The 288,358-nt window shown below is 40.2% G+C and overlaps 3 protein-coding genes across 12 annotated transcripts; 1 reads left to right on the top strand and 2 right to left on the bottom strand.

Moving 5' to 3' along the window:
• Positions 1-47,474: 47,474 nt before the first annotated feature.
• On the bottom strand, positions 47,475-63,282 carry RNF4 (ring finger protein 4). 4 transcript variants are annotated; one of them, XM_032920056.1, is made up of 10 exons: positions 63,238-63,270; positions 60,389-60,492; positions 59,830-59,904; positions 56,897-57,062; positions 56,298-56,418; positions 55,115-55,194; positions 53,992-54,001; positions 52,395-52,560; positions 50,616-50,664; positions 47,475-50,276 (listed from the first exon to the last, which is right to left on the bottom strand). In XM_032920056.1, exons 4-10 carry the CDS (start codon positions 56,903-56,905, stop codon positions 50,127-50,129), a joined length of 585 nt encoding a protein of 194 aa, XP_032775947.1. In that variant the 5' UTR covers positions 56,906-57,062; positions 59,830-59,904; positions 60,389-60,492; positions 63,238-63,270; the 3' UTR covers positions 47,475-50,126. The 4 variants fall into 4 exon arrangements, with proteins under 4 accessions (XP_032775947.1, XP_032775948.1, XP_030348156.1 ...); XM_032920057.1 differs by lacking the exon at positions 60,389-60,492 and having other exon boundaries at positions 63,238-63,282; XM_030492296.1 differs by lacking the exon at positions 63,238-63,270 and having other exon boundaries at positions 60,389-61,169.
• A 3,050-nt stretch (positions 63,283-66,332) lies between these two features.
• Positions 66,333-118,821, bottom strand: CFAP99 (cilia and flagella associated protein 99). Of its 2 annotated transcripts, XM_030491356.1 has the most exons (16): positions 118,493-118,821; positions 115,581-115,708; positions 107,257-107,401; positions 104,275-104,369; positions 100,018-100,130; positions 97,685-97,859; positions 93,674-93,754; positions 91,514-91,579; positions 90,478-90,543; positions 86,421-86,509; positions 83,964-84,168; positions 82,027-82,168; positions 80,727-80,878; positions 76,952-77,157; positions 69,154-69,316; positions 66,333-66,867 (listed from the first exon to the last, which is right to left on the bottom strand). In XM_030491356.1, exons 2-16 carry the CDS (start codon positions 115,689-115,691, stop codon positions 66,700-66,702), a joined length of 1,977 nt encoding a protein of 658 aa, XP_030347216.1. In that variant the 5' UTR covers positions 115,692-115,708; positions 118,493-118,821; the 3' UTR covers positions 66,333-66,699. The 2 variants fall into 2 exon arrangements, with proteins under 2 accessions (XP_030347216.1, XP_030347217.1); XM_030491357.1 differs by lacking the exon at positions 118,493-118,821 and having other exon boundaries at positions 115,581-117,251.
• A 306-nt stretch (positions 118,822-119,127) lies between these two features.
• Positions 119,128-268,943, top strand: ZFYVE28 (zinc finger FYVE-type containing 28). Of its 6 annotated transcripts, none has more exons than XM_030491351.1 (14): positions 119,128-119,441; positions 191,604-191,744; positions 210,883-211,020; positions 212,114-212,316; positions 214,067-214,156; positions 215,776-215,865; positions 218,853-218,954; positions 225,050-226,411; positions 236,855-236,959; positions 252,030-252,181; positions 252,741-252,857; positions 254,302-254,406; positions 265,583-265,686; positions 266,627-268,943. In XM_030491351.1, exons 1-14 carry the CDS (start codon positions 119,403-119,405, stop codon positions 266,756-266,758), a joined length of 2,880 nt encoding a protein of 959 aa, XP_030347211.1. In that variant the 5' UTR covers positions 119,128-119,402; the 3' UTR covers positions 266,759-268,943. The 6 variants fall into 6 exon arrangements, with proteins under 6 accessions (XP_030347211.1, XP_030347210.1, XP_030347213.1 ...); XM_030491350.1 differs by having other exon boundaries at positions 252,027-252,181; XM_030491353.1 differs by lacking the exon at positions 236,855-236,959.
• The last annotated feature ends 19,415 nt before the right edge of the window (positions 268,944-288,358 follow it).

The raw sequence follows: 288,358 nt of genomic DNA, 5'->3' as shown, positions 1-288,358 counted from the left end.
GAACTGGGGGGGTTTAGTCTGGAGAAAAGGAGGCTCAGGGGGGACCTTATTGCTCTCTACAACTACCTGAAAGGAGGATGGAGCGAGGTGGGGGTCAGTCTCTTCAAAATAAATATGAATTAAAATTAGCATGAATTGAAGTAAGTTTGAGAAGAGAGGGGAGGAATTCCTCTCTGGGCCCAGCACAAGCGCCCACAAAGCCCCACATGCTGTTGTGTTGGGGAAGTGAGCAAGAGCTGTGTGTTGTGGTATTGATGTCCTGCACTGGGCTGTCAATTACGAGTAAAAATGCTTTCTGAGAAAATATTAGTTTTTGAAGAAGAATAGTTTTCTTTTGTACTCCAATGCCTCTGGTAGCTCTTCATTTCTAGACTGCCCGGAAAGCTCCAAGAGGGGCCTTATTTACTTTCTCTACATGTATTTTCAGAATTTTTTCTTCAACAAGAGGCACGAGGATTTTCTCCTCCTGGGTCAATAGGGTTTGCAATCAAGAGGGGTAGCATTAAGAGCAAAACATGAGGTAAGATATTGGTTCACAGCTGCCTGGCTCTAACATATGTCCCACCAAGATCCCTAACAATCTCCATTGGTTTTCTCTTGGCTTCCTTAATATAATCAGTACACAGCTTAAACAGGAATTGCCAGCTTTATCATCTGCTTTAATAACAAGCTTTCGATAATTGCAGGTATAATTATTCACAACACTGACAAAATTTGCTATTCACCACTAGTTTCTTCAAATTACTGAAGGCATAAAGCAAAAACAGACTAATTAGAAAGACATTCATTTCTAATCTACTTTTGTTACTGTTGTTTAATGAACAAAATCATCAACCCATTGTTCCAACAATATGTCATTAATATAGAAGAAAGCCAACACGATACTGGTTTGCAACAACAAAGGCATTACCAGTAGAGATAAAGAAGTCATTATCCTGCTCAGGGATAATGTGTCAGGCCACACTTGGAATCCTGTGTTCAGTTTTGGTCCCATCTATACAAAAAAGATGTGGACAGACTGGAGAAGGTCCAGGGAAGGGCCACAAAGATGATCAAAACACTGAAAGCCTGCCACATGAGGAAAGGCTCAGAGAACTGGTTTTATTCAGCCTTGAGAAAAGGAGGCTCAGGGGAGACCTTATCACCATGTTCCGGTATTTAAAGGGAGGCTACAAAGAAAATGGAGACTCCCTTTTTACAAGGAGTCACATGGAAAAGACGAGGAGTGATGGGCACAAGTTGCTCCTGGGGAGATTCCAACTAGACACAAGAAGAAAACTTTTCACAATGAGAACAATCACCATTGGAATAATCTCCCCAGGGAAGTGGTGGATTCCCCAATGTTGGACACTTTTAAGATTTGGCTGGCCAGGGTGCTGGGGCATCTAGTCTAGGTCATGCTTTGCCTGGAAAGGTTGGACCAGATGATACTTGAGGTCCCTTCCAACCTGGGATTCTATGATTCTGTGATAAGAAAAGTAAAGCTAATGGTGGCTTACATGCACATATGCTTTGGATTTTGCTAAGAAACACTAACTCCAGACCTCTGTCAGGGTGTGTGTCCACTCCAAAACAGTGTGGCACCAGCCAACAGCGTATTTCTCCAACTTGGTTTTCTCCTGTTTATATGTTTCGATAATTCCCACAACCAGAAAACAGGGAAACATGGCACAAAGGATTAGCATGAAACCGAGGTCCCCTCATGCTGTCACCTCCTCCAGTCTGTGAGGTCAGTGCTTTTGAGGGGACATTTTCCAGGTTTTCCCACCTGGGACAAGACCCTTTTCCAGAAGAAATCTGGCAGCAGGGCACAGCTCCCCAAGCCGTGTGGGGCAGGTCAGCTCTGGATGGTCTCTCCTGTGGGGTCCAGGATGTGGCACATGGGGTAGGAGCAATGTAACTCGGTTTGGAGAGTTGAGCTCCAGCCCTGGGGACCCTACCAAAGCTGCTCTGTCAAACAGCAGGCTTACCCTAGCGACAGCCCCAAATTCCTAGGTGTTGGGTCTAAGCTACAACAGACAGTTTTCTAGCCCAGTGAACTGTCTGCATCCTGTCTGGCTAACCACAGCGCTGGGCATTGAATGGGGCATGTGGGACCCATACCCAGGACCACAGGTATTTTTCAGCCTATAAACACAACAGGTTACTCAGGATCTCTCAGATATTAAGGGTGCAAGCTTGTGTATATTTGCTAATTCAGATGTGGAAGCCCAGAGGGATTATTGAGGAGGTTAGGGTTGATAGTCTCACTCCTGTCCACAACATCCAGCCCTTGCAAGTTCAGCTGTAAAATCAGTGCGTGTGATAGTATAGATATATAAATGCATGAACATTTGTTTTCAAAAGAATTTCAAAACAAGCTTTTTCTAGACATCCTAGCATATATGAAACTATAATAAAACCAGTAGAATCCTACAGTTTCTAGGTAGCAATGCTGAGGTATAACAAGAGTAAAAAGAGCTTTACTTTCCAGTTTTTTTAATATCAAACCCATTCTACTTGCCTTTCATTTCCAAGGAGCTGCTGAGCACCCGACACAATGATTTAATTCATCTCGTCAGATGATTAGGTATTGTCCTGGTCTGGCACTGTGAAACCCCATAGCTGCCAGAAGGAGTGGTGGGCTCACAGCAAATCTGCAAACAGGGTGCCAGCCTTTTCCCTCGGCATCCCCATACACATGACAAACAACAGCCCTACTTTCGCAGGGAAAGAGGCTCTGAAATGGAGGCTCTGCCTGGCTTCACACCTAGGAACCAGGAGGCATTTCTCAAGTTGCCAAACCTCCAACGCTGCTCAAATTTCTCTTCACTGCCCCCCTTGGATCCCTGGGGAATAATTTGCAGCTCCTGCTGATGGCTGTAGAAGTTTATGGAACTGGCCGATTTTTGCTGGTCAAATAAAAATAGCAGTAAGAATTGGGTTTAGGATCCAAACACCTCCAGCTGGAAGTCCCCTTTCTTTCTGTGTGATGGTGACAGTCACACAGCTGAGCAGCAGTGTTATCCCTGCAGTGCCCTTTGCCTTTAAATACAAGAGGTAGGAGAAGGTGAAAGTAAAAGGAACACTGGATGGCAAACCCAATACTCTGTCTTTACTGACAGAGACCAAAGCACTTCAAATATGTTCTAGCCAGAAAATCAGTCTTTTGTGAACATTTCTTCTAATTAGCTCTTTGCAATTCATGAAGCCTTGTGTTGAGCAGTCAGCCCTCTTCCCAGCGGAGCCTTGGCTGTTCCCACAGCCCCACGCTCAATTTGCTCAGCTAAGGGGTACTAATGCTTCAACATACAGCAGGCATTTTCTTAAATGTTGAAAGGCTTAAACAAATTATAACCATTCTATAATTTGGCAGGTTAGAAAAGAAGCTTTTGAAGAGCCTTGTAAAACAAATGACTTAAACCTTCACCTGAGGCTATTTTTAAAATTCATTTGTCTGCGCTCCAGTGGGGAGGAAGGCACAAATATATGCATGATCGATGTACAAAATTTTGGTGGCTGAATTAGTTAGAAATAAGCTACAATCTTTGTGGCTATTAATAAATGATTTGGGGAAATCCGTGTTGGAACATTGATCACTGAAATAGCCACAGCTTCATACCTTTTCGTCCATGGAGCAGAATTGAAGTGAGTTTTATGGAGGAATTTATAGCAAAAGAAAGAAAGGTAGCATACCACCTCCTTGTAGCAGAGTTTTAATGCCTAATTTCAAGCTCCCTTCCCCTGCAATGTGTGCACTTTTAATCATGTTAATTATAAAGTGCCCACTTGTCACAATGCTGCAAATCAAGGTATGTAAAAAGAGCTACACAGAGGTTTGCATAAAAAATTAATGCCGCTCAATCTACCCCATCCCACAGAGCCACAAGGCACCTATGCTATATGTCTCTGCCACCAGGAGTAGTGTGAACACAGGGAGCGCAGCAAGGACCTTGCCTCAGTTGAGAACTTTGTGGTAGGGAGAAAATCTAACCTGGCACCTTCAGGTGGTCTGCAGGAGTGCAGGGCGCTGAACCAGGGGTTGGTGCCACCACGTGTGCAACCAGTGATTGGGAAAGGCAGAGGGTATCAGAGCAGATACTGAAGGGACGAATGCTTGCTAAAGGAAACAAGGGACAAGCTACTGCTGGGTGAAGCAGAGATCCTTCACCTTCCCCAGGAAGCAATAGAATCCCTCACTAGATGTGGATGCATTTTATGCACTCCCTGGGCAGCAAGTTTCCATATAAATAATTGAAATGTGTTTAAAATGGATGTCTGCAATTGTTTGTGTAGACAGTCCTCCGAGACCATTAATCCCTCTACCCCTGTTGTCTCTATATTACATCAATATAATAACCAGTGATTTTTCTGAGTAAGGATTTTAATACTAATGTCTTCTTCATGCAATATAAGAAAGGAAAGAGGTCTAGAAATAAGCAGCTCACCATCCACAATTTCATTAATAATGCATCTGCTTTTAACTGCCATGCCTATAAACTTTAGGTAAGATCAAATATGGAAAATGAAAATACATGAACTCTGAATCTACAATGCGTGGGTAGTACAGTTACTAGCGGGAAGAACAAGGACTCAACCATCATAACAGCCTAAGTGTCTCCATAGCCTTCTGCTTAAAACACCTGACTACAGCTTAAAAACAGGTGATTTGATTGCATTACCCTGCATTAAATGCTTGTCCATTTAAAAGTTTTTATTTATATATATAAACAATGATCCATCATTACAGAACTTGTCCCTGCTTGGGCAAAGATGGAACAGCAGAAAGCAATATAGTCATGAGCTTCTGGTAGGATGAAAGCAGAAGCGTAAGGAATCGGCAAACTGCTCACCTGCATTTTGAATGGTGAATCTTCCATAGCTGTATGCGAGGGTGGGAATAATGTAAGGAGTAAGAAATAACAAAATATTCAGACCCCTCTTATTTAAGCACTAAAAAGATGGAAGGAAATGCATTAGCCGCTTCCTTTCTGATATAGGCTGCTGGTCTAATTTAGGGACGGTCCCAACTTGGACATTCTAACCAGGGACACTAGAAGAAGCCACTGGGACCATAAGAAAGCTCTCTAGACACATGCCACTTATTTGCAAAAAACAACCATTTTTATTTCAAACAGCATAAATAAATAAACATAAGCAAATAAAAATTGAAGAAGCTGCTGCTCTTTAAATCTTCAGAGCACTGAAAAAACATGACATTTTCCTCAAAATCCCAGTGGAGTCTGTCTTCAGAAATAGAAGTACTCATATATAGAGGGGATGATATTGTCCGCCAGTGAGATCTGTCCTGCAGGTTGGGCAAAAGTTGGAATGCACAAGGGAATAATAGAGACACTGGCTGCAGAAGACGTGGCCGCATGTGGTTGACACAATCTGTCGTCCGCTTTGCACAATCTGGAAGAAAAGAAACCACCAGAGGAATTTGGTGTGAAGAATTCTGCTTTGCTGGTCTATTGGCACCAGGCAAAGAGGACTTGGGTGCCTGGAATCAGTACATTGCCGATTAAAGGAACCCAAAGATCTTCCAGTGCCACCTTGGGAAGTGTTTCTGGCACTACGTACACCACCAAGAAATGACTTTCACTTACAAGCCAGTTTGACCTTCCCAGCGAGGTCTGTACCTCAAGCCAGCTGTCTGCAGCATCCCACATCAGCCAGCAGGGATGCTCTGCTCAGCCGGCACCCCGTTCTCCCTCCGACAAAAAAGAAGCCGTGACAAGATGCGGATCCTTACCTCCGAGTAGCCATCCATGCAAATCGGACACCTAATGGTACCAGGCAGCCTTGTGGTAGAGAGAACAAAAGCAGAAAGAACACGCATCCGTTAATGTCACCAGGCATTGAGGGTCACTGATACCTAAACTGTCTTGTCATCACCCGACTGCACAGACTGGCCATGATGAATTTCATCCGAAGGTCCCTGCGTATCTTTCACTCTCTCCATTTGTTGCATGGAATAAGCAGTTAGGGTGCCCCTTCCCTAAAGGAAACGGGGTCTTGCTTCTCATTAGGGGGATGATGCAGTCAGTCCCCCTGCTCTACTCTTACAAGTAACAGCAGGCTGTAGCACAGTGCAGCACACGTATGGCAGTATTAATCTTCAACAGGTCAGAAATAGGGGTTTTGTGACAAAAGCATCTAGCTGTCCTTTGGAAACCATTCATTCCAAGAACTGCTTCCTTATCAAATCTGTCATGATAGGAAGCATATTCTGGGATATTTTGGGTGTGCCTTTCAGGTATGAGAAGCATTTTGAAATATGTCAAGCCATACTGTAAAATATATTAGATCATGAGTTCATGAACAACAGAAGAAAAGTTTGTGCCAGGTTTTGGGTTTTTTTTATAAATAAGTTCTATTCAAGAAATGCAAATTCATTTTTAGGACTGCAACTCACACGGTAATCAAACATAACCCAGAAGCTTGGAAAAAACTCAGAATTTAGAAAGACACTTTAGCTGTTACGTACACATCATTATGTCTTGGCTCATCTGGATCACCTCTGTTTGGATTAGCGATATCTGACTGTTGCTGGCCTCTTGGTGCAGAATTTCTCCTTTCTCGTTGGTTCTCTGTAATTTATTGATGAAAAGTTAGACATAGTATAAAATCTATAGCCCTGGAACTATCCTGAAATGCATGATTATGAATAGTCTTCAACGTTTTCTACACTGCAGGAACTCCACTGCAATACAGGCTACAACCCCCTCTCAACATTTTCTTATTCAAAGCAGGTGAATTCCAGTGCTAAAAGTGCTGGTTACAAGGATGAGGGACTTTGGCCTTACAGACTTTCTGTATTTGGAAAACAAGAAAACATATTTGGAGCACCTTTGATGCATTTTATTTCGGATACATTCTGCAAGTTCTGATAGTGACTGTAAAGTAGAGAATAGATCCATTCTCTAAGACACTCTCCAGATACTTTAGCACTGTCCTCTGCCTTTTGGAAAAGCAGTTTCAATCCATGCTGCTCATATTCATTGGAAAAAACAAACCCAAACCCAAAAAAAACATTAGGTTGAGGAAAAACATTATCAATTGTAAGATGTCAACTCACCATCAACACGCATCTTGCAGCGATACATATGGGAAGGGAGAGAGAAGAAAATACAATTAGACTTTGGTGTGCACACCGGCGTTACGTACCTTCAAGATCAAAACGTTAGCTAAGTGACGACAACAATAGCAGCAGAGAATGGCAGGATGTCATTCTCTCATCTTGATGAAGACTTCTTGAAGTAGGAGTAGATTAGCTTCTACTCTGAAAACTAGCTGTTGCTTCTGGTTTTGCTCCAGGTGCCACAAAGGGATAGAAATGGAGGCAGCTAAAGCAGCACCGGAACACCACCTTCCTTTCTCCCCCTAATTGCATTTAGGCTGGAAGCGATTCCTTCTTTCTCTCTCAGAAGGCCAATTCAGGTGTGATATCAACAAACACTCCTATTAGACTAACAGCTGCTGAAGAAAACAACAGGAAAACCAAGCCTGCTACGGTCTCCCATGGAACTAAAGGCGGGGCAATGCAGATTCTGTGGTAAAGCTCGATGGCTTTCCTTTGCCGAGCTCAGGAACAATCCCAGCAGGAAATAGCCCTCCATGCGATTCCTGCTGCTTGCTTCCAGTTTCCAAAGCACAATGGAATCTTAAAACTGAGGTTAAACGCAGCACTATGGACTGGATCAAATATGATTATATCATGGAGCACAAGAGAAGACTAATTTGACTACAAGATTTAGGTAAGAGTGCCTTTCACTACTTACCTCAGCAGAAACAAAGCAAATGACAACAAGGACTTCAGGATCAGAAGATTCACCTGATTCAGGAGCGTAAAAACAGAAAGTGAGAATCAAGATGAGAGATCACAGAGGAATAAAATTGCCTGCCACGATAGAATTGTCTTCTGCAAGTTGCAATGCCAGAGCAACAAAATCTCCCTAAGGTAGATAGAGCGTAAAACATACAGCTCTGGAACATTCCTTGAAATGCAGGATTGTATAGAGTCTGTAACTTCTTTAGTTCATAGATTTATAGAATCATGGAATGGTTTGGGTTGGATGGGACCTTAAAGGTCATCTAGTTCAAACCCCCCTAAAACTGGTGGTGGATAATTCCTTCACGCAATACAGGCGAAAGACCCCTTTTGTCCATGTCTTATTCCAAGCAGAAATTCCAGTGGTAAAAGCGATAATTAAATTAATGTCAAGTTTACGTTTGCAGAACTTGTGTATTTGGAAAAGAAGAAAACACGTTTTGTGCAGCTTTGATTTCAGACACTCTCTACAAGCTCTGAGAGTGACTATCAAGCACAGATTGGATCCATTTGCGTGATGCTTCAGCACCATCCTTTGCCTTTTGGAAAAGGCACTTTCAATCCGTGCTGCCCAAGCTCATTAGAAAACACACCCTGCCCCCCAACAAATTAAGTCTAGGACAATCCCATTATCAATTATAAAACATCAACTCACCTTCTGATTCCGACTTGTATCAATACATGAGGGGAAGGAAGAGAAAAGAAAATAAAATTAGAGTTCGGTGTGCACCCCCAGAGTCACGTACAAACAACACATCAGCTAAGCAATGTCAAGAAAAAAGCTAAGAATGGTAGGACATCACTCTCTCATTTTGCAGAAGAACATGAAAAGTAGTAGAAGATTAGCTGCTGCTCTGAAAACGTGTGGTTAATTCTGGTTTTGCTTATGCCACTACAAAAGTATAGAAATGGGGGCAGGTGACCCACAAGAACAGCCCCCTCCCACCTCCCCAACTTCAGCACTCTCTCACTGGGTTTAGGCTGGAAGAAATTCTTTCCCCATTTCTCCCTCAAACGGGCCAATTCAGCTGTGATATCCAGAAACGCTTCCTATCAGACTAACTGCTGCTCAAGAAAAAACCCCACAAATCCAAGCCCGCTACGGTGCCTGGTGGAACTAAAGCTGGGCAATGCAGATTCTTGTGTAAAGTTTGAGACCTTTCCTTTGCAAAGGCTCAGGAAGAAGCCCTGGAGGCGGTACCTCCCCATGGGATTCCTGCTCTTTGCTTCTGCTTTGCAAAGCTAGCAGTGAAACCGTAAAGGTGATGTTAAAAACTACACTATCGAATGGATCAAATAGTATACTAGCCTTTAAAAGAGCAGTCAATATAAAAATAGGATTTTTCAAGGCTTCTTATACTAGCCATCTGACCCTACATGTACCACCTAGTGAACGAAGGGGTCTACATCCTTAGGAATGTCGTACTTGAAATGCATTTATCACAGACAACTCAACGTTGAATGTAAAATCTGTCCTTAGCAACACATTCCCTCAGGAAGCACAACAGAAAACGAATCTGACTACAAGGCTTAGGTAAGTGTGCCGTTCACTCCTTACCTCATCAGAATCATCCTGAGTGAGATCAATGATTTCAGGATGAGAAGATTCAGTTGAGAGATCTCTTTCTTCTTCAGGAGATTAAAAGCAGAACGTGAGAATCAAGGTCAGAGATTGCAGAGGAATAAAACTGCCTGACACTATATAACTGTCTACTTCACATTGCAATGCCAGAAGGACAGACTTTTTGCAGGTTAGATAGTGTAGAAAAGATATAGCCCTGGAACTATCCCTGGAATGTGCAATTAGGAAGAGTCTGTGATTCATTCTTTATTTCCCTCACTGCATTACGTGCTTAAAAAATATAAATGTTCTGGACTATTTCATATTCAGAGCAGATATTCCACTGGTAAAAGTGATGATCAAATTATCAGCAACTTCAGTGTCAGAGAACTACTCGATGTGCAAGTAGAAAGAATCAACTCCTGAGCAGCTTTCACTTCAGGTAGTCTCTACAAGCTCTGAGAGTGACTATCAAGCACAGGTTGGATCCAGTCCCCAGATCACTAAGCACTGGCCTTTGCCTTTTGGAAAAGGCACTTTCAGCACATGCTGCTCAAGTTCATGAGAAAACACACCCTGCCCCTCAACAAATTAAGTCTAGGACAATCCCATTACCAACTGTAAAACATCAACGCACCTTCTGAATCGGTCTTGCATCAATACATGTGGGAAGGAGGAGAAAAGAAAATACAATTAGACTTTGGTGTGCACCCCCGGTGTCACGTACAAACAACACATCATCTAAGCAATGTCAACAAAAAAGCTAAGAATGGCAGGACATCACTCTCCCATTTTGCAGAAGAATATGAATAGTAGGAAAAGATTAGCTGCTGCTCTGAAAACCTGTGGCTTCTTCTGCTGCTCATGCTGCCACAAAGAGGTAGAAATGGAGGCAGCTTATGACCCACATGAATAGCTTCCTTCCGCCTCCCCAGCTTCAGTGCTCCCTAATTGGATTTAGGCTGGAAGAGATTCTTTCCCCATTTCTCCCTCAAACGGGCCAATTCAGCTGTGATATCCAGAAACACTTCCTGTCAGACTAACTACTGCTGAAAAAAAAGAACCCCACAAACCCAAGCCCGCTACGGTGCCTGGTGGAACTAAAGCTGGGCAATGCAGATTCTTATGTAAAGTTTGAGGCCTTTCCTTTGCAAAGGCTCAGGAAGAAGCCCTGGAGGTGGTACCTCCCCATGGGATTCCTGCTGCTTGCTTCTGCTTTGCAAGCTAGCAGAGGCATCAGAAAGGTGATGTTAAAAACTACATTATCCAATGGATCAAATACTATTCTAGCTTCAAAAAGAGAAGTAAAAAGTAAAAATGGGATGATTTTGAAGGGCTTCTTGGAATAATAAACTGAATCAGTTTGTACCAATTTAGTGAACAAGGGATCTACATCCTTAGGAATGTCCTACTTGAAATGCATTTATCATCAAGTCTACTCTGTGTAAAGGCATATGATCACCTCAGGACTGCTTCAAGTGATGCACCGACAACTCAACGTTGAATGTAAAATCTGTCCTTAGCAACGCATTCCCTCAGGAAGCACAACAGAAAACTAATTTGACTACAAGGCTTAGGTAAGTGTGCCATTCATTCTTTACCTCATCAGAATCATCCTGAGTGAGATCGATGACTTCAGGATGAGAAGATTCAGTTGAGAGATCTCTTTCTTCTTCAGGAGATTAAAAGCAGAACGTGAGAATCAAGATCAGAGATTGCAGAGGAATAAAACTGCCTGACACTATATAACTGTCTACTTCACATTGCAATGCCAGAAGGACAGACTTTTTGCAGGTTAGATAGTGTAGAAAAGACATAGCCCTGGAACTATCCCTGGAATGTGCAATTAGGAAGAGTCTGTGATTCATTCTTTATTAACCTCACTGCAATACGTGCTTAAAAAAAATTAATGTTCTGGACTATTTCATATTCAGAGCAGATATTCCGCTGGTAAAAGTGATGATCGAATTATCAGCAACTTCAGTGTCAGAGAACTACTCGATGTGCAAGTAGAAAGAATCAACTCTTGAGCAGCTTTCACTTCAGGTGGTCTCTACAAGCTCTGAGAGTGACTATCAAGCACAGGTTGGATCCAGTCCCCAGATCACTAAGCACTGGCCTTTGCCTTTTGGAAAAGGCACTTTCAATCCATGCTGCTCAAGTTCATTGGAAAGCACAGCCCCCAAGACATAAGTTTAGGACAGTCCCATTATCAATTGTAAAACATCAACTCACCTTCTGCATCCATCTTGTATCAATACATATGGGAAGGAAGAGAAAAGAAAATACAATTAGACTTTGGTGTGCACCCCCAGTGTCACGTACAAACAACACATCAGCTATGCAATATTCACAAAAAAGCTAAGAATGGTAGGATATCCCTCTCTCATTTTGCAGAAGAATATGAAAAGCAGTAAAAGATTAGCTGCTGCTCTGAAAACCCATGGTTTCATCTTCTTCTGCTCATGCTGCTGCAAAGAGGTAGAAATGGAGGCAGCTTATGACCCACACGAACAGCTTCCTTCCACCTCCCCAGCTTCAGTGCCCCTTAATTGGATTTAGGCTGGAAGAGATTCTTTCCCCATTTCTCCCTCAAACGGGCCAATTCAGCTGTGATATCCAGAAACACTTCCTGTCAGACTAACTGCTGCTCAAGAAAAAACCCCACGAACCCAAGCCCGCTACGGTGCCTGGTGGAACTAAAGCTGGGCAATGCAGATTCTTGTGTAAAGTTTGAGGCCTTTCCTTTGCAAAGGCTCAGGAAGAAGCCCTGGAGGTGGTACCTCCCCATGGGATTCCTGCTGCTTGCTTCTGCTTTGCAAGCTAGCAGAGGCATCAGAAAGGTGATGTTAAAAACTACATTATCCAATGGATCAAATACTATTCTAGCTTCAGAAAGAGAAGTAAAAAGTAAAAATGGGATGATTTTGAAGGGCTTCTTGGAATAATAAACTGAATCAGTTTGTACCACTTAGTGAACAAGGGGGTCTACATCCTCAGGAATGTCCTACTTGAAATGCATCTATCATCGTCTACTCTGTGTAAAGGCATATGATCACCTCAGGACTGCTTCAAGTGGTGCACAGACAACTCAACGTTGAACGTAAAATCTGTCCCTAGCAACGCATTCCCTCAGGAAGCACAACAGAAAACTAATTTGACTACAAGGCTTAGGTAAGTGTGCCATTCACTCTTTACCTCATCAGAATCATCCTGAGTGAGATCAATGATTTCAGGATCAGAAGATTCAGTTGTGGGATCTCTTACTTCTTCAAGAGATTAAAAGCAGAACGTGAGAATGAAGATCAGAGATTGCAGAGGAATAATACTGCCTGCCACTCGTGCACGTTGCAATGCCACAGGGACAGAATTTTCCTGACTTAGAAAGAGTATAAAATATATAGCTCTGGAACATTCCTGGAAATGCAGGATTCTGTAGAGTCTGTAACTACTTTATTTTCCTCACTGCAATACCTGCTAAACATAATCTTCTGGAATATTTCATATTCAGATATTTCAGTGGTAAACATGATGATTCAATTACTATCAACTTGAGGTTTGCACAACTTGTGTGTTAGGAAACTAAAATCAGACTTTGCACAGCTTTGATTTCAGATAGTCTCTACAAGCTCTGAGAGTGACTAGCAAGCACAGGTTGGATCCAGTCGCCAGATCACTAAGCACTGGCCTTTGCCTTTTGGAAAAGGCACTGTCAATCCACGCTGCTCAAGTTCATTGGAAAACACACCCCCAAAACATTAAGTTTAGGACAATCTCATTATCAGTAGCAAAATGTCAGCTCACCTTCTGCATCAGTCTTGCATCAAAACATATTGGAAGGGAGAGAAAAGAAAATACAATTAGACATTGGTGTGCATACCTGTGTTACATACAAACAACAGATCAGCTAAGTAATGTCAACAAGAAAGGTTGAAAATGGTGAGATATCCCTCTCTTATTTTCCCGAATACTCTTAGAAGTAATTGTAAATTAGCTGCTGCCCTGAAAACGAGTGATTGCTTCTGGTTTTGGTCACGCTGCTGCAAAGAGACAGAAATGGAGGCAGCTTCTGATCCACCAGAACACTCTCCTCCCTCCTCCCCACTTTCAGTACTCACTGTTTTGATTCAGAATCAACCCTACATTTCACATCTGCATTCATGACCTCCATTTACTTTGACCGTACAGACCGCCCAAGAGAGGTCCAATACCCGTTTCATAGAATTCCTCAATGCCCTAGCATTCAGTCTTCCAGATCCCTCAAGCTCAGTACGTATCAGAAGAGTTCATTCGCGACGGCACCATGACGAGTGCAGCAGGCTTTCACTGAGCCTTGGGCTAACACTCAGTGAACGAGGGATCTACTCCAGAGAGAATGTCGTACACAAAATGCATTTCTCATCATGCCTACTCTACGAAAAGGCATATGATCACTTCTAGACTGGATAAACAGTTGCACCGACAACTCAACTCTGAACTTCAAATCTTTCCTTAAGGATGGATTTTATCAGGAAGCAAGGGAGAAAACCTATTTGAGTACAAGGTTTAGGCAAGTGTGCTATTCAGTCCTTACCTCATCAGAATCGTCCGGAGTGACATCAATGACTGCAGGAGTGGAAGATGGGCCTGCGAGATCTACTGCTTCTTCAGAGGCTTAAAAACAGAACGTGAGAATCAAGATTAGAGATTGCAGAGGAAGAAAATTGCCTGCCACTATAGAACTGTCTTCTGCAAGTTGCAATGCCAGAGGAACAGTGGCTGAGCTCCTCATTCACTTCTGCTGTATGACAACAGTTGGCAGCATGCACACAGCAAGAGATTATTCATCTAATGGAGGACAATGTGGATCACACAGGGTAAACCAGGAATCCTAGAGGATTCACAGTACCATGCCATAAATGTTGCCTTGAGGGATGGGGCACCACTAATGACAAGGTCTCCATTACCTCTCTAAAACTGGGCACTTCCCCAGCTTCCTTTGCCACTCTCTGTAGGGGCAGCCGCAGTGACTCCCAGCTCATCAGAGCAGACCTTCAGACATCTGAGCAGCACTTGAGCCCCTTTCTTTCACAACTCATGTGGCACGAGTGGAGAACGCATCGCGCCTCGGTACCCAACTCAGTCGGTTGTCAGTACAATACTTGTTTGTAGATGCCATGCTAGACACTTGGGAAAATCCGAGGTTTCCCTTCGCACCCCAGAAGGGGCCTAGCAACTGGCAAAAACACACGTCAAGTGGGATCCCAAGCCTCCAGAAGCAGTTTAGCATCTGACCAAGTGGAAAAGAAAGCTTACCACTTTCTCCACGCTCTATTGGCTCTGCTTCTGAAGCCCTTGCTGAGGTGGAAGCCATCAGCCTGCCTCGTTTCTGAGGTCGCCCGGAATTAAGTGCTCCTCCAGGGCGCTTGCGTTGGCCCTAAGAGAGAACAAAGCCAGAGCCTTTTCTTTAGGAGTCATTTTCATGTGTCCCTCATCTCTGCAGCACCAATGAAAGCACACAAGGATGCACAAAACCCTCCCTAGAAAGGCTGTCATATGCATCCAATGGCGGGACGGGTCATTGTTACCTGAACACATCGCAGCGAGGATGTGAGAGATGTAAGGATGTAAGAGGTTGTAAGAGATGCGAGGATGTAAGAGAACCCCAGTTCTCTTACCACTTATGTCACTAAGACAAGACATCTGGTGGATGTTTGCAAAGGAGAAAGACTAGCTCACAGTTGTGCCAGGTTTTTGCTCCCACTCTAAGCGTTTCTGACCTACTGCTAGCTTCTACAGAGATTTGAATACTGAAGTATCACAGAACATGCAGTTACGTGAAGTTTTCAGAGGTTTGGGTTCCGGTGCCTTTCCTACAAACTCTTTCAAAGTATTTCTGGAGGTTACCAGAAACAACTCATTTTAAGAACCAGGTTTGCACTCAGCAGCAAAAAACTTACTGAGCTCATGGTCTTTCTCAGACGGAAACCCAGAGAAGTGAAGAGGTTCAAGTACAGAAGAGGAATTGCAAGGAAGAGACAACTATTGATTCCTTTGACTCCTTCAGGTAGCACCCTATTCAAAAGCGCAGATGGCTCACTGCCCGAGAACAATGTTCTTCCAAACCTGCAAGAGGAGAAGAGAGAACATTACCAACCTGTAAGGCTTGTCCTCTTCAATACAGCCCCTCTCCAAGGTTCTCAGTCCTGACTCACCACTTTCTGTCCAAAGGTGGAGGGGATGTCCCAGATGAGATAATGCCCAATGCCAGATTTCTGGAGTTGGCACCTTCCAGTAATTCTTCTCGAAAGAAGAGTTGCAGGCACTTCAGGCAAGACCTGGCAAGGACACCAATGGACACAGAAGCACATCATCTAGAAGCATAAATGGGGAGAGGAGAGGCTGCCGAGGAGCCTTGCAGAAAGGGACCTGGGGTGCTGGTTGGCAGCAGGCTCAAGAGGAGGCAGCAGCGTGCCCTGGCAGCCAAGGGGGCAACCCGCACCCTGGGCTGCACCCAGCACAGCGTGACCAGCCGGTCAGGAGAGGGGATTATCCCGCTGCCTTCAACACTGGCGAGGCCTCCCCTCGAGCTCTGGGCCCCACAGCTTGGGAAGGATGAGCCAGATCCAACACCTACCACCCTTCCCTCTAGCAACCTTATTAGTTTCTCATAGTTTAAGATTCCTGCTCCCTGTGACAGGAAACGATGGAAGCAGATCATCTACACTTCCATCCCTCATTACTCCAGAGTCTTTTTTTGCAAATGTGAGCCAATTGCCTGATGTTCTCACCTGGGATGAACACCACCAAGGCTCAGAGTCTGCTCCCTACCAGAGAAAGCCGGGAACTGCTACGCAGCCGCCGGCATCCGCAGGACTCTGTGCCCTGGCGACCGCAACATTCCGTAACATTCTGTGTCCAGGGGCGCGGGTTCTCTTGAGTTCTCTTTGCACGCCCCTGTTGAAAATCTGCAGAACAGGTAGCCGCTTGCCTTTACAAAGTAAAGCTTCTTCCCAGAAGAGCCCCAGCTAGGGCACGGAGGGCAGGGAACAACTAGAGTGCAACCAGAAGATGCAGAAAGGCTGCAGTCTGCTCTGGCCAGGGATCACTAGAAAACAGACACACTCAAGGAGATCAATTAGCACTGCCCTCAGTCAGAAGAGCACATTTACTCATGCAGCAGCTGCTCAGGTCCACCACAAACCACTCTTTCTAGGACCAGTTACAGAAGGCAGACATTCAGCAGACCTCCTCGTGCATTTGCATGTGGAAACGATTCTCATGGGCATGCTCTAGAAATTGTTCCAGGCAGCACCTCCCTCCTCCTCCCCATACAAGATACGCCAGACAAAGTAACCCAAAGTTTGGGAAAGTACAATTTCCCCCTGCCCTTATTCAGTGACACAGTGCCATTAAAAGAACCAAAGCTTCCAGTTGATCAAATCAAGAGTTTTATTTCCACCTGGTAGAAGAACTGTTTGCCTACCAGCAGAGTCCAAAGGAGATGGGACAGACAGACATGAATACCATTAAATACAGGAAAAATGAACTATATACAACAAGAAGAGATACATTTACATAATGAAAAAAATCTTTATATTCTTTGTCATTTCTTGCCACTGTGAAACATCACTAGAACTCCAATGTAGTCAGGTTCCTTCCCGCCCTTCCCCCTCCCAAAAGAAAGCCTGTAATGCAATTTACTCTCCTTCCATAGACTGAGACTTAAAATTCCTTTTTGCGTTGCACAAAATTTGTGACACTTCAGAGCGTACGCAAAAGAGAAACACTTTTTTGTGAAATAGTCTCCAGGTTGTGGCATCGGAATTGCAGTTGGATCCATTTATGGTGACACTACCTACAAAGTGATATTTACACAGAGGGAGTTGTGCAAAGTCATTTGAGGCTACGGCGAGTACACTGTGAACAAAGCACAGGGATGTGACCACCCTTCATCCCCCGAGGTTACCCACTAAATCCTCTGCTTCTCGTCCCTCTTGCGCAGGAGCACCCAAGGAAAACTGGCCTTTTTCTTTTCTTCATCTTTTTCTCTGTAAGCTACCGGGAGCAAGCGGTTGCTGTGGCCCTTAAAACACCTCAACAGCTTTAACGCTGGGCTGCTTCTCTTCATGCAGCCATCGCTGTAAGCAATCTCTAGAGTTGCTCTATCCATTCTCTGCTTTTGGGGACACAAGCGCCAGCTCCTGGTTGCCACCACGCTATCCTAGGACTCCTGCAGTCCTTGCTTGGGGAGCACACAGGAACTAAACGTGTGTAACTTCTCAGCAGTTCCCAGACTGCCACAATGCAGAAACTGCGTATTCCAGATAACGGCGCTGGACCCAAGCGATTCCAAAGCAGGGTGGGGAAGGTATTGCATTTCTTAAGCAAGCCTTCATGGAACAAAGCTCTGTCTGCATGACTACATCCAGAAACTTCCCTAAACATCCTCATAACAAACCAAAACACTCTCCTTTTGGGTTGCAGTCTTCAAAACACAACTTGAGACAGCTCATTAGAAGAGCTGCTTTCATCGAAGGCTTCCCACAGATCTCTCGGGCAGGTGAGCAAAGACACCTCAGATATCAACATTAACTAAACACATCCTACAACTGTGCTGTCCCAGAACACAGAACAGTGCTCCTCATGGTTTTCTGGAGCAACCAGCTGCCAAAAGGCGTCTGAGCTTAATTTTGGAGCTTCTCATAGATGCAGATGTGGATCACAGAATACTGATTTTAATCATCTCACCTACATAGAATGATTTGTTTGTATCGGCTCCTCTGGGATTCCACATCCCAGCTTGCAGATGTTAGCTGTTACAGGTTTAAAGCAGACATTTGTAACTCAGGCCTGTGGGGAAAAAAGCAAAACAGCCGCCTGGATAACAGTGCATAAACCTGTGTGTTCCTGCCTTGCTTCAAGACAGGAATGCTTTCTCCAGGAACATGTCTCCGACTCTTCTTCTTTTCCAAAGATGCACATTTCAAGAAAGCTGGACAACCCTCAGGGCAAAGGGAGATTAAACTTCTCTCTCAACAAGCTGCCAACACAATATTGCTACCAAGCATCCTTTAAAGCCTCCACTTCCTAAATCCAGGGCAATACAATTATTTACCTTCAAATTCTCTCAAGGAGGCTAAAACCGTCAGGTGTCACTGTAACAACTACAGAGAACAGCCAAGCAGTTGCACTGAACTTGAAGCATTACACTGGGGACACTTGATACGGTAGAAGATCTGTGGGTACTTTGGGATTCAGCTGGCAAGAGAGCAGCAGACATGTATTTGCTCCTCATGCATCACTAGCAAGCCAAGAGACTTCTACATTCTCCTCTGATATCAGGAGAGAGAGCTATAGAACAGCAGTAAACCCAAGGGACCACCTCATCACGTTAGAAAACAAATTCAGCATTGTGATTCCACTACGGGAGTTCTTCGCAGTTAAAACATTCCAAGAAGTATTTTCACATTGCAGCCCATGCTGCAATTTGTCTACGTACTTCAGATCTCATGGAGTTCCTAAGGACATCCATGTGGTTAAGCCTTCTGCTTAAAACACCTGGCTGCTGGTTAACAGCAGGTGATTTGATTGCATCACCCTGGTTGTCCATTTAATAGAGACCTCTACTCGGGCAAAGGTGGAAGAGCAGAAAGCAATATAGTCATGAGCTTCTGGCAGGGTAGAAGCAAAAGCGTAAGGAATTGGCAAACTGCTCATCTGTATTTTGAACGGTAACTCTTCCATAGCTGTATGCGAGGGTGAGAATAATTTAAAGAGGAAGAAATAAGAGAATATTCAGACCTCTCATACTTACGCATTAAGAAAAGATATAGGCTGCTGGTCTGATTTAGAGACGGTCCTAACCTGAACATTCTAACCAGGGACACTACAAGAAGCCACTTGGACCATAAAAAAGCTCTCTGGACACATCCCACTTATTTGCAAAAGACAACCATTTTTATTTGCAACAACATAAATAAATAAACATAAACAAATAAAAATTGAAGAAGCTGCTGCTCTTTAAATCTTCAGAGCACTGAAAAAACATGACATTTTCCTCAAAATCCCAGTGGAGTCTGTCCTGAGAAATAGAAGTACTCATATATAGAGGGGATGATATTGTCCGCCAGCGAGATCTGTCCTGCAGGTTGGGCAAAAGTTGGAATGCACAAGGGAATAATAGAGACACTGGCTGCAGAAGACGTGGCCGCATGTGGTTGACACAATCTGTCGTCCGCTTTGCACAATCTGCAAGAAAAGAAACCACCAGAGGAATTTGGTGTGAAGAATTCTGCTTTGCTGGTCTATTGGCACCAGGCAAAGAGGACTTGGGTGCCTGGAATCAGTACATTGCCGATTAAAGGAACCCAAAGATCTTCCAGTGCCACCTTGGGAAGTGTTTCTGGCACTACGTACACCACCAAGAAATGACTTTCACTTACAAGCCAGTTTGACCTTCCCAGCGAGGTCTGTACCTCAAGCCAGCTGTCTGCAGCATCCCACATCAGCCAGCAGGGATGCTCTGCTCAGCCGGCACCCCGTTCTCCCTCCGACAAAAAAGAAGCCGTGACAAGATGCGGATCCTTACCTCCGAGTAGCCATCCATGCAAATCGGACACCTAATGGTACCAGGCAGCCTTGTGGTAGAGAGAACAAAAGCAGAAAGAACACGCATCCGTTAATGTCACCAGGCATTGAGGGTCACTGATACCTAAACTGTCTTGTCATCACCCGACTGCACAGACTGGCCATGATGAATTTCATCCGAAGGTCCCTGCGTATCTTTCACTCTCTCCATTTGTTGCATGGAATAAGCAGTTAGGGTGCCCCTTCCCTAAAGGAAACGGGGTCTTGCTTCTCATTAGGGGGATGATGCAGTCAGTCCCCCTGCTCTACTCTTACAAGTAACAGCAGGCTGTAGCACAGTGCAGCACACGTATGGCAGTATTAATCTTCAACAGGTCAGAAATAGGGGTTTTGTGACAAAAGCATCTAGCTGTCCTTTGGAAACCATTCATTCCAAGAACTGCTTCCTTATCAAATCTGTCATGATAGGAAGCATATTCTGGGATATTTTGGGTGTGCCTTTCAGGTATGAGAAGCATTTTGAAATATGTCAAGCCATACTGTAAAATATATTAGATCATGAGTTCATGAACAACAGAAGAAAAGTTTGTGCCAGGTTTTGGGTTTTTTTTATAAATAAGTTCTATTCAAGAAATGCAAATTCATTTTTAGGACTGCAACTCACACAGTAATCAAACATAACCCAGAAGCTTGGAAAAAACTCAGAATTTAGAAAGACACTTTAGCTGTTACGTACACATCATTATGTCTTGGCTCATCTGGATCACCTCTGTTTGGATTAGCGATATCTGACTGTTGCTGGCCTCTTGGTGCAGAATTTCTCCTTTCTCGTTGGTTCTCTGTAATTTATTGATGAAAAGTTAGACATAGTATAAAATCTATAGCCCTGGAACTATCCTGAAATGCATGATTATGAATAGTCTTCAACGTTTTCTACACTGCAGGAACTCCACTGCAATACAGGCTACAACCCCCTCTCAACATTTTCTTATTCAAAGCAGGTGAATTCCAGTGCTAAAAGTGCTGGTTACAAGGATGAGGGACTTTGGCCTTACAGACTTTCTGTATTTGGAAAACAAGAAAACATATTTGGAGCACCTTTGATGCATTTTATTTCGGATACATTCTGCAAGTTCTGATAGTGACTGTAAAGTAGAGAATAGATCCATTCTCTAAGACACTCTCCAGACACTTTAGCACTGTCCTCTGCCTTTTGGAAAAGCAGTTTCAATCCATGCTGCTCATATTCATTGGAAAAAACAAACCCAAACCCAAAAAAAACATTAGGTTGAGGAAAAACATTATCAATTGTAAGATGTCAACTCACCATCAACACGCATCTTGCAGCGATACATATGGGAAGGGAGAGAGAAGAAAATACAATTAGACTTTGGTGTGCACACCGGCGTTACGTACCTTCAAGATCAAAACGTTAGCTAAGTGACGACAACAATAGCAGCAGAGAATGGCAGGATGTCATTCTCTCATCTTGATGAAGACTTCTTGAAGTAGGAGTAGATTAGCTTCTACTCTGAAAACTAGCTGTTGCTTCTGGTTTTGCTCCAGGTGCCACAAAGGGATAGAAATGGAGGCAGCTAAAGCAGCACCGGAACACCACCTTCCTTTCTCCCCCTAATTGCATTTAGGCTGGAAGCGATTCCTTCTTTCTCTCTCAGAAGGCCAATTCAGGTGTGATATCAACAAACACTCCTATTAGACTAACAGCTGCTGAAGAAAACAACAGGAAAACCAAGCCTGCTACGGTCTCCCATGGAACTAAAGGCGGGGCAATGCAGATTCTGTGGTAAAGCTCGATGGCTTTCCTTTGCCGAGCTCAGGAACAATCCCAGCAGGAAATAGCCCTCCATGCGATTCCTGCTGCTTGCTTCCAGTTTCCAAAGCACAATGGAATCTTAAAACTGAGGTTAAACGCAGCACTATGGACTGGATCAAATATGATTATATCATGGAGCACAAGAGAAGACTAATTTGACTACAAGATTTAGGTAAGAGTGCCTTTCACTACTTACCTCAGCAGAAACAAAGCAAATGACAACAAGGACTTCAGGATCAGAAGATTCACCTGATTCAGGAGCGTAAAAACAGAAAGTGAGAATCAAGATGAGAGATCACAGAGGAATAAAATTGCCTGCCACGATAGAATTGTCTTCTGCAAGTTGCAATGCCAGAGCAACAAAATCTCCCTAAGGTAGATAGAGCGTAAAACATACAGCTCTGGAACATTCCTTGAAATGCAGGATTGTATAGAGTCTGTAACTTCTTTAGTTCATAGATTTATAGAATCATGGAATGGTTTGGGTTGGATGGGACCTTAAAGGTCATCTAGTTCAAACCCCCCTAAAACTGGTGGTGGATAATTCCTTCACGCAATACAGGCGAAAGACCCCTTTTGTCCATGTCTTATTCCAAGCAGAAATTCCAGTGGTAAAAGCGATAATTAAATTAATGTCAAGTTTACGTTTGCAGAACTTGTGTATTTGGAAAAGAAGAAAACACGTTTTGTGCAGCTTTGATTTCAGACACTCTCTACAAGCTCTGAGAGTGACTATCAAGCACAGATTGGATCCATTTGCGTGATGCTTCAGCACCATCCTTTGCCTTTTGGAAAAGGCACTTTCAATCCGTGCTGCCCAAGCTCATTAGAAAACACACCCTGCCCCCCAACAAATTAAGTCTAGGACAATCCCATTATCAATTATAAAACATCAACTCACCTTCTGATTCCGACTTGTATCAATACATGAGGGGAAGGAAGAGAAAAGAAAATAAAATTAGAGTTCGGTGTGCACCCCCAGAGTCACGTACAAACAACACATCAGCTAAGCAATGTCAAGAAAAAAGCTAAGAATGGTAGGACATCACTCTCTCATTTTGCAGAAGAACATGAAAAGTAGTAGAAGATTAGCTGCTGCTCTGAAAACGTGTGGTTAATTCTGGTTTTGCTTATGCCACTACAAAAGTATAGAAATGGGGGCAGGTGACCCACAAGAACAGCCCCCTCCCACCTCCCCAACTTCAGCACTCTCTCACTGGGTTTAGGCTGGAAGAAATTCTTTCCCCATTTCTCCCTCAAACGGGCCAATTCAGCTGTGATATCCAGAAACGCTTCCTATCAGACTAACTGCTGCTCAAGAAAAAACCCCACAAATCCAAGCCCGCTACGGTGCCTGGTGGAACTAAAGCTGGGCAATGCAGATTCTTGTGTAAAGTTTGAGACCTTTCCTTTGCAAAGGCTCAGGAAGAAGCCCTGGAGGCGGTACCTCCCCATGGGATTCCTGCTCTTTGCTTCTGCTTTGCAAAGCTAGCAGTGAAACCGTAAAGGTGATGTTAAAAACTACACTATCGAATGGATCAAATAGTATACTAGCCTTTAAAAGAGCAGTCAATATAAAAATAGGATTTTTCAAGGCTTCTTATACTAGCCATCTGACCCTACATGTACCACCTAGTGAACGAAGGGGTCTACATCCTTAGGAATGTCGTACTTGAAATGCATTTATCACAGACAACTCAACGTTGAATGTAAAATCTGTCCTTAGCAACACATTCCCTCAGGAAGCACAACAGAAAACGAATCTGACTACAAGGCTTAGGTAAGTGTGCCGTTCACTCCTTACCTCATCAGAATCATCCTGAGTGAGATCAATGATTTCAGGATGAGAAGATTCAGTTGAGAGATCTCTTTCTTCTTCAGGAGATTAAAAGCAGAACGTGAGAATCAAGATCAGAGATTGCAGAGGAATAAAACTGCCTGACACTATATAACTGTCTACTTCACATTGCAATGCCAGAAGGACAGACTTTTTGCAGGTTAGATAGTGTAGAAAAGATATAGCCCTGGAACTATCCCTGGAATGTGCAATTAGGAAGAGTCTGTGATTCATTCTTTATTTCCCTCACTGCATTACGTGCTTAAAAAATATAAATGTTCTGGACTATTTCATATTCAGAGCAGATATTCCACTGGTAAAAGTGATGATCAAATTATCAGCAACTTCAGTGTCAGAGAACTACTCGATGTGCAAGTAGAAAGAATCAACTCCTGAGCAGCTTTCACTTCAGGTAGTCTCTACAAGCTCTGAGAGTGACTATCAAGCACAGGTTGGATCCAGTCCCCAGATCACTAAGCACTGGCCTTTGCCTTTTGGAAAAGGCACTTTCAGCACATGCTGCCCAAGTTCATGAGAAAACACACCCTGCCCCTCAACAAATTAAGTCTAGGACAATCCCATTACCAACTGTAAAACATCAACGCACCTTCTGAATCGGTCTTGCATCAATACATGTGGGAAGGAGGAGAAAAGAAAATACAATTAGACTTTGGTGTGCACCCCCGGTGTCACGTACAAACAACACATCATCTAAGCAATGTCAACAAAAAAGCTAAGAATGGCAGGACATCACTCTCCCATTTTGCAGAAGAATATGAATAGTAGGAAAAGATTAGCTGCTGCTCTGAAAACCTGTGGCTTCTTCTGCTGCTCATGCTGCCACAAAGAGGTAGAAATGGAGGCAGCTTATGACCCACATGAATAGCTTCCTTCCGCCTCCCCAGCTTCAGTGCTCCCTAATTGGATTTAGGCTGGAAGAGATTCTTTCCCCATTTCTCCCTCAAACGGGCCAATTCAGCTGTGATATCCAGAAACACTTCCTGTCAGACTAACTACTGCTGAAAAAAAAGAACCCCACAAACCCAAGCCCGCTACGGTGCCTGGTGGAACTAAAGCTGGGCAATGCAGATTCTTGTGTAAAGTTTGAGGCCTTTCCTTTGCAAAGGCTCAGGAAGAAGCCCTGGAGGTGGTACCTCCCCATGGGATTCCTGCTGCTTGCTTCTGCTTTGCAAGCTAGCAGTGGCGTCAGAAAGGTGATGTTAAAAACTACATTATCCAATGGATCAAATACAATTCTAGCTTCAAAAAGAGAAGTAAAAAGTAAAAATGGGATGATTTTGAAGGGCTTCTTGGAATAATAAACTGAATCAGTTTGTACCAATTTAGTGAACAAGGGGATCTACATCCTCAGGAATGTCCTACTTGAAATGCATTTATCATCAAGTCTACTCTGTGTAAAGGCATATGATCACCTCTGGACTGCTTCAAGTGGTGCACAGACAACTCAACGTTGAACGTAAAATCTGTCCTTAGCAACACATTCCCTCAGGAAGCACAACAGAAAACTAATTTGACTACAAGGCTTAGGTAAGTGTGCCATTCACTCTTTACCTCATCAGAATCATCCTGAGTGAGATCAATGATTTCAGGACCAGAAGATTCACTTGAGAGATCTCTTTCTTCTTCAGGAGCTTAAAAGTAGAATGTGAGAATCAAGATCAGAGATTGCAGAGGAATAAAACTGCCTGACGCTATATAAATGTCTACTTCACATTGCAATGCCAGAAGGACAGACTTTTTGGAGGTTAGATAGTGTTGAAAAGATATAGCCCTGGATCTAGCCTTGGAATGTGCGATTATGAAGAGTCTCTGATTCTTTCTGTATTTCCCTCACTGCATTACGTGCTTAAAAAAAATAAATGTTCTGGACTATTTCATATTCAGAGCAGATATTCCGCTGGTAAAAGTGATGATCGAATTATCAGCAACTTCAGTGTCAGAGAACTACTCGATGTGCAAGTAGAAAGAATCAACTCTTGAGCAGCTTTCACTTCAGGTGGTCTCTACAAGCTCTGAGAGTGACTATCAAGCACAGGTTGGATCCAGTCCCCAGATCACTAAGCACTGGCCTTTGCCTTTTGGAAAAAGCACTTTCAATCCATGCTGCTCAAGTTCATTGGAAAGCACAGCCCCCAAGACACAAGTTTAGGACAGTCCCAATATCAATTGTAAAACCTCAACTCACCTTCTGCATCCATCTTGTATCAATACATATGGGAAGGAAGAGAAAAGAAAATACAATTAGACTTTGGTGTGCACACCCCGGTGTCACGTACAAGCAACACATCAGCTATGCAATGTCAACAAAAAAGCTAAGAATGGTAGGACATCACTCTCCATTTTGCAGAAGAACATGAAAAGTAGTAAAAGATTAGCTGCTGCTCTGAAAACCTGTGGCTTCTTCTTCTGCTGCTCATGCTGCCACAAAGAGGTAGAAATGGAGGCAGCTTATGACCCACATGAATAGCCTCCTTTCACCTCCCCAGCTTCAGTGCCCCTTAGATGGATTTAGGCTGGAAGAAATTCTTTCCCCATTTCTCACTCAAACGGGTCAATTCAGCTGTGATATCCAGAAACACTTCCTGTCAGACTAACTGCTGCTCAAGAAAAAACCCCACAAACCCAAGCCCGCTACGGTGCCTGGTGGAACTAAAGCTGGGCAATGCAGATTCTTGTGTAAAGTTTGAGGCCTTTCCTTTGCAAAGGCTCAGGAAGAAGCCCTGGAGGTGGTACCTCCCCATGGGATTCCTGCTGCTTGCTTCTGCTTTGCAAGCTAGCAGAGGCATCAGAAAGGTGATGTTAAAAACTACACTATCAAATGGACCAAATGCTATTCTAGCTTCAAAAGGAGAAATAAAAAGTAAAAATAGGATTTTTTTGAAGGGCTTCTTGGAATAATAAACTGAATCAGTTTGTACCAATTTAGTGAACAAGGGAGTCTACATCCTCAGGAATGTCCTACTTGAAATGCATTTATCATCAAGTCTACTCTGTGTAAAGGCATATGATCACCTCAGGACTGCTTCAAGTGATGCACCGACAACTCAACGTTGAATGTAAAATCTCTCCTTAGCAACGCATTCCCTCAGGAAGCACAACAGAAAACTAATTTGACTACAAGGCTTAGGTAAGTGTGCCATTCATTCTTTACCTCATCAGAATCATCCTGAGTGAGATCGATGATTTCAGGATGAGAAGATTCAGTTGAGAGATCTCTTTCTTCTTCAGGAGATTAAAAGCAGAACGTGAGAATCAAGATCAGAGATTGCAGAGGAATAAAACTGCCTGACACTATATAACTGTCTACTTCACATTGCAATGCCAGAAGGACAGACTTTTTGCAGGTTAGATAGTGTAGAAAAGACATAGCCCTGGAACTATCCCTGGAATGTGCAATTAGGAAGAGTCTCTGATTCTTTCTTTATTAACCTCACTGCAATACGTGCTTAAAAAACTAAATGTTCTGGACTATTTCATATTCAGAGCAGATATTCCGCTGGTAAAAGTGATGATCGAATTATCAGCAACTTCAGTGTCAGAGAACTACTCGATGTGCAAGTAGAAAGAATCAACTCTTGAGCAGCTTTCACTTCAGGTGGTCTCTACAAGCTCTGAGAGTGACTATCAAGCACAGGTTGGATCCAGTCCCCAGATCACTAAGCACTGGCCTTTGCCTTTTGGAAAAGGCACTTTCAATCCATGCTGCTCAAGTTCATTGGAAAGCACAGCCCCCAAGACATAAGTTTAGGACAGTCCCATTATCAATTGTAAAACATCAACTCACCTTCTGCATCCATCTTGTATCAATACATATGGGAAGGAAGAGAAAAGAAAATACAATTAGACTTTGGTGTGCACCCCCAGTGTCACGTACAAACAACACATCAGCTATGCAATATTCACAAAAAAGCTAAGAATGGTAGGATATCCCTCTCTCATTTTGCAGAAGAATATGAAAAGCAGTAAAAGATTAGCTGCTGCTCTGAAAACCCATGGTTTCATCTTCTTCTGCTCATGCTGCTGCAAAGAGGTAGAAATGGAGGCAGCTTATGACCCACACGAACAGCTTCCTTCCACCTCCCCAGCTTCAGTGCCCCTTAATTGGATTTAGGCTGGAAGAGATTCTTTCCCCATTTCTCCCTCAAACGGGCCAATTCAGCTGTGATATCCAGAAACACTTCCTGTCAGACTAACTGCTGCTCAAGAAAAAACCCCACAAACCGAAGCCCGCTACGGTGCCTGGTGGAACTAAAGCTGGGCAATGCAGATTCTTGTGTAAAGTTTGAGGCCTTTCCTTTGCAAAGGCTCAGGAAGAAGCCCTGGAGGTGGTACCTCCCCATGGGATTCCTGCTGCTTGCTTCTGCTTTGCAAGCTAGCAGAGGCATCAGAAAGGTGATGTTAAAAACTACATTATCCAATGGATCAAATACTATTCTAGCTTCAGAAAGAGAAGTAAAAAGTAAATATGGGATGATTTTGAAGGGCTTCTTGGAATAATAAACTGAATCAGTTTGTACCACTTAGTGAACAAGGGGGTCTACATCCTCAGGAATGTCCTACTTGAAATGCATCTATCATCGTCTACTCTGTGTAAAGGCATATGATCACCTCAGGACTGCTTCAAGTGGTGCACAGACAACTCAACGTTGAACGTAAAATCTGTCCCTAGCAACGCATTCCCTCAGGAAGCACAACAGAAAACTAATTTGACTACAAGGCTTAGGTAAGTGTGCCATTCACTCTTTACCTCATCAGAATCATCCTGAGTGAGATCAATGATTTCAGGATCAGAAGATTCAGTTGTGGGATCTCTTACTTCTTCAAGAGATTAAAAGCAGAACGTGAGAATGAAGATCAGAGATTGCAGAGGAATAATACTGCCTGCCACTCGTGCACGTTGCAATGCCACAGGGACAGAATTTTCCTGACTTAGAAAGAGTATAAAATATATAGCTCTGGAACATTCCTGGAAATGCAGGATTCTGTAGAGTCTGTAACTACTTTATTTTCCTCACTGCAATACCTGCTAAACATAATCTTCTGGAATATTTCATATTCAGATATTTCAGTGGTAAACATGATGATTCAATTACTATCAACTTGAGGTTTGCACAACTTGTGTGTTAGGAAACTAAAATCAGACTTTGCACAGCTTTGATTTCAGATAGTCTCTACAAGCTCTGAGAGTGACTAGCAAGCACAGGTTGGATCCAGTCGCCAGATCACTAAGCACTGGCCTTTGCCTTTTGGAAAAGGCACTGTCAATCCACGCTGCTCAAGTTCATTGGAAAACACACCCCCAAAACATTAAGTTTAGGACAATCTCATTATCAGTAGCAAAATGTCAGCTCACCTTCTGCATCAGTCTTGCATCAAAACATATTGGAAGGGAGAGAAAAGAAAATACAATTAGACATTGGTGTGCATACCTGTGTTACATACAAACAACAGATCAGCTAAGTAATGTCAACAAGAAAGGTTGAAAATGGTGAGATATCCCTCTCTTATTTTCCCGAATACTCTTAGAAGTAATTGTAAATTAGCTGCTGCCCTGAAAACGAGTGATTGCTTCTGGTTTTGGTCACGCTGCTGCAAAGAGACAGAAATGGAGGCAGCTTCTGATCCACCAGAACACTCTCCTCCCTCCTCCCCACTTTCAGTACTCACTGTTTTGATTCAGAATCAACCCTACATTTCACATCTGCATTCATGACCTCCATTTACTTTGACCGTACAGACCGCCCAAGAGAGGTCCAATACCCGTTTCATAGAATTCCTCAATGCCCTAGCATTCAGTCTTCCAGATCCCTCAAGCTCAGTACGTATCAGAAGAGTTCATTCGCGACGGCACCATGACGAGTGCAGCAGGCTTTCACTGAGCCTTGGGCTAACACTCAGTGAACGAGGGATCTACTCCAGAGAGAATGTCGTACACAAAATGCATTTCTCATCATGCCTACTCTACGAAAAGGCATATGATCACTTCTAGACTGGATAAACAGTTGCACCGACAACTCAACTCTGAACTTCAAATCTTTCCTTAAGGATGGATTTTATCAGGAAGCAAGGGAGAAAACCTATTTGAGTACAAGGTTTAGGCAAGTGTGCTATTCAGTCCTTACCTCATCAGAATCGTCCGGAGTGACATCAATGACTGCAGGAGTGGAAGATGGGCCTGCGAGATCTACTGCTTCTTCAGAGGCTTAAAAACAGAACGTGAGAATCAAGATTAGAGATTGCAGAGGAAGAAAATTGCCTGCCACTATAGAACTGTCTTCTGCAAGTTGCAATGCCAGAGGAACAGTGGCTGAGCTCCTCATTCACTTCTGCTGTATGACAACAGTTGGCAGCATGCACACAGCAAGAGATTATTCATCTAATGGAGGACAATGTGGATCACACAGGGTAAACCAGGAATCCTAGAGGATTCACAGTACCATGCCATAAATGTTGCCTTGAGGGATGGGGCACCACTAATGACAAGGTCTCCATTACCTCTCTAAAACTGGGCACTTCCCCAGCTTCCTTTGCCACTCTCTGTAGGGGCAGCCGCAGTGACTCCCAGCTCATCAGAGCAGACCTTCAGACATCTGAGCAGCACTTGAGCCCCTTTCTTACACAACTCATGTGGCACGAGTGGAGAACGCATCGCGCCTCGGTACCCAACTCAGTCGGTTGTCAGTACAATACTTGTTTGTAGATGCCATGCTAGACACTTGGGAAAATCCGAGGTTTCCCTTCGCACCCCAGAAGGGGCCTAGCAACTGGCAAAAACACACGTCAAGTGGGATCCCAAGCCTCCAGAAGCAGTTTAGCATCTGACCAAGTGGAAAAGAAAGCTTACCACTTTCTCCACGCTCTATTGGCTCTGCTTCTGAAGCCCTTGCTGAGGTGGAAGCCATCAGCCTGCCTCGTTTCTGAGGTCGCCCGGAATTAAGTGCTCCTCCAGGGCGCTTGCGTTGGCCCTAAGAGAGAACAAAGCCAGAGCCTTTTCTTTAGGAGTCATTTTCATGTGTCCCTCATCTCTGCAGCACCAATGAAAGCACACAAGGATGCACAAAACCCTCCCTAGAAAGGCTGTCATATGCATCCAATGGCGGGACGGGTCATTGTTACCTGAACACATCGCAGCGAGGATGTGAGAGATGTAAGGATGTAAGAGGTTGTAAGAGATGCGAGGATGTAAGAGAACCCCAGTTCTCTTACCACTTATGTCACTAAGACAAGACATCTGGTGGATGTTTGCAAAGGAGAAAGACTAGCTCACAGTTGTGCCAGGTTTTTGCTCCCACTCTAAGCGTTTCTGACCTACTGCTAGCTTCTACAGAGATTTGAATACTGAAGTATCACAGAACATGCAGTTACGTGAAGTTTTCAGAGGTTTGGGTTCCGGTGCCTTTCCTACAAACTCTTTCAAAGTATTTCTGGAGGTTACCAGAAACAACTCATTTTAAGAACCAGGTTTGCACTCAGCAGCAAAAAACTTACTGAGCTCATGGTCTTTCTCAGACGGAAACCCAGAGAAGTGAAGAGGTTCAAGTACAGAAGAGGAATTGCAAGGAAGAGACAACTATTGATTCCTTTGACTCCTTCAGGTAGCACCCTATTCAAAAGCGCAGATGGCTCACTGCCCGAGAACAATGTTCTTCCAAACCTGCAAGAGGAGAAGAGAGAACATTACCAACCTGTAAGGCTTGTCCTCTTCAATACAGCCCCTCTCCAAGGTTCTCAGTCCTGACTCACCACTTTCTGTCCAAAGGTGGAGGGGATGTCCCAGATGAGATAATGCCCAATGCCAGATTTCTGGAGTTGGCACCTTCCAGTAATTCTTCTCGAAAGAAGAGTTGCAGGCACTTCAGGCAAGACCTGGCAAGGACACCAATGGACACAGAAGCACATCATCTAGAAGCATAAATGGGGAGAGGAGAGGCTGCCGAGGAGCCTTGCAGAAAGGGACCTGGGGTGCTGGTTGGCAGCAGGCTCAAGAGGAGGCAGCAGCGTGCCCTGGCAGCCAAGGGGGCAACCCGCACCCTGGGCTGCACCCAGCACAGCGTGACCAGCCGGTCAGGAGAGGGGATTATCCCGCTGCCTTCAACACTGGCGAGGCCTCCCCTCGAGCTCTGGGCCCCACAGCTTGGGAAGGATGAGCCAGATCCAACACCTACCACCCTTCCCTCTAGCAACCTTATTAGTTTCTCATAGTTTAAGATTCCTGCTCCCTGTGACAGGAAACGATGGAAGCAGATCATCTACACTTCCATCCCTCATTACTCCAGAGTCTTTTTTTGCAAATGTGAGCCAATTGCCTGATGTTCTCACCTGGGATGAACACCACCAAGGCTCAGAGTCTGCTCCCTACCAGAGAAAGCCGGGAACTGCTACGCAGCCGCCGGCATCCGCAGGACTCTGTGCCCTGGCGACCGCAACATTCCGTAACATTCTGTGTCCAGGGGCGCGGGTTCTCTTGAGTTCTCTTTGCACGCCCCTGTTGAAAATCTGCAGAACAGGTAGCCGCTTGCCTTTACAAAGTAAAGCTTCTTCCCAGAAGAGCCCCAGCTAGGGCACGGAGGGCAGGGAACAACTAGAGTGCAACCAGAAGATGCAGAAAGGCTGCAGTCTGCTCTGGCCAGGGATCACTAGAAAACAGACACACTCAAGGAGATCAATTAGCACTGCCCTCAGTCAGAAGAGCACATTTACTCATGCAGCAGCTGCTCAGGTCCACCACAAACCACTCTTTCTAGGACCAGTTACAGAAGGCAGACATTCAGCAGACCTCCTCGTGCATTTGCATGTGGAAACGATTCTCATGGGCATGCTCTAGAAATTGTTCCAGGCAGCACCTCCCTCCTCCTCCCCATACAAGATACGCCAGACAAAGTAACCCAAAGTTTGGGAAAGTACAATTTCCCCCTGCCCTTATTCAGTGACACAGTGCCATTAAAAGAACCAAAGCTTCCAGTTGATCAAATCAAGAGTTTTATTTCCACCTGGTAGAAGAACTGTTTGCCTACCAGCAGAGTCCAAAGGAGATGGGACAGACAGACATGAATACCATTAAATACAGGAAAAATGAACTATATACAACAAGAAGAGATACATTTACATAATGAAAAAAATCTTTATATTCTTTGTCATTTCTTGCCACTGTGAAACATCACTAGAACTCCAATGTAGTCAGGTTCCTTCCCGCCCTTCCCCCTCCCAAAAGAAAGCCTGTAATGCAATTTACTCTCCTTCCATAGACTGAGACTTAAAATTCCTTTTTGCGTTGCACAAAATTTGTGACACTTCAGAGCGTACGCAAAAGAGAAACACTTTTTTGTGAAATAGTCTCCAGGTTGTGGCATCGGAATTGCAGTTGGATCCATTTATGGTGACACTACCTACAAAGTGATATTTACACAGAGGGAGTTGTGCAAAGTCATTTGAGGCTACGGCGAGTACACTGTGAACAAAGCACAGGGATGTGACCACCCTTCATCCCCCGAGGTTACCCACTAAATCCTCTGCTTCTCGTCCCTCTTGCGCAGGAGCACCCAAGGAAAACTGGCCTTTTTCTTTTCTTCATCTTTTTCTCTGTAAGCTACCGGGAGCAAGCGGTTGCTGTGGCCCTTAAAACACCTCAACAGCTTTAACGCTGGGCTGCTTCTCTTCATGCAGCCATCGCTGTAAGCAATCTCTAGAGTTGCTCTATCCATTCTCTGCTTTTGGGGACACAAGCGCCAGCTCCTGGTTGCCACCACGCTATCCTAGGACTCCTGCAGTCCTTGCTTGGGGAGCACACAGGAACTAAACGTGTGTAACTTCTCAGCAGTTCCCAGACTGCCACAATGCAGAAACTGCGTATTCCAGATAACGGCGCTGGACCCAAGCGATTCCAAAGCAGGGTGGGGAAGGTATTGCATTTCTTAAGCAAGCCTTCATGGAACAAAGCTCTGTCTGCATGACTACATCCAGAAACTTCCCTAAACATCCTCATAACAAACCAAAACACTCTCCTTTTGGGTTGCAGTCTTCAAAACACAACTTGAGACAGCTCATTAGAAGAGCTGCTTTCATCGAAGGCTTCCCACAGATCTCTCGGGCAGGTGAGCAAAGACACCTCAGATATCAACATTAACTAAACACATCCTACAACTGTGCTGTCCCAGAACACAGAACAGTGCTCCTCATGGTTTTCTGGAGCAACCAGCTGCCAAAAGGCGTCTGAGCTTAATTTTGGAGCTTCTCATAGATGCAGATGTGGATCACAGAATACTGATTTTAATCATCTCACCTACATAGAATGATTTGTTTGTATCGGCTCCTCTGGGATTCCACATCCCAGCTTGCAGATGTTAGCTGTTACAGGTTTAAAGCAGACATTTGTAACTCAGGCCTGTGGGGAAAAAAGCAAAACAGCCGCCTGGATAACAGTGCATAAACCTGTGTGTTCCTGCCTTGCTTCAAGACAGGAATGCTTTCTCCAGGAACATGTCTCCGACTCTTCTTCTTTTCCAAAGATGCACATTTCAAGAAAGCTGGACAACCCTCAGGGCAAAGGGAGATTAAACTTCTCTCTCAACAAGCTGCCAACACAATATTGCTACCAAGCATCCTTTAAAGCCTCCACTTCCTAAATCCAGGGCAATACAATTATTTACCTTCAAATTCTCTCAAGGAGGCTAAAACCGTCAGGTGTCACTGTAACAACTACAGAGAACAGCCAAGCAGTTGCACTGAACTTGAAGCATTACACTGGGGACACTTGATACGGTAGAAGATCTGTGGGTACTTTGGGATTCAGCTGGCAAGAGAGCAGCAGACATGTATTTGCTCCTCATGCATCACTAGCAAGCCAAGAGACTTCTACATTCTCCTCTGATATCAGGAGAGAGAGCTATAGAACAGCAGTAAACCCAAGGGACCACCTCATCACGTTAGAAAACAAATTCAGCATTGTGATTCCACTACGGGAGTTCTTCGCAGTTAAAACATTCCAAGAAGTATTTTCACATTGCAGCCCATGCTGCAATTTGTCTACGTACTTCAGATCTCATGGAGTTCCTAAGGACATCCATGTGGTTAAGCCTTCTGCTTAAAACACCTGGCTGCTGGTTAACAGCAGGTGATTTGATTGCATCACCCTGGTTGTCCATTTAATAGAGACCTCTACTCGGGCAAAGGTGGAAGAGCAGAAAGCAATATAGTCATGAGCTTCTGGCAGGGTAGAAGCAAAAGCGTAAGGAATTGGCAAACTGCTCATCTGTATTTTGAACGGTAACTCTTCCATAGCTGTATGCGAGGGTGAGAATAATTTAAAGAGGAAGAAATAAGAGAATATTCAGACCTCTCATACTTACGCATTAAGAAAAGATATAGGCTGCTGGTCTGATTTAGAGACGGTCCTAACCTGAACATTCTAACCAGGGACACTACAAGAAGCCACTTGGACACATCCCACTTATTTGCAAAAGACAACCATTTTTATTTGCAACAACATAAATAAATAAACATAAACAAAAATTGAAGAAGCTGCTGCTCTTTAAATCTTCAGAGCACTGAAAAAACATGACATTTTCCTCAAAATCCCAGTGGAGTCTGTCCTGAGAAATAGAAGTACTCATATATAGAGGGGATGATATTGTCCGCCAGTGAGATCTGTCCTGCAGGTTGGGCAAAAGTTGGAATGCACAAGGGAATAATAGAGACACTGGCTGCAGAAGACGTGGCCGCATGTGGTTGACACAATCTGTCGTCCGCTTTGCACAATCTGCAAGAAAAGAAACCACCAGAGGAATTTGGTGTGAAGAATTCTGCTTTGCTGGTCTATTGGCACCAGGCAAAGAGGACTTGGGTGCCTGGAATCAGTACATTGCCGATTAAAGGAACCCAAAGATCTTCCAGTGCCACCTTGGGAAGTGTTTCTGGCACTACGTACACCACCAAGAAATGACTTTCACTTACAAGCCAGTTTGACCTTCCCAGCGAGGTCTGTACCTCAAGCCAGCTGTCTGCAGCATCCCACATCAGCCAGCAGGGATGCTCTGCTCAGCCGGCACCCCGTTCTCCCTCCGACAAAAAAGAAGCCGTGACAAGATGCGGATCCTTACCTCCGAGTAGCCATCCATGCAAATCGGACACCTAATGGTACCAGGCAGCCTTGTGGTAGAGAGAACAAAAGCAGAAAGAACACGCATCCGTTAATGTCACCAGGCATTGAGGGTCACTGATACCTAAACTGTCTTGTCATCACCCGACTGCACAGACTGGCCATGATGAATTTCATCCGAAGGTCCCTGCGTATCTTTCACTCTCTCCATTTGTTGCATGGAATAAGCAGTTAGGGTGCCCCTTCCCTAAAGGAAACGGGGTCTTGCTTCTCATTAGGGGGATGATGCAGTCAGTCCCCCTGCTTTACTCTTACAAGTAACAGCGGGCTGTAGCACAGTGCAGCACACGTATGGCAGTATTAATCTTCAACAGGTCAGAAACAGGGGTTTTGTGACAAAAGCATCTAGCTGTCCTTTGGAAACCATTCATTCCAGGAACTGCTTCCTTATCAAATCTAGGAAGTATATGATAGGAAGCATATTCTGGGATATTTTGGGTGTGCCTTTCAGGTATGACAACCATTTTGACATAGGTCAAGCCATTCTGTAAAATATATTAGATCATGAGTTCATGAACAACAGAAGAAAAGCTTGCATTGGGTTTTGTTTTCTTGTTGGGTTTTTTTTAAAATAAGTTCTATTCAAGAAACGCAAGTAGATTTTATGACTGCAATTCACACGGTAATCAAACGTAAGCCAAAAGCTTGGAAAAAACTCAGAATTTAGAAAGACACTTTAGCTGTTACATACACATCATTATGTCTTGGCTCATCTGGATCACCTCTACTTGCAACAGCGATATCCGGCTGTTGCTGCTGGCCTCTTGGACTGGAATTTCTCCTTTCTTGTTGGTTCTCTGTAATTTGATGATGGCAAGTTAAACAGTATAAAATAGAGTACATAGACTAAGATATAGATATAAGTATAAAATCTATAGGTATAGTGTAAAATCTATAGCCCTGGAACTATCCTGAAATGCATGATTATGAATAGTCTTCAATGTTTTCTATGCTGCAGGAACTCCACTGCAATACAGGCTAAATCCCCCTTTCAACATTTTCCTATTGAAAGCACATGAATTCCAGTGCTAAAAGTGATGATTACTAGGATGAGGGACTTTGGCCTTACAGACTTTCTGTGTTTGGAAAACAAGAAAACATATTTGGAGCAGCTTTGATGGATTTTGTTTCAGATACTTTCCACGAGCTCTGATAGTGACTGTAAAGTACAGAATAGATCCATTCTCTAAGACACTCTCCAGATACTTTGGCACTGTCCTCTGCCTTTTGGAAAAAACAGGTTCAGCCCATGCTACTCATGTTCATTGGAAAAAACAAACCCAAAACCAAAAAAAACATTAGGTTGAAGAAAAATCATTATCAATTGTAAAACGTCAACTCACCTTCAACAGGCGTCTTGCAGCAATACATATGGGAATGGAGAGAGAAGAAAATACGATTAGACTTTGGTGGGACACTACTCTTATCATGGAGCACAAGAGAAGACTAATTTGACTACAAGGTTTAGGTAGGAGTGCCATTCGCTACTTACCTCAACAGAAACAATGAAAATGACAACAAGGACTTCAGGATCAGAAGATTCACCTGATTCAGGAGCTTAAAAAATAGAATGTGAGTATCAAGATCAGAGATCGTTTTCAGAGCAGATATTCCACTGCTAAAAGCCATGATCAAATTCTTAGCAGCTTTAGTGTCGGAGAACTACTTTACTTGGAAATAGAAAGAAATAAATCTTGAGCAGCTTTCACTTCAGATAGTCTCTACAAGCTCTGAGAGTGACTACCAAGCACAGGTTGGATCCAGTCCCCAGATCACTAAGCACTGGCCTTTGCCTATTGGAAAAGGCACTTGCAATCCATGCTGCTCAAGTTCATGAGAAAAAATACCCCCAACAAATTAAGTCTAGGACAATCCCATTATCAATTGTAAAACATCAACTCACCTTCTGCATCCCTCTTGTATCATACATATGGGAAGGAAGAGAAAAGAAAATAGAGTTAGACTTTGGTGTGCACACCGGTGTTACATACCTTAAAGATCAAACCTTTAGCAAAGTGCCGACAACAATACCAGCTGAGAATGGCAGGATATCATTGTCTCATTTTGAGGAAGACTTTTAGAAGTAGGAGTAGATTAGCTTCTACTCTGAAAACTAGCTGTTGCTTCTGGTTTTGCTCCAGGTGCCACAAAGGGATAGAAATGGAGGCAGCAAATGAAGCACTGGAACACCAATCTTCCTTTCTCCCCCTAATTGCATCTAGGCTGGAAGAGATTCCTTCTTCCTCCCTCAGAAGGCCAATTCAGGTGTGATATCAACAAACACTCCTATTAGACTAACAGCTGCTGAAGAAAACAACAGGAAAACCAAGCCCGCTACGGTCTCCCATGGAACTAGAGGTGGGGCAATGCAGATTCTGTGGTAAAGCTCGATGGCTTTCCTTTGCCAAGCTCAGGAACAATCCCAGCAGGAAATACCCCTCCATGAAATTCCTGCTGCTTGCTTCTGGTTTGCAAAGCAGCAATGGAATCTCAAAACTGAGGTTATAGGCAGCGCTATGGACTGGATCAAATACTATTCTATCATGGAGCACAGGAGAAGACTAATTTGACTACAAGGTTTAGGTAGGAGTGCCTTTCACTACTTACCTCAACAGAGACAATGAAAATGACGACAAATACTTCAGGATCAGAAGATTCACCTGGTGCAGGAGTTTAAAACCAGAATGTGAGAATTAAGATCAGAGATCGCAGAGGAATGAAATTGCCTGCCACTATAAAACTGTCTTCTGCAAGTTGCAATGCCAGAGCAACAAATTATCCCTAAGCCAGATAGAGCATAAAATAGGTAGCTCTGCAACATTCCTTGCAATGCAGGATTATATAGAGTCTGTAACTTCTTCAGTTCGTAGAACCATAGAAGCATAGAATGGTTTGGGTTGGAAGGGACCTTAAAAATCATCTAGTTCCAACCCACCTGACACTGGTGGCAGTTAATTCCTTCACGCAATACAGGCAAAAAACCCCTTTTGGCCATGTCTTATTCAAAGCAAGAATTCCAGTGGTAAAAATGATAATTAAATTAATATCAACTTTATGTTTGCACAACTTGTGTATTTGGAAAAGAAGAAAACACGTTTTGTGCAGCTTTGATTTCAGACACTCTCTACAAGTTCTGAGAGTGACTATCAAGCACAGACTGGATCCAGTCACCACATCAACAAGCACTGGCATTCACCTTTTGGAAAAGACACTTTCAATCAATGCTGCTCAAGTTCATGAGATAAAATACCCCAACAAATGAAGTCCAAGACAATCCCATTATCAATTGTAAAACATCAACTCACCTTCTGAATCCGACTTGTATCAATACATGAGGGGAAGGAAGAGAAAAGAAAATACAATTAGACTTTGGTGTGCACCCCCAGTGTCACGTACAAACAACACATCAGCTAAGCAATGTCAACAAAAAAGCTAAGAATGATAGGACATCACTCTCTCATTTTGCAGAAGAATATGAAAAGTAGTAGAAGATTAGCTGCTGCTCTAAAAACGTGTGGTTAATTCTGGTTTTGCTTATGCTGCTGCAAAAGGCTAGAAATGGGGGCAGGTTGTGACCCACAAGAACAGCCCCCTCCCACCTCCCCAGCTTCAGTACTCTCTCATTGGATTTAGGCTGGAAGAAATTCTTTCCCTATTACTCCCTCAAACGGGCCAATTCACCTGTGATATCCAGAAACACTTCCTGTCAGACTAACTGCTGCTGAAGGAAAAAAAAACCAAAAACCCAAGCCCGCTATGGTGCCTGGTGGAACTAAAGCTGGGCAATGCAGATTCTTGTGTAAAGTTTGAGGCCTTTCCTTTGCAAAGGCTCAGGAAGAAGCCCTGGAGGTGGTACCTCCCCATGGGATTCCTGCTGCTTGCTTCTGCTTTGCAAGCTAGCAGTGGCGTCAGAAAGGTGATGTTAAAAACTACATTATCCAATGGATCAAATACAATTCTAGCTTCAAAAAGAGAAGTAAAAAGTAAAAATGGGATGATTTTGAAGGGCTTCTTGGAATAATAAACTGAATCAGTTTGTACCACTTAGTGAATAAGGGGATCTACATCCTCAGGAATGTCCTACTTGAAATGCATTTATCATCAAGTCTACTCTGTGTAAAGGCATATGATCACCTCTGGACTGCTTCAAGTGGTGCACAGACAACTCAACGTTGAACGTAAAATCTGTCCTTAGCAACACATTCCCTCAGGAAGCACAACAGAAAACTAATTTGACTACAAGGCTTAGGTAAGTGTGCCATTCACTCTTTACCTCATCAGAATCATCCTGAGTGAGATCAATGATTTCAGGACCAGAAGATTCACTTGAGAGATCTCTTTCTTCTTCAGGAGCTTAAAAGTAGAATGTGAGAATCAAGATCAGAGATTGCAGAGGAATAAAACTGCCTGACGCTATATAAATGTCTACTTCACATTGCAATGCCAGAAGGACAGACTTTTTGGAGGTTAGATAGTGTTGAAAAGATATAGCCCTGGAACTAGCCTTGGAATGTGCGATTATGAAGAGTCTCTGATTCTTTCTGTATTTCCCTCACTGCATTACGTGCTTAAAAAAAATAAATGTTCTGGACTATTTCATATTCAGAGCAGATATTCCGCTGGTAAAAGTGATGATCGAATTATCAGCAACTTCAGTGTCAGAGAACTACTCGATGTGCAAGTAGAAAGAATCAACTCTTGAGCAGCTTTCACTTCAGGTGGTCTCTACAAGCTCTGAGAGTGACTATCAAGCACAGGTTGGATCCAGTCCCCAGATCACTAAGCACTGGCCTTTGCCTTTTGGAAAAAGCACTTTCAATCCATGCTGCTCAAGTTCATTGGAAAGCACAGCCCCCAAGACATAAGTTTAGGACAGTCCCAATATCAATTGTAAAACCTCAACTCACCTTCTGCATCCATCTTGTATCAATACATATGGGAAGGAAGAGAAAAGAAAATACAATTAGACTTTGGTGTGCACACCCCGGTGTCACGTACAAGCAACACATCAGCTATGCAATGTCAACAAAAAAGCTAAGAATGGTAGGACATCACTCTCCATTTTGCAGAAGAACATGAAAAGTAGTAAAAGATTAGCTGCTGCTCTGAAAACCTGTGGCTTCTTCTTCTGCTGCTCATGCTGCCACAAAGAGGTAGAAATGGAGGCAGCTTATGACCCACATGAATAGCCTCCTTTCACCTCCCCAGCTTCAGTGCCCCTTAGATGGATTTAGGCTGGAAGAAATTCTTTCCCCATTTCTCACTCAAACGGGCCAATTCAGCTGTGATATCCAGAAACACTTCCTGTCAGACTAACTGCTGCTCAAGAAAAAACCCCACAAACCCAAGCCCGCTACGGTGCCTGGTGGAACTAAAGCTGGGCAATGCAGATTCTTGTGTAAACTTTGAGGCCTTTCATTTGCAAAGGCTCAGGAAGAAGCCCTGGAGGTGGTACCTCCCCATGGGATTCCTGCTGCTTGCTTCTGCTTTGCAAGCTAGCAGAGGCATCAGAAAGGTGATGTTAAAAACTACACTATCAAATGGACCAAATGCTATTCTAGCTTCAAAAGGAGAAGTAAAAAGTAAAAATAGGATTTTTTTGAAGGGCTTCTTGGAATAATAAACTGAATCAGTTTGTACCAATTTAGTGAACAAGGGAGTCTACATCCTCAGGAATGTCCTACTTGAAATGCATTTATCATCAAGTCTACTCTGTGTAAAGGCATATGATCACCTCAGGACTGCTTCAAGTGATGCACCGACAACTCAACGTTGAATGTAAAATCTCTCCTTAGCAACGCATTCCCTCAGGAAGCACAACAGAAAACTAATTTGACTACAAGGCTTAGGTAAGTGTGCCATTCATTCTTTACCTCATCAGAATCATCCTGAGTGAGATCGATGACTTCAGGATGAGAAGATTCAGTTGAGAGATCTCTTTCTTCTTCAGGAGATTAAAAGCAGAACGTGAGAATCAAGATCAGAGATTGCAGAGGAATAAAACTGCCTGACACTATATAACTGTCTACTTCACATTGCAATGCCAGAAGGACAGACTTTTTGCAGGTTAGATAGTGTAGAAAAGACATAGCCCTGGAACTATCCCTGGAATGTGCAATTAGGAAGAGTCTCTGATTCTTTCTTTATTAACCTCACTGCAATACGTGCTTAAAAAACTAAATGTTCTGGACTATTTCATATTCAGAGCAGATATTCCGCTGGTAAAAGTGATGATCGAATTATCAGCAACTTCAGTGTCAGAGAACTACTCGATGTGCAAGTAGAAAGAATCAACTCTTGAGCAGCTTTCACTTCAGGTAGTCTCTACAAGCTCTGAGAGTGACTATCAAGCACAGGTTGGATCCAGTCCCCAGATCACTAAGCACTGGCCTTTGCCTTTTGGAAAAGGCACTTTCAATCCATGCTGCTCAAGTTCATTGGAAAGCACAGCCCCCAAGACATAAGTTTAGGACAGTCCCATTATCAATTGTAAAACATCAACTCACCTTCTGCATCCATCTTGTATCAATACATATGGGAAGGAAGAGAAAAGAAAATACAATTAGACTTTGGTGTGCACCCCCAGTGTCACGTACAAACAACACATCAGCTATGCAATATTCACAAAAAAGCTAAGAATGGTAGGATATCCCTCTCTCATTTTGCAGAAGAATATGAAAAGCAGTAAAAGATTAGCTGCTGCTCTGAAAACCCATGGTTTCATCTTCTTCTGCTCATGCTGCTGCAAAGAGGTAGAAATGGAGGCAGCTTATGACCCACACGAACAGCTTCCTTCCACCTCCCCAGCTTCAGTGCCCCTTAATTGGATTTAGGCTGGAAGAGATTCTTTCCCCATTTCTCCCTCAAACGGGCCAATTCAGCTGTGATATCCAGAAACACTTCCTGTCAGACTAACTGCTGCTCAAGAAAAAACCCCACAAACCGAAGCCCGCTACGGTGCCTGGTGGAACTAAAGCTGGGCAATGCAGATTCTTGTGTAAAGTTTGAGGCCTTTCCTTTGCAAAGGCTCAGGAAGAAGCCCTGGAGGTGGTACCTCCCCATGGGATTCCTGCTGCTTGCTTCTGCTTTGCAAGCTAGCAGAGGCATCAGAAAGGTGATGTTAAAAACTACATTATCCAATGGATCAAATACTATTCTAGCTTCAGAAAGAGAAGTAAAAAGTAAATATGGGATGATTTTGAAGGGCTTCTTGGAATAATAAACTGAATCAGTTTGTACCACTTAGTGAACAAGGGGGTCTACATCCTCAGGAATGTCCTACTTGAAATGCATCTATCATCGTCTACTCTGTGTAAAGGCATATGATCACCTCAGGACTGCTTCAAGTGGTGCACAGACAACTCAACGTTGAACGTAAAATCTGTCCCTAGCAACGCATTCCCTCAGGAAGCACAACAGAAAACTAATTTGACTACAAGGCTTAGGTAAGTGTGCCATTCACTCTTTACCTCATCAGAATCATCCTGAGTGAGATCAATGATTTCAGGATCAGAAGATTCAGTTGTGGGATCTCTTACTTCTTCAAGAGATTAAAAGCAGAACGTGAGAATGAAGATCAGAGATTGCAGAGGAATAATACTGCCTGCCACTCGTGCACGTTGCAATGCCACAGGGACAGAATTTTCCTGACTTAGAAAGAGTATAAAATATATAGCTCTGGAACATTCCTGGAAATGCAGGATTCTGTAGAGTCTGTAACTACTTTATTTTCCTCACTGCAATACCTGCTAAACATAATCTTCTGGAATATTTCATATTCAGATATTTCAGTGGTAAACATGATGATTCAATTACTATCAACTTGAGGTTTGCACAACTTGTGTGTTAGGAAACTAAAATCAGACTTTGCACAGCTTTGATTTCAGATAGTCTCTACAAGCTCTGAGAGTGACTAGCAAGCACAGGTTGGATCCAGTCGCCAGATCACTAAGCACTGGCCTTTGCCTTTTGGAAAAGGCACTGTCAATCCACGCTGCTCAAGTTCATTGGAAAACACACCCCCAAAACATTAAGTTTAGGACAATCTCATTATCAGTAGCAAAATGTCAGCTCACCTTCTGCATCAGTCTTGCATCAAAACATATTGGAAGGGAGAGAAAAGAAAATACAATTAGACATTGGTGTGCATACCTGTGTTACATACAAACAACAGATCAGCTAAGTAATGTCAACAAGAAAGGTTGAAAATGGTGAGATATCCCTCTCTTATTTTCCCGAATACTCTTAGAAGTAATTGTAAATTAGCTGCTGCCCTGAAAACGAGTGATTGCTTCTGGTTTTGGTCACGCTGCTGCAAAGAGACAGAAATGGAGGCAGCTTCTGATCCACCAGAACACTCTCCTCCCTCCTCCCCACTTTCAGTACTCACTGTTTTGATTCAGAATCAACCCTACATTTCACATCTGCATTCATGACCTCCATTTACTTTGACCGTACAGACCGCCCAAGAGAGGTCCAATACCCGTTTCATAGAATTCCTCAATGCCCTAGCATTCAGTCTTCCAGATCCCTCAAGCTCAGTACTTATCAGAAGAGTTCATTCGCGACGGCACCATGACGAGTGCAGCAGGCTTTCACTGAGCCTTGGGCTAACACTCAGTGAACGAGGGATCTACTCCAGAGAGAATGTCGTACACAAAATGCATTTCTCATCATGCCTACTCTACGAAAAGGCATATGATCACTTCTAGACTGGATAAACAGTTGCACCGACAACTCAACTCTGAACTTCAAATCTTTCCTTAAGGATGGATTTTATCAGGAAGCAAGGGAGAAAACCTATTTGAGTACAAGGTTTAGGCAAGTGTGCTATTCAGTCCTTACCTCATCAGAATCGTCCGGAGTGACATCAATGACTGCAGGAGTGGAAGATGGGCCTGCGAGATCTACTGCTTCTTCAGAGGCTTAAAAACAGAACGTGAGAATCAAGATTAGAGATTGCAGAGGAAGAAAATTGCCTGCCACTATAGAACTGTCTTCTGCAAGTTGCAATGCCAGAGGAACAGTGGCTGAGCTCCTCATTCACTTCTGCTGTATGACAACAGTTGGCAGCATGCACACAGCAAGAGATTATTCATCTAATGGAGGACAATGTGGATCACACAGGGTAAACCAGGAATCCTAGAGGATTCACAGTACCATGCCATAAATGTTGCCTTGAGGGATGGGGCACCACTAATGACAAGGTCTCCATTACCTCTCTAAAACTGGGCACTTCCCCAGCTTCCTTTGCCACTCTCTGTAGGGGCAGCCGCAGTGACTCCCAGCTCATCAGAGCAGACCTTCAGACATCTGAGCAGCACTTGAGCCCCTTTCTTTCACAACTCATGTGGCACGAGTGGAGAACGCATCGCGCCTCGGTACCCAACTCAGTCGGTTGTCAGTACAATACTTGTTTGTAGATGCCATGCTAGACACTTGGGAAAATCCGAGGTTTCCCTTCGCACCCCAGAAGGGGCCTAGCAACTGGCAAAAACACACGTCAAGTGGGATCCCAAGCCTCCAGAAGCAGTTTAGCATCTGACCAAGTGGAAAAGAAAGCTTACCACTTTCTCCACGCTCTATTGGCTCTGCTTCTGAAGCCCTTGCTGAGGTGGAAGCCATCAGCCTGCCTCGTTTCTGAGGTCGCCCGGAATTAAGTGCTCCTCCAGGGCGCTTGCGTTGGCCCTAAGAGAGAACAAAGCCAGAGCCTTTTCTTTAGGAGTCATTTTCATGTGTCCCTCATCTCTGCAGCACCAATGAAAGCACACAAGGATGCACAAAACCCTCCCTAGAAAGGCTGTCATATGCATCCAATGGCGGGACGGGTCATTGTTACCTGAACACATCGCAGCGAGGATGTGAGAGATGTAAGGATGTAAGAGGTTGTAAGAGATGCGAGGATGTAAGAGAACCCCAGTTCTCTTACCACTTATGTCACTAAGACAAGACATCTGGTGGATGTTTGCAAAGGAGAAAGACTAGCTCACAGTTGTGCCAGGTTTTTGCTCCCACTCTAAGCGTTTCTGACCTACTGCTAGCTTCTACAGAGATTTGAATACTGAAGTATCACAGAACATGCAGTTACGTGAAGTTTTCAGAGGTTTGGGTTCCGGTGCCTTTCCTACAAACTCTTTCAAAGTATTTCTGGAGGTTACCAGAAACAACTCATTTTAAGAACCAGGTTTGCACTCAGCAGCAAAAAACTTACTGAGCTCATGGTCTTTCTCAGACGGAAACCCAGAGAAGTGAAGAGGTTCAAGTACAGAAGAGGAATTGCAAGGAAGAGACAACTATTGATTCCTTTGACTCCTTCAGGTAGCACCCTATTCAAAAGCGCAGATGGCTCACTGCCCGAGAACAATGTTCTTCCAAACCTGCAAGAGGAGAAGAGAGAACATTACCAACCTGTAAGGCTTGTCCTCTTCAATACAGCCCCTCTCCAAGGTTCTCAGTCCTGACTCACCACTTTCTGTCCAAAGGTGGAGGGGATGTCCCAGATGAGATAATGCCCAATGCCAGATTTCTGGAGTTGGCACCTTCCAGTAATTCTTCTCGAAAGAAGGGTTGCAGGCACTTCAGGCAAGACCTGGCAAGGACACCAATGGACACAGAAGCACATCATCTAGAAGCATAAATGGGGAGAGGAGAGGCTGCCGAGGAGCCTTGCAGAAAGGGACCTGGGGTGCTGGTTGGCAGCAGGCTCAAGAGGAGGCAGCAGCGTGCCCTGGCAGCCAAGGGGGCAACCCGCACCCTGGGCTGCACCCAGCACAGCGTGACCAGCCGGTCAGGAGAGGGGATTATCCCGCTGCCTTCAACACTGGCGAGGCCTCCCCTCGAGCTCTGGGCCCCACAGCTTGGGAAGGATGAGCCAGATCCAACACCTACCACCCTTCCCTCTAGCAACCTTATTAGTTTCTCATAGTTTAAGATTCCTGCTCCCTGTGATAGGAAACGATGGAAGCAGATCATCTACACTTCCATCCCTCATTACTCCAGAGTCTTTTTTTGCAAATGTGAGCCAATTGCCTGATGTTCTCACCTGGGATGAACACCACCAAGGCTCAGAGTCTGCTCCCTACCAGAGAAAGCCGGGAACTGCTACGCAGCCGCCGGCATCCGCAGGACTCTGTGCCCTGGCGACCGCAACATTCCGTAACATTCTGTGTCCAGGGGCGCGGGTTCTCTTGAGTTCTCTTTGCACGCCCCTGTTGAAAATCTGCAGAACAGGTAGCCGCTTGCCTTTACAAAGTAAAGCTTCTTCCCAGAAGAGCCCCAGCTAGGGCACGGAGGGCAGGGAACAACTAGAGTGCAACCAGAAGATGCAGAAAGGCTGCAGTCTGCTCTGGCCAGGGATCACTAGAAAACAGACACACTCAAGGAGATCAATTAGCACTGCCCTCAGTCAGAAGAGCACATTTACTCATGCAGCAGCTGCTCAGGTCCACCACAAACCACTCTTTCTAGGACCAGTTACAGAAGGCAGACATTCAGCAGACCTCCTCGTGCATTTGCATGTGGAAACGATTCTCGTGGGCATGCTCTAGAAATTGTTCCAGGCAGCACCTCCCTCCTCCTCCCCATACAAGATACGCCAGACAAAGTAACCCAGAGGTTTGGGCATGTAGGATTTCCCCCTGCCCTTATTCAGTGACACAGTGCGATTAAAAGAACCAAAGCTTCCAGTTGATCAAATCAAGAGTTTTATTTCCACCTGGTAAAAGAACTGTTTGCCTACCAGCAGAGTCCAAAGGAGATGGGACAGACAGACATGAATACCATTAAATACAGGAAAAATGAACTATATACAACAAGAAGAGATACATTTACATAATGAAAAAAATCTTTATATTCTTTGTCATTTCTTGCCACTGTGAAACATCACTAGAACTCCCATGTAGTCAGGTTCCTTCCCGCCCTTCCCCCTCCCAAAAGAAAGCCTGTAATGCAATTCAGTCTCCTTCCATAGACTGAGACTTAAAATTCCTTTTGCGTTGCACAAAATTTGTGACACTTCAGAGCGTACGCAAAAGAGAAACACTTTTTTGTGAAATAGTCTCCAGGTTGTGGCATCGGAATTGCAGTTGGATCCATTTATGGTGACACTACCTACAAAGTGATATTTACACAGAGGGAGTTGTGCAAAGTCATTTGAGGCTACGGCGAGTACACTGTGAACAAAGCACAGGGATGTGACCACCCTTCATCCCCCGAGGTTACCCACTAAATCCTCTGCTTCTCGTCCCTCTTGCGCAGGAGCACCCAAGGAAAACTGGCCTTTTTCTTTTCTTCATCTTTTTCTCTGTAAGCTACCGGGAGCAAGCGGTTGCTGTGGCCCTTAAAACACCTCAACAGCTTTAACGCTGGGCTGCTTCTCTTCATGCAGCCATCGCTGTAAGCAATCTCTAGAGTTGCTCTATCCATTCTCTGCTTTTGGGGACACAAGCGCCAGCTCCTGGTTGCCACCACGCTACCCTAGGACTCCTGCAGTCCTTGCTTGGGGAGCACACAGGAACTAAACGTGTGTAACTTCTCAGCAGTTCCCAGACTGCCACAATGCAGAAACTGCGTATTCCAGATAACGGCGCTGGACCCAAGCGATTCCAAAGCAGGGTGGGGAAGGTATTGCCTTTCTCAAGCAAGCCTTCATGGAACAAAGCTCTGTCTGCATGACTACATCCAGAAACTTCCCTAAACATCCTCATAACAAACCAAAATGCTCTACTTTTGGGTTGCAATCTCCAAAACACAACTTGAGACAGCTCATTAGGAGAGCTGCTTTCATTGGAGGCTTCCCACAGATGCCTTGGACAGGTGAGCAAAGACACCTCAGATATCAACATTAACTAAACACATCCTACAACTGTGCTGTCCCAGAACACAGAACAGTGCTCCTCATGGTTTTCTGGAGCAACCAGCTGCCAAAAGGCGTCTGAGCTTAATTTTGGAGCTTCTCATAGATGCAGATGTGGATCACAGAATACTGATTTTAATCATCTCACCTACATAGAATGATTTGTTTGTATCGGCTCCTCTGGGATTCCACATCCCAGCTTGCAGATGTTAGCTGTTACAGGTTTAAAGCAGACATTTGTAACTCAGGCCTGTGGGGAAAAAAGCAAAACAGCCGCCTGGATAACAGTGCATAAACCTGTGTGTTCCTGCCTTGCTTCAAGACAGGAATGCTTTCTCCAGGAACATGTCTCTGACTCCTTTTCCAAAGATGCACATTTCAAGAAAGCTGGACAACCCTCAGGGCAAAGGGAGATTAAACTTCTCTCTCAACAAGCTGCCAACACAATATTGCTACCAAGCATCCTTTAAAGCCTCCACTTCCTAAATCCAGGGCAATACAATTATTTACTTTCAAATTCTATTAACAAGGGTAAAACCATCAGGTGTCACTGTAACAACTAGAGAGAACAGCCAAGCAGTTGCACTGAACTTGAAGCATTACGCTGGGGACACTTGATACGGTAGAAGATCTGTGGGTACTTTGGGATTCAGCTGGCAAGAGGGCAGCAGACATGTATTTGCTCCTCATGCATCACTAGCAAGCCAAGAGACTTCTACATTCTCCTCTGATATCAGGAGAGAGAGCTATAGAACAGCAGTAAACCCAAGGGACCACCTCATCACGTTAGAAAACAAATTCAGCGTTGTGATTCCACTACGGGAGTTCTTCACAGTTAAAACATTCCAAGAAGTATTTTCACATTGCAGCCCATGCTGCAATTTGTCTACGTACTTCAGATCTCATGGAGTTCCTAAGGACATCCATGTGGTCAAGCCTTCTGCTTAAAACACCTGGCTGCTGGTTAACAGCAGGTGATTTGATTGCATCACCCTGGTTGTCCATTTAATAGAGACCTCTACTCGGGCAAAGGTGGAAGAGCAGAAAGCAATATAGTCATGAGCTTCTGGCAGGGTAGAAGCAAAAGCGTAAGGAATTGGCAAATTGCTCATCTGTATTTTGAACAGTAACTCTTCCATAGCTGTATGCAAGGGCGGGAATAATTTAAAGAGTAAGAAGTAACAAAATATTCAGACCTCTCTTACTTAGCATTAAAAAAGTGGAAGGAAATGCATTAGTTGCTTCCTTTCTGATATAGGCTGCTGGTCTAATTTAGAGACAGTCCTAAATTTAACATTATAACCAGGGACATTACAGGATGTAGCCTGGACAATAAAAAAGCTGTCTATACATGTACAAGGTATTCTCAAGAAAAACATCAGTTTGGATTTGCACAACCTGCCGCTCTTTAATTCTTCAGAACTTTGAAACCATGACATTTTCCTCAAAATCCCAGTGGAGTCTGTCCTGAGAAATAGAAGTACTCATATATAAATGGGATGATATTGTCTGTGAGTGAGTTTCTTCCTACAGGTTGGGCAAGAGTTGGCATTCCTAAGGGAATCACGGAGACACTGGCTGCAGAAGACGTGGCCGCATTTAGTTGATACAATCAGTCGTCCGCTTTGCACAATCTGGAAGAAAAGAAACCACCAGAGGAATTTGGTGTAAAAATTCTGCTTTGCTGGTCTGTTGGCACCAGGCAAAGAGGACTTGCGTGCCTGGAATCAGTACACTGCCGATTAAAGGAACCCAAAGATCTTCCAGTGCCACCTTGGGAAGTGTTTCTGGCACTACGTACACCACCAAGAAATGACTTTCACTTACAAGCCAGTTTGACCTTCCCAGCGAGGTCTGTACCTCAAGCCAGCTGTCTGCAGCATCCCACATCAGCCAGCAGGGATGCTCAGCTCACCCAGCACCCTGTTCTCCCTCCAACAAAAAAGAAGCCGTGACAAGATGCAGATCCTTACCTCCGAGTAGCCATCCATGCAAATCGGACAGCTAACGGTACCAGATGGCCTTGTGGTAGAGAGAAGAAAAGCAGAAAGAACACGCATCCGTTAATGTCACCATGCATTGAGGGTCACTGGTACCTAAACTGTCTTGTCATCACCCGACTGCACAGACTGGCCACGATGAATTTCATCCGAAGGTCCCTGCGTATCTTTCACTCTCTCCATTTGTTGCATGGAATAAGCAGTTAGGGTGCCCCTTCCCTAAAGGAAACGGGGTCTTGCTTCTCATTAGGGGGGTGATGCAGTCAGTCTCCCTGCTCTACTCTTACAAGTAACAGCGGGCTGTAGCACAGTGCAGCACACGTATGGCAGCATTAATCATCAACAGGTCAGAAACAGGGGTTTTGTGACAAAAGCATCTAGCTGTCCTTTGGAAACCATTCATTCCACGAACTGCTTCCTTACCAAATCTGTCATGATAGGAAGCATATTTTCAGACATTCTGGGTGTGTCTTTCAGGTATTACTAACATTCTGTGTATGTAAGGTTACATGAGTTAATGAATAACAGAATAAAAGCTTGTGTTGGGTTTTGGGTTCCTTTTTTTTTTTTTTTTTTTTTTTTTTGAGAAGTTCTATTGTAGAAATGTAATTACATTCTAGGTCTGAATTTTTCACATATTAAGCAGAAGCCAAAAGCTTGGAAAAACATCTGCTTCTACTGCACATCCCTATTTAGACTTTAGAAAGCTAAGTTATTGGTTAAATACATATCATTATTTTAATAATCAATGACTTAAAAATCTATAAATGCACTGGCAAAATGCACTATGTTTTATGACAGTATAAGCCCTTGAGGTGGCATATTTAAGACCTGACATCAAAAATTTCCATACCCAAGTTCTCTCCTTCATTGCCTGTCAGTAATCTAAAAAGCTCAAAGCCCACCAGTTTATTCAAACCTTGATTCCCTCCCCTAACAGTTGAAAAAATAAATTAAAACAAATGTTTGTACCACACTTTCCACGTTCTTCATATTCCCTAGTCAAATGGTCACCTGATTTCACTTAATTAGGCAAATACATGCATCTTTCCCAACATAATGCAGTGCTCCTATAGCAGGAGTTTACTGTTTCTCCGCAGTATAGTGTCCTTCTTGTCACGGCTCCTATCCTTAACAGTGAGATCTCCATCTTACATGCAAACATATCAGAGCACCACGACATACCCGAGACAGAACAAAACCTGCCTATTAACAGTATTATGTCCACAATTGCCTTGCAATTGTACCTTGGGAAGAACTTCTACTGCCCTAAGAGACAAAGGCAGTTAACTGGCAGACTACGTAAAAAAGCAGTGAATGAGTAATAGTTCTTACTGGAATTTGCCATGCTGCCGCCTGATGGTCTTATGATACCAAGCCTCATCAACACCAGTGAAAATATTTCCATATCTAACATCACTACTAGGGCTTTGTATGAAAAGTTAATGCAATACATTATGAGCCATGGCTTATGACCAATCCCCCTTCCCTGCTAGATCCCCACACTCATCTTGAAGGTTGTATGCAAGGTTTCCATTTGTCTTGGGCTGGCTTTTTATCCTTAAGTGCAAACGGTATCATTTGGTCACTATGCGATATGCATGAGAAAGAAAAGTTCCCTCACTGAAAGAAAGAATTAACCAGAATAACGCAAGATTCAAAGATAAGCCAGGCAATAGGAAAGTAACTTAGTCCTGTATGTATAAGAAAAGTTCCAAATTCCATGTTTGGTAGGTCATAAAGCATACATACTTCGAACTTGCAGTTTCATCTTCCAGTGGTCCCAATTCTCGAGACACTTTATCTGTCACATACACATCATTATCTCTCGTTTCATCTTCATCATCGCTACTCAGCACACAGCTGTCCGACTGCCGTTGGCTTCTGAGTCTCAGATTTCTCCTTTGTCGTTGATTCTCTGTAATTTAACTTTATTAAGTTAGATACAGCATAAAATATATAGCCCTGGAGCTATACATGAAATGCATGATTAAAAATAGCCTGTAATGGTTCACGTTTTAAATGGACCATTCTCAGCTGGCTTAAAAACAAACTAGTTGCTTAAATATTAAGGTGGAACACCTCCAGACACTGTAAATATTCTGCTGCATGTCAACATAAAAAATTTGCTCTATTCACTAACTGCTGAAACATGATCATAATGATTCTTGGTGTCCTAAGTTTCATACAGTTACACTACCTGCGAACAGATCTCCCCTATACAGGGAAGCGTCCTCTCTCCATTCTTCCTAACAGAGAACACTACTATACTATGTTGAGAAATTCAGAGGGGACTGAAGTTAAGTTTCAAAGTTGCATGGCATGGGAGCACATACACAACAAAAAGACCTGGTGAAATACAAGCGTGCTTGGTTCAGACAGCTTTAGAAGTCATGGAAGAGATGCTTACATCTAAATATTTAAGTTATAGAGCTGCTGTGGCTCCTCACTGCTCTATCCAGGTATGATTCTAAACTGTTCCACTCTCTGTCAAAGTTCTACACTCAAAGGCAGTTTCTACAAAATCAATCTTTTTTAGATAAGTACTTGGAAATTAGAATAATGCGTTAAGCAGTGTCTTTTCATCATCTTCCTCCAGCGTTAAGAAAACTTGAAAATGGAATTATACTGCCCAAGATAAAAGAAGGGTTTTTTTAATTCCCTGGTCTGGAACATCCAAACGTTAAAGAACTGCTGTTTACTTTTTAACAATTAGAAACCACATGCAATAATTATCTCTGCAACTCCACTTACATGTAAAAATAATTAAGCACTAACTAATCAATCAAAATTACATAAATTGCCATAAAATTAAAGTTCCTTCCTGCAGAAGTATTCAGGTGTAAAGGATAAACTTCTTTACACCTGCAACTACTCTAACACCTAAATTAGAAAAAAAAAATCTACACTTCTTAATACTTATTATCAAATTTGAGGCATGTTACACCAGATAATGAAATTAAGTATTATGACCATCAGTAACTTCCTTCTTTAGTTCCTTCTTCACAATAAAAGCTAAGAAAAACTTTCAGCGTTTTCTTATTCAAAGCAGATATGCCAGTGATAATTCAGATTATTATCAGCCCTGGCCTTAAAGAATTTCTGTATTTGGAAAACAAGAAAACGTATTTTCAGCAGCCTTGATGAATTTTATTTCAGATACTCTCTACAAGCTTCATCAGTGACTATCAGGCACAGATTAGACCCATTCACATGTCGCTTTAGCACTGTCCTTTGCCTTTTGGAAAAGGCAGTTTCAATCCAGGCTGCCCAAGTTCATTGGAAAACACGCACACACAAAAATTAACTTTAGGACAATCCCATTATCCATTGTAAAATGTCAACTCACCTTCAACAATCTTGCATCAATAGATATGGGAAGGAAGAGAAAAGAACACATAATTAGATTTTGGTGTGCACTCCTAGTGCTATATACAAACACCAGCTAAGCTAAGCAATGACAACAAAACAAGCTAAGAATGGCAGGATATCAGTCCCTCATTTTGCTGAAGAATATTAACAGTAGTAGTAGATTAGCTGCTGCTCTGAAAACATGAGGTTGCTTTTGCACACGCTGCCATAAAGGGATAGAAATGGAGGCACTTCATGAAGCACCAGAACACTCCTCCCTGCTCCCCAAATTCAGTATGCCCTAATTTGATTTAGACTGGAGAAGATTCTTTCCCCTCTTTTCCCCCTGCCTCAAACAGGCCAATCCAGGCGTGATATCCACAAACACTACATATTAGATTAACAGCTGCTGAAGAAAAAAAACCCCAAACCCATTGTCCTCTTTGATGTGGATTATGTTGTAAAGTTTGAGGTCTTTCCTTTGCAAAGGCTCATGAACAATCCCAGCAGGAGATACCCCTCCATGCCATTACTGCTGCTTGTTTCTGGTTTGCAAAGCAGTAGTGGCATCCCAAAACTGAAGTTATAATCTGTACTGTGCACTGGATCAAATGTGTTCTAGCTTTAAACATAGGAGTAAGAAAAGGAAGTGGATTTTTTTCTAAGGCTTCTTGCAGTAATAAACTGGTTTGTAGTACAATAACCTACAGCTGCAGTTGGCATATGTGTGATGAGAGAAAGTTAAACCAACGTTGCAGCCAAACACTTCCTATTTGTAAAGTCAAAGACTTACCTCCTTCACTTATTATTTAAATCGCTGGCCCATATCTTTGATATATCTAGCACACCTTCAACTTTAAATTGCATTTCCTTAAGTTAAGTTACCCATCACCAGTACGTTCTGCCCAAGTTCTGAAGCAAAAAGCTATTTTTGATTACCCTCTCAGTATTTGCAAGCACACCTCCAGAGCAGCTTCTCTGTTAACCTACAACACATGGCTTTCATGCACTGACAAGTCAACTTCGACCTTAAAATATGTCCTTAAATTCAGATTCTGTCAGGAGTACAATACAAACCCAATCCACCTACAAGATTTAGGTAAGTGTCATTCACTACTTACCACAACAGAATCGTTGTGAGTGAGATCAACGACTACAGGATCAGAAGATTCACATGTGAGGTCTACTACTTCTTCACCAGCTTAAAAACAGAACGTTAGAAGCAAGATCAGAGATCACAGAGGAGTAAGATTGCCTGCTGCTACATAACAGTCTGAGGTATGATTCAATCTTGCCCTATCCCTCTTCTCATCCTAAACGTAACCAAGATTTCGCTCAAGCTTTGCCCTCATGGGTCCACATAGAGTGTTACCACCAGTCTTCTGCAAGTTGCAGTGCAAGAGGAGCAGCAGCTGAGCTCCTCATACAATTCTGTTGTGCGGTAACAGCTTGCAGGAGGCATGGGTTATCTAACATCTCACACAGGAAAATGTTTATCACGCAATAGAAAACATGAATCATATAGGACACAAGAACTAGAGTACCATGCTGTACAAGTTCCTCTCTCATGTCTCTTCCAAACTATCATAGTCAAATGCACAACAAAAACACCATGTAATAACCAGGAGACCAATAGTTAATTTTAATCTTTACTAGGATTTCAGAACACAATGTAAAATTTTATTTAAGAGGTCAATGAGGCTTTTTTGTTTCTGATACATTTTCTAGGAATGTACTGACCAGGAGTTGCCTCTCCCTTGAGGGACGAGGCACAACTAATAACAACAGATTTTGGTAGGTACGCGGCAACAGATTATTCATCTAACATAGGACAATGTGGATCACACAGAATAAAACAGGAATCCCATAGGATGTAATAATTTTACAGTACCATGCCACAAATCTTCCCTTGAGGAATGGGGCACCACTGATGACAAAGTCTTGATTACTTCTCTAAAACTTGGGAGTTCCCCAACTGAGTTTGAGCAGCACTTGAGCACGTTTTCTTACATACCTCATCTATCAAGAGTGAAGAATGTACTGTATCTCAGTATCCAACTCAGTCAGTTATGAGTATGCTTGCTGTTTGTAGATTCCATAGAATCACAGATTAGTTAGGGTTGAAAGGACCTTAAGATCATCTTGTTCCAACACCCCTGCCATGGGCACTAGACACTTTGTAAAATCCGAGGTTTCCCTTCGCACCCCAGAAGGGGCCTAGCAACTGGCAAAAACACACGTCAAGTGGGATCCCAAGCCTCCAGAAGCAGTTTAGCATCTGACCAAGTGGAAAAGAAAGCTTACCACTTTCTTCAAGCTCTATTGGCTCTGCTTCTGAAGCCATTTCTGCTGTAGAAGCCATCAGCCTGTTTCGCTTCCGAGCTTGCCTGGAATTAACTGCTCCTCCACGGCGCTTGCGTTGGCCCTAAGACAGAATAAAGCCAGAGCCTTTTCTTTAGGAGTCATTTTCATGTGTCCCTCATCTCTGCAGCACCAATAAAAGCACACAAGGATGCACAAAACCCTCCCTAGAAAGGCTGTCATATGCAGCCAATGGCGGGATGGGTCATTCCTATCTGAACACATTGCAGCGAGGAAAAGACATCACCCCAGTTCTCTTACCACTTATGTCACTAAGACAAGACAATTCTTGAGGGTTTGCAGAGGAGAAAGACTAGTTCACTAGTTCACAGGCTTTTGCTTGCATTCTAAGCATTTCTGACCTACCGCTAGCTTCTAGAGAGATTTAAATACTGAAGTATCACAGAACATGCAGTTACGTGAAGTTTTCAGAGGTTTGGGTTCCGGTGCCTTTCCTACAAACTCATTCAAAGCATTTCTGGAGGTTGCCAGAAACAACTCATTTTAAGAACCAGGTTTGCACTGAGCACTAAAATACTTACTGAGCTCATGGTCTTTCTCAGATGAAAACCCAGAGAAAGGAAGAGGTTCAAATACAAAAGAGGAATTGCAAAGAAGCGACAACTATCGATTCCTTTGACTCCTTCAGGTGGCACCCTATTCAAAAGTGCAGATGGCTCACTGCCTGAGAACAATGTTCTTCAAAACCTATAAGAAAAGAAGAGAGAAGATTACCTATCTGTAATGCTTGTCCTCTTCAATAAAGCCCCCCTCCAAGGTTCCCACTCCTGACTCACCACTTTCTGTCCAAAGCTAGAGGGGATTCCTCAGATTTGGTAATTGGGCCTCAGACACCTGCAGCTGGGCCTGAACTCTCTCGCATTTTTACCCATTTCCTAAACTAAACAGTAGAATAAGCTAGTTTATTAACAAACTAGAAAAATATTGAGGAATCCCAATTCACTTTGAAAGCAACCGACTGACTCTTAAGGCAATGTTTGTGTGTGGGCAGGCACCACTGGGAATTGTGATTTATACATATCCATCTTCACAGAACAAAAAAGTCTGTTCTACCACCCATCGTCATACTCGTACAGGTGAGAGCTGAACACTTCGAGGGGAATCTCAAGCAAGTGGAGCAAAGAAATTTCAGTTTAGAAATACTCATTGATCTGCAAGAGAATACAAGATTACAGTAGCTATGCTGTAGTTAACTGTAGGTGTGCGTGCCCTGCCCCACCACACAATGAACTGCTAAGCAGGAAGAGGTGAAAAGCACAAAAGCGGTTAGGAGTAGCGGATGTGATACTGAAGTTCACATCTTAAAGCTTGCTCATGGTACAATTATCACGTGAGCAACACACAACGAGGAGCTGCAGAGCGGATACAGTGCAGGGACCAGGAAAAAACCCCAATTATATTAAACAAGCACTGCAGAACTGTCTTCCCAATACTGACCTTGATCTACACTGAAAAGACCAGCACATACACTATTAAACTATTCTTAGATTAAGAAACACTGAGACCACACAGTGGGATGGAATGGAACTGTTACTCAGTCATTACCATGAGTTAAAGGAAGCCTGATTTTTTTTTTTTCCCCTCAAACTTTCTTTCTGTACTTCTTAAATCACTTACTTAAAAGACCCAGTAGCACTGAACTGTGACATTACTAAAACAAAACATGCCTGAGAAAAATCCTTATGCTAAATTTGGTACTTTTACTAAGCCCGAAGACACACTTAGGCACAGTTTTAAGCAATACAATACACCATTCAAGTTTTTTTTTCCTCCCATTTTTTCATTTCAAAACTATCACTGGATTGCAAAAGCTGTAAGCAGGTGAGCCTGCTTTTTTGACTTGGACCATTTGCTATATGCTAGATGTAACACTCGGTGAGCCCACAGCCAGATTCTGGTCACAGTGCATGAAATTTTGAGAACTGTTATGCTTAACTGTCTCTCCCAATATGAGCCTAATTGGTTTTGATAGTTTTTAAGATTTAAGATGTTTTGTTTTTTAAAAGTCTCAACTTATACATATAGCTTTTTTACAGAGTTTTTCTTGCAGATGTAAGTAATAGCCTTATGTTCTCACCTGGGATGCTGAAGACTAAGGTTCCGAATTTGCTATCAGAGAAAGCTGTGAACTCACTTTCAGTCTCTCCTTCCTCAATGCAGGACTCACCTACACAACCATTTTCTTAACATTCTGTGTCCAGGTAATGCAAGTTCTCTTGCACACTTCACCCCACTGCTCTTAAGGTCTAGATTTAATGTCACCATTCTTGGGAAGATCCTATTTTACTCACTTCACTGAATTTTTGGAATAGGGAACAAGAACTTTTAAACCAAGACCATACCTAATTTTCCACTCATACAAATCAAATCAGAGGCACTGTTCTGTGAGTACACTTTCTAGGTGCACTAGGAGTTCCTCACTCCATATGATTGTTATTTATATGTTTGGAACATTTTGGAGACAAGGGGAAGAAGACGATGAAGCAAGTAGGACACACAGCAAGGGAGAAAATCATCCCTAAACCTAGCACATCTGCTCTTTCAAACTAGTTGCTCAAAACCAAGCTAACATCTTCTTCTAACAGCTACAAAACTGTAATTGAAAACCAGTTCAGCAAAGCAGTTTTCCACACTCAGCAGGAGAATGAACAAGACTGAGAAACATCTGAGGTATATTAGGAAGTTACGCCATTAGATTCTTTCTAATCTAATGGATTCTAATTAGAATCCATTTCTTGATGGAAAGAAATTGATAAGAAAGCCAAGAGACATTTTCCTTGATTTTCCTCAGATATGGATCTGGAAAAAAAATAAATACTTGGACACTAAAAAGCCAGGAAATGTTGGTTGGTACACACAGCTGAGGAGTATAAAGAAATAAACTTTATATCAGTTGATAGACATGTTATTAAATAGAACCTTTAAGACCAATCTGATACACCGATGCATCTGCACTGCTAAAAGACAGTGATACCCACGCCTGATGCATTCACAGACAGCACAGGTTTGGATGCAAAGCGCCCAGAAGGTTTCATGAGACCTGGTGTTTTTCAGATTTAACACTGCTTACAACCCAGCACAATGGTATGTTAACAAAGCATCTTTAGAAGGGGTTAAAAATATGGGGGGAGAAAACACTTGGGATGACTTTAAACATTAAATGTTGCACAGCTTCTCTTTGTCCACAAGTGGCTTAAGTGCCAAAGAAGAGTCATCACAGAAGAATAAATCTAACAGATTATTTATCTATGACATGTCTCAGAGGATCTATTACCAGACCTCAAATGCAACACAGAACAGTCACTTCTTGAACTAAGTGACAGAGAGCACCACTGCTATTTAGATGGCTTAATTTTCAGAATCTTACAACATTGGCAGTAGGCTTTCTTTATACTCAACACTGAGATTACACATAAGATACAAATACTCTAGCTGCAAATGGCTCAAATCTTACCCTCTTCAGAAGCTTCTGAAACAGAAGAAAGTTGAGAATGGATAACCATAGGGAAGCTCGCCACTGTAAAGCCACCTTAAAATAAATCATAAGCAGGTTCATCAGTATCAACACAACTCAGGAGAGTCATATTTACAACAAAAATCAGACTGCTGGAATTTGTTAAGAGTCTCATGAACTAGCAACATTTCTGTCTTGTAAGAACAAAACTCTTCTGTGGGGCTATAGATTTCCACATGTTATGGCTTATCTAAAAGTTAATTGCCCAAAGTGTTAGAATGGACAGTAATAATAAAGCAAAGCTGACTTTCTTGAACACAACACAGATCAAGTTAGTAGTGTTAAGAATGAAGATGACTTCTGAGTTTTGCACATTTAGAGACATACTCATCAAGAAGAATTCCTTAAAGATTTTCAAAACCTCAGGACCACCCGATCTAATAATAGGATTTGTTATACGGGACTGGATAGCCCAGATTAAATAAGGTCTATATGCTCCTCCTCCAGCAGTCACAAGACTCTCAACACTGGATAATGTATATAGATTTACTGTACCAACCTCTCCCTCCTCAACCCATAAGCATCAAATAACTCCAGCTGAAGCTGTCAGTGAGTTCATCTATTCCACTGTAGCAAGATGCATTCAGACATCAAATGAAAATTCTAGAATTAAGAATTAAAAGTTTTAGAAGACTTTTTTTTTAATGTGAAAACTTAGCAGATCACGTCAGCAAGCCAATAAATACTTTAAACTTTTATGGACTTTCTGTTGCATCACTGCAGGATGATAGAGTACCAGAAAAAACACCTCCTCCTTCCTCTCATACATAGAGCCCTGTGCAGGCAGTTACTGTCCCTGACATTTAGCTCTCCCAAGGGCTTAAGTAATGTTGTCTTCATAACAACGGTCCAAGATTTATGCTAGCTAACTCACAAGCATTTTAAAGACTATATTCACCAATCTTTCTCTCTATAGGTAGATACGTGAGAAAAATAAAGATAAAGCCATTTAAACTACAAATATTTACACTAGGAGTAAAAGAATATTGATGTCCGTATCCATCAATTTAAGTCTCCTCTTAAATTTTTTCCTCTATATTTCACTGAGTTCAAGTTGACCTAATTTAACATGTTTGAAATATAATACAAAATAATGGATTCCCTAGACAACATAAACTGAGAACTTTTCTTACCCCACTCTGAAAACAAAGTCTTGGTCTCCCACATGCTTGGCATGAATTAAGAGAAGTTAGCTTAAGCAAGAAGTAGACATTTTTACCATAGAATGGTTTGGATTGGAAGGGACCTCAAAGATCACCCAGTTCCACTCCCCTGCTGTGGGCAGGGGCACCTTCCACTAGACCAAGTTGTTCTAAGCCCCTTCCAACCTGCCCTTGAACACTGCCAGGGATGGGGCAGCCATAGCTTCTCTGAGCAACGTGTGCCAGTGCCTCACCATCCTCAGAGTGAAGAATTTCTTCCTAGTACCTAATCTAAATCTACTCTCTGTCAGTTTAAAGCCACTCCCCCTTGTCTTATCACTCATGCCTGTGTCAAAAGTCCATGTCTGGCTTTCCTGTAGGCCCCTTTAGGCACTGGAAGCTGCTCCAAGGTCTCCCCACAGAGCCTTCTCGTCTCCAGGATACAAGTGCACATTGCTGGGTCATGCTGACCTTCTGGTCAACCAACACCCCCACATCGCTCCTCAGGGCTGCTCATGTCTCACAAACACAAGGGAGACTTTACTCCATATTCATCCTGAGCATTACAAATACACTAAAGTAACTACTGGAAGAAAGCAGTCAGCCTAAATGTTTGGTGTGTGCAAGGCACAATGACAAAGAACAGTATGCACTGTATTTGTGAAAGTATGATATGCTATGCCTTTAAGACTTTGCTTCTCATTTCTACTCTTTAGGCCTCTCTCTGCACTCCTAAAAACAGGAAACACAGTATTAAAGATGCATCAGGTATAAAAATAATTTCTGTGGTCACAACACGCGTGTACCAATCGAATTGCTAGTCTTACATTTTTTATCATCACAGGGAACAGTAATCTGCCATTTTACTCTTTGAAAACTTTCCTATCATGTGTATTTCCAGTACCTTTAAAGACATTCTCACTTTTTTCAGGTGCGCTACTGCAACTTCAGTGAAAGCAGAACCTGAGTCTATTACATTTTATGCAAATTAGGTCGAGCAGTCCCACACTACAAAAGCTTGGTGAGAAGCACTATAAAAAGAGGAAAGATATCAAGATAAAGATATACTACCCTGCCTGATCTAAGCAGTCAGCTATATCTACAGACAAGAACCCCAAGTTTAAATAAAGAAGTTAATAAAACACCCACAGAATGGAACACACCAAAAAGTTTTGTTGGGCAGATGTCCTATTTCAGAAACAACAAAAGCAGATGAAGACCGGTCAGAGGAAAAGCTGCTCGCTGCTCCATGTGCATTAGTTTCTCTAAGAGATCCTACAGCTTACTTTCGATAGTCCCAAAATCAGAAGAAAGGAGAAAGAAGTTGAGTGTTTACATATCCTGTAATGGAAGTGCAGCGGGACGCTGAGGTAGGAGAGACGCATTCCCTCCACTCCCGCTGTCACACAGAACGGAAGGACAGACTAACCCCCCGCAGCTGCACCCACTGCCCGCTTTGAGCCGCTCCTGTTCCTCCAGAGGAACGCCAGCGGCACTTGTCTCTTTCAGCCACTTTAGGACACCCTCTGAACGGCCCTCACAGTAAATGCAGCTTACGACCCAGCGAGCACCGCAAGAGGCTGGAGCAGCCCGTCTCTGTCCACAGGGACCGGCCACTCCGCGACGGAACACGGGGCAGGAAGCGGCCGCGGGCCCCGCCGTCTTGCGACCTCAGAGCTGCCGCCCGCCCGCAGAGCTGGGCAGCGGCATTCGCAAGCCCCGGAGTCTCCCGGAGAGGTGGAAATGTTAAAATACAAGCCATATACGGCCGGAGGTTGTGGGGAACCGGACCCCGAGGCCGCGGCGCCCCAGACAGAGCGAGAGCAGGCCGGGAGCTGCGCGAGGGGGTGGGGGGAAACCCCTCATGGCCGCCACCGCCGTGGGCACAGCCGCGCCTGGGAGAAGGGGCTCAATTCACGCCGGAGAAGGGGGCAGCGCCCTCCCGGCCCCACCGCGCAGGGCCCGGCTCCGCGCACTGGCGGAAGAAGCTCCATCTCCCTCCCGGCTCCCCTCAGGGCCGGCCCGCCCCTCCCCCATGGCGGCCGGGCGCGGCTCTCCCTTCTTCCGCCCCGCTCCCCCCCACCCCTCACCTGCCGCCCCCCGCCCCGGGCACCTCAGAAGGACAGGGCGGTGCCGGGAGCACCGGTGCCGCTCCGGGGCGCCGGTCCCACCCCCAGCACAGAGCCCCTCGGCCTGCAGCACTCACCCTCAGCGCCCGGCCCGGCAGCAGCGCAGGGCAACGCCCGCCCCCGCTCGCCCGCCATTGGGCTGACTTCTCTGCCGCAGCTCGCTGAGTGGCTGCCAAGCACGTCAATTAGGAAGCGGAGGGGGCGTGCGGCCCCGCCTCTTATCCGCGCCCAGAGCTTGCTGGGAGTTGTAGTTTCGCGCTGTGGTGGGGGCGGAGTCGGCGCGCGGCCTGTGTGTGGCGGGGCGGCAGCCCCCTCACGGCCGGGCGCTTTGGCCGCCATTGGGAGCTCGTCGTCGGCCCCGGGGTTAGTTCGGCCCTGACGGACCCTGAAAGGGGCGGCCGAGGCAGGACAGGGCTTTTGCTGTGTTCTACAATGCTGTTGTTCTGGGGTGTGTGTGAGAGAGAGAGCTTTGGGGTCCGTTTTCTTCCCTCCCTCACACACTCCCCTTCATCTTCTGGAAGTATTTCCAATACATTGAACGAAATTCGTCAGGGACATTGGCTTGGAAGATCGTGATCTGTTGCCTGTGTTAAAATTAGCTCCTCCACGTAACTTGTTATAAACAGGTGTTTTGATACCCTCACACCATCAAGAAGGGTTTTTCCCCAACTGCCTTAGTGCAAGGATCATCTTGGCCCTTCCTAGCTCTTCCTGCCCTGTGCCTGACTGCTTGACTGTAGATAAAACTCCCAGCTTTTCCTGGGGATTTTTCTTGCCTTCTCCTATGGGTGAACAGCACTCAAGATTTGTACTAGGTTTGTTGGGGGACTTTTGCGCGCCATTCCAACATAGCCATCTCTGTGTCTTTGTTTTCATCTAAATAACAAAATACCTATGCTCTCTAGGGCAGATGGGATCACCTTGCCAGGCAGTTGCTGAACATGGGCTTTGCCCCAGAACCAGGGCTGATTTGGAAGAGGGAACCAAGTGCCACCCAGCAGTGAGTGTGTCACACAAGGGGTGAGCACCCCGTGTCTGATGCTCGTCACAGGGCTGAAATCCCTCATCTTCCTCAGGTAATCTGGGCCTTCTTACACCTCCTTACATCATAGTTGCATGTGAAGGCTTTTGCGGTCTTGACATTTACACTGAAACAGAAGACCTCTGGAATGTGCAGGGTTTCGCACTAGAAGGGTTTTCTAATGAGTCACTAACATCAGACAGGTTAAAACCTCTGATTTTGTAAGTCTGTTTTGTTAGATGATTTAAGAGTCAGCCTTGTTCACTTCTGGTTGCCTTCTTGGCTGCAAATAGTGTGACAAATGTGTAAATGAATGAATCATGTATTACTTACCTGTGCTTCCGTAAAGTGTGATGAGTGTAGAGGCTCAATTATCTGTGTGTGCAATGACCAGGCTGTGGATGGTCTGTGCCACGGACACCAGCTGAGGCAGCAGTGTGAATGCAGCTCACCTGGCTCCAATGGCATTACAGCTGCTTTTGTAATATAATGCTAACAAGTCCTAGCAGACCTTTGCCAACTCTGCATTGGATCACCTCAGGTTTCTGTATACCATGTTGCTGGAACAGAAATACTAGAGAAGATGCTCTAGTGGCCTGGGGCGGAGCGGTTGTGGGTAGGATCTGCTGCCTCCAACATCGAGTTATCCACGTTTGTCAGGAGGAATGTGGTGTTTTTAATGTTATTCTGTGTATTCTGTTGTAAGACCTGCCATCACTGAAAAATCAATAGGCTATATCGATATAAAACATCTTGTATTGACATAGAAATATCAATATAGGGATATATTGATTTTTTCCCAAAAGAGTCACATTATTTTACGTTCCTGAACATGACTTTATGCATCCGATCCTAAAGTAGCAATAGGCTACAGCTGGATTATTGAGATTCCTTTATTCCTCAGTCCTTTCATGTGAGAGCAAGAAAAATATGGAGAAGGAAATAGTTATGAATCAGCTTGATTGCAATTCAGTAAGAATTTTGAAAACGGGTTCCAACATCAGAGGGGAAGAGGCATGCAGTGTGATGGGGTTTTGACGTTTCCATGTTACCTACCTAAATACACCTGCCTATCTATTTTCTTAATGATTGGGGGGTTTTCTCAAAAATCTCAAAATGCCAGGCATGTTATAAAGTTTAAGAGGAGCTATTCAGCTATGCAGCATCCCAGACCATGACTGTCAGCCCTGTTAATTGCTAGCTTCTGGAAAACTGAGGTGTTACAGCCACCACTTGGCTTTGTTGTTCTGGAATACAGTGCAACAGAATGCTGAACAACTGCAAGGGAAGATAAACTCCCTGCCACCAAGAGTTTGTTGATTTAAGCTATTACAATCCCCTACTAGACACTGGGTTGTAGTTCCCTCTTCTCTGTACTTCTCCTGCTGTGATTCTTTCTTTTCACTCTCCTGTGTTCCTTAACTTTTCCTATGGAATGTGAGCCCTACATCGCATTTACTTTGAATGAAAAATATAGCACATTATCAGCTTGCACATTGTGGAAGTGATCTTCACAGCTAGATGGCAACAAAAGAATTCCATTAGACTTCCTTTAGTAAAAAGTGAGAATTACATTTCTCACTATTGTGAGAGCATTAAAAGCAGCTGCCCGACTCTTATATCAGCAACACTCTCCTTCAATTTAAATATTTGCAATAGCCATAATTAAGCACGTAGTAACTGGCATTGAGTTAAAACAGAAATATATCATATAGTCTTACTGCTGTGCAGATATTAATTCAGATTTATATCCTTTTTGGCTTGGTGCCTAGAATAAGTCTTGTGATTTAAAGGCTGTTTTACACAGTTTAGAAATTGTCATAGAGGGCAAATTATCTTTTAGGTGAGCAACAGAATTTTGACTTTTTCTGGAAGCAGCTCCCTAAAGAGATCAAACAATGTTATGTTCTCTTTCCACTGTTTAAAGTCTGCAGAGATTCACATCCGCGACAGTGCTCTTTCTGGGTCACTGAATCTAGACTCTGGCTCCTGGAGGCTATCGCATCATCTAAACCTTTTAAACAGTTCTTTCCCCATTGTCTAAAACCGGTGCTGAAACTGGTGATCCTCTTACACACAGTGACTGTCCTGTAAGAAGACTTGTGAGGAACTTCAGCTGACCATACCTCCTGAAAAGAAGCATATGTAAACAAATGTTGCCCTCATTTTTATTCTTTTGGAAGATGAGCATAGCAAACCCCATGGCACAGTATACAATGATAACAGAAATACAGATCTCGGCATTCTTACTCAGATAGTTGCCATTCTGATATAGGAGCTCCAATGGCAAGGTTTTGGTTTCTTAAAGCTTTTGATTCTAACAATAAAAAATGTGTCGTCGTAGCATAAAAATAAAATCCTATTACAAAAAAATTAACGCATTTTTATTCTATTGTGCCTGTATGACCCAAATTTTTCTCATCACACTGTAAAGGTGAAATAAAGAGTAAAATTCACCTTTGTAGTAAACAGGCACACTGGAAGATTTCCAGCAGGCCTGAATTCGTCCAATTGTATTTTATTTTACTTCAGAGTGCAATATACAGACTTGGGCTCCACTTCTTGCTGCCTCATAGGCAGCCATTTTCTGAGCTGTTTCTCTGGCCGTGAAGCCATGTTGAAAGATCTTGAACTGTCTTTCCCGACTGTCTTCCAGTTCATTCCAATGGTTCCATTGGAAAGTATCCTGCAGAAAAGAGACACAGATGATCAGACTGCAGATAATACAGTGGTTCTCTTTAGAGCATACCATATTAGACTAAATAAACTCTTCAAGAGTTTATTTTCTAACATGATTGGGAGACTTGTGAACATCAAACTGTACGTGATGAACAGAAAGGTAACTCGGGTGGGTTGCCCAGATGAGGATGAATTAAACACAGCTGCAACTCCCCACAAAATGTTAAGTCAAGATAAAACTGCATCTGGATGGTTTGCTCCAATGCTGCTACCTTATGTTCTTTCTTTGCCAGCAGTTTATTCTTGAAGCCATAAAATGAACAGTTGCACAAATCCTATCAAACTCTAGTGGTTTGCTGATTCAAAAACTGGGTTCAAAAGGGACCATTCCCCAGAAAGCTCAGAACAAACAGAAAACTGCTACTTTTTCATCTGATTCTCTGTTTAAAATGGTAGAAAATTTAATTTTTTTTCATTAATGGTAGTTTTAGTTTATGTTTAGTTTTCCAAATTGCAATTGAAATCTTATTTTATTAAGAATGGAATAGTGATTTGTAAATAAATGTTGCCTTGACTTATATTGGCACAAACCAATTGGACCCAAAGGGCCCCCACAAATGTTACCAAAGCCACAATCTGGAACTTTATTACAAGGGCTTAATGTAACTTCTTTTTTCTCCACTTACTGAGGAACCTACACAGTAGCAGTACAAACTGAATGCCGAATCCTACTACATTATAACTAAGGGAGGAATTTTTTCCTATAGTCACACTAACACCATTTTCAGCAAAATGCAGTTCAAGCACAATAAAGATGCTGCTGAACATATCTGACCAGAATTGGGCTACTTTCCTGTAGTAACATTTGGATAGGGTCACGGAGAGTGGAACAGCAGTGATGTAAGATACACCAAAACAGCTAAATAATTCATAGTAACCTTGAATTTTTTCTTTTCTTTTTTTTCCAGGTGTCTTAACATTTGAGCAGAACATAAAACCACTGTGACAGCTCAAGAGACTTGCTGTGTAAAACTAGCTCAAGAAACAACTTTCAAGCCCTGTTTTTTGGTCAATCGTATGACATGAGAGCACTCATACAGACCCACATCAGGTAGTTAAAAGTTCTAATTGTGAATTTATAATTTCTCTTTATTTATTAAGAAAAAATGTCTCACAATTGTAATTATATGGCTGCTTTCCTTTGAAGTCTGCATTTATTGCTTCTACTTTACTGTGGACTCCATTCAGCAAACTGTTTAAGCATGTGTTCAAAACCTCAGTTCAGAAAACCATCCCAATTTAGGAAATGCTTTCTTCAGGTAGGTCATTGTTTTCTTTGCTAAAAGGAATAGACCTAGTTGTCTATAGAAGCACCTACATGTTCTACTTGCCTGAAATGGGGATTCTGAAGGCAGCAAACATTGATAGTCTGAAAGATTGCACTATTTTGGTTTTTAAAACTATATACACTTGAAAAATACAGTTTTCCTTTTTATCGAATTCAGCTTCATTTAACTTTCTCACAAAATAGGTAGAGAGCTATAATTAACAGATTGGGAGATTTAGTTCTAATTTTAGATTGGGCTAGTACAGCTTTTGACAAGTGATCCCATCAGAGAATCACAGAATCATAGAATAGTTAGGGTTGGAAAGGACCTTAAGATCATCTAGATGACTGTTCCCTGCAGCATTCCACAAGCTGTGGTACATTACTGGTGTATGAACCACTTCTCAGTGTTAGGCACGTCTGAGGTAGTGCCTGAGGTGGCAGGAGTACCAGTTCCTCGCCAGTGTCTTTAGACACTTGCCAAGGAAACACAACTAGTGTGAATGAGCATAAAGCCTGCAGGCCTACTGGTGCTTCCATCTGATGTTGTGGGACCAGGCTGAGGTGAAACCCATGGGAATGACAAACTCTTAACATGCCTTGGGTGAGAGAGGGGGAGAGCATCCCAGTTTGGTGTAAGGGGATGTGTGTGATAGGAAGCTGAGAAAGACAGTTAAAACAGGGGGTAAGATGCTGTTTTGTTGGAATGAGAATGTATGGAAATAAGAGTGGGAAGCTAGGTGTTGCACAGATGAGCCCTGCTCTGTGGTAGCAGATTGTGTGACAAGAAGGTGAGGTCAAGGCCATGGTTTGGAGAAATGGTGCCTATGCAGGACGCAGGGTGTTGCCATTGCCAGTCATGTATGGCACCATCTGCCTCTGCCCCGTTGCCAGTGCTGGCAGTTGAGCAAAGGTCTGTGAACAGCAGGTCTATTGCAGAGCTTTTCTCCTTATGTTACTCCAGACCTTCTTTGATGCGATGCTGCTTTTCTGGGGGGTAATCTTTGAGAGTCCTTCTTGCTTTTTACGCTCCATTTTTTTTTCTACAATCTTTTTCTGCAGGTTTAAAATGCGCTCATCATTCACAGGCCTCTCACCAGACTGGAGCTTTCTTTTCTCTTCTTCTTGCCTGCAAAATCAAAAAGAAGCAGTGAGAAGGTAAAGTAATATCAAACTACAAAATAAAACCATCTGAGCATATACCTTAATAATAATGAATTTGCTCTTGCTTCTGGGAACCACCTATACTCAAAAGAGGTTTAAATCATATAACTCGAATGTGGTATTCACAACTTGCTGCTTGTTTACAGAATAGCGTTACTAAACAGTATAGAATAATTTCTTCCCACAGGATGCCATGATGACAATATCTGAAGTATTTCAAGCCTGACATGACATTCTTTACAAAAACCATGTGCAAAACCTGTGATAATACTTCAGCTTTTTTGCTTGTGAGAACTACGAAGTTTTCCTTATGTGATCATTAGTATTCATCTCAATTGCTGTATTCCTTGGCAAATGAAAGATATTCTTTTCTGTGTAATCTCAATGCCCAGACTCAGAATCAGTGGGATAGTGATGTATTAATTCAGGTTAGTTGGTCTAGGTGATCATGAATTGATAGCACCATGTGCAGCATAAAAGTAAGGCATAAGAGAGAGGTTATCGGATAGTCTTCCTTTTTTTTTCCTTCTATTGTAGCTACTTTTCTGTCCTTGAGTTTACATTTTATCTGTTCTTGATTACTTTCACCCAACTGACACCACTTACTCACAATTTCTTCATACAGGTTACACTACGTTACATAGTGATTCACTTAATATCCAACGTCCTCTTTTATTCAAAGCTGCCCTTGAATTTTGGCTTAGTATGATCAAGCTGTAGTATTAATATTATTTCATGGGCAGCTGTGATTCTTTGGCCAAATTCAGAGCTAAAGGAAGTGTTAGATCTACCAAAGAAAGTACATAACACCTTAATAGTTAGTAACAGAACTCTTCCCTTATCGCTTGGGTCTTACATCACAGTGTTTCCAGTATAAGGCGCACTCTTCTCAAGGAGCTGGAGGAAGGGGAATAAGGAAATTCTTTCTGGTGCTAAACCCACCAATTTGCCTTAAAAAGTTACTGTATCAAGATTACAGGGATCCAAATGCTTCTTTCATCTTGGGAGATCCTCAGGAACCGGATGAAGAGGAGATTTGCTCCATGTAGGTTACATTCTGAAATGTGACTGTGAAATCTAAATAAGGGGCATAGTTTAGCTCAGCTTCTCATTTCCAGTTGCATTCCCGAGACATTTCATGAACCTTTCTGCTGCTTGTGTCATGCTGTCTGGTTAGCATAACACTTCCTTATATTCCTTAATACTCTGATGTACTCTGCTACACTGAGCTCAATTTTTAACACTATTCTGTAAATGTAAAAATTATGTACTATCACTTAACCTAATTGAGAACATGGTTTATTTCTGTTTGCATTGTAACAAGGCATTGTATTCCAAGGGATATAGGAGAATGTAACAATCAGGTTTTATGTAAATAAATGATGATTAGATATTTTCAGTGGGAATAAGCAATAAAAACTTTCCTTACATGCAAATCCAGATTCTTGTAAATACAATTACAGGAAATAGAGCAAGAGGTTTAACATCATGAAGCAGCAGCAGCTGCTTCTGAATTAACATGATAAATAGTCACTTATCCTCACAGTAATATTCAGTCCTCTTCTACATGAAGTCATGTGCCAGTCATCTACACTATTCCCCAAAGCTGCCAATCCCATAGATTCCCAGCTGCCACATCATAGCAGAAACTCAAAGAGGGGAAGGAATGAAAACAGAAACTTCAAAATTCTGTTTTTCTGTGATGGTCAGTTGAGAATTTTCAGGACTCAAGATAGAAGCAGCTCTGTTGCCCCATATCATGTATTGGCCAGGGGAGTCAGGTAACAGCCAGTCAGAATGGGGTTTGAAAAATCCTCTCCAGATTCAACAGAAAATTATGTGATGAAAAAAAATGTGCAGAAACCATTTTAATTTTCCTTTTAAGTTCATTTACCAGCTACTGGTATTGAATGAGCACCTTGAATGAAAAACAGTCTTTAAGAATCGTACTAGTTCCTAGTTCCTAAAATGTAATGTCACATCTTTGGTCCAAGAGAATTTGTTAATTTCCTTTTATTTTGGTCTCAGATAAAAGTCTTCTGTCCCTTTGTGAGTTTGCCATAATTAAAAAATATTTCCCTACCAAAGACACTAAAAAAAATTTAATAATTTTGAAGTCCATATGTATTTGAAATGGTTTAACAAACTCTAGTTTTTCTAGTGCCCTTGTCAGAAACTACCTTTTAGTGTTAAGGAATTAGATGAGATTCTTGAATGTGCTTATGGAAGTTTGTAATAGTGTGGGATGTATGTATAAACTACTCAGAGGATTAATTAAAGGGATTAATTAATCCCTTCTGTTAAAGATTTAACAGAATATGGACATGAAAGCAAACAGTGAACATTAATCTATCTACCACTGTTTTCACTGTCTATTCACTTTCTGTGCATACAGTCAACAGCAGAAAGACTTGGGCTCACTGAGATGAAGTACTGAACAATTCCATCAGTGATGGGTAAAATGGAAGTGCCTTCCTATTTAAAATAATATTCCAGCCATTGTAAACTGCAGCTGACATCCCATATTTGTTGTCTCAATGATTTCCTTAGTAAATATAATGAACTTTAAATAAAGTATTGGGCAGTTCAGCATCCTTTTACCTACATATCCCTTGTAATTATTTAACCACCTGCCCTGCAATTTTAGCATCTGGCCAAAGGGACTCTAGGTCCAGTAGGTCATCTACTTAAAACTGAAGCAGCAGCAATTCAGCAGGAAAGGTTTTCCTTTCCAAGTGAAAACACTTGGAACACTTGGATTAGGTATTCTCAGCTGTGTTTACAAAATGGAGAATACAAAGATTTGCACAGAGGATTCCTCCTGAAAACTACATTTTGCCCTTCTTTTATATTTTCAAACTCCAGCTGTACATCAAAAGCATAAGGAGACAGATGCATGACAGCTCTTAACTGACTCAATACTTGTAGGAGATGGAGTGAAAATGGCTACTTGATCATTCTAGGCACCACAGTATCAACTTAAGCAGCTAGGACTGTATTTATAAGATCACCTTACAAAATGGAGTCTTGTGCAATAAACACAAATATATTTTTAAAAGCACAAGTAGGATTGCCTTATAGTGTAATAAACCTTGGGGTTTTTAATTGTCTCATACTCTTAGTCTCAGTGACTAGGGCTGTTCGTACTTCACAGTACTTTGCCTTTTTTCTGTCCTGCACTGTATAATTCTTAGGTATTGCAGTGAGGAAAATTAATGTATCTAACTGTTAACAGTTCGCTGTTAAGGGAGTCATTATTTTGACATTTAAGCGCACTACACTATTAGATTGATTACTGTTTTGTACTAATGTGAGGGATTTAAGCACCCAAAATCTGACTCCCTTCCAAAACAATTAAGTTATTAAGCACTTAATTTTAGGTGGGGAAGTGATTGTTATTCATAACAGTGTTTTCCTCATTTGAAATAAAGATTGTGAAGCTGTATAATCAGAGTTCATTCACAGAATCACAGGATGCTTAAGGCTGGAAGAGATCTCTGGAGCTTATCTTGTCCACTCCCCCCTGCTCAAGCAGGGCCACCTAGAGCCACTTGCCCATGACCATGTCCAGATGGCCTTTGAATATCTCGAAGGGTGGAGACTCCACAGCCCCTCCGGGCAACCTGTGCCAGTGCTCGGTTACCCTCACAGTAACGAAGTGATTCCTGATATTCAGAGGGATGTTCATTATTCTAGGCTGTTTTCCAAGATCTGAAGCAACAGCCACACATAGGGATAGCATGGCACATGTTCCCGTTACATCTTCCCACCTCCATGTGCTGTCTGCCCTCTCCTTCCCTCAGTTGTGTGCTGCATCACAGGGGTGTGCTACCAGGGTTTTGGAGGATGTGCCTCCATTCTCCCTTCCTCACCCAGAAGGCCTTTGACCCCCTAAGTCAGACCTGGATACTCCAGGGAACACCTGCTTTAGGGAGCTTGTTCTACTTGGAAAGGACCATCACAGCCATTCATCCATAACCCTCCCTTCTGCTTGTTCTCCTCTTCATAGCCAGCCTTCCCCCTTGTCCTGCCTTCCCTCACACTATTTCCACCCCTCCCCAGTTCAGGCCAAGCGCAAGGTGTATGGTCAGTGGCCCTTGTCAAGGAGGCCTTTGGGCACTGGCAGTGGCAGGGAGAGAAGGGAATGCTTTACCACCTTGGCAAACCCACCATCGTTTGTAAGCCAGTGCTGAGACCCCAGCATTCTACACCATTACCACAGTGTGAGAAGGGATGTGGTAAACTTCTCCGTTGGTGGGAGTCTATACATCTTCCTCACATACAAGCAAGTCAAGGAGGATTAGTGTCAGTTCAGAGTGTCACCCTGCAGTCACAAACTGCAGCTGCTACCTTCATCTGGATGTTGGCCTGACTTGGAGAGGCGATCAGGCTCAGGCAGCAGGTACTGTCATATCACTTGAAAATGAGCAGGAAAACAAAACAAGGCAGGAACATGAGCAAGAACAAAAATAAGGCTGACTTCCATGTACCTTACATAGGTACCAGTGGCTGGCAGGGGCATGGGTGTGCTGCTGTCAGCTATATAAGACAAGCAAAAGGATAGTGTGGTGTTCACCTAGACGGGCTTGCAGAGGAACCAGGAATTAAGTGTGTGAAGTTTTGTGTGAGATTACTTTCCTCTGGACACAACTTTAAACCACATGCATAGTGAGAGCATGCAGTCCTAACACCACACTAAACCCAAATCAAAGTAAAACCCCCAAACCACAGATAATGTGGATGGAGGGAGCCTCAGCACCAACTGGTTTCATCTGTTGCTTGGTTCTTTGTGCATTAAATGACTTGCAGTAATAGCTGTAGCCTCACCGGAATGAAAGGGAATTGCACCTGAAGTATACAGGCACATAACTTTAGTACATTAACATGTATTCAAACACATAAATCTTCTGGTGCTCATGTGTGAAAGCTGAGAACTCAAATGTTTGTCCACTTCATATGCCAGTGCTGATTTTCAAACTGTGAAGTTCTAGCAATTAAAGGGACGTCCTGCATATATACTGAATTGATTCTTGAGTGTTCTGCAAGCACTCACAAAACCACTGCTGTGATGGATGTCATGGCTTGCAGTCTATTAAAGGCTGATGTCTCTGTCATTTTTCATGTTCCATTTCCTATTTTGTTTAATACAGCTCATTATATGCTTGCTCAATGTGCTGCTTTTGTGTTGATGTATGTCAGTTCGTAAATGATATTGAAAGGAACCTGCTTGCTAGGGACCCAATTAAACTCCAGCTGACACTGCGAAGGCACATTTGTTCAGCAAAGCTTTGCCACCATACTTTACCTGATTAGCAGTAGCCTTCAACATAATGCAGTTTAAGATATAACATGTAATTTTATATTGATGCATAAGGCTATCATGAGGACCACTGACAAGATTTGTTATTCTATCCCTATAATTATGAATTGATTCTGTAAACATAAAGATTTGCTTTTTACATCTCCTGTGCAGTGTGTCAATAATACAACCCAAGCAATTAATCACTCACACTGGCTTGATAGATACTTCAGGGTTCAAGATCTGTCAATCAGGTTTAACACACAAAGCCTATAGTTTGTTTAGAGAGAAATAAAAGCTGCAACAAAGTAGCCAGCATTTGTAAATAGGCCAAACCATGCCATATTCCTATAGTAACAGAAACAACATATTCCTATAGTAACAGAATCCATAGTTTTGGATTCTAGATGAAAATGCATGAAATACACTCCCAAAGAACAACATTTCTGGTATACTTTGATGATGCCTCTTTGTAGTAGATGCTTCTGAGTTACGTACATAGATTGCCTGGGAGCCACAACAGGAAATGTCTTACAACATCTATCATGAAACTTAATATTTCCTTTATTTGAAGAGCAAACAGGCCTCCATTAAAATTACTGTATTACTTATCATGAGTCTCCGTAGAAGCTTGCAAATTAAGTGTTTAATTTAATTGGGATTCTACCATCTTTGACATGCTGGTCTGTCCAAAAAAAACATTTCAAATGCCAGGACAAAAAGTGAATCAAAGTTAGCTTCTCATTTGAGCATAGCTTATTTCAGGATTAGAACAGTTTTAGATCTGAATTAAGCCAAAGAGTCTACTTTAAAGGAACCCAGCACTATACAAAACTCACAGATGGCACATCTGGCATAACAAATGATTCTTTAAGTAGCCACTAGTGACACAGGTTTTATGTAGAATACAAGTTCTTAATGGCTAGTTTGCATCTCATGTGGAAAGCGGTGGCTTGAGTTGCTCCCACAGGCTTTCACAACACTGAATGTTTAGTGATGAGAGTGTATTTCCAGCCCCAACTCCATTTCAGGTTCTTTAGTCTTAAAATCTTTTCTCGATACATGCCATAGAAGAGAGGGTCACTGATCTATGCAGTCAGTCCACTGCACCTGCAGTGATTGATTCATTAAATTCACTAAACTATCTTAAGCACTAACACAGTAAAGCCCCAGTCTTTGGAGATTAACTATCAGCGACAACCAAATTAGATCTGGGACTAGCGAAAACTAGTTAAATGAATACATCAATACTGCCCTCTGTAACTGATATTTATGTCATGACTTGGACTCTGAGAAGCCACCTTCTGTATCTCGGCTATGAACGTGAATCTGAGACATGTCTAAAGACAAGTGTTTTTAGCCTGATAGAATATGTCTTCAGAGTATCTGAACATCTGTTTGCAAAATAAATATGTCAAGACAAGGACTAATCTCTCAAACCCACAAAAGGGAAAAGGTGAAAGGCAATGTGCAAGAAAACAATGGCAAATAGTCAAGATGCAGTAAAAATGGCAGAAGATCAAGAGTTGTGCTGTATTTTACACTTTTACACAGGCTTTCTTTCTGCTCAGATTTATTTATAAATAGCTGTAACTTAGATTTAAAACTCTTGTGGAAGGGACCTGTCTTCTGCATATGTGAAGCATCTATGATGGTTATGGATCCTTCATGACAATGAATAATAAATATGATAATGAATTATAAATATGAATAATGAATACAGAATTTTATCAGAAAGCCTGTTAGCAAAGAATTTTCTCTTTGATCTACTGCTATAATATATTTAATTTATAACTTATTATTGTAATCAGAAAATCTCCTTCCTGAAATATCTTTAACTTCTAGAATAGGGCTTGCCTTTTCACATAACAAATGAAATTGAAGGAAGACAACTATAGCTCTAATGTATTGATTTAGGTGAGAATAAGAGAACACTGTAAGTGGCAGGCTTGAATGATTCTAATAACATCAAATTAGTTCTGCTTAGTTAAAAAGGAACAGAAGAACAGCAGAAATTCTTTCTCAGTATATAATATTGGCTCTGAATCCTGGGGCAATATTGTCAACACCAGCATACAGAGCATCTTCAACCATAAATGATGAAAAAGATTTGTTAAATCTAATGCAAATTATTTTCCAGACTAAAAAGGGAATGCTGGCCCCAGTGTAATCCTTGACAAAAGTCACAGTGATTTCTAGAAGGGCAGTATTTTGCTCTCTACTTGTTTTTCTCCTCGAGGGGGTAGCAAAATATTAACAAAGTTGCAATGTCTTAAATGTCACATGCTGTTTTATACTGACTTTAGAGCAGCTGCTCGGCTGAGTTCTGCTCTGAATACCAAAATCTGGTCCAGTTTGTCTAGAAGAAGTTGTTCCTTAGCTTGTTTTTCATGAATTATCTGGTCTCTCTTCTCTTCCTCTGCTGCCTTCTGTGCTTCTCTGAGCAGAGCGAGGCGTTCATGTAGTTCCACTATTGACATTTCACAAGTTAAACCATGGCCACCAGTCTGGAGAAATATAGGTTTGAATAACACTGTAAATACCAAGGGGAGAGTGTATGTGTAAAACCAGAATATTTTGAGTATGTTCCAAATCATGCTGAATATATTTGACTTCAAGAAATATGGGAATGGCCCTAACCTGTTACTTACAAGCTGGTTTTAATTTGTAGAGCATCTCTTTGGTATGTGTAAAAACACAAAGTTCCTAAAACATTTCATGAAAAAGCATTGAAATATCCAGTAGATTAATCATAAATGCAACGTATTTGCTATCCAAAAAAAAACCTAGCTGGCTTATCTTTTAATTAGACCTTTGAAATTTTAAAATGTGTAAAACTGTTTTGTTGGGGTTTTTTTACTTTGTAAAACCAGAACAGACTTTACACTAAAAATATGCAATTTTTGTATTTATATATTTCCAAAGTATGGATTTGATCTATGAAGGCATCTACTATTTTTTATCTGAAAAGACTAGGACTAAACAATGCTTTGTACTCAAGAAATTCAGATTTTAATGCACAAAGTTAAAATATCCAAACCTGAATGTTTAAGGAAGGCTTTTTAATATCCACTTCATAATGACAGTGATAACGAGCCTGATTCTGAGATGTAATGAGACACTTCTGCACTTTCATTTGCACAGGAACACAGGTAAATTCTAAACAGATCTGTGAACACTTGAATTTTTTGGCCCTTGCTCTTCTGTACACTCTCCCTTGCTCTTTGTCTACACACATATACATCTGCATAGATGGAAAACTTGCATAAACCCACACAAATATTGAGCTTCTCTGTAGCTTTCTTTATAAAATTTAATCCTTTTCACCCCAACTAATATCATTTTCTCTATCTTGGCATAGTTTTGGTACACGTATTTGCTGCATCTCTTGTACTATGTCATGTTATAGTGGAATATATGGGTACAAGAAATCAAGATGCTAACCTGACTCTTGCTATACAGTTGCATAACATGAAGAGTGAAACACTGGTTAGGTTTTAATCACAAAGATCTTGGTCTACTTAGTCCCATAGAACTATTGACAGAAAATTAATGACAATGTTTGGAAAGGATGAAAGAGAGGAGGGGGAGAATGTGGAATCCAAAAGTACAACCACTCCTCCAAAATGTATTTCTCAGACTGAAATGAAGTGCTAATGATAAACATGTAAGTAAAACTTATTACAGTCCTTTTAATGGAGAGAAATTCAGTTAGAGAGCCTTCATTTTTTCAAGAAATCCTTTTTAACAGGGAAAAAAAAGCCCTTTTATTGAATACTGACTGGGTTGTTGACAGAATAGTAGTTGCCTTTCTGCTTTTGAGATCTTCACAAAACAGAACATGAAGGGGAAGGGGAAAAAAAAATCCAGGAAAAGAAAAGGATGCTATGTCATAGATGCTCAGATTGGCTGCAAGAATTGAGCTGGGTTCAGTCCCTCTTCTCTGGGATGGCCTGGGATGCCATCTAAGCAGTGTAGTCAGGTACTCATCCTCCAGTGATCATTCTGTCTGTTCAGAGCAGTGGATCCATGAAACAGAGGCAAAGCCAAGAGAGATGAAGAACAGAGTAATGCAGGGGGACAGCAGCAATAAACCCACAAACCAGAATACAACAAATAACCAGGCTCGGCTCTCCGCTGCTACAACAGTGGTGCTTATGAGGGATTATTACTGAATTAGTCTGGGGAATCTAATGATACAAGCTTGTCAGTGAAAGGGAATGTGTCCTGGGTGGCCATCCCTGGGGATTCCTCCAAGATTTCCAAGAGTCTCTCCTGCAGTTTTGGTCCCCATAGCTTCCCTTTCTAAAGCTCCAAAATTGAGTCAGTAAGAAGAGATCATCACTATTTTTTCACCTAGAACCTAACTCTTCCATTTTGGCTGCTTCCATGCTCCTCGTGTACATGACCTAAACAGTGGTTACCAGGAGCATCAGCAGAAGACTGATAAAAGAGTTCAATATTAAACAGTCTTTATTTTTGCATGTCTTTCTTTGAAAAATACATACTACCATAGGTTACTGAAACAGTAAATAAGCATTTGTCTCCTCAGATTTCATTTTAGAGTGGATTTGCAAATAGAAAGTGCTGTAATACCTCTCCTCTAATTTAAACTGGCCAATGGCCATCAAGCTGTATTCAAAGGAAGTGACAGGAAAATGTTTTGCAGTGCGGCATATATACTGAGTAGTGTTTGAGCATGGCAAGCAGACACAAAAAGGTCTAGGAAAGAGGTTTTCCTAGAAGCATAGAAAGTTAGAGGCTAAATATTTTGACTTTCTGTGTTTCAGAAATACTTAGTGAAGACAGTGAAGTGGTTCCTAAAATCTGAAATGTCCCATACTCATGCAGTAGATAATACTGGTGTTCAAGCAACTTCAGTGCCATCAACTGAAGAACTGGTACTTTAAAATTACGAGAATGAGAATTTTATGGACACATACTTCATTTCACTTGAGCTGTTTTTATTCTTGTTCATTTACTTCACACTTTAACATTAAATGTATTCTAGAATCTGATAAATGAGATGGGGGATTTAACTGGTGGCTGCAAAGACAGTAGGTAGCTTTGGGCCAATGGATGGCTCAGTTCTGTTCAATGGAGCAGGAGATAAAACCAAAGCATCGTATTCTCCATTCCAACAGCTCCACAGAAGGAAAGACCTGTTCTTTCTGTGTGTGGTTTCTGCAGACAAGGCATGAGTGGTTTTTAATTAGTGATCTACATTTGAATACTTGTGAAAGAAAGGAAGGAAAAAAAAACCAAACAGAAGGATTCTATTTAAAATTGCTATTTTGTCATTTTATATTATTCCCTGTTCTTTCAGTGTGGATAAGAAAATGGAAGAGCATTTTCAGCTAATCTACTTCTAATTTACTGGTAAGATAACAGATTTCTGGATGCTGCCTAAGTCTGGAAATTCTGCAAAAGTGGGCATTGCAAAGCCCCATCTCAGGCATATCAGTTATTGTGCATCAACAGTAAATCCAAGAAGTTTGGCATAGATTTACTGTAGACTTAACCACACACACAAGCACACAAGTCATATGCACAACACAATCATAACAGCTCAGCAGGTTTTGGGTTCTCTTACAGTCTCTTTCATGTACCTGGATGTTGACAATTTTGAAAGCAAAGGAAATCAATTTTCCTAATAACCACGGCAGTCACCACTGCAATATGAACAGCTGCACATCAGTCCAAACTTCGTGTTCATTCAGTCCCTATCCAGGACTGACAAATCTGTAAATATGCGAAGATGGATAGAACATGTTGTAATCCCTTGCCAGTCTCTTTTTGAAAGATAGCAGGAAACACAGAGCCTATTGGTGAAATTCAAAGAAAGTTCAAGGGGACCAAGATTTCATTTACCACCAGAGTATTATGTCTGGTGAAATTTTCATTTTATAAACTCTGAAAGTTCCAGTTCAGATTTAACTTTTATGTCATGGGGTCACTTTGTACTTAGTGCTGTGCATCCAGACTGCCATATATCTGCATGCAGTACACAATTCCTCTGAATGTGTGAAACACATGAAGTATACATTTATATAAAACCAGTAGGTTTTGAGCTTACCTCTGTTAAATCAACAAACTTGTGTCTGATGCTTGGTAAGGACCCAATAAGTCGTATTTGTTGAATTAGTTCAGATCTTTTCCTGAGCTTCTCCTCATCTTCTTCTAAGGCTTGCCGATGAAGTTCTTCCTTTTCTTCACAAACTTTCTGAACTGGAAGATAAAAACTAATCTCTGTTAGCTGGTTGCATATTTTAACAAGAAATCCATCTGGAGGAAAATTCATATGCATTTGTGAATAATGATAATAATACTCATCTAAACGTACTTCAGGGAACAGTCTGGCATTGGTGGGAGGAATGATTAGAGAAACAAATGAGTACTTCACACCTCCACTATCTATCATTCTATTCAGCACATAAACATACTGTATACATACATAAAGTAGACACTTTGAATTACTGCTTTGTAATATCTGTTCTAATTTGTGCATAATGTTTCATTATTTAATAAAAGGATGCTAAACATAGCAAAGATTAATAATTTTTCCAAGGTCTCTCTATATATATCCTAGAACTCACTGACTTGCAAAGGTAGGCTTTGCTAGCCCATTTCAGAGTGGCTAATAACCTCTGCCCACCCCAACCCTTACTCTTACAGGTATGGAGATACACAAGCAGAGAAAAGTCTGCTCACCAAAATACGCACAACTAGAGGTAGCCTGTTCATGCAGTATATATTAACATGGCATTGCAATGGAATATGTACAGCCATGCCAGTCAGAACAGCTTTCTCCCTGCACTTCATGAGCTAATGTATAAACTGAAGACTTTTCTTTAAGAGTAATGGAGGAAGAGTATCTTTTCCCTTCATCTTAATGACTGGTCTGTCTTGGAGGTGCTACATCTTTCTCCCTTGTGATACTATCCTTCTGGAAGTTGGCTTTTTTTTCCTTAGCTACAGTGTTCTTCTCTGATCTGTATTCTCTGGAGAAGACGATAACTTTAAGCCACAATTCTTTCACGTTTGCTAAGCAAATCCTCTCTTACTGATATGAATCACAAGAATTTGAGCTTTGTAACTTGATTTGATGAAAAGTAATCATTCACATATGCTACTTTCAGATGGAAGGAAAACTAGCTGCAGAACATTAGTGCTGTATTTCTTCCTTTGAAACAACCAGTAGTTTAGAATTTCTGATCTACCCATTACCAACTTATTCCTGGAATTCATAATCATGCATTCATGGGAATGTATATCCTGGATCTTTCTCTCAAAAGGAAAAGGCCCACTAAAAGAAAGATGAAGTAATCTGGGGACATTTGTCATCATCTCTAATTTTTCTGGCAATATATAAGTACCTATCTCCTGTTTGTACTTCTGGAGCTTTATTTTTGCTTCCTTTGCATTCTTGTGTCCTTCTATGACCTGCTCCACCAGCTCTCTCACTTCTTGCTGTTCCTGCAGCCGTTTCTCTTCATACTGGTGCATCAGATCTGCTTTCTAAATCCCAAACAAACAGGTGAATAAAACTCTTGATAACTGGTGATCTGAGTACCTCAAATCACTGAAATAGGGTAAGGACAATTGGATTTGAAGTACTACATCATTCACAAAAGTAGCAAAGGACATTGGCTGGGGACAACATAGAGACCCATCCTTAAACTCCCTTCCCTATGTTTTATTTACCAATAACATTTGCACTGCTATTTTCCTGGATTTCCTCCCACATTTCTAAAAACAGACAAAAAAAGCCATCTCTGGATCTGGTTGTGAGATACCAAGAAGAGTGCTAATCTAATACACAGCAGGTTGTTTGCCTGCAGGATATTCTTGGGCTTAAGTCATATCTCTATAACACACAGAAGTCCACTTTTGGCTATCATGTTCCCTTCTTTGTCACAGGAAATGAATGAGAATCAGAAAACTGGATTTTTCCAGACTAGATTCCTTACTGTCTTTTCTGTTTTAGATGGAAGACAAGAGTTTTAAAAGAAGGAGGAGGGTCAGTATGACAACTGTTGATGAATGGGGAATTGGTGCTCAGTACTTCTGGAGATCTCCACATGGGTGAAGTGCCCTTCTGATGTCTGTTGGCAAGCGAAGGAAGCTGCCTGAAGTTGATCAGGTTAGAGCAAGTCTGATTAGCAAATCCCCAAATCTATACGTACGGGGCATTTCTGTTAACAAATAAAACACATATGCTCTGAAATGGAGGTGAGTATAATAATTACAGTAATTTTCAAATGAGTGTCAGCAATCATGTTATGCCAAATTGTACATTGTAGGGTTCATTTGAAGTTTTTGCTACAGCCTGTCTAAACAGACATGAAGACTCAATGCTAAAAAAGATTGGAAGATTTTATAGGGTATAAAATGAACTCATGAAGCAAGTTTCCTTTTTGCAGTGTGGCCTTTATGAAAATCTTGCACATCTGTGGTCCCATCTTAAGCTGCTGAGACAATGCAGAGACATCTGTGAGAGGTGCCAAGAGAAATGTACTGGCTGGCCTACAGGGCGTAGCAGCAAACTGAGGCAAGAGAAAAGAATGGCCTGTAGTAGTGACTATGAAACAAATTAAATCTATAGTATTAGTTATTTCTTAATCAGTTGTTTAGTTTATAGGAAAAGCACTGGAAAAATGTGAGTTTGGGAATATAATGAAAAGATCTAGCAATGGTTTTGGGAAACTCTGATTTGCCAGATCAGAAGCTGTGTGAAAATACTTCTTGGCATAAATACTAAGTTTTCCATATATATATAGATCCAAAGAGGGTTCTCTGCCTGAACTTTCCCCTAAGAAAGATCTAGGCATGTCAGATAATAGGAAGAATTGTATCAGACTAAGAAAAGAAATCCTTTCAGATTTGTGGCCCTCATTTTAATAAGATAAATTAGTCATATATTGCTGATTTCATTGCAAATGGTGCTTAGTATCTCAGTATCTGTTCAAAAATGATATGCACAATGACATGAGGAGGCTCTAACCTTCTGTTTTAGTCAATTTACTTTGTAAGTGTTATCAATCAAATCAAACACTTGTAAAAAGTACTTTAATGTATAAGCATTGCTGTATCTGGAAGTTATAGCACTATTTTTCCATTGTTTGTAGACTCCAGTATACTGTATAGACACTGTATAGAACTTTTATATACTATATAGTATACTGTCTAGAACTTGTATATACTATAAAGACACTGTATAGAACTTTTACACCTTCTTATACTAGGTATCATTTGTGGTTTATTGTGCACTGATTGAATATAAGGGAAATTTGAGCACCGCTGCATGTATTACCTCTTCTCTCATTAGATCAGCTTTCTTCTTGTTTTCTTGAATTACATTCTGATGGGCTAGAACTGCCTCTTCATAACTCAGTTTTCCTTGAAGCCTCCTATACTCTATTTCAGCCAGCTGTTCTTCCAGATCTTTGTCACGCATCTGTTTTTGCCATTCCAAGAATTCAGATGGGTCTCCAGCCCCTTGCAGCAAACTTTCAATTCTGCAAGAGAGAAGAAAGCAAATCCTTTTGTAGGGATCTGGCTCTGCAGCCTTGCCTTCGTTCATAAAACATTTCTAGCAGTTTGCTGTGATAGAAGGTGTTTGATTTCTGAGAGAAAAAAGGCAATGATTGCAAAGTCGTTTGACAGATAGGTTTTAATTCCAGTCTAAGAGGTGTTCCTATTGTGTGGAAAGCCTAGGAAAGCCAGACTAGAAGTGCATGAGGGCATGGATCTGAGTTTTTAGTAAAACAAAGCCCCAAGAGAGGGCAAACTTTAGCTACGTATGGATTCTCATAAGGAGCAGGAAGAATCAGGCTGCAGGTATGTACATTTTCTCAAAGGATTACTTTGCTTAGAGGTAGAGAGAACAAATAACTTTTCTCTTAGACAATCTTCTTGGCCACTTTAACACAGAGAACTAACAACTTTTCTGCTTAATTCTATTTCTGTTTTGTATTTTGTCAATTAAATAATATTGCTGTAATGAGGCAAAGAAGTATTCAGGTATTAAGCAAAGCTACATTCTTATTTTTCTGTGCTCAGCTGAGAGAGAAGAACATAGCAAAGCCCTGGGGCTGGCCCATCGAAGTCCTGCAGCACAGGAGTGAATGAGCCAAGAACTAGGGCAGAGACACAAAAAAGCAGTGAACTGCATCTTACGGCTGTTCCCCAATGCATATATATATGTATCTGTTGTATGTTAAATGCAGCTGAAGATTAAAACTCATTAATATAAAATAGTGTTTAGTTACAGGGAAAATCTTTCTATTTGCGGAGTGGAATAAAATTGTGCCAGATAGAGTGAACAGTATCATACACTACAAAAGAACCTCAATATACATTCACAGCTGATACAGAACCTGAGCAATGCATAATATCTTACTGCTAAAATCCTGATCTATATACCAAAATTTTCCAGGTCCAAAGACCAAATCCAGCCTTAGGCAGTCATTCTGAGACTTAAAATGCTAACAATATTTAGTGCTTAGCCTGCTAAATCACGTGGATTAGAAATAATACTAAATCATGACATGATACAGGTTTTATCTTTGTTAAAATTATTAGTGAAAATGTTTTGTAATTTGAGTTATAGAATACAGTAGCCATTCAGGAGTTGCCCTCTCCCTAGTTAATGTCTGCTGAAAACCTGTGCTGCTGAATAGGGATTCCTTATGTCAGAGAAATCCTTATGTCAGCATTCCTTTAGAGCCCTAAGTGCACCAAAAGGACCTGCAACCTCTTATTCCCCACCCTTGCCTAGGATTTAGTTGCTTGTGCCCAAAGACAGCTCTGGTGCAGTGCAACCATATAGCATTGGATCAGGCTGGAGTGCAAATAACTGTGTGAGGAAGAGCTATGAAAAGTCCTGCTGTGGGTGTAGAGTTTAGGCTAGTTTAGGTAGTGTGTGTGTAGGCTCCCAGAGTATTTCCCTGGGAGCCCCATTTAAGCTGTTAACAGCCTTTGTCCTTGCCTAAGCTACACTGTAGGTATGTCTGCACCCAGCCTAGCACCTTGCTGACCCTGCCTTGTTGACTTGGCTTCCTGGCTTGACCTCAGCCCCGACTCATCACTATGGACTCATCCAGCAATTACTGGACCATTGGTTGGCCCTGCTGTCTGTCACTGAATCTGCTCTGCTGCCTTGCTAGGGAACTATGGAACCGAGCTGCTGTCAGTGAGGACATTGTCCCTACCTGCCTTGCTGCCACCCTCAACACCTAGCTTATCTTGCCTTGTGCAGCAGCACATTCTTAATCCTCCAATCTTACTGTGACAGAATTGCACAGGTATTTTTATACACATATAAACAAATACAAGTATCAAATTTGTTATGTAGTTGACCAGAAACCATTGAAGAAAATTGAGATATATTACATGGTTTGGCTTAATATATATGCATCTCATAATGGACAGAGAAATAGATGTGTATTTTGGTCATTATTTATTCTGGAGAATGGGAATAAATACAACAAGTGATGCTTATTGGAATTTTCAGGTGGACACTAGCCAGAGTGCTAAATGAGAACACAGCCACACTGCACAGAATCTACAGTAGAACAGTGGCTTTAATGTAGACTTTCATTTCAGTCCACTTCTCTCTTTATTTGTCAACTGTGTTCACAGAATAGCTTCCCAATGCTTTACAACAGATCCATTATTTTAGTCTACCTGGAATTTATTAGATCATTTTTAATGTGATTGTTTTATATCCAGGGATGTGAAAAGCAATCTGAGGAAAGTGTGATTATACCTCTTGAGCTCCTGTTCCATTTTCCGCTGATAGAGGGCACCCTCTCTTAAAATAGCTGCAGCATTTAATTTAATAGGTATATTGTCAATCTGTCAGGAAAGGGAATGTATATACTATAGTTAGTAATGTAAACCATAAAACAGTGTATAAAAACATTTCAATGGGTTAAATAAATTGACCTAAGATAGCATAAATTTTGCTTAAAGCATTCATCTAGCATCAGTCTGACATTCACAATGAAATTGCATGCTGTTCATAAACCACTCAAGCTGCTTAAGAAATCAGCAAAGTCCCCCAAGTGGATTATAAATTTGTAATCACTCTTGGACCATGTCAAGTCCCATAGAATGTGTTCACTTCCTTTCAGTTCTTTCAGTGCTCATATACATAGTGCGCGGGGATTCCATCTGCTTTTGGACAAAGAAAATAAACTGCTTCTCTGAAAGACAGTAGGTTAGCCAAAACCATTAAAGTCAAACATAAGCAATACCTTTCATAGCAAGGTCTCAGAAGTGTTTTACAAATAATCATTATTGTAACTTCAAAATACTATTTCTATGACAACTGGCATCACCAATAGCTGTATCCATTTTCTAGCTAGTAGAGGTGAAGTACAGTTCTCGGTGACTTTCAGGCTTCATGGTGTAAGTTGGACTAGATCCTGTGGCTGCTTTACAGTTTCTCAAAGTATTGCCTTAGGACTAACTCCCAGACAACCTCTAAATACTGAGGGAGGAAGGGAACAACCACTCTGCCAGTTAAAAATGTTCCCTGCACAAGTAGGCTGTTCTGAAAAAATACATCACCTTTGCAGGCACACTTTGTAAGAGACCTGATTTGAACCGAGGCAAAGCAGTGCTTGTGGGATAAGAACTGGGATCATTTCTGCAGGAAACAAAGCTCAGTCATGACACATTTGACCTAAATCCAGACAAGTTATGTGTTCAGAATCCAAACATGTATTTAAATTCCAAATTAACAGCTTAATGAGTGGTTGAGAAACAGATGCACAGAATCACTCAAGCTATATACTGCAAATATTGTATGCACAAATACGTACTGCAGTCTCCTGAAGTACACAAGCTAACCAGAAAAAGGATGTTTTATAATTGATATTACTTAGGTAGGGTGAAGATAACAGACATACCCTATCACCTAGAAATTCACTAAGTAGAATTACTGTGTTTTCCAGAGAGATAGCACATTTTAATAGACAAGAATTAATTACCTGTCTGTTTTGGACAAAATATGATAACTGGAAGAATTTAGGAAAAGAACCCAAACAAATGTATTTTATTTCTTCTACTGACTCTGCTTAATGCTTAATGATGTTCTTCCTTCCTTTTGGTCTATTCAATTCTTCTCAAAGTCTTCTGCATTACATAAATAATCTCTCCCCAGCCTGTATTCTATCCACCATCCTGTGTATAAAATGCCTACTTAGAGTAGACATTTTCTCTGACACATATAGAAATGTTCGTATTTTTGGCAGTTACCTGTGTACACAGATTTCATGTTGTGTATTTACTAACCATAATTTGGATAGAGAACAGAACTAAGAATGATTATGGAAGTACCTTTAACTTCAGTTTCCCAGTTTATTAAACAGAAATATGACTGTATGGCAATGAATGAAATATGACAGCCCAGATAGTCAAAATAACTCGGACTCCCAAGATACATGAAGACACGTATAAGTAAAATAACTGAATAGATTCTTCTATATCATATTGTATTAAAGAAGTTTTGAATTTTACTCCTTCTTTTCCTGTAGTGAGATATCTTCCTTTTTTTTTTTTTTTTTTTTTCCAAAATGAGCATATGGAAATAATTGGGAAAATGGCAGAACTCTGGAATTCTTGTGGAAAAAAATTATATTCACTATTGCCACATAATGAACACACAATAGCTCACCAAAATGAATAAATATGTAAAGAGCAAGGCCTGATGTGAGCAAAAGGCAGATTGAGACAGTGATGATGCATTTGTACTGTCTCATTCTTCCAGTGAAAAGGATGAATAGATGTTTTGTAACAGCAATGAGAAATAATTGCTGCTGCACATAATAGATGTGTCTGAGATGAAAAAATGCATTTAATATACTGTGGATGTTCTAAAAAGAGGAATGGAAAATACTAGTTGATTAAAACAGTATATAATTCCATTAATTTGAGGACACATTATAATATTATTTATACATCTTGGACAAACCTTCCTCTTAGTATTTGCCTACTCACAGAGTTGCACAGGCAGGAAGGTAACAGGAATAAGAAGTATTTAAAAATTCAATAACAACATGCCTATCTCAGCTTGGAAGTTACAGCAGTATCTTGGATATCACCTAACCAAGCTTTAAGGCAGATGTGTTCAGATGAGATAAAACTGATAGTGCTCCTAGAGGAGGTACTAGCAGCTGTTAGAACTGGCCCTGATCAATGCCATAAGACGACAGACCCATATTTTTCTTTATGCAGTTTAGGAGGTGGTTTGACTCTCATTAGTCCCCACTAAGGTTTCAGTACTCTACATTATCAGAAAAGGAAGTGGGATATACATAGTCTTGAACTAAGCCCACATAACTACAGGTCATGTGTATTTGGGTTAACCATGTGTTTCCTGGTTTGTTCTCCCCCCCCACCACCACCCTCTTTCAAGTGCAGAATGCACTGGGATCTTACTGCTTTCCTATAATTTTAGTGCTGCTGGATTCTAAGCAAGGAGACTGAGTCAGTGATACTGTTATTAAAGGTAACAGTATGCGATTAATGCCAGATATGCTTTAGAAACAGTTGCCAGATGTCCAGTTCCCCAAACAAGGAATCAGTCTTTCCAAAGTGTGTATGAGCTGTACCTAAATAGAGTGTTCTAAAAAGTCGGTAGACCTGCTCAGAAGATATTTGAGGTCACAGTACAAGGGCACCCTCCACATTAAATTATTCTACATATGAACATGAAACAAATGAAAAGTGAATGATGTAAGACTGAAGATTATCTGTATTGCAGAAATACCAACTTCAGTTTTCATGTGTTTCAGCAGTAAGGCTGAACAGCCCATTTTCCACGCTTACAGTTCACTGACTCTAGGATATCCTAGCAAAGCAGCAATCAGTATAGTGGATTTTATGACCTCACTGTGTGTCTAAAGGAAACAAGACAAACATCCAGACTGATTGTATATTGTGTATCAGGCAGTCATTACCTGGAATGTCTGCTCAGCATCCTTTAGGATCTCATTCTGAAACAGTGATTTATGGACACAATACTCTTCTGTCCCTATGCTGAGCTCTTAAACCAGGGGTTTACAATTCTGGTGTTTTTTGGGGTTTGGTTGGTTTGTTTTGTTTTTTCTGTGGACTATTCTCAGTCCTTACCATTTTACATTAAATCTTCTCCCTTTGCAATTGAGAACACTGTTAAGGAAATATGGTTACATTGTGCAACTGCACATGACACCTGCCAGGCCCCTCAGGGAACCAATAGGTCTTAGTTGCCCTGACCAGCCTCCCTTCACACCTTCTGCTCACTGCTCTGGGAGGCCCACTTCAGCTCAGATATGGGCTTCAGTCTTTTCCCATTATGCTGGAAGCAATTCTGCTCCTGGTTGTCTCCAGCTGTCTCCTTCTGTCATGGACTTGGGTTGCTGTTGTAGCCTTGTCTCCTGACTGGACTTCCTGGGTGGCCCCAGACCTGACTTGTTAACTTGCTTCGTCTAACGATGACTTGCTATCAGCAGAACCTGGCATTACCACCAACCTTGTCATTTTCAGATACCATGGCCTGCTTGGTGAGGACACTGCCTGTGCTTTCACCACCTTTGCTCCTTGTTTCTCTTCCCTCCTGGAGCTGCCACACTTTTGTTGCTCCCTGACCATTTCTTTTGGATTGTTAATGGTGCATAGGCCAAAATTTTTGAGCCATGGACTCCATCATTCCCATGGTCCTGGCCACAGTGTAAAAACATGGATTCCAGTAGAGTTTGCAGCACCACAGAATTTGCATGTTTTTCACTCAGAAGTTTTCAAGTACATCTGACAACAGTATCTTAGAGGTTACTCACCTTGCTTTGGACCTTTCGAGCCTGAAATGCAGGTTTACTCTTCATACCGTCTTCATACTGTGTCTTCTGCAGTTCAAACCAAAAATACATTATTTCAAAGAGACAGATTTTCAAGTACACAGCAAAAAATATTAGATATTTACCAAAAATCATTCTTGAATATTCGCCTAGAATATTAATCTGGAGTAAAAATATGATCATAAGGGACTTATTCTGGAATTGTTATATCCACTTGCTATGTACATCCAACTTAGTGGGAATATTTCATATCAAATGACCATACAATGGTTGACTAAAATTTATTGTCTAAAATAATGCTAAAAAAGTAACAGCAATCTTTTATTTGACTACAAAATATTACCTGCATATATTAATATATTCAGCTCAACTGAAATAGGTATTGGGGAAGACAAGCTAGAGTGTCAAAGCACACTTTGTGGAATTATTAAATAGTGGTAGAATTCTACTTATGGCTATTAATTTAATTTTATGGTGTTAGCTATAGATACTGATGTGGAAGTGTCTGGTAGCATGGGGATGAACACAGTGAATAGAATATGCAGATGTGATGCTGAAATGAATATACATGAATATATTACACACACAGTTTGGTGACATACTTGTGAACTGGGAATCAAGCAAAGCAAGAACTCTGTATGAATGGGACCGTTATTCCCACAGCTTGGCTGCTTTGTGGCATAAAAGTTAATGGAAAAATAATATGTGGGTTTAGAGAAATACGGCAGGTTTGGGGATTTGTTGGAGTGGTATCACAGCAAGGCTGCTTTTCTCGAATTAGGAGAATAATAAAGCAGCACACGAAGTATAAGAAAAGGTGTTGTGCACTATGCATCCAAAGATGCAAATGTTAGTATTATGGATGTGAAATGACAGTACAGATATAAATGATAGCACATAATTCCTAACCCCAAACAAACAAAAATTTTCAAATGCTTTGAGATATCTTGAAATACTCCAGTCATTTTTCATCTTCATGCAGGGAAATTTTTAGGCAATAAAGTATTTTGTAGCATACCTCTGCCTTTTCAGGCTTCATGATTGCACACCTGAACCGGTTAGCATTTGCTTTCAGGAGCAGATCCTAAAATGAAAGCAATTAGCTTAAAGAGTGTGGTACATTTAAATTCTGTAGTAAGAATTTGCTGTCTCAAAAAGCCTTCCAGCTCAGTATATTAATTTATTTCCATGGAATGAAAGCTTGACATAGTATTTTCATTCTTGATTAAAGACTTGGAAGTGGCAAGTCTTGATTTTCTACATAGTTCTGCCTTGTTGTATCTTTGCACAGGGCATCAGGCCTTTGACAGGTCTGCCTATATGAAACATGTTGCTCATCCAGAATTCAATTTAAAAGCCTCATGATTATCTGTGGCACATCAGTACAATAGGTAGTAATTATTTTGCACACAGCTAACAAACAATGAAGATCATGTCTGGGGGATCTGAACGCTGAGGGTTGCTCCAGTAGGCACACCTCTAGCAGTAATCCCATGAGTCAGATTAAAGCGGGGAGTATGGGCAGCCACATTTCTAGTTTTGGGATATTTCTTTTGGTTGTAAACCAAATCTCTAATCAAAGCGATGAAACACATAGATTTTTTTCTAATGGCTTTCTGGAAAGGAGCTGCCGTAACATCAGTGTTTCTCTAAGTGTCTGGAGTACAGTTTCCAGTGTTCTCACTCCTTACAGATGCTCAGAGATGGTACTTACAGTGACAGCTATAGCTTCTGCAAAAATGCGATGAAACAAACGGCATTTTTAATGCGTATTTCTTTCAGGACCCAACATTTCAGCTAGTTTAGCAAACAGTCTAGGGAACTGACCTTTGTGAATGCTTTGGATGCCTTTTGTAACATTCCAGAGGCAACAAAAACTGCAGCTGTAATTTCTGTGGTGGTTTTCCTTTGTTCCTCGTATTCATGCACTTTCTCTACTGAAGAATGTGACTTGTTGTTAAATGATTTTATAGTTGCCATAGGTTTTTGACAATATAGGCACTGTGATATCTTGCTTTTCCTCCCCAGGTTTTCTAGGAAGTTTGTATGTACAAATAAGCACACAAATAGGCGTGTGCTTTCTCCACAACATGGAAATAATAAAAGGATAAAAAATAAAGTCGTATTGTTTTATAACAAAATATCAAGCATAGGTAATGTGATGGGCCAGCAAAAGGAATGCAAAGTGTATCCCCCTAGGATCTATCACACATTAAAGCATTTACTATGGTTTAGTAACAGAATTCAATGCCCCTTTCACAAGGGCAAGAGGAGAGCCCAGTACAGTGACAAATGAACTTGTACTGGCTAGTGAAGGCTTGAGTAAGGCATTTTCAGAATGGGGGTGGGCAAGTGCAGATAAAAAGGAGTCAAGTAGCATGCGTTTTATCAAGCTTACACTGCTCTTAGATTGGATATGGTGACAGCAGCGCGGGGAGGAAGGAAGGAAGTGGAAACTGAGATTTAATTAATTCCCTTCCAAGCAGAAGATAACAATCTGCTTTAACTATGGTAGGAGCTAACTCATTGAGCAGAATTCATATCAAAGTTTGGATCAAATAACTAGATCTGTTTGTTTGTTTTTCCAGGCCCTCCCTTCTACACTGTTAACACACAGACCATGTATTCTGCTGCTTTACAAATCATGAGCACTTCCCACTCGCTTAGCCTGCAGAGTATGGAGTCTGCATGAAAAAGAAGTTAGAATCTGCTGATATTTTAAAACAGTAGGTGATGACATGTGGGTACTTATCAGTTACATAGAAAACAAACAAAAATATTGAACATAGTTTGTATTTTGAAGCCTTAATTATTAAGTGAATACCTTAAATATCCACATGTCCTGTGGGAGTAAAAGAGCCATTAAACTATTTCAAGCTTGTGAAGAGAAGAAAGTAATCATGTTTCTGCTACCTTACATGGCTACTTGCATAATTTCTCACACAGTATTTGTATAGTGAATAAAAGGACAATTAGTAATAAAATAAAGAAGATGAAAAAGGGTGATAGAACAGAATACAGGAGACAAACTTCATGTCTCTAGAGAAAGAGCCAGGAGCTATTAGGTGCAAAAGCAAATATGTTTCAGATAAAGTTCTAAGACTTGTGAAAATGGAACATTGAAGAAGAAACATTTTAGAAGAAAGAAAAGACCAGAACAAGAACATAATATGCTTACTTCTGCTTTTCGTCGATTTTGAGTTCTGATTTGCTCTAGTTGCTTTTTTTCCTTTGGAGGTTTGTAGGTGCTTGGAGGAACCTATATTAAAAGGCAATAATCTTTACAATATGGGGTATAAAACATTCCAAGTGACACATTCTTACAGGAAAAAACCACATTCACTTTTACTGTAGAACAGCTGCAGTTATTTTTTAAATATTGATTTTTTTCTATCAATGCCAGTGTAGAAGACATGGACAGATTCCAATTAGCTGGGACTACGCAGGCTTTTCAGTCCTGTCCAGTGTAATATCTCACCCACCTATGTGTGTGAGATGATAGTCTGCCAGTTTACTGGACATCTGCTTAAATATTTATCTTGCTAAAAATGTCTTATCTCAATTAGAAATTACAGAATTAATTCAAGAATTAATGGGAAAGATCTATAATCTGTATTGTACTGGAGGTCTGTTTAGGGAACATGGGGATCCCATCTAGATTTACTGGACTATATAAAGAGCTCTGCTTTAAAATTCTCATGAATATGATGTACTTTCCATTGCCTTTGCTATTTGACATCATTATCTAGAGACAAAACAAATGTGCAAACAGGAGAAGCTAGCAATTAAATGCACTGGTGAGACTGCTAAAGTATTTTTGTGAGCTTTTTAAGTGAGGTAGAACTGAAAGCATTTCCCAGCAGTATCTAAGAATTTTTATTATGCATTTATGGGTGGAGAAATTAAAGCCCAGAGGATTTGGAAAGGGTTGCACAGGCAGTGAGTATCGGTTTATTTCACCCTTCTTCCGAGTCATGTGCTTTACCTGCAAAACCGTGCTCATCTGCCAGTGTAAACTGAAGATCTCTCCTCAGAAACTGCTCTGCTTATTCCAAGTAATTTAAGGAGGAGACTTTTCAATCAATCAGCTCTGTTTCAAAAATTATGTTAGCCTCATAATTTAGCCCTCAGGTACCAGTGATGAGTACCAATCAGGCAGATAGACAATACAGCAATTACCCACTTGCTGGAAGAGGATCAGTCACTGTAAGTAAATTGAAAATGCCAGCAATGGAGATATCAAAAAGCCCAAACTGTACCTTCACATTCATCCTAATGTGAAAAAAGGGGGGCTGGGAGTAAGAGACACCAACCTTGCTTTTCCTCTCCAGCCACTGGTCAGGCTCACCTTTGCTTTCTGGATGTCCTTTACTAGAGGTTTATTTAGGGAGCAGGTACCACAAGAAGTTTAAGGAAGACCGAAATGAATAATCACTCTGAACTTTGGTAGTCTTTGCTCTTTTATTTTGTTTAAAGTTACTGTCATAAGATAGACAAGAGCAAGCTACTGCAATGCTGTTGTATTAAGAGCTTCTATTTTTATCCATAAGAAGATCATAAATATATTGTTGGGTCTGTATATCTGCAAACAAAATCCTCTGTATTGGCTAATTGAATTCACCCGTTTAATTACTTTGAACAATCAGCAACTCCACTCATGAAGCACAGCTGAAATAATAAGGGATATATGAAAAAAATACACTAAATTTGGCTGAAGGGTGTTGCAGTAACATCTCAGTGCAGCCTTTTAATTTTTTTTAACTAGATTATTGGTTTACAGAAAATCTAAAAATAAAATAATTGCAGAATCTTATTATTCTAGTACAGAATGGATTTTATTTGTAACTCAAGGCCAAGATCCAAGGAAGTTAAATGTGTCCAAATCATTTTGCATCTTATCAGGTTTGAGCACCTGTCTCCATTTGTTTCCTTTGCAAACTTCAAGCTAAAGCACTTGTTAATTTGTAGAAGTGTATTTATGAAGGTGTGTATATATGTGTGCATGCTTGCGTGTGTGTCCATGTCATCGTGTGCAAAGGACAGTGGAGAGAAGAATTTATAATCTTTAGACCAAATGTTTGGAGTGAAATGTTTCATTATTAAATTAAAAAATTAAAGTGTGTTTCCTTTTCGCTTAGTGTCCCCCATTGCTGAGAAATGTTTCTGATCATGAATGATCATCCTTCTAGGCCTATGTTACTCCAAGAAAACTTCCCAAAGTCAGCGGAGAATCCCATCTCAATACAGATCACTAAGACAACTACCCTGCCTTCTGCACTACCTCACGTCTCTGGTCCTCTCTGGTGAAGGAACCTGTGTTCAGTGTACAGGGCAGAAGTACTACGCCAGCTCCTGAACTCAAAAAATGTTGAACATCTCGTCTTGCATCTCATTTTATCTCTACTAGAAAATATAATGCAACCTAGCAGAAAGAAATACCTAAAATAATAATCCTGTTAATCAGAATGAACTCATTTCACCATAGGGATGCAGTAACTTATCAGTGGGCATTGCTCAAAATCCAGACGCCTCCACAGGAATTCATACAGCTCCTTCAAAGTTGAGCAGTGACTACGCCTGTAGTTATTGTGACTACAATAGTCCCTGCTAATATACCACATGACAAGTTCTTTGACAGATGCATGAGAACTGTGAGAAAAAATGGGTATCTCATCTCATAAAACAAACAACTTTGTCAGAAAATGGTTGAGAACATTTCTGCAGCAGATTATGGGATGTAGTCTGGAGGAGGTTTATTTCTGTGCATTCCTTTCAGTTACATACAACTCTCCACCGTACAGTAGCCAAAACTATGGCCTGCTCTCACTTTACTAACTCCTTCTTGCCGTTTGGGCTCTCTTTTCAGTCTCCATTCATTTTAGCATCTAAAATGGTGATACTGGCAACAGTATGGCAAATTAAAGTGAAGCTTAATTTGCTGAGATGGGTACAGAGATGAGCATAACACATGTCACTAATGCACTAATGGTTTTAGATTCACACAAGCCTTTAAATTTGCAGGCTTGGTCAGAATGTAAACCAAATTTAGTATAATCCTAACAACACAAATGAACTGTAAATGCATCCGCATTAAAGCAAATTTATTCTTAGAGGCACGGCACAGCATAAAGGTACTAAAATGACAGCAATATGACTCATTCCTATACTGATTAAATAGTTATTAAATGCAGTTTTTCAGAGCCTGGTATTAAGCTGTTTCAATATAAAATCCCATTAACTGTATAACACAGTATCATTAAATTGCTCTGCCATCCTAAGATGTAAATGGTTTCTAAGAGCATTCAACACATGTATTATTTAAAACCTGAAGTGCTAATACAAGGTGGCAGATAATGTCCAAAAGTATGACTTCCAAGCTCACTTCCCACTGCATTTAAATATAGATGATTTTGGAGTCTTTATTAAGTTAGTGATAGCAGCTTGATCCCAAATCCTGTTCGCCTTACCTCAGTGAGCTAACTTAAAGCCAACCGCGTGTCTCTGATCTGTACCAGAGTAACGGAATCGCAATCTTAGACAATAAGTAAAATAAAAGCTTAGCATTTCAAAGATAAATCTAGTCTTATTTATATGTGAGCAACACGTTTAAACTGGAAAACCTTAATTTTAGAGATTCATCATTAATACAAATAGAAAGGAATTAAATTCCACCCTCAAGGAGGAGCTGCAAACCTTGAGTCCATCTCACCTCCAGTAAAATTGCTTTGCCATTATTTTAATGACAGTTCATCTACAAAACATCTAAGTTTATAAAAAAGTTTCATTTTGACTGTTCTTTTCTTACCTGCTTCACTGCATTATCCAAAGCAAACACCTTACAAATCCAAGGACTACCAGAAACACTTGTATCAATGCTGTCATCAGTTTGTACCCATTGTATAGTTCTACCTCCAAAAGTCACAAAACATCTACGGGAACCAACCTTTTCCCTTTGCTTTGTTTGGCTTACAATTTTCTTACACAACATTCACTGAAATAAAAAGAATTAATTTTGTTGGTTTAAAAAACCTGACCTTCAATAATACAGAACATTACAAAAATCCTTATTGATCTGTCAAAGGTTGTAGATTTTGTATAATTATTGTAAAAGAGACTATTAATTCCCCTAACACGATTTGTGCACAAGCATGTACAAAACTTAGTATCTCTTAATGAATAAAAAACTCACAGGTAGCCTTTTTTCCGGTACTGGTATCGGCAGAGGTATGGGAATGGCACGTGGTTTAGGTACAGTCAAATTAAATTCCTTTGGCTGAGTGACCGTCGAAGTCTTGACAGTGGTGGTGCGATTACTTAACTTATCTGTGAGCTGCTCAATCAGTTGCTGTACTTTTGGCTGCCATCTTCAAATAAAAACAGAGTTTTCAATTTTATTTCATTTTTTCTTTCATAAAATCTTACATGCAGTAGATGAGGTTGGCATTGTGCAAATCCTGTAATGCTTTCAGCCATTAAATTGAAATAGAATTGACTTATGAATGTGTACTCATTATTTAGTTGGACTGTGTTACTTCACCTCTTGATAGATGACTAATGGTGAAATAGTCAGTTTCTACTCAATAAGCAACTATCCTCCTGCTTTGCAGCAGGACCAGACTGAATCAGAAAAGCTACCATAAGCCAAGTACACACTTAACATACTTAGAAGAAGAGAATATGAACAAACAGTGGTCTGAATATTGCCACTTCTATCAACTGACAGAGTATACATAAATCAATCTCAAAGCACAGGCAGTTCTAATAAAAAAATAGAAAGATGTAAGAAGTTTGGTGAATTAGCAAATGAACTCTCAGTGAACCCTGTGGGACTGTCAAGATGATTTTGATTTCTCTGTGTTTGGATTTTGGCTTGTATGAAGGTTCAGACTTCTTCCAATGAATGGCAGGAATGGGCAGAATTCAAGGTAAGACACAAACAAGTTATCAGAGGGCTACTTATGGTGACAGCTTCATGGCAGTTTCTCCTCCCCTATATGTGTTCTATCCTTAAGTATTACACATGCAACGGAGCTTTCCCAGAACTTAAAAAGCAGCTGACAATGCAGATCTACAGTAACTCATTTATGTGGCTGTTACCTGCGATCGTACTGTCATTGTGGGATGAGGCTTGCAAGTAACTTCTGCAAATTATGCAGCCCACTAAAATAATTATATTAACCTCACTGACATTCAAAAGAGGAAAACAAAGACATACTTAAAAGAATTTAAGCTACCAAACTGATTAAACTGATCAATGCATCCTCAGCTCCTGAAGGAAGTTTCAAATCCGGTAACCAAATACGGCCTTTAATGTTCTTGTATAACTTCTATTTACTAGTTTAGGCAAAACATGTGTTCATTACGTTGAATGCAATTGACAGTGAAGGACAGCTCCAGAAAGCTTGGTGTTGATGAAACAAGCAATAGATTAAGCCCCTGCCTGCCTGCATATGTAGATATAAAACCTGTGTGGATATGTGGGTATATGTCTACCTACACATCTCTGTCTGTATCTTTATACTACTGTAAGCATACATTATAATTAGATCACTACGACGGAATATACTGAGTAATATTCTGACTTCAGATATATTCCTTCAGTGCCTGCAGAATTCAGTGGAATTTGGAGTATCGCAAGCCAAATCCATACCATACATTTGCTAATTTGGCATATTCTACATAGTATGAAAGGATTCATTCCACTGACTTGGATATGACAGAACTAGATGCAAACTCTTTTTCAGCTGACATTGTTTTTAGTGTAATTTTGACTAACAGTGTTTTGTCATCATCTGGGTTAATCTACACTGCAGTGAGGAGGATGAGTGACTGCAGCCACATTGGTGTACCAATGCCAGCCCTAATTCATTTGTCCTGGGTAAAAGTGAGAGTGAAAAAGTGACCCAATAGGCTGCAGAGCTACTGCTTCTCCACATGAAAGTGTTCCAGTTTGGCAAAGGTACTTCAGCTCCTGCTTCACCAGCTAACCAATGTGGGGACACACCTGGCACCTCAGAGCATTTACCTGTTACATGATGCTGCAATTGTGTAAATAAGTATTAATTTTAAAATACTTTTTTTACTTGCTTATGATTTTCTCAGAAGTGATTATATGACCATTGGCATAAACAAGTCTGTGCACAAAGCCAAACTCAGGGAAGTCAAAGATCATTTTTGAAATGCTTAATGTCATACAGATATTGAAGTGATTTAAGAGGCATGAGTCCAACTCTAAGATAAATCTGAACCTTCTATTTTATTTATATTTTTTTAATCAGAATATGATGTTTGATCTGTCCAAGGGCACTGAGGAGCAAATGCACAACAGCTCTGAAAGGACCTTTCCGTGGCAGAACCTTGGCTCTGGGTAAGTAAAAGGGATTACTATAGCCTGTGGAAGACAAGGAGGGTTCTGAGTGACTGCAATAGGAGAAACACTTTAACAGTAAATTGAGCTTTCAAAGGGAGCTTTCCCAGCTTTTAAACTTTGAGGTGGCCACAGGCTACTTAAGTGCTGCTTACCTCAGCAGTGGGTCAATCCAGTTCTCCTTTACATAGAGTGAACTGTAGAACCGACTCCATTCATCTTTTATCCATGTGTTCAGATACAACGGATTGAAGAAGAATCTGAGAAACTAACAAGAAGTGGTTTCTTTTAAATATGGATACTGAAGGTAAGGCGTATGTAAGACTACAAAAAGATAGTTGCTTTTACTACAAACACTGCTGAAGAGCTTGCTTGTATTTTACCCTGTAATTATAATCATAGGTGCACAGTATTTGTAGGTTCTCCTTAGTTTGTTAGGACAGCCCCATGTCTTTCAGCCCTGTTTTGTGAAACACAGGTGGTGCCAGGCCCAAGGTGGCTCAGAGCTTTGTGAATAATTCAGCTATAAACAATTCAGATTTGACCCAAGGTGTTTGCTGCAGATGTTCAAAGGTGTAGGAAGCCTTCTACTTGAAATCTATAGTCCTGATGTGACCATTTCTAAGGAATTAACCTGTAAATTTAGTCTTACTTTCATCTACTGTGCTTCTGACCAGAGTCTGCCTGAGCCAAAGTCCACAATCTTGGTTTTGATAATGCATATCACAGTTGGCAAATGTCGGCAGAATAAGACCCCTGAAGCCATAGCACATTTCATTGCTTAACAACAGAAACTTTTGTATTTTGGGAACTTAGTTGCTAGGAAGAATCCCTTATATTTCTGGTTTGTCTTCAGCCACATGTGACTCAGTCGACTACCGCAGCATCAGCAGCCACTGCTGTATTTATAGGAGCAAAATGTGGCTTGAAGTACTCACAGATTTCTGTTTGGATTTTACCAGCATCTGTCTCCTTGGAGGGGTCACTGGACAGTCATTTTGGTAACAGCATTATTCTGCTTAGTCCTCTGTCCTGAATGTTTCAAGAGTTTCACCACTCACAGAGCATGGTAACTAAGATTAATTTCTCTTCTAGAAGTGGTGGGATTACACCAGAAATTAACTGTACCCATTTTTACTATTTTAATGTACTCTGGCTGTACTAAGACAAGTGTGTATAACTAAAGACTGTTTTGTAAAGCGTTTTTACAGGTGGGCTGAATGAATACCTTGCTTTTAAGAATTTGAACATGCCCTGCTAATATTCTTAATGTATTTTTACACAGTGGGATTGTACAGAGTTTTAAATAAACACAGAAAATGGGAAGTTTCCTCATCTGGTACTATCTGTACATCCCTGTAGTAATTTGCAGAGCTGAAATCCTTATATTTACAACATAAGCTTTTGACTCTGGAGTTACGGAGGTAACTGCAAGAAACAGCAGGTTCTGTTTCTCCATACAGGTCAGCCACCTGAGAATGCTGTTATTTGGGCTGTACACACCCACAGCTATTTGTTGTAGTAGCAAATGCAATCAAGGAGGCTTCTGTCCACTCCTCTCTTCACCTGCTGATTCTTTCCCTCTTATGGTAGTTTAGTACTTCAGCTATGCCAGCTCAACCCCTGTGGGATTGTACCTTTCAGCTGCAACAGAGAAATGCAGAGGAAGGCAAGAAGCTCTTAAGAAGGCTTTCCTTTGGAGAGATTGTAATGGGCAATTCTATTTTGAGGATTCTGAGGTAAAGTTGTAGAGAAAAGTGTCGTAGCATAGTCTCAGGTCCTTCTGCCACTCTATGACCCAACTTAGACTTTTTTTTACCCCTATGTCCACCATGAGGCTGATCTTGTCCTACTTCTTATTAATCTTGTCCTACTATTCCTACCTCATTATACTAGCAATTACAATACCCAGACCTTATGTAGTGATTTTCCTTAGCAAATCTCGGAAGTTCTTTAGAAAGGACTTTACTGCTGTTAGAAACAATCAGAACATGGAACAGAACAAAACAGGTTCTTGAATGCTGGAAAGAAAGCATCAGTTATTTTGCATTTTTTACAAGGCAATTATGAAATTATAAAGCTGTTTACTTCAACTTTTTTTGTCAACAGTGCGTTTTCTCTAACAAACCCTTAAGTTTTACAACAAATATAAAAGAATAACATGTATGAATACTAGAACAGAAAAATAGGCTTCAGCTAGCAATACATAGCTAAGTTCTTAGAACAACAATTACACTAAAGTCACAAAATTGGGTTTTATCTTATGGTTCTGTAATTATACAACCATAAAGATTTTTGTATGTATTCTTAATATTGCAGAATGAGAGCTTATGATTTCCTGTTCAAACAGATGAACATGTGTGAGTGAGGTAGCATTATTATTCTGCCTGGATATTCTGCCTAAATTAAAATGTATGCATCAGTCATAGGGAAACACTGTAACTTTGATTTGAATGGATTCCATCATGTAGGCCTTTAAGAGAAAGGTCCACTCACATAAGTTTATCTCATTTAACTGAAGGCTGCTCACTTGAGTAAGATATACTTGCATGAGTAAGAAAATTCCAGTCAGCCTCTGATGTGCAGAAAAAAATACTTTTTAACTAAAGTAAATCTATGCTGAGTAAATATATGTGAATAATTTTCCCGCATCTCAACTGAACTCAGACACAATAGTCATCCGGCGAAATCTACAGGTCAGCATCCTGAAGGAGAATCCCAAATTTCTGATAACTTCTGTTGCTAAGGCTGCAGATCTGCCTTCTGCTGTTTTTGTCTCTGTTGCTGGGGGGGACCAAATGCTGCTTCTAAATCTTCTGCTGCAGGTGCATTAATATAATGTAGCATCACTTTGGAGACAAAGAACCTCTTCTAATGCAACAGAAGACCTAGGTACCATGGTGATAAGGATCTGATAAGATACTTAAGCAAGCAAAGTTAAATCTACAGGAAAAAAGGTAGCAGGTGCAGACCCTTGCATAATGCAGCACTTCCCTATCAGAAAAGAGTTATTCCAGACAAGGAAGGAGAAATTATCAGAAACAGAACCATCAGGGCACTGACACTTAAGCCAAGTGAATGGCATCAGCAAGAGATAACTGGCATGAAGTGGGAAAATTATGTTGCTAGCTGAATGAGCTCAAGATGCATCCAATCCAGTGGCTTGTGTCTAAGATGTTTACCAAAGAAGGGTCTGGGAGAGCATTTTAGACAGAGTGATTTGTCTGTCTACCAGATTATGATAATTCTTCCAGCCACCTCTCTGTTCTTTCTAACAGTTAATGAAATGTATCATTTTTGTCTCTGAATGGAATTAATAAAAACCATTCCATAGTAAACCCATGAAAACAAAGCGAGTAGAGTGTTTCTAAAAATGTTATGCAGACAACCTAACCTACTTTATCCCCCCATATTACAAAGAAAGCATACTCATTAAAGAGACACCGGCATCCACATGAACATTCAGAGTAATCAGTATCAGGATAAACCTCAGCCTTTTCAGTATTAATTACTAACATTTGTATATCTATCTCTTGAATTCCGTATTAGTTATTCAAATGCCATGTTTCAACTGTGCTTTGAAAACATCTGGATGATCAAAGTTTACATATGCTGTGTCACCAGTAATCTAATTTTTAGCCCATTTTCCTAAGAAAACAGGTCTTATGAGAAAGCATTGCTGCTCAGTTTATCCCTCTGCCCCTCTTCACAAGATAGCTTTTAAGACAGGAAAGAGAAAGAGAAGCTGGAGATATTTATATTTCTACAAATTTCATGAAAAATAGCAAAAAAGTAGTGGAGCCAAGCCCATATTTGTGACTCCAGAGAGGGAAGGGCAGGCAGACCTTTGTTGCTGTGCTTTCTATTTGGCAGCAATGGTTTGGTCAATTGCACATTTGTCATAAGGGGGGGTGCTCCAAATGAGCACTTGTTTTTTGGGAAGGAGAAAAAGTGGTGGAAGGACAATAGGCTTCATAACCGAAGTGGTAGTGGGTTGTTCAGGGAAAAAGAACACTAATCAGCAGGAACTGTGATTCATTGCGTATGGGAAAAGCTTCTTCTCCTGCCTAAAATGAAAGAAAGAATGTGAGCAGAGCCAAGAGCAAGTATACAAGTGACAGGGACAACTGTAAATCACATTAACTGTAAATCATGTGATTATTCTACCTTCTTAGATTGTATAAAATACATTTTACATTGATCCTTGATGGAATATGAGATAGTCCCTGTTTGAGTATAGATATTGAAGGATTCTGTGATTAAATACTAATTTAATTTCCATATTTAAATAGAAAATAACACTAATTTCTCAATTTAAATTATTCTGAAACTTGACAAAAGTGATCTGATTAATCAAACTTAATGAAGAAATCATTCATTCATATTTAAAAAATGTTTTGTACTTTCATTACCTTTTGCATTTTTGCAGTGTCCAGAGATTTCACAATTCTGCTGAAGTGCTGGAGACCGAGCTCTTCAAGTTGAAAAGTAGCCAGGTAACAAATAACTACCAAAAGATACAGACATTTAAAATGCAGCAGGAAATTCTAATAAACCTATACCCTGTCCTCAGCATACTCTGGGATTTAGGCTGTTACTTTAATTTTAAATAGTCTTCAATATTGTTTATCTAACTGGGTAGTATAATGCTTGTCAATAAGAAATTGTAATATGAAGTTATAATATAATGTTAACCCTGTGTTCATTATTAGCATATATAAATATATACGTGTGTATGTATATAAAAAATCAGTTATCTCATTTGTGATTCAGATCCAAGCCAGTGCAAATCTACACAATTTTATGGAATTCTATCAGCTGAGGATCTATCCACTTACACAAAAAATGTAAAGCAATTGTAGTTATCTGAAGTCATTCATAGATTTTGATGCCTGAAAATACCTGTTTGCAAAACTGGGAGATCTACCACAGCAGCGTTTGGAATCCTGTTAGGCTGGAGGTAAGATCTTGTTATGATTTCACAGTCATTTATTATGCCAACATCACACCTAAATCAAGCAGCTCTGTCAAGCCCTAATTGCTTGTTCCCATTCCCTCCTTTTACCTCCTGGTGTTTTTTCTCTTGGGCAAGTACAGTCACCCACATAGCCAAGTTAGAACAGATTGTGAATTTAACCTGAAGCACTTTCTTGATCAGTTCACTGAATGGCTGCTAAACACAAGTTCTAACTCAAGAGAAGATAGGACACAGGGGTGAGAATGAGGGCAGCTTGTTTGTTTGGGTAGTACTACTAGCTTGCACATATCTGCGTATTCCATCTGGGAAGTTCTGAGTTAGTCTGGCAATAAGGCAAGGAGAGTAAGAGTCAAGCGGCTCCCGAAAAACGTGACTGAAAAGTTTCTGACAGTATTATGTTGTTGGAAACAGCTCTCTCTTAGTGTAACCAAAACTTTTGGTGCGAGCAAGCTTATTCTTAGAAAATTTAATGTGAACAAGAGACATGAAAGAAGGTTTTGATAGTGAATTTTTCAACATACTCTATTTTTAATGCTTTCAGAGAGGATAGCTCTTATTCTTCTGTTGCAAAATAATACTTTATTATACATACCAATATTATATGTATCAAAAATGTTAAACATAAAATGTCCTAGTATTTATTTTGCAAGTGACCATTTTGCAGAAAGTGGTGTAATCTTTGTTTTCATTCTGAATTAGAACAAACCCAAGTTTTTAAATTGTGAAATTCTCTAGGAAATCCAAACCTGATTCTTGCAACCCTACTGGCAACTATGCAGAGGGGAAGAAAGGAAGAAGCACAGTCAGTGCTGGGGGATTTTTGCAGACCTGTAAAGTTCATGAGCTCCTCTATCAGCTTTCATTTGACCGTATTCACTTTGATCAATCAGGCTTCAATTGTACTGCAGTATTTTAGCTGCCACTAACCAGTAATGATAAAAGCAGTAAATTCTGACCAGTGTGCTGCAGCCAGCTCTGTGTATCATTAGGCTTCAGTCTTGTCCTTTAGCATAGCAACGTATTTAAGCAGTCTTAGCAGAATATACATTTATCTACTACAAGCTTTATTAAATTCAAATCTGCTCACACATAGCAACAGCCTTTATAAGCAGCTTTGATCAGTTAAGTGTCAATGCAGCTTGGCAAAGGGAATCACAAGCAGCTTAAAAAAATGTAAGCCAATGACCTTAGACTCTCAACTTGTTGATAAAGGAAAATTTTCAGGGGGCCTACCCTCTGCCTATGATTAATGGAGGCTTTTGAGTGGACCAGTTCTGACAATCCAATTATAGCAACACTCAGCTTAAAGGTATAATTTATATGCCCCAGACACTGAAGAACATGGCTTTGGAGAAATGGAGACAATGAAACATTACCATCTAGAATAAACTCAATATACTATCAATTTAATCCTTGACAGTTTATGTTTCCTTTCATTTGTTATTTGATTTAGATTTCTATACCTTTCCAGATTGTGACAGAAGCAACCAGAATTGGCAGAAAAAGTTAGCAGCTTTTGAAACATAAAGAAGTATATATATTAGATATGGGGGGTTTTTTGTATTTTTCAACCACTTTGTATTAAATTGACTGGACTTTTCAAAGTACCCACAAAGCTTCAGAACATATCTGACTTAGAGAACCTATGCCAGTGCAATTTGTGATTCCAACTTATTTAGGGACTTAATAAACCAACTTACTATATCCATACTAAATGCATACCACAAAAATATTTCTTAAATTACTTTTTAATGTACTTCTCAATGCCTGAAATAACTTTGGGAGTAGTAACCACTCTGATTAACTAGCTCATACTATCAGTTATAGTTGCATTGTAACTGATTCTAACCAAGTAACTAATAAAAGGAAAATAATTGACCTCACTCATTGAGACAGAGAGAAGTCTACTTATGTCATTGTGATGGTCAGTAATGAAGAAACCCGTGTACAGATGGGGACAGCCGAACCATCATACTGTGAGACATGCTGTGTTCCTCAACAGCCAGAGCTTTGCTATACAGCTTCATATCTGAACGACAGAGGTACCAGGTTGCATAGAAGAGAATAAAGGGAAATCACTGAAGAACATTTTTTAAAGTGATGATTAAGCTTCCAAGATACTTCTTCCAGCCTCTGACGTTATTTTCCATTTGCATGTTACCTGGTCTGCAGGCATATTCTGCAGAACTTTTGTAGTTAAAATTCCACTTAACACCTGTGAGACTCCAGACTAAATAACAATTTCAGGATTCAGGCTTTACGTCATAAGGCCGCTGGAAAAGGCCGTACACTACATACTGCCCAGGGCACAATGACAGTGCTTCAAATGTAATATAATATTAAGAAATACACTAGTAAAAGAATGTTTTTTAAAGTTTTTTGGTAAACACATTTGGTATTGTAAAAAAACCCTTACCTATATAGAGGTTACGCTCAGGAATCAGGCAGTATCTCCCATCCCGAACAAAAAAGGCATTGACTACTACATCCAATAAGGATTTGTATTTTATGCATCCAGCTAGTGTATCCAACACAAATTCTTGTTCTGTCACGTTAAGAGTCTATAGAGATACAAAATTAATAATTATTAATGTATTCTGGAGAGAAAATTGTGTCCAAAAAGAAGTACAATCATTTTGAAGTAATTGGAAAACCTGACTAATGAAGAGCAGTGCCTTTGGTAGGGCTGATGTACTTTGAATACTATCAAATATGGGCAGTCCTAAGAAATTAATGGCCCTTGTCAAGTAAAATGTAACCTTCCACAATGTTAAACTTTCAGTTTATCTGCTGACACATGCATTTAGTTAAAAGGTCTTGATGTGTGAATGTCGACAGTTAATGCAAAGAAAATCTGAAGTCTCTGAGCTACGAGAAATTAACTTAGTCAACAGTATGAGAAGATTCTCATACATAAGAGTTTGCTTTTCCAGTAGGAATCCTGTTCTTTGTCGGTGAAGTCTGTGCTACTTGGGAAGATTAAACTGAGGGGAGAAGCTGGACAGGAATTATGGAAAAGACTCTTAACTGTTACTGTAACCTTTTATTGGAGAACACAACTGATATAAACTAAACCTGTGAGTGCCAGGATTCTTGTTAATGCAAACTGTTTCTGATCCATCACTCATAATGATCATGCAATACCACAAGAGAACAGAAAAACGGAGGGTCAGATGCTCATGGCACACCATTCGAACCTACCTCATAACCCCTCTGAAAAGCTGTAATGCTCTGAACTTTACAGAGAGTTTCAATCATAATAAATAACCTATGGAATATCTGTTACTACATGAGATAAACTTCTAGTATGAACCACCTTTAAACACTGCAATAAAATCTGAGGGCCAGAACAGTTTGTTATTACATGAATTGAAAAGGACAGCCACGCTAGGACGAAATGACAAACAATAATGAATCTTTGACTGAAGGACGTTAGTCAAGAAGCCAAGAAGAAAAACATGTAGTCCACATTTGATGCATGATCTCTCCCACAGCTCTGAGATGTGGGAACAACTTAACTGCAATAATATATCAGATGAGAGGTTCTCCTTGCCTAGTGGGCTATCTGCTAGCATCTTGATCACTTAATTTCCCTAATGTGATTCATTTCTAGTTTAAAGGTAGTATTAGAGGCTGCTGGAAGGAACTATATGAGCTTTCTGGTGTGTGATGCTACACAGGGCTTTGAGACTGAGACAAAACATGGCTAAACTTTAAAATGACAGTTCTAGTTTTCAAATGTAAAAAATGATGCAGAAGCATTCCAAGTGCATTTTTGTGGGTTGTCATTCAGAGCAAGCATAACTCTTTTTCACTACTCCTGCTCAAAAGCCAGGTTTCATTCCTTCCAATTTGTGCATCATCACTAGAAAAAAAATAGTGTCTACACATAATTGTCTCCATATCCAAATATATTTATATATGCACACACACATGTAGGCAGGTAAAATTAGACCTACATACACCCTTGTAATTCCTTCGTTGCCATTGGAGTTACACTAATACGTCTGACTACCTCTCTAGCAGAACCATAATAGACAATATTACTAATGATACACATACAAAATCAAGCTCAGTTTGTGCTCATGATAGTTAAAATGATAGAAAAGTTCTATTTCTGTAACTGAAGTAATCAGATATAACTTTCAATATATTCTGTAGCCCAGCTATGTTGGATAAGAAGAAACAAGCATGTAACCAGAGTAATAATTACATGGAGACAAGGAAGCTTCACAAAGTCTGCTGTGCAGCACTAGAGACTGAATGTAAATAAGCAGGGTATCACCTACATTCTTAATCAGAACTCGAGAGAGAGAAGAACCAACAGGTTGTGGCTGACAAGGGAGAAAGATATACGGAAATGCATTTGGGAAATATAGCCAACTATAGTGAGGGGCCAAAGAAGGAGCACAGAGAAGGAGTGAAAAGGAAAGTAGGGGAAAACAGGAGATACAGAAGGGCTTAGATGTAGGATGGACACAGATGGAAGGGCAGAGGAAAGTGACTGAACATATCTGAAAATACGCAAGAAAATAAATTTGATGGGAAGCATGGACTCCATCTTGCTAAGCACTGAGGATTCTTGTGAGGCACACAGTCCATTCCAAATATATCTTTTCTGGATGAAGATTCATGAAAGTTCTTTCATAAAACTGGCAGAGAAAATCCAGAAATCTAACTAACTCCCCACTAAATCTTGGAATATATATCCTATAGTTGAGATAGCTGAGAATTCACCACAAAAGGCAAAAGCAAACCTAAGTACCTGAACAGCAAAGTGAGAGAGAGGATAACGTAGTTCCAGTAGAAGTAGGATTGTGACATTTTGAGTCTAAAACAATGGGTCCCCTTGAACAAATGCCATTGCTCATGAATAGATCAACCTGAAGACAACAGTAGCTCTGATAATAAACAGAAAGCCCATAGTAAAACTGGACAAGCCAGCTGGAAACAAGTCCAACAAAAGTTCTCGCAACTATCTCCACTAGAAAGCTAGACTATAAATTGTTTTCTTTATTTGATTATAATCTTTGCATTCACCTTCTGAGTACTTTGATATCTTGTACATGTATAAAGTGCGACAACAAACCAGTGCTTTTCAAGTGTACTTTGGAGAGATGACCAGAAGTAGACAAACAGGTAACAAGATGACACCAGTGCCCAAATCATATCTCCTACACAGTAGAGACTACAGTATGAAAATTCAATTGCATATTGTCATTTACTCTACTTTAGTAGAGTACTTTTAGCGTTCTGAGTTAACAAGTCAGAAGTTAGTTGTCAGGACAAACACAGAAGTGCGTGCTTACTCTTGCCTACTCCTCAAGTAAGGAAGTACATACCCACTGCATGGCCTTGAGCTAAGCAAGGTGACAGGAGGTGCAGCCTGGCCACAACTGTGCCCCAGAGCATCAGTACTGATTGATAATTCTGTGGACTTCAGGCCAAAAAGTCTAGTCATCAATGTTATCAATTAGGTCTTCTTTCAACTACAAATGGTACTAAGTGTTCCATTGCTACGTATAGAAATTGAGAACAGTTAAGCAGCCTGCTGCTGTGTCATCTAAGGAAGTGATCTCATCAGAACTCACCATAAACTAAACAAGATTGGGCAGGGTGAGACTTGGATAAGAAATCTCAAAGGTGAACCAGTCGTTGGTTAAGACCTGCTGATAATCTAGTGGATCAAAAACCAGTGCTTTAAAACGTTTAGGATACTCTTTGCATGGGAAGTGCATTTGTCCTGAACAAATTTCCTCAAGGATATTTAGAGTTTATCTGTGTATCTGAAATCATATTGCTTTGGGAAAGTAATACACTGAGTAGGTATAATTTCTAGCACCAATTCCTAAGTGCATTCTTTCTGTGTGGCCTTATGTTGCATTTTATGCCAGTGGGTCAAATGATCCTGAAACAGTACAGTATGATGACAGATTTATAGCACCTTTTGTATGAGGCTCTCAAAACACTTTACTAGCATTAATTGTGTTTAATGAGATTCCCCTTGGCTGATTCCCCTATTATTTTGTAAATGCAGGAACTACGGTATGGGGCAGATAAGAGATTTGCCCCATGTGACACACTAAGTCATTAGTGGCAACAACAATTAATAAATACTAATCTGTGAGCCTTTGTTCTGCCCATGAGACCATCTTCTTACCTATTCAAGTATACTTTACCTCATGTATTTCTCGGAAACAACTAGCAGTTAGCTATGTTTGCAAGTATGTTGTGTGAGTCCTTCAGCGTGAGGAAGGCCAGACAACTTAGAGGTGAAAGTAACACGTGCAGCTATCACCTTCTGTTGCATCAAATACTGAAATTTATCAGAAGACAAAATAGATCTTGAACAATATGCCTATGCTGTGCTCAGGAAACAACTTCTCTATCTCTAATGTTACATCTTATTGTTTTGTTGTCTAAAGCATAGTAAGTTTATGGTGCATGAATACTGGATGATCCTATATTTTTAGTGCTTAGAAGCCTATATATTATTCTGTTGACCAATGACTGCACTGGATATAATTAAAATACAGTTATAGGTGTTCACAATGTCATTCCCATACAAATACCTAAAAGTATTCTCTCTATAGCATTGAATTTTGGCTTTTTCTGATTTCCAAGTGTTTAAGTTGTAAAAGAATGATCTTGCCTGAAATTACCCTTAATGATCATGTAAAAAAAGAAAGTGACTCTTGTCTGAATATGTGCTGATTGGCATTATCTCCCCTTTTTTGAAATCCCTAATGCCCTTAGCCTGCTTCCACGGACATATTTTCCTTGCTCCCTGACACTGCTGTAGTTGGGAACCAGACAGGTTTCTTCAAGAAGAGACTGTGTAAGAAAGCTTAAGCATAGGACATTGTACACAAACAATTTTCAGTGTGTGTCAGTACAAAAAATAGTATTAATTAAATGGAGAAGTATCTGCAAAAGGAGAGAAGGAAAAGCTCTTGTTTCTGGAGAGAAGGAAAGGAACATCAGCCATGCTTTGTTTGAGACTTCTTAGGATAAGGATGTAGTTTAAAGTGAAACAAACATTTTAGCAAGAAGATAATATTTAATGAAAAGATAAAATAGCTTCCATTTCCCAAGAGAACTGAGTAATAGTATGTACTGAGCTTGGTGGGCAGAATATGCACATTCGCAGATGCAGTCTGATTAATTTATAGTACTTCAGATATCAATGCTAGTCCTCTCCAAGGGCCTAATCAAAATGCTGTGGAAATGAAAGAAAATATTCCTATTGACTTCAGTGGCTTTTGAATCAGTCGCCAGAACTGAGTCCTCTTTCCCTCTGAAGTCAGTGAAAATGTTTCCAGTAATTTCCATAGAGGAAAAAACCCTGGGATCTTAAGGTATAAGTAGGAAAATGTCCTGCCTCTGCTATTCACAGTCCACATTGCAGTCAAAACCTAGTATTTACATCTTCATATGACAATGCTGACCATCTCGAAGCAGTAAAGATAACATTATTTTCCCTTGTACTTAGTATTAAATCACAAGTGGGACACTGCAGAAAAACCAGATTCCATCTTTTCCTTAGAAAGATTCTGATCTGCATTTATGTCAGTAACTAATAATACAAATTAGACTTGTATAATTTTGTAGGATTTTTTTCACCACATGTATCAAAATAATCTTGCATTGGAGTATTTTCAGATTTAAAACTAAATCTCTGACTTTCGACATTTGGGGATTTTATTCACAGTTGAGTGGGCATGTGTGAGGCACACAGCTGAACCAACACAAATGAGAGCTAGGGAGAGCTATGCCAAATTACACCATGTTCTTGCAAAATGGAAAGCTCATAAATAGGTTCATCTTGCTATCGACATGAGAGGGATAAAGGAGGAGAGCAGTGAATTTGGGGTGGCAGTTCTGATTTTACAGAAGTAAGCTTTTCAGTAGATGGGATGTATAAAGGTCAATGTGATGGGTTGATCCTGCAACTCTAATTGAAGCAAATGATTCCACTGAAAATAAAGTGAGTTATTTGCATAGAGAAAGGAACAAACATTGCTTGGTAAATTCGGTGTTAAAATCTGTCTCTTCTTATCCTTGCAAAAGCTTGGTTCTAACAGTCACCAGGAAGAAAAAATGCCTGGGCTGCCTCAGTTAGGTACAATGGACGCAGTCCATTTCTATAAATGCTCAGATGAAACGTATCCTGATGTACAATATATGCTGGATGAAGGATCACTCAGGATATGAATCATTTTTGATACATTTAATTGAAGAATATGTAATAAAAAGAAGGACATTTAGTACACAAGAATGAGGATATTATTTGGAGGGCATCAGTCTGATGAAAGGAGTCTGAAAAAACATTTAGGAAGATAAACAAGGAGAAGTAGTCTGGACATTTAAATGAAGAACAACAGAAATAGAGATGTAAGTTTGAATGAGAATACTAATAATTTAAAGAACTGAGAGACTAAAAGAATTATTTTAAGTTAATGTGTTGTTCAGGATAATTCAAACTGAATTCTGTTCTAATAGCAACAAGGCCACAACATGGAAGCAAAAGCATTTATTTGCACTTATTATTTGTTTTTTAGGAGGCTTCGGGAACATAAGACGATTCTTCATGATTTAAGGGGAAAGTTTGTTTGTTGCAAGTGGGAATAATGCATCATATTACTAATGAACCTCTGTTCTTATTGAAAATATTTGCACTGAAAAACAAGTCCAATATTATGTTATAAACATCATATCTTACAATACAATAAACATGAAGATTGTGAATAACTGAATTACAAGTTAAAGTGTATTTTTTTCCTGGAAGAAGAACAAGTCTGAGAACAACAAATAGAAATTCTTTTTATGACATAAAATATCATATTAGAAGGTTATAAAGTCTATAAAACATCCAAATAAAATGCAGATATATAATATGAATGAAACATACAGTGTTGATAATGATTGGAATCTGATTATACTTTTGGGGGATGTAAAACTAATTAACCATTTAGAAAAGTCTGATAGAAGACAGGATGGTAACTTGTAGAAAAGACCAATCTGATATACCGAATACCTGAGTAAGTAGATAAATATCAATAGAGCTGCATCTTGCAGTTATTTAGATTTATGCTCATGGAATCTGACCCTCCTGTTTTTTTGTCTGGTCAGCAGTACACAACACCAGGTTTGATATTTGTCATGTTGCTAGCACGAGACACGCAGGCTTGAATCTTGTCTGTGATTTAAAGTGATAGCATTAATCAGGATGCAAACTGGAGGAAGCTTTTGCATGGGTCAGTTAATAATGGCAGGTTGGTCAGCGGCCAAGCCTGGAAATTGTCCTACAATATTTTTAGGATCATATGCCTATTATGAAACAGAAAAGAAAGAAATTAAGTGAATTTTCCATGATGAATTATAAACACCCATTTGGTACTGAAACAAAGCTGAATTTTAGATAAACACAGATCTTACTTTTTACTTTCTTGGATAAATCCACAGCAAAAATATTATGTACTAAGTGAGCTGAAGCTATCCCAGAGCAAGATTTCTGCCTTACCTTTGGCATCAGCTATCCTCTCTACTCTCCCCCTTTTGAAAGGGTTTATTATGAAACTTAACATTCATGTTTCTCTAATGGAGTTACTGCTTCTTTTGTCTTTGTATCACCTTTCCTGGGCTGAGAAGAACAATGTTCTGAATATTAACTTTTTATAAATATTTATTTTGGCAGCAGAAGTAGCTGAATTTACCTGCTCTCTGCCTAGTGAAAAAACATTATTTTGAACCTGGATGAGTTCCTTGATGTAATTCAGCACATGAATGCACAGAGTTATGCAGTACTACAAGACACGAGGGCAGCTGCAGAAACTAGGGGCCTGAGTGGGAACTGTTTAAGAAAGCAAGGACCCAAGAAATGTGGCTCAGCCTCTGATTTTCATATCACACCTCCATAGTTTTGTATTCTTGTAGTCATTTATGTTTATGCAAAATCAATGTAAAAGACTATCTAACTGGAACAGTAGTATTTTAGACCTTATTGTCAGAAGTGAAAATGAGCACTGGAGCTGCATGGCAGCGTAGAATCAGAGTTCCAACAATGTAGTTTGATAGTACATGGCATGCACAGACAATAGCAATCTAAGCAATATTACTGTCTGCCCTTAATGATTTTCTAAAGCTGATTCAATGAAGTAGCTGCATCAGCACAAGTCAGGGTGGCACTGAGGACACAGAGACGGGAAGAGGTGACAGGCTACAGTTAGGAAAAGATGGGAACTGGTTCAGCCAGTATAGCTACGTATTGGCAAATCTTGGTCTGGTTACTTGTAGTATTAGATTAAAATCAGGTAGTTGATTTACTGTCACTTGCGTTCTATCCCACTGTTCTGATGGTCACCCATGTCCTCAAATCAAGAATACCTGATCTGGTGAGACAGCTTCTGAACTGCATTCATACATAAAAATGGGTGGTGCTGACAGACACCTGAGATAGGAAACTACAAAACAGCTTAGTCCAAAGTGGAAGAGAAACTTTCCCTATCACTGTCAGATCCATGTTAGATGGTTGTTGATTTCCCTTCTTTTTATTGCTATCCAAGCAGTTTTTCAACCCCTTTGATCTTTACTTCCTTGTTTTCTGGTGATAACCATAAGAAATTTGTAAGGGAAATCTACGGATGTTACAACAACATGTTATGAAACAGACACCTTTATATTTAAAATCACATAGTAAACCAAAGTATGCTATGTAAGATGAAGTAAAACTTAATATACCTTCAACATTTTAGCTGATTCATTCAAGAAATCCTCCATGCTCTGAATTTCAGGGTTAAATTTGTCAAGCTGTTGGATTATTATCGCAATATGTTTTCCATGGCTGACCATCTTCACCACGGAGAATCCTATAAATATAGTAAATCATTAATTTTTCATGCTTCTTTCAGTTGTAGCATAATGTATGTTGATAGGCTCATAGAGAAGATATACTGCAGTAATGTAGAGGAAAACATTTAGGTCAAGCTTTCAAAATCACAGTTATGTGGAACAGCTAACTGGAGAAATGAGAATACAGTGCAAACATCAATAAAACAGTAGACATAATTACATATTTCTTATTCTGCAAGTGTCTCAACAAGATCCTTAGGATGGTGCTTAAAATGGTTTCCGAATCAGGTTATTTGATGAAATATAATTAAAGATAATAAGAAAAGCGTTATTTTTCTCATGTGTGCTGTACAGGTCCGATTCAATACTTTGCTCTTCCCAATGAGATGCAACTGAAAGCTAAAGTTTAGTCTGCACTCTTATCACATGTTGTTATTAGCAGCCTGTTTTTCCAAAACAATAAAGGAGTAGGAACAGAGAGGGATTATAAGGAAGCAATGGGACATTGTCAGTAAGCCAGCTGGGCAGCAATCACAACACATCAGTAGTCTAGGCCACTGTCAAGGTTGTTGAAGGCCCAGCAGTTGGGTACCTTTTCTGTTTGATGCTTTGTTTGTGAAATGACTGGATTACACCTAGATCAAATGATGTCTTACTTGTATGCATGAGAGTTTGCAGAACTGGCTACCTTGATAATGTTCACATGACAAGAACTACAATGCATTTGTTCATATACATGCACATGTTTTCGTGTATGAAGGACCAATGACAGTAACAATCAGGGCTGAAAGTCATTAATCTGGTTTAGCAATGGGAAAAAATGAGCACAGAAGTAATTTTCCATGGTGAAAATAAAAATACATTTTTGAAAATCGTTCTCATATTTTATATATCATCGTATTTTGATGTTAGAAAAGAATGCTTGATCAAGATGATTCATTCGCACTGTGGTAAAGAGAATCCACTTCTTGTTTTAAAAGGATTTCATAACATTTCCAGATACAGTGTTTTTGTACTCTGGCTTTCAGCATATCATACTCAATAATAACTGCCTTAACAGCACTTTTACTTATTAATCTCAAACTGCTGAAAAAAAGAGTTTGTCTGTGATTATGTTTGATACAGACATTTAGTTACCTGGTATGATCAAGGCAAAATGTCTAATTAAAATAAAAAGTCCAGCAAAACAGGGCTGGATCATGACAAGGGATGGCAAACAAAAAAAAGAAGTGCTACTGTGTCTCTGTCACAGGGGGAATCACCATCTTTCCACTCCTCTGAGAATCGTGATCTGTTTCTCCGTACCTGTCAAGATTCTTACATGCACAAGGATAAGTGAGAGAGAAATACCTCTGTACTCATTCAGGCTGAATTATAATTCAAGCTCCAACAGCTCTACCACTGACAAACATTTCTTCTTAAGGCATAGTAGAAATAAGCTTGAGTTCTCATGCTCTGTACATGCTGATATTCATCCCTCCCCTCCAAATAGCAATCATTAAACTCCAAAACTGGAATATGAAAACTAAGTCATATGGTAATGCCTTGAGAACTCTGGACATACAGGTTCTTAATAAAAAGAACTTCACTTGTGATTGTATTTAAACTGCTATTATCATAACCAATGTTTAAAAACATACACATCAGGAATAAAATGCTTTGTGTTATGACACGCACCCTTATTTCCACACAGCCATTTAGGGGAATATTCTAATTGCTGTGTATAAAAATGATATTTATACTGCGTACAAAATGGTTGAAACTTTCTTCCATTATCAGATGTAGGATTCCACTGAAAGCAGGTAAGACCCTGACTTAGGCTTATCTTACAATGGAGCATGGAGATAATTTGCAAGCAACTGCATAGGATAAGCTTGGCCACGATTGCAGGGACTGCCTTCAATGACCTGATGCCTTCAGGTTTTACACTGGTTCCCGTGCTCCTAGCCTACAAACACTGTGACTGCCTTTCCTCTGATGAACGCTGTCTTTCTTAAAAAGAACTAAGCCTCCCTGCAAAACTCAGATCAAGTCGCTGCTGCTCAAAATGGAACGGGGATCTCACCCAGCTGCGTGCTAGAAAAAGAGCCACCGAGCACAGCGTACAATTGTCCCAGCGGCCGCCTCCTGCCATTCTCTCTTACTCTGCTGCGCCGCTGACTGCCACCTGAGCGTAGCAGGGAGCAGTTCTGGGCACAGGTCCTCTTTTCAGCAGATTCCTCCCTTAGGGCAGCAAAGCATCAGATGGAAAACATTCACCCTGAGGAGCTCTGGCCTGGATCATAAGTTTATTTTTAATTTGCATGCACGTCAAAGTAGGTTCTGCATACCTACTGCAAACATTTCACTCGACACAGTATTTGTTTTTAATGTGGTATCTCGTGGAACTTTACAATTAAATATTAATTGCGCAAAACCCTCTGCAAATAAGCTGTATTATATTTATGAGATAGGTAAGCCAAAGGACACCAAGGCTGGCTGCCTGCCCGAAATCACAGCAGTTAATGAGAGCTCTGGGAGCACAGCCCGACACGGGCTCCTCTGACCTCTCCTGTTGTATTTATAAACACTCAATAAACAAGCGAAGAGCCTGCCCGGGGCTCCTGGCACTTTCACACACCACCCATTCCACCCATTCTTGTTCCGAAGGTCTCACAGACGGCTGCAGCCGCTCCTGCTGCCGACCGGCGCCCCTGCGGCCGCAGGAGTGCAACCCCGCCGGGCGCAAGGCAGGCACCGCCGCCTGAGGTAAACCTCGAACGCGCAGCGCCCGCTCAGCCCGGCGCTCCCCGGCCCCGTACCTGCCTGCCCCCGCCAGCCCCGCCGCGGCCCGGCGCCCCTCTCTCAGCGCGGCGGGAGCGGCGGCGCGGACCGTCCACCCTCAGAGACCCCGCTGCGGCCGCCGGCGGCGTTGCGAAGGGGCGCGGGGGCTGCTGGGAGCTGTAGTTTTCCCGCCCTCCCGCCTCAGTGTTGCGGGACGGTCCGATGTGGGGCAAAGAACTACCCGGCCGGGAAGAAAGATGGCGGCGATTGTTTGCCGCCGTTGCCAGGCAATTCGTTCCTTCCCTCCTCGGGTTTTGAGCTCAAGAGCGGCTGCGAATCGCCCAGCCGGCGGTCACAGGCTCCGGTGGCGCCGGCTGCCACCAGCAGAGGCTTCCTGTCCCGAAGCGACCTCTCAGCGCAGCCCAAGGAGAAGACTACAAGTCCCGGCATCCCCCGCGCCACGGCGCTCTGCACGGTGCCCCCGGGTGCGCAGCGGGGCATGCTGGGGCACGTAGTCTCCTCGCCCCCTGCTCCCATTACGCAAATGAGCAGTGAGTGGGCGGGGCGAGTCCTCCGGGCTCCGCCCCCTGACCGCCATCCGATTGGTGGCGGGAGCGGGGAGGCAGAGCGTGGGCCCGGCTCCGCGCATGCCTGGAGAAGGGGAGGAGGAGGAGGCGGGGGGGGCGCCGCTGCCGGCCGCGCAATGTTTTGGGGGGTGTCAGCGGGGCGCGCAGCGCGCGGTGCCGGCGGCCGCTGTCTGCGCTGAGGGAGCGCGCCCCGCACCGGCTGCAGCGGGAGCGGCCGCGGCTGCTGCGACCCGTCGGAGCTCACCCGGCGAGGGGCAGCGCTTCGCTCCGGTCCCCCGAGCTGAGCGGCGCGGGCGGGGAGCCGGTAGCCCCCGTGGCAGCGGCAGGCGGCGGCGGCGGCGGGGTGGCAGCGGCCGCGGGGATGATGAACAGGTTCCGAAAGTGGCTCTACAAACCCAAGGTAAGTTGTGAGGAGTCGCCGGGTGGGCGCTGCCCGGCGGGACCTCAGCCGTCTCACCCCGGGTCACCCTCGCCCCGCTGGCCGGGGATGTCGAAGCGCGGATCCGGCGCGCAGCCGCGGGTCGTTTGGTACCGGTGCCTCGCCCGGGCGGGAGCCGCCGCGGAGCGGGGCTCGGTGCGGTTGTCTTTGGCCGGGTCGTGCTCGCCGCGGCCGGCGGCGGCTCCGCGGGGGTGTGCGAGGCAGCGGGGCGGGCACGCAGCTCGTACCGGTGTGCGCGGAGCGCTCGCCCGCTGCGGCGGGAGAGATGACAAAGCAGAGCGTGTGCCGTGCTGCGGGCTGGACCTCACCAGAGCACGGCCCGGGGGGCACGGCGGCACCCGGGAGCCTCCGGAGCGGCTGCGGAGCTGCCGGCGGGCAGCGGGGCGGCTGTTCCTCGCCCGGCTCTGGGCAGCCCTCCCCGGCTGTGCTGCTGGCGGCTGTCCCGGCGGGCTGAACCCGGAGACAGGCGGTTCGGGTGCCCCCGGTCTGCTGTTAATGTTGTCCCCCTGCACCTGGGAACTTCCTAACTTAAAAATGTAGTTGAATGGTGTTCGGTAGGTGCGTATTTTTCGCCCTTTTTCTTCTCGCTTTGAAATCCTTGGAAGGAATCCAAGAATCGGCTTGCTTTGTAATGAAATTATCATCCTGTGGCACGAGTTAAATAACAACTGTCTGGAGAGTGATCGTGTCTCACATGTGACGTTCAGCTCGTATATCAAGGGCATCACTCGTTTTGAACATCTACAGCATCCCTTTTTTTGCCCAGGCATTACAGCAGCCAGTTATTCACTTTATGAAGTATTTGGTTTAATTTTTGTCCCTGTCTGTTACTACTACCCATTTTTTCGTGTGTTTTAAGTTAAGTAGTAGTGTTAAGCCTTACTTCTGTAAGCCTCTCCTGCACACAGTGCTTTCTCCCGAATCACAGCCGGTATTGCTGATGTTTTGTGCGTTTTTTTGGTGTGTTTGTTTGAAGAAGTGCGGTGATACTGCAAAATAAAAGTTCAGATTATAGTGGATTTATGGGTTTTATATGTAGCCATAACCCTGGTGAGTGCTGTTGGAGAATACACACTTGTCTGATACTGCTGCTAATTAACTGATAGGAAAATAATGTAGAGATTAAGAAACTGAAAATACAGTAACAAATTACAGGTAGTTTTCAATGAACTTGGTTACGTGTTTGTGTTCTATTGTGTTCCTTAGTTGTTCTAAGGAACAACTAAGAGGGAAACTGTTAATGAACAAAAAGAAATATTGGTTTTCTTAATTGCGGGAGAAATCATTGCAAATACAGCTTTTGTCACTATTTTACTCAAAACTGAATAAATTTCATGTTAATGTCCTTTCTAATGGAAATTTCATCTTTTTATGGTAAAATTCACTTGTTCATATACTGTTCCTTTTTCTCTGCTGCATGTTCAGCATCCAGGCTCTGAGTCAAACAGTGTATACATCTATTTCTCGTGGACTTCTCTGTGATAAAGGAACTCTCCAAGCCTGTCGCATGGCACTGGGCCTCACAAATCAATAGCATCTAATGCAGCTAGATTAAAACCAGCACTGTGTCCTTCTTATTGTATATTTATACTTTGCAAATAGTTTTTTGTTAGTTTCAGTAGCTTACTACGTCATTTTCATACATGTATTTAGAATGGGCTACTGATGAATAGTAATAGTGTGTGTTCCTTCAGAAACAAGCATTTTTCCTGATGTGCCTGTTGGATTGGTATGGATAATATAATTAAATACATAGAAGTTTGACTAGCACTTTTTTGGCAGATAGTAAGATGGACGAGCTCCCATTTAGAGACTGTACCTTTCCTGGTTATATACCACCTGCTTTCCTGTTTCAAGGAACCTGTAGAATTAGTGGGTTTCACAGTCTATTTTGAAATAGATTTGAATATAATGTGTATTGAAGATGACTTTTCTGAATTTTTATGGTATTTATTCTGGTGGGGGCTATCATCACTAGTGACTTACGGGGCTTAGTTATAATCCTCCATTAGGTACTATGGATGCTTGATACATTTTATCAGTTAGATTTTACTACTGCCAATGATGCTGAAGGCTTCTTCTGAAGTATTCCAAATCCTGCTGCTGTATAATAGAATTTCTGCATGGCAGCAGATTTTGATTATACTGGGCATTTGGCCTGTGGCTTTGATTGCCAGAGGTACTTCTGAAGGCAGGGGGGGATGACATCAGAGTGCAGCAAATACAGAGTACAGCTTAATGTTTGAGCTTAATCCTAGGGGAACTATTTCATAATTCCTCCTAAAGAAAAAAATCCAACCCCAAAATATGTAAATTAATTCAGGTTAATCTTTGTAAATGGGGGAGATGAGGAAGTGAAATTGAACTATCAGAATAATCATCAAGTTACTGTAAGATGCAGGGATCTGCATCCAGGCAGAGATACTTACTTGGTAACTGCTGCATCTCTGAACGTACCAAGGAGGGGAGAGAGAATGTGGGTGTAGGAAGTGGAAGTCTTGACTAATGTTACGAGCATGTCACAAGAGCAGCAGGATTTCCATAGATCCCTGTGCAGTCAGTGCTCTTCCTGTCCAGCCCTATTCTCCAGGTATGCTTATGTACTGGATTTTAATAAACAGCATCAAGTGCCGATGGTAGAGGTAACCAGAGAATGAAATAAATAGCAGTGATGCTGTGTAGCTGCTAGGAGGCAGACTTTGAACTGATGTATTGGAGATGGAGCAGGGACGAGACTGTTTCCAGCCTCCTGTGCCACATCGATTATTACTTAGTTTTGAAAGTGTTGTCTGTAAGATCTGTTTTCCTTTTGGAGACTGCAGATTCAGTTCATTAAGTTTTCTGAGGGAGGCTGGTGTTTGCTTTTGAACCATGAGAAAATGCAGAGGAGTGATTTGATGCAATAGTGTTGTTGAAATGCAGCATACTGGAACAATAGTTACTCTGTGTGATGACCTCTGGACACTGGAGGCTGAGACAAAAGGTGACCCCTTCTAAGTTAAAATATTTATCTGTCTGCAAAGATATAATAGAAATATCTCCTGTCACTTCAGGGAATTTATCTTGTACCTTCTGCTACTGGAGCATTCCACAGGTGTCAGGTCAGAACCTGCTCCCAGGCAGATCTGAGCATCCAGTAGAAATACAGAACTGGACTGTTTTTCCGGAGGTTTGAAATGCATTTGATATCCAGAGTATTCAGAATAATTCGTGTGAATGTTGCTGCTTAAATCTAGAGACCAGCTTGAAATAAAAACTGGGTAAGTAGCTCAGCTCTTCTGAATTGAGCTCGAGTTTATTGATAGTTTGAAAGAACTGTCTCATGTTTGACAGGGGGGAAAAAAAAGCCTGTCTCTGACCACAACTTCGTGATGTTTTATATCTGTTTAACAGAACAGACTGAAACCTCTTCAGTGTATGTTTATTTTTAACATTTTTAGTGGTTTAAAAATACTGCTTATTTTGTGTTTACATCTGTGAAGCTGAATAAATCTTTACCTAGGAAACAAAAGCTGAGGAATATGTTTTGGTTTGGGTGTTTTTGTGTTGTTTTTATTTACATGGGACCTTACCTTTTTTAGGTAATTATCAGTTGTGCGTTCACTAACCTGATTTTTGCACCTTTTTTTTGCATAGTAAAAGAATGTGAACTTCTTGCAGTGAATGTTGAAGAATTTGTTCTGTAATCCACACAAAATTCATAGTCATTGGAAGTAAATATATTGCTTTGTGAATGCTTTGTCCCAGTTAAATGATGCTCCAAAGGCTTGCATAAACTTGGAGGTTTTTTTCTTTAACACCCCTCTGCTCTAAGACTGACCACGGTGGAGTAAAGTGTCTAACCCCCATGGGGATGTGAAGACAGGTTATGGAAATGGCCCCAAGTACTGCCTGGGAGTGAATGCTTATGAGAAGTAGGTACTCAGCAGACCTGTTTCACATGCTTCAGAGGGTATGCATCTTCTCCCCTTGGAGTGCTTAGAGATGCTGGGAGTTGCAGTTGCTGCCTTCCTGGGTATTTGTTTTGAAACAGTTTTCATTGGTTTATTTTTTAAATCCAGTAATTACTTTCTGCAGCTGGATTAGGAGATACCTCAAGCCAGGAGGTTTTCCTTGCCTGTTAACATGCTTCTGCAATGGTCAGAAATAACATTTAGGGATAAGTGGAGTGGCAGGTACCTGGAGAGGCACTGTGTTTGTGCACAGTGCCTTTCTCTAATTCTTTTAAGGGTCATCTTGCATTTTACAAAAGCAAGCCATAATAATTTTTAATAAAAATTATTAAAAATAATAATAATACTATTTTTTACTAATGGTAGTTGTTAAAGGCCTTTGAACAAAGGGACAGGTATGCTAATTTAAAAAGAGGCTTAAACCAAGAAATAGTAAAAGGACATCTTGGAAGAAGATCTCATGCAAGTAAGAGAGAGCATTCCTAGGGGATCAAGAGCAAGCCTCTAAAGTAGAAAAATGAGAACCAGTGGCAAAAAATAAATAACCAAATGACCTCCAGGAGCTTCTGCATTACTTTGCACAAGAAGTGTTTCTAAAAAGAAAAACCAAGTCCTAGGTGAGGTGAGTAAACGTGAAAAGTTGCATATAAAGTCATCTTTCTCGGCAGCATTGTTGGCATTGCTTAGTGGCAGAGCTGACTCAAAAGATGGAAATAGTCAAAACTTGTTTCTTCTCTTCCTTTAAATAAAAAAGTGTTTGTGGGAATATTTGTAGGAAAAAATTGTTTGCAAGTAGAAAAGAAGGAAGGAGTCTTGAAAGATTAATAGAATTTTGAACCTTAGGAGAATGGAAGATGGTAAAAAGATTACACAGTCAACTATTTGCTTAACGTACTGTAAAGAGCATTTTCAAAGTTGGGTCAGTAAAATGAGATGCAGGAAGAGGGAGAATTATTTTAAGCAGTGTTTTGATGGATGGAGATGGTCAGAAATGAAAAAGGAGGAAGCTAAATGAAGTGGCCAAGCAACTATCGAGACTAGTTTTGGGGGAGTGAATGAAAAAGGAAGGATGATTTTACAGTGATAGGTAGAAAACAGCATCTTATTTTAGCTATGATCTCCAAATCTTGAAAGTGAAGAATTTCTTCCTCAAAAAAGAGAACTAGAGCGAGTTCAGGGTTGGAAAAAATGTCTTGGACAAAACTATTTGAATGAGGAGTGACAGAAGAGGGTAATGCTATTTGTAGCATAAAGCTTCTTTTTTACTGGTGCCATACAGAGATCAAAGCCTTTGGGCACAGCAGTTTGTGAACAAAAGTTGTTATTTAATGCAATATTTATATTAACATCTAATGATTTTCAGACAGAAGAATGAGGAGTTTTTCTTATTTGTGGAAACAGCAGTTACTGAAGATTGTGGAGATCTTCACTATTTTCATGGTCAGCTCTTTGATCTCAGTTATCGGCTTAATTATTCTTGTTGCTGGTGTCTGGTCAGAGGCTGCAGCTATTGAACACATTAATCAGCATTATTGGTAACAATCCTGAGGAAGGCAACTTGTAAGTCTATTCTATGGTTCTAAGTCACCATACGTTATTCAGTTTGAGTTTTGCACGCTGAACTGCTTCATTTAGAAGCACCATCTAGTGGTTTGAACACAAGTGTGGAAACTAATAATTCTTCGCTGTTCTGGCTCTGCAGCTGACTGAAGACCATTACCTGCAGTCATGTTGTTTCTTAGCGTTGATTTTACCTGTATCTGAAGAAGGGAAGTGAGAAACTATTGCAGTTGTCTATAGCAGAATTGCTCAGCTGTTCTTAATTATTCTGATTTGAGAGAAACACATACACCTTGTGAACTTATTTTTGATGTTGATTGCTGTGAGCGGAGTCATAGTATATCAGATCACAGGTCCGTCTAGCCTGGTGTGATGTCTGGTGGTTAGCTCTTTCTCTGTGTCCTATAACACATGCCGAGGGGAAAAAGATGAGATGAATAGAAACTGATATTTCCCCTGGGCTTTGTTTTAAGCTTATGGTAGTCTACAGTGTAGGAGTTTGCTGAGCTGCAGATTGTACCCTTATAATTCAATAGCTTGTGAACATTCTTTCTCAAAATGTCTAATCAGTTTCAATTCACTTATACTTCTGATCTCCATAATGATGGCTTCTCAGTGCTTAAAGCTGAGTTTCATTCTAGTGAGGTAAGCATTTTCTTTATAAACTTTTTCAAGCAGCCATTGGTGTGACCTAATACATCTCTTGTCCTCTAGACTATCTTCTGTTCTTTCTCTTGGAAACGTGAATGTTTAGATTCTGTTCCTCTCTTCCCCCATTTGGTGGTACTTAGCAGAATTCAGAAAACAATACTTTTTTTAAGATCACAATTAATTCTTCCTAGGTTATTTTAGAAGAATGACCAAAAAAAAAAAAAAAACCAACCAAAAAAACCCACAAAAAAAATACCCTTAGCATTGGACCACTGGGGGTATTTCCTTACTGAGCTAACTGAAAAATGAACAGTGCAAATAATCTTGACATGCTTCATTTAACTGCTTTAATAGTTATGATGATCTACTTTCCTGGTGGTTGTGCCAGCAACGTTCATTTAAATGAATTCAGTAAAGCTATTTTTAAATAATGATGTTAGAAATAAGTTAATTGCAGGCTGAGTATGTTTGTTTGGCTCATGTTTGAAGAGTGACCAACCTTTGTAGTGCATGAAGAAAGAGCAAGTTTCTCCAGCTTCTGGAGAAGCTCTTTTTTACTAAAGGATGCTGCTAAATTGGAGTCTCTTTTACCTGTTTCAATCTGAGTCTGTTTTCATCATGAAAGTACAAAGTATCCCAACTCCTCATTGTATCTAAAATTCCAAGCTGGGGACCCTTGATATAATGGCCATGATGCCCCCTGCTTGCACTCAGGAAGTGAACTGCTGCATTCCATGCTAGCTGAAGCTGTTGAATCCTACAAACTTGAGCTATCCCTAAGTCAGCTAAAGCAGAGCACTTAACTGAGGGCTGGTGGGTAGCTCAGTGTAATAGGATATGGTTTTCCTTTAAGGCAGTATCAGCTGCCTGCTATTTGAAAACAGGTGAGTGACATATAAGTTGTAATGCATTTCGTAGAGGTCTAGATTTAGGATATGGGAAAGAGTTTTGGGGAGATAAATAACTTAAAGGTACAGCCTTTCTGTCTCAGTATACCTTGTTGCCATAACTGGAAGGTCTTGCTCATATTTACTTATTTTGATGATGAGGGTCAGACTTATTACGTCTTGTCTGTGTGTTTCTGTTCTGCTCTGCAGGCTGTAGAGTTTTCCTTCTCTCTAGTAGTCGGTGACTTTTTTTTGTGTTACTTCCTCCAGCCTGGCAATTCTTGGTCTTTTTGATCCTATCAGTGGTGGTTCTTATTCTGATTCTTCTGCATTCACCACCTTGTCCTCCCGGGGTGAATGCGTGAAAGGAAAGCAAATGGCGGAAAAGGACACCGAAGGGGGGAGACAAGTGAAGAAGATAGAGTGGAAGAAAATGCCTTACATAAAAATGAAAGAAAAAATCGTTTGAGGGTATTAGTCTCCTACTATTTAAAAACATCTGCTCTTTATTTTCAAATGGGACACAGGTCAGTTTAAATTGGGTGATATTTATGCTGGAATGTGTTAATTCCTGCCATCGACTGGCTCTTTGATCTCTGAGAATTATAGGTGGTTGAAGCTAAACTAACCGGATGCTCAGCGTGTTCTGCATTTCTGCTTTGCATTCTTCTAATTCTCACCTTCCTTGTAAACCTTTCAACGTAGGAAATGTTTCCTGACGTTCTGAAGTTCATCAGATGTTCAAACCCCCACTTTATCCACATTATTGTTTCCTGCCATGAAAGGAAGTGAGCATGAAAGTAGTCTTGTATGTTTGACTCTAAAAGGTTTTTGGATGTTTGTCAGCTAGGAATCTTTCCTAGGAATGGTATAGGCTCTCATATCAGTGCCTCTTTCTCTACTTCTGTAAGCACCAATTTCCTGGTGGAAATCTCGCCTTGCTGTGTTAGTCCAGTTACTGGACTTTGTGTGCTCTTACCATATGAATGATAACATATCAGCATGCTTCCTGTAATACCCTCCAAATCCTCTCAAAGCACGGTCTGCTTTTACTTTATTTTCAAGATTCATATATATATAGAGAGAGAGTGCCTGCACTACTGAACATATTATTTAATGTTCTTTTAAAGTATTCTTTTATAAAGCTGGACCAGTACACCCAATCTAATTGACAGCCTTACAAAAATACCTTGATGCAATTAATGTGATGTCATTTTATGGTGCAAAATGGATGGAAGAATATTGTAGAATAAAGAAAGGTTAATATGATGTAAGGAGCAGGAAAAAAAAAATGTAAAAGGACACCAAAAATCTCATCTCGAACCCATAATTTATTTTTGCTTTGTATTTTAAAGAATCTTGCAGGTCCTCACTGAGGCGTGTGAGATGAAGTGGAAATGGTAACTAGGTTTTCCTTTGTCCCTTGGCGATAACTGGTGCATGTTCAACCTTAAAAATGGTGGTTGCATGGTTACGTGAGTATAGATCTGTGAGGACACGTAGTGCCATGGGTGAAATGTATTGCATTTTTTGCAGGTGTGTGCATAGGCTCCGTTGGGTGGTTGTAAAGAGGATTGGAAAGTGTTGTGTTGTGGGGTGTTTTTGTGTGTGTTTCTATTCGACATGTATGCTTCTGGTGATGAGTTTGGCCATATCTGGAAGTCTGTTTTGAAGACTATAGATAGCAGAGGGTTCTTTCACTTCATAGCTGTCTTAAAATTTTTGTATAAAAGTGAGCATAAGCATGTTATGTCATGATCAGCAGCAAATCGTTGGAAGAGAGCAGTTTATTTGATGTGCCTTATGTTAAAAAGTGCATATTGTTTACTGGCAGGTGTTCACTGGTGTAACTGTTGATTTGGTTGATATTTTCTTTATATTGAAGTGATTATTGAGCATTTTCTTCAGAACTGATGTATTTATGCTGGAGAATCTGGTTTCAGATTCAGATTTCAGATGGAGGGGTGTTGGAGGCATTTCATGGAAGGGCATTTTTGTAGTTTAACTGTATTTTGATTTTTTTTTTTTTTTTTGCTAATTGTTTTGTCTAAGCAATGAATTGAGTGCATTTGAAGAAGATAAATTATATCCAGAGCAAATAAATTTCGGTAAGACTGGCTTTTGATTTTGTGGGGTTTTATTTGTGGGTTTTGTAGTTCTTGGGGTTTTTAATATTTTTTTTTAATTAGGCTATATTATACCTCTCTGCATGCAAAAGTTTTGTTTACTGCTTGCAATTTGTTTCCTGAACAAAAACATTACTTCCTCCTAGATTTGTTTGGGGGGTTTGTATATCATTGCAGACTTGCTACAAATTATTTTTTTTTGGCATCTTGATTTCAGTCAGAATACTTGACAAATACTATACCTGAAAGTAGTGGTGACAGTAGGAAGACAGGTACTGAAGTAGAAAGGCAGTAAGCTTTTTTGTCTCCACTTCTCTCACTAGAAGAGGTAAGGAGGCAAGGCTTGTTATTGGGCATTTGTCTTTATTTTGGAGCATATATTCCTTGAGACTTTTTGTCTGGTTATTTTTAAAGAGCTATTTTCTCGATTAATCAGCCACAGTATTTCCTTCGACAGTTAGTTCCTTCAAAAAAGCTTTAGCCTTAGGTTGTATCTGGTTTTTGAGTTGGTTTCTTCTTTCACTACTGAACTCTGAGAATTACTGTTTGGCACTTTCATAGTAGACAGTGATGGGTACAGTTGATAACAAGAAATCAGTAAGCTAATATGAAAATAACCATAGCTCTGAATTTTAAAATGTTTTTAGATATTGAACCGAGATGCAACTTTTTCAAAAATAAATGCGTATTTAAAAAGCCATGACATACTTCTGAGTATGAAATACTGAAAGTTTTTTACTCTACATTAGAAATGTTCTGTTAACTTCTTGATATATTTATGTGTGTATCAATCTATGTGTACAGATATACACCCACATATATAACCTAACTGTATGTTAGTACGTAGTATATTAACAAATCATGTACTATGTATTAACAAATAAAGGTAGGTGAATTGAAGGTTCCTAGTTGCTTTTGTTTCCTACATGTAACAGAGGTAGTCCATTGTTTAAATTGACCTAACTCCATCAGTGCTTAATAAGCTTTTTGATTAGTCTAGAAAAATATGTATCTGATAGATATTTATTAATGCTTTTTGAAAAAAAAAAAAAAAATAAACTGTGTAAGACTGTCAGAAATAATACTTAATGAGTGCTCCTGAAGAGTTAATAGGTGGCAGCCTTTTTCCTGGAAACATTAGTTGTAACATAAGAAAGCTAAGCACCCTTTTTGCTTAAGCCCGGAATCATTTGTTATCAGTCAGGTCAAGCAATGAAATGCTGTGAGGTTGGTTTGAGCTCTTTTTGTAGTTATTTCTCTCCCTTTCTCTCTTGCTGTGTGTGTGTATATATATATTTATCTGTGTTGTGTGTGGTCCAAAACTTGTGTATCATCTGTGCATCTTTCAAATACAAATAGTTATCCTTCCTAGCTTTCAAATGGGGGACTGTGGCATGAAGGTGAGATGAAATTATTCAGTGCCCTTAAATGTAACCCAATAGCTAAACTAACTGGAAGAGCTTAATTTGGGAGTTTCTGAACCATTTTATTTCTTATTCACAGCTTCTCCCCGGCCACTACTTTATATGAGATTATTTTTCAGTTTAGGTTATCATGCAATAACATTTTCAGATGAAGCAGTGGACCAGATTGTATGTACTTTGCTATTCGAATATTGGAGTGAAACTTACTGTTGCCATATGTTAAGATTCACTGTCCAACTCTTGCTTACAAATGAGAACATATGGGAGATAGGTAATGGTGATTTTCAACTGTTAGTCATGTTGAAACCAACGCCGCACTAACCATGCCTCCAGTCGAGTCTGTCTGTCTCATCTCCCCCTTGTGGTACCTTCACTGGTGTATATTGACATGCAAAGCTTTTGAAGGGAATAAAAAAGTATTTTCTTCTACTGAAGGCTGTTGTGATTGGGAGAGTGGAAAGTGTCCTCCAGGTCAATAGCTGTCTGTGAGTCCCAAGTGCAAAGTACAGAAAATCCATTTTATTGAGGTGGGGTATTTTGCTTACAGATGTTTCATCTTGTTCAGTTTGTGTAAATTTAAATTGATGATGTGATAAATGCCACATAATAAAATAGGAATTAGAAGTTTCCCTTAAATGTGTCTCTTAAATCACAGTGGCATCTGTGATGTATATAGTGTTTACAGTGTTTGATAGAAGTTTTATCAGTAATTACTAAACTTAACCTTTGAACCTGTTTGCTGCAAACTCTTGTGATAGAATATGAGTCTGTTTTAGTTACTCCATATCACAACTCTGGTTACTTAACTTTGTTACCATATATTGTTTATGACTCCCTTCTTTTACTACTTATTAGGTAACTCTACTATTATAATAACCTAAATCTTCTATAAAGTAAGATATGGTGAAGTATATTAGTGCAGCAGTGACCCCTTCAGAGCAGAGAAAGATGTATTCACTTTTCTCCAGTGGTAACAACATATCACTCCTATCGAGAATCTTTTTCCATTCTCCTTGTGAATTTTAAGTCAACCAAGACAGTGCAGAAAGTGCAGAAATGCTCAGCTTACAGCCATGTGCTCCTGTCCTAAATCCCCCCTGTTAGTATTGGACAGTGTGGCTATGTTTTGCATTGGATCAGCTTTCAAACACTGGTGGAAACCTGCTTTCTTTGTTTATATAATTTAGCAGTTTTCAGCTTAACTGGGGAGAGGGGCTGCATGAACTCCTGTTTTGCTGTCAGTATAGTCTTTATATTACCTTGTACCAATGATGGATTTTTATCTTCAGCGTCTCTAGAGCTTGTGTCTTATGTTGTATTCATAATATGAACACTGGTAAAATGAAACCCTAATCCAAATTGCACCTATTCTATTGCTCTTTCTTTTGCATGAAACATGGTAGTTGCTGTAATCCAAAGAGCAGTTGAAAACCCAGGTGAAGTCATGTGGGACCGAGAGTTGGACTTCTGATTCGATTCTTTACCATAAAACAGGCTCACCCAAAGGTATTTTTAGGTGACATTAAGGTGCAGACCTTGTATAAAATGTTAATGCAAGTAATCTTGGAGTTACAAAGGCACAGATAGTATTTGCTGGAAGCAAAATTCTGCAGAAGTAGTGAGACAAGGCAGTGAGCCATGTAAAGGGCAGGGGTTTCATTCTTGGACTACCTGATGCTTTGAGCTAGCTGTTCTTTCTAGAAAGAATTGTGCAGGTATTTAGTTAATGCTCTATTGTGTGCTCTGTTTCAAGTTCAATATATATAAATTGTCAAACCTAGAACTTGCTAATTTGGGGCTTGGAGCCAGTAAAGTGGAGGATCAGCTAATTACACTATTGGAACATATTAATTTCAAAGCCTTTAAAAGCCTTCTCTCTTTTCATCAGCTGGCTCAGAATTAATATATTTAAATGGCAGTTGTGGTGGGTTGGCCCTGGCTAGAAGCCAGGTGCCCACCAAAGCTGTTCTATCACTCCCCCTCCTCAGCTGGACAGGGGAGAGAAAATACAGTGAAAGGCTGGTGAGTCGAGATAAGGACAGGGAGAGAGATTGCTCACCCCTCGACCCTCCCTTCTTCCCAGGCTTAACTTCGCTACTTCCTTCCTAGAGGCACAGGGAACTGGGAATTGGGGTTGTGGTCAGTTCATCCCATGTTGTTTCTGCTGCTCCTTCCTCCTCAGGGCAGGACTCCTTACACTCTTCCCCTGGTCTAGTGTGGGGTGCCTCCCATAGGAGACAGTTCTTTACGTGCTGCTCCAACGTGAGTCCTTTCCAGGGGAATCTGACACTTGAAGCACCTCCTGCCCTCCTTCTGCACTGACCTGGGTGTCTGCAGAGCTGTTTCTCTTGCATATTCTCACTCCTCTCTCTGGCTGCAGTTACCATCATGCAGCAACTTATTTTCCCCCTTTTAATATGTTATCCCAGAGGTGCTGCCATCATCGCTGATGGGCTCAGCCTTGGCCAGCAGCGGGTACGTCTTGCAGCCGGCTGGTATTGGCTCTGTGGGACATAGGGGAAGCTTTGGCAGCTTCTCACAAAAGCGCCCCATGTAGCCCCCCTCACCACCAAAACCTTGCCACACAAACCCAACGCATTGTCAGATAATGTAACATTTTTCACTGTGTGCTTGTTGGAATGAGATTGAAGAACTGTAAGTAAGGGGAGAAGTACGCATTCTTGTTAAGTTTAGTTTTAGCTGAAGTTGTATTTTTTTATGTACACTGATTACTTGAAAGCCAACAAATAAAACTTCTGCGCTGCTCAGTAGAAAAGTAAGATCTGGGATACACAAATAGAGGCACTTTTATTTTGGGAACTCCTCTCCCCATCCAGAGTAAAGCACTATCTGCAGAAGTCTCTGCAGGTCACTGCATTCTGCACTGGGAGAGGTTCAGTGTGGCGTTGGGTGGTCACAAAAAGAGCTAAAAGCATTGCTGCTCTTAAAGCACCATAAGTTTCTTCTAGGGAGGCTATTTACTTAAGCAACTCTGGAGTAATATGGATGATGATACTTCAGTGTGTTTCCGTACCTATGTGTTCACTTCCCCGTTTCTAGTCCATTAGATCCGTGTGGAGCAATAGGGCATTTCACATCTTAGGCGCAGGAAATGCGCCTAAGTGCTGCCTTCCCAAATGTTATTCCCACTCAGAACACTTTCTGTTGGTGGGGTGAAAAGACTTTTGTGCAATTTGTATCACCTTTCTCTCTGGATAAAACAAGGTGTTGGGTGAACTCTAACCTGCCTTCAAAATTATTTCCAAATTTTAATTACTTCTGAATCAGTGAAGGATTTGCTGAGGAATGTGGGGATTGAATAGAAACTGTCTGTAAGCAGTGTTGGAGCACCCTCTGCAGCCTCATAATAATATTTAAATGAGCTTTGTACATTTCTGGTGATAGAGTATGAATATCCAAAAAGGAAAAATAAGTATCCAGGTGCTCTACAGGCCCATCAAAATACAATGGTAGATCCTTAGGGAAAACAATCAGACCTTTTGTATCTATTATCCTACTGTACCTCTCCTGAAAAGAAAACTCTCAGGAGTTACTGTAAGTTCACTGAAGTTCAAGCTGAAAAATAAAGAATAGCACGTCCAGTAGGAATTGTGTGAGAATTAGTTCTGTACGATAGGCAAATGATAATGCTACTTAATAAACTGGGGAGAAAAACTGAAGAAGTATTCCCCTTTGTAACTGCCAGTTTATTGCCTTCTGATCATGAGTTTCCAGGATTTGATTACCTAGGAGTCATCCGGGGGCTCCATGTTCAGCCACATACTAATCACTGGTGTCGTGCTGGGACACTGGTTCAGGTCAGGTTGGGAAACTGTGTGGCCAGTTTTATTTCTAATGCTGCAGGCTGTTTGTGAACATCTGGGTTACCTCTCATCTGCTGATAAAATCTGACCTTCCTTAATTTATGAGCCACAGCAGGTTGCAGAACAGTGTGTTGTGGGCAAGGCTGCACAACTGAGCCATAAACAGCTTGTGATTTGTTTTCATAGGTGAATGCCGTTCTTGATGTACCATGGTAATTCTTTTTAATATGTCAAGCCTTCTTTGTGTTTCTTCAATGTCTTTAAGGGATTAATTCAAAATACTGTAATGATAACTAGCGAGACTGATGAAGCACATGGAAGTTTCCTCTGCTGTGTCCTTGTAGAAGTGCGTAGCTTTGGGTGATGCTATTGATTGTATCATAGCTTTATGTATACCATAGATGGATTTGCAGCTGTGCAAAAATCACAGAATTGTAGAAAGGATGAGAGGTTGGAAGGGATCTGTCCTGTCCATCCCCCTCAGTTGCTCAGGACCATGTCTGGTCATGTTTGGAATGTGTCCAAGGATGGAGACTCCCCAACCTCCCTGGGCAACCTCTGCCAGTGCTCAGTCACCCTTACATTAAAAAAGTGTTTCCTGATGTTCAGATGGGATTTCCTATATTTCAATTTGTATCCATTACCTCTTTTGCTCTCACTGGGTATCACTAAGACAAGTCTGCCTCAGTCGTCTTTGCACTCTCACATCAGATATTTATTCGCATTGATAACATCTGCTCTGAGCCTTCTCTTTGCCATGCTGAGCTCTTCTGGTTCTGTCTGTCTTAGTATGACAAGTATTCTGAGGCCTGAATCATCTTTGTGGCCATTTGCTGGACTCTTTCCAGTATGTTCATGCCTGTCTTTTACTAGGAAGTTCAGAACTGGACCCAGCACTCCAGATGTCTCACTAGTGCTGACTGGAAAGGAAGGATCACCTCCCTTGACTTGCTGGAAACACACTACCTACTGCAACTAGATATTCAGGGATGCAGGACAAGGGTTCGGAAATGGGATTACTCTTCTGACAATAGCATGTCATTAAAGCTTATCAGTGAAATTGAGTCTATTCTAAATGAATGCTTCCACGGCTATGGATTCATTAACTTCTTATAAAGCACAACTAAAACCCTTGCATTCTTCCATATTGAGTGAGATTGCCTCAGGCCAAAAGCAGAAAATGAATGAAGATCTGAGGGAGACCCTAAATACACATGAAGTAACCAAAGCTATTGAATGAGATGGTAAAATTAATGTATTTTATTTTTCTTTTAAGAAAGTGTCAAAATAAAAACTAAGGGGTTTTTTTAATCCTTTTTGAGGAAGGACAAGTTTTGACAGGTAACTTTTCATATTCACTGGCTGATATTTGATTATTGGACCACACACCTTGCAAAAGGGTTAATTCTGTTTCATTCTAAGCCTTGCCAGATTTCTGTGTGGGTGCATGGTGTAAGAGTTTTTTGATGATGAGCATGAGGAATCATCAGTTTTGGTGGGGAAAATTCCTCTGGGAAAACAGCTGGGTTTTTTTTACACAGAAGCTTTGACTCTGGATACTTTGACTATAGCTACATTTGCTGATTTAGTTTGTGGTCTGCTTTGGCTTCTAAAATACCTATTGTGGCATACTGAAAGGTTTCGTTTTCAAGGGAAGTTGGATAGGCTTTAGGCTATTCTTGGAAAAGTCTCTAAAGAGGAAGTTTTCCTTGAAGAGAAAGTTATGGTTTGCTTTCTACAATGAAAGTAGCTGAAGTCCAGGGTGGAGCTATTTATTCTTATGTATTATGGTAGTAGAAGTTTCCAGAAGGTACCCATAAGTTAATGAAGAAAGAACACAAGTGTTCAGCCTTTTTGTAGGTAGTTCCTTTGGAGACATTTACATGTGAGGAGAGCCTGAGGCAGGGCTGCTGCAACCTCTGCCAGGCTCCTGTTTAATGTCAGTGTGCTGCTGCCAGTGAGCACACCTTATTTTCTAAAACCATAAAGCTATAGAACAAAACTATGTTGACGTTTTCTGTCTCTTCCATTTGCAAACAGTCTGAGAGTATTTGCAATTATGTAGGCTTTACAAGGGTTGCAGAGAAGGCGAAACATAGCCTCCTTTTCCTAAGGGAAGAGGTATTGCAAAGCTACTCAAAAGCTAACTTTAGCCTAGTGAAGCTAGTCTGCTTCCCACATCAAGGAAGTGAAAGACACTTCTGTGGGAGACAGTCTGTAGCATCTGTAGTTAGTTTTTCCTGTGACTTGCCACCTATAAGAGCTCTTCTCTCCCATTCCCTGCTGACTCCTGAGCAGGGCAAGTCATATTCCTGCAAGTCTAGTTTCAGTGAATATTCCTCTTGGAGTTCCTGAAGTGAGCTGAGGAATTGGCTCTCAGCATTTGAAGTAGTATTATTTTCTCCATAAGAGGTACTTTTGAGTTTTGCACATAAAATAATTGTTTTATTTAAAAATTTTAGAGACATCAGAGAATGGATATGTATCAAAGCAATAATTTTAAGAGTTTGTGTATGCTATATGGGATTCCTTCAGTTTCTGACCTTTCCTAAAATCATGTTGTTCTGTGAGAAGAAAACTCAAATAAGCCTGAAAGACAGTAGAGGACATTCACAATACTGATCATAAAATCACAGAATGGTTTGGGTTGGAAAGGACCTTAAAGCTCATGCAGTTCCAACCCCGTGCTATGGGCAGAGACACCTTCCACTAGAGCAGGTTGCTCCAAGCCCCGTCCAATCTGGCCTTGAACACTGCCAGGGATGGGGCAGCCACAGCTTCTCTGGCCAACCTGTGCCAGTGTCTCACCGTTAAATCTTGTTATCTTAGTCTGTTTTTCTCTTCTGACTTAGTCCTTTGTCTCATGAGAACAGCATCAGGTACCGTGAAACTTTGTTTTAAAAGTGTTATGGCTTCCAACAATAAAAATAAAAGATTTGCTAGAAGAGCTTTCTCAGTAAGTTTTTCCATAGCTCGGTTTATGTTTGAGTGCTTTCATACTGCTTTTGTAAACAGTTTTTGTTGGTGCCTGGTCTAGTAAAAGGTGCCTATGGCAGAGAGGGTTGGAACTAGATCATCTTTGAAGTCCCTTCCAACACAAACCATTCTATGTTAAACAGGACTGCACCAACTGGCATCCAACTAGAATGCACCGCTGACCATCACCCTCTGGACCCAGCTGCTGTCAGCTTTCAATCCGCTTCTCTGTCTGCTCATCCAGGCCACTTATCAACAGCTTATGAGGCTCTTACAGGAGATAGTGTCAAAGGCCTTACTGGAGTCCAGGCAGACAACATTCACTGCTGTCCCCTTGCCGATCAAGCTGGTCACTTCAACTGCAGGAGTTCATCGAGTGGGTTTAAGCATTACTTTCCCTTGGTGGATCATGCTGATTACTCCTGGTGATTTTTCTTGGTGTTCATATGCCTGGAAATGGTTTTCCAGGGTTTTGTTTGGCTTCTCTTGGGGTTTCTATTCCTTAATAGCTTCATTTCCATAGCCTGTGTCAGTTTGGCTAAAGCTAGCAAGGGTCCACCAGTCTGCACCACTTACCTTTATGGTCATCATCTGCATAGGTGAATTTCACATAAAAGTGCCTTTTATACATGGCCAGCTCAAGACTCCTGCACAATTTAGGCCCTTTTCTAAAAACGAAGTGAGCTGAACTTGTTTCGATTCAGTATTTTACAGCGCTTTGCATTTATGTATTTAACTTGTAAACCTTGAGGGTAAAGTAACCACTGTGGGGAATAAATCACATTATGCAGAGTGGCTGGATTAGACCCTGTTGTATCCTCATTGCCTCACTCTTCTGAACATCAACAATGTTTGAGTTTTAACTGATATTTCTGGCAGCTTTTTCTAGATAATTGGCAAGCTCGGGCAAAAGGTCTTCTGAGAATGGGACACAACTTGAGTTTCAACTTGAATTGACAACATGACATGGCAGAGACCTCAATTTGTCATATGTAAAATGCTGAAGTTTGCCTCAGATCTGAACTGGTCTGATTACAGAGTGCTAATCCCAAATTTGAATACCTGTGGGTGCTGCTTCATTTCTGCTTTTCCCTTCAATAAATTTAGGGTAAAATGTAGTTTCCTTTTTTTTGATTTAGGAATGTCTTTTTATCTATCCTATTCATAAATTCAATTTTCTCCTGAACTGCTTTAAAATGATCAGATCAGCCTTTTCAATAAATTAAATTTCTTAGGAATCATGGCTTACTCTTTTCTTCCAACAAGACTAGATGTGCCATATTGCAGCACTAAATTGTGATAAATTAATAAATACGTATTTAGTCTGATTATTATCTTAGTCCTCTTCCAAATCAACAGGAACTCTGTATTTTACTTTACTGGTGGTAAAACTTCATGCCCAGCTTTTTAGGAGGGTATTACCTAGCTAAGACTTTGAGACAGATACATGTTTGTTTTTTCCTCTGACCAAACTTTCTCCAATATGACGAGAAAAAGATAAGTAACAGAACACAATGCCTGGAAATGTAATTATTTATCTTTTCGTTTATTTGGCTATAGGCATGCCTAGTTATTGTTTTCTTTCTTTAAAAATAAATAAATACAATTGTATGCTTGACCTGCCTGGGGACTGAGCTGTTAGTAGCTTTTCCATCCCTTACGTGGCATCCCTCACACAGCTCGGAGTAGGAGCTTTGGTGCATCCAAGTGAAGTATTTTCAATTTAGCGCTTCCACAGCATCAGCTGCAGTTGCTGTGATGTGCAGAAACAGATTCTCCAAACTCTGGCAGTGAGGTCGAACAGCTTCAGCTATTCTCAAAGGTCTTTTCTAACAGTTGCCCATGTATATCTCCCTAAGTAATTAGTCTCCAATATAGTAATTAATTTTAAAAAGCACTTAGTACACAAACTGGATGCACATTTTAAGTGGAGGTGACTCTGTGTGTATGTGTTGACAACCAGACATGAAACACTTTTGAACTAGTTCAGCAGGAAATGATACTTCTAATCAAATATTCTCACTGTTCCCTTACTATCTGTAGTATGTCATTGCTAGCTGAAAAGCACTGTTGCCTGTCACCAGTTGTCTGAACAAATTTTTCTACAAAGAAACTTTCATAACTAGATGATCTTAAGGTCCTTTCCAACCTAATCATTCTATGATAACTTATAAAACTGAAACATTTGGATGTCTAACAACAGTAATTTGCATGTTCTGTTTCTTAACATATAAAAAAATGCAAAAATGGTTTCTAATTGCAACATTTCAATTTTAATATGGGTTTTAACTTACTAGAAATATTGAAAGAAACTATATACATCCAAATGTGCACAAGGGAACCAGGTAACTTTTGGAAACATGGCTGAAAATGTACTCTTAAACCACTTTTTCCAGCCTTATAATTTAGCATTTTAAGTGCAGATTTTAGTAGGCTTTAGGAATGTGTTTTAATTGTTTTAATACAGGTATACTACAACAGGTAGAAACTTGAATGTCACTTTTGCATTTTAGCAGCAGAAGCCTGTTACTAGGCACTATAAACCAACATAGAGTTTTAAAACAACCTTGATGAGAATCAGTTAAGTGGGGGGGGAAGGGGAGTGTTCTCAGTTTTGCTTTCTTTGAAGTGTTTCCAGCAACTTGAATATCTTCATGAAGCTGCTTTTGCCTGGAGTTAGTACAGGTAGCAAAGACTGCAGGGAGCTGGGTACAGGTTTTTCTGTTGCCTGTGAGTCTTTACAAGGCTTGGTGTGTGTATTATCTGTTTTAATACTATATATTCACAGGTATAGAGATAGTTGTGGGTGAGAACTGAATAAGCAGAATAACCTAGCAAATCATAATCAGTATATACTTCGTTGCTTAAACTGTGTGTAAAAGAATTGGGTAAATTAAGGTTTGTAGATGTCTAAACTTAGGATGAAACTGATTTCTACTAATACCTTCTGGAATTATTCTTCCTCTCTGAAATGTTTAGCTGAGCAGCAGATGGAGATAAAGAGTACTCATAAATTGTCTCTTTCTTTTCTATTTTTTCCTCTGTCTGTTTAAATAAGCAGCACATGTTTATAGCTGGCTAGAATCTCTGTACTGATACATGCACAGAGTTAAAGGCCGCTTGCTGACAAAGTCAGGCTATGTGGATGTATTTTTGTATGTTACCTTCTCATCCTACATGATTGGGTTTTTATAGTCAAAGTAAAGAAATCAAAACATCAACATTCCACTGTCCCAAATCCTTCAATTGCAATGTCTTTTCTCCCTCATTGTTCTCCTTTGGAAAAATAAAATGTAAGTTTGTTGGTATCTCCTGAGTCTTCTAACCAAGCTCTACAGAGCTTCATTATAGGCCTGACTGGGCCCCAAACCCCGAAACTTGTTGCCCCTACAGATATGTGAGATCACAAATGACTAAAATGGGACTTTATTCTCTGATATTTGAGGGACCACAGTGGCCTGGAATTTTGAAGTATGCAGACACTGTAACTTGTAGCAAATGTGGTGATAGACAGTTGATCCATCCATCTTGCCACTTCAAAGTGACTTGGTCACGGCGAGGTCTGTCATGTGAAATACATGTAATAAGCAAAAGCTGCTAATACTTGGTTCTGTCCCCTGAATGCCAGTGGTTTCTTGCTGGCATTGCAGGTTTTTTAATCTTCTATTTAAACAGTTAGCATCTACTGTTGAAATACGCACTGGTTTGTGCTAATTACTAAATGGGTTTTTGTTGCTGTTGGTACCTGCAGGTGGGCAATCTCTCTGAAATCTAGCTGGAAATGCTACAAGAGGGTCTGGCATCAACAGCTTTTCCTGCCTAGACATAATATAGAGTCATAGAATGGCCTGGGTTAGAAGGGACCTTAAAGCTCATCCAGTTCCAACCTCTTCCCATGGGCAGGGACACCTTCCACTAAACCAGGTTGCTCCAAGCCCCATCCAATGGAGCATCCCCAGCTTCTCGGGGCAACCTGTGCCAGTGCCTCACCACCCTCCTGGTAAAGAACTTTATCCTAATGTCTAATTGAAATCTACCTTCTGTCAAATTAGACATTAGGAAAAAATTCTTTACTATGAGTCTAATTACTATGTAAATACTAGAAGGGTTGAAAGGATTTGTAGCTTCTCTTTAAAGGTAGAGTGTGTTCTTCAACATGAGGTCTTTTGTACTATTTTGTTTTCTCTAGGAAAGAGCTAAAGCAAGTGCTGTGGTATGGTTTAAAACACTACCGAATTTGTACATGGATTAGAAACCAGAAATTCTTGAACACTGGTCTTGGGTTTCGTAACAGATTTCACTGTTTCTGGGTGAGTCACACAAAATCTCCTTTATGGAGATGGTGATAAAGCACTGTTGGGAAGATAGTTTACTAAAAACCCAAACCAGAAGAGTTGGTTGGAATTCTCTCCTTGTTCTGAAAGTTTCTGTTGAGAAACATAACCCAAGAAGCAAGATCTCCCTTTCTTAAATATCTACTAATGAATAGGGGGGAATCCTACCACTGTGTAAAACTGATACAAAAAAATTTTACAGAATAGTTTCAACAGGAAAAGAAAATTGAGACATGTGGGCACATTTTTTTTTTTTTTTTCCCTAATGCTTTCTGACTTTGTTCTTTTTGGTATTCTCTGTAATTAGTAATTAATGCTTCTGGCTGTTGATGTTGCACAAAAAAAGTTGATATTATTAAATTAGAACCACTGAAAACTTTCACAGCATTATCAAAGGCATTATTCTTCGAACTGGTTGAATTTCATCTTAGGCATTTGCTTTGAGGGGTCAAACCCACACAGAACTTATTCAAAGGCGTGTGTATTTTACTTTGATAGCAAAGAAAATTATTACAGTATTCTCATTCACAGTTCCATTTCCCTCTGGTTTGAAGGTCAGATGATTTTTATGTGATCTTTTTGTGGAGCACATTCAGAACCTGATGATTAGTTGCAATTTAGTAATGGGCTGTATTTTTTTTGCACAGTTTACAGGAGCTGTGTATGCAGCATGAAACAGCCTGTAGGGATTTGTATTTCAAAGCACTTAATGGAGCTCCTGTTTGAGCCTGTGCTTAGAACTGCCTCATGTGTGACTGACCAACTTCTAGGATAGTTTCAGATATCTTTAAGACTTTACCAAATCTCTATTTGGGAAATGTCGAAGTTACTATTTTACATAAAATGTGTATTTCCTTTCTTAATTTTGATTTTAATCTAGAAAGTTGTTTCTTACTTCAACATTCAAAAGTTGACAATAAATGTAGAAATTGGCAGAAAAATGTGACATGTGAAAGTTCAAATTAGTTTATATTTACTAAGCTGTTCTATGCTTTCAAAGGAGCAAATCACCTAATCAAAATGTGGTGAGGAGAGAAGGAAGGGGGAAATAAAGCAAGCAAATTCAAAGTACTGTGGCTATCTGGGAAGTCAAAGCAAGTGGTTATGAGATTTATTATATTTTCCCAGTGTTCTGAGCAATTTTCTTCTTAAATCCTTCTTTTTTTTGGTTTGAGGTTTTTTGCATTTGGTAGTCTGAGGAATATATGAACAAAATAAAGCTTTGTGCAGGATTTATTGTGGTAGTTTCGCTGCCAAGAAAACTATGGTTAATATGTCTGATTTGAAGATTATTTTGACTAATTATGTCTCCTTTTATGTATCTTTTTTTTTTCCCAAAAAAAACTTTTTTTTTTTAATTAGAGGAAAACAGAGATTTTTGATGCAACTTAAATTCTTTACTGTTCTAGTTAGTAACTCTGTGGTGAAACTACTGCAGTTAAATCATTGGCTACATGGTAAAAAGTTGCAAGGGTCTGGAGTGCTTTACAAAATAAGCCATGGGCTATTTTGGATCTTAAACTTCTATGAACAATTTCAAATATTACAATAAATATGGACTCAACATAATTTCACTAAAGAATTTGTAATGTATTTGGTGACAACTGTTTCAGTGTATCATTGTTTTCCTGTCTAGAAATAGGCAAATGGTTTTAGTTGGCTGCACTGTATAATTTGACTTCATATAACTGTATTTAGTTTTTCAGGAGGGATGACATTTTTTGTACCTAAATGTGATACTTCCGTGACAAAAAAAATGAAGTTTGAATCCTACTATTTGAAATAACACTGTTTAAGACAGTGTCTGAAACTGTAGGTAGGAATTCAGTATGAAAATTCTGACTTTTTTTGCTTGTCTTACCCATCTTACTTTCTGTCATACTTCATAAAACCTTAGTTGTATTGCAGTTGCCTTGCAGTGATACTTCAACAGGCAAGTGATGAATTAAGAACAAATAGTGTGATCAGTAAAAGAAAGAAATCCTTGTGCGATGTAAGGGGATACTGCTCTGTATTTAAAGCTTAAATAAGCCTTTTAGGCTCTTTATGGAGGAACAGAAACTGAACAGTGTTTCAAAACTGATAAAATGTAAAGTGATTATGAGAGAAATCGTTCTCTTAGTTATTTAAAACAAAAAACAAAACCACAAAACAAACCAGCAATCACTCAAATACAAATGACTGCTGTCACACTTGGTTTGTGGCTCAAAGGTGCGTTACTGTGAATTCTGTTTTAGATGAAGCTTTTAGAATGGACTAAATAAGAAATTGTCATTATAACTAATACAGTTACTTTTGCGTAAAGAATTTTTCTCTTGCTCTTTTGAAATGTTTCTCGTGCATAGTTTCTTGTATTTATAGTGTAGCAATGACTTAAAAAACCAAACCAAAACAAGCAACCCATGGGTGTGACTACTGCGAGGAGTTGCAGCTGTTGTCTCCCTGGCTGTGGCAGAATATAGTTGGTAACTATTTCGAGTCATAGATGCAAAGAAAGCATCATTTGAAACTAGAGGATTGTATCCTGGGAGTAAGGCAGGAAACTGAATTTTGTTTCGCTTCGTCAGCACTAGAAGTGCTGTGCACTGGTGAGGTGCACTGGCACTGCACAGCTCTCGCTTGGACCATGATTATCCATGCTTAGGGTGAATCAGTTCATAAAAATGAATCAGCAAATGGTTCTTCAGAGAAATGCTCTCTGCAAAAGATTACTTGAAATAACTGTAGAGAACCTGCATTTGTTATGGACAGCATTAGTCCTAACTTTCTGCTGTCATCCGTGGCACTGCAAACTAGCACATAATATGACTGAGCAATTAAACCCAAGCCTTGCAGGAAGATACAATCATTCATTTGCAGTAACTATGATCTACTGTTTTCATGTTGTGAAGAGAATATTTTGCTTCATTCAGCAGTAGCATAAAGGCTTGTATTGGTTTATGTGGCAAGGTGTTGGTAGCAGGGGTGCTACATGCGTGGCTCTGTGAGAAGTTGCTAGAAGCTTCCCAATGTGGCCAATGCCAGCTAGTTCCAAGATGGACCCACCGCTGGCCAAGGCTGAGTTCATCAGCAATGCTGATGGTCGTTGCTGAGTGATCTCTCTCTGTCCTAATCTCAACCTTCTGTAGATTTTCTTTCCCTTGTCCAGTTGAAGATGGGAAGTGACACAGCGGCTTTGGCGGGCATCTGGCATCCAGCCAGGGCCAACCAACCACAGGGTTTTTAAGTAACTTCTTAGTTCTGAAGTAAGTTGTCGTGGTTTGAGCCCAGCCGGTAACTCAGAACCACGCAGCCGCTCGCTCACTCCCCCCGCTTCTTCCTCCCCCCGCTCTCAGAGGGATGGGGAGGAGAATCGGAAGAATGTAACTCCCACGGGTTGAGATAAGAGCAGTCCCGCAACTAAGGTATACTACAAACCACTACTGCTACCACCAATGATAATAATGATTAGTGAAATAACAAGGGGAGAGGATACAATTGCTCACCACCCGCCAACCGATACCCAGCCCGACCCGAGCAGTGATCTGGGCCTTCCGGGTAACTCCCCCCGGTTTATATACTGGGCATGACGTGCTGTGGTATGGAATACCCCTTTGGCCAGTTTGGGTCAGGTGTCCTGTCTCTGCTTCCTCCCGGCTTCCCCTCCTCCCTGGCAAAGCATGAGACTGAGAAAGTCCTTGGTTGGAATAAACATTACTTAGCAACAACTAAAAACATCAGTGTTATCAGCGTTGTTCCCAGGCTGAAAGTTAAAAAACACAGCACTGCACCAGCTACTAAGAAGGAGAAAAATGACTGCTATAGCTGAACCCAGGACATAAGTCTTGACACTATGTTAAATTTCTTATTTCAAACATTTTGAACCATCAAAATTTTTCTGGTACTGTGTTCTGTGCTTTCAGAGTTTGACAAATTTGATAGACTTGTCTTCAAAAGAAACCTTGGAATCAGCGCAACAGAAATAGACCTGTTATCTGCCTGTTGGAGGGTATCATGTATAACGAGTTTGCAAGGGTAGCCTAAAAGAATTGTGCCATTCTGAGTTTTGTCTGCAGAGATCACATCATGGAGCAAATAATAGCAGGAGATGGATATATTATTTCTTTACAGATAGACTAGGTAACTAAGAAATACTTCAGTTCTAGTTTTTGTCCTTAAAAATATCACTGAGTTAACTTTGGTCAACTTGTTTATTAAACCATGTGGATAATGCAACCAGCTGAGCTTATGTGAAAATTCTTTGTGATTTCTGAACTACACTGAAGCATAAAACAAAACAGCTTTAGTACTACCTGCAACTTAGTGGAATCTATTATTTGAAGCTATAGGTGCATTAGTTTATTCAGCTCTACTTCAAATGTCAGGATGATAGGCACCTCTGTGGCCTTCATTTGATTGGTTCTGGTCAGCCGTATAAGAATTTAACTATGTAAAAATGTGTGGTATGTTTCAAATGTATGAAGGGAAGGGCATGACATCTCATTGAAATTATAATGTCTTTACTTAAAGATGGTGTAGAACTGACAGTGATAAACTGATTCTGAAAGCAAAGTGAGTTGGCTTATTAAGGCTGAGCACACCAAGGACATGTTATCCTTAGGCAAGTGGTAGTTTTGATGTGTTAATAGTGAATCAAGTAGTCTAGGAGATGGTAAGCCTTCTGTCTAGTTAAAAATATATCATCATAATTTTGCTGCCCAAAGGGAAATAAATGAGTTCAGTGAAGTTCTATAAAACTTGTGAATACTCCCAAGAGACAGTGGTTAAACTTGTTTTTGAATCTGGTTTTGTTAGAAATTGCACCACATGGTGCACTGAAAACTCGTCTTGTGTCAGTTCGTGTGCAGTTTTGTACCATTAAAAAGGGCCTGGGGTGGGGGCTTCTGGGGCAAAGGGAAGTTATAGTTCTTGAATAATGTGTAACAAAAGCCGGTGGAGGAAGAGCCTGCGCGTAGCTGCCAGCAGGCAGTGCCCTGCTTGCAGGCTTTGGAAGATGCTGCTGCGTAATCCCTTACAGAGACTTTTAATGCTGTTCTTCCTGGAAGGTGAAAGTGCTGAAGCTTTTGCTCAAATCTTGTATTTTTGTCTTCTACAGCGTTACCAATTAAGTAGGTTTTTTTCAGATGTTTGTGCTTGCTCTTTCATGCCATTTAGTATGTTTAAGGGATTGCCTATCCAGTCATGTTCAGGAGAGTTGATACAATTACCTAGAGATGAGAAATTAATGCCTGTAAGTTAAAATGCATTATGCTGATTTGCAGAGGAGAAGATGGCCTTTGTTTTTATTTTTACCAGGTTGATCTTCCTGGAGGGAATGTCCTTAAAAGAATTTAATGTGCTTTAATTTGTGTGCTGATGTAATGCCTTTGACTAATTTGTTGTCTTTCTCTTGACTCTCCCTGTTTAGGTGATCCATTAGACATGCCCTCTGAAGGCCAAACTTAGGAATGTAACTGCTTGGTTATCGGATGTTTCTTTAAGTTGTGCTATTTTTGAGACCTCTTCATCTACACTTATGGATTTCTACATTATTTTGCTCACTTCCAGCTTTGTTCAACGTGAAGGGAGTATGGGGAAAGATGTAATATTACCTTATGTTGGTTTATTTATACTGTAATGTCTGATTATTTTTTTTTTCCCTTATGTTTGTGCAAGTGGGTTTTCATGGCAAGAAGTGAATGCGGTGGAAAAACTGTTCCCTGAACCAGGAATCTGCAGCCAAGGCTGTCATTTGATTGGGGAAGCTCTTTGTGGGTGTGACTCTGTGATTCCAACCACTAGCTGCATTCTGCAAAACCCCAGAGCCCACGATGTGCAAGTTCTTCCCCAGAGCCACCTCCCTTGGTTGCAGCTGGGATATGGGCTCCTCCTCCCGAAGGCTGTGCTTTCTGGGGAGGGACCCTGCCTTTGGGAAACTCTCTGCATGTGCTGACAGGGATGCTGGAGATGTGGTTGCAGTCTGGCCTGTTGCTGAAGGAGGAGGAGGTGTCATGTCTCACCAGCTAGTTGAAACCTCTGATTGCTGGTGTGCTCTGACTCTAACGTACTTTGTCTTTGTAACTCTCACCAGAGGTCCATTCTGCAGTGAGACAACTTGGTTGAGGTGTGATCTGTGGCAGAATTTGCTGATGTGCTTAGCTAAAGATTAGGTATTTTGAATTTAGCTGATGACATGTTAATCATTTCTGTAAATAAAGAAAAAAAAAAAAACAACCAGAGAACGTCATTCAGAGCTGTGTAGGTGATTGCTGAAGCTTCCTCAGTGGGTGAGTGGCTGTACTAGGAAAAGTATTGTTGGCTTCAAACACTGTGCCCTGCTCAGCAGATTTCTTGTGTTCAGTAGGATTGTAAATGGCAGAATATCTGTGCCCATAAACCGCGTAATCTGGCAGCACTTTCTGCTCAACTAGTCAGTTATTCTAGAAAGTAATCCATCCAGGAACTAAGATAATAAACCTAGTAGATAATGTTCATAGGAGTCAATTGCTTTGTCCTCTTTCTTTAACCCAAGTTAAATTAGTAGTGTTGTGTAATTCTGGAGCAGGTTTTCTGATATGGCGTAACTTTTTAAAAAAAGTGTAATAATGGTAAATTCTGTAATTTGGAATTTTGTGTCCATCATATGCCAGCTGCATGTAGTTGATTTAAATCTACAGCTGGCTTTCTCAGTTTGATGTGAAGTACCAAATTCTACGTGCTGATGGAGTGAGGTCTGCCCCTTCCAGAGCTTGTCTATATAGAGCTTGTGAATACTAATACAGGTCCATTAGTTACCAATCTCTCAGATTTCTTCTTGTATACTAAGGAACTTGAGTTCAGTGCTATGTATAGCACATCATTTTATACAAGGAGAAGTGGCATGGCTTCTGCTGCATGGCTGTACTGAAAGAGTACTGCCTGGTTCAGTGAATGTAGGCCAGAGGCAGGTCACTTTATCCCAAGCATTTATTCGTTGGTTTAACACTGCTTCCTAGTGGAAGGAAGCTGAACTCTTGTATCAGCAAGTTCGAGTTTAGATAATATGTTGACTAATGCTCATGTGACTGTTCAGGATAGGGGAATGAGTTGGTCTTTCTGCTATGTGGAGAGTTAAAAACTCTGTTGGTTGGGGTTTTTGGTTTTGTCTTTTGTTCAGATATTTGTATATCTTCAGACATACTCAGAATTTCTTTTCCTGAGGCAGTATCAGGGCCTTGTATTAATAATGAGTATTTAGCCTCCTTGTCTACCTCGCATCTCTAGTGATGTTGCAATTGATCTGTGCTGGAAATTAAGTTGCAGAGCAAAAAGGGAGTGGGGGTTGAGGAAGAAATAAAGGAAAAAAATAGTGAGCAGGAATGTACCTTAATCTGTTACTAATTGTGAAATTATAAGTTCATGTTAGAATAATGCAATAAAATGATAAAGCTAGCCAATCTCAGCTAGCTTTCCACCTGTGCTCTGGTTACAAGAAAAGATTATAATGTCTGCTTAACTCCTAGATTTGGTGGTTTGGTTTTTGGTTTTTTTCGGGGGGGGGGGGGAGGGGGACAAAACCCCCAACACCCTCCCCCTCCATTTTATGGCTAGAAATGTGGGGATCTCCTCATAAAACTTATTGCAGTCAACATACTGAAGTACTTGAGTACTGCCATTACTACTGTTCACAGCAGATTTATGTATATTTGTAACTTGTTATTTTTGGTGGGGTTACTTTTGCATAGTTGGAAAGCTTTATTCACAAGGTGCTAATACTGTGGTCAGAGCTCAGCTCGGATGTGTACTGGCTCTTGCTGGTTTTTCACTGGTTTTGGCCCAATTGCAGTAGAAACTTGGATGCAAAAGATTCTAGTATTTGACCAAAAAGCCACCCTTCAATTTTATACTTGTAAAATACAAATTAAATTAACAACACTGTTTTTCATCACAAACCAGTGCTTCTTTTTTCTTAGCCTGGGATTTCACATGGCTTTCAGGATGGCCTTACCAGAGATCATGTGAACACAGCTGAGAAATGTAATTGCTAAATTTTCACAATAGACTAAGTAGAAAGAAGAATAAACTACAGCATATAGCTGTACTACTACATACTACTATATACTACTATGTACTATATACTACTACAGCATATAGCACCATCAGTGTTTGTCGGAGATATTCCAATATACACAGATAGTATTTTTAGCTTTTGCTTCTGTGGTAGAAGGCAAGACCTTTACGGATTATGACACTGGAAATCAAAAGAGGAATAGTGATCTTGCTCCAATTGAAAGTATTCCCTTAAAGAAGGAAAAAGATGAAAATGTGTTAGAACATCTTTTTGATTGAATGTTTGTACTCTTACTACATGCTTTTTCTTCTAAAATGATTCCTTGGGAAAAATCAATTGAGACAGTTGTAAGCACCTCACTAGCGCTGCTTCTCTGTTCTGAGTCCTTACATGTAGAGATGCGCTTTGTGAACACTGGTCCCTGTAATGGCAAAAGATGACAGAAACAATTCCCTAGGAAAGGAAATTCCATTGTTTTCTGTTGAGATTTACTTCTTCCAGTGAAACATCGTCTCTCGTTCGGGCTGTGTCGCTCAGTTCTGTGGGTTTGGGATGATCCATGGTGTCTGTCTGCTTTTCCACTGGCAGAGCTGTTTCGGTTGCTCTGAGCATCCTTTCACTTTCTTGTTGTTTGCAAATACCATTCAATGTGTTGTCTTTCTCCCATGACTTCCTTGGGTGTATTTGTTTACAGACTTAATGAATGTCTGTGTAGGTGTACACATTTATCCATACCCATATATTGGCTGTATTGTTACACTGCTGAAATAACAGAGTAGTATTTAGAAATTGAGGTTTGCTTGAGGTGGGCTGTCTGCTTGGGAGATTTTTCCAAACCTAATTGTTAGCTAATAAGCTATTTAATTTACAGCTGTACTGTAATGTAATGTAGCTGTAGAACTTTAGATTTCTCCTGAAGTAGGGCAGTGAGTGCTCTACTGTCAGACGTTGCCATGCTACAGTGCTTGCACTCTTCCAGTGTATGTTTCCAGAGTCCGTATTTTTGGGGAAGCCTAAGCAGGGAAGTAACTAAGATAATTAAAAGCCTTGGTATATAAACTGTTTAGTGGTAATTTTTTTTGAGATGGGCAGTATAGCTTCCAAGAAACACCTGTTTTTTTAAAAGGAAGGAGATTTTGTCACTTAAAAAGTCAAGAAATCATATGAACCTGGGTGAGTGCCTAACAGGACTGTTGCAACAGTGGCCTCTTAGGGCTGGGTTCTCAATCGCCCACATCTGCAGTGTTTGTTGCCTGGGATAAAGAACGTGTCTGGCTGGACATTAGTAAGCATCACGTGCAAGCATATGTACAGCTCGTGGATAGAGTGTATAAGTGCTTGAAACTCAGTGAGAGCATCTCCCATCACCAGCCAAGAAGGAATGATCATTTCCTGAGCAATTCTTATTCTGTTCAAATAAGATGGTTTCCACTCTTTTTGATTTTTAGGGTTAAGTAGTACCAACAACTTATTGCACATCATCAGATGTCAGTAATTCTGGCAACAGTGAAGTTATTCTGTTTAGCTTAACTGTCTTTAATTCTAAGTGAATCCTTACCTCTGATTGCCTGGCATTTGCCCCTGGGGATGGGTGTGCACATCAGTCACCATAAGCCAGACAACAGGCACTAACTTGTTTGTTTGCCTAACATTTCAGATGCTCTGACCCTTCTTTTTTTTCTCTTTCCCCTCTTAGAGCTCATGGAACCACACCACAAGTTCACTGTAAAAATCCTGAAAGGGGAATTATCAAAGATACAATATTAACATTTCACCAGTAACTTGGGTTTTTTGTTGGGGGTTTTTTTAGCCTTTTTTTAAAATCTTAAAAAATAACAGGTCTGGGAAAAACTTGTTTTTTGAGTTTTGTAGGAGATACATGTATTGTTTATAAGCTTTCATTTCTGCTTGTAGAGCTTATTTGCTCCTGACTGACGATGTTACAGTTTGCTTTTGGGAACTGAGGATGCTTCGTTAGAAACAAGGCAGGAGAAACCACTTTAGGCTTTATTCGTGACTTAAAAGAATGTGGCTTGTGTGGTGTGTTGGAGGCTTTGAAGTGGTGACTCATATTATGCATCATCAGTATCAGGAAGGAGTGCTTTATATAACATTGATTTTTGTATCCTGGTTAAAAATTTCAGACAACCAGACTACATTTAGAAACAGTGAACGTGGTGTTTGAAGAAACACCAAGTTGGAAGTTTGAATGATGCACATTACAAAACTGAATAAACAGTTTTGCAGCAAGAGGAATGGGAATTACATGTATTTATTCCAGCTTTGACTATTATAAGCACTTTGTACTTTCATGATTATTATAATTTTGGAATGGTTTCAGTACAAAACGATGGTCTGTGAAATGATTTGTTATGTCAGATTCTGTATTGGATTTATCATGACTGTTACAGTGAGCACCTTTTCCTTGGCTTTCTGTATAGCATGAATAGCATAAAGCTTCATCAGCTAGAGCTGTTTTGGGAAAAATGTGCTCTGTAAGACTGAGACACAGAAGACAAGCATTTTAATTGTGGAGTTGCCTCCACTGAAGCACTGACATAGTCCCATGCATACTGCAGATTTGGGTGTCATTAGTATACTGCATCAGCAGAAGATTTTTTTTCTCTCTTTCTGGCTTCAGTTCTTCATATACTTTGGGGTACTTTAATATTGAGAAACAACATATCAGTGACCAAAAAAACCTGAAGCAACCAAGCCCAAACACCTTCCCCCTTCCCCCCCTCACCCCCCCCAAGAAAAACTCCAATCAATCCCAAAACCCCAAAACACACCATAAAAAAACAACCAACCAAAAAATCTGCCAAAAAACTAAGATCAAAAAAGCACCCTGGAAAAATTAGCAAAGTTGGCTAATACTTCTAATACTTCAATGCTGCAGAAAGAGTACAACACAACAGATAGAATATAAAACCACTTTTAGAATCTTGAAGCTGTTAGATGTGTTCAGGAAGTTCATAAAGAAGCTGTTGTCCAGTCTCAAGCAGACGTAGGAGTTGTATGACCTGAAAGGGAATCCACAGCCTGGGCTATAATGTTTTTACCTCTACTCTTCCTGTCATTCATCTGCAGTTAATGTAAGTGTTAATAAGGGCTTCAAGGAACAACTTCATAAGTAAAAATGGATCATGTTATAGTTGTAACAGTATTTAAACTTTGATCTGATTGATCAGAAATCACATACTTAGAGTATTTCCTCTAGCTTGTTTGAGTATTTTTCTGCTTTTCCACTATTACTCTTACAAGCATTTAAACCCTGATGCTTGGGAGAAGATCATGTGAGGTGTGATCTCGTGCTTTTCTTTGCACTTTAGGTCTTGGGCAAGTCAAGTGTGGTTCAGTTATGCCTTCCTCTGCATCTTATTCTGGTTTTTGCCTTCAATGTTAACTCCTCATCTTTTTGTTAAAGGAAAATTTCTCTTTTTCAGGAGAAATGACTGTAACCACCTCGTTTTTAAAGGTGAGTCTGCAGTAGAAATAAGGAGGTTCACAAACTACCTGAAGTTGAATGGGCTTTCTCAGGATTGGTGTTAGTCTGCTGGCTTAATTGGTTTCGTGTGTGCTTCAAGGAAGAATGAAGTAGTTCTTTATTCTTCTCTTTCCTTAGTGGTCTGATTTAGTAGACTCTGCTTGTTAGGTAAGAGAGAAGTCAGCAATCTTTCTATAAAATTCTATTTTGTGTCTTGAGACTTGAGTTTAGAGTATAAATGCATGCAATTAGATTTGAAGAACTGAATCCCCTTTCTGTGTTTTCTTAATGTACTTAGGAGGAATTAAGTTTTAAATTGCATCTTATTGATTAGAGCTTATGCAGTATGTCTACTCTCAGGAGCTTTCATATCTACAGGTGAAGATAAACCTAATCTCCAGTGGAAAATTGAAATGGAGGAGAAAGGACTTGCTCAAAGCTGAGCTGAAACCGTAACCTGCTTCCCTTAACCCAGCCTTGCTCAGTAGTTTCTCTTCTAAATTGCCTGGCAATCTAAGCCCCTCCTCTGTGGGTTGACTGATGAAAGAATTATCTCTGGCTAAGATCTCGTGTGTTACTTTATAAGAAAAAGCTCTTTGCTAAGAAGAGCTTTTTCCCTTGGAATTTCTTTTCGTATTTCATAATGAATTCCATGAACAACATGAAGCTTTTTGAGGAACATAAACATTTAAATTAGTTATAGTAATCTCTTTAAAATAATGATGCACCATATGATCTTTTCCATTACCTCTGAGAGCGCTTTTATATTTACCTTTTTAATGTGTGCAGTGTTTTGAATACTGAATAAGAGGCAAGTACAAGAAACTGATCCTCATTTTAGGAAGCAGCTGGTAAAAGTTGGCTCAACACACTTTTTAAAGTCCCTGATAGTACTATGACCTTAGGAAAAAGAAAAATAGAATTATGGTTCCATTGCAAGTATTTAATAAAATTAATCATTCTAAGACAGTATGGTGAATGGCTTGCAAGTCTTTCTTCCTTGTCCTTGTCTGTCTGAAACCTGGCAATGGTCACTTTTATCAGGACATGACAAGGTTTCTGAATGCTTGCTTTTATGCTTGCTGCTGTTTATCTGTGAGAAGGTCTGGGAAGGAAACATTTGGTCCAGTGACTAGGCAAGGAGATGACAAATGACTGTGAAAATTCAGGTATATTAGTATATTACCTTTCTGACTTTCTCTCAAAGAGCCTATTCTCTAGATGTAAGTGTTCATCTGGATTTGAAATAAAGTCCTTTTAAAGACATCAAAAGTTGGCCATCCAAAACTAGCAGTTTCCCAAGTCATCTCTTCTGAAAACCTTTATTCAGTGTGTTGAGTCTTCTGCTCTTCTTCTTTCCTTTATCAAAGGTAGTTCTCTAAAGTATTCAAGAGTTCATTCTCATTCTGATACATGCTGTTTTGTTTTTGGTTTGTGGGTTTTTATTTTTAAATTGTGACAAAATAGCCTGTGCTGTTGTTTAAAGAGTTTGTGTTTCATAGAAATATATCTGTAAGGAAACTGGAATGTTTGAATCTTTAACAGAAACAGTACCCTTTTAGGAACGTTGAAATACGGTTTTGAAGCCCAAATGCCAGGCAGATTTTCCCTTGTAGGTGCAAGGTGACTATGAAAGTCGCAAAACAATGCAATTATTCCTGTAAAATAAAGCTCAGCTTTGCAGTAGCTTCTGCTCTGTGCTTTTTAAAAGCATACAGTTACAATAAGTTGTCATAAAATCATCATAGCGAGCAATAAGCTAGACACGTTTGTGGAGCAATTTGCTTGTCTCTTGGCCTTTCTACATGTGGATATTAATGTGCCAGGTTTCATCTCGGAGTTCAGAGTTATTACTGCTAGAACTGCTTGGAATTGTTTTACATTTCAAGAATTATTTTTCTTTGAGAGAATAGGTTAGTTTTTTCTTTCACTTGCTTTAACATAACTCCTGTTTAAACCTTTTATTTTGGGGGAGTGGGGAAGATTGCTTACCCTGAGAGATGCTGTCTGCAAAGTATTGATTTGCAAGCCTGCTCTGGAGAGTTGTGATAAATTGAAAACATAAGTGTTATAATGGAAATATTCCTGAAACTCCCTTAATGCCAGCAGATAATGTGGTAGGTGCGCTGTAGTGCAAGGTAGTGTTAGTCTTTTTGAGCAGTCCAATTACTCTACCAAGATAACATTATCTTCTGTGATTTTCTGTTTGTGGCTCCCAATACTACATGGCTTCTTGTATGCACCTTTAAAGGAACTAGTGGTATTCTCATCTGCAAAACTCTATTTTCTGAGGTTTAGCCCTGAAGGCATTTTAAAAATAAACTTGGCACGCTATAAGGAGGAAATTTCACTGTACTAAAAAAACCCCAAGAACAAGAAAACCCCCCAAAACCCTCTTAATACTGCAGAGAGCCTGCTCTGCAGAGGAGCATGATGCCTGCCCCAAGCTCTGTCCAAGAGCTGCTGGGAGAGGCAGCAGAGGAGGCAGCCAGTCCCTTCCCATCCAGGGTTTGGTTGGCCCAGGGAGGTTGATGCAAGGTCCACCTCTGCTGTCTGCTGGCGGGTTTTCTGTGGGTGTGAGCACCATGAACAAAGAGGTGATGTAAGCAGCTGTGCCACTTTGAGAAAGATCTAGAGCTCAGATTGAGGAGATGAGTCTGGAAGTGTTGTGTAGCTACAAGGGGATACTGTGCTGAATGTGAATGCTGGAGATGACCTAGAAAGGAAGAGGATGTCCTTGCTGTAGTTGTCTGTTGCCTGTAGCTTTTTCTGTCCTGGGAAGAGGATGAGTAAACAAACTCACTATACTGACAAATGTTTCTTGAGCATTTCAATTTCAACATGTGTCTAGTACCTTGCAGTGTTTTTCTGCCTTAGCTCTTGCTTACCGTGTTTCTTGATCTTTCTTTGGATAGTCCCAACATCCTGATTTTTTCCCCTCAGTTCTCTCTGCTGTGCCATTTCAGACTGAGTAGACTTCGCCTCTAATCCGTGTCTCTTCTTTTGCAAATGCTTTTGGCATAGCACCAGTATGATACAACCTTCCTATATACCCACAGATAGAAAACACTTTGAGCAGGCTGCTGTCGTATTTTTCTCTTAATTCAAGACTTCCATTGACTTCCATACCAAAAAACTTTACCCTTTGCATTTAGATTCATATGGTCACTCAAAGCAATACCCTAATTGGTTACTGTGACCGTATGTACTTATGTGGTACTGTTTTCCATTGCTTCCCTCTTTCCTATTGTAATGGACACACAAGCTATTTTCTTCTTTTTCTTTGTTTTCCTGCCTGAGCCACACACCCCACCTAACTCCAGCATATGTAGGAGGTTTTGTTTAATATTGAAAGGTCAGCTCTCTGCGGTTGGACAGTCATACCCAGGCTGTGCCCTTTGCTTTCCTCCCTGCTGCTCCCTGATGGGAACTCCTGGTGGGGTTTTTCTCTCCTGCTATGTAGTCATACGAAACCTTTGCTGTAGCTAACCTGCCTATGGGATTAATTAGCATGCCACGCATATCTTGGTCCCTTGTTTACGAGTAAAACTCCTAAAGCTTGTTCTCTCTCCAAATATTCAGGGAGTTCAGAGCAATGTACAACTGCCCTGATGTGGATAGTAGGCTAGGAGAGAAAAGGACACCCTGGAGAGGTGAGAGATGAGCACGAGCGCAGAAATGAGACAAGTACTGTTAGCTGGGAGAGGGAATTTATTCCATGTTTTCATAGCGTGAGTTATGAAACATCACCTGAGTGATGTCCAGGGCAAAAGGGATGCTGCAGTTGCTGGCTGATCTTTTGAGTAAGAGAGACCTTGCTTGTTTTGTGTATTTCCTTTTCCTTAAATAAACACAAAACCCCTTGTGAAACTCAGGTGTCTCAGTGAGTAGGAACTTCATCTTAGCCCTTTTTATCTACCCCAATCTAGCAACACATATTTAAGAAGTTTTGTTCTGTTGGGGTATTTTGTCTGATTTTGGTTTCATTTTTTCTTTGAAACAGTAAGGTTATGTAGCATCTTGCATCACACTAGTAATACCAGCATTAAGGTACAATGATTATGGTAGTTCCTAGAAGCCACACAATTGTCCAAATAATATTGTTCAACGCCATTTAAAACATACAAAATGCTTTGCAGTATTACCAATATATGTTGATTTGTACCAACTTTTGCAGGCTGGGAGATGGTGATAGGTGGTGATAGTAGTTAATCATCATGTTTCAGATGAAGACAAGAATTTCAGTCTTGTAATTGATAAATAAACAAGTTGTAAGTTGCCATCAGTATTTTGTTCATAATGGCTAAAGACAGAAGGATAGCAAGGCAAGGTGGCCAAGGGTCAGCTCTTTTTGGGCATTGCAGACTGTTTATTCTGAGTATCCTTATCCCTACTAATTCTGTGTCAGACCTGTATGGTTTTAATTGAGAAATTTGTCTTCCAAATATTTTTTGGCCTCTCCTGACACCAGTCCCTGCAACCGAACACATAACTTCTAAAACCAGAAGCACGATGGTTTGTAGGAAATGTGTTCCCTTTTCTAATCTTAGATAAATTTGTGATAATTACTGGTTTTGTGGAGTTTTTCAATTATGGCTTTGGGATGGTGTTAAATTATTTAATTTTAATCCTATAAAGCAACTTATAAAAACATATTTAATGTAATTTTAGTTGTGTTAAAAAGTAAAATGTTAGGTGTAAAAAAAAAAAAATATTTTCAGATTTTACTTTTTTTGGGGTTTTTTTTTTTTTTTTTATTGTTAAAAAGTTTTGTGGTTTTGTGTTTTGTTTTTGTTGGGTTTTTTGCCTTTTTTTTTTTTTTTGTGGGGGATCATCTTCCTCCTGCACTCCCATCACAGGAGCATGCAAAACCCCGCAAGGCTGCTACCCCGCCACCCTGCTGTCTCCAAGCTGGTTTGGAGGCCTTAGGTGCAGCTTTAAGTTCCCCTTTTCTTAACTTCAGGAGTCTGTTCGCTACTACTGTAAAACAATAGTCTCTCTTTGTCTCATTTCAACAAAGGGAAGTGTAAGACCAGGCAGAGGTATTCAAGCGCTGCAGCTCAGGCAGAGACCCAGGGGAGCCTGAGGTTACAGGAGTGAGGAGTAGCAGTCCAGATGTCTTGAGTTTATGGAAGTATAAGTGATATGTTATATGATAATTAATCTGAGCATGTCAGCTGTGTCATCTGGGTCTCAGCTGGGTAAAGAGACAAGTAGGCGGTGGACCAAGTAAGAATACAGTGAATTGCTTTTTGCTAGCAGAGGTGCTTGGCTTAAGAAAAACCACTGAGCTGTTTGGCTGTGGTGACTGCATGTGAATGATGGCTGTCAGTTGATGCTGTCTGCATGGGAACAACTGGGAGAAAGCAAATAGGCATTTACGTCATGAAAAGTAGAGTCTGCAAATGCTTTGATGTGTTCTCATCTAAAGCTGTTATCAGCCTCTGGAAGATCCAGTCCAAGGTATCTACAGTTGGACACAATGATCTTAAAGGTCTTTTTCCAATCTAAACAATTCTATGCTTCTATAAAAGAAAACCATCACTTGTACATTATAGGTACAATTGAAATATCTGATTTTGTGTAGTTGCCATTGGGGGAAAATGTGCGACTTAAATCTTATTTTGCCAAAAATAGTTGTAGTATGAATTCTGGTTTATTTTTATGAAGTCTTTAAGACTTGAGATGACGTGTTTTCTCTGAGCAGGATTGAACACTGCCCATTGTGACTTAATTGATGGTTCTCAGCATCTGTATAAGCCTGGTTCTTAGGTCAGTAGAAGATACACAATAGATTCAGTGCAAACCTGTGAAGATCAATGGAAAATAATTAATTTGTCAATATCTGTTCTATTAGGGGGAAAGCTGTAGCTGCTGGTTTTGTTTTTACTGTGGCACTTCAGGACTGCTGTTTACCATGGCACTCCAACTAAAATAATTTGTCTTGAAGGTGAATGATGTTCAGAAGAGTATTCTCCAGTACTTCATTGCATGGCAGCCATAAGTTAAATTAGATGATCCGTATTTTTAAGGTGAAATCACTGTTTACTTCCCTCCCAACTCTCCTGTGTTCCTCTGATAAAATAGCAGTTCCTCTTTCCTCTGAGCTGTCAGTCAGCCTTTCCTTTTGTATTTTAAGTGAAAACTATGAAGTTTTCAATAACAAACTGTCCTTTTCATGGCCAAAATAAAACCAAGGAAGGATATTCAGAACAACAATGAGCAGCCTCTTAAATACCATCCAATCTTAAAAAATAAATGTAACAACATAAAGAACAAATAAAGTTGGTGGGCTTGTACAGTTTTTGGAAGATTATGCTTGACTTGTTTTAGAATGTCAGGGAAAGTAATTACTGTGTGCAGGTTCCTCTTGAGCATGTTGCCTGTCACTAGGCATTTGTATTTTGGAAGGTCTGGTTTAACCACCTCACTTCACCCTGTTATTGCAGCATGGTGTAAGAGCAGTAGCAGCCTCCTGCAGTAATGGTACAGGGCTCTGTCAGTGCTTTGAAAGCAGCAGGAAATAACAGGAAGTCAGGATGTGTATCTGCGAAATGCTTTATTACATGGTGGTTGTAATTAATGTTGCCAGACCTGTTCAGCTGCACTTGTCAACAGCCGAGGGTTTCCTTCAGTTCCATCATCAGCTCTTCCCAGATCTCATGGCACCGAGCTTCTTCCACACAGTCAGGTTTGCATATTTTGCAGACTTCCTGTGTCAGGCGCTTTGAGTATCAGGCTCACACAGATGGCTTCTGCGTTTGGCTGAGCTGCAATATCTGTTCCTCTCAAACCTTGTATGACTCCAACCAGTGCATCTGACATGCAGGTCTGCAGCGCAGGGGGGAGTCAAGTGCACCGTGGCACCCCCAAGGTAGCCCAAAGGCTTACTCTGCTGGTTTTTTTTTTCCCACGTATCATCCTTCAACTGTTGTGCAGCCTAACATACGATACCACACATTAAAGAAAGTGTTGAAGATTGTGTGAATTCATTTTTTTTTGTCCTTAATTTCAATCTTGTTTGATTTGGGACTGTTCTGGCAGAAGACAGAAAAATGCAGTTAAATCTATTATGTAGAAGAAAAAGCCTGATCAACGAACGCTGTTTTGAGGGACTGTATATGTTAAGGCAAAATTTTCCTCAAGGTATATTTTGTAGCTCAACAATTCATGTTTTGAGATTTTATTTTTAATGCAACATGTAAAAAGATATTTACTTGTTGTTGTTAGAAAAAGCCTTTAGAGTCATCTTGATATTGAAAGAAATGATGCTTTCGTTTTCCTCTTGAAACACTCTGGCTTTATTTTGAGCAATAAAACAAAGCTTTTTTTCTTTGTTGCTCATTTTTTTTCCTTCTACTCTCACCAGGAGTTAAGCATCTTTTTCTATTTAGAAATTTCTGTTTAGAAATCCACTTTCAGAATTTCCTTTACTTTTCTTTTTCATGTCCCCCTCTGCTTATCTCTGACCCTACAAGCCTTTTTGACTCTATCTGCTCCATAGTTTTCATTGTTGTTATGTAATTTTTATTCTTGTTTGCTCAAGAGCAAACCAAACTCCCAAAATACACTTAATCTCTGGAAAGGCTCAGGATATGAACCTGATGGACAAAACCATCCTAAAGTCTAACGTGGGTTGTCTTTTTTTTTTTTTTTCTTCTTCTACAGGTTTGCTCTGTCTGTTTTGTTCTCCTGTGAGTTTGCTTAGTGAACTCATAAGAGGATGATCAATTTAGTTTTGCAAAGCAATGAAGCCCTGCCCATGTTTTAAATCTAATGCAGTTTTAAAAGACACAATTATATCTTCATCAGTGAAATAGTAATAAGCTGTAATATGTTGGTATGGACTATATAAGTTGTGCCTCATTTCTTTGGTAAACTTAGAGTGCTGTGTGCTTATTGCAAGCTTTAATTTCTTTGATTTAATGTTAAAAGCTGTTCTTGCTTTGCTGTTTACAGCTGTTTAAAATTGTCTGATTTTACTGGGCTGGAACTTGACGAAGTGCTTGGCTTGCTGCCTGGTTTTCAGCAGCTTGTCATGGACAGATGTTGTGCTGTCTCCTTCTGAGTATTTTAAAGCTGCTCAAGTGAATTCTTCAGACAGCACTTATAAATCCACATGCAGGCTTTTGAAGGCTAATAATTTAAACTGTAAGGCTAAAAATTTAAAATCTCAAATGGCATATTTGACATGCTATTCAGCGGGAGCACACACAGGAAGAAAATCAGTGTCAGCCTTTGCTAGTTGAAAAATACACTTGAGGAAAAAATAAATACAAATTCTACAAGTCTGGCAATTATGTAAGATTATTAAACAGCAGAATATAGAACTCAGTGAGAGGAGCACATTGCTCTACTTTGCAGTGTGTCTGTAAGATATAACTTTGAATATTCACATTTTGAATGTGCAAGTGACTGACACAGATTCACTATGCCTAGTTCACATAATTCCAGATTCATGTATGTAATTGAAAGAGTAAAACGATTTGCATGTCCATAACTCCTAGGAGAAATCTGGAGTATGAATCAAGCCTGTCTGCCATGTCAGTCATAAAAGCTGTCAGTGTTTCATGTAATTATAACTTTGGAAATAGAAATCTAGAGTATTTTTGTTTAAAAAATTGCTTGAGACTCTCTTACACCATACTGGCATAAGGATAATTTCAGACCAGTAGTACGAACTTACTACTGGGCTAAAAGAAATTCCAAATAGGAACATATGTATGTATTTTTTTTATATATATATTTTAACTTTATATCAAAAACTTTCTCAAGACACTAAGTTGAACACAGGTGTGCTTGATATTCAGTTTTTTCTTAACCTTTTGTATTCTGCTCAGCTAGAGGAACTGCTATGTTGTGAGAGAAGGTGTGAGATGCATAAGGAGGAACTCAAAACGGTGGCTTAAAGAATGGAAAATTTCACTTAGCCAGTTTTGGTACCAAATTGTTTAGAAACATTTTTCTGTTCCATCTGTCTCATCCTTCTATTTTACTTTAATGGCATTTAACATCCTGGTACATTTGTTTTCTTCTGGGGGTGGTTTTTAGCTGCATGTCAGCCTCTAAAGCAAGGCTCTTGTCAAACTGTAAATTGAAAGGACCAGACCGCTTAAGCTAATATAAGTGCAGAGGCTCTGAGAGAACACGAAACACTTTCATTAGAAGTTACAGCTTGTTTTTGTTTTTCTTCCCTTGGTATGCTGCTTGAATACATCTTATATTCCATGTTGTCCCTTTCTCTTATAATTCCCCCCCCTCCGTAATAGGAGGTATAAGGAATTTGTGTCAGTGTGCGGTGTGTTTAGTGTCCGCTGCAGGGAAAGAAGATAGAAGTGATCCCAACCATCCTTTATTTAGCTTTCTTCATGTGAATAGGTGTCGTGGGTCTAAACCACAACAATAGGCATGAAGGATGATCCTCATGTTGAACTAAACTGAGCAATATGATTTTCTATTGTCTGTGGTCCCTTAGGGAGATTTAAGGTGTTTGGGCTTTTTAAAATGCATTTATCCTCACAGCAGCTTTAGCAGGCTTTTATTGCCTCTGTTGCCCATGGAGAAGAAAGTCACAAATCTGAGTTCATTAGTTTGACTCATCCTCCACTCCTTTTATGATTTCCCCTAAGAAATCCCTTTCCCTTATGTGCTTATTTCTGCCTTCAAACTTGTACGATTACAAATGATGTTGATGCACAATGAGCTGTATTAATGCAGCAGTAGGTTTTCCTTTCCAAATGTAATCCATGTAGAATAATGAAAAGCACAGGCTGATCTCATTTGTGATATATGTGGTGTTAGCAAGAGATCATTTCTTCTCCTGTCCTTGATGAAAATTAGTCTGTCAGAGATACTAGCTGTCCATGTGTTAGCAGATAGGTTTCCTTGGCTCCAAATGTCACCAAGTTTTATTATGGTAACGGCTCAAGGAAGAAATGGGGGAGAAAAGATTGTCATTAGCTAAGCAGAATTTAACGATGAAAAAGCATCCTGACAAAGTTTATTTAGAAAGATGTCCTGTCATCTTCTAGTTTGTCATCTTTAGCATTTTACAGCTCTGTAGAAGAAAACAAAAGGTGCAAAGATGCATTTAAAAAAAGTAAAAGCTTGTACTTAATGTTCGTTATAAGAAAACCTTCCTGAAATTGGTTAGTTTATATAGCAGATGCTTGATACTTTTGATTGAAGACTTCTCTTCCAAATCCACTTTAATTAAAAATCCTGGGAATTAGCTATATGCCAACTGATTACAAAATTGTTAATGTAATTGTTGTGCTTTAACTTCAATATTGGCAATAAACAGTGTGGTTTACTCCAAATTTGAATCTCTCCCAGATTCATAGTAACATGTTCTCAGATGGCGCATAAAGTCTTCCAAGTTTTGTGTTCAATTGTCTTGTATTAACTTATGAAAGTAGTCACAATAAGGTGAGTCTTTAAAATACATACAGAACTGTGAATCTGAGTGTTACAGATGGTTGAGTCTCCACATTCTTCTTATTGTGAAGCAAGCATTAATACATGGCTTCTGTACTGAATACAAGTTTAGAGTATCTTCTCCTGAACAACTCCTTCAAGACAGTAACTGCATGCAGGGAAATTGAATCTGAGTAACAACGTTTTGAGAGCAATTTCTGCTCAACAAAGTAAGACCGAATGTGTGGATCAGACTGTTGACTATGTACCTCTTCTAGCCATTTTAAGTACAGCACCAATAAGCACCTGAGTTGGCAACCAGATTAATACACACCTGAGGTACCCTCGCTGCCCAGCAGATGAGCATCAATATCAAAAAGTAGCTTCAGCTTTATAACTTTAGAAGCAAGAGGAAAATAGTATAAAACCCAAAATACAACCCTGAAGTTGTCTCAAGTGACTTGCACAAAAGTGGTAGGACTGCAAGGAATGAATAATGAAAACTTTGCTAAGGAGTATCTTGCATTGCTCTTGCTTTCTGCCTAGCAGTGCCTATGTGTCTTGTGATGAATTTGTTTTATAGGTTTGTGGTTCAGGGTTCTGTTTGTTGCTTGTTTGTTTTGGTTTTAACTAACTGAACAACAACTCTTCCAACAAAACAAAACATGCACATTGTGCATCATATGGGAGTCTTTTTTTTCTCTCAAGCCTCCCTCTTGCCATTTGTGGTCCTCTAGTCCATGGTAGGCAGGATGTGAAGTGACTTTAAGAAACTGTCACTGACTTTTAGCTAAGGAAGTTATGCACAATTAATGTGTTTAAAAAATGTCTAAAAATGCCTGTTTTAAATGGGGAGACCCTTTTAAAGGAACTTAGGCTGTTCCTCATAGGCGTGGATTTAGGAAGAGACTTCCAAGGTAAAGGATGCTGAAGCATCTTTCAGGGGTTGGTGTGGCTGGTTAGGATGCATGTGGTATAAACCAGTATGTGTGATAGACTGGGTCTGCTGTCCAGACCCAGTGCTGATCAGGCTGGTGGTGTTGAAGGTGCAAGAAGGGTTTTTAAACTAAGTTCAGGATCTCTCTGGAAAAGAAACAAAGTGAGGCTGTGCGGTTTTCTTCAGGGCAGCTATGAAAATGGTCTGCTTGATGCTAGTCTGTCTGCTGTTGGGTTTTTAGAAAGGGTTTGTGTAATGAGCTAATGCCACTGTGACTGTCAGACTGTTCTTGTGCTCGGCTGAATGAATAAACCATTGGAGAGACTGTGTTCGAGGATTTGGAAATTTGTGTCTTTGGAATATCGTGACTGTGTAACCCATATTTACAGAGTGAGAGTTACAGAATGGGAGAATTCTATATTAATTTGTCAGTGGAGGATATTGTTAATTACAGGTGATCTCTTGTGTGCAAGTTGATATAATCTGACTGTGGAACTCTTTCTGCATGGCTAAGCAGATGCATTAAACTATAAATAGAGATGTATGAGAGCTTCTGCTTTAATATGGGGAAAAATTAAAAGTTAAAGTTGGTGAGCAGGTTCTACATTAATAATATTACCAGACCATCAGATAAATGTTTAATGTAGATCATCTTCATCACTCATATTTTAACACCTCCTGAGATAAATAAGGTACTCAATGCATTTTAGTGCTCTCTTCAAGTTCCCTCTAAAATGAACCAGATGCAGCTTCATCAGTTTTTACTTGAGGGAGTTAAGGTACCATATTGCTCCATATCAGCATAATTAGAGATGTACACTCAGTGAAGTTAAAATTGCGTATTTGCAAGATGTAAACTCAGATTCTGTAGTCATGAAGTCCAGGAATTAAATAACTAAATTAATCTGGCAGAAGCAGAGTCAAGAGAAATTATTGAAAGAGAAAAGGAAGTCTGAAGTGCGTCTTCTTTATTGCTTTAGTTCTACACAGTATGGTACTAATCGGCACACAGGGCAGTTACAAAGGCTCTGATTAGCCATGGGAAGGCCTGCAAGTTACAGTGAACAAATCTGCTCACTGAATGAGTCCACAATAGCTAAACAATACCATAAACATTTTTCTTGTGTTTCTGCTGCTTACTGTTAATGCCTTCTACATAATGATGAAAAAGTCACTTTGCAATCTGTAATCTCTGGCAGGTTTATTAATGCTGTAATTATTTTTTTTATTAAGGGGTGTGTGTAATGAGAGCTCCTTAGGATGGTGGGTAGAATGTTAATAGCCAGCCCTGACAAAATAGCCACCATGAAGTACAGTATTCAAAATACTGTTTGTTTTATGGACATGAAAGCAGAACAAGAATTTTCTTAGTGACAAATATTCTTGAAGCAAAAAAAAAAACCCTCCATGTTCTCATTAGACACTGCAGTCACAGGTAATACTTCAGCATAGTCCCAAATAAGTCTTGTGACACTTTCATTCAGACTTGGGCTGTTTTGATGATCTTAATAGCACACTCAATTTAAAAGTTTACTGTGAATTAGGAAGATTTTCCCACCTGCTCTTGGTCTTTCTCTTTCAAAATGGTATTTATGGCATCAGTCAGCATTAGTTCTCCCTCTCTCGAAGGTTTCTGCTTGAGTCCGAATGGTGACCTGCTTGAGAGACTGTATCTTCAGATTCATATTTCAGTTCAGAACTAGCTGTGAAATACCTCAACAGGTCTGGTTGTTTTACTCTAAGTTGAAACACCTGGGAAATGTGCAGTAAATACTGAAACTCTATTTGATACCTGAAGAAAGGATTTTACAAAGGCAACGGTCAGGAACTGATATGAAGAAGCTTTAGTTTATTCACAGAATTATTGTGGGAGAAAAATCTAAAGGTGTAAGAATTAAGATAATGTGTGAATCAGTTGCAAAGTATCTTGAAACTTTTCAGGCCTAAAGAAAACAATCCTTCCTAAAAATGGGAAGGGAACCTTTGCATTTAACGGTGTATCGATACACATGGTCACTTTTCTTGAAATGCAGCAGTCGTTGCTTTCTCTTCCTACCTGGTTTTACTCCTCTCAGAAGTATTATTTCAGCTGATTGGGAAAACAGTATTTCTCTATACTCCATGCTTTTGTCTTAAAAATATTTGTATTTGTTTTTGCAGTTAACTGTAAACAGGTTTAAATTAATGCTTTTTTGTGCCAATTTTGTAACTTTAAAGTTTTAAAAGGTGGTGTGTGTGTCTGCCATACAGCTGAGTTTCTAATAACATAGTGGTTTCTAATTTCTAATTATAGAAGGTTTTATAGATGCTGTACAGGGGTACAGGAAGGCACTAGTCTTGGCTGTCCAGCTTGAGATTTACAGCTGCATTTTATCTCTCATCCACCCATTCATTTCGAACACAACTCCTAGAAGCTTCAGCTGAGCTGTGAGCTCTCAGCATTCCCTCGTTGTAGCTAGTAATGGTGCTGTCTGACCACGGGCAAGATGCTTAATGGTTGTGTGCTGTTATTTGTGTGAATTGGATAGCTCCACTTCTTCTTGAAACTGAGACCTGGAGATACCCAAAGTACAAAATACTTGGTTTTTTTCAAGCTTTCATTATGCAGATGCTCTTCATTTGGAGTTTGGTGGGTTTTAAAATCATTAACCAGTTACAGCAGAGCTCATTACAGCCTGGCTCATTTAGTGTGTTCCCAAGGAAAAAACCAATTGCTGCTCATGCATTCAGCTGTTAGTTGAGTGTGCATTAAACTCTGCTTCACCTCCTGTATGCTATTCTGAAGCTGCTTCATGGCAGGCATGTTGCTGAGTTCAGCCAGGTATACCAGTAGAGCCTTAATGTCCTGGGAATGTTGGCTGTGGTGGGATGAAATCACATACCTTGCTATTCTGACAGACATCAGAAAAATCTTCTAAGGAGTTTGGGGAGAGTTTCAGGGAAGAAGTTGTGCTAGTGTAGTATATGGCCTTCAGTCTGGCTTACAAAGGGCAAAGAACATTCTTTTGCCAATGTAACTTGCATTTTTATTACAAGAATTAACAAAGGCTGAAGTATGAACCATATTAGAATTGCTGTTTGCAGATTACTTCTGACTTCACTTCCAGTCAAGAGCCTGGCTACTCCTGAGGTTGTTAAATAAGTTTATGTGAATCTGGGAATAGGAGTTTCTTCATTATAGAACCCTTTTCCAGGTATTCTGGAGTACCTCTATGGTGGCTGTAGGTTTCTGTGACTTTTAATATGAGGTTTTTGTATTTAGTAGCGTTTTGCTAAACTTTACTAGATGGGAGTTGGTTTTATTTGTGAAGCATTTCTTCTACAAGCTTTCAGAAAGAAAATGAAGTGCTGCAAAAGTATACCATGTGAGTACTGAATTATACATGATTTGATTTTGATGGCCAAATGCCAAACATCCTAAAATCAGGTAATTGAATCATGTATTTCCTAGTACTCCATGTGCCCAGCAGTGAGTATGTAGTAATAATAGGTAAAATAAAACAAGTGATGAGTCATGTGATAGGAATAAAATATGTGCATTTCCATAGCAGTTTTATTATAAATATATTCTTTCGCTAAGCATCTCGCGTGCTTGATTTTGTAGTCAATTTTTATAGAAGTTGTCAATTGCAGACCTAGTGTTTAGGATTCTGTAGGTGCTTTAATTGTTTCCTTGTTTCTAAGTACATGTAGGACTTGAATGTATAAATATTCTGAGTTTAAGGCAGTTTGAGAGGCAGAAGTAGTTAAATAAAGCTAAACAAGTGAGTTGGTCTTCAAGATGTAATACAGTGAATATTTTTAGCAGGCCTGGTGTTTTTCTGAAAATTACAATGAAGAACTATATGATCATGTTTGAGAAACATACCTGTCTTTGAAGGGTTAACAGTGAGTATGTACAATATCCAGACACATGCCTTACAGGGTAGGTAATCATGTACTGGGCATCCTTTGCTATAGCATTATGTAGCTTGGCTATTGTGAATTGTTTGTACCTGAGGGAAAGGTATTGTAAGGGTAAATACCAACCCAAGCTTTTAGAATTCCTTATTCTGCAGCCTTTAGCCAGGCTTCCTCAAGCAGCGCTGGTTCGGGGGAGGTGAATAGTAATGCTCAGTGATTTCATGGGACCCAGTCAATGTGCACCTGAAGTGAAACACAGTAAAAAAAGGAGAGAAACGAGCCTTTAGATTTCCTGCAACCAGGAAGATAAACTCCCTGACTAGTTGAGACCATAGCACTGAAAAGCTGGTGTTTCTTTACCATCACTGTGGGTGTGTGTTAGGAAAATGCAAAGCTGCAAGTTGCTGCCAGCAGCTTGTGTGCAATGGGATTGTGTCATGCTTCCGACAAAAGCTTTGCTGTGCAACCACATGACTGCGGCATCCAGAAATAATCACATAATCTTGCTGCTAGAGGGCCTGCATTCGATTCACAGCAGAACTCTGTGTTTGGAGCCTAACTGAGCTTTTCGGCTTTAGCTGAAGATGGAAGGAACTTCCCAAATGTGCCAGGCCCCCTATATTACTTGTCTGGTTTTCATCTGCCATTGTAGGAAGTGAGTTGTATATTTACAGGTAATTGAAATTGTACAAACACATAATGATTTTTTTAAATGGATTTTTTTCTTTAGAGGGAGCATCTTAAAATTAAACGTAATTCCAGATTGCGAAAAATAACATATCTGGGAAAACTTGCAGATAATTGAATTTCCATTTTGTTCCTGGGGTTGTGTTTTACTTTTGGTGGCATTTCTGAAAATCTCAGTAATTCTCTTATGCAACCACTGGCAGCAATACTATGCTCTGAAAACACGAGAGGCCCAGTCAAGGCTAGGACAGAATTTAAGGCTTTAATAGGGAAATCTATTGAGCAATCTGATCTAGTGAAAGATGCCCCTGCCCACAGCAGGGGGTTGGACAAGGGACCTCAAAAGGTCCCTTCCAGCACAACCTGTTCTATGATTCTGTGAAATATTAGCATAAATAACATGTTCAGGATTCTAAAGTGTGGAAAATGACCTTACATCCACATTTATTTCCACAGTTGCTGGTAACGTCTTCACCAAGATGATCACTGAAGGTGCTGTTTCTCAGACACCTCTTGAGATAAAGGCAAGCTAGGGATAACTTTTGATGCTACCAAATTATGCAATAGCTGATGTGCTTAACTTATTTTTATGGTTATCACTGTCCTCTCATATTCAATAATATGAAAAGTCTCATTTTAAACAGCTGTAGTCTTTCTAGGATAAAAGATACTATACATCTGTGTAGTTGAACAATAAATTCTTGATGTCAGTACCTTCTTATAGCCATTTTTCTTTCAGTATGGAGACCATTACAATGTGTTTGTAGAGGTTCAGATGTAGTGGGCTTTAAAACGTGAAATATAGCCCTTCTGTTGTATGAAAAGATTGCTGTATACATGAAGAATTATTTCAGCAAAGCTTGCTGGGCTTTTTTAATTTGGCTCACAAGTAATAAAAAAGCCAGATGATAATAAAAATCCTGTGAACAGGTGTTCACAATTGTTTATTTGAATGTCTTTGTAACCCCTCTTATTGCTTAGTCATGATATTCTTGAAGTATTGATTGTTTAAAGTTATAAGAAGTTATGGTAGCAATACTTTTTTAAGCTCACTGAAGGGTTACATATGGTTCCTGAGCTAAATGAGGCTGAGAGCTTCAGATTTAGTGTGTCTCAGCCTTAGTTCAATAAAAAGGCTGAATTTCCTCATCTGCAGTAGGTTCAGATTTGTAATGTCAAGCAGAGTTGAACTTTGGAATTAATTTGGGTTCTGCCCCATAGTCTCCACGGAAGTGTGTAGTGTTGTAGCAGTGGTGCTGTGCGTGGGGGTATAAGCTCTGTTAGGGAAGGATGGAAAATGCCTCCCACTAGTTTAGAGTAATTTTTAATTATAATATTGCTTGTCCAAGAATCTCCAAGTGCTTTATAAACACTTTAGCTTCATTCTCACAATGTTCTTCCACAATACAATGCTTTGTGGTAAAGGAATGCTGTGAGTGTGAAATGTTACCTTAATTTTCCACATGAGAAGGGCATGTTATGGGTCTAGTGCAACAAGTGTTCATGATGACTTGTTTGAATCACAGGGTAGACCACCATTTTATTCAACTTAGTCATACACTTGCAGGCTGAAATTAAAGGCTGTAAATCATATTTGCAAAGGCCTACTGCTGTTCCATGGTCACAGAGGGATCCAGTGCTGATGTTGGTAACAGATATTCATACAGCAGTCAGCAGCATTGCCAGCCCCAAAGCTGATAGTTTTCTCATCATTCACAAGACATGAATGTTAAAATAGAATTAAGATCAGGGAGGTCCATTCCTTATTTAATCCATTTATTGGTTCCTTCTGCTTTTTCATCTTATCTGGATTTTTCTAATACTATTTTAATAGCACAGCTTCTGAGTAATGAAAAAGTTGTAAAATGGCTTTTTAAGAGCTCTGGTGTTTAATCACTTGAATAGAAATTAAAAAACTGAAAGAGAAACAGTAAGAGAAAACACGCTAAGTGAGGCTGCAAATCTCAGCTGCAAGAGTTAAGATAATACAAGTTCTGCTGTTTCCTTGGGGGCCTCCCTATTTTTTTTTTCCCCCCCTTATCTTATTTAATCAATATAGCTTTCAGTTTACTGCTGCTTTATGTCATTTCACCAGCTTAGTGATGTTTCAGCTTACAATCTGTATCACGTTAGCAGCCTAAAACTGTAGCTGGAGTTACTTGGGTTTTGCTCATCCCTCCCCAACGTGGCCATTTAATGATGGATTTGTAAAACGCAGAGAACATGACAAGGAAACATTTATTATGCTTTAATGATTTTATTTTTTCCTTCAAACTCGGCAAACTTTAGTGGAAAAACAGTTTTATTTAAATGAGAAATCACTGGAGTAAGCTTCTTGGATATATGATTTCAGCAAAGGGGAGCTTGTGTGGTAAAGCTGAAAACTGAAATACAGTAATTTATAAGCAAGCTTTTATGAAAGCGGTAAAGAATAAGAAAGCTTCCCATCAAATGTTCTTGATTGAAAGCTTCTGCTTTTCCGTAGATGCACATGAGCGCTTCTGTACAAATAGGGAAAGCCAATAAAATATGCAGGCTTCTTGTTTGGATATCTTGTTGCGTTGGTGGTGGTTTCTCCAGTCTTCATGCTGCATCAACATCATGTATTTGTGAAGATCTGTAAAGTTGACTCTATAGTGAAGAATTCAAGACTGCTGCAAAACATGAGAAATCTTTCTCTGATGGAGATTCGGTGCAGTCTTAGGTAGCCTGGATTGTTTTCACTTTACAAAGAGGAAAAAGTTACTTGTGAAACTTGAATTTATCCGGATTACTTATATAGTTGGCATACCATATTTTTGTTTGCTTTTATGAGTAAATAATTGAGGAAATTTATGTAGCATGTAAAGATGATTTGTGAATTTGATTGTTTCTACATTTCGACTTTGGCTGGATAGTAACACTTCTAAATGAATGTGAAAAGTTTTATAACATGACAGAAAGGAACTTAAGAAAATTAGCAAAACCCAGTTTGGATGATAACTTTCTTCTTCCAGGTCTGAGGTTCGGCTCCTGTTCTGCCTTGAAACCCTATTTTCCAACTGTCTATGCAGATTTCTCCTACCCTTTTTGCTCAGGGTATTTTCTTTTTCTAATTCCTCCTTTATAGACACGCTGCTCGGAACAAGGTTTTTCTGTTTTAGTGTACAGTGAGGAAAATGAGATTTTTCAATTCTGCAGTTGGTGGTGATTCTCAGTTCCATTGGCTTCTGTGCTAAAAATGCAAATTTCTTAGAGTATTAGTTGTCTTTGAAGGTTCATTTCAATTCAAATATGTGATCATGAACCAAGATTATTGTGCATTAAATTACCACACATTCACTGTGAAAGTCTGCTTCTTACCTCATTTTCCTGAGTCATGGTTTTTATTTTGTGCTTTGAAGCATGTAACAAATGCTGCTGCAAAACCCTCAGTATGATTATTAATAAACTATGTAAGTGCTACTGAGCTCCAGGGGTAAAATGTCCGAGGTGATAGGGTCACAGTGGTGCTTTCTGCTGGTTCATGCTGGTCTTGCCCAGGTCTTTCTGTGAGGTGACAGTCCAGCTGTGTCTGCTTTTAAGGTTCCAGTGAAATTAGGCTGGGTGGGCATCGTTTCTCTAAGGCACTCATTAGACTTGTCTCTGCTTAAGTCTTACAGTCTGTTGTCTTGATTTCTTGAGGGGTTTTTTAGTTTGTTTGGGGTTTTCTTCAGCTTTTCAGTCTGCAAGTAACAACCTAAGGGTCAGTGTGTATTTAGAGATATTTCTGTTTACATCTGCCTCTGACGTAAACAATATGCAACAGCATCCTTTCAATGTTCTCTTAGAGGATATAGGTAAAGACTGGTTGCTAAGATAAACACTCTTATTTCTCTTACTCATTATTTGCTAGAGAAAGCCAAACAGTGCTGAGTACTTCAGTATGTACATGTTTACAGAGTATTTGTGACAAACTTCTGGATGAAAACTTGAGGTTCAAGGATGCTCATTGATATCCCAGGCACGATGGAGAGCCTTACTGGCTATCATTAGCCACAGGAAGATGCACCTTCCTCAGTAAGCACTGCTTCCCACACCTTCTTCCAATCCCCTCTGGTGCTTGTTCTCTCTGTTTCAGTTTAAAGTGTCCCTTCTTGTAGATGTGTACATTAACAGGCAAACTCAACGTGAACACTTACATGAGGTTCATCTGTTTAGCTCATTATTAGCTCTAGATTTGAGGCAAAACACAGAAAGAAGGGACATGATAGATGCTTATGTGAGAGAACTGTGGTAAGTAGGGAAGAGATTCATGTTTCTTCTCATGGTACAAAAAGTAAGACACATTGTATGAAGCAGGGTCAGAACAAACAAACAAACTCAGCTTCAGGTAGCACTTACTAGACTCCAGCTATCCATGTAGTCTTTGGGTATCTGATCCACAGCTGAAAATAGGGCCCTGGACTAGGCAGACACTTGTTCCAGCATTATGTCACTGTTTGTTATGGGATCAAGGGTTGTCCACCACATCTGGAATGAGAACACACTTGGGTTCTTCTTTACAATGCTTAAAAAAAAAACCCCAAACCAGTCTATCAACTTACAGGTTTAAGGAAACCTGTAAGAAGGTGCTGAATCTGTTTGCAGAGTTCTTACTATTATAGTTCTCAGCTGTTAGTTGCAATTGATGCTACACATGATGAGTAGATAGCCACAGTGTAGAGAGCGCCTGTTAGCAGACAGTGTTTCCTCCCCTTGCTGTGTGAGCTGAAGGATGTGGTTAATGGCCGTGCTCAGATGCTGCATGTAGGGTACCTCTGGAAAAGTATGGCTGGTTTGCTGGCACAGTTATAGCTGAACACCAGTTTCTTTGGACTTAAAGAATAACCCTCAGATTTGCTGTTACAGCACTTCTGTGTGAGTGTTACAGTAGTGCTAAATTTGCACTTAAATTTGAAAAATGCTAGACGTTTTCTGATTAACGGAAAATGGGGAACAACTTATGCTGGCTTCTTGTAACTTGCTTATTGTCACTGGGCTTAGGAACCTGAAACCAAGCATGTGCTTGCAATGCAATGTGGAGTCTTTTTGGTTTTGTTTTGATTGTTTTCTGGAGAAGTTTGAGTAAAACCAGAGGTGATCAAGTTGTCTTTTGACGCTTTTTCTGCTTTGCTGTTAAATGTTTAAAGAGTAACATGCCTGTAGCCATTTGACATCGAAGTAAAATCCAAATAATTACTTGTTGCTCTGCAACAAATTGTTGCCAAGATTACACATACAAGCAGAAGCCAGATTTTGATGAGAAACCTCTTATTAGGTCTCAAAATATGCTCTTACGCCTTACATTTATATGTCGTAAAGGGAAAAAAAGCTATTTCTGGAAAGGAGATAAGAGCAAAACTGAGCAGGTGAGCAAGTAGACAAGGACTTCAACCAGTATTACAGAAAGGCAAAGGAAGAAAAGCAGCATGGAGCTCATGTCATGTGGAGGTCTACCCAGGCAGTCTGTCACATACTGTTTGTTGGGATTCTTCCGTTTTGTTTGTTTGGTTCTTTTTTCTTTAAAGCTTGCTCTAGCCTTGAGGATAGAGATGGCTTCTCTGGATGATTTGGGAACATTGCAGCATAACCAGGTCATGCTGAAGCCTGCTTAGAGCTATTGTAATATTTATATTAAGCTTGATTATTAAACTGTAGAAAGGGACACAGCAGGTTTTTTGAAAACTGCAATTACTTAAATTCTTGACAAGCTAGAATGAAATTAAGATTTTTTTTTTTTTTTTTTTTTTTGTTTTTTTTTTGCTGATAACCAGAAGATGGACGATAGGAAGTATGAGGGGTGGTATAACACCTATGAATGTCCACTTTTTTGCTATGAAGAATTTGTTGGCGTATCCACCTTAATATGTTGAGAGAACTGTTTTTATACCAGTGACTTTGTCACTCTCTCAAGATGCTACCGAAAAAGTAGGTGTTGCAAAATAATTGTGTTGTGTATGTGAGATGAATAAGCAGAGTTAAAAAGTTGTATTTCAACTTTGTAAGAAGAGGCATTCTGTTTCATCAGTTCAGTATCAGCAACCAGTTCAATCTGTCAGTTCAGTGCTTTACATGAACTTTTCCAATGGCAACCAGCAAAAATCCCCCCCCCCTTGTATATAAATCTTTAAATCTGTCAAAATCTGCCTTCAGCCTGGCTGTTCATCCATATGCTGCAGAATGCTGAAAGAACGGGAATACAGCTATTTCTTAAGCTGAAGTATTTGACTATGCTCTGGAATGTTGGATGTGGAAGCTAATTATAATTTTTTTGAAGTTTCTTTGTAGTTTATTATTACTTAGTGCAAGATTTCACCTGGGTATATGCAAAGGAGTTCATATTTATCCTAGTAGGTAGTATGATGTCTGAATGGCAATGGCTAACAATACAAAATGGGATGGGGTTCATTTTCTGGCAGCTTACAAGACAGTTGCTCTGAGCAATTTAACCTTTCCTGTGTAAAGCAAACGATCACTGGGGAGCCTTATGTGTAATTCAACATTATAATATCATTTTACACATAAACTTACTTTAAACATTTTTTTCCCTCAATGTGCTGCAGTGGTTCAGTAGTTTGTTTTTTAAAGGGAGCCAAAATAATCAGAACAGCTCTTTGTGGCTATAAAAACCAGATGTCAAGGTTCTTGGAAGTGTCTGGATGCCCCAGTACTGGTATTTGAACTTCTACTGTGTGGGATTAGAGGGTCATCTTGTTCTCTAAACTTATTTTGCAGCAATCATATTAGAAATTTATATGTTAAAATATTTCTGGTTTTTATAACAATGTACGTTCTGATGCCCACAGTGTCCTTTTCACTTCTCTCTTCTCTCTTCTGACTTTCTGATAATCAGAGCAACATATGTTGTTCTTGCCGGTTTCTTGATGAATCTGTAGCAATAATCATGACCTGCTGGGGTTTTTGGTTGTAGTGTTGTGGTTTTGTTTCAGTTGTTTTTGTTTTTGTTGATGCAAGAACGTTGGTATTGTTTTGAATGGGGAACTGCCAACATATAAATAAGGATTAGTTTTTTTGGAATGCATTTAGCATGTTCAGTGGAGCTGTAGTTACAGGCAGAATGGAGTTTTAATCCCAAGTTTTTCAATCAGTCATGAGGGTGGAGGGGAAAGTATAATTCTTACCCAGTAGTAGATGCAGTTTCCAGGAGATCCTTCTCTCTGTATAGTTCTGCCACTTTTCTCTCTGTATCACTGTCCTACCAGTGTTTTAATCTTCATTGATTTGGTCTTGGTTCGTAGACATCTTATTTATACTTGGTGCAAAGCTATCCGGGCAAGTTTATGGCCTTGGGCAACAAAAGCAGCACATCCATCTTCCTAGGAAGTGATTACTAATTTTTCTTGAAATTAACCTTGGTTCTTTACATCTTACCTATTTTCCTGTAAGATTTTTGGGGATAGTCCAAGGCTACTAATCCACATGGAGTTTGGAGCTATCAGGTACAGTGACAACTTTTCCACTTCAATCTGGTAAGTTTTTTGTCAGAGGAGAAGTGACATGTCAGCAGAGAGCTGCCTCAGCAGCCTCATCCTAGGGGACAAATGGGGGAAACAAGTAGTAAGAGCTTCCTTGAATGAACACATCATGGCATAGCTAAGCCATCTGCTGCACAGAACTGAAAGGTTCTGAAGGCAATGTGTGTGTATTTGGTGCCTGGCTATGCTTTGCCCTTGCAGAATTGGTCTTTCTACTTTGCATTCATAGTTTCACATGGGGCTGAGCAGCCTTTCTCTTGCAGAAGAGTAGTGTCTCTGGATATGACACTTGAAAGCAAGCCCAGATCCTTAATGCTCAGTTCTCAGGGGAACGTGGTGTGATTTGACTGTACCAAACGTTGTTCTTCCTATGGACTGCTAGGCTTTACGCTCCTTCCTCTGGGGTACCGTGGCTGTTTATGCCTAAGTGAGATTTTTCTTGGCACAAGCTGACAGACAAACCTAGGAAATAGTCTGAAAAAACTGCTACTTTTGACTCTCTTCCCAGCTGGGAACTGTGCTGGTTTTATGAATGGGGAGAAAATCCTCAGAGCACATTATCCCAGTCGAGGTGGTATTTCTGGTTTGGCTGGATAAGGGTCTAGGAACCTCCATATGGACTCAGTATGTCGGGTGGAAAAGTGAAGCGTTAAACTAACAGCTTAGTCGGGCAATCCAGACAGATTTAATTTCTCCCTACCAAGCATGTATATTCATATGTCTTCAAAGTATACAGAAGAATACTAGTGACTGGGATGGTAAACTTTTGATAATCTGTGATCGAGAAATAAGAGCTTTGTAGGGTGCTCAATCCTTTCTTTTGGCACTCCGTGTTCTTTAAACAACTGAAGTATAGATACTAAAATTAAGTCTACTATTCTCTGTATGTCGGTGATGCTCTGACACTTTGAATGTGTCTCTCCAAAGAACATCTTATTTATCAGTTCCTGTACAAGGCATGTTTAGCGGAAGGCCACTTTTTTGAGTAGGTAACTTCCTGATTATATTTTATTTTATGGGGTTGTGCAAGCTGCTCTCTTGGGTTAGGGTTGTGTCTCCCTCGAGTCAGTTAATCTCTTGCTTGCTTGTTTTTTTTGAGCTTTCGAGTAGTTTTGAGATAAATGGGGAGAATAGTACAAAGCTTGATAAAACTATATGTAGTGAGATGTGATGGAGAATGAAAATAACTACTTTACTGGGTTTTGTTTTCTTAGTTTGTTTTAAAAATTGCAAATTATTGTGCTTCATCCAGGTAAAATGCTGCCAGGGCCTTAGGAAAGCTCTTGTAGCTGAGGTCTTACCATGATACCAGGCTTGGATGTCTTTACTGAAGAGGATCCTGTATTACGACAAGAGATCTCAACTTCGCATGTGTGTGTTTGCTGTAGGATTTCTAGAGAAAAAGAGGGAGTGATCTTTAATATGTAAATATCTGATGCATGAAAACATTTCTCATCAGGTATGTGAATACATACCATGTTTTATTATGGTTTTATTCCGTAACTTTTCTTTCAGATTAATGTAAGTTATTTCTCTTTAGACATGCTAGGAACAAAACAGTGTTAGGACAAATAGCAGGCTTTGGGGTGAATATCCTAAACTTGGCTAGATGATTGTGAATACAGAACATCAGTCTTGAGTACAATTCTGGGGTTTGGCCTGATTTTAAAAATAGACACAGGAAAAAATACATGTTTGACATGAATTCTGGTGTTAAGTGCTGTAAGTGTGTGGATGTCTTAGTCCTTCTGAAAGAAATCTGACATTCTGGGTCCCATCTCCAGCTGGCATGTTGCTTTTCATGCACTGTTGCACTCAACCTAAGTGCTCTTTTTAGGAACTTACCTCCAAGTAAAACTACTCTCTGGAATATCCTTCTGTATTTTACTTTGTCAAGTACTTTACAGCATGAATGCTTTGATTCTTTGGTGAAGAGCAGTGTGCTTTGCACTGGCAGTGTGAAGAAGGTTGGAAAATGGCAGTGCTGTAGAAAGACTTGGAGGTACAATTCAGGCAGGTGTGCTTCTTGCACAGAAAGAAGAGAGGTTGTTCAGTGAGCAAGGAAGACCAGTCTGCAAAAACAAATTCATGTGTGCTGCGGCTGCATGTAATCTAGTTGCATCTGGCTTCCAGCAACCTGAGAGAGACTTTGGGGTGTTCAGAGAAGGGGTGAGAAGCTTGCTTTGTATAGTTTCAGATGTATTGCTATAGTTTACTGTTAAGTGTTACTGATCCTGAAGCTGACATGATTGAGTGTGTTTGGTAAGGGCAGTGTCTCTTTCCAAATTGCAGTCTCCTGTGTTGAGTGATGCCTGTGGTGAGGTACACTGAGGCAAAGCTTTATTGTAGCATCATCCATTGCAAGCCAGAATAAATTCCTCAGCATGTGAAATGAAATGTGCGAGAGTCATGTTGTCTTCTACAATTTATTGCTGCAGTGTGTAATGGTGTTCTGCTAGAGAGTTTTCCCATCTGCTGCAGAGGATGATACACGAGGAGGAATGTTGAATCAGTGTTGGCCTCGGCAGGATGAAGAAAAAGAACTTTTCCCTTTAAAATCTGACTTCTTTCTCAGTAAGTCAGGCTTTTTATGTAAGCATCTGCTCTTCACAAGTGCCAAGAGCTTTGTGGTACATACATATACACACACGTATGTAATGATTAGGAAGTCTGGCAGTCTCCTGTCTCTTTCATGTTTTGTCTAATGAAATTATTTCCTGGGAAATGAAGATGTTTGCAATGGCTCTTCTGGTAATTTAGCAAGTCTCACTTCACAGGTAATGTAGTTTTTCCTAAAATAACTTGCATAGCTTCCTTGAAATTCTTATACAAAGACATATATACAAGAGCTGTTAATATAATTTTCATAATTTAAGTTGCCTTGTTTACTCTTGGATTTATCTTGTTAAGAGGCCTGCATTCCTCACAGCTTCAGAAGTTAGCTTTGGGATTTAGTGCTCAGAAGTTACCAGTGAGGAGAGGGGCTGGGTTCACTCTGGAACTTGAGGATGCTTTTCAGACATGAGGTTTGTGTTGAGCTTAAATCCATCTTTTCAATTAAATCTATCTTTCCTATATTTGTCCTGTTCTCAACACTAATACTGGGTTTAGCTTCTGTCTTAGCCTGGGTGCTTTTGTTTGTGCTTTTTTGTATCATGTATTCAGATTTTTATTGCCTTCCTCATCACAGTACTTATGCATTCAGTGACATATTAAACTAACAACTACTATATTTCACATCTGGATTTGAGTATTTAAATACAGAAACTGCCTTCTCAAACTGATCTCCTGAACAATCTGTGTTCATATACCTCCTGAAAATTAATTTTTGCCATAATTTTGACATATTATTTTGCTATATATGGAATAAATATATAAATGCATATCCCCTAAATGTGTTGTCATGTTGTAATTGGTCAGTATTTTCACCACCTTACTGTAATTACACATACACCCCGTCCCCTGTAGTTAATGCCCTTTCCTTTGTCTTAGGTTGTTTTGGGGCCTGACTAGTCCTTAGACTGTTGTATGTAGTAACATGAGCAATTGCAGTAGCTGCTTGGAGAGAAGTGTAATGCCAGCTTGATTTACATTGCAATGTTTTCAGTCCATTTCAAAAACATAATTGTGTTTTGCTGAATATAAATAATCTTTGATACCCCTCCAAAATATATGCATATCCCCAAATTTAATCAGTTCCAGGCTATATTCTTCTGTCTGTCATCTCCAGTTGATAAATTCTGGACTTCCTTTTTCTCTCAAATAAATAAACAAAAAAAGTAAATGAATAAAAAATATCTCGCAACACGTACTGTAATTATGGATGTTAGTCATGATTTTGAATGGTGTTTGTTCACAGTGCAATTCTGGGATGCGATAACATCATCCTCTGAAGTTAATGTGTCTTCCTGAACAGAGCCTTTAATTGGATATATTCTATTTTTACCTAACTTGTAATGATTTTCTATGTATATAATTGATAATTACAACTAATAGAAAAATTTTACAAGGAAACAAATAGCAGGTACAAAAAAAAACTTGAGTTCCATTATATTGATGTGTATATTTGCAGTTTTAAATCTTCTCTATTTCACCTACATATTTTAATAAGGAAAAGCAATGTAGCTTTTCAAGTTGTAAAATACTCAGTTCATGAGGAAACTGCACCTCCCTGGATAAGCTGGCTTCTTGGAGGAACAACCTAAAGCCTTTTACTGTAAGACTTGTTGATTAATTGCTTTGAGTGTGTTTGCAAATCGCTTGGTCATATAAATTAAAAGTGGAGGGTTTATGTTTAATAATGCCTTGAGATTTTTTTTAGAACACAAGTAGGCCCTGAAGTTCCGCGGGCATTTGCAGCCCACAGGCTTGCCCATGTCATACAGACTAGGTTTTAAAGATTAAAGCAGAGCCGTGGCTCAGGGCTGCTGTAACAGTAACCACTGCTGGAGGGAGCAAAACCGAAAAGGCTACAGGTTCTGGAGCTGAATTCGGATGCAAGGCAGCTTGTCTCTGAGGGAGCAAGGAAGGGTAAAAAAAGAGATTCTTAGTTCAGTAGGCTTGAACAGATGTCTTGCCTTCAGAAGGAAATTGAACTGCCATGCCTGTGGCAAAGCTAGAGGGGTCTTTCTAAAGCTCTCATCTTTGAACCTTTGAATTCGGGGTTTTTGATCGTGGGTTGGTTTACACAACACCAGGCCTGCTGGTACAAACAGGGTACACGTGTCTCAAACAGGGAAAAGGATCCTTGCACAGGAGTTAGCACGGCTCACTGAAAGAGCTTTAAACTAGATTCGAAGCGGTAAAAACAGGCTCACTAGAGATAAGCCCACAGGCAGCGTGCCACCGTTTGAGGGATGGTGTGCTAGCAAGTTCCTTCAGTCTGCTATCTCGATGGAGGTAGGGAATGGTGATCCATGCAGCAGCAAAGACACAAGGGTTATTGATGTGTTAGAAACCACAGAAGCACCTGAGAATGATAACACAGGAATTGGGGCATTTCCTGTCCCCCTCCCCCCAAAAAAGGTGGTGGGATCAGTAGCCCAGCTAAAGCACATCTACACTGAAGCCTGGGCAACAAATAGAAGGAGCTGGAAGCCATTGTGCAGCAGGAAAACTGTGACATAGTTGTTACACTCACACAACTGGAGTGCTGCAGTGGATGGCTATAAATTATTTTCTTCAGAGGAAAATGTTCACTGCTTCTCAGTTGAAAAGCAATGAATAACTGATCCAAGACTGCACGTATGCTGAACCTTCTGTCAAATGCAGTATTCAGGGAAAAACCCATTGAACTTTTTAATCCGTTATACTATTGAAATGTGAGCTACAGCTACTCCAGGAGGTGTTCTTCCTTGAGGCTTTGGAAGCACTGAAATCTTTGCCCCATTGTGTGTGAGGCAATTCATGAGTGTACCTCTGGTTTTGGTATGGTCCACAGTTAGTACTGGTTTCTAGAGTCTGACTGTGGTGTAGAGCAGTGCTGGTAGAGAATGAGGTTCAGCAGTGGTGGAAGATGAAGGTTACAATCGTCTGCTGATAAAGACCTGCAGTACGTGTCTACAATGAAATTGAAATGAATTGTACATTTATAAGTTAATTTTTTTTGCATTACTTAGGCATCCTTCATTTTTCAAAGATCCAGTTTCTCTCTTTGTGTCTCTAATGTAGGACTGGGTTTTGATGCTATTGTTAAATATAACAAAGGATACTTTGAATCATATTCTTGCCAAAGTATTGTAAATATTACAATAAGCATTACTGGTAATGCAATTCCTTGCTTTTAACAGCAGTTCTGCAGTTAATGCCTTTGCCTCTTATCATTTAGCACACTAGAGAAAATAATTGGCAATCAGAAGTTTGCAGGATGCATTTCGGGAGAACCCAAGCATGTATAGCTACAATGTGAAAGTGATATTGCTGGTCAATAAAGAGTAATGGGCAATAGACTGCATATATTACAACTTTTCTGAAAGCTCTTTTTGGGAACATGGGGAAAGAAATGCCTCTTTGTTAAATAGGTTGTACCATAATTGTGTGGGGTTTTTTTTTTTTTTTTCAAATTTACCTAAACAGGCAGCAGACAGGTCTGAGAAACTTCATCTTGCCAGAAGAGACAATACATGATTTCTAAATCCTCCTATGAATCACTAATATACAGTGACTAGCGGGTTATGGTGGGTGTTTTTTCATTTTGTTCGATTTTTCCCTCTCAATTAATGAATATAGAACTGTCCGTCTTAAGCATGTAACAGAAAAGCATTCATTTTTGTATTTAAATTCTGCTTCGTTTTTGTGCATTATGTCTTGATTTAAAAGGAACCAGTGTGGGCAGCAGAGGTGGGGGATAGCTGAAGACTGATGCAGCTTATCCAGTGTGCATGCTGATGAGGAGAAATGATCAAACTAAACCTGTGTGCTGAGCTAGCACAGAAAATAGGAACAGCTCTACAAACCCATTTGTTTCCCAAGAGAGGTTTTCTGCGTGCGTGACCAGGAGACCAAGGACAGACCTTGAGCATTGTCTGAAAAGACCCTGGAATGCCTTATTGAGCAAAAAGATTGAGTTCAACAGGGGTGGGAGCAGGGACACAGGGGAGCCATCTCCTATGCGCTGTTATCCGGGTAGTTTACCATCTTCCAGCAAATATGTGCTTTTTGTGTATTTGAATATATTTTTTTATTGTTGTTGGACTATTTCCAAAGTTTTTAGCATGGTTTCAAGTCCCCTGTGGTCCCGCTGTTGGGTTTGTCTGGCGCCTTTCTCATCTCCTTTGCGTCTTCTGATAATTTTCAAAGCCACTGTTCATTTCAAACATGCTTGGAAAAAAGATACTAATCTCAGTATCGAGTCCTTATAAGTAATGAATTTCCTAAAAGTTCCCTAAAACTTTAGGTAGATCCCTGCCTAAAAGGAGGTGTGGGCTTCCTGGAAGAGAGATGATGTTAAATGCTCTGGCTGGAGAACTGTTTGAGTGTGTTCATTATCAGACAAGAATGGATCTCCACAGGACAAACATGAACTTAAGCTTGCTGTTACCTGGAAAACAGAACAAGAAACCCAGTTTGCCTGATGGTGGCACTCAGAAAGCAATTGGTTTATATGATTTAGCTGAAATAGTGGAAATAAAATCAAAATATTTACTTACGCAGATGTTCGTTTGAAGTTACTGTTAGAAGGCAGAAGCTGGGAGAGTTTCTGTGCTGAGACCTGTTTGTTTCGTCATTGGGCTTGAACAGATGCATTTCGGAACAAAGTTCTGATGAAATCTTTTTGTTGCAGTGATTGATTGTGCTAGTGATATGATGCCAGGGTAGTTAAATCCTGAACATCTGGGAAGGTGTTCAACCCAAGCTTATTGAAAGCCTCCTACAAGGCAAATGAGATTATGAGCAACTTTGCACAAATGACTGTGCTTTTATTACAATACAGAACACCTCAGACTCATCATAAGCAAGTTTGCTGAGGCAAAGAAAAATAAACGTGCTCTTTCAGTATGAAGAAACCTGAAGAATGTGCTATGCCTGTTACTACCTGAGAAAAACTATGGAGTAACTCTTACAGTTAGCAAGCTTGGGCTAGTTACTGAGTCAGGTTTCCCTCTGCTAGAGTTTTGTCTATGCCCTGATTGACTAAAACACTTATTTCCTGATCCAGAAGTAAAATGCTATATATGTTAGATAGTTCAGAACAGGTCGGTACTGATCAGTGGGACAAAACTTGCGTTCTAACAGGTCTGCGAAGCAGGGGCAAAATACTGGAACTATAGACCTGGGAGGGGAAAAATCCTATTGGGGGGTGTGTGTGCTTAAAACAAGATGAAGCTGAAAAGAGGCAAAAGATTGCTGCAAAGCAATCCCACAGCTGCAGAAAGTGTGAGTTTTGAGGGGGATTTTGCTTGGTTTTTGTTGTGTGGGTTTGTTGGGGGTTTTGGGGGTTTTTTTGGGGGGTGGGTTTTTTTGGGGTTTTTTTTTGGTGGTTTTTTTGTTTTGTTTTGTTTAGAATGGAAATCTCTTTCTGAAAGGAAGAAAGGGTATAGAAGCTAATAATTAGGAAGACGTTAACACTGAGGACATGTCCAAGAAGAGGTCATTGTCTGCCTCAATGTTTAGGAATTGTTATAAATATTTAGACACATTGTTATAAATATTTAGTCATATTGTTATAAATATTTAGACACATTCATAAGGCATGTTATAATGTAACTATAGAGGGTTAAAAAGATCTCTAATATAACAAGTTGTGAAACATGCAGTGTAGCAAGATGGAGGGTTTGCATATTGGAGGAAAAATAGTGGGTGCCACTTCCAAATGCCACACCATTCCTCTATGTGTGGGGGGCTGTAGGTTTGGAACTAAATGTAATGGATCAACAGGCCCAGGGAGCTAAATTGGCAGTTTTCCTCTTGATATGTAACAAATCACTAAAAATATTTAGTATAATGCTTGAGTTTAAATACAAAAATCTAGACAAATCCAGAGTAAACTAAACTACAGGAAAGCATTTTGAGAGTGATTTGTCCATTTCAGTATGTATCCCGACAAGCTGAATTTGCTGTTTCTAAGTAAATATTTGTTCTTTAAACTTGATGTTCTTGCAGCAGGTAGAAGAAATGTGATTATCTTAAGGTCAAGCTCTGAGATAGCAGCTGCAAGAGGGGAGTTTCAGTAAGTGTTTTGCAAGTTCATTTGGGTGAGTTGACCCCAATGAACTTTGGCTGGCTGCTCTCACTCCCCTTCTCAACAGGCCAGGGGAGAAAATAGGATGAGAAAACTCATGGGTCAAGATAAAGACAGGGAGATCACTCACCAGTTACCTTTATGGGCAAAACAGACTGAGTTTGGGGAAGGTTAATTTCTTTTTAATTAAAAATAGCGTGCCATAGGCTGGGTGCGGACGAGCATTGCAGGATAACCACTCTTCACATGGAAGATGTGGCTGCTCCATTGCTTCTCAAATCTGCTTAGCATGTTGGCTTCCTCATCACAAAACTCATTCCTATTCCTGAAGTCTGTCATCTTTCCTAGAAATCGAAGCTGCAGTTCAGCTGCAGGGCACTCAGCAGAATATGTGTCCAAAAGCTTAAGTAATATGTTTTCAGCGTGGTTATGTACTTCCCCCAGAAAACATGGATTTGAGCACATACTTTTCTAGATTAGTATTATGAACACTCAAAAATAGAAACTCTGTACAGTGGCTTAATCCATTATGAGTGAAAACTGCTTGAATGGCAGTCTCAAATGTTACTCCAGTTCAGTGTAACCACTCTCAGATTTTACTTTTTGGGAGGGTGGTGTTATACCATTCTGTAGGGAAAACGAAGCACTGAAACATGCTTGGGGAGAGTGTGCTAGTATTGCAAAACCTCCTCCACCTGATTTTTATTGCCCAATAAATCATGATCTATTTTTTTCCTTAAGGTCCTGTTAGGGTTTTATTGTGTTAACAAGCTGTTGGCCTGTCTGTCTTGCTTGTGTAGATAAACACAGAGCAGCTGGCAAAGAGGCTGTAGCTTTTCTCCCAGTGCTTGTTTTTTATGTATCCTCATGACTAATTACCAATTGTCATATTTATCTGAGTCCTTTTTCTTTTTTGCATGTGCAACACCAGTTAAGACTTCATTACAGTCTACAAAGTATGAATGTTGAGGGAATTTTTTTCCCTTTATAACTTAATAGACAGCACTTCAGGTATCAGTGGATTAAAGGGGGGGGGAACCCTAAACAAAACCGCCAAACCAGATCAAAAAGCCCCCAAGACAATGGCATACTTGAAGTAGCAGAGTTCCTCTTTCAGTTAATATGAAGAAATATTTTTGCTACTAAAAATTGACATAAGAATTTATTAGAAATTTTGGCTTACCTGCCTCTAAGAGAGTGATTGTTTCTTACTGTTATTTATTAGCATTTGGAAATCAGTGAAAAATTGTAAGGCCCTGTCCAAAGGAAGGATGCGAGTACATCTGCTTACATGTGAGGTGAAAAATGAACTGACGAACAACTTGTTGGTATTCTTTTCTGAAGAAATAGCTTAAATGTTTGAACTTGTCATCTGGCAGTTAAACCTATTAGTGCAAATGTGACTAGTATAGTCAGCTGGGTAAGTTTCTGTCAGTCTAAGTCTGTTATTTTTCCCACTGGCAAGGGATAAATTTGGGGCTCGTGCCTAAATGCTATTACTTTGAACAAAACACTTTTTCCTTCTGATAATGCAATGTAAGTCTTATTGAAGTTTAATGAATTTAAAACTAGTTACATGCACATCAGTTGTAAGCTTTAAAAATACCACCTCTTCATGTTTAAAGTGCTTAAGACCTAATTCTGCCTTGTGCACAGAACACATCAGCTCACACAATGAATTGTTTCACAAAACATTAGGCAGTGTTTTTGTACTCTGCAGAGTAGGATCAAGTTCCTAACCTATAGCCTTTCCAAATTCCCATCTCAAAGAGAATGTGCTTTCACACATGAAGTCTTTTTTCTGATTTCTGTGCTATGCAGTAATTGTTTGCATTTGGCACTGTCTAATGGCAGCATTTATTTCAGGGAATGGAAAGTTTGCGGTTGACCCTCTTTATCTGGGTATGTGACAATGCTCTCCTTTTCCCAAAAATATAATAGATAACAGATTTAGACTGAGAACAACTGGACCCTCAGTAATAGACATTTATACCACCCTTTCCCTTACCAAAGGGGGAATAAAGGAAGCTACATAAATGAAAGACAGTTCTACTGATATGAATGCCACGGCCTTTCTCTACAACTTTTCACTTCAGCTGTTAGAGTTGTAGCAGAACAGTAATTGCTGAGCAGGCAGTTGCTGATTGTTAACCTTACTGGCCAAGGAAGGGTAGTGTTGTGTGGCATCTACAGCAGTTAAGTATTGAACATGGATAATCACCCAACGTTGTCCTGCGATTGTGAATGCAGTTGCTGCAATGTGTAATAAAATAGATGTATTTGTTTGAAATGCACCTTTTACCATTACCAAAGTACTACGTGAAAAGATACCCCCATGGATGTAGGTTTGTTCCATTGTCAAAAAGCAATCTGGCTTTAGCATCAGCAAAATGCACATAATTAATGCTTTTCCGTATAATTTCTTTCCATAGGGATCAAGACAGGCTTTCTGAGCATGTGGGGGAGACATAAATGCTTAGTGCTGGAAAAGTGCCAGGGAACAAGGGAGATCTGGAGCCTTTCATCTCAGGTTCATGGATTTTATTTTAAACAGGGTTGGGTTTTCACTGTTGTTCTGAAGCCTGTAGATCAGCAATTAAAAAATGATGAATATGATTTTTCCAGAAGATAACTGACAGGCAGCAGAAGGCAGTTTTATCACTAGCTGGGATCTTGCTCATCTGCACGGTTCCCTTGCTTCCCTCTGTTCTTTGGCCCCTTTGGGATGATGATGTCTTTTCTCTCTTTTTGTGGTGGTAAGGGCTCTGTTCCTGTAGAAGAAAAAGCCTGAACAATATCTGTACTTCTCTTGGAAATACTTCCCTCTTGGAAACCGGGTGGAAGCATTCCCTTTAGTGTTCAAATGATGGGCTGCTGTCTGTTATCCTTACAAGGCGATGCATAGTTTGTGTTACTTGAAAAGCAGTACCGATGCTTGAAAGCTGCTGTTAAAATTCCCGCAAAAGATGGTAGCAGTTTTGTTTCAAAAGGAGGAAATCCTTTCCAAGGAGCACCCTTATTTCTGGAAATGGGATTTTCATGATGATTCTTAAATTCCAGAGTTACTGTACGGTTTGAGATTGATCTGTCAGCACCCCGGCTACTCCTGGTAGCATCAGTTTTCAGTCTAGCCATTTACTTCTCTCCTGCATTGAGAAATCTGTGCTATAATTTCTTCCTTTCCCAGTTAGTTGACACTTTTTAGTGACAGCTTCTGGTTTTCATAGAGCAGCTTTTTTACAAGATGCGAGAACAGCATCTTTTCATCTGATAACAAATTGAATTTAGAAAGTTGTGGTGATTTGCTTTAAACGGTGCCCTGCTAAGAGATTTACAGTTTCATGCAGCTTCAGCTTGCCAGGGACCACGTGTGACTGACACAGTTAATCAAAGATCATGCTACTAAAACACACCAAGCATAATACAGTAGAGAACTCAACTAAAACTTTTGTTCCTCCAATTTAAAAGATAAGCCACATGGGAGCTAAGTATCTCATCATTGCTTTTGTTTTGCTTGAGACCAGCCTTAATCAGCTGCCTCGTTTTGCTTCTGCGGTGCAATTTAGTTGCTTATAAATCAGCAGTCATGCTTTGCCATGATTACACACATAAACTCCAGTATCTTTGGTTAACAACTTTGTCTTGAAAGTTTTAATGAATGTGGATAAATGCTGAAGGAAAATGTAAAAATCAGAAATAATAAAAATAATTGGGTAGGGGACATGCTGAAAGAAATGCTTTACTAGGCCTTATTTTATAAAGACAGAAATACAGAACTAAACAAAACTAAATTTAGTGGTTCCAAGTATAGGCTCTCTCTCTTACTATCATTCATTTTGAATTGTTTGTTTCCCTGACCAGCTATCACAAGCTTTATCCTTATCCCTGGGAACTTTATATCAAGACTATAGTGAAGACATTATTAAAGACACTAAATTTTTTGACAACTTGCATTTAGGGTGCTGAACCTGCTTAATAAAAGACAACATTGAAAGGATTAAGAGATGGAAGCTTAGGGTTGGAAAGGCTATTTTGTAGCGAGTGGCTGTTTAAAGAAGAAAAAAAACCCTAACACTTTCGTTACTACATTTCAACTGCCTGAAAACATGTTTTATTTCTGACTTCCCTCAGAATTTGGGTGGTGTGAAGTAGTGTAATGTGGGAAGCTGTTGGGCAGTGTGATGGCTCAGAGCAATGTTAAAGGTAGCCTTGAATTCACTATATTCCTGCCCAAACAAGGCATGTAGGAGCAGGTGTCAGTGCCTCTGTTCTCAGGGAGGATTTTTGTTTCATTAAACTGCTGACTGAGAACCAATTCAGCACATAACACAGAGGGTGTGTTTAGCATCACTACTAAGACTAAATCTTTTTCCTTAAATCTTATGGCAATAAAATACTTGCAGTAGTTAACTCCTTGATTCTGTCAAGCGTGGATGCTGTTCTTTTCAAAAGGTGTTAATATTCTTGTTCCTTGCAGGTTTTAATGCTGTTGTACTATGAAGGATTCTTCTGCAGGAGATATGTATCTTGTGGAGACTAAAATAGGGAGTTTAACAGTATGTTGTGATACCTTCTGTTGAAATTTTTTTTTTAAGTATGAAGCAAAAATACCTGCTTTTTTTCTGAGTATTCCTGATGGCATTTATTGTGCTCTCACCACTTCTGAACCTGTCTGGCTGTTGACAGAGGTTTGCTACTAATCTTTCTGTGTGATCGCAGACTGCTCGTGTCTTCTGGACTGATGCTGCAGAACAGGGGGTGTGTGAGGAGTGACATTCAGCTCTCCAATATGCCTTTATCACCCCTATTAGTGCTTTAAACCCTGTGGTTTGCTAATTGCAGCATTTTTGATCCCACTGTATCCATATGCCCATCTCTTAAGAGCAATGGTATTTTATGCTTTTACGGTGGTGGAAATATTTTGGGTTTCAGATTGAAAATGTTATGGGTCACAGCATATACTTCCTTATACACTCAGCGTTTTTGTCTTTGGCTGTGTGTTGCATTTGGTGATGTTGTGTTTTTAAGTGATATTATCTTCCATTTTGCTGTTGACTAATTTCTTCACTGCATTACACTTGTTTCTGTTGGTACATGTTTTGCTCTGATGTACTTATCTTGTACATCTTCATTAGTTGTAATTTAAGATGTGTTACATCTTAATCTCTAGGTTTTTGCTAGTTCTTCTTTAGCTTACAAAAGCAATGATTTCTTTGTATCTAACAGCTTTCTTTACCTTAATATAAGGAAGGTCTTCCTTATATTAATGGATTTTTTTCCAAGCCTCTGTGAATTGCTGCCATGCAACTTGGTCTTTATTTTTTACTGGTTATATACATAACCTGTTCTTTCTAAAAGTATTTTGTTGTTAATTCTTAACGCACTGAAGATCAAAACCCTTTGAGATACTTTGCAACTCTTTTCTGTACTGCCAGGTGGGTTTTTTCATCTGTGTAGTGAAAACTAATTCTAATTCTCAGTGTACAGTTAGTATAGTCTTAATGGTTTCTTACACTGTGATTAAAACAAACTATTTTCACTTTATACACATCTCCTACAAATCTCATGTATGTTTCACTGACTACTACTTTAGAATAATGTTGTGCTTATCTGAGCCCATGAATCTTTCACCAAGTTGCTGGCTTCTACAAAATCTGCTCCCTCCCTCCTCCCACTTGTACCTCCACTCTTTTAACAGTCAGAATTCATATTTCCTCCTTCCACGCACACTGATCTCTGCTATTTTTCCTGTATTTTGATGAAAGCTTTCATAGGCTTCAGAACTTCCAGTTATTAATATTTAATAACAAAAACAATTTCTTGTGGGGTAAACTTTTATTATTGATATGCATCATCAAAAGTATTGAGAGATTTCTTTATTCTTCTACACTGTTATAATTCCGTTTTGTTTAAGTGTGGCTGCAAATCCATTGTGATAATTCTGTTCTTTTCCACTTGGAAGACTTGTTTATGAAAGACATTACAGTTTTCTCTGTAATCCCTTGTTTAATCCTATTATTTGCTTTGTGAAGGCTTTACATCTATTCATCCTTGGCAGTGTAGATTCAGTATCTTTCCTTTCTGTGAGTTGATTCTTGTGGTCCTGAAAGTGATGATTCTGACCAGGTAGCACTGTGCATCATGTTGTAGGGGTTACCACAGTGCTTTGTAGATTTGAGTGTTTGCGTTTGTTGGTTTTTAACTTGAAAAGCCATTTTGTTCTTGTTTTGCCTAGAGCTGAAGTGTACTTTTGTTTAATAAACAAAACATGATTCAGTTGTTTGTTCCACCAGATAATTATGCCACAAGTAGTGAGAATGCTGGGATGATTTTGGAAATGTGGTAGCTGAGTAATGCCCCAAGTTTGTTATGTGAGAGTCTGCATAAATAATCTTTTCCATGCTGCCACACTGCTTATTTGGCTTATATGTTTAAAAAAAAAAACCAAAACCCCCCAAAAAAACCAAACAAAACAAACAAAAAAAACTAGTTAGCTGAAGTGGTAAGGCGCTGGCACAGGGTGCCCAGAGAAGCTGTGGCTGCCCCACCCCTGGCAGTGTTCAAGGCCAGGTTGGACACAGGGGCTTTGAGCAACCTGGTCTAGTGGAAGGTGTCCCTGCCTGTGGCAGGGGGTTTGGAACTTTGGAAGCTCTAAGGTCCTTTCCAACCCAAACCATTCTATGATTCTAAGAAGTGTGTTTCTATTTGCAAAAAATAATGTAATATTTATATATGTCTTTGTTGTCAATACAGAGAACAGACCCACAGCTCCTTGCTCAATTCTACTACGCTGATGAGGAACTAAATCAAGTAGCAGCTGAACTGGACAGTTTGGATGGAAGGAAAGACCCACAGAGATGTACGCTGCTAGTCAACCAGTTTCGCTCTTGTCAGGTAATCAAAATGGCACCTTTGTGACTTCATTGAAATTTTTGCATATGTGAAATGTGTTACATTATTATTTATTGCATTAGTTTTTATTGTCAAAGCCCTTTAAAATGAATTGTTGGTAGATCTAGGCCCTTCCTTATTTTAAAGGATATATTTTTGAAAACACTATCCATAAATTAAATCTACTACATCTCACTTAAGAGTGTTAATGCATTCCCTTAAATAAGAACAAACATCAAATTGCTTGTTTCAAAATTTCAGGAAGCATAAAGTAGCCATTTCTTTTGTAGCTGCTCAGCTTTCATACTTCATGAATCTGATGGCTTTTCCTTAATAAAAAAACAATGTGAAGACAGCTGGTAGCTGTGCTGATTTTGTGGAAAAGAGTTATTATCTGCTGCTTGTGAATAGTCTTGAAAATGAGTGGAACTACTGGGGAACCAAGCAAAAGAGGGCTTTTATCTGTAAATTATTTGAAGTTCCTATTGTATAATACAGTTCACCTAAATAAAAAAGATGGCTGAGAGTCTTTGCTGAAACTGTGGCTATACTTTGAGCGAGACTTGAAGGGAGAAAGATCGGAGCAAAGACCAATTCAGCTAAGTCTAGCTGTCTAACTTGGATGGTTTTGTGATTTCATTAGTGTCCTAGTCTTGTCTGGGATAGAGTTACTTTTTTTTTCCGGTAGCAGGTGTAGTGCTGTAGTTTGGATTTAGGGTGAGAATAATGTTGGTAACACACTGATGTTTTAGTTGTTGCTAAGCAGTGATCAAGGACTCTTCAGCTTCTACTACGTGCATCACGTTTTTTGTATATTCTAACTCTTATTTTCCTTTCCTTTTCTATCTTATTAAACTGTCTTTATCTCAACCCACAAATTTTACCCCGTCCCATCCATTTGAGGGGCAGGGGAGTGAGCAAATGGCTATGTAGTGTTTAGTTGCCTGCTGGATTAAACCAGGATAGTTTATTAAGAAAAACAATTCGGAAATTGGAAAAACCTTGAGAAAAGTACAGCTTTACCTGTCACACTGTATGCCATTTTACACCAGGTTTTTCAATAATAAAATCCAAATTTTTGGAGGTAGAAATTTTTGTGGTACACTTTGTACTTGCACAGATGCTTTGATACTTCCTCTCTAGCACACCCAAGAAAAACACTTTAAACCAGAGTAGGTTCAAGTCCAGAATACACCATATGCTCAGCTGGTAGGAGGATTTCTGTGTGAAAACTAAACACTTGCTGTCAGCTCAGAATTGTAAGTGGAAAGACCATAGTAATAGAGATTCACTTACATCTCCACCAAGTAAAAAAATGGCAGTTAACTGTAAAGGATATATTTTGATTTGCCTCTTGCTAGAATTTCTTACTTATAATCAAATGTACCTAACTTCATTGTGTGGAAAAATTTCATCACTAATCAAGTTAAGATGGGTTTGAAGAACAGTGCCCTGATCACTGTAGCAAATGTTCAGATCAAGTTAGCTGAGTCTGTTGGAAAAAAAAAAAAGTCAGGTATTATGTGCTTGCTTGCAAGAAAACTAGCTTTTAAAAGTGCAATTTTTTTTTGAAGAGCACTTACAGAGAGTTCACAGTCAATGCATTTTTGTCAGAAACAATTTTAATACTTCTACCTACTTAGAATATCTTCGCAGTTTCCTACTTTACTGTCCCTAGAGAAAAATGTAGAGTTTATGGGTTTACCAAACTGGAAACTCTAAGTTTCGTAACAGTCAAAATTCAGTGATTGGGGGGGAAGGGGATGGAATAGGGTGAGAGTTTTCTTGAAAGGTAATTGACTTTAGTCTTCAGTGTGATGTATCAGCTGTACCTAAATATTTGTGAAGAGTGACTTTCCTGACTTATAAACCTCCAGTAGTGGACATTCCACAAACTTTCTAGGCAAGTATTTTCCAGACTGTTTTTTTAGAAAATGTTTTTTGATAATACTGGTGGGCGAACTATATCATGGTACAAGATCATCTTCTTCTTTGTTGTTTTATCCCTGGAGATGACAGTTTATTCCCTATTTCTCTGCAGGTGCACAGGCTTTCTGATTTATTTGTTACTATATGCAGAGCTGAGAAGCTGTTCTCTTCAAAAAGTAGCTTCTCTGAATGTTTCACCTGTAGGAATGCAAGAAATGCAGGCTTCAGTAGCTCCTTGGTCAGTTTGCTTGGCTTGTTATGTAGTGACTCACCACCCTGTGACTTAATACCTTCTGATGCCTGGTAATTTCTTCTTTTCATTTGTGAAGCAGATTGCTGTTACTAAAACAATCTGCTGCTGGAGCTGAAAGAAAAGATGGAGATGATTTTATTTTTTTCATGTAGCTATTTTTGAAATTTCTAATTTTCTGCAGAATAGGTCAGATCATCGTCAAATGTCATGTCAAAAATTGCTTTTTGCTAATTAGGACCTAATTATTTTGTAGTACTTTGTGTAAAAGCGATGGTTTTTGGCTTTTCCTTTTAAGAACTTGTCATGTAAATGCCAAACAAGAGGAGCAGCAATATTTTAGTAAGGATTCAGAATGTAGGTGTTGACTAATACTGCACAATAAGAGGAAAAATCAGTTTTAGACTAAGGTATGGTAAAGTTTGAGGAAGGCTGAGAACCAACAGCCAGCCCTAGGGTTAAATTGGTTCTAATGGAAGGTTGTGCTTGTGAAAGTAGGATAGCAGCTACCTTGTGCAATACTTTAGTGATGCCTGCAACCACAATTGCACAATTCTGAGACTTTTCTTTTTTTTAGTTAGAAATGTGCTCCTTCTGATTTTTCCAGCAATGCTTTTGAAAAGGAACTTGTGACCACATGACATAACCAGACTCCCAGTCTTTGCATGGTTTCTCTTTTTCCTATTTTGTCCCTGTTTTGTGTTCAGTTTTGATCCCCACTATACAAAAAAGATGTGGACAGGCTGGAGAGAGTCCAAAGAAGGGCCACAAAGATGATCAAAGCATTGGAAGCCTGCCGTGTGAGGAAAGGCTGGCGGAACTGGGTTTGTTCAGCCTTGAGGAAAGAAGGCTCAGGGGAGACCTTATTATCATGTTCCAGTATTTAAAGGGTGGCTACAAAGAAGGTGGAGACTCGCTTCTTAGAAGGAGTCACATGGAAAAGAAGGGTGATGGACACAAGTTACTCCTGGGGAGATTCTAACTGGACACCAGGAAAATTTTTCACAATGAGAACAATCAGCCATTGGAATAATCTCCTCAGGGAAGTGGTGGGTTCCCCAATGTTAGACACTTTTAAGATTCAGGTGCTGGGCCATCTTGTATAGACCATGCTTTTGTTGAGAAAAGTTGGAACAGATGATCCTAGAGAGTCCCTTCCTACCTTGTATAATGTGGTATGATTCCATGTATTATTAAAGTTCCCAGATGATTCTCAGTTTTCACCTGCATGAAGTTTACAGGGGCATAGTCTTTCTATCAGATTTTAGTGTTTTCTATAGGCAAAGATTTCTGGAAACCCTGTCCTGCCTTTTCGTCTGGTTTTGAAATTAGTTTGTTGTACCTGAGTTGCTGATTTTCAGATGATTTACTAATAGTCTGCTTGATTAACAGATAATGTCTTGAAATTTTGTTTTATTGAAAGTTTTATGAACTAGAGAATGTTTATTTGAAAGTTTAATTAACTAGAGAAATATCTTTAAATTGGTGTTGGTCTCAGAAAAATCACAAGTCTTACAAACTGATTCTATTTAGAGAGAGGTTATATTTTGTTGGTTCTTAAGCATATCTGAAGAGCTAGGTTTTATATCTTTGTCTATACTTTCAACTTTCGGTACTATTCTTAAAGAGCTCCAAGTTTACTTCAGTGTGTGAACAGATTGAGATGAAACAGAAGGACTCTGCTTAAAAGGTGTGCTGCTTTATAGTGGACAGACTTAACATTTTCAGTCTTAACCAGCAGTGTTAGTCAAGGCAAGTTGAAGGTATTGTGCATTGTGGCAGGGGCATTGGAACTAGAAGATGTTTAAGGTCCCTTCCAACCCAAGTGATTCTGTGATATGCAGAGGACTTCAGTCTTGAAGTCTGTTAACAGTCCTTATTAAAGAACTGCAAGTCTGAATGTCGTCTTATGCTGTTTTGCCTTAATACTATTTGATGATAAAAATCACACTTTTTACAGCAAATTAACTTTTCAAAACTATGGTGTTTGCATGTCAGTGGTAGAACATAACATATTAATACAGTATCTTGCATTTATTATGTGATTAATACCTAGCCCATAGAATAAAACACTTCTTTCTCTACTGGTTTCTGTTAAAATTAATAGTAACTCAAGTGTGCAGATGAAAAGCTATGTAAGTTTTTCTTAAATGAAAAAAAGGATAGGTAGGATGTCCCTTTGTCTCTAAAGTAGAATTTTGGTTAGGACTTGATAGGTAAATGTTGAACCTGTGCATAAGTACTTGACACTGTGGAAATGTTACCAGGATCATAGTACTTGCTGTTTCAGTACTCTGGGAATTACTTCTGCGTGTACAGTAGCGAGGTCTCAGAATAGCATCTAAGTCAGTTCCCAGCATGGTTTTATCAAAACTGTTCCTTGAGCTGCAGATTGTGTCTCAGCAATGGGTAATTTGAGCTGCTAAAGTGCACTAGGCAGGAATTTGCCCCCGTCAGGGCACTGACCTGAAGTAAACTGTGGACTTGCCTGGCTGTGTTACGCTTGGCACTGTACCACAGCACAGTAAAATGGTGAATTTGTGATATTTGTGAAACATGACTCTGGCTCACTGATAGCAGTTATTGACACTGTGGTGACTGGTAGCATATTATATAGGCTCTTCACTCTTTTCCTGCTATTTGCCTGCTCGGGAAGCACCTCTTGAATTACAGCAATTGACAATCCTGCATTTTCAAGTCAGCCATCAGCAGTTTGTTTGCTGTAATATTAAGCTTTAAATGTAGCTTGTAGTGGGTTGCTTCGTGCATAGGTCACTCCCCCATGTAGTGGGTGAGAAGCAGACATCTATGAATCTGAACCTCCTTATCTATCACAGTGTAACTTAATGTTGCTGAGGAATCGGAACCCTTAGAGAAAGCTGAAGCATATTTCAGTGTTGTGTTATTATCACTTGTCTGTCTTAATTTCTGTAGCAATATAAAATACATGGAGAATATTATAAAAAATGCTGTGTTTCAGTCAGACTTATCTCCATAGTTTTTCCAGTTCAATTTAACAACTGAAAGCATCACTTTCATTTGTGAAATGAGTTGAGAGTCAACTGTCAATAAAAACAAAGTTTTGCCCTTATTGTAAAAGAATATGTGTTATGTGTTAGGGAGTGGTTCAAATGTACAGGCTGAAGCAGTTTACGGTAGAGCATGGAAAGAGGGTGAAAATGGGCTGTGTAATGAGTAAAGGGTAAAATGCTGCTGGGAGCCCATCTGGGGTATGTCCTTTGTCACAGAGTGGCGTGCTAAAATCATAGAATCACAGAATGGTTTGGGTTGGAAGAGACCTTAAAGATCATCTAGTTCCAATGACTGCATTTAATTGCATGCAAACTCCTGTGGGAAAATACTACCTTGGGTGGAAGATGAGGTAGGCATCCATTTAAAACATGAGGTGGTAACAGGAGAGCAAGATTAATATTTTATCTGTATTTTGTTAAAACAGTAATTTTTTTGTTTGTTTTGGTCCAGATCTGACAGGTTTTATTCAAATTAAAAAAAAAAAAAAAAAACCACAACAAAAAACCCCCAGTATATTTTCTTCTTTTGAAAGAGAGCCCGGCTGTAAAGGCTCTTAATTTCTGCGTTTATGAAGTGTTTCTAACATTCTATTTTAAAAGATAAGATGAGGTTTCATTTCTTAAAACATGATTATCTGCCCTAGATCATACTTTTTAGACTAAGAAAAATTGACAGGTTGGTATCTTGATTGAATGTTGACATAGTGGACCTGGGACACAATGGCGTAATTCCCAGAGCATTCAGAGGCTAAACGAGGACAATGGAGCCAGGTCATTTTAAAACTGACTTTTCTTAGCATCTGTAAAGTGTGAGACTATACCAGATCCAGTTCCATAGGAATTGATGTAATGTGACACATCTGACTATTAGAGGCTTTATAGTTCTTCACCAGTGCCATCACGAGGATTGCTGTCAGTTCTCCTATATTGTAATTTGCTAAATTTTAACTTTTTTTTTTTCACTATTGCAAAGAAGGATAAATTCTAATATCAGCCTCTGCATTATTTATGTAGTCTCCTGACTTATATCTGCTAAAATTTTCCTTTTCCTCCACATACATGTGGTAGCACCACATTAGCAAGATTAACAGTAAATGCAAATTATTTGTTTGGTGATATTTCTATACTTGGATTAAGTCTATTTTCTTCTGTTAGAAGCTTTTTCATTTAATTTTTCTTTAATGCTGGGGAAGTCTGATAAGACAGACAAGGCAGCAAATCATTTTTTTGTAAAGACAGCTCTTAGCAGTGGAATTTAATTTTCCTTGGGACCTTAATGTTAAAATAAGGGCTAGCTCTTTCTATATAAAATAATTCATGAATTATTAACTATTTCATCTATTTTCAAGGGATATAACAGCACTGTAATAATAACATTCCAAATATGAATAATGGATTATTATGACAAACATTTTGTGGAATATTGTGCAACCTTGCTTTCTCATGTGTCAGGTTGTGATAAGTTTTCATTAAACAAAATGAAGCATTTAGATGTTTATGTAGATGCATAGCTACATCTACATATATTCTGCATTGAGCGCAACAAGGACTTCTACATATTAGAATGAGAGATTACAAAATACTTGGGAGTTTGAGAGAATAGGTGAATTTCAAACTGCTCTGTTACTGTTAGGATATAATTTAGTGTTAAACTAATTGAGTGGCTGGAGTTCAAGGTGATGGGAACAAAATAAGCTTGCCCATTAGGATAGCTTGTTCAGTCATCGTAACTTTATGATTAGACAGAGAAGTTTAAAAAGTTCAGTCGTAACTCCAAATTCCTTTTGTGGTGTAACAATACAGTGACTGTCTTCTGGCTCAAATGCAGACTTTAAGACAGTCATTTAAAAAAAAAAAAAAAAGTCATTTTTGAAATAATTACCTGTATTAGGAAGTTAGTATTGCTTAAAAAAGTGTGAAATGGTTGATATGAAACCAGCTTGCAGTAAGGAAAAGTTTTTGATGTTGGAGAGCAGGCGTCAGATGGTAGGCTTTGCTCCTGCAGGCTTTTGCACTACTTGAGCACACAAAAACTTCCCATTACTTAGCACATGTAAAAAGGCTTCAGGAAATAAATACTTGTGTGAAATGAATTATGCAGGAAGTGTGCTATGTTGGTTAAGCATGCTTACCTTTTTCCTTATGCCATCTGCTTTGTCCTGATGGATTTCCAGTTTCTACAGGGTAGTACTATTTCTTCAGTGCTTTTTAAAGTAGCGTTGAGATGAACAGTAGCAGTATTACCCCAAGTACACAGTTCTTCCCTCTGTGAAGTAAATAAAACCAACTTATATGCTGATAGTGCTTGTTCCATAGTTCAGAAGAAAGCCTCAAATTTAATTGAAAAATGTAGTGCTCTTGATACTACCATATGATGTACACAATATAAATTCTTGGTTTACCCTGAGAATATGTTTTCATTTCTCAAGGTTTCTATGCATGAAGATTACTTGAGCAAATAACAAGCAACGGATATTTGTATTCTTTGATTTCTCAGTTACCCCAGGGTATCTGTACTACTGCTAAAGTTGCTGCTGTTCCACTTACTCATAATAAAATGGAGCAGTAGTTAATGTAGAAGCGTAAGTGATCTTTGGGCTGCAAAGCTTGTTGAATTGATTTCTGCAACTGAGACACTGAGAGAAACTGTTTCATTGACATAAGCTCTTGTAATTGTTGCTTTTTGAATTGTTTTGATACTGTGAGAAGGTCTTATTTTTTGTCGTATTTTTTTGTTTAGTTTCTCTGGCTAGGTCTGATGTAGTATTATAAACAAATAAGGGTGAATTCCAGTGGGCTTGCAGAGCGATACCTACTTTTGACTTGTGGATAACTGGGATTAGAAAATATTTTCCATTTTTACACATTGCTACAAACTTCTGGCCTCAATGTCAGCCCTGTTTGTTATTTGTACTGTTGTCCTCCATAGGTGTTTTTGCAAATGTGACTGGAAAATAATTTAACCCTGAAGCTGGAATGTGAAGAGTTCTCTCAGTAGATCTAATTAACACATTTGTGGTTGTCTGGCTTATTCTGCAATGCAAATAAGTCTGAAAGTACATCATATTTTATGCTTGAGAAAAGAAAACTTTAAGGGCACTCATCAACAAAGAAGGCAGCATTATCTTTGTGTGAATTTTTAGGAGATCCTCTAGTAACTCGTTTAAAAAATGCAGATAGTAGAAGTTATCCTAGGCCTGAGCATTCTGTGTTAGAATAGAGGTCTCTAAAGAGCTGGGCTCTGCAATTTTGAGTTGAACTCTTGTGGGCCCAAGGAAGCGTTGAATGCTCCATCCCTGGCAGTGTTCAAGGCCAGGTTGGACAGCGTTGTGGGTGACATGGTTTCATGTGTCATGTCCCTGCTCATGGCAGGGGGGTTGGAACTAGATGATCTTAAGGTCCTTTCCAACCCTTACTATTCTATGATTCTGTAACTCTATTAGTGGTATAATACCACATGTGCCTGTTGTCTGCAGCTGCGGAACTGCAACATAACTCTCTCAATTAACTCTGTACTCAGTGAAATCAGGTTTTCTGTTGTTTTTTTCATGCCAAGTGTGTTTGTTCTTAGCAAGTAAAGGCTTTTAAATCTACCAGTGCTGTGGATTAATGCTGCTAGTTTTTATAACTGTATCAATGGAAATGGATAGAGTGTTTTCAGGAAAAAATGTTTATTTAAATTTCAGTGGTTTTGGTTAGAGTCCTGTGATAACTTTAGCAGCTTTGCATGTGGAACGCCCAGTCTTTGCTTCAAGCAAGCCCTTAGGCACTCGGTAGAAATGTTATGAACATTTTAGTTTTGGTAAATCTCTTACCTTACTGCTTGGATATGTTGGTTATGTTGGTTGAGTATGGGCAAACAAGGAAAATAAACTTTGATTTTTTTATTAAAAAAAATCTGCACAAACAAGTATTTCTGTGTTAGTTCCTTAGGCATAATTCCATGGTCCATTGGCAGTGTCAATTGAAAGGTTTTCCATTCCAAATTTACACTATTCTTTTTCCTATCCCCACACTTCAGCGTGGCACCCTGTTAAAGCACAGCTTCCCAGTAGCTTAAACTGATGTGAAACTGTGCTGTCCTCAAAGAAGTAGGTAGCCTTATTTGTCCTTCCTTCCTTCCAGCAGCTTCCAGTCCATGTGCTACAGGAATGTGGCTTGTGTTCCAGCAGTGAGTGAACAGCCATGGAGCGGGTGGGATCACCTGGAAGCCTGATTGTAGAGTGTGATGCTTTGCTGGTATCACACTCTTAGCCAAATGGGCACACTGATTTACTGTGCACATGGATGCACCCTGGCATGAAAGTGCTGACATATAGTTGGAGTATCTGCAGACAGAAGTGGAAAGAGAGCAGTGGATGTATAGATCCTTATCCATAGCCAGTTTACATAAGCTGTGGTCAGCTTTAGAACTCTAGAAAACCACATCTTCAGCTGTACGTTGATGCCTGTATTTGCAGAGTCATTCTGTGAACTTTAACAGAGAAACGATCTGGGTTACTGTGGATCAGTGCACTGAAAGCAATCATATATGACCCCGTGCAAGTAAGTTGAGAGTGCTGGTGAGGCAGCCTTTGTGTGCCTGGAGGTGAGAACAAAAGCTGCAAAGTAGGTGAGGTAAGGGGCTGACTTCGCAAGTTGGCCTTGCTGCCTAACACTGCTGCAGAATGGACTTACGCTCCTTGGTGCCTGCCTCTGATGAAAAGTAGTTTTCTATTTCCAGTGTAAAAGAAGGTACAATTTATCTGAAGGTGTCTCCTATGATCAGATAAGTTTAAAGGGTAGGAGAATAAGGAATCTCTAGGGAAAAAAAATGCCCTTTTATTCTGTGCTTGATCTGAATTGTATCCATGCTGAAGAAAAGCAATTCTTAAAGTCAGCATTAATGAGCGTCTCTTGATGAAGAAGATATTTGTGAAGAGCTATTAAATAACTCGTAGGACAATGCTGGTGTCATAGTGGATTGGCAGTGAGTTATCTGAGAAATATTAATTGTGTTCATTAACATTCTTGACAAGAGCAAACTGGGAGTATGTACCATAATCACTGTGAACAATGAGGCAGTTCAGAGGTGTGCGGTTTGCATGTTTGATTGCATCTGTCCATCGAAGAACATTTTCTTGTAGAATTAGGCAGAAATACATCTCATTAAAGGAGACAAGTTACACTAAAGCTGTTAAAAACTCCCTGCTGGATTCTGAAACCTAATGATTGGTTAGAAGTTGGCAAGAATCTGTGCCTGATGTCATTTTGTTAATTGATATAAAGGTTAAACAGTGTGGATTGAGCCAGGAGTACTTTTAGCTAAAGTAATGGCCAAGTCTTTCTAGCCTGCTTAATTTGCAACCCTTGAGACACTGTATTAGTTATGTTAGTGGAGGTCAGTGAAGGAGATAGCAGGGTAATTATTGAGATCGAGTAAGGAAGTTGACTGAAAGAAATCTTTGTGTTGCCAGAGTTTAGAAACGGTAGACAACAAAGGTGTTTTTGAATAGTAGAGGGAATAAGTAGGAACCAAAACTAGGTTCTCTCCAGCCCATCCAGTTGTATACGAACGCTTGGGCAGCGCTCATTTATCTGTAGTAAGGAGGGAATCATGCTCATTTTCTGAATTGTACCTGTTTGTGAGGCTTGTGTTAAAATATAACAGAGCTGGTGGCTCTAGAGAAATTGTCACAAGGTCTGTATTTAAGAGACTTGATACAGATGTAGGAAAGCCAGAAATTCATGCTGGAAGGATTGGGCAGTTGACTGATGGGAGAGTGAGCCAAGCCTTATTCAAAGAAAATTGCTCTCTTTTACATAATCTCTTCCAATGTAATTTAAGTCGGGACAATGCCAGTTTAGAAAAGAAAGTGAAAGCATTGTGTAAGGGATGATGTCAGGATTAACCTTAGATTAAAGGCAGTGCGCATTTCTGTTGCACTGTTTATCTGTGATGATAAAGCTTGGGTTTTTTCCTATAGAGTTTCCAGTTCAGCTGTTTTATAATTGATTACAACATTTGTCATCTCATTACTCCTAGTAATGATTACTTGCATGAGTTGCATTACTGCAACAGATGTCTTCTGTGCTGCCTGATATCTTCAAACAGTCAGTGTCAGGTACCTGTTTGCTATTAGGTTGTGTGATCGAGTGAAAGCTTGTAATGTTTCTTCTGAGCACACACATGCTTGTCAACCCTTTCATATGCTTTTACTGTACTTCACTGTAAATGAAGAAAAAGAACTTGAATATAATTGTGCTGAATACACCAAATAGCCTGAAAGTATCAGAAGAGTTGGGTTTTCTTCTGTTGGACTCTGACTGAAAAGGGAGATCTTAAATTTATGGTTTTCCCCCACAAGTGTTAAGCGATCATTGGCATGATACAGATAGGTAGAAAACAAATGTGCAGCAATAAACATTTCTAATTAGCAAATATAATAATTAATTGCACCTGTTTAACAGCTTTCCATTGTTGTTGGGAAACTTTTGGCCACTTCTATTGTTTTTCACTATGGAATGACTAGTATAATAGCTAGAAAATATAAAATATTTGACCGTAAGCTGGACCAACACTGCAACTCTATCAACTGACAAGAATTTTATTTCCCTTCTGCATTTTGGATTCATATTTGATCTTATATAGGCAGAGATTAATATTGTAAGATACTTTTTTCTTTGAAAATAGTGTGTACTACTGTAGTCTTAAATTGTAGTTTCCCACGTTAACAAGCTTTTTCATGTGTTTCCGCTTGCTCATATGGATCAAATAGGTCATTCTGAGAAACTCGCTGTTATCTAAGGCTGTGGGCAGAGTGGATTGAAAATGCTGTGCACTGCAGGTCAGGGAATTAATTTGCAGCAGAGAACCATAGGGAGGAAAGCTGGCTCCACACCAGCTCAGCACTGCACATGTTGAGGATGCAGGATGCTTTCACTCAGCAGTACGGGAAGGCAAAGCAAAGGTGGCAGTAAGTAGGGATTACATTGCCTCTGTTCTGCTCGTGGCCTCAGCTGCGGAGCAGCTTTGGGGCAGTACAAAGAAGGTGGTGCCAGCTCTGTGCCAGGCTGAAAACCAGGCCGAAATTCTTTTGTGCTTGGGAAACCTTGAAGTACATTTTAGGGCAGTTTGGGGATAACTGTACCACGGTAGGAAAGCAGTTGCTGGGTACTGGTGGAGGGGAAAGCCCATTTTATGTTTATTATAGCAAGATACACATGTTCAAAGCAGATGTCTCTTATTCTGTTGTTATGAAACTATGTGAAAGGGTTGTTAGTGTACCAAGTTACTTGATTATTTTCAAATGTCTCATATTTAAAGACAAAGATTTTAGAGTCTTTAGAGAAAAGGCCTCGGTACATATACACTGTTGTAAGAATATGTCTTATATCCATGATATTTATCTTGCCATGTTTTGATTCACTGTGGACAAAGTTCTTAAGTTATATCCCTTACTGATAAAGGGACATTTGGCTGAAAAGCTCTGTACTGAGAACAGTCTTTCAGTACAAGTTTAGATATACTTCATTTCATTAAACAGTCATGTCTAATGTTAGTTAATGGCTTTTGGCACAGAGGAGAAAAACAGATTTTTTTTTTTTATTTTTTAGCATCAGGAACATGTAGATTTTTGAGATCAGAAAATGTTCTTTTCTGCAGAGAGAGGATGGTGCCCTGTAATGATGCTATACTTAATGTAGTCTCTCAAGTTGGTCTTAGTTATAAACAGCCCTTCTGTAAATGGGGATTCCTCTTTTATTTACTGAGAGCTATGTTTGGGTAGTAAGAAAAGAGGGAAATTAATTCCATGCTTAGGTCTTTGTGCTAGATACAGAGATGTTCAGAACAAATATGTTAAATTTAAAGGTAATTTGTCAAAAGAGTGCACACTGGCTTACTGATAAAAATGTTGTTTTAGCCAATAAATAGTACATCATTGTTAAAAAAAGCATTTTTAATGGAAGCTGTGCTCAAATATTTATAACCTCTTCTGTTTGAAAATTGGTGTGCCAGCATTCACCACATAAGGTGTAACAGTTGCTCCACTTGGGGAGATGTAATTATTCAGTGTATGCGTAATAAATTTTGAATATATACAGGAGGTTAGATCAAAATTTCCATTAATAAACCTGTGATGTTTGGAGTGCTTAGTACCCCAATGAGGGTACACTAGCAAGACAGTTCAGGAGGAGAAGCTTTGAACTTGCAGTTCAACACAAGCTGCATTATTGTTACTGGAATGGGGCAATACAGCATTTGAATTGCTAGAGATCCAAGTTGTCTTTAATTCATGATGGAATTTGGTACTGCTCTGGAGTGGGTGAGGTTAAACTAGGAGCTACTGCCAAAAGTTCATACATAAAATATTCAGTTCTTTTAGGAAGTGAAGCATCTAGAAGTGCACACTCAATAAGCTGGCAGACGACCCAAGCTGGGTGGGAGTGTTGATCTACTGGAGGATAGGAAGGGTCTGCAGAGGGATTTGGTGAGCCTGCACCTTGAATACTGTGTTCAGTTTTGGGGCCCCAACTACTACAAAGACATTAAGGTGCTGAAGGGCAGCAAAGCTGGTGAAAGGGCTGAAGAACAAATGTTATGAGGAGCAGCTGAGGGAACTGGCGTCATTTAGCCTGGAGAAAAGGAGGCTCAGAGAAGACAGTATCACTGTGTGCAACTACCTGAAAGGAGGCTGTAGCGAGGTGGGTGTTGGTCTCTTTACACTAGTAACAGTTCCTAGGATGAGAGGAAACAGCCTCAAGCTGCGCCAGGGGAGGCTTAGATTGGATATTAGGAAAAATTTTTTCACCAAAAGTGTTGTCAAGCATGGAACAGGCTGCCCAGGGAAGTGGTTGAGTCACCATAGAGTCGTAGAATGGTTAGGATTGGAAAGGACTTTCAGATCATCTAGCTCCTGGGGGTACTTTTAAAAACGTGTAGATGTGGCACTCAGGGACATGGTTTAGTGATGGACTTGGCAGTGTTAGGTTAATGGTTGGACTCGATGGTCTTAATGTCTTTTCCAACCTAAACCATTCTGTGAATCTGTGTGGCACTGGGAAATAGTCTAATAGTTGATCAAGCAAAAGAGAAACTGAAAGCACAGCCTTTGGGTTCTGTACAAGGTGGGCTGGAGGGAGAGCGGTGGAACTTGTTGCTGGCTTAAGAGATACTTTGGGTCTTCGGTACGTGAAGCAGGATCTGTAGAGACCTTGCTAGCTTCTGAACCCAGGACTTTTGGATGTCCTTTGAAATCCTGTTACTTGCACGAAAGAATGTGTCACCTTATTGTTGGTTTCTTCTGTTGATGAAAGTAACCTATAAAAAATCTGAATATTAGCTAATTGCTTTAATTACAACAAAATCTTCCTTTATGCTTGGCCTTGACTTGTGTTCATCTATTGTTTCTGTCATAAATGTGATGTTGAAAGAGGTCTGCAACTTAACATCAAGCCAGAAAATTATATTAAAAATGTGAAGGATGTATTTAAATGAAGAGGCTAAAATACTATCTGTTAAGCTGATGGTGATATTATCATGTTGTGTTACCTTGGGCCAGATTTTACTGATAATTCAAGAAAGGAATATTAAAGAGGGTACTGAACAACACAAAAAGTTACCTTCCTCTGAAGTCATCTTGCAAAAGACCGCAGGAAGGTCGTGTTGGATTTAATAGTGTGAAAAAGCAGCATAGGTTTTATCAAGGACATGCACAAAAGGGTAGATATTGTCTGCTTTTTTTTTTTTTTTTTTTTTTAATCTGAACATATCTTTTAGGGCGTAAGTAAAATGAAGTTACTTGCTTTGCTTTTCATACCTAATGCAATAGCTAATGCAGCAGTTGCTGTTAGCTCTGTGCTCTGATTATTGAGTATATGGCCAATTACTGCTCGACCAAAAATAAACCAACTTTTTGTCCTCTACTGTGGCTAGCTACATACATTGCCTTGCTACCACTCATTAGCTTTCCTACCAAAACAAAATGTAAGTGCTCTCTGTTATGTGAAACACCGAGCTCTGTTTTCCAGGAAATGAGGAACTTGGAGTAAATCCCAAAGCAGAATCTCTGCAGTGGCTGACTGTTGTGCTGCTGGAAAGCCTAAACAGAGCAGCTGAGACAAAACTGTGCTCATCCCAGTATGCAAATGAACCAAAAGATAACAGATAAAACCACCAAAGGATGCATTAAAGTCTAAAAAAAGGCTTTTATGTAGAAAAATTGATCAAGTGAAAGATTTGCTACTTCAATTCCAACTAATTGATTTCAGTTGCTTAAATTAGAGCAAAACTTCAATGCTGCTGTGTATCTGAACCCAGTCGTTCTCAGCTTACAAAGCAGAATACTGTAATTTAACTAAATTGAATGTTTCTTGAAGCTCCTTTAAAGAAAAGACTAATTTGCTTACAGTGCATTGGGTAGTCTGTCCAAATTGTCTGGCATCCTTCCAGTTTCAAAGCAGCTGAGATTTGAAATCAGTATGGGAGCAAGTATTCCAGATTTCCTATTTAGGTTGCTCTGCTCTGGCTGTCTTGAGGAGAAGGAACGGAAGAGGGAAGGGAAGTGATGGAGAACTGTGTGTTTGGTTTTGTTTGTTTGTGTGTTTTTCTGTAGTAGGTTAAAATAAACCCTGTAGAAAATCAGAAAGTTTGGTAAAAGGCACACCTTGAAACAGCAAAAAAATTCACCTTGTAAAAAATCTTTCAGCATGTATACACTAAATGACAAAGTTCTGTCAACTGTTCTTTCCTTCCCATATCACCACTAGAGTATGCAGGAAAAGACACTCATCTGTTTAATTGGCTTTTTCACTGAGCTTTTTGACAGAATGACCAGCTGCCTCTGTGAAGCCAGGTAACTCCTTACAAACAACTTCTACTAGTCTAGAGATTGGCCTATTGTGACTTACTTCCATTAGGAAGTATATATTAAAATTCTAATTTCCTATGGTTGAAGTTACTAGTACTGCACAAGTTAAAAATAACTATGTTTTTAAACTGACTCAGGAAGTTTGGCAGCCATGGAGATGCGTTGGTAGATATTGGGTCCTCTGAAGTAGAAACATCTAAAGATTATAGGAATACTGAAGAAATGAGGAAGAATATTAAATGTCATTCAGGTGGTAAACAAATGATATACTGAATAATTAGTATTATGTTTGCTTTGTAAAAAGACTAGTTATCTTTATTATATCCTGTTGCCTTCAGTTGCAATTTTGGTTTAAGTGCATTAAGGTACAAAATTTCATAATGCTTATAATTATCTTCTGAGATGATTTAGACAATCTTAGTACTTTTAACAAGGTATAATGGTTAGAAAAAGAGAAAATACAGAGCAGTTGCTTGATCCTGAGTCCTGTTGCTTTACGCCATTTGCATAAAATACTCTTCGATATATAAGGAATTTTGAGTATGTAGGTGATTGTAAAAGGGGAATTTGATCTGTCTTGTAGCTGCTGTAGAATAAGATTGTGTTTGAAAAATAATGTATTTAAGTAAAAAAGAGGAAAGCTTTTCAATATGGGTCTCATCCTTTTTGGGGTGGGGAGATGGTGTTAAAAAGGTAAGAGAGTGAAAATTACTTTTTCCCATATTCAAGTTTGGTGGCAAGTAAAATAATTTGGGAAATGTCCTAAAATAAAATGGAATTGGATTATTTGGAATCTGATATAATCAGATTCAAGTAAAATTCTTCTCAGAGTTTCCTGCCTTAATATTTCTTTGTATTTCCTGCAGCTTTTGTAAAATTTAACTGGTAGGACGACTTGTTAGCACTGTATCTCTCCAATGCTAAGAGATCTTTGCAAGCTTCTATTCATTCCCTGAAAACAGGAATCTGACTTTTTCAGCTTAATGTCCCAGCCTGTATTGCTCTGCTAATAAAGTGGGAGCTACAGGGAAAGCACCTGGGCTCAAAATAGATCAGTAATAACGGCTTTAAAATACATCACGAGTGACTTGTGCCCTTCTACAACTTAAATGCTTTAATCCTCCCTTTCGCTCTTTGCTCTGTAACTTTGGGTGAGAAGTAGTTTGCAAAATAGTTTGGTTCCCCAGCTGACTTTAGCTAAATAATGATGAGAGAAATATGCCCAATACCAGGATTTAAGCAATGGAAGGAAGGAAAATAGGAAACTTGCCATTAGTCTGCTTTTTCTCACCCTAAAGCATCATACTAATTTGCACATGATTCCTTGACTATTGCCATTTATGCTGGAGAGGAGAGGTGGTGGCCGGCTGGCTTGTTCTTCAGCCACTGGTCTGGGACGGCACTGCCAAAATAGGGCATCTTTGCTCTGCCTTCTTCCAGGATTTGAACTTAAGATCCCTTTGCAGTTACACTAGAGAATATTGTGAGGCTGGTTTTTCCCTCAGTTTCTACAATGGACATCTCTGTGGATTCCTAGGGATCCAAGTGCCCCACTAATCCTGGCAGTGTGTTATACCCAGCAGAGAGAGAGGTGCGTCTCTAAAATTGCCTATTTTATGTGGGTGAATCTAGCTTTGTTGTCCTGTCTCCTCTCATACCTGCTGGCCATGGTCTGTGTTGGAATGCCATGGAGGAACTACAGAGCATTTGGTTTTCAGCTTTGTTTATAGAGAAGATGGTTGAACATTGTGTGCCACAGTGCTTTAAATGTAGGGGGTGTTGTTTGGGGTTTCTTGTTTGTTTTTAACAACTGCATTGAAATAAAATGTGTTACCTCATGACAGACTTGCAAAAATGTATTTATGTAAAAATGTTTTAATTGTTAACACATGAAATACTTTATACCAATGTGTAACAAATATTGTCAAAGGTTAATGTATTTTGGATGAAGACAACTGTGATTACAGCATTAATGTTAAGATTATTTTGTGGCAACAGAATTTACAGCAGTCTGCACTGAAATTACAGAAAATATGAAACTCTGTTGATACCAGAAGCATGGTACTGTTCTCTCTGGGTGGAACATATTAAAGGGGCAGGCTTCTTGAAAATATCTGTTTTCTATTATTTTTTTAAATATAGAGGAAAATAAAACAGTAAAGCGTAGACTTAAAGCAATTCTGCCTGTTAAACAATTCTATACAGACAGGTTTGTTTTTATTTGTTTGAAAGATACTTTAAATAAAACATGAATTCTGTAAATAGTGGAGGAAGCACGAGACAGACTAAACATCTTTAATGAAAGCACTCAGCCTTTTTCATGCTCTGAACCTACCTTTATTATGTTAATCAAATTCCATGCAGTTCCCAGCAGGGGTATGTGAAAATTATCTTTTCAAACAAATGAATACAGATTATTTACTGCAGATCAAGAAACTGGTTACAGGTCTTTGATCTTTACCCTGATGCAGACATAGATCAGAGCAGTTATTAATTCTCTGTAGCTTGTGTGGTGCCCCTTAACCCTCCTGGACCGCCAGGCGTGAGATGGCAGGCAGGTGTGCCAGTACCAGCGCCTGTCCTCTGGGGAGTCAAGTGTAGAAACTACCTGGTTTAGGCTCCCAGGATGAGTCTAAATGAAGTCTATTCAACCTCAATGCTTCCAATGTAACTCAATTTCTAACGTCTCCAGGGTACTCTGTCAGGCGGTCTTTTGGGAAGAATAAAGTGCATATCATTGGTGTTGGTGAGAGGAAATGAGAGGAGTCCAATTTATTTGTACTTCTAGTTTATTTACTGATAATTTACAGATAGCTGGAGGTAATGAGCTCTTTATACCTCCTCATCAGAAGTCCCACCAAAGCAGTCAGTGCAGTGAATCTGAGAAATAGTCTCTAGGAAAAGTCAAATTTACCACTCTTCTTTCCATGAATATTCTGTTTTCTCTGTGTACGTGATGACCGTACGAGTTAAATACAGCATTTTCTATCTTTCTTACTAAAATTCTATTAAAAGAAAAAAACCATAATTGTAGGATTTCTGTGGGAACAGTATATATGCTATCCTATATTTTGCTTCAGGATAATGTTTTGAACATCATAAATCAAATCATGGATGAGTGCATTCCACATGAACGGGCCAATCGAGACTTTTGTGTTAAGTTTCCAGAGGAAATACGCCATGACAACCTTGCAGGACAGCTTTGGTTTGGAGCAGAAGTAAGTCTCTCATATTTGTATTACTTAGTGTTAATGGCCAGTTTTTTGTGGCATCACGCTGCTGAGGAAGGGCTGGGATTGCAGGTCCCCGGTACAGAGTTGAGAAATGCCTCCTGTCCAGGGGAAAGGGGAGGGACACAGAGCTGCAAATGGAGTTCAGAAAATAAGAGAAAAAAAATGAGAATTTTGAGACTAGAACAACCTTTATATATATTTTCAGTTAATAAAATATTTCCATTAATACAAGTATGATTTATATCAGTACTTGCAGTCTTTGAGTGTATCCATAAAGGAATAAAGCCAGTAGTAGAGATTATTAAATAGCTTGGGTTTAATAGCATCATTTTTTAAAAAGTTTTATTCATGTGTTACAGTAAAAATGTACTTTTAATGGATGTCTTTGTGAACTGGTCAGAGGGAGTCCATGTATAACTTTTGAGGAAAGGAGTGTCTGAAGTAGCTGCTTTCCAGAAACTGCAAGGGACTCTGTGACCTGGTCTTTATGTTCTTTCGTAGAACATACACTCACATCTTCTGTGTGAGGCAGGATACTGGTTTAGCAGGATCCCTGGTCTGATGGCCAGTGTGACCGGTTATTCTGAGAAAAGGCATCACGGCTGCAGAATTTCTGTTCTTTTTGTGAATAGATTTTTTAGAATCTGTATTATATTTAGAATAGAATGGGAGAGCAGTCTAGCCTGGATCAAAAGTCCATTGATTGTATTTCAGCTGGGTTCGCATCCTTCCTCTACAACCAATCCTTGTGTTATGTAGAGTATATATCCTACCAATACTTACTGTCTAACTAGTGGAAGAAGAGCTCTTTTAAGTTGTTTTGTCAGCTCTGTGGTTCTTCTACTTGAACTTCCCTCCGTTCTCATGTCTCCCTGGCTTAGCTGTTCCCTAACCTTTTGTGTGAAGGCTTATGACTCTTGGCATGTCAGTCTTAAATATTTCACTTGTTTGATAATTTGCAGAAAAATGGGATTAAGTACTGCCCTTGTTTAGAGTATTAAATACCACATTTTGTGCTTTTTTAAAACATAAAAGCAACTTTGCAAAATTTCGTTTTTTCTCTCCATGTATTTCATAGTGTTTGGCTGCTGGTTCAATTATTATGAATCGTGAAATTGAGAGTATGGCTATGAAGCCATTGGCCAAGGATCTGACCCGAAGCCTAGAGGAAGTTAGAAATATCATTCGTGACCAGGCCTTAAGGGATTTGAACCTCTACACAGAAAAAATGAAAGATTCACTCAAGCATTTTGATGTCCTTTTTGCTGAATTTGAGTTAAGGTAAAAGATCCAAAGTAAATGGTTGTGAGTATTGGCTTGGCTACTATTGCTGCTCTGGGGCTTGTTCGTTATTTTGGAAGTTGGCTCTTTTGTTCCATTTTCTTTTATGAAAAAGTTTTTGGTTTTTTATTCTTTTTTGTTTGTTTTTTTTTTTTTATTCATTGTACTTGAATTCTTCAGTAATTTGTTGTATTGTTAGATTTTTCCTTCCGGTGTAGCAATAATGAAAAGAAACTAAATAGCTTTTTAGCAATCAACATTTGCTCTCTTCAACTGAGCTTAATCTTATAATCTTCCATTTGCATACTGACATATGGCATTTGAGGGAGGTTTTCCAAGACCCAAAAGAAAGCCATAAATCAATTCCCCGAAGGTTTTCTTTGTTGAAGGAAAGGCGACAAATAAAACATTAAAAAAAAAAAAAAAAATGTATAGTCTAGAGATTATGAGGTTTTGTTCTCTTGTGGTTGGAGGTACAAGCAGGATGCACCCAGTGAATTTAAGGCGGCAAATTGAAATCTGATGAAGGACGTGCTTTTACACAAACCATAGTTAACTGCAGGAACTCACTGATTTTAAAAATCGTCATTGAAAAATGGCTTGGAGGTTTATAGCAAAAATAGAAATAACTGCTTTTGGCATGAGGAAGTTAACTGTTTATTGCATCAGAGGTCACACTGACCAGGTCTTGCATTGTGTTTCAGAATTCAAGCCAGCTTCCTGCATGTCTGTTAGATGTTTGTGCTGTGGGCATGGTTACAGACAGGATGCAGAACAGGATTCTCTATGGATCTAATATAATACAGCCCTTCCTACCCTCAGCAGAACAGGTTTCTTAGAATTGGGTAGTGGTTTAAAGTTTTTCACAGGCTGACTTGTCTCCCATTACTGTTTGCCCTTCCTTGTTTTTCATATTCTCCTGCATTATTTTAGTCATGTAAACATTTTTTTTTTCTGATTCATAAAACTGTACTGTTACATTGAAAAACACTTTAATTGAACAACATTGGCTAAAAATGTGGGGTTTAAATGGGGCTTTGTGTGCAGACACTGATGACAACCAGTAACTGGTTGTTGACTGTGCCTGTGCACAGTTTCTGGCCTGTCCATTCCAATTCTCTACATACAGTATTTTTCTTTGCCATTGTTTTGCAAACAACTTTTTCCTTTCCTGTGCTACCTGTAGTCTACAAATGACTGATTAAGTAATATAGAGACAGAAATCCACTTTTACCAATGTTTCTTACCTTGTGAATTAGTGCTTTTGCATGTAGTTGCTCGTAGAAAAGAGGCCAACTTTTAATTCTCCTAAATTCTCTCTGCTGCATAACTGAATTTCACTAATAGAATCTCAGGTAAAACCTTTCTAGATAAAAATGTGCATTTTAGGGGTTTTTCTTTTTCTTAAGGAAATGCAGAGTAAACTGTCTTCAAGATGTGGCAATAAAGATTCTTCTTAGGACCTCCTTCACTGTGCCACACAGTATGGAGTTCTGAATGCTAAATGAGTGTAATTATATTTCTAAATCACTACTGAGTTCCATTACCTCAATTTGCAATAAGTAAATTAGCTGCATTTCTTAGATATTCTTACACTACAATTTTCTTAGTGAGCAGGGTCAAAATAAATACAAAATGGTACAGGAAAAGTTAGGTTTCCAAGACGATTTGTCCTAGGTTTGCTTTTTATTTATAATCTGGTTTGTTAAGGCATGTAAAACAGTAGTATGTTGTTTTATAATCTTCATAGTTATGTGTCGGCCATGGTACCTGTGAAGTCTCCAAAAGAATATTATGTACAGCAAGAGGTGATTGTTCTTTTCTGTGAAACTGTGGAGAGGTAAGCATTTTCCTGAAGTACTAGATTCTCATTTCCATGTTTACCTTCAATCTGAGCTCTTGTAGAAACACTTTAAATGTAGTCTTCAAACATCATAAAACACCAGGTATTTTGCATTTCTAGTAAGTACCCAAGTACAATGTTAAAAAGCATTAAGCATGCATGCAAGGCACAAGCTATGCTTTTGTGGGTTTTAGACAAAAAAAAAAAAAAAAAAAAAAAGAAAAAAACCCAAAACTTGTTAATCCAACAAGAACAATATTGTTGGTGTGCCTAGTTATAGGTGTGTGAATTTAAAGTATTTAAATAAGATAAATCTGTTTAAGGCATCAAGACTTAATGATATTTCATGCAAGAATACATGGCAAGATCATAGAATCATAGAATCGTAAGGGTTGGAAAGGACCTTAAGATCATCTAGTTCCAACCCCCCTGCCATGGGCAGGGACACCTTGCCCTAGATGATTCAAATCATCTGTGAACCTCTAGTGATCATCATAAAGAACTTGTAAAGCCTCTTGAAAATCTTAAAGGACTGGAGCTTGACTCTATATGTATGAAGTGATGATTTTAAAAAAAAATATAAAATCCAAATAACCCAACAATTTGTAAGTTCTTTTGGGGCTTCAGAGCAATAAGAAAAATGTGAATTTGTTTTGAATGGATGGTGTTGAATAATTTTTATTCCCCCTCACCTCCACTGCAAACACACTTGGAGTAAGCGTTGTTTTCAGTGTCGTCTTAGGAGAGCTTCTGAAGTAGGACCCTGGATCTGGTGCGGTCGATACTTTCATTAAGGAATGAAGGGGTATAGAGCACACTGCCACCATGTGTAGATGACACAAAGATTAGAGGTGTTTCAGGCATTTTAAAAGACAGGATTACAACTCAAAATGGTTGCAGCAAGTAGGAGGAATTATCTTCCATCAGTCAGCTGCTATATATACACATATTTGTCTAGTAAGAGAAAAAATTCTAGAACTATAAAACAATTTGACTTGGAAGGGGCATAAGGATCATCTAGCTCCAACCCCCCTGCCATGGTCAGGGAACACCTTCCACTAGACGAGGTTGCTCAAAGCCCATTGGCAGCTTTGGATAATCTGGCAGTGCACTGTAGGAAGGAACGGGGAGTGAGAGTATGCCACGCACTGCTGGGTCCATCTACCCTTGTTACAGAGCAGTGCTTGCTTTGTGGTTGCTTTGCTGTCTGCCACCAGCAGCGTTGGCAGCACAAGTACTGAGAAGGAATAAGCAAAAGTTATTTCCACTCTTTTTCATGGACTGGTCAGATCTCAGATGTCAGTGAGACTGGTGTCCAGTTTTGAGTGTTACTTCATGCACTGATACAGACAAAGTGGAGAGGTAGTATCAGAATGTTATGAAACTTATGAGGAAATTAAGAAATTATGAAAAAACCTGGAAAGCCAAGTGAAAAGCCTAAACAGGTTGGGTTTAGTCTAAAAGGGGTCTACGGTGTTTGAAAAGTCATTAGAGGACAACGAGTTAAATTCTGTCAATTTCGTTTGGCTTTTAACAGTGTTTTAAATGTTTTTCCTATTGAAATGTATTCTTCAGAAGTTTGATCTCTTACTAAATAATTTTATTCTTGTGCTTAGAGCCTTAAGGCTTGGATACCTCACTCAAGATATGATAGATGACTATGAACCAGCTTTAATGTTTACAATTCCAAGACTAGCCATTGTATGGTAAGTAATTTTTTAACTATTTTCCATTCTGCCTCATTTAAAGATTTATTGAAGACTTCAAAAACTTTGTTCAGAATTCTGGCATATTTTCTTTCACCTGAGTTTGTACTTTGTTTATTAAAAAAAAAAAAAAAACAAGAAAGATGATGTTTTGTTTTAAATCTTTACCAGTTTCGTGTAGAATATCAAGAGTAAAAAAGGAAGTAGAACTTTAAATATAGAAGGCAGAAACCTGATCAGTTGATCAGTTGTCACTGGGAAGAAATTTAAATTTAAGATCATCAGTCAATGGAATCTCACACGGTTGGAAGTATCTTTTTGAAAGCACATATTTTGTCATTCGAAAATAGTATGACCTAAGGATAGGAGTCTTGAAAACCAAAAATCTTCAATAGGAGTTACATATTTCTCTTAATGACTCTAGGTTCAAAAGGAATTGTCATAACAAACTGCATTGTGACCAGAGTTAAGCTTAAAGCTTTTTCAAGGAAGGTGCTGACATGTGTAACTTATGTGTAGATTTGTATGTTGACCATTCAACTAAATTAAAACAGTGGTTTTGCTTCATGCAGTTCTTGCAATATCAAACAAATCAGATGCATTTTTCCTAATGAGTCTTCATTATTTAATAAGGCAGCAGTTACTCTGGAGTACAGCCAGCATATTTTTAATATTTTACCATGGTGAACGTTTTAAAGTTAGCTAATACAAGCAGTATAATTGAGGGAAATAAGAAACCTCAAATCCTGAGTGTAATACGCTTCTGCTCAGGAAATCTCTGTGGCCCGTTGTTCCTGTTAAATAGGACATTGTCTGTAACTGTCATTCTAAAAATAATAACAGTAATAATCTGATTATCAAAAGACAACAGGAATGTGAGAACTCAGTTTGAAGCTGCTGGAAGACACGATGGTGACTATCATCATGACTAACTGGAAATCCAAGGGCTCTCCAGAAATTACATCGTGTCAATTCCAAATTACGAAGGACTGAGAGGGAGAAGAGAAAAAAAAGTTTAACTGTTCCTAAGTATCCAGTGATTTGAAAATAAATCACCGCCATGTGAAGTTCCATAGAAAAACTGCACCATCCAGATACAGTGTTATCTGGAAGGAATGCCAGCCTTTTACTTGGACTGTAAAGGAAGCAGCTTTTAAATGCAAGACAGATGCAACGCAAAGTTGTCATGCTGTTGCTCTGTGTCTTAATGAGAAGGATGGGCGTAAGGCAAGGAGAAGTGCTGGATCCCCTCAATCCTCTAATAGCAAAGCTGTATGGAACTTTTCAGAGACATTTTTGTCTAAGGTTTCTTTTCAGACTTCAGTTTACCATATGTGTTACATGGTGTGTATTGCTTGGTATGTTAACAGGTGGCAGTAAAGTTTGAACCCAGTAGGAAACATTAAGAGACACTTCTCTCCAATTTTTAGTTCTTGCCATATTACAGCTGTATTCAAGCTTTGATTCAGAACTCTTTCAAGGGTCTTGTGACTTCAAGGTCATATACATGTGCAGAGGCCATTTCATAATCAGGGGTTTTGTAGCATCCACATCTATTTTTTAGTTTTAATTTTTTTCTTGTATTTCTTCTGGGAGTTAAGCTCTATGGAAAGGCAAACGAATGGAGATTTTGCATCAGTTATAAGTTGGGTGAGAGCAGCTTTGAGCTTCCACTCAGCAAAGAAGTAATATTTGTTTAGGTAGAACATAGGACATGAGTCAGCAATAATTACTTCGCTTTGTTGCAGCCTGTTTGTTGAAGATCAGAAAGCTTGGGGGGGGGGGGGGGGAAGTATGTATCCTTGGTAACAGGATAATGTGTCTTAAGCCGACCAGAAAAAAAAGGTAACTTGCAAAAGAAGCAACTTTTCTCTCTGCCTCTCTTCTCCCCTTTCCTTGCTCCTGCTTTCAAAACCCTAATCCTCAAAGCAAGCAAGTTTAGTAGTCAAATTTCTTGAACCTTTTGATACCTTGACAATTCCAAACTTTCTGATGGCCATTTTCCAGATGGGGAGACCACAGCACTATCCTGGTACCAGGGCATAAGCCAGGCTCTGGTTTTATAAACAGAAGAGTGTAAGTGGTCTTTTTTTTTGGTAAGGCTTCAGTGGGATTCCTGTAACTTGTGACATCAGCTTTGCTGCTGTGTCTCGGAAAGCCTTTGATGGTCACTTATGTGCTTGCTAGTGAACAGCTGGTGAGCAAAAGACATCGACAGTCTTGTTAGTTAGCTGAGGGTCCCCATTACTCTGGATAATTTGCATGCAGAGTAGCTAGAAAGCTCTCTGAAACAACATGTGATTTGAGTGTAAGAAAAGGAACATGTCTGAAGTACTTTGGGTAGCTGAGCACTGAGTGTGAGGGCAGGAAGGAGAAAATGGCACAGGGGGGAAAAGAAAACTATGTACTCTGGAGTCTCAGAACATGTGATCTGTTTGCCTTTGAGAAGAATACGTTGTTTTTGCAGTGGACAGAGGATTAAACAGTTTTAAGCAGTGGTGCCTGGTGTGGGTGGAATCCAGTCTCAGATACAGTATAGTATGATGCAGCAGATATGAAGAAGGTGAATTTTGTTTAATCCTTGACACACAAACAGGTTTGGGCAGTAGTGATTTGCTCAGGAGGAACTATTGAGATGTCTCCAGTGAAGTACACAGAGGCTTTCAGGATCCTGAACTAACCTTTTTTCCAGGAAAATGTGTGCAAGTGTTGAGTTGATTTAGAAGCATGGTATTACCAAAATGTGTTTTATGTGATTTAGCAAATATGTTCTCTCTTTTACCGCATGTTAATATTGGGTTGTATTTGTCTTAGAGGTAGAAATAGTACACTTCTAACAGTGTGTGAACAAGACAAAAATAAGATAACAATATGTAACTTGGGTGTAGTTCTAATGCTTATTGCTTTTCTGACTCCTTATTCAGTAGTTGCTCTATGTAATGAAATTGTCATTTTTGTGTGTGTTCATGCATGCATTTGTATTACAGTGGCCTTGTTGTATACTCTGAGGGACCATTAAACTTGGACCATAAACCAGAAGATATGTCTGAACTCTTCAGACCTTTTCACACTTTGCTAAGGAAAATAAGGCAAGTAGTAAAAGATGGTTGCAACTGCTTCTTTTCTGAAGTGAAAGTCAGATGCCTAAAAAAGAACTCTTAAATGCCTAGAAAAGTGTTTGTTTCCTGTGTTAACCATAAACTACATTTTCTTCTCATCTGCTTGATATACCCATGAAATAACCAAATGTAGTTCCTCATTTCATGGGAATTTTCTGACCTTTTCATTTTTTTGATAGTTCTTTTCCTGCAATCCCATTTTATTACATTTCAGATTTTCCATATGGTTGGATGATGCCTGAAATACTAAAGTATTTTTGGGAGATCCTGTTTCTAATTAGGATCATTGTTTCTGTTTAAGTAGGCTTATTACTTTTTCTCATTATGTTTATGATGCAATACTCAGATAATTTTTAATCTAATAGAAATGACTACCAGTTTTTCATATTGTGGATCTGGTTTTACAGGATAGATATATATATAGATATATACACACATATATATACACACACCTCTCTTCCTACTGCTTCAGTCTTGGTAACTATTGGAGATGTGGGCTTTGGCTCAGCTATAAAGGGTATTAAAATATTTCTTAGTTGATGTCTTTCGAAGGCTGATCTGTCACATTGGAGAAACCAAACTGTACCTTTACAGGATCTTTATATTAATTTTTTTTTTCTTAGAATTTAAATTTATATACCAACTGCAAATTTTGTTCCTAGAAATCTGTAGAGATAATTTGGCCGCGGTTCTTTCCTGTGTTGAATTTTCACCTGTTTATCGCTTCCCTGTTTGCCATGATGACAGTTTGATGTAAGAATAGTTTTCACGTAGATAAGTTTATCCAGTTTAATCTCCTCTCACCTATTAGAGGTGAGGCATCTCCTGAAAGATAATACAAGCTCTGTCATGGATGGTTCTGAGAGGAGCCTATTTCTGAAGTTAGCTTTTATGATTATCCAGACAAAATCTTTTGTGTCCCTTAAAGGCTTCATAATATTTCTCTCTAGAAGTGATACAGTTTTATTTTTAGGAGTATTAATGATATTCATATTGAAATATCAGAATTAAAATTTACAAATCAACATGTTTGGGTTTGTGAGGTCTTTTGAGTGATATGGTTTTGTAAAACAGTGAGTAAGGAACAACATAATTTGAGGAGCAAAACTGAAGTTGGGGGGGGTGGGAGGAGGAATTTTGATGGTACTGACGCTTTAAAAGTCCATGAAGTTTACATTAAAATACCTTATTCCCAATAAATGGCTTTGACAGAAATTTTCACCAGCTGGCTAAAGCCAAAATAATCTATAAAAGCTAATACACTTCTCCTAATCTGTGCTTTCTGCTTACTCTTTACATTTCACAACATGGAAAATGAAAATCAATGAAGTCAGTTTATTGCTTAGTCCATTTAATTTTCAGTTCCTCTGAACTTAATGCTTGGGTTGAAAACATCATTAGTAAAATGCTTGTTTGGTCAATAACTACAGATTTCAATGTAAACTGTAAAAAATGAAAAGACTCATTAATTTTTGGAGAAAGTTCTGATATACTTTAAGACATGTTTGTTCTGTAAAGAGCATGAAGAAATGTGATTTCACTTGTCTAGGAGACAAAGTTTTCAGAGTGTTATCGAGATCATCTATCAGCAAAAATTTAAGCTAAGATGTAATGTGAAATTTTCTCTGGCAGTCTCTGAATTGAAGGAGTGTCAAGGAACTCAAATACTTGGGAGAACTGGGCTCAAAGATACTTTAGTAATATTCTTAAATAAAAAATACACTGAGTGAAAATGACAGATACAAATAATGGTGCAGTTCATGTAAGGTAATTAAATTACTTTTAAAAGTACTCAAGCCGTCTAGGTTGGGTTTTCTTGATATCGCAGATTTTTTTTAGCTCATCAGGCTGCAATTCCTACTTAGTGAGCATGTTCATGGGAACCTTATGAGGGAGGATGGCATGAGATATTGGTATTTCTCCTCCCCAGCAAAAAGGGATCGTTTTTCCAGGAGTGTTTCTCCAGTCTCCATCACCGATAGTTAAGGCATGAAAATAGATTAGAGTAGTCTATTAAAATAGTTGCATCTTGTATTGCAGTTCTGTGCCTGATGTAAGAACATAGAACATCATCTTACTGCAGAGTATGATCACATCATAGTGAATTTCTCTTTAAAGTTCTATAACTGTTTAGACAACTAAATACTTTAACTCTTGGCATAAGGCCAGAGCTGATTGTTTTGTAGGATTGCAGGTAATTTTTAAACTGTATTAGCCTAAACAAATACTGTATTATGTGAATCCATTTAATCATATCAGAAATACCAGAGAAAAATTTTTGGTATCCTGTTGGTGGCTTTGAAAGCAATAGAGATTGTGGAGACTCTCTGAACAAAAGTAGTACGGGGTCTTGTTTAGGTTTTGGTGAGGTCGAGCAACAAGTGCTGACTTTGAATGTTTTAATTATTACCTAAGCCAGGTGCTTGTGTTGACTTTTATTTTATATAGAAAACATCAGCATTGGTATTTTATCCATCGGATCAATGCATAGTTACATAGTAGTGTTATCTCTGTTTCTTTTTACCATGGTTCCTTGAACCGTTTCTGCTAAATTACTGTAATTTGCCTAGTAAGTATGCAAAGCATATCATTTGGTATATGCATAGATATTTAATTTAGATACCTGTGGCACTGAATGTTCTTGTGATAAAATATTACCTGTACTATATATACATTTGAGGCTGCTACACAGATTTTTAGAGGTGAGCAAATTTGGGATTCTGCAGTACTCCTTAATTCTGCCCTTTTTTCTGAGCCCTCTGCTTGCCTGGTCTTGTTTCTGGGCCATTACAAGTGATGTCAGAGCCCCTATGGATTTTGGTGGTGCAGAATCAAGCAGATTGCAGATCGAGTAGTGCAGAATCAGAGGATCATACCATTTTAAATACACTGAAACCTTTCTGTATCATTGACTAGAAATCAAATGTAGTATACCTGTGTCAATGTGTTAAAGAATCTGGGGGGAGTTGTGAAGTTCATATGCTTTTAAAGTGTGCACAGTGACTGGGGGAAGATGGGTTAGTTTTTCCAAGACAACTGTATTTAAAACTTTGAGTTGATTTAAAACTTCTGCAGTAAATGAGTACCAGTGATACTCATATCATTGTGGGTTTCTGATTGTTGATCTATCAGAGCAGATCTGTGGACTTTGTGCTAAACTTAGCTCAGCACTGCAGAAGCAGGAAGATGTAAGTTGCATTCCTGTACCTGCATCATGTTCTTATGGTGGCAGCTCCATAAGAACAGCTGTTTATGCTTTGTTCAGAGCATGAACTGAAGCATAGGCTGGCAATAACAACAATGCTGTTCTCTGAAAGCAGACAATTTAAAGTTCTGGTCAGAAGGGGAGTAAAGTTCAGGAAGGAGGCTTGGAGAATGTGCAAGATCGGTGCATTTGGGGTTTGTGCCCTGTCTTCTATTTAGACAAATTTGTCTTTAAATGGACATCTGGCCTCAGATATTTAAAGAAGTAATTTCTGCACCCCAGATATTGGCAGTAGAGTGAAATATGTTTATTGGTTTTGCAGTAGGCAGAGTAAATTTCTACTACTGCTTGTGACAAGCAGGGTATATCTTAAGAACTTGCCTTGTTTTTCTGCCAGTGGCTGTAGCCAAGGAAGAAAAATGTTCCTTGTATTTTCAAGACTAGATTGCCTTCCTGTGATACTGTGCCAAAAAGAGTAAAAGCAGGTGAAACTTCAACGTGTGCCGGTTTTTAATTCAGTGTTTTATAAAGCCTGTCTGAGAACAAAGCACACCACTGCTGTTGGGGTGGGTTGCAGAAGCTCTCTTAACCTGTGGCTTCTGAATAATGAGAGGGAGAAATGCTTTCTTCAATACGAGCACAGAACTTGCTTGGATCCAATGATGAGTTACTGATGCTTCAGCAGAAAGGAAATGAGCTGTGGAAGTAGCTACAGCTTAGTTAAATCTTACGGTTTAATAATGATGCCTGATGCTTAGTTTTAAACTTTCAGTAGTGAGATTTAACATTTCTCTCTGTATAGTTGTTGACTTTAATTTTATTCTCAATATATACATAGGCATTTTAAAACATGCCATGTTCCTAATGTTGGTAGTGAATCCTGTAGAATCTAATATACAGGGTTTCAGAACATTTGTCACCTTGCAGGGAAACTTGTGCTTAAAACAGTTCAGTGAGGTTTTTTATGCAGAGAAGTGAAGATAATTGCCCAAACCTCTTTCAGAACAAGCTTTATTTGTTAACAGCAAAATTGCTGGTGTTTGAGTTGGGGAACATGAGCATATTTCCTTTGAATTTAAAGCAGGATTATTTCTCTACTGAAATAACAGGGTTGGTGGACTACCTCATGCAGTCCACTGATTGTGTACAGCAACTCTTGCAAGGCAGCATGGATCCTACTTGCCTAAAAAGACAGGAGGATTGTCAGCTGTTTTCATTGATTTGTTTTCTTTAATCAAGCTTTATTTACTCATCCTCAAGACTGCACACAATTTTTCTTAAATTTTGAGGTGCTCTTATTGGCAGAAACAATGTTTATTGCTCAGGTCAATGAAGCTAGGCAGCCTAAGTAAATATGTATTTCCAGCCCCTTCTTTAGAGTGAATGTGTGTAACCAGTATTGGATAGGTCTGAGCAGTCAGGCTCTCTGGGCTTTCAGAAAGGAAGCAGAGCAGTGCTGGGTACCCAGACATCCAGAAATCCCAGATGCTGTCTTGCAATATTCTGGATGCTGAATAAAACCCCAGACTAGGTGCTGAAAGTCAGTAAATTCAATCTTATTTTCCCTGGGCCTGTTTCATTCCTAGTTATGCTGATGAACTTGGATGGAAGGCAAATTCTTTTGAATGTTGCTGGTATAGTCTCTATTTGTAGGACTTGCTAGTTCTCATCTCGTGCGTTTTGCGAAGGAGTGTCTGGAGAAGCATAGCTGATGTTTAAGCAGTTGGCTGTTGATCAGTTCCTGACATGCACATTTTCATTGTGCAAGAAAAGTTCAGTGAGGATTACTGAACACAAGGATGCCACCTTGGTTCAGAAATCCCTGAGCTGCAGGCTGCTGGAAGCCACTAGGATGCACTCAGCAGAGATCATGGTGTGCTTGTCCTGGTCTTATGCTCTTCCTTAGAATCTGTTATCAGAGCCAGCCTTTTCTACTTGATGGACCCTCCTGGCCTGACCCAGGAATATCTGATGCTTTTCATATCTTTGCATAGGTGAAGGACAAGCTTAAACCCTTGACTGTTGCATTTGTGTGCTTACTCTGCTTGCTTGTTGGGGGTTTTTTGTTGTGTGGGTTTTTTTTGTCTTGTTGTTTGGTTTTTGTTTTTTTTTTTTTTAATTAAAAACTCAACTGTTTCTAAAGTCCCACATTAGTTTCTGTTCAGCAGTAATGAAACCATCCTTGTGTTACTGACACTGTTTTTAGCACAAATCCAAAACATAGCCTCAAACTAGCTACCATGAAGTAAATTAACCCTATCCCAGCCAAAACCAGCACACTGAGGTGTTTGGGGCAGGAGAGAGCCAATTTCCAATCCCTATTTTAGTGAATAGGCTTCAGAACATCAGTGTTGCACAAGCGATATAACTAGTTTTAATGAATTCTTTTTATCTAACAATATAATGGTGTGAAACTTCTGTGGTACTCTTTTGTAAAATAATTTTCAGAATCTAGTATGAAGGATGGCAAATTGGTTTACTAATCAAAGTTGAATTTCTTAATTAAAATATTAAAATGACAAAATATATTTGTAGATAACACTTTCACTGTAAGTAGATAGGGAGGGGGAAAGGTCCGGTTTGAGTGTATTTTGATTTAGTTTCGGCTTCATTGCAAGGATGTATAATAGTTTGGTACCCTGTATTTGCATAAGTAATGTCAAATTCGGGCATCAGCAATCACATGTGTTCTGAATACGAATACCAAATGCACAGTGTTTCTCAGTTACGCAGCTAAAGTCCTCTGTGCCCTCAAGCTGTGGATTTCTGTGCTAATAGCAAAAGCTTTTTTAAAATCTGTAACATCAGTGCATCCTATGGTTGTAAATGCAAAATGATGTGTGTATTTCTGTATTTTCAGGGATCTACTTCAGACATTAACTGAGGATGAACTGCACACACTGGAACGTAACCTCTGCATCTCTCAAGATGTGGATTTTCCTGTCAGAGCGGACCCTGAAGTACCCTCTGTCATTACACCGGTCATAGCTGCGACTTTGCCTGCTAAGGAGCTTTCAGCAAAAGCTGAAAACACAGAGGCTGAGCTGGCTTGTTCTATGCAGTATGATGAACAGGAGCTGGAACAGCTGAATAGGATGGTACATAGAGTCGGAGATGAAATGTCTTCTCTGCTTTCCCCTCCAAGCATCTGTCAGTCTCCAGCTCACAGACCTAGCTTAAGAAATAGTTCTAGCACAGAAGCTTCACCAACAAGACACCATCTTGACAATTTAACTGATGAAGAGGACAGAGTGTTTTTTATGGATGACTTAGATGGAGCAGGAGAAGCTCTTGCTGGGTTGGATTCAGTAAGTGATACTTTTGCTTGGGTGAATAACCCTTGCCACGATTCAAAGCAGAACCTGCAATATAGAGACGCTTTGCTGTACGAGAACGGCCATCAGGCAGAGCAAACTTTGCATTTAAAAGATGTTGAAAGTGACTTAAGCAATAATAACAATATTGAAGATAGCAAGCAGATGTCTGGCATTTCAATTCAGAATTCATGCAGCTGTCTAGAAGGTCCGGACTCACAGTTATACCTCAATGGCTGGGATGCGTATGCTGATGATGCGGAAACGGCAGAAGTGATAGCTCACAGGACAGGTGGAATGAAAATATCTGCTACTGTAATATTCAATCCTAAATCTCCTTCTAGCTCAGAATCCCCAGTAACAACTCCAGAGGCAGCTATTAGTTGTGTTCCTGGATCTGCTAATCCATTAGCAAATGAGGAGGATGAATCCCATAAACTCAGTATAGCTGCCACAAACTGTCTAATTAATTCTTGTGTGTGTTGTGGCAGCTGTGAAGACGGCAGGGAGGACAGTGTTGAAGGTTTAAAGACTAAACATTCTGCAGGAGGTGTTGTAAATGCTTCATACACATTAGTAAAGTCTAAGGAAATGGACCATGTAGATAATTTGGACAACTCAGTCCCTACACAGGAAACATTAAGTCCTGAAACTTCTGCTTTGTTAGCAGAAAGAGACTTTGGCAGAGAAGAGCAAAAACTGCCAACCTCCTCTAAGTGCCTGGCACATTCCTCAGGTTCACAGGTAGGAGCAGAAAGTGACCCACAGGGAGAAGCAGAAAGTATCTCAAATCAGCAGAAGAAGTGGGAGAAGAGAAAACAACTGTGTGGGAAAAAACTGGACAACAGTGAAGATGCTAGTAGTGAACAGATGGCAAAAGAAGATGTAAAGTCAAGATCTAGTTCAAGGTAAGAGCAACTTGATGTTTCAGTAGTAATTTGCACATAAATAAATTCCTATATCCTTGCACTTTAGTGATTGCTGTATAATTAAAAATTGAAGAAAATGTGTTGCAGGATTAAGGAACTTTTGAATGCCTTTTTTTTTTTTTTTTTTTTTTTTTTTTTAAAGCAAGTAGCTTTTTATTGGACTTCATCATCTTTGGGGAAAACATTCGGAGAACACCTGAATTCTAATCGAATGATGTTGCTATATCATTGAAATCAATGTTACATTGCCAGTTTAATGTAACAAAGAGCTGCTAAACATTACCTGGGTCATTACCTCTATTGTACTCTGCTGTTTTGCAGGAAAAGTGTGTCTGGCAGATACTAAATAGTTAACTTCTGCATCAGTGCACAGAATTAAATTGGGATCTAAGCACATCTTACCTTATCTTCATTTGTGAGCATGGGGTTGATCTGATCATGTTGCCTGTGGGCATGAGTGTATTTATAAATGTCTGTGTGCTGAAGGAGCCTAATAGAGTGCAGAAGCAGCTTTTAAACCTATTGGACCATTTCAGCCAAAGCTGGTAGAAGAATAGAGGTCATGGATTAAGGTTCTATGTATTTAATGACAATAAGAAACTGGATAACAGGGAGAAACCATAATAAATAGTTGTGTTAAAGAAAATGCCATGCTTCAGCTCAACTTTGATTAGACATTAGGGATCCTGCACACATCAGTAGGAAATCAGACTTCATTTTGGCTTACTGTTTAGAGGATAACCTGTTTTGTAGTGAGTAATGTTCTCAGTTTCCCCGAAGTATTAATATCATAAAGCAGAGGGAAGAAATGAAATAGAAGTTTTTGTTGTTTGCTGTATTTCTGTGACAGTTTTCTTCCTTCATGCCTTACTGTGTTAGTACCATGGGGCTTGTGTGTGTGATGCAGGATCTGTGTCTGTTACATGTGTATAGAGTTCAGGATAATGCAGTGGGGGTAGCTTGAACTATGAAGCGTTGCTGCAGTATAAAGGCTACAGAAATAAACATTTGTTTAATAACATGCCAGTTGAATTACAAAATATTTTACTGGTAGTGGAAATGGAATCAAGAGTTCTTTGCATGGGAGTCAATTCCTCTTACACGTAAAACACAGAATGCACAAAACTCAACTTTAGAGAAGGCAATTTAATCTTTCTTATTATTCTGAGTATTTGCAAACTTAGGCTTGCAAGTATGATCATATTCAGGGCCTAACAGCAGGGTTTCTGAATGGACTTCATTTAAAGTTACATTCACAAATCCTTTTGACGTTTCATGCTTCTGCAACACTTCAAGTGGGATGTTGCTAAGAAGTAGTTACTTTATGTTTAATTAATGTCCTGCTAAAGCATATATCATTTACAAGACTCTGACAGTCTGTCTACTGATTTTTGCCTTGGGTTGGATATTAAGTGAAATTTGTGAGAACAAGTCTGCAAAATAAATTATATTACATTATAAGTTATTAATACAATTATATAAAAGCTTCTTTTTCAGCCTTCCATGGTTCAACCTCTTCTCTCAACGTACTTGTCCAGCCTCTGTTAATATTGTAAAACTTGTGCATGAGAATTGTCTTTTTACAGAGTTCTGTAGGTTTGTGTTCCTCCCTGTCCTTTTGTTTCCTCTGGGTCTGGCTTTTAACAGCTCCATTGAACAGCTAGTTCCCGCCTGGCCTCTTTGCACCAGCTGTGATTTTTATAGACCTCAGTCACACTTCACCTGTGTGGTTACTTTTTCAGGCTGGAATAGTCACAGGCTACTTGATCAGGAGTTGTCCAGAAGTTGTCTGTAGCTTTGATCATTCCTTTTGTCTCTCTCAGTTATACTGTTTCCTCTTAGTGGTAGGTGAATCAGAACTAAGCTTGCTCAAGATATGAGCAAACCATGGGCTTGCACAGTGGCATAATTATTTTCTGTTGTTTTTCCAATGGCTCCCAATATTTGAGTTTGGATTTTCTGCCACGTGGGGAGCTGATGTTTTATTGAAATTGTCTGCCCAGGCCTCAAGATCCTGCTTGTGAGCTCAGGGGCTGCCATTCTGTATCTGATGCTAATGTTCTCCCTGCGTTTAGCAGTTGAATCTCATCTTGCCATTTTATTACCTGTTACTCAGGTGCAGTTCTTCAGACTGCTCTTGATATTTGTACCCTGAATAATTTTGCACAGGTAACCACCTTTCAGACGTCATTGCTCTCCCCATTTTTCCAGATTCTATGTGAAAACAAAACCCACAGCGTGCTAAAGAACTTCAGCAGTGACATCCCAAGCTTCTGAGAAGTGGTTGTTTCACAGCTCCTCCCTATTTATGGTTAAGAATTATTTCTCTATTTGGGTCCCTTCCTCTTATGGTATAGCTCCTTGGTTTTCTTAAAAGTCTTTCGTGAGGTATTTTAACAGAACCTATTTGGAAATCCAGAGGCTGCCAGCTGAATCGCCATTCTTCACAAGCTTCTTGATCCCTTCAGAGAGCTCCCAAGAGGTTCCCTTTGCAGAAGCCCTGTTATTTCAGGCAGACCTTTTCATTATTGCTTACCTATTTTAGCATTTGATAAGTTCTGTTTAAGTTGCTTGGTATGAACACCAGGCTCACAGAACTAGAGTTGTTTGAATCCCCTTGGAGTCCTTTTTATTTTTAGAGATTGCCACCTTTAAACTCCAGGCATCAAGGAAGTTTTAAATGAGAGGTTAATAATTCATCTGATTCATTCTTGAGTTCTCCTAAAACTCTTGGGTGAATAGTTCTGAATGTTTTGTTAACAATTTAGTGGGTTTTGTCTGTTTTCATCGTAGCCTCTTCCACAATTCCTTTGTTGATTACATGTCATTCTCTCTATTCGTTATTGAGACTACAGTACATCTGTTATTAATTGCAAATGTACCATCTTTGCAGACATGGAGAAATAGGGATGGTGGTATTTTTTTACTAGATTGTTGCTCCTTTATTTGGAAGCATTCTAATATTAAGTCCTTTACTATATTCTTTGAAAGATGGAGATGCTGGGGATCTACTGAGGACTACATTAAAAAGTTATATGTGTAGATCCTTATTTTCTCGTATATCTATATATAGATGTAGTTCTTGCCTCTGAATCACTAGTCATGTTATCGGTAAAAGAGATAATTCAGTTACAAAACAGAACTTTGTGGACCTTTTTCTTACTCATGCTGCCTGGGCGGTGACTAATCGCTTCTTTCAGTGGTATTTTTAAATTGGAAGATCACATTAGGCTTCTGCAACTGCTCCCTGTTACATGCTTGTGAATGCCAACTTAACCATAGGGGAAATGTTGGAGATAGAAGATTGTTTTCAGAATGATGGACCCATTAGCTAGAACAATAAGCAATCTAATATACATGGGACAGCTGCAGGGTATGCTCATTCATCAAATTGATAAATGTATTTACTTTCTAGTTACTGTAAGTCACCTACTAGAAGAAAATTTTCTTTCCCTTGTCTGAATCAGCTGTCAAATATGTATGTTATGACACAAATGGTTTCTTTTAGTAAATCAGTTCTTATCCTGTGCAATATGACGTTATAGGTATAATTAATCCTTAAATCCAAAATACCTGGTATTTCAGGCTTCTCTATGTAGCCTCAATATTCATTGGAGTTTAAAATACAATTTAAATACTCTTCTACATAAGATTTCAGTATTGATGTGTCCATACTACTTTGGTTTTTAAGTCATAGTTGATGGTATGTTTTTCTCTGTTACTTGCTTGTAAAAATCTAAGACGTAGAGCACCAAGGGCACAGAGAGTCTTGGGCAGCAGCATTACTGAGATCAAGTATGAGAAAAGCACTAGCAAAGATATAGACTGTGTCGATCTGCTGAAGGGAAAATGTGATAAGCAAAGGCTGTCATGGAGCAAAACTGTTAAAACAGGGAAATACTATTAGAATAGTAGAGAAGATAAAACCATGACAAAGCAGGATTTGGAGGTTTGAGTAGAAAAGGACATAAGTTCAAAATCAAAACCAAGCTTTAGGTCTGTATCTAGTATTCCTTCCTTTTCAACTGGACGCAAGCTATACAGATGTTTAAAGTGCTCGTTCTGTCATAGTTTCTGCCTGCTTTGTGCCAGGTCAAAGAAAATTGCAGAGAGTGAGGATTATGGGGTGTTGGTTGGTTGGACGTACTTGGCTTTCTGTTCTTTCCAGAGTTGAACAGTCCTTGTAAAACTGCCAGTTCTTCTACGTGTTTTATGAAGTTCAGCAGCTTGTTTCATGCTGTCATGTAATGCTACTGTTTTCATGGTTTAGTCTTAAATAGCTGGTTCTATTACGTGTTTGTCTATCTACATACTGACCTTAAAACAGTTCTGATACAAAAGGATTATTAAACGCAGTTGCTGTCCTTTCCCCTGCAGGTCTATTATGTCTAGCTTAAATTACACCCTTTTTTTCTTTTGCCATTTTCCTTAATCTGTTTGGTGAGTGTATGCTTGATGAAGCCTTTTATAGTGCACAAGAGAATTGGCAAAAGGAGCTGAAACTGGTAGTGAGGAGAACTTTTGCAAGCTCTAGCTGTGTCCATCAGCTGTTAGAAGCTGGCACTGTTCACATTTATTTGTGGGGCTTAAAAAATAGAATCTTTTGCCATATGCTTTTGCAGTGTAAGCAGGAGGAATGAGGCATCCTTGGAAAAGCATGTTTTGCTGTTTGCTGATTGGTATTGCAATTCTAGAATAAGATGAATAATTTATTCTTCTCCAGCTTGGTATTCAAGTTGTCCCACTTCCTAGTGTTGCAATTCTGTAGTCAAAATTTGTATGTATTGTAATATATTTACATATTAGAATAGTCTATATTGTAATACATTTAAAATGTATTTCCTCAGCATATTAGGATGTCTCTGTAAAAAGCTGAAGACCTGTTTTATACAGTTGGCTTCTAATTTTGATTTTTCTGCCTGTGTTTTATTTTGTTTGCTCCTTAGCAACATGTGATGTGTGTGCACATTTTCAGTACAGTAACTTTAAGTTATTCCACCTTTAAAAATGCATGAGAGAAGCGTTTGTATTTTGACTAGCACTTACATTTAAAAAACCAAACTCACACAAATTACCTTTCTAGCTTTCTTATAGTTTATAGCATTTGATTCTACAAGTGCTTCTTTATCAAAACTAGATTAATTGATATTACAATGCAAATTAACTTGATTAAATGTTTTACATTCATGCTTTCCCTATAATACTCCCATCACAGTAAGACTTAGGAAAATTGTCAAAGTTGCCTTTTCTGTAAAAATTAATGGACAGCTGTGCATGTTCACATTAACAAAACCATGTCTGTTCAGTGTCTTGTACTGATTAGTCTTTTAACTAGCTATTCAGGAGTAAGAAAACTTCTCATCAGCAAGAAGGAAATAGTTGATTGGGAACAAAATATCAGCCTTTCAGCTGCAAAACTTCCCTTAAGCAGTCATTTATCTGGCTGTTGATTGAAGTTTCTCTGTTCCCCTTCTGGTATTCTGTTTCTTCTTTGTACAACTGGTGAAATTCACATTCAGTGTAAATGAGTTTATTCAATTCCTCCTCCCCTTCTTTTTAACAACACAAGTCTCAAATTAAAAGTGGCAGTGTTTGAACTTGTCTGTTGAACACTGATTTTGTGCTGTATCCGGTAACATAACTGCTGTTATGAAGCCTTAGCATGCAAATAAAAGGTGTCAGTGTTTTCTACCAGCTTCCCTTTTACTAGGTCCATATGTCAAATGGAGCAACAGTGAAGTGCATTAACTCTCAACATACAAATCCCAGAAATTAGTGTAGTTGAAACAGCTTTAAAAGCCACTTACTTGAGTTCATTTTGTGTAGCTGACATGAGGCTTTAAAGTCAGCTCTCATGTAGTGAGATAAACAGAGATCTGTGCTAATTAACTGATGTAACATGGAATGTAATTGTAACTCAAGTAATAACATTAATGAAGAAACTATCCCCTGAAACAGCCAGAGGTTTAATTAAATGTAAGAGACTGGAAACACGTTAGGGTAGAAGAGAGCAGGCACACCAGGATAAAGGTGGCATACGGATTGGTGGTTTACTTAGAATAGTTACAAAAAATGGCTAACAGCTTTATTTAAATGGTTCATTAGTTCAGTCTGCCAGTATTCCATGAAGAGGCAGCCACATCACCCCATATCACTTTGATCTGTTGCCTCAAATCTTTATTCTGTATTTCTATCAAAAGTCCTGAAAAATTCTGTTTTGATGAACATGGATGGTGGCTTTATCCTGTGCTAGAATATAATTTTTAAAATAGCACTGTTGGCCTTTAAGACCTCACAAATGCAACAAACTTTTGCCCCTTTACACAGTTCAAACACTCCTATGAATCCCACCCAATCCAACACAGCATTAATTTCAAATGAGCATGAGATGTGAAGGTCAGGTCGCCTATGGGCTGGTATGGGAAGAAAGGGTGAGCTGCTGTCAGCTACAGAATGTGTCCATATGCACATGCCTTCTCTTCTTGCTATTGTGCTAATGAACATGCATGCTGAGCTATCATCAGCTGAGAACAAGAATCATGAGTTGGGAAAAGCAGGTCAATTCACCTCAGGATCTACCAGCGTCTTCGAAAAGCTGAGTCAATCTTCAGGCAGACGCTAATGAGAAGAAAATTCTAATCCTGAGTCTGCGTGTATGGAGAAGGAATGCAGTAAGGAGTGCTTTTTGGAGGTTGGTTGGGGTTTTTTTGGGGGGTGAGGGTAGGGTTTGGTTTTTTTAAAAGCTATTTAGTATAACACTAAGAAGACATAAAACAGAGTTACCATTATTGGATTCCTACTTACTGGTATTAAATAAACACAGAATTTCTTATCTGAAGAGTTACAGCCTGAATATGACCCAGAAATAAACATTGTAAATAATAAATAGTATTTCTGGTACAAAAATTCAATCTGTATTGGTACACAGGAGTGAGAAAAATGTTTGAACATTGTAATTGTCTAAAGTAGACATCCCTTATTACAACACACTAGCCTCTGTAAGCATGCTTTGTCAAGTGCGTTCAAGCAGTTTACATTGCCAAATTATGACTGACCAGATGGATATCTAATCCTGAAATCAGCGGATGGCTCAGCATGGCCAGGTTTGTGCACCAGGTAAAAGATGGAGTAGTGGAAAATGAAGGCGTTTATGAAGCACTCCAGAATGGCAAACAGTGTTAAGAGAAGGCGTAAAAGAGATGAGATAGGAGGTGATGAGAAGTGAGAAGTTATGCAGCTAGTGGCTGGTTGGAGGTTCAGACAGAATTCAAATGAGGAAAAAAGAATTATGGAGAAGAGGTATGAGGTGAAGCTCGTGAGCTGGTCAGAGGACATCTGTGAAGATGAAAATAAAGATAGCATTGAGATCACTGATAATGAGAGCTGCTTGTGTGCCATTATGTTTAGAGGTCACTCATCAGGTTTACTTGCCATCTAGGTCCAGCACTTTGTGCCGCCTTTATTGTTTTGCCTCTGTATTGTACTGTCCACTTCACAAAGTTAGCTCAGGAAAGAAAGTGATTTCATGACTTGGGACAATGTTGACAATAAATAATATCTGCTCTTAATAGAGAGATGGTACTTAGGGTGGTGGTTTGTTTGGGTTTTTTTTTTTACTTAGAGCATTTAACTCCCAAAAAATGTATGAGAATTTTGAGTTCTTAGAAAAATTCCTTTTTATTGTGCATGAGCTGAAAGCATCAGACTCTTTAAAACAAAACATCTAGAAAACCAGAGCCTAAGAAAATGGTGAGTTATAAATAGTGTCATAATTATTTTTCTTGTATTATTGGTAACTGAGGTATTTTGACTGGATTTCAAATACATCAGGCAGAGCTTCACAGAAAGCACTGAAGGACAGTAAACCTGATATCTGTCAGAACAAGTGTCACTGCCCAAATCAGCTGACAGGATCAAAACACTGCAAAAATCTGGAAATGGTGGGGAGGTGAGAATAAAAGAAGGTGCTGAGTTTGCTAGTTGTTCTTGTGTCCTGGTTCTGCTGTTCAAAGATTACTTCATTCTGAAAAATACATTTCATGTTTGCAAGACAACTATTCCTGCTGTTGTGGAAAGAATGATGCACTTCACTCTCAAGACAAGCAACAATGAATTTTGAAACAGTTAAAGTTCAATGGTAATTACAACAGTGGTTTAACGAGGTTTGAAGGCAAGGTACACTTGAGTATTTACTGCATAGAGGACAAGGCCAGAGTTGTGAGGGAGACCCTGCCATTGAGTCATGGGGTTCAGAAGGGACCCCCTTGCATTCTAGACTTCTTCCAAGAGAGGAGTCTAGGTGTGGCTGGACCAACAGTTTGTCCAAAGGATTATATATGCACAATCAATCCTTTGTATCACTTCGCTATGATTTCAATGTTTTAACACATTTATTCCCAATTCTCTTACCGAATATCTGATGTGATAAGGAGCTTCTCAATCCTGAGGAGTTACCTTGAGAGGCATCCCTGCTCAAGGGGAGATCCTAGTTTGCAGCCCACTGCTGTGCAGGAAAGCTCAAAAGGCCACCATTTATGGAGTAAGATGATTGAGTTGTAATCATATTTGCAGAGCAGCCATATTTTGGTTGGAGCATGCTCAGCTAGCCCTCAGCCACTGAGCAAGATTTACGGCCCTTTGCTATTGTGCTGTCTGTCTCCCCAGAGTCCAACTTAATCCGGGTGCAGTCATCACAACCACTGCTGGTGGCTATTGCTTAAGCAGAAAAGGGGAGGAGGGGAAGCACACCATCACACCTGCTCAATCATGCTGTGAAATGACATGGTAATGGGTTTTTTAATATCATTTAGCTGCCATAAAACAGATAGTAAAAGTACATTTTAGAAGCATGACCATATTGTAAGATTGGATGGGTAAAGGTGATGAGCTATAAAAGAATAAGCCTTTGTTTAAATGCATAGATCTCTCCATAATGAGCAGAATTAGCAAGGGAAATTACATAAAACGAATGAAAGTTAAATAGATTTTTGTTCAAGTCTGATAAAATTATTTTCCAGTTGTGATGGCTCTCCTTTCAACTAAAGCATAGCACACTTGGGATTTATTTTCAAATTGGCAATCAGAAATGAGGAACATGAAGGGGTACGTTTTTCAAGTAATTAGTGGGAGGTATGCAAACAAATCCTATTATTTCTTAGTGGGATTAGAGCACATACCTTCTGTGCACTGCTTTGAAGAATTCCCCTTCAGCATTCTTCCAGACTCCTAGCTGCAAAAAATAGCTACAATAGTAAATTTGGCAGAAGAATTTTGAACATGGCTGGTTTGAATATGTACCCCACATACACCTACAAATCAAAAGAGCATAAAAAGATCCACTAGTAATTGTGAAGTAAGGTAAAACAATCTTGACCTATATAACTACCTCTCTTTTAACTGAAGGTATTTCTTAGATTTCTCTCTGCGTTGTCCAAAGATTTCTGTTGACTGAACATTTGAGTTCAGCAGGCTCAAATGATTCTTCTGCACTGCCTAGAGCCAATTCAGCTTTGATAGTTCTGCTCAAAATCATATTTTCTTATATAGTATAATTTAATATTTTTCAGCTTGTGGAATTTCCAGTAGCTGAGCAGTAAATTGTTACTGAAACAAAAAATTGGTCTTTCCAATATAGTTCTGCAGTGCTTATGAAATGACTTCTTATCTTCTAACCCTAGTTTATGTTGATAAAATGATGTGTAATTTAAAGGCTTTTCATTAGCCCAGAGACAAGTTGTGTACCGTTCATGTGAATTATTCATATCCTTTTACTTAGTAGCTAGTGGATTTCCTCTAATTAAGTGTTAGTGGTTTGCCATGGGACTGCTCCATTCTGCTCATCTGTTGGTTTAAAGCCCAAATTTGAGCTACAGATATGGCAGTCATAAGGACTGAGCAAATATAGGGGTAGGGTTATTATCTTCGTTTCCTTCACTGAAGAGTCAGCTTTCTGCTTTCTCAGGTGTTTTCCTTCCCATTAGAAGGAAATGTAGATCAAAGTTGTCACGATACTTAAGAAGTTCTTGAAGCTTATTGTTTAAGGTGTCTTGGCCTGAAACACACAGCGACTTTATGAACTTTCCATTTTGTTATATCTTCTGTAATGTTAAACAACACTTAGCATCATGAGCACACTGTTCCCTCTATACCCCATGAAAATATCTTTGGTTTTTTCCTGAATGTTTGAACTGTATAGCATGATCTAAAGCAAAGATTTTTACAAGATGTGTCCCCACTGACTTTGCCAAACTGTCCTACTGGGAAGAAAACAGAATAGGTTTGTATCATTTTCTGAAGAGTAAAAATACGACTACAGGTGTAGTCTTATTTCTGTATAAGCCATGACAAGCCATGAGTTATCACCATGCTGTTTTTACCTTTGTTGACTTCAGCAGTTCATTTTGTTTCCATATGTTTTTTCAGTTCTCAGGATGGCTTACGTGATTCCCCCCTCAGCTCCATCTCCAGCAGTGACTATGAGAGTGTTTCTGTCACTACATGTAGTCTCTCCAGCATATACGCTCTGAGGTAATAACATCACTTGCAGTCAGATTTGACAAATGGTATTGGGTTATGCTTGGTTAAAAACTTTCATTGAATTAACAATCAAGTGACAGCAACACTTCTGAGAATTCTTCCTTTCAAACAGCAGGTGCTTTTTGCTTTTTTTCCTAGCAGTTTTCTTCAGTGCTGAGGCAATTGAGAGGCAACTATTTACAGAAAAGTTTTAATGTATACAGCCATTCATTATCGATGTCCATGATCTCCCATTTATTTCTCCATATAGCATTTCTTAAGAGAGACTTCAGGTTTCAGCTTGAAAAGTACCAAATATTTGCCTTAACTAGGTCCTGGCTTTCTAGGAAATGTGTGTTTTCCTTTTTGTTTCACCTGTTAAAATGAGGGGAGTTTCCAGTTAACAATCATTTAACTTCCACAGTGGTGCTGGCCAAAACTGGTAAGAATATTAGTTTATATTCATATCTTCTGAAATTGCATGTGAGTTTTAACTTCAGTTTTGTTCAGAGTGCTTAATGAGAAAAATAGAGGAATAATGTTTAGGGTAAAAAAACATAATAAAGCAAAATTACAAATTATTTGCGGTTTTTTTGGTGTTTGCATAACATACATGTATGTGATGTATCGCATTGTATGCAATAACATTTTTACTCTGGTACAGGCAGATTGAAATACCACTGTTTCAGTCTAGGTAGATCTTCCAGTGCTGCTTGTCCTCCCTTTTTCATCTGTTTATCTCTACCTAGCACATCATTTGAACTTCAGGAATTCCAAATATTGCCTAGTTTTGGGGCTGGAAAGGGAGGGTAAAATGTTTTTTCTAATAGCGATAGAGGAAATAGTACATACAGTAATACATATTTTTTGGAGGATGTGCCCATCTTCAAGGCTCAGTTTGTTGTTTCACATTTTTAAAATAAGAGCAGAAGGATGCATCTAAAACTTTTTCATGGTTTTAATTTTGAAATATTTCGACTGTTCTTCAAACAACACTTATTCACCTGCACGCAACAGTTGCCCTCTTCTAAATACTGTATATATTAAAGACTGTTTCACATGGGCCTATTTGAACAGAAAGTACCTCAGTTTGGGGCTGTGTGAACAGACAATAGAAGTAACCTCAGTTATTCTTCAGGAATAACTGGAGCAGTGAGAATAAGTCTTCATTAAAGGTGTGCACCTCTTTTCAAGGCCTTCATGTACTGCCTTTGTTAGTATTGCAGATGTATCATTCCTGGGTATCTTGAAAGGTTTCTTGTCTGTTGCTTATTTTTCTATATCTGATTGATATTACTAGAGATGTAGCTATTGTACTTCGTAGTCCAATAAAAAAGCAGTGCCCACTTAACTATACTGATGAATTTCCCTTTTCAAAATACTTAGTTTAAAAAAATCTTAAACTCCTTTTAACAACTTAAGGAAAAAAGCTCAGAAGTCTGACTGCTTCACAGGAGTATGTTCCTAGATGTACGTGCATAGAAATACAATATTCAGTACATCTATTTGTATTATATTTTAGAATATGTTATTTTAAGTGGCTCCTTGAGGGTTTTTTTAATCTCATATTACCTAAAGAGTTTTATTGGCTATTAAATAGCTTCTCTAGAGTTGTATCTTTAGGTTACTACAACAGGCATGTTCCTTGCAAAGACAATCTCTGAAAAGGGTTCTTCTCTGACATAACTAAGTTCTACCTTATGTCATATGCGTATCCAAAATAATACCTAAATTGGGTTTTTTGCTTGTTTTTATCTGAAATATGACATTTTAATGTACTTATTTCTTGCTGCTGTCACTTAAAAACAATGAGAAATTTAAATGTAACATTTGCAATTTTACCTGAAAAATAACTAGCTAAACATGAAATTCCTGAAATGCTTTCATTTGGCCTTTCAACCTCTTGTGAATCGTAAACAATTCCTTTGTGCTGTTAAATAATCAATACTGAGGCTGATAGTGGTGTTGTCAGATTGCAGCATGTTTTGGAAATACCCAAGTGTCTTCTAACAGTTGGGGTCTGGTGGCAAAACAGCATAGCACAGTGTGTGGAATGAACTACTAGTGTATTAAATACCATAGACTGAATGGGTTTAAAACAATGAGGTATTGCATATATGGAATTCTATATATGTATACACTTATTGTTTTTCTAATGGAGAACCAGGGAGAAAATTTGCCCTCCTTGGATCCCAGAGCACCATTCAACCCATGTGTCATGGTTTGCCATTTTGGTTTTAATTGGGAGGAAAAAGCTGTTAGGACAGTAGGAACCACTCAGGACCTATTAAAGGAGGCTGCTTCACATCAGCCTGTGATTTACTACCTTAAACTTTCTTCATCACCAACCAGTGCTGTGTAATTTTTAGAGCTATATTCATCCCACCTGATTTTAGGCACCAAACTGATATACCTAAATTAGGAGTTTTGTTGCTGAAGGTTCCCTGTTTAGTCAATGGAGAACAGAAGAAACCTTACTTAAGCATGTAATTTGTTGAAATGCATCTGAGCCAGAGATTTTCGGTGTTAAATGAAAACCTTGGTTGCATACTTTGATTACTGACTGTGCTTACACAGTAATTTGAAACACATTTTAAAACTTTCAGGGTTTTTAGAGCACAAATGGTGTGGGGGGGGGAGGAGGCACAGAGGGCTTCTCAAATGGTTTTGCAAAGGCAAGGTTGATTATTTTCTTGGTATCTGATCTGTGTAGAAGGTTCCTCCTAGTCTCAGAGGTCTGATGGTCAAAAAGTTAAATGTTCAGCCAAGTTCAGAAGATGATTTTTTGCAAAATAATCATTAAGCAGTATTCAGACTTGAGATGCCCAGATCAGTAGTCAGCTTTCTCAGCCAAAGATAAATGTATTCCATATATTTCAGAAGGTTTCACAGAAACTGGTTTTATACAGACTCGCAATAGTATGCAGTAGTTTCATGTTACATCAGCGTGACTGCAATAATGCTGTTGACTGCAGTGAAAATGAGATGTTTGTAACAGCAGGGAAGTGGCAATTGGTCTGTTGTTTAGATTAGCTCCAGAAAGCAATCCATACAGATTTTCTATTTTAATGGTTTCTTTTCATAAATATAATTTTTAGAACCATTTTTGATATAACCCTGTGAATTGTAAATAGGCAGCTAATAAAATAGGCTGCTGGAATCTTACCCAGTTCAGTGTTGGAAGTAGTAAAGTCAGTAGCCTCACTGGAGTTTTTGGTATAAGACAGTGCAAGGAGGAAGAAATACTGATGAATCTGTATTCAAGAGTTTGCCTGCCTAGAGTGTATGGAAAAGCCTACTTCTTCATTGTAAGGTTATAATGAACCAATAAATGACAACTTTAAATAGAAAAACTTAAAACTAATCTTAATGATACAATAAGTGCTTTCCCTGATCAGTGAGTACTCGTGGATATGTCATTGTGGCTTAAAAATTGGTGGTTTATGGTATGTTTTTCTACAGTTTTAGGCATTTACAAAAATTGGTGGTGAAATCTTAGTCTATTTACAGTCTGTAAAAAGAGGTATGTGCAGTGTATTGGGACTCAAAACAGCAAGACTCTGCCAGTAATAAGAGTGGGATATTTATCTGGCTATTTGTGTTAGGGTATCTATATTTGTGTATATGTGGGCAGAGCCCAAGGTCTTTGACTTGCTGGATGTAGTTGAAGGATATAGATTTTGTTACCTATTTTGAGCATATCCCTGTTAACACACGTGTGAAACGAGGCAGGGAAGGTTATCTTAGTATATAAATAAGAGCAAATTTTTATTACCTGCTTCAGAAATAGAGAGTGTTTTGCAGGAGACTGAAGCTACCTTGCCAGTCAGTTCATAAAATCACAGAATAGCCCAGTTTGGAGGGGACCTCAGAAGATCATCTTGTCTAACCTGTCCTGGGAAAGGGAGCCTAGATGAGATTTCCTAGCACCCTGTCCAGTTGCACTGTGAAGACTGCCAGCGATGGGTCTGTACCGCATCCCTGGAAAGATTGTTCTTGTGATTGCTTGTTTAGTGTAAAATACTCCTTTATTATGTTAAGATGAAACCTTTTGAACTGCAACTCATCCTCTCCTTGTGATGAGAGAGCCTTGGTCCTCTTTGTAGCCACTCTTTACACAATAGAACACTGATAAGGTTCTTCTCCAGGGGGAAAAAACCTAACTCCTTCAGTCTCTTCGAGAAGGGTTAGGTCCATCCTTTGGACTCTCTCTGGTTTGTGTCTGTCTTTGAGTACTGGAGACCAGAACTGGACACAGTAGTGCTCCAGGTGTGGCCTGCAGGTGCTTGGAAGAGTGGAATGATTATGTCTCTTATCACTGCAGATGCAGCTCAGGATCTGATTTGCCTCTGTTGCTGCAGTGGCACTCTGCTGAGTCCTGTTCAACTGGCTGTCCACCAGCACCCACAGGCCCCTTTCAGCAAGGCTGTTCTCCATCCACACAGATCCCAGCTTGTCCTGGGTCTTTGGTTGTCATCCCAGCTACAAGACCTTGTATTTGTCTCTTAAACCATACTGTTCTTGCTAGCAAACTCTGCCAGCCTGTCCAGGTTTGTCTGTAAGATGGCTTTCCTTTCTGATGCATCTACCTCACCACCCTGTGTGGTGTCGTCAGCAGACTTGGTGATGGTGCTCTCAATCCCATCGTCCAGACCATTTACGATGATATTGAACAGCATGGGTCCCACTGTTGATCCTGGGGATCCCTGACTTGTGACAGCCTGAGTGAAAAGACATTGATCAGCACTCTTCTGGGTGTGACCTGTGAGCCAGTTTCCTGCCTGTCTCGCAGACCAAGCAAAATTCTTGTGGGTGGACAGTTTTTTACAAAACCAGATTTTATACTGTGCATTTTCATCAGTAGAACTTGGTGCCTCAAAGGGGATGCAAGAAGGAAAAATAACTTGGTCATTTGCCAGGACTGTGAATTATACCAGAATACAGTTCTTTCATCTCGTGGTCCCAAGATCAAAGCTACAGCACAAATTACATGTCCACAAGTTTTCATAAAGAGGTTACAGCTACTCTGGGGATTTTGCAGATAATAGCGTGGAGGCCAACAAATGCAATAACAATGTATTTTAATTGCTGTGTCACAGTCTACCTGATCAGCTGTGTCTTCACATCTCCTGTTTTGCAGCTTTCCCATTGTTAATCTGGTCAGGTTATAGTTGTTTAAGCTATGCAAAATGACAGATTAATTGTGCATCAGTGTTTTGTACTGTCATTTTTGTTTTGATCAATGCATTCCTATAGATTTTTTTTTCCCTTCTTTTCTGTAAAGCTTTTTCATAGAAAGGACTGCTCAGAACCAGAAGGCTGGTGGTAATGGCTTTACATCTACTGTGAGCTCAGTGGTAACAGTTGTGGGAAAAGAAAGGGGTTTATACCTTAAGCAAATCAGAATGACTTCCAGAATAGATGCCATTCCTGCTTAATGATTTTGAACTGCAGACTGTGTATGTTTTAGGCACCGACTCTGTGTCGGTTCGTACAACTCTGTCACTCAAGCGGTGTGAGGGCACTATTAACACAGTCATAAACAGGCTGCTGTGTACAATCTTCTTGCTTTGCTGCTAAACCCCTTGCCCCAACAACCAGCTGAGCAGTACCAGCAAAACAAAAGAAGTCAGCGTTGATGAGGTCTGTCAGCTTTTGCTTATGACTTTAGTCAGTGAGACATATGTGACTGAAGCAGATGTCTCTAGTTTTTCATCGCCAAGACTCTCCTGGATGTGTTTCATGCCTGTCTTTTTCCTTACACTGTAAGACAAAAAAAATCTTATCTCAAAATGGTGCAGCATTTTCTGAGCTAGAGTATTCCCTTTTAGGAAGTTCTACAAGGTATTTTTTGCTATATTATATGCATATCTTTGTCTTCTGTAACAAGTAATTGATGCAGATTTTGTTTTCTCAAGGAATGACCCAGGCTGTTTGTGTGAACTGCTTGTTAACAAGTGCTTGTTACAGTGGGAAGGTGAAAATTCAGTTGTTTTAAGTTCTTTGGTCTTTCCCAATTAAAATGATAAACTTCATATTTTAGGGGTATTAAAATGTCTGATACGGTTGAAGTAAATATGAAATATGTTGCCCTCTGTGTAAAGCAAGTGAAATAGGGCAGGATTTGAAGCTGACTAGCATCAGTGGCAGAGGTAATAAGTCTGTTCTAGCAACAATAGTATACATCCCCAAATTTGCATATCATCTGGCTGGAGGCTGACACAAAGTGATCATAATAGGTTCATGTTCTTGCTTCTACACAGCTCACTTGTAATTTTCATTTTTAGTAATTTGGCCACATTTATAATCATATTCATTTCAATGATATGTAAAATGTCACTTAGTGTTCCCTGTGGTACTAATAGAACAAAAATTACTAACTTTCAGAAATTAGATTTTATTTTACAGATTTTGGTTTTTTTTTCCCCCAAAAAAACCCCTTAGAGCATGTTTGGGAGTTTTCAGATTATGTGTAATTAACTAAAATCACTATACTAACTGAAGGTTTTGCAGAGCTTTTGTCAATGCCTAAAACGAAGATATATTGTAAAATCACAGTTATATTGGAAGAAAAAGAGAGGATTTCCTCATAGAGCAGCATTGAAGGTGAAAAATAAAGAGAAAGCTTTACTTTCAAATTAAAATTTTAAGGCTACACCTAATACTTTAGCTTTTCTCAGCTTTGACTCCCACAGCTGGATACCAAATTTGTGTGGGATCCTCCTAGACCCTAGGATGCTTTAATGCTTCAGTTGGTTGTTCTGTATTACTTTTTGAGGGACCCAATGGGTCTGATATGCGAACATTGTGCTAATAAGTTTCCCTATCCCTCAGAGTTCCTCTTGCTGGAAAACGTTTTTCACTGCTACTTCTCCATCTCCATTTCTGCCACACACAGGAGCTGCAGCTCGAGAATATCTGCTGGAATCGGATGCTCAATTAATTCACTTCTTACTATGCCATATAGAATATTTGCTTGCATATCACAGAGGACATTGCTGAAGAGCTCTATGAAATCACTCTTTGCCCTTGGAAGTATTTGTATCCAGCATCAGGTATCCAGGTTTTGTCTGTTCCTATGTCAAGTTCTGGATAAGGCGTAAAAGCTGGGACTGATGCATTTCTTTATCTGTATCGGATACCAGGGCTGATATTACATACCCATCCTTTATAAGTGCTATACTATTTCCAATTTTTCACTTTCACTTTTTCCAGCTCAGGCTTTTTTTTTTCCCTGAAGTTCAAATATTTCTGTGTCTAATCTTATTATTTGTCCTTTTGCAGTGGAAATGAACATTTGAGAGCTTTAAATGCATGTTTGATTACAGGGAATCATTAGGGGAAAAAATATCATGGTGGAATTGAGAAAATCTTAGTAGAACCTAAGAAATATTCTAACATATTTTCTGTTCTATTTTTTCTTGAATTTTACAATATCTTTATCTTGCAGGTTTTATCCCTTTTTGGTTTAGATCTTAAAAGAAACAGTAACTGTAGTAGCTTGCAAGTATCCGACACTTAAATTTGACGGTTTGGAAGGAACTGTGTTGATTACTAATGTTTTTATGTTATTTGTTCATAAGCACTCTTGTAGGAGTTTTATGTATAAGGACTAAAAAAGCTGTTTGGGAGAGAGCACTGTTAAAGTTGATAAATCCTGTGCTGGCAATGTTGTTTATTTTAATTCCCATTTGAAGTACAGTATCTTTGCATTCTTCTGAAAACCCGGGCCAGAGTGGTAATGAGTTTGAATAAGCCAGTTTTCTAGACAGAGTTTCTTATGCTGGATCTCTTTAGCAAGATGCTGCTTTAACAGCATCTTTATACTTCTCTTACCCAAACCCCTATAATTTTCCTCTTGCCATTCCTCATGTATGCAGTGTTTGTCTTTCCACAGCTATTGCGTCTGATCCTTTACATGGCCTTTGAAGTAGTTGTTTGTTCTTTTTTGCAAATTGAAACCCAGATTGGCTACAGCCTTGTGAACTGTAAGACTAATAGCTTAGGAAAGACAGGTTGACAGGTTAGCGCTGGGATTTCCAGTTACATCTTACACAAATAACAGTGGGATGAACGTATCAGTTATTGAAGTAGCTTTAGAAATTCTGGTTTTGTGAGAAGTCCAACATGGGAAGTACAGCGCTATGCTCTGCAGTTTGAGGTTTGAAGAGCTGAGGAAGGATTTAAGATTATGTCTTCCAATGGAGTGGGCAGCTGCAGAAGCTGCCAGGGTGCAGAGCAGAAGTTGTTACCATTGATTTCAAATTCACTCATTTTCAATGCTCAGGATTTTTTTTCTGATTGAAGATATCATTTAGGACACATGGCTAGTCCTATTAGTCAGATTCCTTATGTTAATCAGCCAGTCTCAGGTTGCTGACCTCTACTGGCACAAAGAAGGAGGCTTCTGCAAATCCATGTGGCGTATGAAAAATAACTTCCCCTACTGAGGAATTCAAAAGGTTGACAGCAGATGGGACTTTCTAGCTCATGTCCTAGCATGTATCCAGCTGGGCACTACTAATACTGTAGTCCAGCCAAATCCACTTCTTCTGGTGGTGCCTAGGTAGATTGTTCCTGATAGAGGGATTTGCGTGTAGTTGTATTATTTGTTTCTCAAGACAAAGTTCTGAGGCCTTGGGAATGCTTTAAGGGTTGGTTGGTGGTTGGGTTTTTTTTCTCCCTCTTTAGCCTTTTCTTTTAAAATAGAATATACCTAAAGGTTTGCATTTTAAAACCCTCTTGACTTCATAAAGTATTAGGGTTAGAAAGTCAAGAAATTAAGTTCTAAAAGCTTTCTTTTTTAGTCTGCTTTAAATGTAGCTTCTGGGGTCATTCCTTAAAATACAGTCCTTAGCTAAATAACTGTGTGCTATTACCCATATAATAAGACATGTTCTGGATTTGGTTTAAATTACTCTAAAATTGAGTGTGTAGCCACCCCTTTCACTTAAAATAATTGTAAGAAGCCATTATTCTCATAGTTTTCCTCCCAACCATATCAGAACTAGTACATGTTAGTAACCAAAGGGGGTTAACCTGCTGTTCATTGTATTTCTTGTTAGAGTATCCAAAAAGAAACACCAGAGGTACCGCAAAAAGCAGGATGAGAAGTAGTGGGGTTTTTTTTTCTTATTGACATGGAGTTATACTTCTTTTACCCAAACCCCTATAATTTTCCTCTTGTCATTCCTCATGTATGCAGTCTTTGTCTTTCCCCAGCTATTGCATCTGATCCTTTACATGGCCTTTGGAGTAGTTGTTTGTTCTTTTTTGCAAATTGGAACCCAGAATTGACTACAGCCTCGTTAACTATAAGACTAATAGCTTAGGAAAGACAGGTTGACAGGTTAGCACTGGGATTTCCAGTTACAGCCTACACGAATAACAGTGGGTTGAATGTATCAGTTACTAAAGTAGCTTTAGAAATTCTGGGCAGACAATAACGTAGATTTGCTTGAAAAAGCTTTGGGTTTGTTTTTTTGTTTTTTTACTCAAAGTATGAAAAAAATCCAAATAGGGGAGAAAACCTTAAATATCATAGATTGAATACAAAATGTTATTGTACACTGAGCATAAGTTGGCCATTGTGCTAAATTCTGTATGAACAGAAATGGAAGCCAGGGGAGCTCATGATTATGTTTTTTGAGAAATACTGTAAAAACTAGAATGTTCCAAATATACACACACATATATAGGGAAGTTCGTGTATATGATATAGCTATATATGTGTTTATCTTAGTTGTTCAAAATGTGTGACATTTTAAGTAATGGACGTGAGAGATACATTAAGGCCAACTAGTGCAAATGAATTGATGTCACTGAAGTCCAAGGAACTGCACTGGTTTATAATTTGTGGAGTGTCTCTCATCAACTTTTTAATGAAATACAATTGATATTTACGACTTGGATGACTCTCCCTTTGCAAGAACTTTCAGCAGTGGTGTTCTATGTAAATAGGAAGGTGTGAAATCATAGTAAACCTTATGCAGAGTTTTCACATTCCCCTACTGTACAAGGGGTCTCACCTGCTACTGTATAGCATGTACAAAATTCTCCTCAGCAGCAACTTGTTTCAAAATGCATCCCTCTGGTTTTGCAAAGTGGTAAACCTCTGCATCAGAATAGTACCATTTTTAATACATGGAGTTTCAATTCACTATGAAGTGAATTCACAAGCTTTGAATTCACACTACAGCAGAAAAGTGTGAACTGTTTTGTTGCAAATAGTTGTGTCTTACCTCTACATACGCTTGTGTAGTTTGGAGATTTCCAGAGCAAGTAAATAGCAATCACTGATGTCACAGGTACTTGTGTAACAAATGGTGTAAGAACAGTCACTGAATTATGTGTTAAATTTTCCTAGTAAGTATTTGTGGTATCATTCATACAGCTTCTAAGTGTTGGCTCTTAGACTTGGTTGGGATGAGTTTGTCTTGCTGGAACTTGAGCTCTCTCAGTTTAAAAGCACCACTTCTGAAATCTATACCTGATAATTAGTTGCAGTCAAAGACCTTTCCTGAAATCAGAGACTTATAGAGTGGTCTTACTTTCCTTTTAAATTTGGTGACAAAATTGCATCATATATAGTGGAATAGGTATGTTGGGTTTTTCTCCTTTGCGAGTAGTGACTACCTGTTGATTTTGATCTAAGATTTCTAAAGGCATAGGAAAAAAACCAAACCACTTTTTAAAAGGTTTTTATTATTCTTTTGGAAACATTATTTCTTTGTATTCATTATTTTCAGTACAGTGAGCTTTTAAATTCTTTTTATCTGCCACTGCTTTATATTTAATGCATATTTCCGATACTCTGAGGGTTTGTTTGTGAGTAATTAGAAATTCTTTCAGACTATCTCATGCATTCTGCATTCAGTTCAGAGCAAATTTCAGGTTTAATAAACCAAATGCTTCTAGACATTTTTGGAAAGAAATATTTGAGTGGTCACAGATTTCTACTGCTATTGAGTATTTTTGAGTATAAGTGTAAAATATTTACATTTAGACCAACTTTCAATCAATTGACCTTGGTTGTTTGATTTTGACTTTGCTGCTTTTACTGGTTTTGTGTGAGTGTCAATGACCAACAAATACAGCACCAAGCCTATGTTATCACATGTTTTTAACTAAAGTGACTGGCCACTTCTGAAAATGTCAGTCATAACCTTCTTGTTCCACAGTCCCGTTTTCCATTGATATGGATACTACTGCTTAACCTGGCTCACAACTATCCTTTGGAACTTAAAAGCTGTAAAGCAGATTGGTTTCACAGGTGAAAGATGGTATTGTGTACAATTACACTGTTGGCTTCTGTTTGCTTGTACATATTTCACTAAATTTCACAGTGAAGCCATGAGACCAGGCAAGGATCTAGAGATATATCTTTAAAGTGTTGAAAGAGTCTTGCTACTCTTTTAACATGACGAATAGAGAGTAATTTTTAAATTGCTAGATAGATGCTAGCCAAGCTAGGTAAAATGCTAATTCATTGTATCTGCCAAAGGATATCTGTTCCTTCAGGTTTACTGTTGGAATCAACCTTTGCTGTAACTTATTTCTTGATATTCACCTTCAGATGTGTTAACTTTGCAATGTTTAGAAAAATACATGATAAGCATTTTTTTAATATGATAAACATTTCACAAGGGGAGTTCATGTTTATTTTGATTTTATCTCCTCTTAACCTAATTCCTTGGGTAACACAGGGTTCCCTATGAGAAGTTTAGAAAATGAGGACTTGTCTCTACTTACTTACTAAGGCTATTTGTATTCTGCAGTGATACTTGATTCTGTAGATATAGATAGTGAAACATACCAGATCTGAGTGTAATCTGACATTAATGAAATGCTTCCTACACATCTGGCATCAGCTGAGAATTTTGAGTCAAATTATGCATGTTAGATAAGCCAAATAGAAAAGGTATTCCTTATAGAACTAAAAAAATAACTTGTTTGAAAGAATAACTTGGAGAAAAGGTAAGCTGAACTCTGTAGATCAAAACTCAGGTTTATTTTCTATAATATCAATTTCAAATCACAAGAATCTTTAATATTTGTATAGATGCAATTACTGCTGTTTGGGATGCCCTGGTAAAGAAAAGCTGTCTCTTGCTGCTTATCTGAAACAATTGCAAAGTTTCTGTTCTTAAAGTATTCTTTACTGTCTCTACAATATATATTTTCTGGCTACATTCTTTAACATTAAAGATATATTTTAAAGTAAAGAACAGATGGTCATTAGTCATTCTTTGAGAGTAATTTTTGTTTAAATCTGACTTGGTCCTGTTGGTAAAGGCAGAGTATTTGATTCCAACTCTGTAGTGGTTCTTAATTTCAGTTTTAAATTATTCTGGAGCATTCACTTTTCTCTTTGCAGTGCCATAAGCAATCCTGAATACAAAATATCCTCTTTTTTGAATCTCTTGTATGTGGACATTTTACTTTACATATGACTGTGCATATGGAAGTATGTTGTAAATGTGAGTGTGCCTACTTGCTGACCTTCCATCCCACAGTGCTGAAGCAATGCGTATGTGTTCTGTACTACGGATTTTTAGGACAAAAAGTTCCATCCAGTCTTGTGTGTCATTACATGACCAGTCCTAATGACACACTGCAAAATCTAATGCAGAAAGTCTGGAACAGAAGTAGATCAAAACACATTCTTTGGAGGAAATAGGAAGTAGGTAAAACTGCATTCCTCCCAGTTGGAGGAGACTCAGAAAGGCAAAACCATTATTATTAAAACTGGTCAGAGCTTAGTCGGAGTTGTGGAAGGAAAGGACTAAGTAGTTTAGATTCTTAAAAAGCACTCTTCCCACTTAACTCTCTGCCCACTTAACACCTTACTTTGAAATATTTCTTCAACTGTGATTTGGAGGGAAGAGTCATCTTTGAATCACTGCCTCAGCTTTCCCCTGCACTAAGGTTTTTGCTTATTAGGAGTTTCAAAAAAGACCATTCTGTTGGGGATATACAATTACAGACACAGATTGCGTTTGTCTCTGCTGTGAGGTCCATGCTCGCTTTGGAGAGCAATTTGTAATGCAAATGTGTATATCACTGTAAGATCAATTATATTAAATACAAGGGAAAAAACATAGACCTTATTTGACTGTGTTGCGAGCAGACAAACTCTTCTATTTGTATATGTGAGCATTTGGGTGAATAGGCAGTCATCTAACTACATACTATCACGAATCAGGAATTGCTTCCTGGCTGTTAGTACCTTCCTGTTTACTCCTTCATAAGTCACGTTCTTACATGACCTTTTCATTGTCTTGAACATAGACCTTTCCACACTGACAGGCTTGCTATTATAATATATATATTATATATCCCTTATGGAAAAGCAAAGGAAAAATTGAAAGAGAGAATTCTCAATCAGTTCTCATATCTTTAGAAAACCTCATCAGTCGTGGTGCTGAGGGAACTGCAAACAGAACGAACATCCTTTTACAATATTTTGCTTTTGTTATTAGCAATAAATAACATGAACAAAATGAGTCTCTTGCAGACCTGCTCTTTACTCTGTTTCTGAAAGAATGGGAAGCCAGTTAATGTACTTATGCTCACATTTTCCACTGATATTTCTACCAATAACTAATCTCCAGTATTTATTTCTTTTCGGTTCTGTTTTTACTAGTGCTTTTAAGATTGTATGGTCTAATAATTTCATTTTTACATTTTAAAGGATTATCTGCATAGACTACACATTGAATTCCAAAACTGTATCCCATAAATTTGTACAGCTGTTACCTGTGTGTTTTATCTCACAGCAGTAGTTGTTCCTGTATGCTGCCACAGGGATGGAATCTGCAGGGTACTGAATGTTTCAGCACCTAATAAGAGCAGATTGAGCTTGGAATGTGTTAGGAACTACTTCCTTCATTATGCACCCTACTTATGGAGTCATAACTTTTATTTTTAACATAGTAGCTGTCTGCATAGTAAACTGGAGTCTGGAGTTTTGGCCAGCCAAAGTGCAATTATAAGTTGGGTTTTTTTTAAATCATTGGCAAGGTTAATTTCTTTCCAATATGTGGGGGAAATGGTTTAATGTTCCTCTGTCTGTGAATGTAGTAAAAAAGTGCATCTCCTTTGGTCAACACAGTGAGTCCTTAGGACTTCAGTGTAACTACATCCTGTGCTCTGTTCCCAGTTAAGGGTTTTTCCATTGGCAAAGTGCTACTTTTTCCTTAAGTAGTTAATTTTAAAAAAATAAAATAAAAAAAATAAATTAAAAAAAAAAATCTTGATTTACAAATAGTTGAGGTAATTCCGGATGTTTAAAGAGGCTGGATTCCTACCAAAGCTTCCCTGGGGTCTCCGGTTGTTTCAGGCTTCCTCTCCATAAAGGGGGAGGAGGAACAAGGGGTGGAAATAGCTGGTAACTGTGCATTTGGTTTTTAAAAGAAAATTTAAATCTATAGTAGACATTTGGTGACACGTTTTCATCTGCTTGGAGCTGATGAGCCACTCTTTTACAATAGTTTGACATTTCAGTAATTCCTACAGTTAGGTATATAAGGGGGCTAATCTACCTCTCTACTGTGTCAATTATATTTTATCGCTGTTCTTCCCATTTTTCTTTATGTAAGGCTATATTTAGATTCTATTCTCACTCTTTCAAGGTAACGTAATTCAGAAATCCTTTTCTTCAAATTAGCTTTCACACTAATAAATTCTGAAGTTGACTTCAGAACTGACCTTCTCATTTTTAAGTCAGTACTCCCCTTTCAGATTTTTGGCGGAGTTATGGTCTCAGGGCTGAGCTTTTAGAATTTAACGTGAAAAATGGTGCAGCACTTTGTGATAGCTAAAGAAAATGCAATAAAATACAGACAAATGATTTTCTGCTTGAAAGTTTTTTTGCAGCTATGCCGCAGAGTGAAAATCAAACCCGATGGTGACTGGTTGCATGTTGATTAACTTCAACAAGAATTTACAGCAATTAGTTCCAGTTTGCTATAGAGCCTTCCCTGAGTCATAAATCCCTTAGGATTTGCTGAACATCCTGAACAACTGAGCAAAGATTTACATTACTTTTCTTCACTTTTTTTTTTTTTTCCTCTGACAGCAGTTTAATGACAAGTTCTTGTTCATCTGATGACATCGATCAGGAAGAAATCCAGCTCGCTTTGCAGGCTGCTAAAATTGCCACACGAGAAAAGATCAGATCCAGATTTCATGGCAGTAATGATCTTATTCACCGCCTTTTTGTCTGTATCTCAGGTATGAGAGTTGCCTTTTGTTCTGAATATAAAAACTATTAATCTTTTTTCTTGCTGCACGTGAAGTTATATAGAATGCACTAGAGATGACCTTGCAGGAAGACTGTTTGAGGGCCTTATTTTCAGACTGGTCTAGAAAGACCTGTTGCCTGATAGGAACTTGCAGAATCGGAGATGCAGACAACTTAAACCTGTAGTGATAAAGAGTTAGTGCATGCAACAGGTTTGACTTTGAAGTGCTTCCTTTTTCTTGGTGATGCCTTATGTGTTCAGGGGAAGAAATTTGATGTAGCAGTTGTATTTTGATGCGAAAGGAATCTCTCACTGTTTCCTAACAAAGGACAAGGATCAAATTGTAATTAGCATAAATGCCTGAATGTAACTTTGCCATTACGGAAAATTAGTTTAAATGTTGTAATTTTTATTCAAAACATGAGTATATTATCCCCTCAAAAATAAATATAAAACCATTACTGATAGCAGCAGGCAAATTTGAATACTTTTTTAAAGGCTGGTGGAATAGTCTAGTAACAGTTTATCTGTTTTCTCAAACTCCTAAGGTGTTGCTGACCAGCTGCAGACAAACTATGCTAGTGATCTGAGAAGTATCTTAAAGACCTTGTTTGAAGTTATGGCAACCAAACCTGAAACAGAAGACAAGGAAAAGCAAAAGAAAGGTAAAGAGATGTAAACATTTGTTTTTCTATAGTGAATTTCTCTTGGTAGCCCCATGGAGATCCATGAACTATTTGACGAGAATTTCCTTAACGTTTTGTTTAACAGCGTTAGTAGGCCATATAGCCATAACATAATGCATGCAGGGTTTGGACTTAGATTTTTGGGGGGTTTCCCCCTGGTATTGTTTCACACTGAATACAGTTTATCAAGATGTGTATCTTTGATTCTGGAGTTTAAATAGCAATATAAAAAGAGCAGACTGTAAGATGAGAATGCTCAGTAAGATGAAGTCTGGCCTATCTTGAAGAAAATGCAGAATTCTGAATTTGGCTTCAGAATAGAAAAATATCCACTTTTGAATTCTAGATAATTAAGATAATGGAGCTAGAACTAGATTGTGAGCCAAAGCAAGGAACCTTTTTCTCTGTCACTATTTTGATTTTTTCAAAGAGGCAAGTCTGTTTACTTAAAATAACCATGTCATCCCAGCAAGACTGCACCTTTGGCCCTTTGTTGTGATTAGAACTACCAGCATCTAGGTGGTCAGAGCACTTTTCTACCACACACCCCCCACACCTTCCGCCCCCGAGTGAAAACTTTTCCTTTTTCTTTCTCCCAGTTTCCTTTAAAACCATTGAGGATTTTCTATGAAATGCTAAATTACAAAAATTTAGTTAAAGTTAGCAGACAAACCTCTAATCCAACCAAACTCTGCAGTCGGATAATGCACAACATGCATCACAGTCCTCTATTACTTGTGGTTGAAACTTCCACATTTTTATGGTAGCAGGATGCCATGATGTGAAAAGAGACTGGAGTTTTTTTATTGGCTGAAAAAAATGGGGTTAGACAGAATTGTTAAAGAGAGCATCAAAGAGCTCCTGAACATTCAAATAAGAGTAATAAAAAAAAAATGGAGCTGTGAAGAGTTATCACTAGGAAATATATGTTAGTCAATAGTACTTGCTTGGAATAATTTTTAATGGATGAACTATAACAGTAGAATAAAAAATGGTGTTGTCAAAGGTAAGCATAATAAAATGAGCAAATAAAAGTCAGGGACTCTGGGGATGAAGTTTTTCTTTGGGATATGTGATGCAATGTGTGTGATTCACCTAGGGAATCTCTAGCTGTTCTTATAATCTACTTCTTTTTAAAGGGTCCAAGTTAAGAACTGGGAAATAAAATATAGGATGCAGCTAAACTGGAAGTTTAGAAGAGGACTGTATGTCCTGTAATAACAGCATCTTTCATTTCTATTGTCATTCCAAAGAAAAATAATGGAGACTTTTAAATCACTCTGAGTCAGGGTATGGAAAAAGCAAGAAGTCTAAGTAGGTACATATAGACACTACTGTAATCTAATCCAAACATCCTAACATGAATGCTTTGCGTGCAAATTGGAAAAATAAGAATTCAAGTACTTCTTGGTTTGTTTTACAGTTAATCAGGGTTTAAGGAATGCAGCATTGGAAGACTGTGCTTTATGTCAAGAAAGTATTTCATCCTCAGAACTTGCAGCAAAAGCCAGAGATGGGGACTTTGAAGGTACTTTCTTTTTTCTGAGAAATAAAATGAGACAAGTGATGTATACATATATATGAAAAAAAAATCATTAAAATGAAAAGAAAACTCTTTTAATGTTTGGCTCCAGAAAGTGGCTATAAAATGTTGTCATAGTATGGTTTAGAGACAAAGTCAAATGATAAACTCAAGCATACTTCTTTCAGGTTTTTTCTAACAGCCTTATGAAACTCTAATCTACAAACTGTCATATCCACTATGAATTCCTTTGTATCAGTCAAGGAAAGTTCTGTATAGAAAAGGCTTTAATACAGCGTATGGTATTACATTTGACAAGTTTGAGGGCTGTGTAAGATGCAAAGCCTTAAGTAAGGTCCTCTCAACCAAATCTAACGAGATCTTTGTATCATTTGCAATACGTGGAAGCATTATTTTTTTCCCATTGTAGAAGTACCTTTCATATTTCCTTCACTTTGTGTTTGATCAAAATATTCTGGCTACTATTTTCATATTCTTCACCATATTATTTCAAAGAAAAAGTTAGTTTTAGGTAAGTTTACTGAGGTTACTTCAGTTTCACTGAATACATGTTAAAAGTGAAGCACATGTGTAAGTCTCAAAGTTTTGATTGAGATTTTAGCAATTCCAAGAGCTCAAAGGTTTTGCTTCTCTGGTTTTTAATCTGAGCTGCTGCAGGAATGCTTAGGAGTCAGTTATGGACTATAGCCCTGGTATGGTAAATGTATAAAAAAATGGGATTAAAATGTATTGGAGCATTTGCAGCCAAAGAATAAGAAAAGAGAAAGTACATGTATGAGATGGAGCAAACAAGAAAGCAGTCAGCTTGGATCTTCAAGGCTAAGTGGTGGTTTCAGCACACCAGGAGTCCAATTATCATAGCTGTGGTATCTCTGTGGTCAAGTGAGAAATACAAGAAGACCATCAACTGTGAAACTGTATCTGAGCTTCCGAGAAATTCAAGTGTGCAGTAATTTCCCTGTGCTTTAAAACTTTGATCTGCTGTTGTCTATTTGTCCACATACACTACTGTTCTTGCAGTGAGAGGTTTTGAATGCAGGATAACCGAGAACTGAGTGATAAGCAGTCTCTGCCCCTATGCAGGCAATGGGAGGGTGACCCACAGAGATGCTGGTTCATGTCATTTGTAATAAAGATCAGAAATCATGGGGCAGGGGAAGCTCTTCAAGATTAGCTTTTAGAGTAATGCTACATAAGTCATATTGTGCTTATATAAAACCCATGGTTTGCTTGCTCACCTTTTTTCTGAAGCTGCAGGCTAAAGGATCTCAAGTCTAATCTGTTTTGAACAGCAGGGCTAATTCACGTATAATGCAATGTGGAAATATACCCTCTTCTGGAGGAAGATGATTTGGTGGCAGATAAAGAGCTATTCATTAGTCATTTTAATGGATTTTTCCATTGTGCCATAATTCAGAATGTCACACAAGGGACAGTAAAGAACAAATCTTTAAGCAAAATCGTTACCATGTATAGGCTATATTGGAAAAGAACACAAGAGATTATTAATTCTCTACCATTTCAGTTCATATTCTTTTGTTTTGGATCAATGCCTGATGCTGTCAGTGAATTTGACTTGCAGAACTTGAAAGCAAGGTGTTCTGAACTGCAGGATGCTGAATAACTTTCTCACAGCGGATGTACATTTTGTCAAGGCAGCCACTTCACTTCCCTGGCATCTTATTCAGCTTTGTGGCATCTTCTATTGGCATGGGTAAGGTTTTATGCTTGGAGAAGTGTAGCCTATGGCTTAGGATGTTATCCCCTGAAATAGACAATGGTCTGGGTGCTTAGGTGGTGGTATGGCTGCATAGGAGTGTGGTAAAGGGGAATCTTTACAGTTACAAGGGCCTATGCAGCACACAGGCAGCATGAATCAGTTACGTCCCTGCCCTAAGCAAATAGTGAAACCCAACCTGCAGTATTAATATCGTATGCAGATAACTACACCAAAACCATCCTCCTGCCTGCAGGTGTTTCATGTATGCCTGCATGATGGAAAGCAAGCCTTGTGGGATAACCAAGTCCCTTTTGAATAAGTAGACATGGATGCCAGAACAAGCTTGACTGCCTTGGCACAATGTTTTCCCATGTTAACACATCCTCTAAACAGAGCCAGTTAGCCAGTGCTCCTGCAGGTCCTCTGCTTTTGGTATCCATGCTCAATCACTGAGAATTCTGAATCAATCTCCTTGCAGGCTTTCACTAGGAGTTTTACTTGGCTTGTGTGTAAGTAGTGTGCTGTAACTACCTCCTTGTGCAAACCAGTACAGCTCCTCTGAGCATGTAAACTGACTAATGTAGTCTGCTTTTACTTCACCTTCAAATTTGCTGATGGGCAGGAATTTTCTGTATCACAGAGAGACCGAAGGTGCTGGGGGGACCATGAAGATGAGCTCCACCTTCCAAACCAGAACAAACCACAGAAGGCCTACAAAAAGGGGCATCTGAAGTGGGTCAGTTTGAATTTGTGGAAACTGTAGAAACACCTGGTCTGTCTACTCACCTCCAGTACATTGCAGGCCCCTGTCCCTTCAGGTCATATGTTGTCATTGCTGGCAACACTGTACAGACTTTTCCTACTGAGGTATGCAGTGATAGCTAATGGGATACATGGATTTGGTATGCCTAAGGCAGCCAGTATGAGGCATAAACTTACAGCAGTATTTTAACCTCAGCAGCCACATGTCTTTTCCCCCTTTTATCACCTCCCCACCGTTTTTGCTGGCCACTGTGGAAGCAAAAGCCTCTGATTTTGCGTGATGTTTGGATGCAGGTGGAAGATGTCTGGTGGTTCAGGCAACCTTTGCTGCGTGAGCATTGTGCCCTATTTCTTGCAGCAAGTCTGATGGGTTTGTCCTTCAGGCCAAGTCTGGGCACAAGCCACTAATGGGAGTGCATAGTTATCACCATAAAAGGATTCAGCTCAAAGTCTGAGTGTTGCACCAAAATTAATTATATTCTTTTTGGTACATCATTTCTAGACTTCATGTCACTCAATGATTTCAACTTGAAAGTAAAACCAATTTAAAGTAAATGAGCACATCAGTTGCCCCTCCATTCTGCCACTGTGGCAGAACAGGAGCACGTATCAAATAGATAAAGTCCAGCAAGCTACCTGCCAGGAAAGCTTTTGCCAATTATCAAATAAATACCTCTTACCAAAAGTGCTGAATGTTCAGATTGCATACAATAAATGGTAATTAAAAAAAGGCAAGCCTAGCAACCTGAAAAAATAAATTAATAGTTTTAAGATTCTACTGAAGGTTCCAGCCTGTACTCTGATTATGAAGATGAATCACTTGGTTTTGTCAGATTTCTCATTCTTACTGTACATAAAACCCACCAGCTGGTCTGGGTTATAAAACCAATGCGAATGTTTATTATGAGACAACTGACATGGGCGAGGGTGTAAGAGTTAAATCCTGTGACCTTCTGAAGGTTAAAGTACAATAAAGTACAGGTAAATTGGCATTCCAAAACAAAAGCTTTTTGAAAGCACAGATGAGCCTATGGTGTATGTGTTCATCTTTGCTGTCCTAATGCTCTAGGACTTTTTTGAGGAAGCACATGTATTTATACTTCATAGAGTATAAAAAGCACTATATTTTTACAAGGAGAGAATGTGAAGCAAACACACTTATATTTTCCTTGAATATAAGATGAATTTATACAACAGTCGATAAATAAATTTTAAGTATAGTAAAATTTCATGCCCTGGTTGCATGATGACCAGCAGGGACAAAGTTCTGTGTGTAAATTCAAAGCAAATTGTAGTGGCAGCTGCTCAGCAAAAAGCGAGTTGGGCTCTTTGCTGCCAGTGGTGCTTGCTCTGGATTGCAGTAACAGCAGAAAGGGCCTATGCCCTGGGAGCTTTTGTGGTATTGCCTTTATCCCTGTCCCCTGATGAGCTATGAGCCAGGAAGGGGAGTAGGTTACTTGGAAGTTCCTGAGCTCCAGCATGGGAAAACCACTGTTGGATAAGCAGCTGACCAAGAAGCTTGTATGGGGCTGAGAGCAGGCAGCACGAATTAAAGGAAACCTCTGCATTTGAAAATGTGAGATAATTACTCTTATTTAACCTAGTATAACTGTATCCCTGCCAGAACACAGCTGTGTAATTTTTAGTATGTATTACAGCTTTAAAATAAAACGAATGTCAGAGGACTACAAATTTTATGTCTTTCTGCCATTTATGTGCCTGGGATCATGTCTCTAGCCCCAGCACAAAACTTGCTTTGTATTTGCCAACAGGTTCATGTATATATGCACAGATATACACACACAGAGTAGCTTTTTTTTTTTTTTGGTCTTGGTAAGAGTTTTCATGTATTCATTTCTTTATCAATTTGTAAACATGATCAAGCATAAGTTCCTGCTCACCATGTTTAGGAGCATTATGTTTATCCTTGTGAGCTTGATGATTTTTAACAGTGAAATTTGGCAAATTGGGGTTCTGACCATACATGTATTTTAAAGTAATTTATTACTCAGGAAGATTCATCTGTTGCAATTGAGGAAGGTGAATGTTTTTAATGGTCAATGTCATGAAATTACAGATTGGCTAAGAAAGTGATTTACATTTCTTGGCTAAGAATAAGCATCTAGAAATAAGATTTTCTCAAAGAAAAACAGAAAGCATTATGAAGCTGTTGGTGCTGTATGAAAATACTTGCTGTAGCACCTCGGCTTTCTCTGCAACCACACATTCATCTTCACTCCTTATCCCTCTAGCATCCATACAGAACTGCCTTGCTTGCTACCACCTAGTTATAACTCCAGCCATAATGGATTTGCTGTGGCTGCCAGTACAAATATCTGTTTGTGCCAAATGGTGTTAGGATCTGTCTGCTGCACAACAGCATGCTCTTTCTCCTTGATCCCTTTCCATCTCATAATATTCCAACCCACCCGCTTTAGTCTAGACGCAAGTCCTCTCTGCTCTCCAGTCAGCAGCACAAGCATAATTCAGTAATTTATATTCCCAAGGCTCAAGCTCTTGTTGCAATAAGAAGTCACAGGGTCAAGAAAACCCACCCATGCTACTGTATGTGCAGAATCTAATCACGGTGACTCTAGAATTAGCTGTCAACTCTAGCTGAAGACTTCAGGGGTTTTTTCCTCCTCTACACACTGATGGCTAATCTATTATTTATAATGGTGACCAGCGGCACCTCCGCAATGAAAGAAGTTAAATTGTTGTACAGTTCAATGGCCAAACATATTCTGTCCACGTAAGTTTTTACTTTTTCCTTATTCAGCAGCTTTGCTCACTCTGTGCAAGAGAGGAATCCGGCATCAAGTTCTCCATATTGAGGCAATGTTTTACAATCAACTGGACATCTTGAGTCATGCATGTAAACGTACCAAATTTTGATCAGGTTTTAGGTTGTATTGCAGTAATTTGATCTGAGTTACTTTTTAAGAGCTTTCTCAGAGCCTTTTACCTTTTCAGAGGTTACCCCTCTTTGTCAGCACTGTGTGGAACTTGTTGAGGTTTCATTGCAGGAGGAGAAAACATCCCGTAAGTACTATAAAGCACAGGTTTATTCAGCTCCACAATGATGTAACTGGGATTTTGATTAGGTTTGAATTATTCTGTCCTGAAAATACGTGTATTGAGTGTTCTTCCGGTATATAGAATGTAGGTCTATTTTATCAACTTGCTTCTACTTTATAATGGTTTGTAGCTCTTACAGAGAAAGAGCCCTAGTAATGTTTGTATGGAAGATCCAAGTCTCCAATCCGTCTGATTTGAAGTAAAGATTTGAACCATATCCCAATGGAAGTCAGTGTTTTCTGTCAGAGTTGTTCCATTTTATATCAGTAATTATTGATGTAATATCAGTAATTATCAGTAAGAATGAGTTGCTCATCAGGTACCTGTACAGAATTGACATAGGACATCACCATTCAAAGTTGTATTGAATCAGACTGAGTAGATACTTGAGCTCAAGTCTGCAGAGCTCCATGCTTTGGTAAAACCTTCCTAGATTTGCACAGAAGCTCCATGCTAAGAAAGCTGTTTGGTAAGAGCTATATTTGAAGCTATTAAGTCTGTGCCTGTTTTCTTCCTCACCCTTGAAATTTTCATCAAACAATATTTTTGAAGCAGAAAATTTGTTTTTATTGAAAAATTTCAAGCCAGCTGTACTCAACACTGAATCTACTGAGCAAGGGTAGATTATTTGGTACAACTGCCTCCTAGGAATCTTATATAAAAGTCAGATTAACCAGAATGACATGCAGAAAATTGTGTGATAAGGAACAAAAAGGTTCATCTTACTGTAGCAGTTGAAGTGAGAGGTTAAGTCACATCACCTTAGCTCTCTACTTTCTATACTTAAAACTGTGAGAATTCCTGCTTTCATCAGAAGAGCTCCAGCAAGCCCATCTGACCTTTTTTGCAGCTATGAGGATAATGCACTTTGACAGCTGTAGCAGTGTAAGTTCCACAGACTGCTGTATAAACAGCCCTCTTCAGGTTAGTTTGGTAAAAACATAATCAGGATTATGATTGAAGTGCTCTAAAATCTATTGCACATCGATGCAGGAGGAACTTCCTGCATTAGGCATATTTGATAAAAGCAAAAGATGGAGAAAGGGTCTTTTCTGTGAATTGTCTGGCCACAATGCACAAGCTTAGGGTTTTATAGCTGCTCTTCGTCAGCTATCAGTGGTGTGCATGTTTTCTGATTAGTTTTGTACCGAAGTCTAGATTTGCTACATGAAACTTTCTGCAAGCTCCAACAACTGTGAGATTGTTTCCTCCTCACCCAAGTTTCTTGTCTCTCAGCACCACTGAATGAACTTAAGGTTTCTGGTCTAATGTTGTTTCAGTGAATGCTATTGATGGACCTGGGTCCAGGTGCTCCTTCCTCTTGTGTTCTGGGTCACTGAGATGTTCTCCTTGGTTTTCTTAGGATTAGATGAAACAGCAATAGGTCTGTTGCACATACTTAAGCAACATTAATTCACATGTGCTTTTTAACAGTTTACAGTGTCTGTGATTTTTAATCATGATTATGGGTGTTTGAAGGCTCCAGCATCTTGAATTTATGTGAGATTTTTAACTTTTTAAAGAGAACTTTTTTAGCTAATGAGGTTGCCTAGACATGTAAACGTGAATTGTAAAAACTACAGCATAAAACGAATAAAAAAGACCATAAAATTTCATGCTTTATGAGAGATAATAATGCCAGATTTTTTTAATAGTTAAGAGTTGGGAATACTATTTCTCCTTCTTAAACATGTTTTTTAGTCTTTGCCCTATTTAATTTTATCTTGTGCCTTCTTCTTTCTCTAAACATGTTTCTTACTCATTTAAATACTTGTTTCTTTTCCTTTCTTTGCCTTTTTTCCCTGTACATGTTTTTAATGTTTCTTTCTAAAATTTATTTCTGCAGTCTTTGTCTCGTTAATCCCTTCCCTCTCTCCCTCCTCCTCTTTGATGTTTGTGCAGTGGTCTTCATCCATTTCCCAGCAGACTTCTCTTAACTCTCATTGCATGATAAAGCAGTGGGCCAATTAGCCCACAAACAAGGTTTTCCCTCCATTCCTTGTACAAATCCCTGAAGCACAGGGAGATAGTGCTGTGGAGACTGGATGTTTCCATTTGCTGCTGCATGCAGAACTAATGGAGCAACATGGCCCGGAGAAGGACTAGAACATAAAAAGCCTGCGTGTGCAGTGCTGCTGCCCTGCTTCTAGCATGTCTTCAGGCTCATGCTAAGGGTTTAATCTGTAACTTGCTCTGCTCCTTGTATTGAAGCTTTATCCCCTCATGAGACTGCTCTTCAGAGAGTATTTCAAAAACCTGTTCTATAAAAAGCCTGATGACTCAATTGTTAATATATGTTAAATCAGAAGGGCTGCTCCCAAGGTTGGGAGAGATGAAGCTTGTGAAGGGGACCAAAGGGTGGGATTCTGTTGCCACGGGGGCTTGTACAGGTGCAGAGAGGCTGAGTCAGTTGGGGCTTCATCTTTCCTGTGAGCACTCTGGCTCCAGCCAGGATTGCATTTAATTTCCAAGTGCATACTCTCAAATTGAAGTCTCTGTGTTTGTATTCAGTGTAAGGACGTTTTCAGTCATGACTGGAAGCAAAGGCATAGGGATAATGGCCCAAAGTTTCTTATTTTGAATGTTATTTCAAGGCTGCACCACTGTATGATTTTTGAGCAACACATTTCTCTCCTGATTTCTCCCCACACGCTTAGTGACTGTAGCTGGGTGATGAGGAGTAAAGCAATTAATGTTTGTACAGCGTTTTGAATGTTAAAAGCTGTTATATAACTAAGTGTTACTATTTGGGGGTGTGCTGCAGTGCAGCAGATCTTGGTGACAGCAATTGGGATGCTAGGAGGGCACTAAAACCCAGAACCGACAGGGAATGGGGCTGGTCGTGTAGCCCTATCAAAGGGCCTTATCTTGTTGACTCACTGCCTGGGGCAACATGTGCCCTTTAGCTCACTCCACTGGTGTATTCATTTAGTGAATCAGCCAACATGACACCAATGTGGAGGTGGAGAGAGTCCCTTTAATGTGGGAGAACATTCTGTAGAGAGGGTTATACTGGTTTTAGACACTGAATACCACCAAGTTGTGATTTTTTTTTTTTTTTTTAAATGCGATTACAAATACAGTTTGCAGATTAATTCATCTGGCAGTCAAGTAATTCTGTAACCATCAACTATGAACTATGTATTTTAGGATTATTATGGGTTTATACGGTTGTTATTTATCAAGATAAATTTGCTGTTTCTCACGGGGGGGCGGGGGTGCAGTTCTTATTTAGCACTTGAGATAAATTCATACAAGGTCAATTAAACAAATAATTTTTTCAACGTTGCACGTCAAGGGCAATAACAGAAGGAAAAATAAAACCTGAATGGTAAATACCTGAGAAGAAAGATGTTTTCTGTTGTGCTCCGGAATGTTTGTGGTGGGGTTGTGTTAGTTTATGATGTGTCTGGACTAATCAGGATCTAAGAGAAGGAGTGATTAAGGTACCGGCTGCTGCAGAAGTTGCAGTTCATACTGGCGTGCTGTACAGTGCTGCACTGTGTTTTGTGGCTTTTCTGTGAATATTAAAATCAGGAACTAGGTGAACACAGTATCCCACTTGACAATGCAGTTGATAAAGCATCAGTAGCAAAGTAAGCATCTAACCAAACCTGCTTCCATCAGCTCTGTGTTCATCTGGGAGGGAGACCCAATAGCATAGAGTTTGAATAACTTCCTGGATTTTGCTGTCTTTAAAGTTAGTAGCAATGGGATAGTTAAATCCCTGAAAAACAATCATGGCTAAGTAGTCTTACAGCAAGTTTTAAACAGGAATATCATTATTGGCTCAGTTATTGTGTTTGGATTACATGTGATAACCCAAGGAACTTCCTGGATGGAGAACATGGAGATGCTTCAAGGTCATCAGATTTGCCATGGTTTCAGGTCAGATTCCTGTGAATCAGTAAAGCTTTCAAAATCAATATCCAAAACTAGTATTAGGAATAACTTTCACTTACTATATACTAGCTAGGGAGGTTGCAGAGAAGGGTAAGATCTGGAAAAGAAAACGTCTTGGTTTCATTGCTCTTTCTGCTTTGACTTAATCTGGCAGTCCTGTGCCTCCCTGCTGCTGAAGGGAGCCTGCCTTTGAAGTAGGAATTTGTAGCCTTGTGTCCCTGCAGAACCTTTTCTCATGAACTCCTCCCGGGGATGAGGTAAAGGCTGCTGTGTGTAATCTCAAGAGTTTTTTTCACCACATTGGTTATCTCTTTGCACACAGACTTTCGTTTTGGTTGCTGTCCCTGTAGTTGTGATCTTTATCAGACCAGTTTGTTCATTAAGTGAAAGACTGCTTCTTTGAACTAGTTTAGCTTCCAAAATAGTTCAGAGGAGCCTGTAAAAGCTGAGTCAAGATTCAAAGTTCTCTTTGTTTTTATTAATCTGCTTTTTGAACGTTTTCTGCAGTGAATGCTATATCTTTTTTACTTTTAATTTGACAAACATTGCAATATGACAAACACATGAAAACTGATTGTGGTTATGTTTGAACAATGTAGTGGATTTTTCATTTAATTATCTTTTCTCTGCCTGTAGCTGTAGCCCTATTGACCTCTGCATTAACTGCGCCATATATTTTGTTGCTTGATAATATGCTCCCTGAGGCAGAGGTTTTGCTTGTCAGGTTTATAAATCAGCAATTGCATGGGTTGCATACTGTAAATAACACTCAGAAGATGCACATAGGGAACTTGAGTAAATAACATCCAACAGTTCATGTTTGCCGTGTCCTTGGATTCCTTCTAAATAAAACTTGCTTTGCCCTTCATTAGATTTTTAACAATTTAATTAAGCAATTGGCTACGTCATTTCTACACTTGTAATTTTAGACTGTCTGAGGTCATGTCAGCCTGTCACTAGCAGAAGCTTCTCAACAGAAGTGAGCCTAATACCTTCTGCTTTGCCAAAACCAAATCATTTCCCTGCTTGGCTTTAATGAGAGGTTAGAGAGCTTACAGGAGAAATAAACAACTGAAACATGCTGTTTGGGATAATGGTCGAATTCTTTCTCTGCTAAGTCTCGTACACTTGATTTTGTGGTTTTGCTATAGTTACTGGTGACTTCCAGTAAGTGTCCTAATAGTTTAGCAGACAGTAATCAGGCTTTGAGCTTATTATGTGTAGAGCTGCTCGCCTAATTGCAGAAAAGCAGTCAGCCTTTCTGTAGGGAGGACTGAAGAGGCTGGGAATGATCTCAGCTCTAAGCTTGTTTTGATGGCTGGGTGCATTGACAAAAACACCTGTGATCCAGCTCTGCTTTAATAGTCTCTTGTCTTCATACTTCATTTTGCTTATCTCTTTTTCCCTGCCACTTTCATTTGAATAGGATATACTTCATTTTGACTCCAAAGCTGCTGTGTGCTGTTTAAGTGCCTGCTGTGCTTGGCCCAAAGGTGAGAGCCTGGCAGAAAAGGGGGAGTTGAGCCCTCCTGGGTATCCTGATCTCACCTAGCTGTTCACAAAGCACCTTGAGAAACTCAAATGAAAGCAGCTGCTGTTGTATTTTATTCTCCTTACTCCCTTGAGGATTTGGTAATCGCGTGTTTGGTTTTATTCCCTTTTGATTTATGTTCCCTTTTGCTGCTGTGTTTTTGACAGATCCTCCTGACTGGGTTCCAGATGAAGTCTGCAGCTACTGCACTGCGTGCAAGGCTCCTTTCACAGTCATTCGCAGGAAGCACCACTGTCGGAGCTGTGGCAAGGTAATGACTCAAACAAGTGAGAAACTGTCTGCCAAAGAGAACAGCAAATTCATGTGTACAACAAAGTCAGCTGCACAGCAAGATGTGTGCACTTGCATAGGGTTCTCGAGTCACGAGTGGTTTTGTATGCATTGCCTGTCAACTGCTCAGCTTATGTTTAGAAAGTGGGGGGGAGGCTTTGACTTTTATACAGCAATAAGCATTTGTCTGCTAAAAATCAGAACTCCTGTTGAGACCTTAGAACAAACACCTCAAATCCAGAGGCACTCTGAGCTACTGCTGTAATCTTCTATGAGCCGCAGCAGCCTCCACTGTGAGGGGTGGTACACGGCTCAGCTGCACGGATGGTGTGTCCCTTTGCTTTCTGCCTAAACCTTTGCAGGCTGACTGCGGTGTGTAGGGCTGCTGCTTTGTGAGTTTGTGGGGGAGGAAGAGGGAGCAAGGAAGAAAAAAGCAGTCATATGCCTCTGGAAGCCAGAGATCTGCAGTCCCATTTCACTTGCTGGCTGGCGTACAACTTAAAAATGAAGAGGGTGGAGAAGCTGGTTTTGTTAACTTTGGAGTGGGCTTGGAGGAGTAGAAATTTTGGAGATTACATACACATCACAAATATTCTACTAGTCTGTCTTTAAAACCAAGGAAGAGAGATGCTTCTTTTCGTCTCTGGTGGAGCTGCCTTCCCCTGTGACCTGCAGAGTTAGACAGGCCTGCCTTGGCTAATGGCAGTGCTTGAGTACCTGTGTCAGAGAGGCTAAGCACAGATTAATTGGTCACTGGGCTATGAGTTGTCTGCAGGGGGCTTTCATCTGCTGTGCTGAGGAGGGTGGTGTTGCCAATACACAGAAGCCCAGTAAGATCTTCTTTCCCCTCTCTCGAAATCAATTTTGACCCATCCAGCCCTTAAAAGGAACTAAAGTGAAATCTCCCTCTTGTTTTTCAGATCTTCTGTTCCCGCTGTTCCTCCCACTCTGCTCCATTACCTCGTTATGGTCAGATGAAGCCTGTCCGTGTTTGCACTCACTGTTATGTGTTCCATGTCACTCCTTTCTATAGTGACAAAGCTGGTATCTGACATATTAAACCACTGGCGTGTCATGGAGTCTTACACGGACTGATATATTTGACCTAAGCCAAGAATTAACTTGAAAGAGGGATCCCATGAGGGCATGTAGGCTTTGACATCCATTACTATAAATTTTGTACAGACAGTTTTTATTGCATTTTACTAAGCTGCTAAAGGGAAGTATGAAGCGACTGTAGCTCTAAGGCTAAAGTACAGTCTTCCATAAATTTATAACATTAATGTTACGATGCCATATGCAGAACAAATGCACTGTGTGGAAGGAAATAGGGCTCCAAGAATCGAACAAGCATTGCTGCTTACCTTACACGCTAGGAACAGAGTAGCCAGTTAACCAGTCCATCCCAGCAAATCGATCCCAAAGCTCGGACACTTCTGTGCTCACTAGAATACCAGCATGGCTGTGGATTCAGCGCTCTCCCTCCTGCTGCGGTTTAACTTTCCCATTACTAGACTTTTGCTACCTGTGCTAGGATTAATTAAAGGAAAACAATTTCAAATCCATATTTGGTATTTACAAAGGCAAAATCTTGTGTGAATCACATAGGAAGCACTGAAGGTCCTGAAGCAGTATATTTCTGTTGCCTTTCATGTACTGAGCAGAGCAATAACTCCAAGTCGTCTTCTAAAGTTAAGTTTTACAACTTCCAGTTCCATATTTTGGACTTTTGGAAGTATTTATAGTCTGCATAATTTGTACTAAATCCCGTGAATAAAAGTCTGACAGAGAGCTTTGGTTTCTATATCAGTATTTAAAACTTAACAAACTTCAGTTACCAAATATTCAGGTTACCAAATATTAAAATACATATTTTTGAAAGAGTTTAGCAGCAAAATTCAGTAGATGTGACAAAATATTTCTCCTGTAATGAGTTTTTTTAAGTGGTTTTTTAAAAGGCAAATATGTAGTGATACATTCAAAAGGTCCTACAGAATGGTCAGCCGAAGAAGGGTACTTCTTGTCCACATTTGGCAGAGTAACCATGTAAAATATTACATACTGTTACTTCACTCATGCTAACAACTCAGAAGACATTTGTATTTGTTTGACACACCAGGGATTAATTTTCGTCTCCACTTGAAGGGGAAAGAAATAAGACTCACATGGATTCGTGCTATGATCTTGCACAAACTATTTGCAGTAAGAGCTCCCTGAGCACTGAGGTTTCAAAGGCGTTCGGACATGCTTTGAGTTAGCCACATGAAAAGCAAGACAGTGTGTGCTGTGGTTACAGAGGAAGTGAGATCAAGAGCTCTTTGCTGTATCCCCTTTCCTGACTCACAGTGGTACACACTGTGTTTCAAAGTGATAAATACAAAAAAGGATGAGGAAGTTGTTCGCAGTATCGTGCTCAAGAGGGGTTGTCATTCAAAATGATACGGCAAAACTGGCCAGTGTTGATTTTTCTTTTTTAATTTATTTTTGTGGGGATATTCCCTTTGTTAAATGGTTTATTATTCAGTGTTAATGAGCCATATAAGGGTACAACAGTTTGGCACTACTGTCGTTTTGAACCAGATAAAACAGCTTCACTTAGTTTATGTGTAATGCACAAGCCTTATGATGCTGTTTGTAAACAATGTCAGCTACAATGTGTTATCCTCACCTTATTTATATTTTTATTATTATTTCCCTGAAACCCTTCCCATAGAATCCTTGAGTTGAAGTGTCGGCATTCACCAGAGTTTGGAAAGGTGTGGGGTTGGGTGGTTGGTGGGAGGTGGGTCATGTGGTGCAAGCAATGATACTTATTCAGGCTTAAATCTCAGGCTTCACATTGCAATGATTATTGCAGGTTTATTTTTAGAGAAAAAAAGAAAAAAAAATAAACAACAAATTTAATGCTTCTTTTATAGGATAAAAATACAACAAACTTCAATTGTGAAATAAATATGCACAAAAAGTTGCTTCTGTGAAAAAGAAAAATCTTATTTAATGGACTAAATATTTATTCAAGCTTGTTTTTATTTTGTAAATGCTGTAATTCAGAATCATTTCCATAAATATGATATTTAAAGATCTCAGACACTATAGTTTCTTATGTAAATACAGACTCCTATTTCTCTTACTGAAAAGCACAACGACTATATCAATACTAATATACATTTGCCTCAAGGAAGACTTTCATCTTGTAATCTCTTCAGATAATTAAAGTGTCAGGACTTTCTACTTCCACGTGCTGGATTGCTCTTTCATTTCGGGGTCTGTTTACATGGAGTGACAGCTGCCATCCTGTCATACAAACAGCCTTAAGTCTTTCTCACTTTGCAAAGTAACGTGAAAGAAATGAGTTTAAATTTGAAAATGGAAGTCACCCGTACGGAGAAGGGGTGGTAAATCAGAGCTGGAGCTTAACATTGCTTCGTGCTATCTCTTGCCACTGGCTGAAAATCCCCCTTCCCAAAATATCTTGTGTCAGTGGCCACTTCACACATGAGGCATATTCGATCTGCCTGCATCACATCTGCATAATCTTTTCTGTGGGGAATACAAATCTGCAGTGAAAATAGCTGCACAGTTATTCTTACAAAGCATAAATGCCTGGTGCTGGTTTGTTCTGCGGCTTGTGTGAGATACAACTGTTGCAGGTTTTATAATTAGTTTTATTTTCCAGAGGACTTAATGCATGGCTTTGGGATGCCATTTCATTGAAGAAAAACCACGTTTACAGCTCTGTGAGGTTAGAGTCTCAGCTTCAGTGGTGCAACAACAGGAAAATTCTATGGGAAATCTGAATGCAAGTTTAAGATTGCATTTGAATTAACACACATTCTGTTTATGGGCAAATACTACTGCCCTAAGGTGTGTATAAATAAATGAACAATAGAAATTTATCCTAAAGGGACTTTTTAAATGAAATCTATATCACTTCAGAGTTTGGGAAGGAGGGGGTTTCTTTTCTCCAAACTACAACAATGTCTTCCAAAGCAGTTGTCCTGTTGGGATATGACAACAGGAGCAATATAGATAATAAGGTAAGATCAACATTGCCAAAGGTGGCAGTAATTCACCTGATGTTGGACTCTCCTGTGTGACCCCTCTGAATCAAGGCTGTGTTCAGGAAAAAACAAAATGACAATAACTCTGAAGTGATCCTTTCTAGATCTGTACAAGTCACACAGCATTTCCTGCTCTCTCCAGGTTTGTAAAGGCAGGTGGGATATATGGGCTCCCTCTTCAGTAAAAGGAACTCCAATAAAAGCATCCCCTCTGCTTCCAGACTATACTCCTGTCCAGAAAATTCAGAATTACTTAAAAGCTGCCACATAGCAGCTCCATCAGGAGGAACCTGGAAGGAAGCGATGGGTAAGGAAAATGACCTTTGTGTTGCCTAACCTGGGAGGAAGGGGTTTTGTGTGTGTGGTTGTGCCCGTGCACGGTGGGAGGATATGAAAGGTTGGGCTGTGGAAGCAGGAGGCCTGTAGGAAAGCTTTAGATACAGCCCCATCACAATCCTCCTGGGCTCTAGGGGAAACCACCAGTCTCCAGCTGAACTCCTGTAGTTCATGCAAAGTCAGAGCTGCTGGGGCTGCATCCTCTAGTTTCCGTGGCAACCCCCGATAGCATCACTCCACCAGTGCCAAGACTGCAGCACTCCAGCCCTGCACAGGCAGGGATGCAGGGCTCCGCTTTCTGCATCGTCAGAGGAATTGTGATCACTCAAACGTCTTTATTTGCCATGAAGATTTATGCTGCGGAGTCAGGTGCTTACTGTGAACTCTGTTTTCTGATGATAAAATTTTACTGAATTACACTTTAATTGCATTGCTTGTCTGGAAGAAATCTCTGTGGGCTTCGTTTTGAGGGTTCTTTAGCTATTTTCCCCTCTCTTTCACCCTTTTCCCTACCCTATCACCCAGCTTTCAGTTTCTGCTGTGCATAAACTAGATGTCTTACGTAGCCTCCTTGGGTATCTTACAGATAGTGAAATATTAGCCAACTGAAGGAACTTTCATCCCTATTGCTTTCTGATCTTGCCCTTCAAGTTCCCAGGCACAGGCTCCTTTCAAACCCTCATTTGGTGTCCTTGTACCTGCAAGAGCATCCTGCTAAAAAAGTCCTTCCTGGCTGCCTGAGCTGCCGTAGGTCTTGCACCGAGGGGTGTGAAGTCCTGCAGTACTCCTTTACTTCATGGAGGAGAAAGGATGGATCCTAAATCCTGGGGTTTAATAGCTGTTAGTAACTTAGAGATACTGCAAAAACTGATTTGTTCATTTGACTCTTTTCTTTGCTATTAAACCAAAAAATGGCAAAATATTAGGCCAAAAGGATGACGAGGAGAAGACTTGTTATAGCAAATCTGCAAGTGTGAAGTTGATGTTTTAATGAAGTAATTGGTCTCTTTGAAAACAAGCTGTAACTGCATGTGTTAGGAATGCTGGGGCTCATGCATAAAACAAACTGGGCAATTAGTCTTTCATGAACTCATTTCATTTCTTGTTTTCACTAAACATGAAGGCTCTGAAGTGTAAAGTATGATCTTCCCACATGTTTCACTCAAAGGTATGAAGTTGATTTGTCTTCTCAGTTTTTCTCTGCAAGAACCACCAGCCTGTTAGGGCTGTGACTGAGCTTGTCTGCAGAAGAGAGAATTCTCCTGCATCCAAAGTGATGCAGCCAACAGTGGCGCCTTCAGGCCTCCTGCCTGCTGCTTCCAATGCTGCCAAGCATGGGGTAGCTGTGAAGGGTCAGTTGCTTGTGTCCAGTTGCTGAGTGATGCTGCCATTTGCTCTTTCTCATGAGCATGAGATGCCTGACACAGCCCAGGATGTGAGGGACCATGGTGCCTGGGAATGGCAGAGCCAGCCAGCATTTAGCTGTAAGTACCTCAGATATTGCAGAGATTTATTTTCTGCGAACAACCCCATGCCAGGTACTGAACTCATGTCTTGCTCTAGAAAGATTTATCTATTTTTGCACTTTTACATAGTTGTTCACAGAGCAGTAAAACATTGTTAGCACCATGACTCTTTTATTCACTGAGTTAATAATGAAGAAGAAATAAAACAGCAGCAGGGAGAGTGCTGAGGTAAGTGCTTTCTAGGTAATATTTCAGCAGTGGCCAGCTTTTGGGTTTTTCAGCTGGAACTAGGCTGTGGTACCAATGGGCTGGTCAGTACTGGGGGAAGATGCTGAGAAGAAATAGTCCTGATTAGCATTCGTGCTGATAACTTCTCTCTGGTGTCCTGTAAAACATGCTGAAAATATCCATCTTAAAAGATGTGTCTGAAAATGATGCTGAAGTGCCTCAGCCTTTTAAAGCTGTGTGGAGAAAGCCATCCCTTGGGATTGGGATGGCAGCTCCACCATGGGTTGTCCCAGACATAGATCCTCAGTCCTGTGACTTGCCTGTCAGGAGTGTGAACAGCAATGAGACTGTCCTGGCTTTATCAGCAAAGGATGTGTACCATGATGTTTCTCTTTGTGTTTGGGGAGCATTTGATAGATAATTGTTTCATCTGTCCAAGACCATTTGTGACTGATGTTTCATTAGCAGCTTTTCTGTTTATTGTGCAGCAGTAAAGCCTGATGGTATGGGGTTGTTTTGGTCTTGTTTTTTTAAATTCATCCCACTTTCTTTGGCTTATCTGCAGAAAGCTAGAAATTAATAATTGATATAAACAGGAAAATAATCACTTCTGCAAGTTATATTTATGAAGGGAACTACTCTGTGATCCCTTGACTCTCAAATGCTGGGAGATGAAACCCCAAGTAGTTCAAATGACCTTGATGTCAGTCTCTGAACTGTCTGCTTTTGTCTAGAAGGACTTCTTGTAGCTAGTGAAAAGGGCAATGTGGATGGATGACCACCGGGAGAAATGGTCTCTCTAGTGGGGAACAAAATGGAAAGTTTAAGGCAGTGTTTGTAGCACATCTTTGCCTGGGAATAAGTCTTCCCTCATTTTAAAAACTAGTGAAGCAAATTGCTATATTCTCCACATAAAGAAGCTCTCTTCAAATAAGGAAATTCAACTAATTTGGTCCAAGTGTGCTGGAAAAGAATATAAAGCTGCCACAAATTAATTCGGTGACAATTTTACAGCTTTTAATTGCCACAGTTTTGAGTTTTTTTCAGGACAGGACATCAGCTTTGTCTGGAGAACAAGGTAGGAAAACCTTGCCCAGCTGTACTGAAGAGGTATTCTCAGTCAGTTCACTCCTCACATTCTCCTTTCTGCCTTTTCTCTTACTTTTTTCCTCTTTAAAGGAATAATATTGGAGTTAGACTCTAGTCTCAGGGAAAATACTTCCGTATTTCTGTCCCAGAGGCATGAACCATTGAAACATGGCTGGTTTTCTGACTAGTGTCCGTCTCAAAAACTTACGTTGTGAAAAGCTGAGGTTTTGGATGAGGATTTACATCCAGATGCTGCCTCCACACAACTTTTGACACTGGAGCAAGAGCAAAGTAGTTGCTGCAGTAAAGAAACAAAAAATGAGGCTGCTGTAAAGCAGGAGGTTTAAGGGCTTCTTGGGCAAAGACTTGGTGGTGCTTACTGAAATCACCCAATTAGAGACCTGGCCTCAGTCCCTGAAAGGTGCAAGGGGATGCAGCCCTGAGCTGTGACCTGGGAGCTGGTGGGGCAGCAGCAGCAGCTGAGCGCTGGCCAGGCTGAAGGGAGAAGCAAGGAGCCACGATCCCAAGGGACACAACCCAAGGGGATTTTTTTTCCCATTGTTTTGCTAAAATCAGATCCCAGGAGGAACGTGAGGTGTTGTCTTACCTATTGTATTGAGGGCATTTTCAAGCAGCTTGGAGAAAAATCCACTCAGTGCTAGTCCCTGGCAGGAGAAGGGGACAGAGAGAGGCTGCTGGTTTTTGCTTGTTTATCATATTTTTAATCCTTTTTCTGCTTGCTTGCTGCAGTAAGAAATGGAAAAAAAAAAAAAGTGTTCATTTCTTAATCTCAAATTCCTATTCATGCAACAAATAATTCTCATAATGTGATCTAATCGCATAGTGCAAATAAATACCAATCATTAATATTACTTTGGTTTTAAACAGAAAAATCATTCACCCCAAACCAAGCAATTACAAATAGCTTCCTCTGCACACAAACAGCTCAGGAGCCATGGAGCACACCAGCACCGTGTGATGAAACCCTCTCTGCTGCTCTTGGAGGCTTTCCAGTGCCCTCCGAAGGCTCAGATGTTGTCACGGCTTTAGCTGCCAGAGGAAATTGCTTCTTGCCAAATCGTATCTCCTTTGCTGCTCTGTGTGCTGCTGGGGTTCAGCCCTGATGCTTTGAGAGCCTCTGCAGGGCCACTTTATTTGTGGTATTTATAAAATGGTTTAAGCACCTGCCAAAAAGGAAGATGTGGCTGAATGGGGGAAGGTGTTGAGCTGGCGTGCTGCTAGAAACAGCATTTCTGGTGTGTTTCACTGTGAGGGGAAAGCCATGGGAATGACTAAGGGATTGGAAATCCTCAGGGCTGCAATCTATTGAATGTATCAGAGCAAACTAATTGCATGTGCAGCCAAGTGCCCTGTAAATGCCTGTGATAGGTGCACTAATCTGATAAGCAGGGCTCCTCTGCCTGGCTGGCAGGTGTCTAATGGGGACCAACAGCCAAAAGTTGAGCCAGCTTTAATAGATCTACATGAGAGAAGAACTGTGTGGATGGTCAGCTGCTGAAAGAGTGAACTGATAGTAGCATGAACTCTCTCTTTATGATCACTAGAGTCTTTAACAAGGTAAGAGGTCAAACATAAGGAAGATGGAAGTGTTCAAGGCCAGGTTGGACAGGGCTTTGAGCAACTTGGTCTAGTGGAAGTTGTCCTTACCGACGGCAAGGGGGTGGAACTGGATGAGCTTTAAGATCCCTCCCAACCCAAACCATTTTAAGATTCTGATTATGAAAAAGGAAGCAGGGAGAAGTAATGCTGTCATTTGGGAGCCCAGTGTCTAAAGGAGGGGAAGGAAAATCTCTGACCACAAAAATTTCCTTATGTGCAATCCATAATCAGCTAAAGGAATTGCTTCCCAGTTTGCCAACAGCAGTTCTCCCACCCTTGTGAGCTGGCTGTGATTTCCTCAGCACTTGTCAATAGTGGTGTGTCACACTGACAGCATCGCTCCTGCAAAGGACCGAGCTGGGCTGTGGGTACTATCAGTGTGCCATGCAGGGGAGCCATGCAGGACTGGGGCTGTAAAAGCACTGCTTCCCCAAACCCAGCTGCAGCTAAAGAAGAAATGATCCTTCTGCTTCGTTTTCCTTCACAGCTGTGGGATGTGGCTCCACTGCTCAGCTGGGACAGCCCTTGGAACTGGGCCCTTGGTGATGGAGGCAGTGAGCTGGGATTTGGGGAGCTTGTGTCCCTGCTCCTCATGTGAATTAGATCAGTTGCTTTGAGATTCAGGCAGCCACTTCCAGGGGTGCTGCATCAAACTCCAAAATCATTTCTGTGCTTCAGTTTCCCCTGTCACAGGGCAGGGAGCTGTTTTGCCTGAGAAGCCAGGCATGGAACACAGTGGCCAACCCTGCGCAGACGTTACATGAGGTATAACAGAAGATGCAAGTAAACATCCTACACCAAAGGGATTTATTCATATTCTCACCCAGCAGAGCACATCAGCTCTGTGGGACCGGAGTGGGGAGCTGGGCCTTTCCCCTGCCCGAGCACTGCGAGCAGATTACTGGTCCCCCACAGCTTCTGCCAAGCCCCCGTCCCAGCCTATGGGCAATTCTCTTCAGAAATGTTCAGGCTGTAGGGACTGTCATGAGCATTTGGGCACCCCACAGCAGAGGTGTTGCAATATTGTGCTGTAGTGGAGTCTGTAGGATATTGTATTGTAATTCCTTCCTCAACCCTGCACAATGCACAGTGCCCCTTAGCTTTCCCTGCTAACCACGGTGCCAGCAGGCTAATGTGCCATCACACAGGTCCTACTTATGTCATCGCTGTAGATATGTTATCTCCTTCCTACAGAAGAGCTTATTAAAAGACTTGGAAACACAAGATTTGATCATCCCATCCTGCTATCTCAAACAACCAGGAATAATCCCTTTAATAAATCACTTGTGCCTCATCACAGAGGTAAGTGCCATTTTCTTCACTGTACTCAGAACTTAATCTTCTCAGTAGACTGAAGGTCTTAGATGTTGAAGTCTCCAGACTCTGATGTTTTTAGTGGCTCTTTGAAGCTTAACCTTGGATCTCAGTGTCCTCCCTGATCCTCCCCTAAGCCAGGGGAGCTTTTGCTCTCTGCCTGTCACCTGGCCCCATATATAGAGATGTGTCTGGTGGGAAGAAGAGAGCTTTTGAGAAACATCTAAGCTCCTATAAAAGAGGGTGTAGTGCCTTGTAAGTTGAGGCCTCTAATGGCTCTGGGCTGCAGCTTAAAAATCACAGCTTCTCCTGCTCCTCTGAAAGCAATTGATGTGCTGTAGGGTCCCTTTCCCTTTGGCAGGCTGCTTTCTCATCCTAGAAGCAGTCTCTAACCTTCATTTGTCTGGTTAAAGCTTCCCAGACCTGCTGGACACATCAGGCACAGGTGCTGGTGGTCAGGGTGCACCTCTGAAGGTTGAATCCTGCTCTCGTCTTCATTGCACCTCACTGGGTCAACAGCTCCATCTCAGCAGGTATTTACTGACACCACGGGCGGCTCAGCTCATGGGGATGCTGAGCAGTGGCTCGCTGCTGGGGTGTGAAAGACGGGAGGACACCTAAAGTCTGCTCCCCAGGACTGCTGGAGAGCCAGGCTGGAGGGTGTGGGTCACGGCTGCAGTCGGGAGAGTGATGTTTGTCTTTATATCAGTGTCTTTTCTGGGTAAACGCAGCAGAGATTGATGGGTTTGTTTTGCTCAGATGGTAATGAAGCAGTTAATTGCGTTTGGTGATGGCTGGCTCTGCCCAGCTGCTCAGGGAAGCATCTTAGTGGCTTGTCCCATGGATTGCAGGCTGTGTAAGCACATCCAAGCTGTCTCTTGCTTCCCAGGGCACTCAGCTTTCCTTCTTGGCTTGGTTTATTCTTTCCAAACACATTTTATCTCCTTGTTTCACCAGCCCTCTGTGCTAAATGTTGCCTGCACCGGTTTGCAGTGTGAAAGGTGCCTGTGCCAGCACAGGCTCCTCCGGGGGATGCCCGGGCACCAGAGCTGCTGGCACAGCACCGTGCTCAGGTGGCTCCGTACCCACAGGAGCAGGAGGTTGTGCTGCTGAGTCAGCATGTTACTGCTGTGCTGCGTCATTCCCACCCCGGCTCCTCACTGTTCTGGTGTGTTTTGGGTGTGCAGAGCCCCTGCGCTGCCCTGACAGATCTGCATGAGCCTTCCAACTCTGCCATGTGCTAAAATGCTTCCCTTCCCACCTCCACCATTGCCCCTTGTTCTGTTGGGGCACAACTGGCTGTGCTTGTGTTGCATCCAACAGCTACCAGCTTTATTTCTTTTTTGTCTGTAGTTTCTCCACTGGGGCCTTTCGAGTGTTTTTAAAGCCTGATCTCTGGCATCCCAAAGTCATCTTCCAGCAAACCAAACATTTCATATTTAAGACGCAGCAAAGCTTATCCTTTCCAAGTCTTATTACCAAATTATAACTTCTTCTCCTGTAACAGCCCAGCAGCTAAGGGCAGGGAGGAGACAGTGCTTCCACAACCCAGCCTGCTTTACCTGCCTTCACAGTGTCAGAGTTTGCCTCTGCTGAGTCAGCTATACTTTTAGGTAAAGTGCTTGAGCTGCATGGAAGCTGCTTTTACTGGGGGGATGTGTACTGAGTCACCGAATCATAGAATCAACCAGGTTGGAAAAGACCTTTAAGATCATCAGGTCCAACCATTACGCCAAGACTGCCAAGGCCAGCACTAAACTACATCACAGAGGGCACTTACACTTGTTTTTTGAACACTTCCAGGGACGGTGGTTCCACCACTCCCTGTTCCAATGCCTGATCACCCTTTTGGTGAAGAAATTGTTCCTAATGTCCAATCTAAACCTCCCCTGGTGCAACTTGAGGCCAGTACCGCTAGTCCTATCACTTGTTACTTGGGAGAAGAGACTAGCCACCTCCTTGCCCCATCCTCTGCTCTCTGCTTAACTTCCATGCAGGAGTGCTAAAGCCTCCATACTCAAACATAAAGCACAACATTTGGGTCAAATGTTGGTGGTTCAAGTCCTGAGAGCTTTCCCACCTGGCACATTAACAAGGATCATGTCCCTCCGAGGCTATTGGCAGCCCTTGTCCCTACTGCAGCTCTGGGGCTCTTTCTGCTGGAGCAGTGTGGCTATGAGGTTTGGCACAAGCACCACCACCTCAGCAGCCTCTCCTTCTCTGATGGTGCCACTGGAGGAAGCCCGGCTCCCCTGTGCTCTTGCTTTGCTGCTCAAGTGAGATGTTCAATGTGATTTCTGATGCTCCGTGAACCCACTGGAGACCACAAGCTGCGCCGTGAAGCCACCGAGCCTTGTGGGGAGGGAGCATCTCTCCCGGGTGGGATGAAGGCAGCAGCTCGAACCCCTCTGGGACAAAACGCAGCTCTCGCTTGTCCCCTCCGCCCAGCCGCTGCCGGCGCCTCCGCAACGCCCCGGCTCTGGAGGTGGATGTTCGGCCCCGTAAATACCGGGAGCCGGGCTCGGTGTGACACCGTGCGGCCGCCCGGTGTAGTGCTGGGAGAGAGGGTAACGTGTCCGAAACACCGCCGCGTTCAGCGCCTGCAGCCCCGTAACCTCCAGCCGTGTGGAGAATAATAACGATAATAATAAGTCTTTTTTGTAATAGGTGCATTCAGACACCGGGCCCACAACTAATCACGGCTCGCTGAGCACAGGACTGCCAGTGCCCAGATCTGAGAGCTTGGCTCTCATCTGGGTCCTTCTGACGCTGTGGCATTTAAACGGGGCAAAGATGAATGAGTCTCATAAGTAGCCAGGCCTCTAAATCCCCTTGGAATTACAGCTGGAGGTGAGAGGAGTATCAGTGTTTTTCCAGTCTCAGCAAGTTTTGAAATGGAAATCGGTGGTTGAGGTTGGTCAGTCAAGACTCAGTGCCCAAAGTGATAGCTCTTTGGTCTCCGTGGCCTGGCTGTGTGGAGCCAGCAGCACTCAGGGCTGCCTCATCTCCTTGCTGGCCGCATAAGGACAAGGGCAAGCTTTGTCCTTCACTTCCTCACAGAGGGTGGCCATGCCCACCTGGGCTGATGTGGGAGCCTGCTGGAGACCTCAGGCTGGAAAGCCTCTCAGCCACGGAACAGACCCGAGCAGCTTGTGAACATCTGCTCCAACAGCATGTGCAAGGCTTGGGATGCGTGTGGAGCAGGACAGCCCGGGCCAGTGCCACTCCTGCTGGGTTGTGACAACTGAGAACAGAAACCAGCTCTGAACGTTTTGCAGCTCAGTCCTCTGAGGCTTAACGTAGGGCTTGGAGAGCGCAGAACGTGTGTCTGCTGTGCTGTCCTTGCCACAGCTGGCATTTCATGTTCCCTCCTGGAGTGGGGTGCAAGAGAAAGGTCTGGTGTTCTGCTGCCCTGCCACAAACGCTTGGCCTTGGCCTTTTTTCCTTCCAGTTCTTCACTTTTAGTTAGAGGGTTAAGGGAGAAATAGAGCAAGATGTTCCTCTCAGAGGCCTTCCCTGTCCCAGCACGGAGCAGTAGCCACGCAGAACTGGCCATTCCTATGCATGGTATTTGTGACCATCTTTGTGTGGCCTCTACCAAAACTCCTTGTGACATTTTACATCTACCCATGCAAAGATCACATGCAGAAACTGGACGGATGGGACTTCACAGAAAAATGACATCTCAAGGCCTCCTGTGCTGCTTATTTTTTAATTTATGCTGACAAGTACTTACAAACATTTCCATGCATCTAGCCCAGAAGGTCCTGCTGTCTCCAAATGCACCATACGGAGCGGTGCTCAGCTTCTGCTCCAGAAGTATCTGTGCTACTGGGCACAACACGTGGGACCATGGCACTGACCATAAAACCTGGCGAGCAGCTGACATGGCAGAACGGGGCCAGGCTGCTCCACAGGGCTCCCGCTCCAACACGCCACTGATGAAACACCTCAGCTCTTCCCTCCCCTCTGCTCAGAAACCTCTCCGATAACTTGACTTCAGGCTTCCCTGTGGGCTTGCAAACTTGGAGAGCATTTTTTTTCCTTTCAGAGAGGAGTTCTCCTTGCCAAGAAGGTTTTAATAACTCACCATGAAATTTATAGCGTTTAAATTTAAACCACACGTGGGAAAGTGGAGCTGTAACAGTTTAATGCAATTTAACCTAGAGCGATCCGTTCCGCAGCGCTCAGGCAGACAGTTCGCACCACGGGTGAAATTCCTCTGCTGGGTGGCAGACAGCGGCTCCCTCATCGTGTCCGTGTCCTTTCTGAAGCCCAGAGGACCAGGGTTGGCCATCTGTGTCTCTTTGACCAGACTTCATCCTGCCGCTGGCCTCTCCCTGTGAAAAGGAGTTGTCTGATGCGGCTTGGAGCGGGGCATATCCCTCGGAGGAAGCTAAGTCTTGTTCTAGCTGTCGTGTTTTCCTTTCAATGTTAAAGGATATCCTTTTCAGGTCCCAGTTGCATTCTACCTCCTTTCCTTGTGCTATCACAAGAGGAAGCCACATTTCATAGGTGAATATATAAATGCACCTCTGGAGAAGTGCGATCTCCTGAGGGTCTGCCCGATACCCTCAAAAGAGAGGAGGTGGGGAAGTCTCATTGCTAAGTAAATGCTAAGGAAGGTAAAAAAATTATTGAGCTACATTACAGCACAAAGAAAAGATTTGGGCTGCTTCTGAGCTGTGCTAAAGACTTAATGATGTTTAAAGATTTGTTCAAGCATCCCTCAGCAGCCAGCACAGCAGGCAAGCTGTGTCATTGATGAGGCAAAGCAGCATGTGCTCAGAAGCTCTGCCCTGCACAGCATCATTGCATCTGTGAATAAATGGTTCCCTGATCCTGGCTGGGACTGTGGCCAGGCTATGGAGCTCACTACAGCCAGCAGTGGTGGAAACATTATCATGGCATAAATCTCAGATGCTTCTTTATAGCAATTGTATCCTCATGAGTGCAGCGCTCAAATCACGACCACCGGCTCTGGGATCTCTAGAATAGCACAGCACTGAAGTTTTACAGCCTTTGGCTCTGCAGCCATCCACTATCAGGGAGAGTCAGTCATACTGTGGTTCCCTGACAGTTCTGCCGCTGGATGGTCCGATGTGATGCTCCACCGAGCTGGGAGAGCCCTGCTGTGCTGGATCCCTGCCTTTCAGGGTTTGTGAGCTTGCTCGTATGCTTTAGTGCTCACCTAAGCAGCTCTGCTGGGCAATTAGAAGTCTCTGTACTGTGGAAACGGACACTTGCTGTTTTGTTTCTCAAGGAAACTAAGACAACAGTAGTGCTGATGGGCTGCCACCCTCTCCTTTCCAAAGCACCTACGTCATATCCCTTGGTTCACAGAAATGCAAGGTTTACAAATCATGATTAGCATGCATTTGACAGCTAAATGTTGAAAGTTTTGTTTCCACTGACCTGCTTTGTCTTTTGTAGCCAAGTTAGTTTTATACCAACACTGTTCAAGGGTAGTGACCTGAAAGACCAATCGTACATTCATAGCACAAGAGGGACAAGAGCTGGTAAAAGCTTGTTGAGTGGGGATGTAAAATAGCTGCTGAAGTGTGCAGGGAGGACACACTGACTGTGTACAGAGGCGTGTTTGTGGCTTAAACCTGAAGTTCCTGCAAGGTGTCCAGCCAAAGCAAGGAAATTCAGCAGTAAGCAGCCACGGTTGTAAGACACCTTCACATGTTGCATACGTCCGTGGCAGTTGTGTGTTTTCCACTAACAAGAGCTATGCTGCTTAGCTTTCCATTTTAGTCCACAGCGGGCTATGCCTGTTGGAAATGGCAGATCTGATGTTTTTCTGGGATGGCCAGGTGGAGAACAGAAATCCAGGCTAGACCTGCCATAGCTGACTTCAAGCTTGGAGGAAGTCTCCTGCATGAGGAGGAATTGCATGAATGGCAATGCTGTTTCTGATCCAACTGAACCTACTGTGCTTGGTGTGCTTCTACACAACTATCCTTGGTGCTGCCTTTCTTGGAGATATCCCAGCAAAAAAATGGGTAACAGCAAATTCTACTTTTTGGATTTCTTTCCCTTTCCCTTGGGCTTATGGATTGAACAGAAGATCATTAATAATTTGCTTTGGTGAGATTTGCTTGTTTGCTGTTTTTCTGGAGAGAGGGAACTCATCAGCCAAATGTTCTTCAGACACATTAGATGTGATGCAGTGAGACCAGAAATGGGTTTCATACTGTGCTCCCGGCTGGGTAGTTTCCCAGGGATGCCGACTGCTGCCCGTGCAGCTCTGGTTGGAAACTTTGGGGTGATGGGAAAAAAACCAATCCCAAAACCGGATTCCCTTCCAGCTCGCCAGGTATACCAGGCGCCTTGGCTGACTCACCAGGACGGGGTTTCCAGAATGAGTAATGCCTAAGCAGGCATTGATTTCTGCCTGTCTAATAGGACATGTCTTACAAAGTCTCCAGTTTCCAGACGGGGTGGGGTGCTTGCCCTTTGAAAATCACATCCACTGTATTGTGTTTTGAGTTGGCTGCACCAGAAATGAAACCGTAACCTTGAGATCAGGTAAGTGTGTCAGCGGCAGGCTCCAGGCTGCCAATAGTCATGCAAGGTGCTGACGCAGCTACTAAAGCTGCCCTCATGTGCTCCTGGGCTTCATTGTTGGCATGAGCAGGACCTCAGGTACAAACTAGACTTGTCAAAGCCTTGTGTCCCCATGTAAAGGGCTAATACACTTGCTAAAATGCAGTTTCCTTCCAGGTTTTTTCCCCTCATAATGGTGCTATTTGTTCTTCCGTTGCCACGTTTCTGCTTTTGATGAGCACATAAAACTCCTATACACTTAGGCCTGGACATTTGGTGAAGCTTAAAGTTGTTCTTGATCATTAGCTCCATGTCAGCTCCACAGGAGACCAGAGCAGACCCCAAGGCTATTGTGAAAACATGAGCATTGCAACATTACATGTTATTTTTCATCATGGCTGTGACTGTTTATTCCTGAATCATCATCACAGAAGAAATACAGAAGTTAATTAGACATCTTCTGACACAGAATTTGCCACTGAGCACCCGGTTGGCAGGAGTGACTTCATAACATGATCCAGGCTGAGTATTCAACTGATGCAGGAGTGGGGAAAGCCCAGGTCTGGCTTGTAAATCTGCCAAGCAAATCTGCTTCCCTACACAAAGTTATCTCCCCTAAAGAGGTGTGAGGAGACATGGGCTTTGGTTAATTTTTGCCTTTCTTGTATTCTGCTTCATTGGTCTCTGAAACTGATTGCACAGCACCACGTGTGAGTAGTTTCCCAGCTCTTTGGTGACATCCATCAGCACAGAGGCAGCACATCATCCCTGTTCCCCGCTGTTTCAGAGGCCACGGCAGCGCCGAGCTGCAGGGACCTGGTGGATGCCTTCCTGGGAGATGTGCCAGGAGACAGGTGGTTTTCCAGCCCCGTCTGGAGATGTGTATACCACTTGTGAGGTAGCTCTGTGGGGCTGCATACTGCTCCTGGATTAACTCTCCTTGGGGCATCCAGAGCAGCTTCTTGCCCCCAAAACATGGGACTGTCTCCCTGTGAAGACATGGGGGCTGCTACTATAGCCCAAGAAAGGGTGTCTCCACTCCTTCTCTGGACTCACAGTCACCCCTGCAACTGGCATCCATTGGACTCCAGGGCCAAGTCCTTTCTGAGTGTTTTAAAGCTGATTTTGCCTGCGTAGGGGCAGCAGGGAGAGTTGGGCACAGTCACCGTGGACTGATATCATCAAAGGCATCCAAGTAGCATTGATAAACATGACTGTGATCAAATCAAGCAGCGTTTTGTGGTCTGTGTGCAACACCAGCTACACACAAGCTCACGTTTTCTTAGGAATAAAACTCCAGTCTCAGGCAACAGAGGAGAGAGAGAGCAGTAGGCTTTTAAGAAGCAGACTTCAGAGACTGCATCCTCAAAGTCTCTGCCATTTGAAACATTTCCCTAAGGTTTTAGTGCACGTAAAAGAAATGATAATTACAATATTTTAATCCAATTAGCTCTCTTCATGATCTGGCAGGTGCAAATTGGAGATGGATCAAACCTCTTCTTACTGTGGATTATGCCTAGAGCCTCCTTAGAGCTGCTGTCTGGCCCTGTGTATACACGCTGTACAACGTGTGTTACAGGGGGGGACTGCAGTGAGGTCCTAAATTATGTATAACGCATGAATTATTGCTGAAATGCATCACTAAGACTTCACTCATCGAACGTTTCCAGCTCCATGTAAGCAACATGGGAAAAGCAAAGAATGTGCCTGTGGCATGGGCAAGGTTTTCATTTGCATGGATTTAAATGGTGTGTGCCACTGTCAGAGTCACAGGTCACCCGGAGTTAACTGAATACATGCTCCTACATCTTGAAGGAGATGTGTTTTGCAAGCTTTCATCTGATTAGCATGGAAATTACACTGGGGCTTCTTTCTAAAATGGGACAGAGTTGGGAAAAAAATGTAATCTTGATGTGTTATTTAAGAAAAGGAAAAGTCTTTGAAGGCCAGTGCTGCTGTCTTTGCTCAGGCACATCTCCAGTCACATCTGGAGAGCATCCCCTCTCCCTCCTGCCCATCAAAGCCTGGAGCAGCGAGCCCACCCTGTGCAAGGACAGCATGAGAGGGACATCTCCACAGCCAAAGTAATGAATATGGCCTAATCCAGCAGCATCTTGTGGAGGATAGTTTCATGCTGGTTTTCTAACACCTGTGGATATGGTGGTAAAAATGTTGGAAAACTGAATGTTAAATCCCCGGTCCCAGTCAGAGTGTTTGCATAGCCTTAGTGTTTTCATCTCAGAGCGCTGCCCTGATGTGGCCAGGTTGCCCCAGGGATCCTGGGGCACTGAAAGAATGAAGACATCTCTCAACGAAACCCAATTGGGCCATTTGGCATCACCCACCCCTCAGCTTGAGGCACGAATAAAATGCCATCTTTTCTTTTACTGGCTTATTTTATTTTATGGAAGTGATTGCAGTTGCTGAGGAATGACTAAACCTCCAGATCAGCCAAGTTAAATGGCACAACTGTCCCTTGAACACACAGGTCACTCCTTGAACACACTAGAAGCAACGCAAGGTGCAGGGAAGACAAAAGTTAAGATTTGCTCTAGGTAAGGCAAGTAAAGGCTGGACACCTGCCTTTACCGCATAGATGTAATAAAGGATAAAGTTCTTATCTTTGGCCTATTTTGAGTGGCAATAATATTTATTTTGCCATTTACGTTCTGATTTCCCCTGGAGGACTGCTGCCAGAATGCAAACTCTTATGGGGTGGGAAATCTTCACTCCTTCTAAAAAATGGACTCAGTAAATGTATTTCAGAATAAGGTTTCTTTTGATATTTGCTCTCCAAATCCATGCATGTTGATTGTATCACACTCCCTTTATGTTTCTGTACCTCCATAATATCCCATCTTCAGGACAGATAGAAAGGGAGTTTAAAACTGCCTCTCCTTTAGCATTAGCACCAAGACCCTGGCTGCAAAGACAGTGCTTGCCAGTGAAGGGAGAGGAACCAGCCCCAGTGAGATGCTGGAGCTGAGCTGTGAGGAGTGAGCCACAAACCACGTGAAATAGTAATTTACAAAAAGGCACTGAATGTTTCCAAACAAACTGGAGAAAATGGGGTTTGCACATTGGCAGTGTGTGAACATACCGTGGTAAAATCTTGCTGGCAATGGTTTACTCTGCTGCTGGGTGCAGAGATGCAGCTGTTTGGTGTGAGAAGGGCTATGATGGCGTTGAGGTGAGTGAGGAAGAGGGGGGTGTTTGGACGAGAGCTGTAGCATTAGCATGAGCAGTGGAAATGCTGCATAAACCCTGGGACAGACAGGAAGAACCTTGCCTTAAAGGCTGTATATAAGATTGCTCAGCAGAACTATTTGTATAGGAAAGTACAGTGAGAGGGTAGCAAAGCACCAGCTGGAGAGGATGTTTTGGTGAACAAAGTGGGCAAAGCGAGTTCTTTAGTGCTCTGTGGTACAATATGGTTCTACCTATCATTTCCAGGGATGCAGCAATGCTGTCACCTTGAGCTGAGACTGGGATGGGGTTAGCCCATTATCTGGTTTAACATTATGATTTGACATCCTCTGCTTCAGCTGAAGTTCCTCCATTTAATGTAGGGGTCAGACTGACCTCTGCTCCAACCCTCCACAGATAAGGAGCAAAGTGGGGACATCAAGAAGCAATTCTGGCTGAAAAGGTCTTTGCTTCTGCAAGAAGAGATGTGGTGGTGAATGTTCAAATGAATATTTGGGTTTGGAGTCCTCAACCACCCCTCGCAGCTGGCTGGGTTTGAGTTCAACTCTCTATCTCCACATTAATTTTTTAGCACAAGAAGCAGAAGCCTTGGCAAACTGAAGAAATCCACCCAGGGAAGGAGAGAAAATTTCCCGTGGTGAAACTGGTGCTGACAGAAAACGAGGAGCAAGGCAAGGGGCAGGGAAGACAAAAGGTAAGATTTGCTCCAGATAAGGCAAGTAAAACAGTCAGAATCGAGTCTCGCAACCAGCTTAGTGAATTTACTTGATGACTGCCTAACAATTCATGTCCTTCATAATTTTTATTGAAAAATGAAAGTGAGTCAGTTTTGGAAAAAGCTCTTTTTCCTCTGTTTTTGCCATCATCATGGTGGCCTACCCCAGGCTTCCTGCTGGGAGGGCTTCTTACTGCCAGGCTATGAGGAGATGGGTTAAAACAGCCTCTCGTCTGGGAATAGAGCCATAGGTCCCTGTCAAGTCATACGAACTGTGAGGTTTAAGAGAAAACTTTTACTCATCCAATATTTTGGGAATGGGGGAATAAATCTGTTCTTTGGGCAACCAAAGAAGCGGCTGCTCATTTGTCTGCCAGGTGATGGCTGGCGACATCTCTGCTCATTTGGAGCATCTTCTAACAGACAGTGCCCAAAACGTCACCTGTGGAGTAAATCACAGCCCAAAAATGTGTGAAGGTATCAGAGTCTGTCTTCCCCATGTTGCACATGAAACAGAAATGGATGCCAAAATGACGGTGTTCCCTTGGATCCTGGAAATTCCACAGTCATGCTTGCCTTTTCCTCACATCAGTTATTTACAAAAGAAAAATTAACCCTCAGAGCCACATTTCTGTGGGAACAGTCCTTTACTAAAGTGACTGCAAAGGGTGCATCTCCCAGGGATGCCCCCTGAACACCAGATGCTGGCGGTGACTTTCTGGTGGGATGTGAACATCTGAAGGGTTTCTCATTCCCATCACAGACCTCCCAGGAGGCTCTCTCCTCTCCTTGCCCCTCTCCTTACTGCTGCTGAACTTCATAATACTTCATGAACTTTCGCAATACTCCAGGTATTGTGAAAGGACCAGGACACAGCTGTGGCCACAGAGGTGGAGGAAACACCCTGGCCACCACACCAGGTGAGGTGTTAGAGGCAACAAGCCCCACCACAACTCCCCTCCACCTCCTTGCTCTGCTACTTTGCTGCCCAGAACATTGTACAAAAAGGCCCCAAGCTGTTCTGTGCACAGCACAACTAACCATCCCCCAGCCCGGGCAGGAGAGGGGTGGTGGGCTGAAGGTAGCTATGTGCTGATGGGGTGAATTTCTGGGTACTTGGTTTCATCTTTCATTTCTGCCTTGCCACTGACTTCTCAAGAAATCTCATTTTGAGACTGTTTCCTCTTGCTCAAAGCTCCTGACGTTGGCCAGCACATGCTCTGATGCAGCACTGCGATGCCACAAGCTCTGTCACAATCCTGCTGTGCCCATCACCGGTCTTCGTGGGAACCTGGTGCTGTTGGGTAACACCAAGACTTCTGCAAAATATCTGAAAACCAGGCCAGAGTACGGTACTGACCATACATTAATGACAAGACGTTAAATGTAAAGACATTTAATGATGAGGGGTTCTGTGAGGTGCCTGTGGTCACTGGGGGAGATGGAAGTGCATTAGATCTTTGTTTATTTAACAGTGTTATATCAGTGGGGAGGAGGGAGCGAGGGTCCTGCCTGAACCTGGGCCTTGGAGAGAAAACCCCTGAGGGTTTGGGAGCAAATAGCCACCCTGCTCCCTGATTAAATCCCTAACCCCAGAGAGGCCACTAGCACAGAGCATCTGCTTAACTGGGTGCCAAAATTGCCCTCTCCTGACTGCATAACATGGATGCTTAGATGTCCTATGCGACCAGTTGGATATCTCTGGAGCCTGCAGTCCGTCTGGCACTGGCATTTCCTTGTCTCCACACTATGTAGGAAAACTGGGGTGCCTCCAGGTGGCAGCCCTGTCCACTCGAAAGAGGGGTTTGTTTCTCCATTGAGATGATGAGACATTGGTAGTGGATTTAACTTGGGATTCAGGCCACCTTAGCAGCACGGTGGTAGGACGATGCTGTATGTGTTAGCAGTGATGCGCCTTGCTTTCATACAACGGTAGAGCACTGGTAAGACTCATCCCAGACCAGAAGATGTGGGCTCTGGGCTCTGCCAGCTCATGGACAGGGTCAGAGGGTTGCAGGACTGACTCCACAGCCTCCACAGCATCCTCAGTCCTGCCCAGGACCA

Source organism: Strigops habroptila, chromosome 7 (assembly GCF_004027225.2).
Source record: "Strigops habroptila isolate Jane chromosome 7, bStrHab1.2.pri, whole genome shotgun sequence".
In the NCBI taxonomy this organism is placed as follows: domain Eukaryota; kingdom Metazoa; phylum Chordata; class Aves; order Psittaciformes; family Psittacidae; genus Strigops; species Strigops habroptila.
This window is presented reverse-complemented; position numbering and strand designations above follow the sequence as displayed.

Excerpts from the sequence above, each read along its gene's own strand:
- RNF4 (XM_032920057.1), bottom strand. Across the intron at positions 55,195-56,297 it reads AATAGAGCTTGAAGAAAGTG|CTGGTGAAGAAGTAGTAGAC; the intron begins GTAAGCTTTCTT and ends TCTGTTTTTAAG. Across the intron at positions 50,665-52,394 it reads GATGAAACTGCAAGTTCGAA|GCCATCTGGTACCGTTAGCT; the intron begins GTATGTATGCTT and ends CTCTACCACAAG.
- CFAP99 (XM_030491356.1), bottom strand. The coding sequence starts at position 115,691 with ATGGTCAGCCATGGAAAACATATTGCGATAATAATCCAACAGCTTGAC. Across the intron at positions 104,370-107,256 it reads TGAGCGTAACCTCTATATAG|TTATTTGTTACCTGGCTACT; the intron begins GTAAGGGTTTTT and ends ATCTTTTGGTAG. Across the intron at positions 91,580-93,673 it reads AAAATCGACGAAAAGCAGAA|GATCTGCTCCTGAAAGCAAA; the intron begins GTAAGCATATTA and ends CTTTCATTTTAG.
- ZFYVE28 (XM_030491350.1), top strand. The coding sequence starts at position 119,403 with ATGATGAACAGGTTCCGAAAGTGGCTCTACAAACCCAAG. Across the intron at positions 212,317-214,066 it reads TTTGCTGAATTTGAGTTAAG|TTATGTGTCGGCCATGGTAC; the intron begins GTAAAAGATCCA and ends TAATCTTCATAG. Across the intron at positions 226,412-236,854 it reads AAGTCAAGATCTAGTTCAAG|TTCTCAGGATGGCTTACGTG; the intron begins GTAAGAGCAACT and ends ATGTTTTTTCAG.